The 288,358-nt window shown below is 42.5% G+C and overlaps 1 protein-coding gene across 9 annotated transcripts; it reads left to right on the top strand.

Moving 5' to 3' along the window:
• Window positions 1-881: 881 nt before the first annotated feature.
• ZNF644 (zinc finger protein 644) lies at window positions 882-151,717 on the top strand. 9 transcript variants are annotated; one of them, XM_033916245.1, is made up of 9 exons: window positions 882-1,603; window positions 48,220-48,289; window positions 50,496-50,585; window positions 64,450-64,525; window positions 71,883-72,016; window positions 89,419-92,394; window positions 117,528-118,115; window positions 133,736-133,838; window positions 150,410-151,717. In XM_033916245.1, the coding sequence occupies exons 6-9, from the start codon at window positions 89,445-89,447 to the stop codon at window positions 150,600-150,602; spliced, it is 3,834 nt and encodes a 1,277-aa protein (XP_033772136.1). In that variant the 5' UTR covers window positions 882-1,603; window positions 48,220-48,289; window positions 50,496-50,585; window positions 64,450-64,525; window positions 71,883-72,016; window positions 89,419-89,444; the 3' UTR covers window positions 150,603-151,717. The 9 variants fall into 9 exon arrangements, with proteins under 9 accessions (XP_033772136.1, XP_033772142.1, XP_033772138.1 ...); XM_033916251.1 differs by having other exon boundaries at window positions 71,886-72,016; XM_033916247.1 differs by having other exon boundaries at window positions 50,499-50,585.
• Window positions 151,718-288,358: the final 136,641 nt, after the last annotated feature.

Below are 288,358 nucleotides of genomic sequence, written 5' to 3' on the forward strand. Positions count from 1 at the left end.
GATGTTAATATCTTCTATACTGTATTTTTTTTCACCTCTTAGTTTTATTATAATCTTACTGTGCAAGATGTTATGCTTGGGAATATTATATAAAATTGATAAATAAAATTAAAAAAAGAAAAGAAACTGAAATATTGGATATGGCAGTGGAAGGCAAGGTAGAAAGATGAAAGTTGAATGGAGAAAGAAGAAAATATCAAATGGGCAGGAGACCTTGGTAAGCAAGTTAACAGACGACAAACAGAAACCAGAGCCTGGGACCAACATGATTTGAATAATAAAATGATCAGACAACAAAGGTAGAAAAAAATAATTTGATTTTCTGTTTTGTGATTATATGTCAGATTTGAAATGTGTATTCTACCAAAGACAGTCAACCTAAGCTAGGACTTAACCGAGAGAGAAAAGGTCTTTTTAAATTTGTTTACACCACAGCACTGGCATGGGGTAAAGAGGGCAAAAGGGGTGGAGTTGGGGTGTGTGTGAAAAGGTTACAAAAATAAACACGCCAGGGCATTTGAAAAAAAAAAAAAACAAGGAAGGAAAGGAAGGAAAAATGAATTGAATCGATTTTTTTTCCCCTAAATCGGGCAGCACTAGTCGTTAGTAGCTGTATAGAAGCTCTCAATAAAAATAAACCTCCTGGGAGGTACAACGCTATGTTTTCTTGTTTTGGAAGTAATAGTCAATAAGTTGCTGAATAATAGCACTTGAAATGTAGCACAAAAGGTGAAAAGGAGCCATCAATTCCCACGCTTCCTACATGATTTCTCTCTTTCTCTCCACCGCTCATAACAAACGTCAAACACGCCCCGGCTCACAAGTCCTCCTTCTCCAGTGATACAGATGACCGTAGAGCAGGGTACGCATGCGCTAGCTCCTTCACGTCGGGTGACGCGTGGCTCTGGACTCGGCGAGCAAGGTAGTTACGTCACACTCGGCGTCCTTCCCTACGTTCAGTCTTTTTGCGCCGGCGCAAATTTAAATCTCAAAAAGAAAAAAAAAAAAGTCTCAGCGGTGTCACGGGCAAGGCCGGGAGTTGGGTGTGTTTCGAAATGTTTTTTTGTAGCAGTGTTGTGATGCTTTAGTGTATGCAGAGTTTTCTTCCCCGCCCTATGGTCCTTAGTTGGGCAGAAGTAGCCGCAGACTCCTGCGGCCTCCATACACTCGGCTCGGGTCTTCTGGTTTATGCCGGATAAAGCAGGTGGGTTTCGTGAGGAGCAGCCTGCTCCCTTTCCCTTTAAATCGTACCCGTTGTTACGATTAGGGTTCTCTCTGCTCTGGAGCGTTCCTTATAAATCGCAGGTAACTGTGTTACAGTCTGAGACGCCTTTTGAATCCTGGGAAGTGTAGTGAGGCTGGGGGGGAGGGTTCGACTGACGCATTTTGCCGCACAAGGTAATATGGCGTCGCGGCAGCCTGTGCAGCGGATTGAAGCAGTGATTGGCGATTTCCAGCGGCCAGGCCTGAGAGCTGCAGGCTCATTGCAGACGGGCAGGTGAGCGGCGAGAAGCAGCGTGGCGGAGAGTACGAGCCACTGGTTTGGGCATCTTCATTCTCCCCTGGGCAAAGGCGCGTACGGCTGGGGACCTCAGGGCTCTGGGTGAGTGCGGACAAAGGGTTGTTTCAGGTTGAATGTGAGTGTTTTGTTTAATCACGTGAGGCACTCTAGCCAATGAGGGCGCACGCAGCGTGAAGAAAGATATAAATAGGCGGCCTGTAGGACAGGCGACCGCCATTGCAATGTGTTAATTTTGGCAAGTAAGGATAATGGGAAGTGAAGATTCTGTTCACTTCTCACCTTGCATCCCGACCCCTTCGCTAAACAGTTTGTTTCACCAATATTAAGGGGCAGGTGTATGTGCAAGCACTTTTTCTTTAGGTCCTTAATGCCTTCCTTAAAGGTAGTTAAACGCACTAAAAGCTTCTGTCTTTGCACTTGTCTATTTTTTTTTTTTTGTAGCTGTGCAAGAAGAAGATAAACAATGATTAGCGTTAGAGTGGTTTTGCATTTTATATTCACTACCAAGCTCCGATCTAAACACTGTAAAATTTTGCTGACATATTTGCTTAACGTGTAAAACCAAGACACAAAGAAGTCAAACATGCTACCACACACATGCTACTGGCACATTATCACCTTGTGATGGGTTCTGGTGATCTCATTTTACACATAGTAGACCTGTGTGATCTGGATACAGTACTGTAAAATAGTTCTAAGTATAAAGTGGTCTGTCACTGTGATTTAAGATATTCAGTATAGAATTCTGAACTGTAATTTCAAAACTATTGGAATACACGTTTGTTCCTTTGATACTTCATTCAAATTTTTTTAGTGTTAGTTCTCTTAAGGGTGGTATATCAGAGTGGTTTGCTATCTATATCAATTTTAGAGACACCTAAGTGGTCCAGTGGCAGAGGGTTAAGTGATTTCTGTTTTTTTTAATGAATGTTTAATATTCATCAAAAGCACAAGGCCTTTGAAAAGGCTGGGTGGTCCTGAGGGATGGTGGTCATTTGACTTGTGAATGTAGTAGTTTCATGGTCATGCATTACTAAAGCAAATATGATTCAGAGTCTATCTACATAATAGTTACTGCTGCTTTTTTCTCAATCATTTTTTTTAACTTTAATAGTGATGACTTGAAATTTGATCACAAAAACATCTCTGTCTCCCACTTTGTGTCAAGTGGCCCCAAGAATACACCAAACAATTATAAAGTGGACCTCAACATCCCAAAAGGATCAGTACTCGAGGAGTCCATAACTCCACCAAAGAGTCTTAATTTTTTAATTATTGGTCTGCTCCGGAAACAGGTCAGAGAGAGAAAAATTCCCCTCAACAAATAGGGAAGAAAAGGTCTCTAGCCAAAAAACTGGGCATTTATCAACTAACTCAGAAAGAACACGTGACACAAAAAAGATAAAAAATATCTACGAGGTTATAATATCAGTGCTGAGTGCTGCACCTCAAAAAATGCAAAACACAATCATCCAACTTGTATTTAGCTTTCAAACAGAAAGTGCAGTTTCTCAAAGTTCCGTCTTCTGCCGATCAAATGATGTTTGTAATCCACCAAACTGTTATACCAATTCGTCATCCAGATGCAGATCACCCATATTCCAACACTTACACTCAACAAGAGTCCTTGCATGACCTCTTTCTGGCCTGTTTCCAGAGCGGACCAATGATTAAAAAATTAAGACTAAACTAAACCTTAGATTTATATACCGCATGATCTCCACAATCGTAGAGCTCGGCACGGTTTACAAGAGTTGAGAGAGAAAGGAACTCCAATGAGATTAAAGGGTATAGTGAGAAGGATATTTGGGGGGCTTAGGATGCTAAAGATGGGGTAGGTATTACATTTTTGAAAAAAGCCAGGTTTTCAGATGTTTGCGGAAGAGTTGGAGAGAGCTCAGGATCCGGAGGGGGGAGGTAAGGTTGTTCCAGAGCTCAGTGAATCTGAAGGGGAGGGAGGTCCTTAGTTTTCCTGCACGGGAAATGCCTTTTAATGAAGGAAAGGATAATTTTAGTTTGTGAGTGGGTCTGGTGGTATTAAGATTTAAGGAGTTCCAGGAGAGTGGGATGAAGGGAGGGAGGATGCCGTGAAGGATTTTGAAAATTAGGCAGGCGCATTTAAAGTGGACCCTGGTGGAGTTATATATTCTTCGAGTACTGATTCTTTTGGGATTTTGAGTCCATTTTATAATTGTTTGGTGTACTTGTGGAGCCACTTGACACACAAATTGGGAGACATTAGATGTTTTTGTCTTTACCTTGAAGTATTATTGTCTTCCTTTCCCTAGATTTTTTGATAGCTGAAATTTGATCATACATTTATGATAGTACACTTGTTTCATATGACACACTAATGTATGCAAGAGTGAGAAATTACAAATAGGTTTTAGTGTTAGAACTCTTTGGTGTTATCTTTAAATCTCTTTTATGGGTTTCTTTTTGTTGGGGGCAATTACTCTGTTGGTTAATTTTGCGCATACTGTAGTACTATGACGGGCATGACCCTCGCTCCTAAGTCAGGGCAAGTGAAGTATCTCGGTCTCTCAAATGTACTGTTAATGGTTGTTGTAGTACTTGCATACTGTATGTACACTTTTTAAAGCCTATTTAATCATCAATTTTAATAATAATAGCTTTATTTATATCCCGTCATACCTTTCAGTTCAAGACGATAAGAGATGCTGATAACAGCAAGTTAACATTGGTTGGAATTGGGAAGGGAGTTGGAGCATTCCATGAGTAGAGGCTGACTGAAATTGCTTTTTCAGTTTTGGCCAAAATAGAAACTACACCAAAACTTTCTGTAAGCTTTCAGCCAAAACTCATCACCTGTTTTTGGCTTAAGCCTAAACCTCAATTTTGGTTGTACGACTGTGAACCAGTAGGAGTTGCTGGAGATTGTGAAGCTTGCAGTCTTCACCCCTCTGCTAAACCCATAAAATCCAAGCCAGAATATAATAATGTAAATAATGAGACTGCATTTTATCTCCAAACAAAATTAGTGTCTACAACATGGACTGCAGCTGATGAAAACTGAAACTGCAAGCCACTGTGCTTTTACAGTGACCAAGGAGCTTATTCCAAATTTGCAAATTTTAATTTCTGTTAAATACTTTTGATACAGATATTTATTTGGAGCACTAATGTGCAAGATTGCAGCACAAACCAAAAAAAAATGGTAGCACCTCTGCCAGATTATTTTACAATCCATGCGCTCTAGTGCTGTAGTAAGAGCAGGTGCCATGCCCCAGTTGTGGCAGCCATTTTGAAGCAGAGCTGGAATGGGCAGGAGTAACTGGGAATCACTCCTGCCCCAGCTATTTGCTAGATCACCAGGAGGGCCTGTGGGTGGGAGCAGGCACTCAGGGGAGGGGGGGTCTAGGAGGAAGGTATAACCACTATGGGGAAAGAGGGGGAAGACAAACAAAATACGGTTATTTCCATCTCAGACTTTAAAACATGGCTGAATTTGAAACCAGGCAGAAAATGGATTTTGGGACATTTTCAACTCTAGTCGAATCCAAAATTTGTTTGGCCTCTAGCCAGAAACTGGCAAATGTATAGACTGCTTAGTTGATTGCCATATGTTTGTGTTTTTCTGTCCTTCTGCTAAGATCCAGTAAGAGTGCAAAACAGATTCATTTTGGAGATGCAGGGTTTTTAAAAAAAAATTATAGGGACTAACATACTAACGCTATGAAAAAGTTTGCAAGATAATTGACTGCTTTATGTGACAGTTTTTGCACATTGCCATGACTGGGAACTTGTATACTCCTGGCTGTGGTAACGTGCAAGAAATTGTAACAAAAGGGGACAGGACACTATGTCCTTTTTAGGTCTGTGGCCTGCTATACTCCCTAGCCCTGAACTGGGGCTCAAATTTAAAAAAAGAGGGACAAAAACGAGAAGTGATGTTCATCTGTACTAACTACACAAGTGACATTGTGCAGTACTTTTACTGTGCCCTAACGTAGAGAATGACACAGGGACAGAATTTGTCCGTATCTCCGCAGATAACCATGAGAAACCATCCCTTGTCATTCTTTAGTGTCTATATCAGCCTCAGTCCTACACCAGAATTCTTCAATGCAAGACTTGAGGATCAGTGCTGTGCCCAATCATACTCTGATTCTTCCCTCTGTCCTTAAAGAATGACACGGGGGATGGTTTCCTGTAGTTAACCGCAGAGACAGGGACAAATTATTTCAGTCTTTATTAACTTGTGTGCAGTTCAGTGAATCACATGACATGCAATGCACACATACATGCCATGCAGTGCACACACACATGCCTTGCTTGGTAACTGCTTAGTGCACTTCAGTAAGGAGGCCCCTTTGTTTTATGTTCTTTTTAGAAGAGATATGTGCTTATTTACTGAAAAAACATCTGAGGATCCTTTCTATTACTATGAAGACAACATTTCTCAACATACAGTGGTGAGAAGTTGAGCAATATGCTCGGTTGCATTAGATTTCCAAGAATAATTCTTTTATACCGTAGAGCAGTGGCCTTCGCTAATTTTTAAGCGAGGGCCGTTTTGGATCCAAAAGTGCTGGAGAGCTGACAAATATCTTCCTACTTTGGGTCACGATACCAATAACGTTTCACGACATTCATTCCTACCAGAACACCTGGCCTTGGTCACACGTGAAGAACATAGATAAACCCTATGCAAATACAGGACCACAAACTAAAAATCTGAACATACACAAACGAAACCCTAAGATGCCAGACTCTGCATGTAGTACAACAACGGAGAAATAGAAAGAAATGCATTTCTGCTTGAACAGTGCAAAATATAGACAGCAGTTGTAAATTCTCAAAACTGACATATTTAAATTACTAAATTGAAAATAAAATCATTTTTCCAACCTATGTTTGGTGATTTTATTTTATTTTTCTAATCATCTTTTCCTAGTCTTCACTTCTTGTTTTTCTCTCTCCTTTTTTCCCTTCTGTCTGTGCTCTTAATTCTCTTGTGAGGGTCATCTTATCCATTTGCTGTTTTTCTCTCCTTCACTTTCTGTCCTACATCCATCTTTTGGCATTAACTTTTAACATTCAACTTTCTTCCATTTTTTTTTTTTTTGCTTCCTTCTCAGATCTGTCTGCTTTTCCATATCTTCCCTTCCCATCAATCCATGAGCACTATCTCCTCTGTCTCTGCCCTTCCCCTCCATCCATGGATGCTGTGGATGGGGCACACTGGATGGGCCATTTGTCTTTATTTACCGTCATATTTCTACAGTATGTTTCTCCTTTTTTTCCTCTCCTATTCCTATCTATCCATAAACAGCATTTCTTCTATCTCTTTCCCTCTCATGGTCTTGTCTTCCCCCCCCTTTCCCTCTCCTTTGGTCTGGGATCTTTCTCCTCTCCTTCCCATATCTCTTTTTCCTCCTTCCCTCCTTTCCTCTCCTTTTTGTGGTCTGGCATATCTCTGTTTTTCCCTTCCCCTCTTCCCTACCTTAGTCTAGTGGTCTGACATATCTCTCCTTCACTTCCGCTCTTTTCTGTGGTCTGGTATCTCTCTTCCTCCTTCCCTTTCCCTTTGTCTGGCACCACTGCCTCCTTTCCTCACCCCTCCCGTGATCTGGAATCTCTGTTCCCTTTCTTCGCCTGATTATCTGGCATATTTCTTTCCCTTTGTTCCCCATCTCCACAGTCCATCATCTTTCTTTTACCCTCCCCATATTTCTCTCCCCTCCCTCCCTTGCATCCCCTTGTCTGGCACTACTATTTCCTTTCCTCACCCCTCCCGTGATCTGGAATCTCTCTTCCCCTGATTATCTGGCATATTTCTTTCCCTTTGCTCCCAATCTCCACAGTCCAGCATCTTTCTTTTATCCTCCCCATATTTTTCTCCTCCCCCTTTCTTGCATCCCCTTGTCTGGAACCTATCTCTTCTTCCCTTCCCCGTCCCATAATCTGGCATCTCTTTTTCCCTTCCCATTCTTACCCTGGAGGGAACTCATGGCAGCCATTTATGTTTGCAGCTCTGCACAGGGCAGGAGTGTAGGAAGATCGGTTCAGCCCTGTTTTACAACAAGACCACCAGGCTTTAAAAAGTAAGTTGTGGAGGGAGGCGGGAGTGGGTTAGTTGGCTCTAAGTAAGTTGAGGGGTCTGGGAGGCTGGAGGGAGGTGGGGATGGCTCAGAGTCGACCCCAAGTATTGTAGAGGCATTAAAACAGGGGTGTCCAATGTCGGTCCTCGAGGGCCGCAATCCAGTCGGGTTTTCAGGATTTCCCCAATGAATATGCATGAGATCTATGTGCATGCACTGCTTTCAATGCATATTCATTGGGGAAATCCTGAAAACCCGACTGGATTGTGGCCCTCGAGGACCGACATTGGACACCCTGCATTAAAAAGTAAGTTGTAGTGAGATCCAGTAGGGGTATAAAAACCGTGAATAATCGAAGTTGCGAGTGCATTGATCTTTTTATTTAGGGAAGTCTACTATCATCAACTTAAAGAATGAGTCTTTCTGTAGAAAACCATGATTTAAATCAAGAGTAGTGATTTAAATTGTGATTAAAATAGTGATTAAAATCAGCATGGATTTGATTTAAATGAAATTGATTTAAATCAAGAGTAGTGATTTAAATTGTAATTAAAATAGTGATTAAAATCAGCATGGATTTGATTTAAATGAAATTAATTTAAATGATGATTTAAATCATTAGTCAGACTTGATTAAAATCATCCTGTGACATTATGAATGGATTAAAGCAGGGGTGCCCAATACATTGATCGTGATTGACCGGTAGATCACAAAGGCAAAGTGAGTCGATTGCGGAGCCCATCCCGGGCTCTGTGATAGACTTGTGTTGCCTTCACAATCTACCGGGCTGACCAGCCTTCCTCTCCCCGACGTCAATTCTGCCATCGGAGAGGAAGTTCCGGGCCAGCCAGTCGCTGCCTGGCTGGCCTGGAACTTCCTCTCCAACGGCAGAATTGATGTTGGGGAGAGGAATGCTGGTTGGCCCTTGACGCAGGGAAGCAGGGAGAGCTTGGGGCGGCGGTGGCTTGGGGGCCTGTTCCCCGATGGCAGCGGCAGTGGCTTGGGGGAGGGCAGGCAGGGAGACAGAAGGAAAGAAGGGAAACAAAGAAAGAAAGAAAGAAAAAGGGGCATGAAGAGAGAAAAAAAGAAAGGGATGCAGGGAGAAAGAAAGGGCAGGGAGAGAAGAAGATAAAAGTTGGGGGAATGAATGAGGTCTGGAGGAGGAGAAGCATACAGGCTGAAAGAAGGGAAGAAATATTGGATGCACAGTCAAAAGAAATAGTGCAACCAGAGACTCATGAAATCACCAGACAACAAAGGTAGGAAAAATTATTTATTTTCAATTTAGTGATCAAAATGTGTCCGTTTTGAGAATTTATATCTGCTGTCTATATTTTACACTATGGCCCCCTTTTACTAAAACCGCACTAGCAGTTTTTAGCGCAGGGAGCCTATGAACATCGAGAGCAGCGCGAGGCATTCAGCGCAGTTCCCTGCGCTAAAAACTGCTATCATGGTTTAGTAAAAAGGAAGAGGGTATATTTGTCTATTTTTGTATGGTTGTTACTGAGGTGACAGTGCATAGAGTCATCTGCCTTGACCTCTTTGAAAAAATCCTGGCATATAAATGATAATTACCATTTTCTCTGTGTACAGTGTGCTTTGTGGGTTTTTTTTTTAATTTTATTGTTGGTAGATCATTTTGACTTGGTCGTTTTAAAAGTAGCTCGCAAGCCCAAAAAGTGTGGGAACCCCTGGATTAAAGGAATATATTTACCAAAAAATGTAAACACTGCATGACTATATAGCCTTATGCTAGTACATAATTAAAAACTAATCCTTATTTTTAGTACAATGTATCTAATGGTCCTGAAATGATAGTTTTCTGCAAGCAATTTGCAAGTTGAAATACAAATTTACAGAACCCCGTCAATCATGTTTTCTACTCCATCTTCTTCCCAGGGAGCTGCTCCTACACCCACCCCCAGTTTTCTGCAATCTACTGTAGTTGCTCAGAAGTGCTTCTGCTCTGTGGTTTTTTTTTATTATTTTTGGGTATTGTGGGTTTTTATTTGGAGGCTCAGTGCCTAGAGAGTGTCGGTGCCTTGGAGGCTCAATGCCGCCTCCTGCCTGGGAGAAGATGAAGACCTGGGTGGTGGAGGTCTGCTGCTAGCAGGCTCAGCCCTTGGGGACACCTAGCTAACCAGCATGCTTTGATATTTTTTTGAGCTCAGGGGCCATCTGCTGCATAGCTACTCGCATCCCTGATTTACTTGGGGGCTTGAGTGCATACTCTCTATCATCAGCTTGGAAATGAAAAGAAAGACCAGTGGATTGAATAAGAGTAGCTAGTGGACTTAGAAACAGATTGAATAGAAGTGGAGAAATGATAGATCCTTGTGGAACACCACATAACTATGGGAAGTTGAAGATGTGGTAGATACCTTGTATGTTCGATTAGACAGAAAAGAAGAAAACCAGAATATAACAGTTCCACTAAGGAAGGAAAACTACATTCTCTAATATCTTTGAAAGGAAACAAAGTTTTGATACTGGATGATAGTTTGCCGGGTTTGCTGGATAAAGTGATTTTTTTAAAGAATAGGTCAAACTATAGCAGATTTCCATAAAATAGGAAACTACTGTTGAGAGGCTAGAATTAATTATAGTACAAAATCATCCCAGTTTAAGCAAAAAAATTACTTGCAAAAGTTACGAATCTGGTGCTTAAAGGGACACAGACTAGACACAGAGAAAACTCAAATATAGCAAAGAAATTTAAATTTTGAATATTTAAATTATTTGAATTATATGGGGTCCTCAGTATGAGGTGTTAAGCTTCAAAGAACAGATTGCAAGCAGTCTCTGTCCCTTTAAGCACCAGCTTTGTAGAATTAATTATAGACATGATATGGGGCATCAGTTCAAATTGGGAGATTGTTAGCCAAGAGGATGGAAATAGATCCAAAGAGCATGAGGTCTTATTTACTTAGACAGGATTTTCCACAAGGAAAAAGAGGACTGTAATTGAAATGAAGACCATGTTGAATGGCCTAAGAATGGAATAGCTACATTTTCTGAAAACATACCATATATACTCGAATATAAATTGAGATTTTTGGAGGAGGAGGGCAAACAAAAGAGCCCTTCGGTGGACTGGATGGAGGACTGCCGCTTGATGCCTGGAGGAGCTGGAGAGCAGGGAGGTCTGCGCTATCTGCCAGTAGCGCGCATGTGCACTCCTGCCTGCCACAGACATACGGATCACGCAGGTAGGAGTGTGCATGTGCGCTTAGGGTTTTATTATTATAGATTATTATTATCATTATTATATTAACCTTGTATACACTCCTTTGTAACATATCTGTCATAATGGCCAATATCTTTTTATTTGTTTAAACTGATGTTATTGTAAACGTTGTGTGGTTTTACAGTAACAAAAATATTTGTGTTAAAACTTATGGCAAGGATGTCTAGTCTTTGTAGACTGGCTTACCAGGATCACCCAAGTTTCTAATCTCAGTTTATATTTGAGTCAACTACTTTTCCTCCCTTTTGGGGGGGAAAATGGGGTCTCAACTTATATTTGGATCGACTTATATTCAAGTATATATGGTAAGTGTCTTGTGTCATCGTTAAAGAATAAAGTTGAGAAGCAGGATAAGTGTGCAACACTTTCTGTAAATTGATAATCTTTGTGGAAAAGAATTGTGCTAAAGTTTTAGCTGCAGGGCCTGAACATGATAACTTTTGAGGTTTGGCGTTAATGGAGCGAAATATTGAATAAATGTCTTTGGATGGATTAGATGATTTTTTAAATCAAGTCTTGATAATGTTTAAACTTTTGCCTTTTTTAGATGGAAATTATAATCCCTATGCATTACTCTAGATTTAATTAAGTCAGTAGACAATTTACCCCCTGTTTTACTAAGGTGAGCTATGTGTTTTAATGCACGCTAATGTGTCCATAGATTTACATGCATGCGTTAGAATTTAGTGCATGGTTAGTGTGTGTTATAATATTTAGCGTGTGCTAAAACACTTAGCGCACCTTTGTAAAAGGAGCCCTTATTTTTTTCTGAAATACGTTCAGCATTGTGTGGCTGTCTGGAGGCCATAATTGGTTTTTAAAGAGGTTAGTGAGGTTCAAATCTATCTCGAGAAGGACAAGGATGTCATCTGCATATGTAAATAGAGTTTCAAAGGGAGATAGATGGAAGAATTTCAGAGAAGACATATAAATGTTGAAAAGAATAGGGGACAGGGGTGATCCTGTGGAACATCACATAGTGGTCTCCAATGACATGGTTCCATTCATGTTAACAGTGTAAGAGCGGGATCGTAAAAATTTTGAGAATCAATGCCTATCTCAGAAAGTTGGTAAATTAGGATATCATGGTGGACAACATCAAAGGCCGCAGATAGATCGAATTGTAGTAGGATAGCAAACTTATTACGAGATTGAATCTTTGAGATTAAAGAGGCCAGCAGGGATTCAGTGCTGAAATTGGGTCTGAAGCCATATTGGCAAGGTAATAGAATGGAGAATCTCTCTAAGTAGGATGAGAGCTGAGTGGCCTCGAGCATTTTGGTCAGTAGAGGAATATTTGCTATAGGACGATAGCTGGAAGGGGAGGATGGGTCTAGATCGGCTTTTTTTCAGTAGTGGGGTCAGGGCAATGTGTCCCATTTGAATGGAAAATAGGCCAGATAGTAAGGCTGAGTTGATAAGTCTGGTGAGAGATGAAATAGCCTGCACGGGAATTTTCTCGTAAAGGTAGGAAGGGAACGGGTCCAGGGCACATTTGCAGGATCTTAATTTGTGGCACAGTTTAGAAACCTGGGCTTCGGATACATGTTCAAAGACTGTCCAGGATCTGTCTACTGGGATAGGGTTAGTGTCACTGGGCACTAGAGAATTGTAAGTGCCTGCTGATGGAAAAGAGCTTCTTATAGTAGCAACCTTTTCGTTGAAGAATTTTGCTAGGTCGTCCACTGCTGGAGAGGAGGGGAGAATAGAGGAGTCATTTTTAGAGGTTAAGGAGCGCCAGATGTTAAACAATGTGCTGCTCTGGCTATTGGGTCTGGTGATTTTGTCACCATAGAAATTCTTTGTTGCTTTTTTTAGTACTGTATTGTAGAACTTGATACTGTTCCTCCATGACTGTCTTATCTGCAGGGGATTTCGATTTTTTTTTCCATTTATGCTCCAGTACTTGGCATTTCTGCTTCAGTTCTCTGTGGTACAGAAGATACCAGGGGGGCCTTACGGGAGTAGGAAACCGTTTTAGTAGATAGAGGGGCAAGAGAGCTCCCCCTCTCCACATTAGAAAACAGATCGAACACTCTTCTTTGCTTCAGACCAAATCCCTAACTCTCCCCTCCCCCCTCAACACGGCCCACCTTTCTATACTTTTCCCCCTCCTCCCCCCCAGATCCCTGCCCCCTCCCTCTCATACAATATGCGTTGTTCCCCCCTCTCATAAATTCAATTGTACTCTCTTACAGTACATACCGTATGTGCTCTGTATTAGCCTCTCCTTCACTTAAATTGTCAACGTAAACTAGTTTTTGGCCCTTTGATTGACTTGTTATGTTCTTCTTGTTTTTCAACTGCACTGTATGTAACTCTTCTATTTGTTGTGAACCGCCTAGAACTCCCTGGGTATGGCGGTATACAAAAATAAAATTATTATTATTATTATTTTATGTAGACTTAGAGAGGTTTACCCAGTTGTGCCAGTTGGTTTCTGGGATATCAGGTTTGGGACAAAAGAAAAACTGGTTGAGAAATTGGGTCCAGAACTGTTCGCTTGCAATTTTTTTACGGAAGGTAATAGATTTTGTGGCGCGGGGTTGAACCCCAAGGTGAGACATGAAAATGGGGAGACAGAAGGTACCTAGAAAATGGTCGGACCAAGGGACATGTTCCCAGCGAACACCTTCGGCTAGAGTTTTGTAGTCCATAAGGTCGAGGAAACTAATGATGTCTAGGGTGTGCCCCTTTTCATGGGTTGGAGAGGGTTCAGGAGAGGGAAAGCCCAGAGAGGTGCGAAAGTTGTTACATTGAGTCTGTTCTGCAAACTGTGTTGTACAGAGAAGAGATGCAGTGGAGAAGGTATTAAAGATCAGAGATGAAGGAGATGAGAAGACCCAGCTTGGAGACAGCATGGCGAGACCTAGGAAAACAACATTGTGGCAACTACACTCACCCAGTTAACTTGGCTGGAGCTCTGGAGTCATGGTACAGGTAAGAGAGGCTCAGAGACAACAACATAGGTCAAGGCTTTTCTGAGCAAACCTATGGTGATTTCAGACTGGTTATCACATGCCCAGTTCATAGAAAGGTGTGTAAAAATGGCAACTGTTAGTCATGTGTATAATCAGGAGAGGAGGGAACATTATATTAATCAGTAGGGTGCTCATGAGCCAAAACAGAAGCAAACAAGATATGGCCTCTTTGCTGGAATTTGTTAATAACATTAAATTAACTGTATAAATGACATTTTATTTATTTATTTAGATTTATAGCCCGTCCTCCCCAGAATCCCAGAACGGGTTGCAGTGGTACATTCACAATATATTGGAGACGGAAGATTAAGGGTACATTCACAATATACTAGAAAATTGCAGTAAGGGTTAGAAAGGTGCATTCACAACTTGGCTGAAGACTTCAGATTGATTGAGACCATGGTAGGTGTTCGAGCAGTACAAGTTATAGTATGCCGCAATCAGCAATGAGTCTTAGGTGATCAGTTTCAGTTATAGACTGCTATAGCCTGGTCTTTAAGGTCTCAAAGTAGGTATGTTCTGGTTCGAGAACAGCATGGTTTTTACCACTTTCTGGAAATGTAGCAGGCTTATCTATAGCTTGTATGTCTGGAGGAAGCTGGTCCCATAGTTTTGTCACACTATGAGAGAAGGATCGTTTCTGAGCAGTTTCTAGTTGGAGCTGGTGAGATATGTAGTTGGTGTTCCAGCTGTGATCTGAGTGATCTGGTCAGGTGATAGATGGGGAGTTTTTCAGCTGTATAGTGGGGAGTCATGCCATGGAAATGCTTAAAGGCAATGGTCAATTGTGAAGATGGCCTGTTTTCCTGTGTGTAGCCAATGTACTTCATTCAGTGCTGGGGTTATGGGATCGAAAGGACCAAGGTTTTTCAGTAGCCCGATTGCTGCATTCTGCACTCTTTATAGTCAATGTTGTTCCTTCATAGGAAGGCCGTTGTACAAGCTGTTACAAGAGTCCAGGGGAGATGGCACAAAGGCGTATAGCAGTTGAGTGAAGTCCATGTCAGAAAAGTATCACCGAAAATGCTTTAGTTGTTGTAGGTGGTAGAAGGATGAGGACACCACCTTGGAGATCTGTGCTGAAAATGTAAGGTTGGCATCTAGGATGATCCCTAGATTGCATACTTGGTATTTGGGTATGAGAATGGTGAGGGAAGGTTGAGAGGCTAAATGAATCCATAATAGCTTGGTTTTGGATGGTTTTGACATTTTAAAGGCAATTATATGACTACAGATGTAGTTACAAGTATTTGTACTTTCAAATGAATATTACTTAATTTCTACAAAAAACATTCACCAACAAGAAAGAATGTCCAAATATTCAATATCCAAAGCAACATTCAATATAATTCAGCATTACCTATGGTACCCAATAAAAAAAGAGAAAAGACCTCAGTGTCTAGTAGGGGTTCTAAACAAACTACCCACATAGACAAGCCAATCTCAAAAACTCAAGTTTGAGACCAGCAGACACATCCATAATGGAAACTCTAATCAAACACCAATTAGATAAGATCCTGGATGAGGAGAATCTACGGGATCCCCGACAACATGGATTTACTAAGGGGAGATCCTGCCAATCCAACCTGATCAGCTTTTTTGACTGGGTAACGGGGAAGCTGGATATAGAGGAGTCCCTGGACATTGTGTACCTGGACTTTAGCAAAGCATTCGATAGCGTACCACACCGCAGGTTACTGAGCAAGATGAGTTCTATAGGATTAGGTAACACATTGACGAAATGGGTTGGGAGCTGGCTTGGAGGTAGGCTCCAAAGGGTGGTGGTGAACGGCACCCCCTCCGAAATGACGGAGGTGATTAGTGGAGTACCACAGGGCTCAGTCTTGGGCCCAATCCTATTCAACATCTTTATAAGAGACTTGGCAGAAGGGCTTTGAGGTAAAATAACATTATTTGCCGATGACGCCAAACTGAGTAATGTAGTGGGCAAATGCACAACAGACGAAGATTCAGTGCCCGACAACATGATGCACGACCTACTCCTACTGGAGCGATGGTCTAGGACATGGCAACTCAACTTCAATGCCAAAAAATGCAAAGTTATGCACCTGGGCAGCCAGAATCCATGCAAGTCTTATACCCTTAATGGCGAGATCCTAGCAAAAACGGTAGCAGAACGAGACTTGGGGGTAATCATCAGTGAGGACATGAAGTCTGCCAATCAAGTGGAGCAGGCTTCGTCCAAGGCAAGACAAATCATGGGCTGCATACGAAGGGGTTTCGTCAGTCGTAAGGCGGAAGTCATTATGCCATTGTATAGATCCATGGTGAGGCCCCACCTGGAATACTGTGTGCAATTCTGGAGGCCGCATTATCGCAAGGATGTGCTGAGACTGGAGTCGGTGCAAAGAATGGCCACCCGGATGGTCTCGGGACTCAAGGATCTACCATACGAAAAACGGCTTGACAAATTACAGCTATACTCGCTCGAGGAGCGCAGAGAGAGGGGGGACATGATCGAGACGTTCAAGTATCTTACGGGCCGCATCGAGGCGGAGGAAGATATCTTCTTTTTCAAGGGTCCCACGACAACAAGAGGGCATCCGTTGAAAATCAGGGGCGGGAAACTACGAGGTGACACCAGGAAATTCTTTTTCACTGAAAGAGTGGTTGATCGCTGGAATAGTCTTCCACTATAGGTGATTGAGGCCAGCAGCGTGCCTGATTTTAAGGCCAAATGGGATCGGCACATGGGATCTATTCACAGGGCAAAGGTAGGGGAGGGACATTAAGGTGGGCAGACTAGATGGGCCGTGGGCCCTTATCTGCCGTCTATTTCTATGTTTCTATGTTTCTATCCTCGGTCAAAAACTCCAAGATAAGTAGTTTTATATTATAAACAAAATACAGTCTTTCAGTATCATCACTTATCTGAAAATATGGTATTCCACAAGTTCTTTGACATAGTTCTGAAACATGGAAGCAGGAAAAAACCGGCACAGTGGAGCATAGAGCAATAGCACAGCAGCTAAACAATCATCATCGCTGGCATAAAGGATTCCACAATATCCAACAGGGCCCCCTGTTTCGCAATCAAGCTTCTTCAGGGATTTGCTGCAAAAAAAGAAAAAACGGTTTGTATAAACAATCAAGAAATAAAAAACGATCAAAATCACAAACTGCAGCACAGCTCATAGCATCAGTTAACCCACTTCAGCTCCTGTTATAAAATGCCCCCCCGGCGTTCTATCTGACTTAAGGCTCTCAGCGTCATGACGTGCACATGATGACATCATCTACATTCAAATCTACAGCAAAAAGTCAAAATTCAAACCCAAAAACAAAATCAAAAACAAGCTTTCCATTCCACACAGCCATTCAAACCAATGAGTGAACAGGTCTGAAGAAGAAAAATCCAGCACTGTTCTCTTCGCAGCAGGAGTTGTTTAAAATCACCCCCTCGGACTGAAGGAAACACTCTCTCCAGAACCAAGCAGTGCAGATCTTCAAAATTATGATGTAAATCCATGCAGTGTTGCACCATCGGGGGGTTCCACTCGTTCTCTTACAATACAGGATCGATGTTCTATTAATTTAGTCTTGAAAGCCCTCGATGTCTGCCCCACATAAAGTTTTTGACAGGGACATCTGATGATATACACTATCCCTCTGCTCTCACAGCCTGTAACTTGACGTAAACTATAACTTTTCTGATCTGCTGGGTTCACAAACAATAAACACTCCTCCATCACATCACACATAGAGCAGTGCCCACATTTGGTGTGACCAATCTCCCCACTGTTATACTCATTCCTAACAGAAGATTCAATCACAACTCTACTTGTTGGACAGAACAAATCTTGAATAGTTTTGTTACGAGAAAAAGAAAATATCACAGTGCAGTCCCGAAAACAAGAGTGCAGCAAATCCCTGAAGAAGCTTGATTGCAAAACAGGGGGCCCTGTTGGATATTGTGGAATCCTTTATGCCAGCAGTGATGATTGTTTAGCTGCTGTGCTATTGCTCTATGTTCCACTGTGCCGTTTTTTTCCTGCTTCCATGTTTCAGCACTATGTCAAAGAACTTGTGGAATACCATATTTTCAGATAAGTGATGATATTGAAAGACTGTATTTTGTTTATAATATAATACCAATTATCTTGGAGTTTTTGACTGAGGATGTGTCTGCTGGTCTCAAACTTGAGTTTTTGAGATTGGCTTGTCTATGTGGGTAGCTTGTTTAGAACCCCTACTAGACACTGAGGTCTTTTCTCCTTTTTTATTGGGTACCATAGGTAATGCTGAATTATATTGAATTTTGCTTTGGATATTGTATTACTTAATTTCTACATATTTCAACTATGATTTGATGTAGGTAAAACTCATTTTAAGCAGTTTCTGAAGGTACGAGGACTGTTCAATAATTTATCTATCTGAATATGTGTATGTTGTGACATGTCTCAAGATTACTCATGCATAGTGTGGCTCAATGAAATTGTGGCTTGTGCAATTAAGTAAGAAATTGCTAGATTTGGGGCACTGTTCAGTGATAAAATATCACAAAAGAACGGTAAAAGCCAAAGGAGATCCATGAATGCATGGCTGCAGTTTATGGTGAGTCTTCCACATCAACCTACAAAGTAAAATTTTGGAATAAGCAGTTTGAGTGGTACAGAGTCCATTGAAGATGACCCTCACACTGGACGACCTGTGGAAGCAGCTTCCACAGAAATGTGCAAGAAAGACGAGGGTTTAATTTTGTCAGACATACGAATTAAGGTTTCCCGAATAGCTGAAGAAATGGACACTTCAGCAGGTACAGTTTGGAAAATAATTCATGAAAAGTTGAACATACCCAAGGTTAGTGAAAGATAGCACCATCATTGTGGTAATCCTTCCCTATCAATTTAAGACAAGAACACTGTTTCTAAATTTAAATGAGTCCTCGGAACCTTCCTATTCCAGGCTTTTAATATCTAAAGCCCTTGCATACGTCTTCAGCCTTTGATTTGATTTTGATGCCCTCCTTTTCATCTATTATTCCTTCAAATATTTTTCTTATCCTTTTGGTTTGTCTCTTTCCCCATCCTTAATTTTTGTGATGTATCCTATTACCCTTTTTCCTTTTGTATCCAGTGATACCCAATAGTGTTTTGTTATTGTTTGTGTCCCCCCCCATTTTTTTATTTTTATTATGTTGTTTTTTAAAAACATTTGTACAAATGTTTTTAATTTTCTGTAAACCGTTTAGGCTTATAGGCAGTATATCAAATGCAATAAACTTAAACTTGACGCCTTGTCAGAAGGCCACAGGGCTCCAGTTCTGTCAGGAGAACTTGGAGATGCTCCGTGAAGACCAAGTGAATTTTTTTCATTGTTTGGAGACAGATCACCTATCATAGAGATCCTGAGTCCAAAATGGAGTCAATGCAGTGGAAGCATAAGTCATCCCCATAAAAGCTCAAGACAGAAAAATCTGAAGGCAAAGTCCTGGCAATTATGTTCTGGGATGATGAAGGACTTTTGCTTCTGGAGTTCATGCTGCACAAGACAACCATAACTGGGGAGAGTTACACCAACACAATGATCACTTTGCAGGAGTCAGTTAAGGAGAAGAGATGAGGAGAACTCACTCACATAGGCGTGAAGCTTCTTTATGACAATGGGCCGGTGCACATGTCTCAACAATCACAGGCTGCCATCTGAGAATGTGGTTTTCAGCAACTGAACCATCCACCCTATAGTCCTGACCTGGCTTCCTCGGATTATTTCCTGTTAACAAGTTTTGAAGAAATTTCTCCGTTGACATCGGTTTTCAAGTGAAACTGTGACATCCTGGTTTGAAGGTCAAACATAAGAATTTTTTCAAAGGGATTCAAGTCATTGCAGGAAAAGTGGATGAAGTGTATGGAGCTATCGGAGGACCATATTGAAAATTTTTTAAAATTTGAAAACTTTTTTCTTTCTTACTGAGGTAGATAAATTATTGTATGGCCCTTGTATCAGGACAAGCAGGAAACTGAGGTTGACCTGTTCTGTACTAAGAATGAGCCAGCTTGCGTCTAGGAAGAGCTCTTCTATACCTTTGTTTCTTGGTGGAGATTATTTGCTTGGCATCTGGGCTGGGCCAGTACTGGGTTGTCTTCTGTGTTAGCTGTGTGCTCGGTGACTCCCTTCATCTGTGTATCTACTTTCCAGCTGGCTGTGCTCCCATGTTCCTGGTCTGTGTCCAAATTACAGTTGGCTATGTACATGGTTTTTCCCCTGGATTTCCTTTTACTCAACCTTTTTGCAGGAGGTCACAAAAATCCTTATAACAGTGTATTTATTTAAGGCTTAACTGAGGATTAAACTTGGCTTAAATTTGCCGTGCTATGCATTCTTGTTCCTTTTATGGGGACCATTTCTTTGTGGTCATTTATGCCCCAGCTTGTTTTCACATAATCTTACAAGGGGTAGTTCTGTAAACTTGTCTTTACCCAAAAGTGCCTTCCAGTTTTTATATTAAAACATAACTATCCTTCCTTTTTAATAATCTGGAGTACCAGATCACTATGGTGCCTGAAAGTTGAATCTTGGTGCATGGAATTTTGTGCCCCTGAATTAGCGGTTGCTACAGTGGCAGCAATGAGCACTATAACCTCTGTAAGAGCAGCTCTTGCTATGTTTCAGTTATAAGATGCAGGAAAAATTCTGGTGCAAATCTAGTAAGGGTCAGTTGTGCAGAGATAAAGGAGTACTTGTTTCTACAGTGGTGATAATAGGTGCAATGAGGCTGAAAGAAGGTTGAGGAATGGTGGCTAGCTGGCTGGTCTATTGGGTATGTGTGAAGGTACCTGACTAACAGAAGGTTGTTTGGCTTGTAAGAAGGTAGGGGGTAAGGACTGCTGGAGAGAGACTGGATGAGAGCAGGTATTGGGGAAGAGATGAGAGAAACTTTTAATAGCTGCTCCTAAGGCCACTCCCTTTTTGCTTCACCTGTTTCCATGGCCTGATTATGAAGCTTTCTTTTCTCTTGGACATGAAATGGGGAAAACTGTCTTAGGTCAGAAATTAAAGGAGTGGGGGGTGGGCATTGTGACAAACTTGGTGGCTGGTTAAAAGAAAATGTTGCTAAGGCCTGTGGTGATGCATTTTTGTAGAAGCTGTCTGTGGCATAACTTGTGTTTTTGTAGAGCTCTCAATTTGTAGCTTATATTTGAATATAAAGATTAACAGTGCAGTCCTCTATAAGAGAGGCTGAAATCTTATAGATTTGTTTTGGCCAAACTGATTAAAGCCAAACTGATATCCACTAATGTCGAGGTTTTGGGTTTCTTTGGCACCCTTCCTACAGCTTTTAGCAAAGTGTGGTGTCTCTGTGCTAGTCAGCCATATTGGTTCCTATGATCATAAGCCTAAGTGTTCCACTTCTATGGCTGCTGTTTAGGTTTTCAGTTTTCACATATTTGTGGTCAGGCTTTGGATACGCATCTACTATTTGTGAGCTAAATCCTTCAAAATGGCGCACTTCGTGAAAATATTTTAAATATTTTTAGGGCTACTGTTGCTGTGGTGTAGGCACATTACTTGGTCTTTAGATTTTCCTGATATCGGAACCAGTGGCTCTATGAGCCACCTGTACATTTATTTTCAGCAGGTTTCCTGGAATGAAGGATTATTGACGAGCTGTGGAATAAATGGAAAGACGGACCTAGCAAGAACATAAGAATTGCCGCTGCTGGGTCCATCGTGCCCAGCAGTCCGCTCACGCGGCGGCCCTTAGGTCAGAGACCAGTGCCCTAATTGAGACTAGCCTTACCTGCGTATGTTCTGGTTCAGCAGGAACTTGTCTAACCTTGTCTTGAATCCCTGGAGGGTGCTTTCCCCTATAACAGCCTCTGGAAGAGCGTTCCAGATTTCTACCACTCTCTGGGTGAAGAAGATCTTCCTTACGTTTGTACGGAATCTATCCCCTTTTAACTTTAGAGAGTGCAATCTCATTTTCTCCACCTTGGAGAGGGTGAACAATCTCTCTTTCTCTGCTAAGTCTATTCCCTTCAGTATCTTGAATATTTCTATCATGTTCCCGCTCAGTCTTCTCTTTTCAAGGGAGAAGAGGCCTTGTTTCTCTAATCTCTCACTGTACGGCAACTCCTCCAGCCCCTTAACCATTTTTTTTTTTTTAAATTTCTTTATTGATATTTTGAACTTGACAATGTATACATTTGAAAAATCGAAAAAAAAACAAACAAAAAAACAACTATATGAAAATACACTATTAACATCAGAAATATTATAATAAAAATTTTAAATCCCTTCTTAACCTATAACAGTAATGATATTATATTATACTCATCAATATTATAGAATATTATGAAATTTATACCTCTAAATAAATAATACACCCCCCCCCCCCCACCCTGGATGTGCAAAGGAATCTAACATAAAGAAAAGTACCATGTCCTTCTTCATGTACGGCGACCAGTGCAGGACACATTATTCCAGGTGAGGGAGTACCATGGCCCGGTACAGCGGCATGATAACCTTCTCCGACTTGTTTGTGATCCCCATCTTAATCATTCCCAGCATTCTGTTAGCTCTTTTCGCTGCTGCCACTGCCGCACATTGCACGGACGGCTTCATTGACTTGTCGACCAGTACTTGCAAGTCTCTTTCCTGGGGGTTCACTCCAAGTACCGCCCCGGACATCCTGTATTCGTGTTTAAGATTTTTGTTACTGACATGCATCACCTTACATTTATCCATTTTGAACCTCATTTGCCATGTCGCGGCCCATTTTTCAAGCATGTTTATGTCACGTTGCAGGTCTTCGCAATCCTCCTGCATCTTCACTACCCTGAATAACTTCGTATCGTCTACAAATTTAATCACCTCATTCGTTGTACCACTTTCCAGATCATTTATAAAAATGTTGAAGAGCACGGGTCCACGCACCAAACCCTGCGGCACTCCACTGGTGATGTTTTTCCAGTTCGAGTATTGTCCATTTACCCTCACTCTCTGTTTCCTATCCGCCAGCCAGTTTTTAATTCACATGAGTATTTCACCCTAAATTCCATGGCTCGCAATTTTTTGAAGTAGTTGTTCATGCAGAACCTTGTCGAACGCTTTCTGAAAATCCAGATATACAATGTCGACCGGGCCACCCTTCTCTATCCATCTGTTTACTCCCTCGAAGAAGTGCAGCAAGTTCGTTATAGCTCACTCAGATAATGAGATTATTGTAGATGGCACTTGGGAATGTGCTAAAGCCACATGATCATATAGCTAGTAGTTGTTTCCAACTCATGGCCCTCAAAGTCCTCCATTGCAGCCCTCAGTTGGCTGAAAAGTTATTCAAATCCTGTAATGTGTTAATTTCAGTCTTACCCACTTGATATAGTAACTGCAAACAAAGTGTACTCAGGTTTTTTATTTATGGAATTTTCTAGTATTGACAATCTGAAATAAAGTGAGTTTAAAAAAAAGAGACCTTGACGTGTTATAGAATCAATATTGGTATTAATTTTTAATGTTTAATACCATTTCTGAAAAAAACAGGTCAAGGTGGTTTACAAAATTACTAGTATGTGTAAGCTTGAAATCTTTTGGATGACCTTTACATGAAAAAGTTTGGTGACTACTGCCTTATGGTATTGGTGAAATCAACTACCATATGAAGATGCAGTATCTATTGCGGGAGGTGATAGGTAGGCTTGTTAGGAAAGCTGCTTACCTGTAACAGGGATTCTCCAGAGACAACAGATGTAAGTGATGTCATCTGATGGAGCCTCATGTGTCAGTAATCTCCTAGATGGCTCTGAACATATGTGGGTACTCCCTTCCCATCTCTTCAGTCAATAACAAAATTGTAGTAAAAACTTGGCAAAAAATATTTTAAGGAATATATGGGGATGGAGAGAGGGTCGGTTTACAGCAACTTTTCTTCCTTTGAAGCCAATGCAGAGGAATGCAGGCACATGCTAAGGACCACATAAAAAACTACTGTTCTGATGACCCAGATAAGATTTAATGGGTGGAGGAAAAAATTCAGTAATTATCTTTTAAGAGGCAAAAAGGTTGCAGAGAGCTGCTTTGCTGAAAGCTGCATCTTGGAATGACAGTTGATCCATTTATTCCTTCTATACAACATCTGCCCTCTCTCTTTGCCCCTTCCACCCAACCTCTGTGGCTTTAGCACATTCCCAAGTGCCATCTACAATAATCTCATTATCTCTCTACCCACACCTTCCATCTACTGTCCACCCTCTCTCTGCCCCTTCCATCCACTGTCAACCCTCTCTCTGCCCTTTCCATCCAGTGTCTGCCCTCTCTCTCTTCCACACGGCATCTTTCCTCTTTTTATGTCCTTCAATAAACTCTATATCCTGTGCCCTTTCTCCTTTATACATGATTCATTTCAGCTTCACCCCGTCTCCATTTTTCTGTCTCCACCCCTTCCCCTATGCTCTGGCATATCTCTTCTCCTTTCCTTCCTTCTCACTCCACCCCATGGTCTGGCATCTCTATCTCCTTCTCTTCCCTCCCCCCATGCCCTGGCATCTCGCTCCTCTCTTTCCTTGCTCTGGCACCTTCTCTCCTTCCTTTCCCCTGGTCTGGCATTTGTCTCCTTAGTTTCCCTTCCCTCCCTCCATGCCCTGACATCTATCTCCTCTCCTTCCATCTCCCCTTCCATTATCTGGCATATCCTCTCATTCTTTTCTTCCCCCTGGTCTGGCATCTGTCTCTTCCCCCCCCATATGCCCTGACATCTCTCCCTCCCCCTCCATGGTCTGGTATCTCCTTTCCTTTCCCTCCCAGGGTCTTAGCATCTCTCTTTCCTCTCCTCTCCCTTCCCTGATCTTCCTTCTCCCTCATTCCCTCTCTCCCTCCCAATTGGGTGCAGCAGCAGCATTTCTATCCCCCCTCCAATTGGCCACAGTGCAGCATTTCTTCCGCTCCTCCAATTGGCCACAGTGTAGCATTTCTCTCCTCCCCCCCAGTAGTGCCGGCAGCATTTCTCTCCCCACACTGTGCAGCATTCACAATTTGCTAAAGCTAAAGCAGGAGATAGGGAAGTGAGGCGGGAAGCTTACAACTAGCTGCTCTAGCTTGCTTCGGGCCTTCCTGACTGCCGGGTCCTGCCTTCGTGGAAACAGAAAGTAGGTACAATCTGGCAGCAAGGAAGGCCCGAAGCAAGCAAGATCAGCTAGTTGTAAGCTTCCCTCCTAACTTTCCTATCTCCCGCCTTAGGCTCATGCCCTCGGGGCTCTGTAGGCGAGACTGCACACTATGCCGGCTCAGCAGCGTGCCCATGCGAAAATGGTGACCCGCCAAGGCCAGAAACTCCACGGCTCTACGTTCCTCATACTCAGGATACTCGGGCTGCCATTCGCCTTTTCCCCACACTAAAGCTCTCCTTTGGCGCACACACGCTGCAAACTCTCACACAGCCCGCGCACATTCTGCACCAGTTGCTCAAGTGAAAGTGGCTCACATTCGCCTATCTCTCCGCTGGGGTCTCCGATGCGTGCGGTGGTCCTGCCAATGACCGCAATGATGTGGTGGTTTGCGCGCTGAAAGCACAGGAGTGCCAGTAGAGCTGGCAAGTGGCCCACGTGTAAGGAGTAAGCTGTGGGATCAAAGCCACAGTACACCATCTGTGCGCCACTCTGCAGTAGAAAAAAAGTCAGGCTGAGACGGGAGTCAAACGTTTTTCTGGCGACTCTTCAGGCCGAGTCAGCTCGGGGAATTCCCAAACCGGTGAGAGGGATTAAAAAAAAAATATATATATATATATATATATATATATTTTATTTTTTTTTGAGCAGCAGCAGGATTTGCAGCTGAGATGACAACCGACTGGTAATCTAAATTAGCTGGGCAAAGCGCCCTGCTAAAAGACTCTAGGGAGAACACTGATTCCCTAGTATTGTCCAGCTTCGTTAATTTTAACTTGGTTTTAATGTATCTTTTATATGTATTATTAGTATTGTACATCGCCTAGAAGCCTAATTAGGTGGTATAAGAAATTTTTAATAAACTTGAAACTTGATAGATAGTGAGTCCACCGGGACAGACCGGGAAAATGCTTGAACTACCTACCGGTAATCTAATCTTCAGTTTATATACCGGGTCATCTCCCAAAGGAGCTCGACTTAGTTCACAAATGATTAAGATCAGAGTGACATAGTATGTAAGCCTAAAAAAAGAAAGTACTATTAATGCATCATTTCCAGAAAAAACACTGATAGTTTATATTAAGATACAAATTTGAATAAAAAACTAAAAGAATAAAATGTACCATTATCCCAGGACAAGCAGGCAGCATATTCTCTACATTTGGGTGACGTCACCGACGGAGCCCCCTAGCGGACGTTTTCACAAGCAGACTTGCTTGAAGACCTTCAAGCTTACGATTAGCCCGCGCATGCGCACGTGCCCCTCCCACCCAGTCTAGGGCATGCGTCTCCTTAGCGTGTCCTCAGTGCTATGTTTTCCGCGGAGCCAGAAGCACTGCTCCCTTGCTTCGCGTGATCTCGCTGTCCCTCTTGCACCGCGGCTTCTTCGGTTAATTTCAGTTAAGTCGCTGTGCTTGCGTCTTTATTTTTTTCTTCTTTCTTTCGTTCGTATATTTTTGACTGGGTCCTCCGGTTTTGCTCTGGCTGCGGCTGTCTTTTTTCTTATGTCCCGGCCTCGATCTGGGTTTAAAAACTGTACTAAGTGCAACTGGGTTCTCTCCATCACCAACCCGCATCGTTGGTGTGTGGAGTGCCTGGGTGCGGAGCACCGTGCTGAGTCGTGCCCATGTTGTGCGACTTTGCAACCACGGGCTCTTCGTCGGAGGGTGGACAAGATTCTCCAACTCTTTGGCCCCATGGATCCTGCGGAACAGGCCTCAAGCTCGGCCTCGGCGACATCATTGGATGCCTCAGCTTCGAAGACCTCGGCCTCAAAGTCCCCCTCGGCCTCGGCTTCTCCTGCTACTCTTGTCTTGGGTAAGTTTTCTCTTTCCTCCTCAGGTGTGCCGGCAAAGAAGCCTACCTTAGAGTCTCATGTCAGTGCCACCTCGTCGGCGTCTTCAAGACCTCATTCTAAGCGTGTCTCCTCACGTAGGGAATACTCTTCCTCGAGGTTGCCCTCGAAGGAGCGCACTGTTGCACCTACGATCCAACATCTTTTGGTCTCGGTGCCTATGTTCGAGGACATGCTTAAGGCTATCCTTACCACGCAGCTTTCCTCGGTGGTGAGCCAACTGGTCCCGACCTCGACGCCTCTGACCTCGGTTTCAACCCAACCTCGGTCTGACCAGCCTGAACGTCCTTCTCTCGTGGTCTCGGGGCCGTGTCCGCAAGACTCGTTGGGTTCCCTCGAGTGATTCTTCATCCCCCGAGTCGCCTGTGACTTTTCGAAGGTCCAGGACAGGGGCCCGCTTTTCGCCCGCTACTATGTCGAGGCTTGCCCCTCCTACAAAGCACCAGTCTTCTCCGCCCCTTCGGGGCAGGTTGCCGACCGCGAAGCCTTCCAGGCACACCCTTGGCCTTGAGTTGGACTCTAGTTTACATTCCCCGTAGAGGCAGATGCCAGCCTCTAGGGGATCTTCTTCGAAACCGGTGGAGGAATTTTCCTTTGCCCCATCTTCTCCGAGGCTCTGCCAGCTGATTCCTCGGACTCTGGGGTCCCCCCCGGTCCACCTTGCCCGGGGTCATTCCTCAACGCCCCCCAGACACTTTAGTCGAGCCTCTTCGATCTCCCATTCGCGGGACTCTGAGGCTCCGGCTTACTATTCGAGGGAAATTTCTCCCTCTTTCTCGGCTGCCCCCAGATCTCGCTCGAGGTCTCCTCAGGAGGATGAGTCTTCTCCTCGAAACTCCTCCTTTATTTGTTTCATTTCTGACGTGGGCAGGGCCTTGAACCTAGACCTCCAGTCTGAGTCCCGTTATACCCATTAATTCCTGACGGAAATGGGTGTTGATCATCCACCCTGTGAGGCGCTGCGCTTGCCATTGCACCAGGTTCTCCGGCAGACTTTTCTCCGGAACCTGGAGACCCCCTATGCAGACACGGCCATTCCCTCCAAGTTGGAGTCCCGTTACCAGACGATCCCGGTTAAGGGGTTTGAAAGTTCTCAGCTTTCTCACCAATCCTTGGTGGTTGAGTCTTCCTTGAAGAAATCCAACCCCTCAAAGGTTTATGCTGCCGGGCCGGGAGGGCCATACAATGGACAAGTTTGGTCGCCGTCTTTATCAAAACTCAGTGATGGCGAATTGTGTCCTCAACTATAACTTTATCTTCACATCCTACCTCCGGTTCTGTGTGGACGCCCTTCACTCGTTCCAGGAGGACATACCATATTCTCGGCGTCAAGAGTTTCGTCTCCTCGAGGAGACCCTCTCCCAGCTCCGCCTCTATATGTTTCAGTTGGCCTATGTCGCCTTTGAGTTGCCCTCAAGGGTCACAGCCTTTGCGATCACCATGCGTCGCCTCGCTTGGCTCAGGATTGTGGATATGGATCCGAATCTTCAGGATCGTCTTGCCAATCTCCCATGTGTGGGTCATGAGCTCTTTGATGATTCCATCGAGGTGGCCACTAAGCGCCTCTCGGAACATGAACAGTCCTTTGCCTCTCTGGTGAGACTTAAGCAGAAGACCCCTCCGGCTCAGTAATACAAAATTCCTCTCTGGAGGTACCCGCAGAAATCTACTCCTGCGTTCTCTCGGCCTCCTTCGAAGCGGCTGCAGCAACAGCAGCAGCGTCAAGCTAAGGCCCAGCCGCCAGCTCCAGCGAAGCCTGGGCTGTCATTTTGACAATCCCGGTCTGAGCCTTCGGGCTCCCTTCCTCCTGGAGCCTTCCCCCCTCCCCATCTGGGGTAGTCTCCATCATTTCTATACCCAGTGGTAAAGTCTTACCACTGACAGTTGGGTGCTTTCCATCATCTGGGAGGGGTACTCCCTTCACTTCAGTCACGTACCCCCAGACCTTCCTCCAAGAGACTTTCCTTCTATCTGGTCTCAGCTGCCTCTCCTTCTGCGGGAGGTTCGGGTCCTTCTTTGCCTTCAGGCGGTCGAGGAGGTTCCTCCGGACCAGTAGAATACGGGGTTTTACTCCCAGTACTTCCTGGAGTCCAAGAAAACGGGGGATCTGCGTCTGATCCTGGACCTCTGTGCTCTGAACAAGTTTTTGGTCAAGGAACGGTTCAGAATGCTCACCGTCCCTATGTTGTACCCCCTCTTGGACGAAGGGGACTGGCTGTGCTCGCGGGTGAAGACTGAACAGAGGTATTCATTTAACAGTTGGGCTTTTTTCGAGTCAGTCTCTACATAGTCTCCGTCTGGTTTTCTGAGATGTACTATCCCGCCCGAGTTCTTTTTTCTGTCACTGATATACCTGAAGAAGGATTTATCTCCCTTCTGGATGTTCTTTGCTAGAGACTCCTCCATGTGGAATTTGGCCTCCCTAACTGCTGCTTTGACGGCTCTTGACTTGGCCAGATAATCTACTCTGGAGTCCTGTGTCCCTGATTGTTTGTAAGAGATGAATGCTTTTATTTTTCTCTTTGATGAGGTCAGAGATCTCCGTAGAGAACCACTGTGGCTTGTTCCTACTCCGTTTGCTTACTGATTTAACATAGCGGTTTGTTGCTTCCTGTATGGTGGTTTTCAAAGTTGACTACATTTCTTCCACGCTGTCGGTGTCTGCTTGGTTTTGTAGCGCCTGGTGAATGAAATCTCCCATGTCTTGGAAGTTTGTGTCCTTGAACTTGAGAACTTTGGTCTGTGTGGTAGATTTTGTGAAACCTTTCCTGAGATTGAACCATATCATATTGTTGTCACTGGAGGCCAAAGTTTCACCCACCGAGACCTCTGTGATACTTTCTCCATTAGTAAGTACCAGGTACAAAATTGCCTGATCCCTTGTTGGCTCAAATACCAGTTGCCTGAGTTCTGCTCCATTCAAAGAGTTTAATAGCTTCCTGCTGCTGCCGGAAGCAGAGGAAAGCATGACCCAATCCACATTGGGCATGTTGAAGTCACCTACCAATACTGTGTCCCCCTGCAAGGTGATATTCTCTATATCTCAGATTAATTCCATATCTAGGTCTTCTTGATGTCTTGGGGGGGCTGTATACTACGCCAAGATACAGGCATTTGTCCTTCCCTCTGGCCAAATTTACCCAAAGGGATTCCCCAATGTACTGTACATCTGTGATTCTGGTGACCTTAATGTCATCTTTAGTATATAATGCTACCCCACCTCCCATTTTGCCCTCCCTGTCCCAGCGAAGCAAGTTGTAACCTGGTATGACCATGTTCCACCCGTGGGAGTCTGTGAGCAAGGTCTCAGATATCGCCACCACATCCAAGTCGGCATTCCTCATTTCTGTTTCCAAGTCTAGGATCTTGTTTCCCAGACTGTGGGCGTTGACGTACATAGCCCTCCATGTTGTGTGTTTGTTGTATCTCAGTGGGGAGCAGAACGATGAGGAGCGGTGCGCTTCAAGTAGAAGGCCAGCGCACACTTACAATCAAGAAAATGCACAGCCACTTCTCCAAGGTGAGAATAGGGCTTCGGAAAAAACACAGGAAGAACAATGGATTGGGTTGATGTGAAAATCAGAAACAATCTTAGGCAAGAACTTAGGGTGGGTACAGAGAACCACCTTATCATGATGGAAGACAGTGAAAGGAGGGTCCGCTACCAAGGTTTGAAGCTCACTGACACAGCGGGCAGAAGTGAGAGCAATAAGAAACACAACCTTCCAAGTAAGATACTTCAAGTGAGCCCGCGCTAGCGGCTCGAACGGGGGTTTCATCAATTGGGCAAGAACCACGTTAAGATCTCAAACCATAGGTGGAGGTTTAAGGGGCGGATTAATGACCTGGAGGCGGGAACAAATTGCGAAGTTATTAAATTTGCGGATGACACCAAACTCTACCGCAGGGTTGAAACCATGGAAGACTGTGAAGATCTGCAAAGGGACCTAACGACACTAGAAGAATGGGCCAAAAAGTGGCAAATGAGCTTTAACGTAGGGAAATGCAAGGTCATGCATGTAGGGAAAAAGAACCCGATGTTCAGCTACAAAATGGGGGGATCACTGCTAGGGGTAAGTAACCTTGAAAGAGACCTGGGAGTGATGGTAGACACAACTTTGAAGGCGTCGGTACAGTGCGCCACAGCCTCAAGAAAAGCAAACAAAATGTTGGGTATCATTAAGAAGGGTATCACGACCAGGACGAAGGAGGTCATCCTGCCACTGTATCGTGCAATGGTGCGACCGCATCTGGAGTACTGTGTCCAGTACTGGTCGCCGTACCTCAAGAAGGACATGGTGGTACTTGAGGGAGTCCAGAGAAGAGCAAGTAAACTGATAAAGGGTATGGAAAACCTCCATATACTGACAGACTGAAAAAGCTGGGGCTGTTCTCCCTGGAAAAGCGGAGACTTAGAGGAGACATGATAGAAACCTTCAAGATCCTGAAGGGTATAGAAAAGGTAGACAGGGACAGATTTTTCAGATTATGGGGAACCACAAGTACAAGGGGGCACTCGGAGAAATTAGAAGGGGACAGGTTTAGAACAAATGCCAGAAAGTTCTTTTTCACCCAGAGGGTGGTGGATACATGGAACACGCTTCCGGAGGCTGTGATAGGCCGGAGCACGTTACAAGGCTTCAAAGAAGGTTTGGATAGGTTCCTAGAGGATAAAGGAATTAAGGGGTACAGATAGGAGTAGAGGTAGGTTATAGGGATAGTCTGGGACCACTGCTCAGGCAATGGGCCTGATGGGCCGCCGCGGGAGCGGACCGCTGGGCGAGATGGACCTCTGGTCTGCCTCAGCGGAGGCAACTTCTTATGTTCTTAGGTGTTATCCAGGGACAGCAGGTAGATATTCTTACAACCTGCCCACCTCCCCGTGGTTGGCTTCTTTGCTAGCTATCTGAACTGAGGACATGCTGAGGAAACGCATGCCCTAGACTGGGCGGGAGGGGCACGTGCACATGCGTGGGCCAATCGCAAGCTTGAAAGTCTTCAAGCAAGTCTGCTTGCGAAAACATCCGCTAGGGGGCTCCGTCGGTGACGTCACCCACATGTAGAGAATATCTGCCTGCTGTCCCTGGATAATACCTGTTACGGTAAGTAACTGTGCTTTACTGCAACACTTCAGTAGGTAAGCCTTTAAGATATTGTGTAAACAGCCAAGTATTTAAATCTTTCCTGAATTGTTGTAGCTGGCCTATCAATCTGACAGAGTCAGGGAGTCTGTTCCAAATTTCTACCAGTTTAAACGCCATAGATTTACTAAGCTTCCCAGCAGATTTGAGTCCTCTAAAAGAGGGAAACAATAATTTATATGTTGTATAATCCTCGAATAACAGGATCCGGTAGTATTCCAACATAAAGGAATTGAAGAGTCAAGTATTCAATAAAGGAACTTAAAGATGTATGTAAACCACTTTGAGTGTGGTTGTAAAACTACAAAAAGGTGATATACAAGTCTCAATCCCTTTCCCTTTTGCGATGCTTCAAAACTACCCGCATTATGCATGCACGAGTGCCTTCTTGCCTGATGTCGGCTCTAGGTGCCTCAGTTCTTTGTTTTCCACAGAGTGAAGAAGTTGTGTTTGGACTCCATCTATCCATTTATCGATGCCTTTGAAACATAAGTGCCCTTGTAAGGGCATAACATAGCAGCAACCATTCCCAGTGTTCTTTCCTTAAATGTTCTTCTTTTCTATAACATTGTAGTTCCAACCTTTTTTTCCTTTTGTTCCTGTTCATCCTTTGTTTAACGCATCCTTGGATGTATTAACTTCCCGTAAAGTTATCTATTTTAAATTTGTATTATTGTTAATTTATGTTTTTTTACTAAAATTTGTACACCGCCTTGAAGCCTGATTAGGTGGTATAAAAATTTTTTAAATAAACTTGAACTATAACTATACTATAAATAAACTTGAAACTTTAACTATATTTTTTTGTCTTTTTGACTCATTTTCTTTTTTCTTATTCTAGTGTTTTATTTACTTACTTACTTTCTTTCTTTTTGACTTTGGTTATTTTTTCTGACATTCAAAACTTTCCTCAGCTCTTCGGGCTGTTTAGCCTTCAGGTTTTCAACTTGTTGTATTCGGTCTCAGTTTTACAACCATTGCGTTTTTTGACCTTGCTGCTGAGATTTTTCCTCTCATGTTGAGGCCTTCTAGCGAGTTCAAGAAGTACTCTTGCTGCCAGCGACCCATATCGATCACTGATATGCACAACTGGTGCATTCAGTGCCTAGGGCTGGAGCATCAAGTAGACTCTTGTACCTGCTGTTTTACATTGGAAAAAACATTTTTAAGGCTCTGCACATTCAGCAAGAGAAGCTTTTTGGAGAAGCCATGGCCTCTGAGGACAAACTGACGGTACTGGCATCGATGCCTTCCTCGACATCTGACTCTGTTCCTGCATCGGGTAAACCTGCTAAGAAGCTGTCCTCATCTCATCCAGTGTTCCAGGCATCTTCAGCATCAAGTCCCTCCTTCAGTGCAGGCTGTGTCTCATTTAAGGCGTGCTTCCTCATCGAGGTCACCCGCACCACTGCACCCTGCGGTATCGATGGTATCGGGTGTTGAGCCAGCAGTACTGGTGCAGTCCTTCCAGGATCAACTTAAGGAGTTTTTTTCCTATGGGAGCTAGCCATTCTGTTTAAAGCACATGCGCCACTGGTGCTTGCACCGAGTCCCTTGGTACCGACCCAGCCTGAGCGTAGCATATCGAGGCCTAAGGGTACCAAACCTTGCTCTCCAAGTAAACGTACATCTCAAAGATCATCAAGATCTCTCAGTACCGATCCTTGTTCTTCTAGTAAATCCAAAAGAACCTTGACATCTCACAGTACTGGTTCTCATTCACCTCACCGTAAGTCAAAATCTACACATTCTCAACATTGAACTTCTTATCTTCAATTGACTGGTACTGACATCATCGCTGGAGTTCTTGACACATATTGTGGATCTAGTACCAATATACATTGTATATTGTAATCCATCGGTCGACGGTAGGGGAGTTAGGTGAAGAGGTATATTTTTATTGCTTTCCTAAAGTTCAGGAGTCCTTCAAGGGATCTGATCTGTGGGGCAGTTGATTCCATTGGCTCGGTATGAAGAGAGAGTAGGAATGACGTTTAGCAGTTTGCAGTTGAAGGGCATGACCAGGGGGCATTTTAAGGTGTATTTCATCCTGTGAGTGGAGGGACCTGTTTGACATGTATGGAGGAAGCTTGGTCATCAGGCCTTTGAAGACACAATGTTTGTTTATGGGCAGCCAGTGAGATGATGATAAAGCCTGGGAGACAGGACAAGGAGGATTTTTAGAAGTATGATTGCTGCGTTTTGTACGCACTGGAGATAATGACATACGCTCTTCATTGTGTGTTCGATTAATAGCACGTTGCAGTAGTCCATGCATGAGAGGACAAGGGCTTAGAGTAGTTGGGTGAAGTCAGACTCAGAAAAGTAGTTCCTTATTTTTAGAATGACAGCACCTAAGCAAAGGCAGAAGGATGCTGATCATTTGACCTGGTAGATCACACCATACTATTACAAATACTGGAAGCCATAGGGATCTCAGGTAAAGTACAAACCTGGTTCCAAGGATTCCTACAATCAAGATCTTACAGAGTCAAGACAAATGATCATAAATCAGACTCCTGGTCCAACCCCTGCAGTGTCCCCCAAGGGTCTCCACTATCACCAACACTTTTAAACATCTTTATAGCCTCCCTTGGGTCCAGCTTAGACAAATTAGGTGTAACATGATACAGCTACGCAGATGACATCACCATTCTCCTGCCTTTCCACCAACCAGCCCCTGCCACAGTAGAAAAACTGCAAAAAACTCTCTAGAAATAGTTGAAAAATGGATGAAAGATCACAAACTAAAGCTGAAAACAGACAAAACAAAATTTCTACTGCTAGAAAAGGACAAAACTCCAACCATAACAGAATTAGAAATAAACGGTACCAAGTAACCTATACAGCCTGCCCTAAAACTCCTTGGGGTGATAAAAGATAGATGCTGCACCATGCAACTTCATATCAACAAAAAAGCCTTCACAATCCTGCGCAACGTGAGACAAATAAGAAAATTCTTTGACAGGGAGCAATACCATCTCATAGTTCAATCCCTGGTCCTGGGACTTCTGGATTACTGCAACATCCTCTACCTACCATGCCCCGCAAGCATGACAAAACAACTGCAAATAGTACAAAACACAGCCCTAAGACTGGTCTACTCACTAAGCAAATATGACCACATCACCACAGCATACCTGGCTCCCTACACAAGCACAAATACTATTCAAAGCAATGAACGGCACCGACCCCACCTATCTAATTGATCGCCTAAACCGGAACAAATCAACCAGACTCAGGAGAACTCGGACCCCATTTACTCAAGCCCCCAATCAAAGTCACACAGCGCAAGAAAATGTACGACAACCTCCTAGCAACACAAGCAGCAAAACTAGACCATCACCTCTCAAACATACTGAAAACTACGACAGGCTACAAAACATTCCGAAGGGAAATTAAACCCTGCTATTCAGAAAATTTATCAAGGAGAACTAATTCACCTCCTTAACCATACCATATCTTGAAATTTTTCAAGCAAAGTCTCATCCATGTAATTTGGACCCTTTTTGTAACTTTTCCTGGAAATGTCCAGTTATCTTTCTCTGTGATCCGCCTAGAACTGCAAAGTATAAGTGGAATAGAAGTCAGTAATGTAATGAGGAAGATATCTGAGAGATATGGTTGGAAAGCGATAGGTTGGAGTCAATAAGTATTCCTAGGCTGCGCCCTTGATCTTTTGCAGTTATGGTACTTGAGTCCTAGTGCAGGGAGGGACGTGCGCAGTTGCAGTGCTCTTGGATCCAAAGGAGTTCTGTTTTGTAGGCGTTTAGTTGTAATTTGTTGAGGGGAATTTTTGGGCATAGGGAGGGAGAGGAGTCAGGTACAGAGGTATGGATATGAGAGGGAGAAATATGGTTTGTTTGTTTATTTCTCACCCACCCTTATCCGGGGCGAGTTACATATTAACATACAAAATATTTACATTTATCATACAAAACACTTCAGAGACACACTATAACAAATTACATACTTACATATCAAATCAAATTACATATAACATACATCATATCAACGACGAATTTCAATTTAAGGCCAAAACTGGCTAAACCTTTACATATATCAAAATACAAGATGCCTCAATTACAGACATCCATAAACCAATAAAACAAACCAGACCATCAAACACTTCCGTGACCAGCACTCAAGAGTTATCACTCCTTCACCTTCAGCCAAACTCAGACCCTATATTTCATTTTAGAGAACAGATGTCTTTTCAGAAGTTTCCTAAAGCTCTGAACATTTTGCTGCTGGTGAATGTATCCTGGAAGATTGTTCCACTCCCAGGGGCCGATGCAGTGAAAGACACTATTTCTGGAAGAGGAAAGCCTTAACTCCTGCACAGATGGTACAGACAGATCACAATGCTCAATTGAGCGGAGCAGTCAAGCCGGCTCACGCGGCAAGACGCTCTGGACCAGGTGTTTAGGGGCCAACTTCTGTAAGCACATAAAGACATTCACCAGTAGCTTGTAACGGATCTTATCCTTTACTTTCAGCCAATACAACCTTATAAAATATTCTGTTACATGCTCACGTCTGTTCAATTTAACCAAAGAGTGCATCACTGAATTTTGGGCCACCTGAAGCGCCCCCAGAACTGATTCTGGTACTCTGAAGAACACCAGTCTGCAATAGTCGAAAACAGACAAAACCATCGACTGTAACACACACCATCCTAAACAATGTGGCCATTAGATAAGGTCTCAATCCATTAACTAATGGAAGATGAAAATACACCTTCCGAACTACAGCAAGCACCTGCCCTCTCATAGTGAGTCCTGAATCCAAAAGCACACCAAGATACTTCACCTCGCACCTTACCAATACTCTCTCCCCCATCAACTCAACTGTCTCTGGAACATTAGCACCCAGGGTTCTTGTAACATACAACACCTGTGTCTTCCGAATACTTAACTTCAGCCTGTTACGGTTCATCCAGTGTTTAATCTCTACCACTACCGACTGTTGAAACCCCCATCAAAATCCCCTTCAATGGGGAAAAATAATTGGATGTCATCAGCATACAGTCGGTATGATACGTCCAGGTCTGAAAGCAGTTTACACAGCGGAACAAGATACAGATTGAACAAGGCTGAAGAAAGAGCAAATCCCTGTGGCAGCCCTATTTTAACCTCCTTATGGCTTGATAGTTTTTCACCCATAAGCGCCTCCTGCTGTCTCCCCCTCAGAAAAGACTCAAACCAAACCAAGACCAATTCATGAATCCCACATCCCCACAGTCTGCTTAACAAAATTGCATGATCCACCATATCAAATGAAACATAGAAACATAGAAAGATGACGGCAGAAAAGGGCTACAGCCCATCAAGTCTGCCCACTCTACTGACCCACCCCATTAAGTCTGAGTGCTGATGACTTATTCCTTAGCTCGACCTTCGTAGGGATCCCACGTGGATGTCCCATCTATTCTTTTTTTTAAAATTTTATTTATAACCTTTTAAATTTAATCAAGCATACATAACTTGAAAAAGATCGGAAACAATCAAGCAAGCAAACAAAAAGAAATCACCTAATTATACAATCAGATGTAATGGAAACATTAACTAATATTTAGTCCACAATTCCACAATTATAGGGATCAAGAGAGGAAATTTTCACAATTAGAAATATAACTCTTACTAGAGTAACGGCCTAGGTAACCCTAACTACAGCCGGATGGTAGGTCATTTATCATTGGACTAAGATTCCAACCTTTCTTTTGGTCCAATAAAATCTAAAAGCTGTTTGGGCTCAAAAAAAAGAAAATTCTTACTCTGATAGGTAATATAACATTTTGCTGGAAATTTAACCAAAAAAGTAGCCCCAAGAGCTAGGACTCTTGGCCTTAGGGCCAAGAATTCCTTCCTTCGCTTCTGGGTTTTCTGAGCCAAATCTGGAAAAATTCTCACATTAGAGCCCAAAAACTTATCATTAATATGTCGGCAATACAAACGAAGAATATATTCCCTATCACTTTCCAAAGCCAATGTCAGCAACAAAGTAGTTCTGTCGGTTACCACCTCAAGGGAACTTTCTAGAAATGAAGACAAGTTTATGTCCAAATTTTCTTTCGGATCTTCAACAGCTGTAGATTCCCCTTGAGGCTTCTTTAAGGTCAGATAATAAGCCCTCACAATTGGAGGTAAATTTTCCAATGGAATGGAAAGAACCTCTTGAAAATATTTTCTCGCCATCTCAACAGGTGAAATGACGGGACATTTAGGAAAATTCAAAAGTCTTAAATTGTTCTTCCTCAAAGAATTTTCAAAGTTCTCCAACTTACGGGAAATAAATGATCTTTCTTTAACCATTTCCATTTGTACAGTTTTAATTTCCTTTAAATTTTCTTCTTGTTTCTCCAATTTTTTAGTTAAGTCAGACAGACACACTCCTTGCTGTTCTACTTTGGAGTAAATAGTCCCATAGTCAGATTTGATAACTGAAAGACTCAACTTAAGGTTGGCGTCCATGATAGATATGGCCTGCCAGAGCGCCTCCATATCTATTTTCTGCGGTCTTTTTAATTCCCCAAAACAGATGGCATTCTCTCCTGGAGCACCTCTCACCTCTCCTTCCATGGTGTTGGGAGATAGCTGACATATTCCACCTGCACCTTCCTCCTGAGTCTCCCGTGCTGGTGTCCCTCCTTCACTGGAGCACAGCCCTTCCTCTTCGGGCAGCTGAACTCCTGTGTCTCCCTGCATCTGAGTACTTCCGGGTTGGGGAGGGACCGACCTCTGCTCCGGGCTCAGTATCGCCCGTGCAGCTCCTGCGCCGAGTTCCCCCGATGAATCCGGGCTCACCCCCGAGGTAGGAAGGGTTCCTTCAGATGGACGGGAAAAGGCAGTCGTTATCGTAGTTTGAACCAGACGCTGTGGGGTCCCAAGCGCCGGAGGGTTAGGGCGAGAGATCCCTTTTCTTTTCCCCATTTCGTTAGGGGAAAGAAAATATGCAGCGCTGTTCACTATCGATTCAGAGCGCTACTCCCGTTCAAGCGTCCGTCTTCGCCGCCATCTTGATCCCGAGAGCTCCCATCTATTCTTAAAGTCGAGCACGCTGGTGGCCTTGATCACCTGCACCGGAAGTTTGTTCCAATGATCCACCACCCTTTCTGTGAAGAAGTACTTCCTGGTGTCACCACTAAATTTCCCTCCTCTGAGTTTAAGTGGGTGCCCCCTTGTGACCGAGGGTCCCTTGGGAACGAATATGTCATTTTCCACCTCGACACGACCTGTGACGTATTTAAATGTTTCAATCATGTCACCCCTTTCCCTGCGCTCCTCTAGAGTATAGAGCTGCAATTTGCCCAGTCTTTCTTCGTATGAGAGACCCTTGAGTCCGGAGACCATTCTAGTGGCCATCCGCTGGACCGACTCGGCTCGAAGCACATCTTTACGGTAATGTGGCCTCCAGAATTGCACACAGTATTCCAGATGAGGTCTCACCATGGCTCTGTAAAGTGGCATTATGACTTCAGGTTTGCGGCTGACGAAGCTTCTCTTGATTCATCCCATCATTTGCCTTGCCTTGGATGAAGCCTTCTCTACTTGTTTGGCAGCCTTCATGTCTGCACTGATGATTACTCCTAAGTCCCGTTCTTCTGAAGTCCTAGCTAGTGCTTCTCCATTCAAGGTGTATGTTCTGCATGGATTTCTGCTGCCGAGATGCATGACCTTACACTTCTTAGCGTTGAAGCCCAGCTGCCATGTCGAGGACCAGTTTTCCAACGTGATCAGATCATGCGTCATACTATCCTTGAGATTGCTTTCACTTACTATATTACACAGTTTGGCGTCGTCGGCAAACAGTGCTACTTTACCCTGAAGCCCCCGGGTCAAGTCCCAATGAATATGTTGAAAAGGGATGGTCCCAGGACTGATCCCTGCGGCACTCCGCTAGTCACCTCCGATGTCTTAGAGAGGGTGCCGTTGACCACCACCCTCTGAAGTCTTCCACTCAGCCAATCATTGACCCATGCAGTTAGTTTCTGACCCAACCCCATCGATTTCATATTGTTTAATAGTCTACGGTGCGGGACACTGTCAAAAGCTTTACTGAAATCCAAGTACACTATGTCCAGAGACTCTCCCGAGTCTAGCTTTCCTGTCACCCAGTCAAAGAAGCTGATGAGATTGGATTGGGATGACTTGCCCCTAGTGAATCCATGTTGACAGGGATCCCTCAGATTTCCCTCATCCAATATCGTGTCTAATTTACCTTTAAGTAGAGTTTCCATGAGTTTACACACTATTGATGTGAGACTCACTGGCCTGTAATTCGCAGCTTCTGCTCTGCAACCCTTTTTGTGAAGAGGAACAACGTTGGCTGTTTTCCAGTCCAGGGGGACTCTCCCTGTACTTAGGGAGAGATTGAAGAGCATGGCTAACGGTTTCGCCAGAACTTCGCATAGCTCTCTGAGCACTCTTGGATGCAAATTGTCCGGTCCCATGGCTTTGTTCACCTTGAGTCTTGACAGTTCTCTGTAAACATCAGCTGGTGTGAACTCAAAATTCTGAAATGGGTCTTCCATGCTTTGCTTTGCTTCCAGCCGTGGCCCGTGCCCTGGAGCCTCGCAGGTGAAGACTGAACAGAAGTAATCATTCAGCAGTTTGGCCTTATCAGAATCTGTTTCCACATAGTTCCCTTCTGGCGTACTAAGGCGTACTATCCCGTTTGCGTTCTTTTTCCTATCGCTAATGTACCTGAAGAAGGATTTGTCCCCTTTCTTAATGTTCTTCGATAGAGTTTCTTCCATTCGAAGTTTGGCCTCCCTGACTGCTGTTTTGACCGCTGCAGACTTTGTCCTGTATTCAATGTTTGCTTCTTTTTCCCCCGTGCGTTTGTATGAGAGAAATGCTCTTTTCTTCTCTTTGACGAGGTACGAGACCTCATCAGTGAACCATTGGGGTTTCTGTTTGATTACCGATTTTATGTAGCGTTTAGTTGCCTCATGAAGGGTCGATTTCAAGGTTGACCACATAGTTTCCACATTATCAGTTACTTCTTGAACCTGCAGCGTCTGATGGACAAAATCTCCCATGTGTGCGAAGTCAGTGCCTCGGAAATATTCAGAAACACAACCAGGAATTGTTTTCCCTCATCAAGACCCACTCTCAATTCATCAAGCATAGATACCAACAAAGTCTCCATACTATAGTTTTTTTCTGAATGCATATTGATGATCATCCAAGATATAATGATCCTGCAGAAACTGATGAAGTTGGAAATAAACCATCTTTTCCATTATTTTTACCAGTACGGGTAATGACGCTATCAGATGGAAATTACTCGATTTTTAGGACCCTATTTTCTTGTCCTTCATCAATGGTTTAATTGTCAAAATTTTCAATGACTCTGGAATTTCACCACTCTTCAAAATTACATTGATAATCCTGGTAAGTATTGGAACCACCTTCCCTTCTAATTTCTTCAAAGCATCACCAGAGGATTGCATTGGTCTGCAAGAATTTAAAGCAACCCGCACGTCATCCTCTTCCACTTCCTGGAAAACATTCCACTCCTCCCCTTAATGGTAGTGGAGAAGAAGGAACAGTGGGACAGATTGAAAGGGAGAAATGTTGGACATGGTGGTGGAGGGAATGGAGGGAGAGGTGACAGTAGAGGTGATGGCAGTAGAGCTGCACCCTGGATCCCCCTCTTTTACAGCTCCCTATGCAGCAAGAGGTGAGAAAGAGTTTTTGGACAGTGAGAGAGAGAGAAAGACATGATGCACATGGGGGTGGAGGAGAGAGAAAGAAATGTTGTGCTGGAGTGGGGAGGGGAAAAAGAGGAAGATTAATTCAGTACAGAAGGGAGTGAAGATGCTGTACAATGGGAGGAAGGGAAGAGAGAGGGAGAAATGCTTGACCATTGTAGGAGGAACCAATGGACAGCAACGAAGACGGGAAAGCGGAAAAAAAAAAGAAACTGGGACCAACTTGATGGAAAAATAAATCTCTAGACAGCAAAGGTAAAAAAGGAATATATTGACTGGCTTTGGGAAATGTACAGTATATAGCAGATGTCTTTGTTTTGTGTTCAAAAAAAAGAAAAGAAAAACAATGTGGAGAAATAATATTCGTGAGATGGACTTTATTAATATTAAAATAATATTAAAACTTGCCAAACCACATAAAAACCTCTAGGACGCAGTCCGCTGAAAAGCTTTGGACCCTGGACCCAACTTGGTCTGTGTTTCGACAGAATGTCTTCTTCAGGGGTCCCTATGAAGTCCTATGGTAAAGATACGTGGATAAAAATGCCAGTCGGAAATAAACTGATCCGTAAAAGCTGTGTGCAGGACATGGGCTCAAAAAGCCGAGTGAAAAGCCCATGTCCTGCACACAGCTTTTACAGTTTTAATATTTTTTATATTAATAAAGTCCATCTCAGGAACATCATTTCTCCACATTGTTTTTTGTTTTTTCTTGGATTTGTCTGTGAAGATCATTGGGTCAATTCTCTTGTTTGAAAAAAAAAGAAAAAAAGAAATGCATTTCTGGTTTTATTTCTCCAGTGCTAAAGTACTTGCTGATCCTTGTGGTGGTTGGTGGGGATTACCAAGCACTACCAGCTGAGGACCTCCTCCAAGGATGGCCAGAACACCCCTCCACCAAGGTCAGCAGTCGCTGGCAGCATCCCTGAGCCACTGAGGTGCCAGCATCTGTGGCTCAGAAACACTATTGCTTCTTGCCAAGCTTTGCAAAAGGGATCCCTGGCTACCTTCAGAGGAAGTCCTCAGCTGATATTGCTTGGGGGTCTTCATCAGCTGGAGTATTTATATTTTATATTTACATTAGAGGCTCTGGCAGAGACCCATTTACAAAAGTATGTATTCTTCCAAATTAATATTTCCAAATTAATAGTGTCTTTGCTTATTTGTAAATAGGTCTCTACCAGAGCCTTTAATTCAGTAGCATAATTAACTACTTCTGAAGTTTATAGGGATGGGTGGGGATGGATTCAATTGTGGTGAAGGATTCATTCCAATGGGGACGGGCTTGATTTCTGTCCCCACGCAACTCTAGGGCAGCTATGAGGAAATTGGATGAGTTTAAATTGGGCATGGGTGATTAAAAATTTACCTTGCAGTAGAGAATAACAGGGGGACAAATTTATCCCCGTCCCCATGGGAACTCATTTTCCCATCCCGGTGAATTCGTTTTCTATCCCTGCCCCTTATCTGCACAAGCCTCAAACACTTCAAAATCATGTGTTCGAGGCTTGTGCAATTAAGGCAGGGCTTACAGGAATGGGACAGGGAAATTGAGTTCTGCGGGAACGGGAAAAAATTTGTCCCCATGTCATTCTCTACCTTGTACTCTAGACCAGATGCATTCCACACTTTAAAGATAGAAGGAAGGCCAAATGACAACAGCAAGGGTGAAATAAGAAGTTATTAGAAACAAAATAACAGTTCAAAAAAATGGAAACAGGATACAAATGAAAACAAGAAGCATTATAACCACTGACAGGTCAGATGCAAAGCATTGACAAGAAAAGCTTGCAACAATATTTTAAGGGTTTAGGTCAAGATTTTTACTTGGCCAGCCCAAAAAGACACTTCAGCTTTTCAGTAGTAAATTACTTGACCCACTATTGGCTCATATTCCACTTATGCCGTAGTTAGATAGCCTGATATGGTACTCTAGAAATTTCTGATAACAAAGTAGAATTCTTTGTTAATCAGTGATGGCACGGATCTATGTCCTAATGCAGCAAAAATAACCCAGCACCATGAAACCTCCCTCATGGTTGACAGTCAAGATGAGCCTCTGGAAGGTGGTGGTGGTGTTTTTTCAAGCATGAAGTATATTACAAAATAATTTAAATTTTTGACTAGTTTCTTTACAAAGCATTATTTCAGAGATGTTGTGGGTCATCCAAATATTCTGTGGAAAGCTTGAGGTTTTTAGAGAGCCACAGTTTATTCCTAGTTAACTTCCTATAAAAAAAAACTATCCTAGTGGTGGATAGATTAAACCCTAAATGTTTAGAAATTGTATTTTAAATCTGTCTGGAAGCATCAACTACATTAGTCATAGGTTCTCTGAAATTTTTGATCATGCAACCTGAACCTAGCCATTCATACATGGAAGCCTTCAAATATCAGAGCTGAAACCACTCTTATGGAAGAATGGGCCAAAATTTCTTAAGGTTGGACTCATGAGATAACTTTAAAATAACATTTATTTTAACTAAAGGAGTTGTCATCAGTTATTGAATGAAGCAAAAGATATCTATTGAATCTGGCAAGGTAAATTTATGCTTATTATCTTTCTATCAGAATTTAATCATGCTTTGCTATTAAAAAAAAGACAATTTTAGACAGTTTCAAATAAACTTATTTCTTCAACAATTGTATATCATATGTTTGGATGTGTTTAATGTTTCAAAATTTTAGTTTTTGGTAGCTTTCAATGTCAGTTTAGAGTAAGAAAAGTATATTTGCCACTCTTCATTTAGCCATTGGTACAGTGTTTTCTTTGTTGACTATATGGCTGAAGTTCAGAGGTGATGGGTGCCCTGTTTCGCTTTTGGTGGTGATTTAGGCTCATCCACTTCATGCTACAGTGTGGAAAGCTACTTGTCATCCTTATGATGTATTAATAGGCCACATATTGTAATAGTTATTGTTGTAGTGTTTGGTTAAAGGAGATATGCTTAAATTGTATGTTTTGTTGAAGTGAAAAAAGGAGTTAGGGATGATGGAACTAAGGATGTGTGTGGGTACGATAGTTGCTGTGAAATAGTAAATTATTTGTTTTGCTTTACAGATGGAACTTGGAAAGTGAATATTGCTGGGAGAAAGATCACACATTTAACCCTTCTCTTGCCTCCATTCTATCCATTGGAGGCATATTAGGAGAACTTTCACCCATGGAAATGGAGGAAAGAGGATGTTATAAATTTCCTGGAGGATACACTAAGGACTAGATGCACTAAAGTCAGTCAGTAATACCGATTTGATCGCTGTTGGCCGATTCTCTGGCCGATTGTGGAACAGTGATCGATACGCTACCAAATTTGCATGCAAATGATTTGCATGCAAAGCTGATGGATCAATTGCTCAGTGAGCAATTTACACATGTTCAGAGCCCTAACAGCAGTGACAAGGGAATCAGCCTTCTGTTACTGCTGTTAGGGCTTCTTTTTTATTTTTTAAATGGCACAGATTTTGTGTATGTGTTACACACGCACAATCTAGAAAGAAATCCTTCAAGAAATAAATTAAAACCATACTCTTCAAAAAACAAGTTAAACCTATCCAGCACAACAATCCTAACCCAACATCCAACACTCTATAAACCCTTAGTACTCTCTAATTTTTCTAGTTACCAAACATTATCTAAAACCCATAATTCTACCTTTAAATTTTATCTCATCGTTTAATCTATTACTTCCAAAGTTGAAATGTAATTCTTGTTTTAGTTTGGATGTAATCCGCCTTGAACCGCAAGGTAATGGCGGAATAGAAATCACTAATGTAATGTAGTCTAGCCCATTAAAAAAAGAAAAAAGCTCCCCCCCACCCATGCTGATGGCCCACCCCAATGACACCTGAACAAATCAAGGCCTTAGGCTCCAGGGGCCCAAGGTAACACATGCAAAATATCTGTGCCATTGGGGGGAAAAAAATGAAAAAAAACCATGCAAACTTTGTCTAACACAGTTCCCAACAGGTCTAGATCAGTCGGTATTTTCCAAGAGCTTAAACCCCTGTTTTTTTTTTTTTTTTTTTTTGTATAGCCAAGCGATGTTAGCACATCAATCGCTTGGCTACTTTGCAGGGGTTTTAACTAATTTGCATGGCCGGATCAGAAAATGGGTAATCAAGGGGAAAAACACGTGGTGAGCCATTTTGTACATCAGGTCGGTAAAAGCAATCATCGCTAAAGCTATGAAAACAAGTTTTAGTGTCGTTCCCTGACTTTAGTGCATCTAGCCCTAAGTACTGTGCAGCAGGATCAATTGTCTTTCTTTCTTAGATAGTGTTGCAGTCGGAGTATGCTTGTCCTGCTTATGTGGCCTGCTTATATATAATGCCATGCACTTGACGGTTGACATGAGTTGTATTTATTTTATTGAGGCTTTTTCAGTGTATGAATTAATTTTACTTAAAAAAAAAAAAAGAATGCTGCCATATTTACTGTATTAACTAGTATAGGGCAGCTGTTTTGCCATACTTCGTTGTGACTTCTGAACTTGTTCTTCCTGTCTGTCCTCAAGAAGACTTATTTCATGATTCTGCTGTTGCAGGCATAAAGAATCTCAGCAGACTATAAAGCATATAGGCGGGGAAGGGAAACACCTTGTTTTTATAGTCCACAGACTGTTCCTCTTCCAGTATCATAAAGATCTCGAGAATAAGTGCAAAGTTGTAAAAATATTTTGGATCATCAAAAATCCCTATCCTTTAGCCAATAAAAATGTTAAGAAATTAAATGCCTTTTTGTATTCTTTTTTTCCTGTATCGGATATCTCAGTTTGAAGTTGTAATAATAAAAACTCCACATATTTGTGATACTCTGATACCTAAGATCTGAAATGTTATTTTGCATCTCTTCCTTAAGAGTACAAGACCCTTTAGGTGCAATGACTGGAAAAAATTACCAGGGATGCAATCTTAAATAATAAAATGCTAGCCCGCGCATGCGCACTCGTGACGCGTGTTCCCTGATCCCTTTTCTGTCGGGATGTGGCCGCACGAGTGCGCATGCGCGCTTACTAGGTCACAAGACATGCGTCGCAAGTGCGGGACCGCAGCCAGCCAACGATTGCCTCCACAGCGGAAGGACTGGACCCCAGCGCTGGACATCCTGCTCTCCTGTCGGCTCCTCTCACGAGCCGCACCAGCGTTGGAGAAGGCTTCCGATGCTGGTGGGGATCGAGAGGAGCCGCGGCGCACCTCAAGGGGCGGGAAGGGAAGCGCAAAAAAAAGTCCAGCTGATACTTTCTTTGCGAGCCCCAATCCAAACGCCGATTCAAGCAGCGTGTGCAGCACTCTCCACACGCTGCTTCAGGGCCTTCTACTGCCCTGATTTGCTCTGCCGCGTCTCTGATGATGGCATCAGGGACGTGCCAGAGTAAATCAGGGCAGTACACGGCCCCGAAGCAGTGTGTGGAGAGTGCTGCACACGAAAAGTCACCGTGCCTCAGCGGCCTGCGAGGTTCCTTACAGCCGGTAGGCTGTTTTAAAGAAGAGGAGCCGCATACTGGACAGGGGGAGCAGGTAAGAGGGTCAGGGGGAGAAAGTAAGGAGTGCTGCTGGACAGGGGGAGTAGGGAAGAGGAACAGAGGAGCAGGTAAGAAGTGCTGCTGGACAGGGGGGAGCAGGGAAGAGGGACTGGGGAGCAGGGAAGAATTGCTGCTGGACAGGGGGAGCAGGGAAGAAGGACAGGGGGAGCAAGTAAGAGGGTTGGGGGAGAAAGTAAGGAGTGCTGCTGGACAGGGGGAGCAGGGAAGAGGAACAGAGGAGCAGGTAAGGAGTGCTGCTGGACAGGGGGAGCAGGGAAAAGGGACTGTGGAGCAGGGAAGAAGTGCTGCTGGACAGGGGGAGCAGGTAAGGAGTGCTGCTGGACAGGGGGAGGTAAAAGGAAGGGAGAAGGCCTACTGCTGGACAGGTGGAACAGACAAGGGGTGATGGTGGGCAGCCGAGTAAAGAGAGAGACAGAAAGCGGCCAAGGAGAGAGAGAGAGAAAGAAAGACACACACAACTATTCTAGCACCTGGCTAAAGAGAGAAAAAGAAATAAAACCACACACACACATATATATTCTAGCACCCGTTAATGTAACGGGCTATAAAACTAGTATCAAATAATAGCTGAAATAATTTTTTCTTGCTCCCACCCTTTTTTTGCAAAGAACTAAAAAATTCCAATTATTGTGACTAAAATTGTTCATTTCTTGGTTGATATTTTTTTTTTTCTTATTGTGTGTAGTCAGATGCTGATGACGTCACCTGTATGTATTATCTTCCTGGATCCTTTAGATTTAAACAAATCTATATTTATGTATTTTTGAGGTTTGGCTTTCTGGTTAAACATGGTACCACTTGGTGGCAGTACTACCTTACTTAAACAGTTTCCAATGTCATTAACTGAATATTCCAGTTTTGTTAAGGAATAGTCATAAACAAAGTTTGTGTGTTGCTAAAGCATTTTAATAGTATAGATACACTGTGCCATTGTATCATCCTGTAAAGAGAACATTGTTTTACACTTACAATAAGTTAATAAAGTAATTTGGCAGATGACAATGTAAATTTTATTTCTCAGGTGAAGGTTATACAGAAGACCTGAATTTGAGGAAGTACACTGGATTATGTTTGTATCTTCTAAAAATTAGGTAAGCATGCTACATTTCTGGGTTATATCTAGCAAGGCATCAGATGCATAATTTAACCATGATAATGTTTTAAAATAATTTCAGTATAATTGGTATTAATCATGTGATGAGTTTAAAATCATAATCTTGTTGGACCAATTAAAATATTAGCAATAGCAATGGTTAAAATATGAGTTCACAATGTAATCAGCTTGTGAAATTTACAGTGCCTCTTTTTCTGTAGTATTTCAAGATAATTTTCTTTGAACAAAAATCTTCAGTACCATGTAGACTGGCTCAAAGTTGTGGTGTGCTTTTTCTGACCCTATCATGGGGTCAGTGTTGTGGTATGAGCTGTGCAGATATCACCAACTTAAGTTATTCTGGTGCTGTAGTTAATCTATATATTTAGCTCTACCCATATACAGTAGGAAGTGGCACTGAATATATTGATAGTGTGGTGGCTGTGCTATTTGGTGGACTTAAACTAAATATTTAGCCATTTGATAAATTCTATATCTCAGCTTTCCAGATATTTTGGCCACTCTTGCTTCCTCCTATACCAGCTCACAATAATAATGTTATTTCCTCTATAAACAATTGAAATAGCCTAATGATATCTATATATTTTATGAAAGTACATAGACTGTTTAATTCGCTTTTGAATAATGATCCAATAGAGCAGGGGTGCCCAATACGTCGATTGCGATCGACCGGTCGATCGCTCAGGCAACCCCAGTTTCCCTTCTGTGCTGTCCGGCTTTCTCTCTGGCCTCCCACATATCCCTTTTCCTAATTTTAGCAGGGAGCAGCCTGCAGAGAGGATCGCCAGTACTTTAGCAATCCTTGCAGGCTGTCATAGGCCTCAGGAACTGTCTTCCCTCTGCCACGATCCTACCTCTTACGTCAGCGGAGGGGTGGGACCGCGGCAGAGGACGACAGCTCCTGAGGCCCATGACAACCTGCAAGGATCGCTAAAGTACTGGCGATCCTCTCTGCAGGCTGTTCCCTGCTAAAATTAGGTAAACGGATGTGTGGGAGGTCAGGGAGGAAAACACAGGCCTTCCGGGGGGGGGGGGGGGGGACAGACCTACGGGGGGGGGGTGCAGGCCTTCAGGGGGGGCAGACAGGCCTTCAGGGCTGGAGTGCAGGCCTTCAGGGGGGACAAGCCTTCGGGGGAGGAGGGCCCTGGTATAGAAGGGAGGGAGGGAAGGGGGGGTTCAAAGAGATGTGCATTTGCTGGACTTTGGGGGAAGAAATAATGGGTCTAAAAACAGAAGTGGGAGAGAGATGGTGGACAATGGAATTTAGGGAGGGAAAGAACAGAAAGGGAGAAAAGTTGGACATAAGTGATGGTGTGGAGGGGGGATAGAGATTCTGGATAGGAGGATAGTTGGGAAAAGAAAGGGAGAGGTGGTGGACCCTGGGGTGGTGGGGAAGGAGGGAGAGCTGCTGGATGAAAGGGTAGTTGAGAAAAGGTGGATCTGTGGATGGAAAGATGCCAGACTTCCAGGTGAGGGAAGGGAAACGGAAGGGGAGGACAGAGATAGAAGATGAATGGTTAGCACAGAGAAAGAAGAAAAAAGGAGACCCTGGCAAGCAAGTTATCAGAAGACAACCAGAGCCTGGAACCAACAAGATTTGAATAATGACCAGACAACAAAGGTAGTGATCAAAATGTGTCCGTTTTGAGAATTTATATCTGCTGTCTATCTTTTGCACTATGGCCCCCTTTTACTAAACTGAAATAGCGGTTTTTAACGCAGGGAGCCTATGAGTATCGAGAGCAGTGCAGGGCATTTAGCACAGCTCCCTGTGCTAAAATCCGCTATCGCTATTTAGTTAAAAGGGAGGGGGTATATTTGTCTATTTTTGTATAGTTGTTACTGAAGTGACATTGCAGAGTCATCTGCCTTGATCTCTTTGGAAAAAAAAACCCAGAATATAAATGATAATTAACATTTTCTCTGCGTACAGTGTGATTTGTGTTTTTTAAAATTTTATTGTTGGTAGATTATTTTGACATGGTCATTTTAAAAGTAGCTCGCAAGCCCAAAAAGTGTGGGCACCCCTGCAATAGAGTATAATTGTTCTTTGATATGGTAGAGTTCCAGACCACCTGATAGAACTTGCTTAACAATGGGTGCAGGGCAGAAGTAGGATATTTCACTTCACAACTCAAGATACCAGAATTTGAATGTAATCTTTTTTTTTTTCCCCCCCTTAGCAGCAGCTGAATCCAGAGACGAGTGGATTATGACCATCCACCAACAGGCGAAGATAGAGAGAATCAAACTGAGCTCTTTCATATAGGATGGTAAGCTCCTTGGCAAGCCAGTATTCTCTATCTACATTAGGCAGACGAATGGTCTTTCTTAGACTCCTGGCTTTGTCTGCTGCTCAGCTCCTGCTTTAGTTTTTCTAACTCATTTGAACTTGGGGGGGCTTAGGTTTTTGGGGGGTTTATATTGTGGGTTACACCTGGTTGGCACCAGGTCCCTGCTCGCATCCCTCCGTTCGCCCTGTGGCTGCTTTTCTCTTCTCCCTTCTCACATTAAAAAAAAAAAAAAAATTACCTGGAGAGCAAGCACTCTCTCTGCTTTTGCAAGGGCTGCTAGGGTAAGCCTTGCTAATTTGCCACCGGTATCTCACAGGCACATCTGTTGATTCTCCATTGTTTGCTGGATGTTCTTGCCTTGTCTGGTGTTATTGATAACGTAGGCAGTGCTTTCATTCCTTTGTTAGGGATTATATGCAGCTTCTTTTCTAGTTGCGACTCTAAGTGTATGGAGCTTACCCTTGTTCTTTTGTGGTGTCCAGTGCATCAGCTCCTCTCGGGAATTTTTTGTTGGGTGCCCTTCTCATTATATGGACTATGTAGGGGGCTTGGCTCAGGCTCTCGTCCGTGTTTCTGCTGATTAGGTGTGGTGGATGCTGGTATCCTTTCTTGAATTGTGGATGGCTTTGGCAGTAGCCTGTCCTCCTCCTAACCTGTGCATCTGGCTTTTGATCTTTCTGCAGGGCGTGGGTCAATAGGTTAGTGGTTTCTCCTCAGTGGATGGAGATTGATTGGGCCTTCTGTCTCCCAGGTGCTATTCCTGCGTCTTCCAGGTATTGGGTTCTTTGACTCGGTTTGATGTTGATTTGTGGTCTGGACTTCAAGAAGTATATATCCTCTAATTTTCTAGTTCACCCATTTCAGCTTCTACTATCCTTTGATTTCATGGATTTCCATCCTCTGGGGATTGGCAGGCTTGGTAGCATTCTCCAAGCCTTTGACTTTTGTGACTTGAGTCATCCTTCTGATGACTGCTTTGCTACATTCCACTCATCTCTGGATTCATCTGCTGCTGATGACAAGGAAGGAAAAATTATATCTTGTCTGATAATTTTCTTTTCTTTAGTCACAGCAGATGAATCCTGAGTTCTACCCTTTCTGAATGTTTCATTTCTCCTTGCTTCTGTAGGTATTATGCCTTCTGGTGACATGACATTGGACTACTTTTCAACCTCATCTCTCAATACTGTGCAGAGGGCGTTCTGGATCTGTTTGATTTTGAAGATTGTCCTTCTTGGGCATGGAAAATACTGGCTTTCCAAGGAGCTTACCATCCTATATGACAGAACTCAGTTTGATTCTGTCTATCTCCACTTGCTGGTGGATGTCATAACCCACTCATTTTTGGATTTTGAGTAAAGGAAAGAAAATTATCAATTAAGACATAACCCTGGATGTGATACAAGGAAAAATTAATACCATGAACTCTTTCCACTGCAGAAATCTCTCCTAATTCTCTTTTCCTGCCCTTCCAAAATTGTCACCAGTGAATGTGGGGGGAGGGGAGAGAATCCCAGATAAACAGTAGCTGTTTTATAAAATAATTTTCGAAGGCTGCTTCTTTTATTTTGTATCTGGGCAATGAAACTTTAGTAAATCAGTACCTTAAAGAGCTTCTGCAAATCATGTCAGAAGCCAACAGTCTCCCTTCTCAAAGCAAGCTGTCATCTGTGTGACAGCACCCTCATGATAGGTGAAGCAAAGAAGCTATTGCCTCTTCTGTCTCACATATCACCATGATCTAGATCCCCTTCAGTCTCTCTTAAACCCTGTTCACCCAATATTGCTTGTTCTTTTCTGGCACCTATTCTCTTTACATTGATAAAACTCAAGTTCTCCACCTCAATCAAACTGGCTTTCAGAAAAATCGCTCTACAGAACATGCATTAATAGGTTTAACTACATCTGTACAATATTTTCTGGATCAGCATAAATCAGTTATTCTCGTCTCCTTATCTATCCAAAATAGTTTTGCCATCCCTCAAGGATCTATACTGTCCCCTTTACCATTTAATATTAAAATCTATCTGGCCCTGTTATTGACACTTTGCCAATCTATTGGTCTTACTGCTTACACTTACACAGACAATATTCAGATCATCCACCCCATTGATGCCTCCAGCTCCAACGACATTAGTCTCATTAATTCAAAATTAGATAAAATTAGTCAATGGCTTCACTAAAATATGCTATCACTTAGTATATCTAAAACCAAATGTCTTCTGTTTCCATGGAAAGATAATGTACAGCTTACATCTCCTATCGCCATAAAAGATGTGCCAATGTATTTCTGTTAATGCTATTAAAATTCTGGGAGTAATAATAGGTAGTAAACTGTCTTATTGTCCACAAATTAGTGCAGTAGTAAAGAATTGTTTCATCAAACTAAGGATGATTAGATCTCTTGCGAACATTCTGGACTCCCAATCTTAACATTTTAATCCACTCTCTCATTATATCCAAGCTTGACTACTGTAATGCATTATATAAAGGTATCTGCCAAAAAGATATCCGTCGCCTACAATTGACACAAAATACTGCCATAAAAATGATCACAAACAGGAAGAAATTTGATCATGTCACTCCCTTACTAAAGTGTGCACTGGTTGCCAATCCCACACTGAATCATATATAAAATAGCTATTCTCTCTTTCAAGTCCCAAAATACTAAAGAACCGGCCTTCATTCACAAGCTCCTTATTCCACATGATCCTTTAAGAGTCCTAAGATCCTCCTCTCAACATCTTCTTCATACACCATCTTTGAAAATCATTAGAACGCGTCGGGCCTCTTCATTTGCAATTATGGCCCCCACAGTATGGAACTTCTTGCCACCTCATATTAGAGCTGAACAAAACTTGGATAAATTTAAGGGAAATCTAAAATGCAACCTCTTCCAAGATGCATATGATTGCTAATAGATTGGATGAAAGCCAGGATTGTTTAATAATCTTAATTTTCTAGCTTCCCTATTTTTTTTTTTTTTTACCCCCTGTTTCCTTTGCTTTTAAAATTGTAGTTCTCTTCACTATTCTTTTTATACCTGTCAAGTATTGTCTAGTCGGTACTTATCTGTTCAATGTTTCCCCCTTTTTTTTATAAATTGTAAAATGCTTAGAATTCATAATTACCGTTTTATCAAAATTTTAATAAACTTTATGTATTTATTTATTTAATTTTTTATAACATTCTCCCAGGAGAGCTCAGAACGGTTTACATGAGTTTATTCAGGCACGCAAACATTTTTCCTTGTCTGTCCTGGTGGGCTCACAATCTATCTAATGTACCTGGGGCAATGGGGGGGTACAGAGCTACCTCACACACAGCTTGTCCCCCATTTAAGAACATAAGAAGTTGCCTCCACAGGGTCAGACCAGAGGTCCATCACGCCCAGCAGTCCGCACCCGCGGAGGCCCCATCAGGTTCACGACCTGTCAGGTTTTCTTGATTTAGCCCTATATCCCTATCTACCTCTATCTGTACCCTTCAATCCCCCTATCCTTGAGGAATCTATCCAATCCCTCTTTGAATCCCTTTAGTGTACTCTGCCCGATCACATCCTCTGGGAGCGTGTTCCATGTGTCCACAACCCGCTGAGTGAAGAAGAACTTCCTGGCGTTAGTTCTAAACCTGTCCCCTTTCAGTTTCTCCGAGTGCCCCCTTGTTCTTGTGGTTCCCCGTAGTCTGAAGAATCTTTCCTTGTCTACCTTCTCTATGCCGTTCATGATCTTGAAAGTTTCTATCATGTCTCCTCTAAGTCTCCGCTTCTCCAGGGAGAAGAGCCCCAGTTTGTTCAGCCTGTCAGCGTATGAACAGCCTTCCATACCTTTTATCATTTTTGTCGCTCTTCTCTGGACCCGCTCAAGTATCGCCATGTCCTTCTTGAGGTACGACAACCAATACTGGACACAGTATTCCAGATGCGGGCGCACCGTCGCTCGATACAGCAGCATAATGACTTCCTTCGTCCTGGCTGTGATACCCTTCTTAATGATGCCCAGCATTCTGTTTGCTTTCTTTGAGGCTGTCGCACATTGTGCCGATGATTTCATTGTTGTATCTACCAGTACACCCAAGTCTCTTTCAAGCTTACTCTCTCCCAGTAATGTTCCCCCCATTTTGTAGCAGAACATCGAGTTCTTTTTCCCTATATGCATGACCTTGCATTTCTCTATGTTAAAGCACATTTGCCATTTATTTGCCCACTCTTCCAATTTGCTTAGATCCCTTTGCAGGTCCTCGCACTCCTCTGCGGTTCTAACCCTGCTGCAGAGTTTGGTGTCATCCGCAAATTTTATAACTTCACACTTCATTCCCGTTTCCAGGTCGTTTATAAATATATTGAACAGCAGCGGTCCCAGCACCGACCCCTGTGGCACACCGCTCGTGACCCTCTGCCAGTCTGAATATTGGCCCTTCACTCCAACCCTTTGTTTTCTGTCTGCCAACCAGTGTCTGATCCATCTGTGTACATCCCCTCCCACCCCTTGGTTCCACAGCTTCTTAAGTAGCCGCTCATGGGGTACCTTGTCAAAGGCCTTTTGGAAGTCGAGGTAAATGATATCTATGGATTCCCCTTTGTCCATCTGGCTGTTTATCCCTTCGAAGAAGTGCAGTAAGTTTGTTAGGCACGATCTTCCCGTACAGAAGCCATGTTAGCTTGTTTTAAGTTGTCCATTTCTTTCTTTCTATGTGTTCGCAGATGCTGTCCTTTATCAGTGCTTCCATCATCTTACCCGGAACTGAAGTCAAGCTCACCGGTCTGTAGTTTCCCGGGTCGCCCCTCGATCCCTTTTTGAAGATAGGCGTGACATTTGCTAGTTTCCAGTCCTCCGGTATCTCCCCAGTCCTCAAGGACAGATTACAAATTTGTTGGAGTGTTTCAGCTATTTCATTCCTCAGTTCTTTTAGTACCCTTGGGTGGATTCCGTCCGGGCTTGGTGATTTGTCGCTTTTCAGTCTATCTATCTGTCGGAGGACACCTTCCTGGCTTACCTCTAGTTGCTCCAGTTTTTCATCTTGATCCCCACTTATGCACTATGATTTCTCTGTTTAAGCTTCAGCTGCCTTTTTCAGCCTCTCATCCCCTCACTAGCTCTAGCTCCTCACACCCAATCTTAGTCTGTCCCAGCTGTCTCATATCCCCATATCTCCAGTGACTTGTTCACTCTCCCAAACATGCATAGCTCGTATCACTTCCCCATATTGTCTTTACCCCTTTACTATGATCCATCTATCTACTTCATTCTCTAATAGTTATTTACCCTGCTTTTTTTCTCCTTAATATCAACATCCATCACTCTGCACCTTTCCTTGCTCACACCAGTATTTCTTCTCCCTTATCTTTCTAGCATCAGCCCCTTTCTATTATCTATTGTGCCCTCCCCCAACAGCAGCTTCACTGCTTCCTTAACAGTAGCCCTAGCTACTGCCCCCCCCAGCGGAAGCCTTTTCCCTCATCTGTTGGAGGAGGTCAGTGTCCCTCCTTCTTATTGATATACATGTATTTATTTTATTCAATGTTTATTCTGCCTTTGCAGTTAAATTGTTTGAGGCAGATTACAATATCATATACACAGAAATGATCAACCAAATGTCTCTACAAAACAAACACTTCCAATTGCCTCCGAAAGGGCACAGAATTCCTCAAGCAGCATATTCCATGTAATTGCCAGTGATTCAGAAAAATGACTCACTTAGTTGCTTACCTTGCCATCATTTAATCCTGGTATCAGAATTCAGTTTATCCCATTAGAGTAAGAGCTTGTGATGGGCCATACCATTCTAGCTCTGGTTCTGCAACCTCTAAGATATTAAATACAAGAGCAACTAGTATAGATAAGTGGGGGTTTATTGATATTGGAATTTGTCTTTTATTATGTTTATTAATAATTGATGCATATTGATGTCTTTTAATGCTGTATTTATTGTATTTGATGATATTTGCATCAATAAAAACTGTTTTAATTTAAATATAAGAGCAAACCTTAAATTTCTAGTGCAATAGGTGTGTCATTCTGGACGGATGGGGATAATATTCCAGTATTTGCAAACCGTGCAGAAGAAAACCACTCCAGCTTTTTAATCCTGACTCCTTCACTAGAGGGCTCTTCTGCCTCGGTTTTTCCTTGTGCTTTCGAGCCAGAAGGAGTCTTTCTGATCTGTTAAGTTCATTTATTTGGGGGGTTTTTTCTGTCGTTATAACGGCATTTTGAAGGATTTGGTCTTCAGAGCTCTCCTAGTTTTGAGGGTCAAGCTCTGCCTGTGTGGAGGAGAAGCAGACTGATGTCTTCAGCTTTCAGACCAATCCCTCTGTGTAACCTATTGGCCAGCCTGCAAAAACCTATTGGAGCTCGGGGTCCGTTCCCTTTGTAGCATTGCTCACCTACTATGTGGCAGGGGCTGAAGCACAGGCTGTCAGGCATCCATATGGGGATCAGCAGGGACCCGCAAGGTGCCTGCTGCATTTCTTCTCCCCCCCCTTTCATGTCCACAGGGGTTTTTGAGGCTCAGCCATACATCGGTCAAACTGGCAACTCAAAGATTCAGCGCTAGAGGATTCGAGAAGAAAAAAAACACCCCAACAAATTTTTAGATTGAATATGATTGGGCAGACTGGATGGACCATTCAGTTCTTTATCTGCCCTCATCTACTATGTTTTGAGGCAGTGATTTCTTCTCCCAGATGTGGCTACCTTTTGGAGCTGAGGCAGGCTGCAGCACATATCATTCCGGAACTTGGAGGCGAGGAGGATGGCAGTTTGAGTGCAGAGCTCCTCTCCCTGGACATTCTCACTAAAGATTTTATAACTATTTAATCCCTTCAGTTTAACTAAAGTGATTTCAGATGGCTTCAAGAAAACAACTTACATTGGATACTGCATTTGCTACAGATGGGAAAAGAAAAGACCAAAACCAAACCCTGTAACACCATCTAACACCATTCCAGCAGGGGAGAGCCGACGGAGGAGGGCTGCAGTCCGGCCATCGGACCAACGGTCGGCTCGGGGGCCCATTCCAGGGGGGCACCCGACACTGTCTTCGCTCCTCCCCCATTCCAGCAGGGGAGAGCCGACGGAGGAGGCCTGCAAGTCCGGCCATCGGACTAACGGTCGGCTCGGGGGCCCGTTCCAGCGGGGCACCCGACACTGTCTTCGCTCCTCCCCCATGCCAGCAGGGGAGAGCCAACGGAGGAGGGCTGCAAGTCCGGCCATCGGACTAACGGTCGGCTCGGGGGCCCGTTCCAGCGGGGCACCCGACACTGTCTTCGCTCCTCCCCCATGCCAGCAGGGGAGAGCCAACGGAGGAGGGCTGCAGTCCGGCCATCGGACCAACGGTCGGCTTGGGGGCCCGTTCCAGCGGGGCACCCGACACTGTCTTCGCTCCACCCCCATTCCAGCAGTGGAGAGCCGACGGAGGAGGGCTGCAGTCCGGCCATCGGACCAACGGTCGGCTCGGGGGCCCGTTCCAGCGGGGCCCCCGACACTGTCTTCGCTCCTCCCCCATGCCAGCAGGGGAGAGCCAACGGAGGAGGGCTGCAGTCCAGCCATCGGACCAACGGTCGGCTTGGAGGCCCGTTCCAGCGAGGCACCCGACACTGTCTTCGCTCCTCCCCCATTCCAGCAGGGGAGAGCCGACGGAGGAGGGCTGCAGTCCGGCCATCGGACTAACGGTCGGCTCGGGGGCCCGTTCCAGCGGGGCACCCGACACTGTCTTCGCTCCTCCCCCATGCCAGCAGGGGAGAGCTAACGGAGGAGGGCTGCAGTCCGGCCATCGGACCAACGGTCGGCTTGGGGGCCCCTCTCCAGCGGGGCACCCGACACTGTCTTCGCTCCTCCCCCATTCCAGCAGGGGAGAGCCGCGGAGGAGGGCTGCAGTCCGGCCATCGGACCAACGGTTGGCTCGGGGGCCCGTTCAAGCTGGACTTCAGTTTTGACTGTTTTGATTTTATTTTCAATTCTTTTTAGTTTATGATATATTTTTTAATCTCACTTATTGTTTTACCACTTATTTTGTTTTATTTTATCATTCAAATTTCATTTAAATTTCTCCAGAATTCTATTGCTTCAACGGTTCTCCCTCTGCATCTATTCTTATCTCCCCTCTTTTTACAACCTTTCAAAGTCCTTTAGATCATTGTAATCTTATTAGAATGTTTATTTTCTTATTTTTCTCATCTATTCTCTATTTTATTTCTTCATTACTCTACTAATTGTCATTTTTCCAGGTACTTTAGTTAGATTGTGAGCCTTCGGGACAGTAAGGGTATTTCTAAGTACCTATTTTACTTATAATTTTAATGCACCCTATTGTCTATTTTTCTGTAAACCGCTTAGAATCCTAACGGAGTTTAGCGGTATATAAGAAATAAATTACATTACATTACATTACAATTACATTACATTTCCAGCACAGGTCACAGTGAGTAAGGCTGTTTAAACCTATGAGGAAAGTCAGGTGAGGGAGGGTCTTTAAAACCATTTTTTGTTTTGTTTAGGTTTCTGCCCCTTCCTTAGGTTTTTCCACCTCCAAAATCCAAAAATTGCTGTTTTTGGTTTTTTTTTTAATTTTTTTATTTTAAAGTGTTTTGGTGTCAAAATGCTGCCATGGCAGCCATATTGGATTCACCGATATCAACCCCCCCCTCCGAAGTTTTCCAGTCCAGAAGTTTCAAATTACCTAGTTTTGCTTCAAAACTGGCAGGGATGGAGTCCTTTACCCCTAATTCATGGCAGATTTGTGCTGGATGGGTGCCCAAAGAGTACCCTTATGCCACATGTTGCGGAGCATGTGAAGGGAAGAGGAACAGTTGGCATAGTCTCCCCTTTGCTCTCTAGGGTTGAGGAACAGTTGGGGGGGGGGGTCCATTGCTAGGAGTAAATCCCTTCCAGAGCTCTGGAATGGCAGTCATCCTAAACGCAAGAGAGTGGAGGCTGCGAATCCCAAGAGATGCAAGTTGGAGTCAACTAAAGGAGACTCCGTGCTGTCTAATACGTCATTTTTTCCAAAATTTGTTAATCTTATGTAGAGAGTTTATCTGGATGGCTGAAATCCCCAAGGGGAATTTGGTAGCAGTGGCGTACCTAGGGTATGTGGAACCCGGGGCCCATCATTTTTTGACACCCCCCCCCATGTAAAAAAATATTTCTCTAGCAACAGCAGCAGATGAATCCAGAGACCAATGGGATAGTACACATCTACCAGCAGGTGGAGATAGAGAAACTGATTAACAGGTGGTCCCATTGGCTGGCACTCCTCCTGTAATGACCATGAAACGGAATAAATGGTCAGAATAGAAACAGGCAGTGAAAATTTTCTTTTATTGAACCTCATATATGTAACCATTATTCCAAACATAACATAACATAAATTATGTCTGAATTGTCATGACATCAGAAGTACATATGGAGTAGTTGCAGGTGATGCTTGGGACAGTTCTGATTGTGTTAGTTCGGTTTTGTGTGTTTTTTTGAATAGAAGGGTTTTTATTTCTTTTTTGAAGGTTTTGTAGTCTGTGGTCGAGGTCAATAGGTTGTAGAGTTGGGGGTTGAGTGTTAGGAGGTTGTCGAACAGTTTTTTTTTCTTTTGATGTTTTTGGTTGGAGGGTGTGTGAATGGTGCGTGAGTTCTCCTATGTCTGGTTGAGGTGGATTGAATTATTTAGCTGAAGAAATTAGTTACCCCCCCCTCCATTCCACACACATTAATTTTCTTCCATTTTTGTTCCCAGGAAAAAAATACATTAAAATAAGAAGTGAAATCAAAGGCCCCTACAGATGAGAACATAATATAAGAATAGCCTAACTGGGTCAGACCAATGGTCCATCATGCCCAATAGCCCATTCTCATGGAGCCAATCCAGGTCACTAATACCTGGTTAAAACCCAAAGAGTAGCAACATTCCATGTTACCGATCCAGGGCAAGCAGACACTTCCCCCAAGTCTTAATAACATACTCCAGGAATTTGTCCAAATCTTTCTTAAAACCAGCTACACTATCTGCTTTTACCATAACTTCTGGCCACTTCATTTTTAAGTTTAGATCTTTCCTTCCAAACATAGACCTTGCTAGATGTAAAATACAGCACAAGGTAACCTCACACGGACTTAGCTGTGCAGGAAATGTGAATCTCCTCATACACCCACCATATAGTGCAAAAATGTGGAAAGGTCTGGTTTTTTCTTTTGATCACTACATAGCCTAATGCCACACAAGCAGCGCTGTTACAAACATATTTTGAAGGTTAACAAAGTTTCCTTCCTTGGATCAGAAGGAGATACTGACAAACCACTGGAAGAGATCCCAAAACAACTACCCAGGAACAACACCCAAAGACCCACTCAGTGTGTGAACCAGTTGAGTGGAGTGGACTAACTGGGGGGTGGAAATGGGCCCGGAGTTTGCTCAGCAGAATTTCCCAGGCCACCTCTTCCTCTCAACACATTGACACGCTGCCACTACCACCACTAGGAACACCTTATTGGGTAGGCCAGCAATGCTATAAACTTTATAAAACACATTATTATATTTTCTTATAAAGCACATATTTTAACTGAACTCTCTGACATCCTCAGCCTTTCCATTCACAAAAATAGAAGGAAGAAAAGTTCCCATTTCTTGCTGTCTCATGTCCCTGGCCTATACAATATTTTTCTTCTGCAGACCCTTCAAAAGTCTGACAAAATCCTAGTTTCACTTGCATTATAAAGTACTGAGGATGCCATCTCTCCCCAATCCCAGGTCCTAAGTCTAAGACAGTAGCGCAAACTAGTGCTGCCAGATTCAGGAAAAAAAATTTTGATTTGATTCAGCCTATTGAATTGGTTTATCGATTCGATTTTCCTGCCCAATTGGGTGTTTTTTTCAAACATCCTGGTGTATTTATTTTATAGCTTTTTCACCCCCCTTTGGCTTCTCCTAACCACACTGGCGCTGTGGTCTAAATAAAATAAAGAAACAAAAAGGACTTTTCCTCTCTCTGTTAAATCCTAGCTCACGTTTACGGTCTAACACCATCTCTGGCAGGATACACATTTCAAATCTGACATATTGTAATCACAAAACAGAAAATAAAATTAGCTTTTGTTGTCTGGTTATTTTTCAAATCTTGTTGGTCCAAGGCTCTGGTTGTCTTCTGATAACTTGCTTGCCAGGGTCTCCTTCTTTCTTCTTTCTCCGTGCTAACCATCCATCTGCCATCTCTGTCCTCCCCTTCTATTTCCCTTCCCTCCCCCGGACGTCGGGGGTTGAACCGGACGCGGGGGGGGGGGGGGAAACTGGACTGGGAGCACCCCCTCAGGGCTTGCACTCTGGGTGGACCGCCCCCCCCCTTGTTACGCCACTGTTTGGTAGTGCACCAGGAGGCGCACAAGATGGCTGGGGCTCGCAGGGTACATTTGCCCCAGTGTCGGAGGCTGGCCAGGATCTGTTGGGCCTTTCTGAGGAAAATTCAGAGGATGAGGGATCTATTTCTATGCCCTTAACTGTCATAGAGCGAGCTCTCTCTATCAGGAGATACGAAATTGGTGGCAGGTGCATGTGTGCTAGATACAGTGGTGGCCCTCGGTCAAGGGGAGGAACCCACAGTTAGCCAGCTGTTCAGACCTCTGCTCTGTTTGAGCTTATCACTGACTCTCTCCAGGAGTTAAACTTAGCCTCCCAGCAGGTCCCCTCTGCTCCGTGCTCTGTAATGAGAGGAGTTTGAGCCCAGTCATCTTTCTTTCCTTGGCATCCTGATATCAATGTATTGCTCATGGAGCATTGGGATGCTCCTGAAGGGTCTCTTAAAGTACAGTTGGACATTCTTATATGAACTTTGAAGTGAATTTATATGTATGATTATTGTGAATTTATTGATACAAATAAAGCTCGTCTATTCCAAGGTTGATGTGGTCTATCCCACTCCCCACTTGTTCTTTTTTTTTTTTCTTTATTCATTTAAGAACATACATAAAGTGCATTAGAAAATACAACAATTTTTTACAATAAAACAGCACTTTTAACTAACAAATAGTAATAAAAATATATTTCCCCCCTTCCCCACCCTCCCGCCTATTCCGTATATGCATAAAACTCTATTAAAAATGGAAGGCTTGTACTAGTGATTGGTTGTTACAAAATTTGCTAATGGGCCCCAAATCTCATTAAAGTTTTTACAATGATTAAGTTAGTTCCGAATTCATATGTTCATATCGATAGAATAAGCATAGGGATTCCTACCAAAAGATACGATTCAGTCTATTCCAATTTTTTGTGATCATCTGTATAGCAATCCCAGTCATAACAAAAAGTAATCTATTCTTAGCTGCAGAAATCGGAGACTTGGGTTGTAACATAGATCTGAATAGAACAATATCATATGACATTGGAATGGAAGTATCCAGTATCTTATTAATTGTAATCCATATCAACTTCCAGAAGCTGAGTATTAAGGGGCAATAGTACAACAGGTGATCATCCAGTGTCCCTATTTCAAGATGACAATGCCAGCATCTATTAGACTTTGAACTATCTAATTTTTGCAAACAAACAGGGGTCCAAAAAAATCCTATATATCTCATCCTCCAAGACCAAATCCGAGGCCATTGAGTAGCAGAAATCTCTTGCTTTACCTCAAAGCTCCAAATATCCCTTAGGCTCGTTTTTGGTTTCTTATTCAAATATTCTGATATTAATTTATACCACTTGGCGGCCTGATGCCCTAGGAAATCTGTCTGGAAACAGGCCCGGTAAGCTATACTGATTCTTTAAATTTCGCCAATCAGGGAACCCCTTCTGAATGGCCTGCTTCAATTGCAACAATTTATATGCTTGAGAGTTTGTAATACCGAATGATTGTTGCAGTTGTGAAAAATCAAGCAGTTTTCTGTTTGATAATGCATTATCCAATGTATGTATACCTGTCTGCAACCATGTTTCCAGAGGATCTTAGACTCGCCAATTTGAATCTTGGAGTTCAATCATAAAGACTGACACATAGATTATTGCACTGGTACAGATGTTAGATTGTTAACAAATTTTAATGTTTTCCATTTGGCACAAAGAATACTATTATCCCTGTAAATTCGGGGCAACTTGATACTTAAAATATGGCTTAATCATAATGGGCCTTATATATGTTAGCTTGTAAACCACATATCATAACACCTCCTTCATATATATTTTTCTTAAGTACCTTTACCCCGATCCTCAGCGAGGCCACATTCCCACTCGGTATTCATTCATAGTGGGCGGCTTTATGCCTCCAATCGTCACTGTGAAGCGTAATGGTCTGTTCAGAATGGAAATTATTTATGAGGGAGTGATAACCTTGAAGAAACCGTTGGTAATACATGGGTGAAACATGTTGGTTTATCGCCCCCATTGAATTATGACCATAAGCTAAGTACAAATAATGAAATTTAAATGTTATAGAGCATAAATATAACGGAAGATTGATTGATAAGAAAGAAAAGAAAAAGAAAAAAATTAAAATCACATAAAACCCCCCCAAAGATTGAGCGATCCAAAGACGATTGGAGGCATAAAGCCGCCCACTATGAGTGATTACTGAGAGGGGAAGGTGGCCTCGCTGAGGATCAGGATAAAGGTACTTAAGACAAATATATATGCAATACTGCAATAAAAATAATTACGAAAAAGAAAAAATTTGATCATGTAACACCACTTCTAAAGGGAAATGGAGGAAAGATGCCCACGCAGAATTTTGCGCAGGTTGCTGCATTGTGCTCTTATGCAGAATTCTTCCAGGAGTAGACTGTCAATAGATGAAATGGCAAATTGAACTTAAATAGTTCCGAATATGAGTGACTCTTATTGATTACATGTTTTAATATTTTATTAGGTCATCATTGTATCTGAACTTGAATTGGGCAATCCTGGGCTAAATTATGAAACGTACTACAACTTGAAGTTTGTAGGTAGGTCTAAACGGAAGATTTTCTTGTTAAAATACACATACTACTTTGATTTTTGTGTTTAAAATTTTAAATAAATAGATTCAAAGTTTATACAATATCAAATAATCCTCAAATTCTTATAAGTCAAAAAAACATAGTTCGCTGCCCTGGATGTTTTTCAGTTTGTTTCACACATTTGTGGTGGTAAAAATTTTTAGAGGCTAAATACATAATCAATTTAGCAAGCACTAAGGAGCGTGTCTACTAGTTTTTACATTTACTGCTTCTTAAGTGTAAAATCTAAGGTGTTGTACATAAATTTATGTGGTAAATGCAGAGGGCATGGTCAGCATCTGTCTTGTATTTACATGCATGGATGGATAATGCAGGATCAGTGGCCCTTTTATGCTAGATGCCCTCTTTAAATCTGTTTTACTACTTGGGATCTAGTTAGGTACTTGGGACCTGGGTTGGCCACTGCTGGGACCTTCGATCTGTCCCAGTATGGCAATTCTTATGTTCTTAGATTGACCTTTGGTGATAGTACAAGGGGATTCGCTCCTGCCTCAACCATGAGATTATCTGGGAGACCCATGAGTCCAGGGTAAAAGGCGTTTCAGTTCAATGGAGGCTGATTTAGGGAGATTCTGTTAGATATAAGGACCATAGCTATCATATCTGACTGTAGAATGGTAATGTTTTGCACTATAACTGTTAGTGCTAGCTATGCCCTGTCTCTCCTCATGATCTTCCAGGATCCCATCCCTATCTGTGCTATGCAGCTAGTGCAATGTTTTTATAGTGTTGGCTGGTTTTAGTGTGTGGTAGCCATTAGCATATCTGAGTGAGTATACAGGCTCCTAAATTTTTTGATACACACTACAGGCCATAATGTACTTCAAATAACGCACATCCATAATATATTTTAAACAGCACATTAATCCTATGCTGAAATCCTCTTCCTTTGCTTTAAAAGAAATGAGGCAACACAGACTGTTTTAAACTGTCTATGTATTTTTTTAAACTTTTAGAAGCTTGACTGATTTAAATTCATGTTCATAGATTAGAATTTTCTTCAGATTTTGCAGGAAGCTACACACATGTAGAGAAGATAGTCTATTAAAAATTTTTTCATGTTGATATTACCATTTAGCTGGTGGATGCATTGCATGTTGCTGTGATTTTCATAATCTATTAATGTGTGATTTTGTAATTATTGAAATGTATACTAAATGGATGTCTCTGCACTAGTAAATGAAACTCTAAAATTGAGTATGTAATAAGCAAAAACTTGTTAGCAGCTTTAATGAGTGTTGAATCACAGCTAGAGGAAACTGCTGGTATTTTCAACTGCAAAAATGTATTCATTTAAAGAGAGTCATGACCAAGGTGCATATTAATTTCAGTTCAGGGGAAAAATGTTTCTCAAAAGGAGATGATTGTTTGGTTTTATTAGCTGCTGATCATCTTATCAAGATAAATACAGGACATACCTTTTACAAAAATGTTTTTAAACTGAAAGCGTATTACTAAGTTAGTTTTATACAGGTTTTTAGAAGAAATGGACCAACTGTAGTAGTGTAGAACTTTTTCTTCATAACTGCCTATTTTAGTGCCATCTACATATGATTGCTTACTGCAGGGCTCAAGAAATCCTGGGCACCATGGTGCCTAGAAATTGAACCTTGATGCCTTCATCCCCCCTCCCCCCTCACACCCTGCCAAATTTATTTTTCCTTTGACAGTGCTCATACTGCTTCTCCCAACTCTTCACTGCAATTGGGCTCTCTATAGTTGAGTTGCATGGTGCTGGAAGTTCATGAAGTCATATTTCTTGGGACTTGGAGCCATGAGACTACCCAAACCACCTGCACCACGTAGCTCAACTATAGAGAGAGCCTGATTGCTGTACAGAGCTGGGAGGAGCAGTGTCTAAGCGTAGACATCATTATGGGGTGGTCTGGCTGGAGCTGCAGCGCTAGGACCGGCCACAGGTCGCAGACTTGCAGAGGTCTTCTTTTCCACAGCCACCTGGCTTGCATGACAAATGTGTTTGAACTGTGGGTTTTGTGAGTAGGGAACCCTATATGGTTCAAATAAATCATAAAAACCCCATGGTTCAAACATAGGTTTCAATCACAGAGGCTTGGCAGCTGTGGAAAGGAGGAAGGAGGAACCTCAGTGAGTCTGATCCATGACTGGTGCCAGAGCTCCAGCTAATTAAGCTACTTGGCCAAGTATTTAATCGCATATGAGAGTGTTAGGAGCCCAGGACTGGCTGAACTAAGGGCTAGATTCACTAAGCTCACCAATCAACTTCCGACCACTTAGTGACCCCTTTACGACCTGATTTCCCTCCAACCCGATTCACTAACCTCTGTCCCGATCATCCTCCGATATGTGCATGCAAATGAGGGGGAATGGCATTCAAATGCAGGCAGGAAGCGATTCACTAAAATAAAAAAGCAACACCGACTGGGCTGGCCAATCCAAAAATAAGTGACTGCTGGGAACCGGTCGCTGAGGTTCTTTCCGACTGCCCAGCCTTCTGCCGCCCTGCTCTCTGCCCTGCTTCTCTGCTCTCTCCTGCCTGCCCCGAATCTCCTGCTCTTGCCCTGAATCTCTCCTGCTTCCCCGACTCGCCACCCTGCTCTCGCCCCGAATCTCTCCTGATTGCTGCCTCCAACTCGCCCCGAATCTCTCCTGCCCTTCTCGCAGTGTAAGCCCATGGTTTTAACTCTCGGGTTTAAAGCGGGTTAAAGCCACGGGCTCGCAAAAAAGTTAAAAAACAGTTTTGTTTTGTTTTATAAACTTCTCTGCCGGGCTTGGAGGGCCAGCACATGCGCAAACCATCTACAGATGGTCTGCGCATGCGTTGGCATCGCTAGAGAGCAATCCCGGCAGTCGGATGGGGGTGTGATTCCGATCACCCTCATTTGCATGAGGGCGATTCGTGAATCAGCCCCCGGACACGGATCGGATCCGATTAGTGCCCTTTGTGAATCTAGCCAGATGTCCTTTCTGCTGAGTTTGGCCTGTTAAAATAGCTCTGCGAGTGTGGTTAAAGGAGAGACCAGCAGTTTCCTATACACTGAGTCACACTGATACATGCATTAGTAATCTTTTTCATATTACTTAGGAAATAGTGCTTGCTTTGTTCTGGCAAGAGCCTCATAATGATCCATTCAAGCATGCCCGATTCAGGAAAATAAATTTCAATTCAATTCAGCCTATTGAATTGATTTTTCGATTCGACTCGCTTTTCCTGCCTAACTGGGTGGGTTTTGTTTTTTTCAAATATCCTGGTGGGTTTATTTTATAGCCTCTTTTCCCCCCTTTGCCCTCTCCTACCCACACTGGCGCTGTGGTGTAAACAAAATAAACCAAAACTTTTCCTCTCTCTGTTAAATCCTAGCTCACGTTCGCGGTCTAACACCAACTCTGGTAGGATACACATTTCAAACCTGACATTGTAATCACAAAATAGAAAATAAAATTATTTTCTCTACCTTTTGTTGTCTGGTCATTATTCAAATCATGTTGGTCCCAGGCTCTGGTTGTCTTCTGATAACTCGCTTGCCAGGGTCTCCTTCTTTCTTCTTTCTCCTTGCTAACCATCCATCTTCCATCTCTGTCCTCCCTTTCCGTTTCACTTCAGTCTCCCGGAGGTCTAGCATCTCTCCTTTTTTTCATCTCCATCCCCGCTGTTGCAGTAATGGATCCCATCATCCCCAGATCCACCATCTCTCCCTCTCTCAACTACCCTTTCATTCAGCATCTCTCCCTCCTTCCCCAGTTCTCCCTTTCTCTTCCCAACTACCCTCCTATCCAGAATCTCTATCCCCCCTCTACACCATCCCTTATGTCCAACTTCTCTCCCTTTCTGTTCCTTCCCTCCCTAAATCCCATTGTCCACCATCTCTCTCCCTCTCCTCTGTTTTAGACCCATTATTTCTTCACCCCCTCCCTCCCTCCCCAGTCCAGTATATGCACGTCTCTTTGAATCCCCCTTTCCCTCCCTCTGTGTACTTCTACACTAAACTATTCTCTATCCCCAGATGGGCTCACAGTCTAAAACTAGGCAGAAGCGGGAGAGCAGGAGGTCAGGGGGGAAGCCGGAGGACACTGCAGCACCTCCTGATTGACCCTCGCCCCCTAAAGCAGGAGCGTCGGCAGCCGGCCAGCAAGAGGCAGCACTGCCGTTCCTGCTTTCGGGGGCAAGGGGGGTGTGTCAGTCACCGAATCGGGAGGCCAATTTTTTTTTTTTTACAAAAAAAATCGATTCGAATCGGGAATCGGGCAGCACTTCTCCAGAGTACAGGCAAGTTCTCTACAAAGCTTTTTGTCTCCTTTTGCCCAAATGGAATTGGCGTACCAGTTGCCAGAAGAACTTTTAACAAAATGGTTGATATCCTGAGTCTAGTTCTGTTATGGAAAAAACAAGGTAATCCTTTGAGTAACAAAGTAAAATCTCATCAAATCCTTTACAACTGTTGTGGTTTTTCTAAAGTATATTTCTTTAGATGCAACTTATAAAACAATAATAAGGTCTTTGCTTTATTCCTTTACTTTGCTTTTCTGCTTAAGCCGAGCCACAATAAGGTACAGTGCTTTTGCTTAAGTTGTACTGGCAATTCTGCTTGTATGATGTTCACTCCAACTTAGATAGTATAGTAGCGCTAGATAATATATCAATGTTTTATAAATTCTTTCTTAGTCCAGTTTCTTTACAACAGTACATCTTAGGAATTCAGATATCTACCCTTATCGATAGATACAGGTGGTGGGATTCTTCATGATTCCAAGTACTATTTCCCAACTATTTACTTATTTCAATTATCTATATAATACCTATATAATAAAATGCTAGCCCGCGCATGCGCACTCGCAACAAGCATGTTCCCTGATCCCTTTTCTGTCGGGATGCGGCGAGCTCTGACACCAACGGCAGCGCCACTGCGATCGGGAAAGCACAGCACAGCCCTCCCGCCCCCCCTCCCGCCCTCACTCACTGCCAAAACCACCACCTCCTCCTTCTCGCCGGCTCACCCGCTTTAAATGAAGAGAACGCTGGCTTTGCTGTCTTCTGTCCATTGCGGGCCGCCCTCTCTGACTACTTCCTCTTTCCGCTAGGGTTGGCCGCAGTGGATAGAAGACGCTGAAGCCAGCGGCTGTAACCGCCAATATCCGTTCCTCCAGCGGAGGGGGGGGGTGTCTGGGAGGAGAGGGATCGCGGCCGCTCAGCGCCCCCACCGAGGAGCCCAGCAACTTTCCGCTGCCCGGGACCCGCCTCATTTGCCGCGCCCCCCCCCCTTCTTCCCTTACCGCGGGCCGACTGGCGATTTAAGCAGTGTGTCCAGCAGTCTTCACATGCTGCTTCGGCCCCTTCTACTGCCCTGATTTGCTCCGGACGTGCCAGAGTAAATCAGGGCAGTAGAAGGACCCAAAGCAGTGTGTGAAGACTGCTGACACGCTGCTTAAATCGCCAGTCGGGCCCGCGGTAAGGGAAGGGAAGGGGGGGGAAAAGGACTCGGGCCCGCGTTTGTAGTTGCGACTGTGGGAAGGGAAAGGGGGTAGAGTAAACGCTAATGCAGGCACAGGGAACTGGTGTGGGGGGAGGGAAATGGAAGGGGGAGGGAATGCTGCTTTGGACAGACAGACAGAGGGAGGAAGGGAGACAGAAAGAAAAGAAGAAAGACACAGGGGCAGGTGCACAGGGAACTGGTGTGGGGGGAGGGAAATGGAGGGGGAGGGAATGCTGCTTCGGACAGACAGACGGAGGAAGGGAGACAGAAAGAAAAGAAGAAAGACACAGGGGCAGGGAGATATACAGAAAGACAAACAGAAAAAGGGGGCCAGGGACAGAGACAGACAGAAAGAAAGACAGCGGGAGTTGTGTCAGGAGGGGTGCGGGAAGCGGCAGAAGGAACTTTTCCAATGGGTGCAACTTGGGCGACTGTCAGGAACCTCTGATCAGGGGCAGAGCAAGGTAAGTGTATCATAGAGATAAGAAGGAGGAGGGTGGGAGAAAAAGGAAGGGACGCCTACTGCTGGACAGGGGGAGAAGGAAAGAGGTGCTGATGGACAGGGGGGAGGTAAAACAAAGGGAGAAGGGCTGCTGCTGCATAAGGAGAGCAGTGAAGGGGTGGTGGTGGACACAGGGGAGGTAAAAGGAAGGGAGAATGAACAGGGCGAGCAGGCAAGGGGTGGCGATGGACAGCCAAGGAAAAAGAAAGACAGAAAGAAAGAAAGCGGCTAAGGAGAGAGAGAGAAAGAAATAAAGAGAGACACACACACATATATTCTAGAACCTGTTAATGTAACGGGCTATAAGTCTAGTTTGATATAAATATAATAAATAATAAACTTAGCTTATTCAAAGTCCATTCCTCTTCCCGACGCGCATCGCCGAACTTTCTCAAATAATTGAAATAAGTAAATAGTTGGGCAATAGTACTTGGAATCATGAAGAAGCCCACCACCTGTATCTATTGATAAGGGTGGATATCCGAATTCCTAAGATGTACTGTTGTAAAGAAACTGGACTAAGAAAGAATTAATAAAACATTGATATATTATCTAGCGCTACTATACTGTCTAAGTTGGAGTGAACTGTTTTGGTGTAAAGAGTGAGATTCTCTTTATATATACTATAAATATTGAAAGATGGCTTGTATGATGTGGCATCTCTTCCACTGTTTTTCTTGTATGTATTGCGTAAATATGAGAATATGTAAGGATGTGAGCAGCCGCACTAAGCTTTGGAAGTCACTGACTTGTGTGCCTAACTCAGCCCTGCTTGTTGATTGGTGGTGGTGGTGGGGGGGATCATTATTTCACATCTTTCACATGTTTTCTGTAGAGGGCAGGATTGATAGGCACACAATCCTAGAGAGCTGTCTTCATTCTTAAGCTTTAAAACTGAGGAGCTGAGGAAACTGCTATATGTTGAAAACACTGTGGATGCTCAAAATTTTATACTTAGAATGGCTCTCCCAGAGCTAAGACCTATCCTGGCTACATGCAGTGCTACCTTCTTGTGTGCACGATCAATCTGCTGTCTGCAGAAAATACCTGTTATGAATGAGCAACAGTGATAAGCAGTATACTAAACTGATCAATTTGCACACATTTCCAAGTTCAGGCAAAGCACTTGTTTAAAAAAAGAAGTTTCAGTCTTTAATGCTGAATTACTCTATTTCTAAAGATCAGTTGACTATTCAGCCCTTACGCATGGATGGTGTCATTATGGAAACTTTGTAGAGCCATGTACCACATTTGTTTGGGACTTTGCTATTCCAGCATCTTCGATTGCGATTACTTCTGTTCCAATTTTTGCCAGAGCCCATCAGATATATGTGCCTTTATTGCTTTTCAGAAGATGGAGGACCTGGAGGCAAGGTGTCGCTGCCAAGACATGGAAGTGCAATGTCTGGATTATCCATGTTCCGTACATCGGAGAAGGAAGCATCAGTGAAGCACTGGTCTGCATCAGAGTTCACACCATAACGGGTGAGAGGAATTAACACAAAGACATTGTCTGCTAGCCAAGTGTATATGTGGACATCTCGTATAGAATATTTTAGTTTATTAAAATTTGACATATTGCTTACATGAGCCATATTAAGGTGGTTTATAAAACAAACAAATAGCTATTAAAGTACATAGACTAGAGTCTAACAAAGAAAAGTTAGAGAACTGAGGAAAACCAGATTACCAGCTGAAAAGTTAGAGAATGAAAGACTGATAAAAGTGGGAAGCAACATCAGTCTCTCAAAAACATAGCAAACATGAACATTCCTAAAATTGAAATGTACCCCAAAATAAATATAATAAAACAGGGGCATATAAAGGAAAACTTGATATAGTGTATGCTCCTGAAAAGGCACAAAAAAGCTTTAATCTTACGTGAAGACAAATATGAAAACAGAAAGCTATAACCTAAAACTTTCTGCAAGAAATAATTGGAAACAAAAAATTACTCAATTTCACAGTGGGGGACAGAGGTAAGTGGTGAATATGCCATGGGAGTGGAAGCAACAAGCTGAAGGTTTGCCATGGTTGAGGAGATTAAAGATAGTGACAGCTGGAAAGGTGAGGAGAAAGCATGAGAGATGGGGTATTGCATGAGGAAGAAGACTTTAGGGGCAGACAGAATTATGGGTCATGTTGAGATTTAGAGGGCGATAGAAGTGCAGTTGGAGTGAGAGAGGGAACTGAGGAGGCTGGAGTCTGAGAAAGGAAAAGGCAGGAAGGAATTTCAGGCCTTATAATGGAGGAATTCTTCGCAAAACTTTGCAAATAAACTTCGCAGAATTTTCAAAACTTTTGCGCAAAATTTTGCTGAGAGTAACCTTTAGCAACATGTGCTATGATGACTTGGTGGTTGATCTCACCTTTCCAGTGAGCAGAGTGACATGGCTCTAAAGTTCACAGTGCTATAATGGGTATTGACAAAGTTCAAAATGGCCTCTATCTTTACTTTACTCAAGCTGTAAGGTAAGTAGCAGACATACCCCTTTGCCTGACTATTGAAATAGAATTTCTGTTGCATTTATTATGCTGGTGGAATTTTGATGTGTTTTTGAGGCAAGCTAAGGAGAGACTTAACTTTGACACACTGGTAGCAAAGTGAGCTTTAACCTTTTTTTCCCTCATACCCTAAACCATTAACTATTTCCAGTGTAATAGGGATGGTACGCTGAACCATGGGTCTTCCATCCGCTCCCGTGAGTCCATTGCAAGAGATATTGTTCACTGTATCAGCACCTCCTCCTTCTGCCTGCTCTCTGTTGTCCCCAGTTAGGCCCAGATTCACTAAAGATAGCGATTCAATCACTGTTGGCCGATTTTGAAACAGTGATCGATTCACTATCTTATTTGTATTCAAATGATCGCCTGCTCTGAAACTGACTGACTGGGGACAGCAGAGAGCAGGGAGAAGGAGGAGTTGCTGAAAATGGTGATCCATTATCTCCTGCAATGGACTCATGGGAGTGGTTGGAAGGCCTATGGTTCAGCATACCATCCCTATCTACTGGAAAAGATATTATCAAGTTAAGAACCTAATCTCTGTCTGTTGGTGGGCAAAATCACAAATAAGCCTTCTTGTTTTGTACAGAGAAGACTTGAGCAAATCCAAGAATCCCAAACCATGGTTACTGCATTGGCACAAGGTTTTATATATGCATTGGGAAACTGTGCTGAGCTTTATTGCACCGCTCTTATGCATCGCTTTCTGCATTAGCCCCTTATCGGGTTGCTTACCTTCATCAGAAATCTGTGCAAACATTACTTAAGTCAGGGGTGTCCAATGTCGGTCCTCGAGGACCGCAGTCCAGTCGGATTTTCAGGATTTCCCCAATGAATATACATGAGGTCTATTTGCATGCACTGCTTTCATTGTATGCTAATAGATCTCATGCATATTCATTGGGGAAATCCTGAAAACCCGACTAGATTGCGGCCCTCGAGGACCAACATTGGACACCCCTGACTTAAGTCTTTTGGTTGTGATGTAAGTCATTAAAAAAAAAAAGTGCAAGGATTATCTAGCAAAGTACTTCAATGGGATGGTGGTTAGCTAAATAAGAGAACATTTAGGGCTAGATTCACTAAGCAAACCGATAGTATACTGATCGGTTTGCGACCCCGATTTTACTCCGGCCCGATTCACTTACCTCTGTGCCAATCCGATTCTGATCCATGCATGCAAATGAGGGGAACGGCATGCAAAATGGGCAAACGTCCTTTCAAACTGTTCTCGGCCTGAAATCCCAGCCCTGCCGCCCATCTCTGCCGTTCTGCTCTTTGCCCCTCTGTGACTTGGCTCTGCAGCTTCTCTTCTTCCTCTTGTATACCAGACACCCACTTATGAGTATGCTTATTGCCCCTTCCAGCCTAGCCCTGCTCTTGCTGCCCTGACTCTCCTGCTCTCTGCCACCCTTCCCCCGCAGTACGAGCCCGTGGTTTTAATGCGGGGCTGCACTGCGGGGAAGGGCAGCAGAGAACAGGAGAGTCAATAATTGCCTGCTTTTAAAGAGACGGCTGCTGCTGGGGATCGCCCTTCCAGAGCAGGAGAGTTGGGGCCAGTAACCCCCCCCCCCCCAAGCAAAAGGGAAAACATATGGTTTGTGCATGCGGCAGGATTGCACACTAGCGATCTGTGCGGTCGGAGGAGGGCGTTCCTTCAATCGCCCTCATTTTAATTTTTGGGTTTGGTGAATTGGGAGCGCCTGCACGGATCGGGCACGGAGAGTCAGGTAAGCGAATCTAGCCCTTAGTAAAGTATCTGCTGTGTGGGTTCTTTTTGGTTCTGTTGTCTGAAACACACTACAAGCTAAAAAAAAATTTCTTGTGTGTTGATAGTGATATGTCTTTAGTCTTTTATTACATTTGATGTACTGTTCAGGTGGCCCGATGGGCTTCCTGGTGGTTTACAATAAAAAACAGATGTCATATGTGTGCTAAAATGCTACTTAATTTCAAATGCTTAAAATCTTTGTTGTATTGCTTTTAACATTGTTTTCTTGCCAAGAAAGACAAGTATTGTCCTAATGGATGATTTTTGTTTACAAAATACATTCACAATTAGCATAAACTAAATAGCAAAGCAGATTTTTTTTTTTAAACTAAATGTTGTAAGATAATGTCAAAATGGTTTGTTAGATTAAGTTGTGAATGCCAATAGTGACAATACATGAGTTGTCTGTATTTAGGTGTTCAGCATAGTTTTAATGAGCTCACATTGAATGCATGCAGTATAATTTGTGCAAAAACCATGTTGCATGCTGAAAGGTGGCATTACACACAGATGTTAACCTATTTGAAATAAATACAATTAATAGTGCACATAAAAGAATGGAATTAAATAAACTTTCTTTGAAAAAGAATAATTAATGCTCAGAAAATGGACAGCATAGGTTTGACGATAGGAAGGTTGCATATAATCTGGGTTACTGAGTGACCTAGGAAGTTTGCTCAAAGGGATTACAGAATAATTATGTTAATATGCAATTATCACCTCATTTCTTCTGTAGTAACCTCAAGATGTAGTGTAGTAAGGGTGTTATAACAAGTGCTGATAGTTTGCAAAAATACTGATGTTTGAGATTTCTGAGACAATAAAATTAGCTTGAGGCATTTAAGTGATGATCAGTCATCTTGATGACGGATATGACCTAGGTGTGTGTTTAATGCTTGTTATATGTGGCTAAAGGCAATAATGGCTATAGAATAGTCTCTAGAATTTAAGAAAAATAATGAAAACAGTTGTTGGTGCTTTGCAATTTAAAGCATCAATTTTAACTAGAAAATGTACACTTTGTAGTAACTGGGTTTTATGTTGCATGTTGTAATCATTTTTTTCTTTTTAAATAAAGATTTTCATCTAAAAATTGTCTATATAAGTTATCTGCTCCTGTGTTTTGTATATTGTGCATGTGATACTAGAACATATCTTCAGAGATGAAGTTATAGTAGATTTTCATAACACTAATAACGAGGGCTGTAGTTTCCAAGAAGATGTTGCCACCCTGTTGTTCAGGGGGTACCAATGAAGTTGCTTTAAATGGGAAGCGTCTGTTCTTCCTCTGAACCCCTAACACCAGAACAGATGGGTGGAACATGGAAGGTTTTACCTCTGAGGTGGTAACAGTGAAGCCACTCATTAACACTGAATTTACCACTTCGTTAGCAACGTTGCTTCCTGTTGAGAAAAGCTAATATAGGATTTTAAATTGACTGAGCATACATTTGTCTAACATTCATTATAATAAAGTGGGACACAGATATAAATCTTCCAGATCAAAAGTCATTTATCAATATCTATATGATTTGATAAATGTAAGTCTGTAGTGACTTAATTTTACTATTCTTTGAGAGCAACTCCAAAAGCAATAATTGTGCTCATTTTGCAAAGGGTCACTTTATTATTACTAAAGTTTTTACTGAATCTGATCAGTCTAGTATTAACCATGCTTTGTTAATGAACAAAATATTGTCCAATAGGTTTGTGTTGACTGAAAATTAAGGGTTTATACATCAACGAATGATGCACACCATAGTATGTTGTCCGCAGCATTATTGATACAAATCTATAATCACAGAGCACATGATATTTAATTGGTGTGTGTGTGTGTAGGGGGGGTTTTAAATGGGATAGAAATTTAGATGAATGAGGCCAGCCATGACCGATAGTGGATGTAAAAAAATATGAGCAGAGATTACCAATTCATAGAAAAACAGGTTTTAAAAAAAGGTTCTAATGCAATGTGTCTAGTGGTTCTGAATGCTAGGTCATGTATCTGAACTAGCAAGTTGCTTACAGAAAACTGTCAATCATGTTTTCCAGTTCCACTTCCTTCTCAGGGAGCTGCTCCTTCCCCCCTCTGTTTTCTTCAAGCAAGTTGCTCAGAAGTATTTTTGATCTGCTCTGCAGCTTTATTATTTTGGGGGTATTTTTGCTCAATGATCTTTGGAGACTCGGTGACTGGAGGTTCCTACTCTGGTGGGACCTCTGCCTGGGAGAAGACACAGATTTGCACAGTGGAAGTCTGCTGCTAGCAGGGTCAGCACCTCGGGGACACCTAGCTAACCAACCTAATGGTATTTTTTTAGAGCTCAGGGGCTGTTCCATGATTGTCAGGAGCTTGACCACAGGCTGTGTGGGCTCCTTCCCAGCTCAGCCAGGACCAACAGTGGGCTGGCTGCATGATCATTTCCCCCCCTCTCCCTTTTATGGCATGGTTTTCCAGGGGTTGAGGTTCAGTCTGGCCTCAGTCCGACTGGCAGCCAGAAGACCAGGTTCATCCAGTGAATCTGTGAGACAGATTTCTTCTCCTTTTGATTCCAGCTGAAATCCTATGCTGAAGCAGGCAGGCACCACATGGCACAGTGAGTAAGGCTACCGAATCCTATGGGAAGAATCAAGGGGTCTCTTAAAAATTGATTTTGAGGGTTTCTGACCCTAGATCCCAGGTCCCCCTCCTCCAGAGCTCTGTTCTCTGTGATTTTATTTTTTTCCCCTTCAGGAAGGTCTCCACGGGCTGTTTATGGCATGATTTTTCTGGTGGTGGCCACTTTAGATTTTAAACAATCTATTTTTCTCTTTTTGCCTCCATCGCCCTCAAAGCCCCTTGATTTTGCTCAAAATTGACTGGAGATACTTGTGATTTCATGTGCCAGAGCACCATTTTCAGTTCTCTGCGCGCTCCTTCGACCTGGCCATGACACCTCACACCTTTACGAAGGTGATGGTGGTGGTAGCCGATCTGATGTGTCTTCGGTAGGGTCGTGGCCCTTAGTTGAGCACCCATCCTTACCTATTTACGCAGGGTCTAGTTTGCGTGGAGGACTCGAGTCGCTTTGCTCTTACAGCATGGCTCTTGAGCGCACAGCTTTGGAACACAAGGGCTGTTCTGATGTGATCCTTGGCACTCTTTTCATGTCTAAGAAGTTGACTGCTGTATTTGTTTATGCTACGATGTGGAAGACTTTCCAGCATTGGTGCACTCGGAACAAGCGGAGCTGTGTTCTGCTCCACTTTCGATGGTGCTCGCTTTTCTCCATGCTGGTCTTGATCAAGGCCTCACTGTGGCATCCCTTCAGGTCCAAGTGGCTGGGCTGTCTTGTTTTCAAGCCCGGGGTCGTCATCCATCTTTGGCATCTTGCCCTGACATTTCCAAATTATCTGAAAGGGGTTCTTCGCATTAAACCACCAATTAATCTGCCATTCCCTTCGTAGGACCTCATCCTGGTGCTGTCTGGTCTACCCAAGACTCTCATTGAGCCCCTTCAGGATGCTTCCTTTTTGGACTTGACGCTCAAGATGGTCTTTCTAGTCGCTAGTGCTGCCCGATTCACGATTTGAATCAATTCACTGATTTATTTCGAGTGAATCGATTCGAATCGATTCAAAAACAAAAAAAAAATTGGCCTCCCAATTCATTGTCTGACCCTCCCCCCACACCCCCTAAAGCAGGATTGGCAGCGCTGCCTCTTGCTGGCCGGCCGCGGCCGCTCCTCCTTTAGAGGGCGAGGGGGAAGGGTCAGTCATGAAGTGCTGCAGTGTCCGGCTTCCCCCCTAGCCTCCCGCATCTCCATTTACCTGAGTCCAGCAGGGAGCAGCCTGCAGAGTTGATTGCTGGTACTTTAGCGATCATTGGAGGTTGCTATAGGCCTCAGGAGCTGTCTTCCCTCTGCCGCGATCCTGCCTCTGACGTCAGAAGAGGGGGCCTGACCGTGGCAGAGGGAAGAAGCTCCAAAGGCCTATGGCAACCTGCAATGATCGCTAAAGTACTGGCAATCATCTCTGCAGGCTGTACCTGCACCGGAGCTACTCGGACCTGGGCCGGCTCTTTAAGCGCCTGCTGGACTCCTTCCCCAAGGACCACGTCAAGCTGTCGCAGTCGCCCCTTCTTGAAGGTTTGTGCAGCTGCTGCTTCTGCTGCATGCTTGCCAAATTCAAGAAGTATTGGGGAGGGTGATAGGAATATTTGCAACCTTATGTGTTTGTTTTTGTGCTTTGATTTTATTCCTACTTAAAATAAATGCTGCAAAATACCCTTGCTCTATATAATGCCCCTAGTTATTCTAATGCATCAGCTATTTGGGGAGGGATGGGGGAGATGTTGATTAATGGAAAGAAGTAAAATGGTAATACCTTGAACTTTATTCTTTTTTTTCAACTATATACTTTATTCAGTTTTCCAAATAAAATATCAGTTTAAATGGGTTTGTTATTGATTCGTTTTTTGGACAGCTGTCATTAGCAATGCTCTATATTGTGCAATGCTATGCAGTGCATTGTGAGCCAGCAGACATACTCCCCCCACCCCCACCCTATGGTGGCGGTGGGAGCTTGATAAGAGAGGGAGGGGCTCGGGGAAATGGGTGCCAACCTGGTACTGGCCACCCCATAGTAGGCTGCTCCCTGCTGGAATCAGGTAAATAGAGGCATGGGAGGTAAGGGAGGAACACAGGGTGGAGGTTCAGTCCTTCGGGGGGAGGTGCAGTCCTTCAGGGGGAGACAGGCCTTCAGGGGAGGGGTGCTGGCCTTCATGGGGGACAGGCAGGCCTTCGGGGGTGAGGTGTAGACCTTCAGGGGAGGGGGGCCCTGGTGTAGAAGTACACGGAGGGAGAGAGGGAGGGAAGGGGGGGGGGTCAAAGAGACGTACATATGCCGGACTTTGGGGGGATGAAATAATGGGTCTAAAAACAGAGGAGAGGGAGAGAGATGGTGGGCACGATGGACCATTGGTCTGACCCAGCAGCGGCAATTCTTATGTTCTTATTTAGGGATGAAAGGAACAGAAAGGGAGAGATGGTGACCCTGGGGTGGTGGGGAAGGAGGGAGAGATGCTGGATGAAAGGGTAGTTGAGAAAAGGTGGAACTGTGGATGGAGACAAAAAAAGGAAAGATGAAAGATGCTAGACCTCCAGGGGAGGGAAGGGAAATGGAAGGGGAGGACAGAGATAGAAGATTGATGGTTAGCATGGAGAAAGAAGGAAACCCTGGCAAGCAAGTTATCAGAAGACAACCAGAGCCTGGGACCAACAAGATTTGAATAATGACTAGGCAACAAAAGGTAGAAAATAATTTTATTTTCTGTTTTGTGATTACAATATGTCAGATTTGAAAAGTGTATCCTGCCAGAGCTGGTATTAGACCGCAAACGTGAGCTAGGATTTAATAGAGAGAGCATAAGTCTTTTTTGTTTGTTTGTTTATTTTGTTTACACCACAGTGCCAGTCTGGTTAGGAGAAGACAAAGGGAGTGAAGAGGCTATAAAAGGGATGAAGAGGCTATAAAATAAACCCACCAGGATGTTTGAAAAAAACACCCAATTGGGCAGGAAAATCCAAATTTTTTTTTTTTCCTGAATCAGGCAGCAGTACTGGTTGCTGTTACGTCAACAAGGCGTGTCTCTGAACTCCAGGCTCTTTGTGAACCGTTCCTCCGGATCTCGGAGACGGGGATTTCCTTGCACACAGTTCCTTCCTTTTTGCCGAAGATGGTTTCAGCTTTCCATGTTAATCAGGGAGTCCATTTGCCAGTTTTTTAGCCTGCTGGTTCAAAGATGCAAGGACAGACAGACGCCAGAGGGTGGTGGTTAATGGAAGTCGCTCGGAGGAAGGAAAGGTGAGTAGTGGAGTCCCTCAGGGTTCGGTGTTGGGACCGATCCTGTTCAATATGTTTGTGAGTGACATTGCTGAAGAGTTAGAAGGAAAAGTGTGCCTTTTTGCAGATGATACCAAGATTTGTAACAGAGTAGACACCGAAGATGGAGTGGAAAATATGAAACAGGATCTGCAAAAGTTAGAGGAATGGTCTAATGCCTGGCAACTAAAATTCAATGCAAAGAAATGCAGAGTAATGCATTTGGGGATTAATAATCGGAAGGAACCGTATATGCTGGGAGATGAGAAGCTGATATGCAAGGACAGGGAGAGGGACCTTGGGGTGATAGTGTCCGAAGATCTAAAGGCGAAAAAACAGTGTGATAAGGCAGTGACTGCTGCCAGTAGGATGCTGGGCTGTATAAAGAGAGGCGTAGCCAGTAGAAGGAAGAAGGTGTTGATGCCCCTGTACAGGTCATTGGTAAGGCCCCACTTGGAGTATTGTGTTCAGTTTTGGAGACCGTATCTGGCGAAGGACATAAGAAGACTTGAAGCGGTCCAGAGGAGGGCAATGAAAATGATAGGAGGCTTGCGCCAGAAGACGTATGAGGAGAGACTGGAAGCCCTGAATATGTATACCCTAGAGGAAAGGAGGGACAGAGGAGATATGATTCGGACGTTCAAATACTTGAAGGGTATTAACGTAGAACAAAATCTTTTCCAGAGAAAGGAAAATGGTAAAACCAGAGGACATAATTTGAGGTTGAGGGGTGGTAGATTCAAAGGCAATGTTAGGAAATTCTACTTTACGGAGAGGGTGGTGGATGCCTGGAATGTGCTCCCGAGAGAGGTGGTGGAGAGTAAAACTGTGACTGAGTTCAAAGAAGCGTGGGATGAACACAGAGGATCAGAAAATAATATTAAATACTGAACTAAGGCCTGAACTGGGCAGACTTGCACCCTGGTCTGTGTTTGGCCGTTTGGTGGGGGATGGGCTGGGGAGGGCTTCAATTGCTGGGAGGGTGTAGATGGGCTGGAGTAGGTTTTAATGGAGATTTCGGCAGTTGGAACCCAAACACAGTACCGGGTAGAGCTTTGGATTCTTGCCCAGAAATAGCTAAGAAAAAAAATTTAAATTGAATCAGGTTGGGCAGACTGGATGGACCATTCGGGTCTTTATCTGCTATCATCTACTATGTTACTATCATGTTTTGAGGAAACTAGATGTGTGTAAAGTGCTTCTTCACTGTCTCTGGAGGTCACAAATGAATTTTGTCTTTTTGACCATTTGTTTGTGCTGACTCATTCTGTCAAGCAAGGGCGCTTCTGCTTCTAAGGCCACGATTTCCAGATAGATTGGTGAGACCCTTTTGTCAGCCTACATTCTTTCTGGGAAACAGCCTCCTGTTTCAATCTAGATGTGTGGCTTCTTCGTGGGCTAAAGCTAGAGCTGTCTTCCCTGAGGAGATTTGCATGGCAGCAACGTAGTCCTCTTTACACGCGTTTGCCAAATTTTACAGAGTGTATGTGACAGTGAGACAGGACTCTGCCTTGAAGATCGGTGCAGTAAGCTCGCCCTAGGTTTCTGGGGACTGCTTTTGTATGTCCCACATGTCTAGAATGGCTTGCTTGTTGCGAGATTATCTACTTACCTTGGTAAGCTCTTTTCCAGTAGATAGGTGAGACATTCCTGCGCCTGACTACTGTCTCGGTTTGTTTTTGGGTCTCCAAGTTGTACTTTGGTTGCCAGCAAGCCCTTGGAGGCTGGGAAGTACAGTATACCCCCACAAATTTGCAATTCGCGGACTCGGTCATTCACATTTTTTTCTGACCACCTCTTCCGGGAACCGGGACCTCACTGTGCACATCCTCCAAACCCCCCCTTATCTACAAGCGCCACTAGCAACACCTGCAGCCCTCTCCTGCCTCTGATCCCCGCTCCTAAACTGCATCTAATATTCACGGTTTTTCGAAGTTCGCATGTGGGGCCATAAACACCCTGGGCCAATCGGAGCCTCAGGCCCCTCCTGGTGTATCCCAAGATGCATCAGGTGTGGAGAATACCCAGTTAGACGATGCAGCAGCAGCTGCAAGTAGGATGTCCTGCCGGCTCATCTGTTTAGGTAAGGGGGAAGAGTGCAGCGGAGACGGGGGAGAGAGGTCACTACTAGCAGGAGAGAATGGGCATCTCTCCTGCTGCCGGGGGGGGGGCAGGGGGGGCGTTCAGGTCAGGTTGGACAGGATTTTTTTTTTTATTATTTCTTTATTTGCAGCAGGAGAGAGTGGGCATCTCTCTTGGGGTGGTGGCGCATATTCGGGTCAGGTTGGACAGAATTTTTTTTGTTGTTGGATGGGTTTTCTAGCAGTCTCTGACACTGACCTCTGGACCAGTCATTTTTTTTAGTCGCCGCTTTTTAAAAATGGCTCGGCATTTTTTAAGAATCCACTGGAGGGTTCATTTCAGTGTTGAAGAGCCCATTTGCATGTCAGTGTCGGAGACTGCTAGAAACCTCGCTAAAGATGGAGATAATTCATTTTGATAATCCACTGCTAAATTGTGTACAGGCTAAACCGCCAGAAAACAGTTTAGCGACGGTGTTAAACTTTTGAGTACCTTGCCCTTAGCACTTCCCTTTCTGTCCCGAAGGCTCACAATCTAGCTAAAGTACCTGAGTAAACAATTATTAAAATAGTAAAGATATAACAAAATTCCAAGAATGGTAAGGGAAAGGTACAATTCAGATAATCAAAAAGAAATAAAAAGAATAAAATTAAAGTAAATAAAAAGAAAACAAAAAAAACCCCAAGCAAACTGAAGAAACAATAGTCTCTGGAGAGGTCTTCTATTAAATCAAGACTTCGACTGAACAACGAAGCAGTTGAAGGATCCGATGATCAGAGCAGGATCTGACAGAGGAGGTCCTTCAACACAAGTACAACACTATGACGCCCATCCCAACAGCAACAGATAGAGAAAGCTGCCAGCATAGCTGTTTTGCTGGTGGAGCAAAGGAGCCATGCTGAAGCCAGATCCTCCCATCCTCAGAAAGCAAGCAAGAGGACCTCCGACCTTCAGCCGCTGGGCCAGAGCCAAAAAAGGCTAAAGGGGTAGGGCATGAAACCTTCCTTGAAACCGGCACTGGGTCGCAAATCATACAGCAGGTCTGACAGGTCGAGCTGCGCTGCCGAAGAGCCAAGGAGCTCAACTCAAATTCAGCTATCCGAGCTGGCACTCCAGAATCACCATCGTGGAACCAGATGGTGGGAGCAGGTAGGAAGTCCTCCTGACCGTTAGATAAGAGCCAATGGTCAAAATTAACTTAATTTTTGAGAAGCTATTTATTCCAGGGCCAAAAATCCCCCCAGGTTAAAAGTGAATTAGATAACACAAAATAAAAAAATATAGAAGAAATTAGTTATATTAGCATCTTTTGCAAGCAAGTGCTTTTGCTAAAGCCTTGAATCAAGAAATTCTGCTTTTTCTTTTGAAAGATTTAGATCACTAATAGATCATTGAGTACAACTTGTGTAAAGGTCTCTGGTTCTGAATCTTCATCATTCACATCAGGATCAGATAATTCTGGATTGTGACCAGCTGCTGCATCATCATCACATTCCTCATCATGTTCCACAGAAGCAAGTCCATCTTGTGGAGGTACAGGGACAGGCCTAATAGCAGAATCCAGAGTAGGATATATAATTTTGTGCTTAGTTTTAGCTGAAAATCCACTTGTGTTAACAAGGCAAAAGTAGCAATCTTTAATATGGTCTCGCGGTTCCCTCCATATTATTGGGATTACAAATGACATCGCTGCCATTCGTCAATTGAGCCAGTCACGAAGTCCATTGGAACAATGAGTACAGATGATATGTGGAGCCCAGGACTTATCCTGGTCAACCAGTGGACAGCCAAAATACAATTTGTATACCTTCTTCAGATCTACGGTAATTGGCAACGTGCTTTCGTTGTGAATGAACCACAGACGTAACAGAAACTATCTGGATGATTAGTACAATGTCTTGGCATGATAAAGACTGATTTTAATCACAGTAAATAATGTCTGTAGCATAATAAACCATAGACAACTGTCATTAACCCTCCTTATCCTATAAACGCATGATAGAGCGCACATATAAGAGCCTCATTACAAAAATGTGACATGCTAGTGATAAAACTAAACACAGATTTGAAATCGGCATGAAAAATACTATAAAACCCACCCAACATTAACTCTGATGAAAATGTGTTGACCTGTGTTATTAGTTATACTGTTTTGCTACTTCATTACTGTTCTAAGTTGCTCTAATTGTTTTGCCATACCAATAGCCATGTAATTTTGTATTGCCTTATTGCCAATGAATTCTAATGTACAGTATTTATTTATTTGCTCATTTGTTTAGCCCATCCTCCCAAGGGAGTCCAGAATGGGTTAAAGAGTACATTCACAATAAGGGCCAAGGCATGATATAGATGACATGATGACAATGTAGACCTGACAAGATCTAATTTCCAGAATGTGGTTCCTATCTGACCCTTATTACCAGTGTTACAAAGAGTCTTGGAGGTGTCTAGGCGCAAATCATCCTAGATCAATAAGATGGCCATATCCACTAATTATCCAATGCACCAGCAGACCTCTAGGGTATGACCCAATTACAGCCCTACCAATTGGATTGTTTACCCTGAAAGTTCACCTGAAATTTCCAAACCTGCAAAAAAGAGGCATTCCAAGGCCCAACTCTAAACATCTCTTTAAGAGAATACCAACATCCACCAAAATCAAATGCTGAAGACGGATCAAAAGAAATCAATACAACAGAGTCATATTAAAATACCAGTAAATTTGATCCAACACCACCGCCAAGAGCATTTGTTCCACTCCCCAGTCTAAAACCTGCCTGTGCTACATCTAGCAACTCATTGTCCTCCAAAATCTACTTAGCTGGCTCTCTTTCAATCAATTTGGATAACGTCGGTAGATTGGAAAATAGGCTATACCGTATTTCCCCTGTGTATAGGCTGCAGAAAATGCCAGGTTTCATTTAAAACCTGCTAGATAAGCCACCCATGTTACTAGCTGCGGCTTATCTATATTAGCTGAACTGTTTTTTAAAAATCATTCTCGTACCTTTTAATCCCCCTTAAATACCTCCACAGCTGCCGGCTGCCTCCTCCAATCTCGCTGTGCAGGGCAGAAGTGATGTTTTCAATCTCAAGCCTGGCCCTGCACAGCTTCCTGAATGGCTACCATCGCAAGAACTGACGGCAGCCATTCAGGAAGCAGTGAGGGGCCAGGCTTGAGATCAAAAACATCACTCCTGCCCTTCATAGCGAGATTGGAGGAGGCAGCTTGTCCAGCAGGGGAGGCAGTCTGCCAGCGGAGGTGTCTTCAGAGTCGAACAGCGGCACATGCAGAGGGGCCTGGGCCTAAGCTCCATGGTCGGCACCAACCTGTCTCCAAGTGATAATTCGTTGGCATCTGCACCTTCCACCATCATCCACAGTTTGCTCAGGAAAGCTGGCACGTTCGCATTCTGCTTTATTGTTCCGCAAAATTCGGCCGCGAACTCCACCAGGCTCGAGAGAAGAGCAGCAGCGTGGTACAAGGTATTTAAGGGGGATGATTTTTTAAAAAGTTCAGCTACGGTACTCCTCTAATGGGGCGGCTTATCTAACAGAGAGTTTTCATGTCTTTAAATAAGCCGCCCCATTTAAGCAAGCTGTACCCAATACACAGGTTTGTAAAACCTATGTATAAGCCGCGGCCTATATATGGGGAAATATGCTAATTTCCATGTTTCATCTATTTTAGACACTCATTTTTCAAAATAGGTTTGAGATATGCCTCCTTTTAAACAACAAGACAGGCAATCCTACAACAGTGATGCATTAACTAGCTCAGTTATCCAATTAATCATATTGTCTGAACATGCTGAATAAAAAAAACAACAAGAACAAGGTCCAAAAGTAACACCTTTCCCCTCACCAATTTGAGCGATTCTTTGCTCTTTGCACTGTAACAAAATCAAGTTTCTCTGTCGTGTTCATCCTGTACTCTTGGCGGATTTCTATGCAACTGCAGAATTCTGCACAAACCTTCCATTCTGCCCCTGTCCCCTCCTCCTTCCCTGTGTGGGGCTGGCCTTTCTCCCTCTGACTGCCCCCCCTTACCCCATTAGATCAGACATGCCTGTGGGCCTCACAAAGAAGCAGCAAATAAACTTTGCAGAAATATTGTGCGCTGAATTTTCAAAATTTTTTCACAGAATTCCACCAAGAGTACCCTTCTCCAGAACTACAAACAGCATCTGACAATAAAATAGTGCCTAGTTGCTTCCTCTCTAAATTTTGAGATTCCCATAATCTCAGAATCTACCTCTTCATATGAATGTGGTTTGTGCCTTATTGTACTCATTTAGATTTATCTATTTTATCCAAAATGAATTAGCCATGACATCTGCCTCCAGACCCTGGATATGGGGTTGATCTCCCACATTGCCCTGATGCCGTCCAAAAAAAGCTCTTTCACAACTTAAAACATTTCTTTAGGTTTAATCTTTACAACATTAATATTCTGTAACTCAACTTTTGTGAAATGAATTTGCAGCAAATGCTTATCTTCAGCTCTTTCTGTTCTAACCATTGCCCTCTCCAACTTTCACAAAGCTCTTTTCTGCTCAAATAAAGTATATGTATACCATTTCTATTGAGAACGTGGGTGTAATTTCCTTGGTTTAAGGGGAGCTAGCTCATCAAGATCCTAACCAATAGCTGGTTCCATTCCTCTACTACTGACTCTAAGATAATCCATACATTACCTTCTCACCAATATAGTAGATTTCCAAATGTGTCCAATCTACCTTTCCCCTAATCTGCCTAGTTACATAGGCCTAGATCAGTGGTCTCAAACTCGCGGCCCAGGGGCCACATGCGGCCCGCCAGGTACTATTTTGAGGCCCTCGGTATGTTTATCATAATCACAAAAGTAAAATTAAACAGTTTCTTGATCATATGTCTCTTTAGCAATAAATCACAATATTATTATTAAGACTTAGACAAAAGGAAAGATTTATAAACTATAAAAGAGTTTTACCTCATGCAAAATTGTCATTTCTTTAATAAGACATTAATTATATTTTCTAAGGCCCTTCAAGTACCTCCAAATCCAAAATGTGGCCCTGCAGAGGGTTTGAGTTTGAGACCACTGGCCTAGATGCACTAAAACAGTGGTTCCCAACTCTGTCCTGGAGGACCACTAGGCCAGTCAGGTTTTCAGGATAGCCTTATTGAATATGCATGAGAGAGATCTGCATATAATGGAGGTGCCAGGCATGCAAATCTGTTCCATGCATATTCATTAGGGCTATCCTGAAAACCCGACTGGCCTGGTGGTCCTCCAGGACAGGGTTGGGAACCACTACACTAAAAGCTCTGATCATCTATTGATTAGTCGCTAAACCAGTTTGACTAGTTCAGCAACCGACTGAATTTGCTGACTCGATGTACAGAACATCTTACTGCATGGTTTTCCGTGCATTTGTACATTCTCCGACTCTGCCATGCAAATGACCTCTTTGCTATTAAAATTAGGTCATTAATATTAAGCCATCTGATCGATAGCCTAACATCGCAAAGACATTTTGTGACTGGTAATAACAACCCCCCTCCCCCCCCCCAAAAAAAAAGACAGGTCTGACATTTTTTCATAGTTTTTTCTACTGGCACAGATGTGGTGTGTGTAAATAAATGCACAATATCTGCCCTATTAAAAAAAAAGTGGAGCAGCCCTCCTCCTCCCACATCCTCCAGAATAAAAATAGAAGGAGGAATACCCACTCCCTCTTTCCACTGTGAACTCCCCCATGCCATGAACCGCATCCCCTTCCATACCCCTAAACGTTGAGGGGTGGGGGAAAGTAGGAGGGATGCCTATTCTCTCCTGCTACCGGATGCCCCTCCCTCTGTGGGACTAACCCTCCCAGAATTGACCATCTGACCCCCTTCCCCACTTCCTATACTGAATGATGGCCATTCCCTCCTGCCACCCCCCTCTAAACTCCCCCCCATACCTCTTATGTGAGGAAGAAGACAGCAGGAGGGATGCTCAGTCCCTTCTGCCCGCTGGCCTGCCTCTCCTGGAGGAAAAGTCCATAGTCTGTTATTGAGAAAGACATGGGGGAAGCCACTGCTTGCTCTGGATCAGTAGCATGGAATGTTGCTTCTCCTTGGGTTTTGCCCAGGTACTAGTGACCTGGATTGGCCACCCATAAGAACGGGCTACTGAGCTTGATGGACCATTGGTATGACCCAGTAAGGCTATTCTTATATTCTTATGGCAGGCCTGCTCCTTCCCGGTGCATCTTAGGTTGCATGAGGAGGGACTTAGACTCCTAAGGCCGCTCCCTGTATCTCTATTATTTTAACATCAAATAATAAAGTAGTTCTTTGTTATTTCTTACATTGTTCACCAGTACTAACATCTTCTCACACTTTCTCAGATATATGCTAGTATGAGGTTGTATGAGGCTATATAAAAATACAGAATATGCTAGTATGAGGCTATATCAAAATATAAAGATAACTTTCCGATATTCTGAGATTGATATTAAATGGTAATGCTGACTGATTTTTGGATGAATATATTCTTAAGAATATTTTTGTAGAAATAAAATATGAAAGATTTCATGTCCATGATATTAAGAACCAGTAGATTGATTTACATATGAAGGAACTGAGCACTATTAAAATTCTCTAGATGTTTGACTAATTATATATTTATATATTTTATTTACAGTAAATGTATTCAAAAAGAAGACTAATATGGAAGATTATAATGCAACTGTCGAGATTATTGGTGCTAAAGGAAGATGCCTAGAGAACAGCAGTTCCCTCCCTGTAGAGGAAAATAGTGTGGTACTTAAGAAGCTACAGGATAGTCCAAGGTCCTTTCATGAAAACAGTACATTGAGTGTGCCTGAAGATCTTCCAGGGGACACATCAGAAAAAGCCTTAAGTGAAGTCCAGTCAAATCTATTTATACATGCTGGTGCTCCTATTGTTTCTAGTGAAAACCTCTTGCCTACAGAAACTGTTAATGGACCAGTTTCACAGACCACCTTAACTAAGGTTTCCATCATGGATAAAAGTAGTGCTTCATTAAGCTCTGGACAATCTTTAGGTCAGCAAAAAGATTCTTCAACTCTCAAGGCTGTGCATGACCTTGAGATACCTAAAACGCATAAATCAAGTAAAACCCAAGTTTTATTTTTGGTACCAGATAGTTCACATGCCAAAAATATAACTCATTCCATTAAAAAAATGTCTACCTCTGCTTCACTTGTTCATGGTGAGACACAGATATCTACAGGGAATAATTTAAAATCAGATAGCACTTTAAGCCAAGAAGTGTGTGAAGACAGAAAAAGTGTAACCATAAAGGAGGAACATGTTAAAGTAGATGAAACTTTTCTAGGTACTGATGATTACGGATCAAGCGATACAGCTTGGGATCCACACAAAGAATTTATGCAGTTTCTTATGAATGATGAAAATCCTGTAGAAAAGCCCCAAGTTCCTACTGCACCAGTAGTGAAAAAAAGAAAACGAAAAATGGACGTCAGTAAGATAACTCGTTGTTATTCTGAGGATTATTATAGTGATTCAGATTATGCTCCTAAGAAAGCAAGATCACCAAATAATGAAGTACTAGAGCAGAGTGAAGAACAGCTAATAGTGCCACAAAGATATGCATTAACACAAATTAAATTGGAACCAGCTGAAGATAATCTTCCAACTGAAACTGTAGAAGCCATTCAACAATTGATGTACAGTCCATCTAGCACTTTTTCTGATGGAACGTCACCTGTTCCTGCAGATGTTTTTTTTTCTAATAAATCTGGAGACATTGATCCAGAGTCCCCATCAACTTTCAGTACTGAACAAGAGCCAGCATTTTACCCATGTACAAAGTGTAATGTGAATTTCAGAGAGAAGAAACATCTCCATAGGCATATGATGCATCATTTGGATGGGAATAGTCATTTCCGACATCTGAATGTTCCAAGACCCTATGCTTGTAGGGAATGCGGAAGGACTTTTCGAGATCGTAACTCACTTCTTAAACACATGATTATTCATCAAGAAAGGAGACAGAAACTGATGGAAGAAATACGTGAGTTAAAAGAATTGCAGGATGAAGGTAGGAGTGCACGATTACAATGTCCACAATGTGTTTTTGGTACTAATTGTCCTAAAACATTTGTGCAACATGCTAAGACACATGAAAAAGATAAAAAATACTACTGTTGTGAGGAATGCAATTTCATGGCTGTGACGGAAAATGAACTGGCGAGCCATCGAAGTATTTCTCATGGAGCAATAGTGAAGTGCTCAATTGTTAAATCTGAAATGTCCCACAGAAAAGCCGAGAAGAAAACTGTGAAAGATCCATACTTAAATTCATTTAAGTCTGATGGATACATGTGCAAGATATGTCCTTTTACAACCCCTGCTAAAAGTATCCTAAAAAAACACATGGAATATTTACATCCAGCATCATGTATAAAGCAGTTTGATGACCAGTTTATGCTAGAAAACAAAGAAAGTGATACAGACAATGAACTTTTAGATTTTGGTAGTACAAAGAAAGAGTTCATGAAACAATCTTCATTTCCAAAGAGCTCTGCTTTAAAGCAAGATATCAGAAAGCCATTTGGATCAGCTTCCCAATCTACCAATTTTACAAAACTCCATAAAAAATCCAATAGGATACAAAAAGCCAGAAAAACTGTTTCACAGTCTCTCATATGCAGTCCAGATAGTTCCCCAAACAAAACCATTTTGATTCAAAATAAAATCCAAAAACCGAAGCACTTCCAAGAGTCAGCAAAACGAAAATCAGATGTTAAAGTGAGCAGTACTTATTTATATAGACAAAAATGTAAGCGTTACAGCTTGTTTAAAAAATCAAATCAATATCCATTGAATTATAAGAAACAAGAGAGAAGTTCTTTACATCTGTTTTCAACTTCAGGTAATACTCAAAGCAATTACTCAATGATCGATTCTCAGGAGGAGGATGCAGAACAGTCAGATGTCTTTGAAGACCCTAGACATGGCGCCGTAAAGAGAGTGATGAAATCCAAACATGAAAGGCCAATAACTGAAGATGATTTGGACTGTTATCCAAATTTCCTGCATAAAATGACTGTTGTTGTTCTACAGAAGTTTGGCCGTGCTGATAAAGTCAACTATGAAGTGGAAGATGAATACTCATGGGATAATGTTGAACTTTGTGATTATACAGCACAGTCAGCTGAAGATGATGACTACATGGATATCAGTCAAACACGTGGAAATGGATACCCCATTTTCAAAAGGAAATCAAATAATGAAGCTGGCAGTGAAGTAGCTAATCTTCATGATGATCAAAAAGATGATTTTTATTTTGAATATTATGAGAATGCTGATGATAGTAAATTCTTGCATGATTTACATAGTAGTGAGCATTTTGAAAATGCAGAAACTGCATTGCCAAACCATAACTCAATTTTTCATTGGACTAACTTATCTCTTGAGAAAAAATCCTGCCCTTACTGTCCAGCAATATTTGAAACGGGTGTTGGTCTATCTAATCATGTTCGTGGACATCTTCACAGAGCAGGGTTAAGTTATGAGGCCCGCCATGTAGTCTCTCCAGAGCAAATAGCAACAAGTGACAAAATGCAGCACTTCAGAAGAAATGGAACACCTACCAAACGAGTTAGAAAAGGTAAGGTGGTGGTTTTAATTAGGTGGATAGCCAGCAAAAGATTGACATATTTATTACAAAAAAAAAAAAGGATTGGTTTCTTTATTATGCACTTTACTTTCTTCATGCATGTAACAGAAAATTTTTATTGTGCTGCAGTTAAGTCCTCAGCACTGAAGCAGACACTCAAAACAAAAATTCACTGAATTTTAAAACAGTTCCTCACAATGACTAATTTATAAGTTCCTACATGGGTTTAGAGCACTGCACCTTGTAAGGGAATAACTTTTCTCCAAGGACAGGCAGGTCAGCTAATTTCTCCATATGAATGATGTCACCTTTAAAGCTCAGTTCAGGAATCACTAACCACAGCAACTTATAAAAGCCTTTGAGTACGCTCACCAAACATGTATGCCTGCTCATGACTGCCAATGTCACATGGGACTTCCTCAGTCTTAACTTTTCCATTTAGATGATTAGACCTCCTTTTTTTTTCTTGTTAGTTGCCTCGGTACCAATGATTACTGGCTTCATCTTTTTTATTCTGCAAGTCATGTTGCTGCCATGTGGTTTATTTTTATGGTTATCTTAGTTCCTTAGGTCTTTATATTGAATTTAAAGTTGTATTTCATTTTTTCATGTCAGCTTGGTGTGGGCTGCCTAGAGGCCTTGAGCTCCTGGCTGGTGAATTTTGTTAGCATCAATTCATTTGATTTTGCTGCAGCTATTTTTAGTATTTGGGTTTAGAATCCATCCATCTTCTAGAGGCCACTTCTCTCAATTCCAGGCTGCCTACACAAAAATAAAGGAAGACATGGTTTGTAGGCACCAAAAAATGTTGGTCTGCTTGTTCTCTTTTCTGTTGAAGGGAGCCTGTACTAATTACCGTATTTTCGCGGATATAACGCGCGCGTTATACGCGATTTTACCTACCGCGCATACCCCTCGCGCGTTATATGCCTGAGCGCGGTATAGAAAAGTTTTTAAACATAGTTCCCACCCCGCCCGACGCCCGATTCACCCCCCCAGCAGGACCGCTCGCACCCCCACCCCGAACGACCGCTCGCACGCGCTCCCACCCGCACCCACGATCGGAGCAAGAGGGAGCCCAAGCCCTCTTGCCCGGCCGACTCCCCGACGTCCGATACATCCCCCCCCCCCCCGAAGGACCGCCGACTTCCCGACAATATCGGGCCAGGAGGGAGCCCAAACCCTCCTGGCCACGGCGACCCCCTACCCCCACCCTGCACTACATTACGGGCAGGAGGGATCCCAGGCCCTCCTGCCCTCGACGCAAACCCCCCTCCCTCCAACGCCCGCCCCCCCCCCCCAAGAACCTCCGACCGCCCCCCCAGCCGACCCGCGACCCCCCTGGCCGACCCCCACGACCCCCCCACCCCCCGTCCCCGTACCTTTGGAAGTTGGCCGGACAGACGGGAGCCAAACCCGCCTGTCCGGCAGGCAGCCAACGAAGGAATGAGGCCGGATTGGCCCATCCGTCCTAAAGCTCCGCCTACTGGTGGGGCCTAAGGCGCGTGGGCCAATCAGAATAGGCCCTGGAGCCTTAGGTCCCACCTGGGGGCGCGGCCTGAGGCACATGGTCGGGTTTGGCCCATGTGCCTCAGGCCGCGCCCCCAGGTGGGACCTAAGGCTCCAGGGCCTATTCTGATTGGCCCACGCGCCTTAGGCCCCACCAGTAGGCGGAGCTTTAGGACGGATGGGCCAATCCGGCCTCATTCCTTCGTTGGCTGCCTGCCGGACAGGCGGGTTTGGCTCCCGTCTGTCCGGCCAACTTCCAAAGGTACGGGGAAGGGGGGTGGGGGGGTCGTGGGGGTCGGCCAGGGGGGTCGCGGGTCGGCTGGGGGACGGGCGGAGGTTCTTGGGGGGGGGCGGTCATTGGGGGGGAGGGGGGTTTGCGTCGAGGGCAGGAGGGCCTGGGATCCCTCCTGCCCGTAATGTAGTGCGGGGTGGGGTTAGGGGGTCGCCGTGGCCAGGAGGGTTTGGGCTCCCTTCTGGCCCAACTACACAAAGGTACGGGGAAGGCGGGTGGGGGTGTCGTGGGGGTCGGCCAGGGGGGTCGCGGGTCGGCTGGGGGACGGGCGGAGGTTCTTGGGGGGGGGGCGGTCGTTGGGGGGAGGGGGTTTGCCTCGAGGGCAGGAGGGCCTGGGATCCCTCCTGCCCGTAATGTAGTGCGGGGTGGGGTTAGGGGGTCGCCGTGGCCAGGAGGGTTTGGGCTCCCTCCTGGCCCGATATTGTTGGGGAGTCGGCGGTCCTTCGGGGTGAGGGTGCGAGTGGTCCTGCCGGGGGGGGGGGGGATGTATCGGACGTCGGGGGGGGCATCAGGCTTTCAGGATGGGGACAGGACTTCAAGGGGGGACAGTGCACGGAAAGTCAGGGGGGGTGAACGGAGAGTCAGGACAGCGCACGGAAAGTCAGGGCAGTGCACGGAAGTCAGGGGGGGTGAACGGAGAGTCGGGACAGCGCACGGAAAGTCAGGGCGGGCGAAAGGAGCGTCGGGCATCATGCGCGTTATATGCCTGAGCGCGGTATAGAAAAGTTTTGGTACATATCATCGTGATTTCTGCGCGCTATACCCCTGTGCGCGTTTTACACAGGTGCGCGTTATATCCGCGAAAATACGGTAGTCCTGTATGTGGGGATTGGCAACCAGAAAATTTTCATGTTTTTCCTTGGGTTGTTTTTTTTCCCATTTCAAGATGAATGAATGACCTGAATAGTGTGCACTTATGGCCCTGATACTATAAAGTCTGTCTAAAATTAGATGCCTCACTTAAAACATCAAAAAATAGGCTGATGTTTGAGCAAAAATATGTTTTGAGATTATTTTTAGGATCTCAAGTATTCGCTGTTATATTGCCACTTGAACAAATCACGGCATATAGCAATCTTGCGAACTATCACCGGTCCTATTAATCTCTTATTTTAGCATTTCATTTTTCATTTCCTTTTTATATATTTTACTATGCTAGTGCATTAATAGTATCATTATTTTATTAACATTATGATACTTAGCTCGGGTGCAGAAGTTTTAACCCGGCCAGTTGGAAACAAGAACAACCACGACGGAAGATCTCCATTTCGCTCACATTCAAGATGGTAAAGCTTCTTCAGGCACAATGCGGTTTGTAAGCATTGATTGAACAACCCGGTACTGCGTACCGTAGAAACGATCCCTACTAGGGATAACTGAAATCGCATGCTTTGGAAGATCTCAGAGCGTCCTACGCTACTTCCGGCAATGCTTAACCGGTTAAGCATTAGCATAGTAAAATATATAAAAAAGGAAATGAAAAATGAAATGCTAAAATAAGAGATTAATAGGACCGGTGATAGTTTGCCAGTTTGCTCTATGTCTAGTTTCAAGTTTATTTATTTGTTTGATTAAACACTTAACCAAAGGTACAAAGCGTTGTACAAATAGTAAAAGTAACATAATATACATAATTCATTACAAGACATACAAGGGTAACTTACTTTTTAAAGTCACAGGAAACAATAGGGAAGAGGAGGAGAAATACAATTTTAGAGAAAAAGAACATAAAAGGGAAGTACACAGAGGGATAAGAAGAAAGAGTTTGGTGGCAAAGATAGGGTCAAAGTAGAGAACTGTTAAAATTATATTTTAGTTAGACATTGTGTTTTCAGTTAAAAGCATCTTTAAAAAGAAAGCTCTTTAAGCTGCTTTTAAATTTCTGCAAATCTCGTTCCAGTCTTAGATATAGGGGAAGAGAATTCCATGTCATTGGAGCAGTTACAGAAAAAATAAGAGCATGGCGAGTTCCAATTATTTTCAAGGAGGGAACATGAAGAGTAGACTGTGAGGTTGATCTAAGAACTCTCGAAGAGTTATACGGAATCAGGAGCCTGTCTATAAATGCTGGGGCGTTAGTTTGTATAGTCTTGAAAACTAGAAAAGCAATTTTATATGTCGTGATTTGTTCAAGTGGCAATATAGCAGCGAACACTTGAGATCCTAAAAATAATCTCAAAACATATGTATGCTGTTTTTGCTCAAACATCAGCCTATTTTTTGATGATTTAAGTGTGGTTCACAAGAGTTAAGAAGGGATTGTGTAAAATTAGATGCCTACATTGGTGCTTCTAGCAAATGTAGGCACCTAACTTAATTGAGTAATAGGCTTAAATCGGTGCTGATAAATGACAATAACACCCCATAATTGACATTAATTGGAGTTAATTGAAAGGCGCATAAATTGCTAGGTGTGATTCTATAAAAGTTAGGCACCTAGTACAAAACACACAGTTAAAAGTGGGCGTGGTTAAGGGTGGATCATGGGTGTGTTTTTGAGTTAGTTGCAGGCATTTAGGCCAAGAAAAGCCAGGCATAAATAGGGTGCACCTAAAAGTTGTGACACCTAAGGCTCCTTTTACGAAGGCGCGTTAGGGCCTTAACGCGTGCTAGCCGCTACCGCCTCCTCTTGAGCAGGCGGTAGTTTTTCGGCTAGCGCGCGATAATCCAGCGCGTGCACTAAAAACGCTAGCGCACCTTCGTAAAAGGAGCCCTAGTGATGCCTAAACCACTTATGCAGCACTAAGCATGATTCTCTACAGTGCCCCTAACTTCTATAGAATTGCACTGAGCACCAATTTTCTATTTATTTATTTTAAAAATGTCGATACCATTTAAAATTAAATGGTTTACATAATTTACATTAGTATACTACTATGTTTCACAGATATTATAACTATACTAGTCTTTAAGCCCGTTACATTAACGGGTGCTAGAAAGCAGCCCCCTTTCCCTCTCCCCCTCCAGTTCCTCCCTGTCTCTCCGTAGCCCCCCTTCTGTCTTCCCCCCCTAAGCAAAATGATCTGCCTCCCAGCACACCCCTCCCCCCCGAAGCAGCTCCCTTTCCCTCTACCCTGCCAATTCCTCCCTGACAGTGTCTCCGTGGTCCCCCTTCTGTCTCCCCTCCCAAGCAAAGCTGTCTGCCTACCAGCACACCCCTCCCCCCCCAAAGCAGACCCCTTTCCCTCTACCCCTCCAATTCCTCCCTGACTGTCTCTCCGTGGCCCCCCATTTTTTCTCCCCCCCAAGCAAAGCTATCTACCTCCCAGCACACCCCTCCCCCAAAGCAGACCCCTTTCCCTCTGGCCCTCCAGTTCCTCCCTGACTGTGTCTCCGTGGCCCCCCCTTCTGTCTCCCCCCCAAGCAAAGCTGTCTGCCTCCAAGCACAGCCCTTCCCCAAAGCAGGCCCCTTTCCCTCTCCAGCTCCAGTTCCTCCCTGTCTCTCCGTGGCCCCCCTTCTGTCTCCCCCCCCCAAGCAAAGCTGTGTGCCTCCAAGCACACCCTTACCCCAAAGCAGGCCCCTTTCCCTCTTCCTTCTTCCCAGTTCCTCCCTGTCTCTTCGTGGCCCACGCGATTTTCTCTTCTCGCGGTCTGGCCAGCTCCCCTAGTCCCTTGCCACCGCCGCCACCCCCTTCCTTTCCCGCGGTCGACAAACCTCTTGCCTCCAGTAGCCGCTGCAGCACTGTAAACACGTTGCTTCGCGGCCTCTACTGCCCCGATTTGCTCTTCCATGTCCCTGATGACGTCATCAGAGAAACGGAAGAGCAAATGAAGGCAGTAGAGGCCGCGAAGCAGCGTGTTTACAGTGCTGCGTCGGCTGCTGGAGGCAAGAGTTTTGTCGACCGCGGGTAGGGAAGGGAAGGGAAGGGGGTGGCGGCGGCGGCAAAGGACTAAGGTAGCCGGCCAGACCGCGAGAAGGGTAGGCTGAGAGGAACCCGGGACCGTGGCAGAGGCTCGTTGCACAGTGTAAATACAGTTGCTCAGTGTGAGGCTTCCTTCGCTCTTCCGGGTCTGCATTCCGACTCCTCAACGCGCCAGCCTGAGCCGGCATAGGCGGTTGAGGGTGGAAGGTTGTGGTCGGAGTTGCTAGGCTGCAGCGGATGTGTGAGTTGCGAGTGTGGGGCCTGCAGCGGCGCGAGGTGGAGACGGAGAGCAGGCTGTGGTGACGTTGTAGGCGCGCATGCGCACTCGTATTTTCGGGACATCTCAGGGAACACGTTTTTTTTAGTGCGCATGCGCGTCTACCATTTTATTATATTAGATATTCTTATCCTTTATTACTTTTATATAAAAGATTTTTTTGGTGATGTGCTCAGACCTGTAACCCAATAAATAGTGTAGTCACTGTATTGAGTTTAACAAGGGGACCATCATTGCAATCACCTGTCCCCGACCCTCCCTGATTGAATTTAAACTTATTCAGATTCTATGATAGTACTTATCTGAATGGAGAGGTATTTGTTGTTAAACTTGAGCTGGTTAAATCTCAATGGTGACTGTGTTCAAACGAATAAAGTGATGCTTAAAATCCAATGGTGATAATTTATGTAGTCATCAATCCCCGTCCCCCCGACTCGAGTTTCGTATTCTTCGTCGGGGAGGGACACTGAAAATCTAAATCATAATTAAATTCAAAACATGGTCATAATTTTAGTTTACTTAACAGTTATTTTATAAGATCCAAGCTTCTACTTGTCTCAATGTTATTACTGTTTTTCTAATTAACTTATTTAAATACCTGTTGCTGGCTAACTGAGGCCAGACACGTTCAAAATCTCCTGGCCATCTGCAAAGCTCTGCTGGAACTGTGTGCTTTTAAAGGAAGCTAAGCGGAAAAGGGGGTTGTTCCTGTTAGACCCCGGATGTGAACAGCACCATGGATATACTGCTATATAACTAGCCACTCGATATCCACATTCAAACCTGTTGGTTGCAGGGTCTGCCAATTATATATGAACCGCTGTTCTTTTTGAATAAGCATTTTGGATATGTCCCCTTCAGTGTTATGAATTTGTATTAACACTGTGTATTTGAGATCTTCCAATGCATGTGATTTTTCCAACCAATCAGATACCAGGGGGGCGGAGACACGATTTTTTCTTATGTTGCTCAGATGTTCTATGATTCGTGTTTTAATCATGCGAATCGTTTGGCCTATATATAATTTTTTACAGGGACACTGTATGCAATAAACCACCTTCTTGGATTCACAATCTGTTCCTGTGTTTAATTTAAAGTGTCGTCCTTCCGACCCTGGTATTTCAATGTAATTCGTATCAAATATATAACGGCAGACCCTGCATTTACCACAAGGCTTGAGATTTAACCAGCTCAAGTTTAACAACAAATACCTCTCCATTCAGATAAGTACTATCATAGAATCTGAATAAGTTTAAATTCAATCAGGGAGGGTCGGGGACAGGTGATTGCAATGATGGTCCCCTTGTTAAACTCAATACAGTGACTACACTATTTATTGGGTTACAGGTCTGAGCACATCACCAAAAAAAATCTTTTATATAAAAGTAATAAAGGATAAGAATATATAGTTATAATATCTGTGAAACATAGTAGTATACTAATTTTAGTCATTCACAGAGTAACATTGTATATTTCCCAATCATTGTTCGGCTTACATAATTTACATACATAAATTAAAAACAAAAACATGGTAAAATAAACAAATACAAACAATCCTCAGAAATCATATCTACAAAATACCATAGCTTGCAAAGATAATTCATCAACTCTGCCAGAGAAGAAAATTATTGGCTAGAAAAAGGCATCTACAAATTACTGCGTCTTGAGTAATTTTCTAAACATGCCCTTTTCACGGCAATTTTGTATCAGACCCACCAAGGAGTTCCATATCTTAACTCCTGCACAACAAAAAGTCAACAAACCTTGGATTCTCAGAGCCCAATGATCTTTTTGGTGTATAGCACCATACATAGAATCAGGATCTATATGCAGACACTTTTCTGATAGTGGCCACTATTTTCAGCAAAAGGCATTCATTTCAAATGACAGTCAACCCCTAGTTCTTGGAGAAAATAGTTACTTGCCTGTATCAGGTGTACTTCAGGATGGCAGCACTTGAATCCTCACAACCCTCCCACTTCCCTAAGCGGATGAAGGCCTCTAACTCTTGATGAACTGAGGAGGTTCTCTGTAGACAGCAGCAGGTGGGAACAGGCTTGCATGTCTGGCAATCCTACTTAAAGGTTTCTAGGAAAGTTGCCAGGGTAATGCTCCCCATGCTGGTCTTTGTCAAATATGTCATCTATTTCTGAGTACTTCAATCTTGCTATACTCAGAGAATAGCTGTCACTGGTTATAGCACAGACACTCTGACCTGATCTACAGTGGGGTTTTGAGTACAGTTGGGGGCAGTAATTGAGTTTGTTACATTGTCTTGTAATCATGGAGGAAGACTTATTTTCCTACTAAAGACGAAAATAACATTTTGAAATAATTCTATTTTGCATAGGCTGTGTTGAAGTACCATGGCAAAGAGTCTTGACAATGAATATTTATGACCACCTAAAACTTTACTTTTGAAATGTTCCTAAATCATATTTTCTGATAAAGTTTTTGCACTTTACTGGGTCTCTTCATATTTTGATTTTCTGAAATCATCCTCTCTGTGGCATGATTTTGTCTATTGATACTGTAAATGCCATGCAAAGTTTAACCTGTTTCTCAGTGTGAGTAGGAGGGAGGGTGACCTGCAATGAAAGGAAACAAAGCATCTTCATGAAACAAAATATGTAGATTAGCTTTAATTTTATCTGTTAGCAGTTGCAGTTTTTTTGGTTTCATGTTGCCTTGAAAGAAAAGGAGCACATTGAAGTCTGAAGAACTATTTGCAGCAGCATCAGATGAAAAAGTGCAACTGCTAACTTTACAGCTAAACACAGAACAATGAGAACAAACTGAGGGAACAAAGAGGATCTGATTGCACAAACATGCTAGGATGCCATATAAAAGTCAAAATGTCATGTTCACACATTACAGAATTTGATTTAAAAAAAATATTGGAGAGAGCAAGAATATGGAAGAATGTACCTGCAAAGGATTGTTCAATATGTTACTTTCTCTTTTATCAGTTTACTTGTTGCCCTTGTTTTATGTTTATTAAAATTGTTATAGACCGCCTATACAGCCAAAAAGGATCAAAGCGGTTTATATCATAACTTAATTAAATTTGTGAAAAGAACTTCATTAAAACAATAAAAAAGTTGATTAAAATTAAAATTCCGCACTGTGGACTACTAAACATTGTAGTTTTTACTTAAGGGATGTGTTAGCAGTTGGAAATGATGTAATATACAGTATAATAATGGCAATGTATATTCAGTTTGTTTGTTTTTCAATAGTAAATATTAGAGCTGTACCGAATAGCATATTTTAGGGCTCTTTTTACAAAGGTGCATTAGCGGAATAGTGCGGAATAGCGCGCGCTAAAAACGCTAGCGCACTTTTGTAAAAGGAGCCCTTAAGATTTGGCCAAATAGGAATAATGAAAAATATTATTCAGCCAAATACAAATGCTGAATATGAATAATGGGTATTGAACTTGCTTAACAAGTAATAAAACAAAAATAATAAAAGAAGAAACATGAAATTGGAGATGAAGTGTTTCTGAGAAGTTCTGAGAGAAGAGGACATTTCTCTGGGTAAGTGAACATTTTACTCTGTGCTTTTGGTGATTTAAAGATTAGGGATAAACAAGAAAGTGTAGGTTTCTTGATACAGTCTGAATTTTAAAAAGCAAACTTTATTAACTAGTTTCCATAGTTGTTTCCCCTAGTTTTAAACTTGAAGTTTCTGCCAGAGGTAAAAACTTAGGGCTCCTTTTACTAAGGTGCGCTAGCGTTTTTAGCGCACGCAGGAAATTACCGCATGCTAGACCGTGCGCTATGCTTCTAGAGCTAATGCCAGCTCAATGCTGGTGTTAAGGTCTAGCCCGTGCGGCAATGTAGCGCGTGCTATTCCTTGTGTTAAAGCCCTAGCGCACCTTAGTAAAAAGAGCCCTTAATTGTCATAGCCTACAACATTAATAGATATCCTCTGGAAGGCACATCAGGGCCTAGTTTATTCCCACCCACCCACTCCAACATATCTGTTCATTTATAGTCAATTATTCTAATTAGAATAATAACTAGGAAAGTTTTCATTACAGAGTTTTAGATTTCATTGCTTGCTGAGAAGCAAATACTAAATTATGCAGTATACCATATAATCGTAAGGCTTTTTCTATTAGTCTAATATCCCTAGTACCATAAGTTTTAATTAGTTAAACACCTCAATAATACTAAGATGCAGACAGCAGTCCAACAGTGAGAAGGGTGTTATCCAGTCTTTTGCATTGAGTGTCACATGTATGATTATCTCCTAGTTGGTGAAAGGTTACATGTGTGTGCTCGATGCAGTGAGCTCCTAACTTTCAGAGATGGTCTATTCTCTTCAGGCTAGAGTAGCAGACTTGGAGGATCAAAGGAGATAAAGAGATGCATAGAGCAAATCTGTAGGAATGTTTTAGAAAAGTCCCATTTCTGCCTGGTAGCCCTTGTGCCTCTTTGGAGGAAGGAGGGCTTTTTAAAAGAGAACATCACCCTGGTGAAGCAGGAAATAATCCTGTAGCCAGGACCTGCCCCTAGCGAATCCTCTCACACCAAGGATGTCTCCAGGGGCTTCTGCCCTGGAGGGAAGGGTTAAGACCGCTGTTGGAATTGGTGATTTGATCATTAGGCTAGCTGAGTGGCTGGTGGACATGAGGATCGTCTGACCACTTGCCTGTCTGGTATGGAAGGAGGAGGACCTCACACATCACCAAGATAGGATATTAGATAGTGATGGGGAGGAGCCATCTGTCTTGTTATATGCGAGTACCAGTGACATAGAAAAATGTGTGAGAGAGGTTCTGGAAGCCAAATTTAGGCTAGACAGATGAAATCCAGATCCTCCAGGGTAGCATTTGTGGAAATGCTTCCCGTTTCACATGTAAGACTCAAGATGTAGGCAGAACTTTGAAGTTTCAATGCATGGTTGAGATAACCGTACAGGAATGAGAGATTATAGATTTGTTGGGAACTTGGTAACATTCCTTGCAAAGGGGGAGCCTATTCAGAAAGGATCCATCTTAACTGAGTTGGAACTAGGCTGCTGTTTAAAAAGGAGATAGAGCAATGTTTAAACTACAATGGGTGGGAGAGGGTGAGCCGACAGTTGCCCAGTAGTTCGGAGTTCGGTGTGCAGTATCCTTGAAAGATTGAAACGCAACAATCCCTAAAACATTCAACAGTGGTGAAAGAAAGCCAGGAGTGTTTAAGGGAGAGCACAGTAAAGGATGCAAATTATCCCTGTCAACTTCTAAGCAGCCTGTAGATGTAGGGAAAAACACAATTTGAAATATATGTATACAAATGCTAGAAGCCAAAGAAATAAGATGGAAGAGGTAGAGTATATAACACTAAATGAAGAGGTAGATCGGCATCTCGGCGACCTGATGGAAGGAGGACAATCAACAGGATATTGCGTTATCAGAGAACAAATTATATCACAATGTTTGTGGATCAAATTGAAGGGAGATTGCACTATATGTTAGAGGGAACCAAGTCAAACAAAATATACATTCTACATGAAACAAATAGCAGCGTGGAATCCATATGAATAGAAATTCCATGTGTGAAGGGAAAGAGAATACTGGTAGGGCTGTACTACCATCTACTGCAGTGGTCTCAAAACGCAAACCCTTTGCAGGACCACATTTTATATTTGTAGGTATTTGGAGGGCCACAGAAAAAATAGTTAATGTCTTATTAAAGAAATTACAATTTTGCATGAGGTAAAACTTTATAGTTTATAAATTTTTCCTTTAACTATTAAAAGAAAGATTTGTAAAATATAAATAGTTTTACCTCATGCAAAATTGTCCTTTATGGTTCAAACAATTTTTATTGAAGGAACATGCACAAACTTGAAAGAAAAAGAAAAATAAGAATAGCAGGAACAAGCACCATCAGAACAAGTAGAACCCAAATCTTATGGCTCCACTCCGTAGACAACAGGAGTTAATCAGACAGTGCATATGTCCTTCATATAGAGTCCCAATCACACTACTGGGTCAGATTATAACAAAAATGTCCCCAAAATCCTGAACAAATCAACAAACAAAACAAGGGGACTATAAAAAGATATAATCCTTTAAACCGAGAAGGTGCTCAGAACTAACGGATGGTAAGAAAATCACAAAACTGGGGACAAGCCCCTGTAAGTGTTTTCAATAGTCTATCATTGCACCATCTTCAATGGGTAGAAAGGTTTAAACTGTGTCTGAATAAATATGTGGTTTTAAAGTGTCCATTTCTTTATAAAACAGCAAACTCCAATAAGTTAAAATGCAAATTGTTCATGTGGAGGGGCATAATAAAAAAAAAGTCTTATGTCCCCTTTTGGCCTAAGTTCAAACGTTCAAAGCAGAAGCAGGGAAAGTGTCCATAACCAAAACAAACGTCCTTGTTTTGATTATGGCCTGCTTCTACTAAATGCCCAGATCACCACTACGTCTAAAAGTACACCCCCACGACATCTACACTTTTTGGCCATAATGAACCAAAAAAACACCTAAGCTCCAAACATCCACAGAAGGGCTTTTAGGCGAAGGAGGAGCCAGTCCTTCGCCTAAAAGCTGGATTCTGTAAGCGGTGTCTGTCAAAAACAACACCGGTTACAGAACCCCCCCCCCCTCCTGCCATGTCAAACCGCGAAACCCCCCCCTGACAACATCAGAATAGGCCCGGGGGCCTTAGGCACATGGGCCCAAACCGACCCATGTGCCTGAGGCCCCGCCCACAGGAGGGGCCTAAGGCTCCCGGGCCTATTCTGATTGGCCCAGGTGCCTTAGGCCCCACCTGTGGGTGGGGCTTTGGGACAGCTGGGCCAATCCAGGCCCATTCTGGCGTCGGCTGGCTGCCGGACGGGCGGGTTTGGCACCCGTCCGTCTGTCCAACTTTAAAAGGTAGGGGGGTGGGGGGGTTGTGGGGTCGGCCGGGGGGTCACGGGTCGGCGGGGGGGCGGTCGTTGGGGGGGAAGGGGGTTGCGTCGAGAGCAGGAGGACCTGGGATCCCTCCTGCCCGTAATGTGGTGGGGGGTAGGGGGTCGCCAGGGCCAGGAGGGCTTGGGCTCCCTCCTGGCCCAATCCAGTCGCCGGGGATGGTCGCCGGGGCTAGGAGAGCTTGGGCTCTCTCCTGGCCCGTTAAATCAGAGGGGGGGGGGCACCGGGGCCAGGAGGGTTTGGGCTCCCTCCTGGCCAGATCGAGTCGGGGGGGCACGATCGGCGGGGCAAGAGGGCTTGGGCTCCCTCTTGCCCCGATGTTGGTGGGGTCGCGGTTGGACGGGGCAAGAGGGCTTGAGCTCCCTCTTGCCCCGATGTGTGTGTGTGGGGGGGTGATGCATCGCGGCAGGAGAGATGCCTCATCTCCCCTACCGTGATGCCATCACTCCTCTACCCGAGCTGCCGCGACCCGCGGTAGGAGAGATAGGGCATCTCTCCTGCCGCGGGTCACGGCAGTTCGGGTAGAGGAGTGATTGCATTGCGGTAGGGGAGATGAGGCATCTCTCCTGCCGCGATGCTTGTGGTGGGTAGGTTGCTGGGCCGCTGAACTGATGGCGCCAGCGGCCATCAGCTCAGCAGCCCCTTTTTCGGCACTTAGACCTGGTTTGACTTCGTCTAAGTCAAAAAGGTCTAAATACCGACTAGGCAACTGTAAATGTTTTGGTTATACCTGTTGTACGCCTAGGTGTAGGTCAGCCCACCTCCCGCCCACTGCCCGCCCTTTCCCCTCCTCTAAACACACCTCTTTTCTCTCTGTGCGTCTAGAGGCAGGGGAAAGGCCTAAGCTGTTTTTAGATACGTCTAAAAACCAGCTTTGGTTATGGGTTCTTGGACGATCAGGCTTTTTGATCGTCCAAGTAGCCATTTAGGACACTTTTTAGACGTATTTTTTTTTATTATGAACCCCATAGAGTCCACAGCAGTGCCCAAAAATACCCCACCATCTTGTCATTTCTTTAATAAGACATTAACTATTTTTTCTGTGGTCCTCCAAGTGCCCTTGAAGTGGTCCAGAGGAGGGCGACAAAAATGATAGGAGGTTTGCGCCAGAAGACGTATGAGGAGAGACTGGAAGCCTGAATAGGTATACCCTAGAGGAAAGGAGGGATAGGGGAGATATGATTCAGATGTTCAAATACTTGAAAGGTATTAACGTAGAACAAAATTTTTTCCAGAGAAAGGAAAATGATAAAACCAGAGGACATAATTTGAGGTTGAGGGGTGGTAGATTCAAGAGCAATGTAAGGAAATTCTACTTTACAGAGAGGGTGGTTGATGCCTGGAATGCTCTCCTGAGAGAGGTGGTGGAGAGGAAAACGGTGACAGAGTTCAAAGAAATGTGGGATGAACACAGAGGATCTAGAATCAGAAAATAATAGCAAATATTGAAGAACTAAGGCCAGTACTGGGCAGACTTGCACGGTATGAGACTGTATATGGCCTTTGAGGATGAGCTAGGGAGGGCTTCAATGGCTGTGAGTGTATAGATGGGCTGGAGTAAGTCTTAACAGAGATTTTGGCAGTTGGAACCCAAGCACAGTTCCGGGTAAAGCTTTGGATTCTTGCCCAGAAACAGCTAAGAAGAAAAAATTAAAATTTTTTTAAATTGAATCAGGTTGGGCAGACTGGATAAACCATTCGGGTCTTTATCTGCTGTCATCTACTATGTTATTACATACAAGGAGAGACTGGAAGACCTGAATATTTACACTCTAGAGGACAGGAGAGACAGGGGAGATATGATACAAATGTTTAAATACTTAAAAAGTATTTAGAGGATATTTTTGAGGTTGCGAGTTGGTAGGCTTAGGAGTAATATTAGGAAATTCTTTTTCATGGAGAGAGTGATGAGTGCCCAGAATGCCCTCCCAAGGAAGGTGGTGGAGAAGACAGTGACAGAATTGAAGAGCGTGTAGGACGAACACAGAGGATCTCTAATCAGAAAATGAAGGGTATAATTGGAAGAACCAAGGCCGGTACTGGGCAGACTTGAAAGGTTTGTGTCTTGTATATGGCTATTCAGCTTAGGATGGGCTGAGGAGGGCTTTGATGGGAACTCCAGTAATTTGGGATGGTCTAGATAGGCTGGAGTGAGCTTTGATAGCAACTCCAGTAGTTGGCACCTAAGCACATTACTGGGCAGACTTCTATAGTCTATAACCAGAAATATCAGTGAGCAAAGATGATTGAACTTAATCGTGGATTTTTAATGCATGTACCTATTGGGCAGATTGGATGGACCATTCATGTCTTTATCTGCTGTCATTTACTGTGTTACTATGTTTAGCTTGAGAAGTTTGGTTTTTTTTATCTGTAATTTATCAAGTCACTAGGACTCAAACCCAGGTCGATGACACACACACTCGGCTTCCAGAACCCATTAGTACCTATCCTAACCTTTCCCTCTTGGGTAGAAACCCCTGGAGATACATCCTTTATCCCCTGGAGGGCAGGTCCTGAATATAGGATCACTTACTGCCTCCCCACAATGACGTTCTCCCTTCAGGAGACTTTTCTTCTCATTGCATTACAGAGATTGTCAGACTGGAGTTGGGACTTCTCTGCTATGTCCTTGTAGTCCTCCTCTATAAACCTCTGTCTGCTTCAGCTCCTCAAAGTCTGCTATTCTACCCTCCAGAAATCAGACCTGTTCCCTGACTGTTTGGAGCTCTTTGTACCAAGTATACACATGTGACTTTTCACCAACTGGAAGGTAATCAAATATGTGACACTTAGTGCAAAAAAACTGGATAACCCCTTCTTGCTGCTGCCTCCCATCTTCTTATTGTCAATTTCTTAAGTTGCTAAGAGAGTGGGAATACATAAAGTCCCCTAAGATGTTAGTTATGTTAGACTATGCTAATATTTTATTTTTTTAATGTTATTAGTATGTCCCCTGTATGGATCTAAGTAGACTCTATTTCTAAGAGCTAATTACTGGCTAATAGAGATTCCCTAATTAAATGCCTCCTAATTAGCTCAAGGTCCTATAAATCGGAAATCGGGCCAGGAGTTGGGGTGGGTGTGAAAGAACTAAAGTCTAAACTGAGCCTTCCTGTACCTATTAATGGTGCTTTATACTTATACTATAGGAGCTTTAAAATAGCCCCCTTAAATGCTAACCTAAGGAATGAAATAGAAACTTTATATTCTAAGAAAACCTATCCCTTAAACTCCTTTGCTAAATGAGCAAGGTACTTAAAATAATGTCCCTGAGCCTACCTATTTTAAGTCTGCCTTTCTTCAAGTTTAAAAGAATTTATCTGCAAATTCTTACCAGTGAAGACCTGTCCACTCTGGAAGTCCTCCATTAGCACTTCTTCTGGACACTAACACTGAAACCTAGAAGGGTTTTGAGTTCAGTGTCCGCCATACCATTGTCAATCTCCAGTGCATCAGAGGAGAAAACTGATATATTGGAGATCATCAATGTCTTGATGCTCTCATTTGAGTTCTGCTCATTCTGAGATGTAGAGGTTGAGACAGCCAGAGAACCACATGACTCCTCTAGAGTATTTCTCAGAGTCGGAAATAGCATTCTTGGAATTCTGACTATAAACCAGATAGATTATCGGAAAAGGATTTGACTGGGTTACTGTCATCTATTACACTACATGAAAGCAAAAAGTACCTACTTCTCTTTTGTTTACTTTATTAGAGAAATGGTCTGGTCTGGTTGAGCCACTTTGTAGTTGACAGGTCCTGTCTTCTCTACTAATTTGTAAGGCCCTTGCCCTTTGCTTAGCAGTTTGCTTTCTGATGAGGGCATGCAGACTAAGACTGTACCCTAGTACGAAAGTTCTCTGCACAGTTTTCTGGTTGTAGGGTTGGGTTTGACCCATCTGGGTCTTCTCTAAGCAGAGCTTGGCTGCCTCACTTGCTTCAGCCTTTCTTGCATGATGGGCATGTATTTGGCCAAATTCTTTCCTAGGCTAGACTCTTCCTCCTCCCAGGCTTCCCAGACCACATCCAGGATTCCTCTAAGTCTCCGGCCTTCTAACAGTTCAAACAAAGAGAATACTGTTGAACTCTGGGGCACTTCATGAACAACAAATAATATGTACCAGTTCTTCCCATCTTCTGCCGCAATCTTCATCAGCATTTTCTTGAGTGTCCTATTAAAGCGTTCCACCAGACTGTCAGTCTGGATGGTATACCAATGTTTGCTTTTAGCAGGGCACACATTTGCTTCATGACTCAGGACATAAAAGTGGAGCCTTGGTCAGTCAGAATATCAGCAAGGATCCCCATGTGGGGATCGACTTCCTATGGAGCATTGGCCACAGTGGTAATCTTCATATTACATAGAGCAAAGGCCTTTGAGTAGCACATGGCATAATCTAGAATGACTAAAATGTACTTGTTGCCACATGTTGTTTGTTTTAGTGGTCCCACAAAGTCCATGGCCACCTGGTTGATGACAGTGGGCATGAGCACATGAGGGGATGGTGGCACTCCTGCAGGGTAACTCAGCTTGCTTGCAGGACTAACACAAAAGGGCTACCTGTTTAAACATGTCAGGCCAGGATATGTTCCTGGGTTTTTTCTTTTCCCAGGTGTCCTCCCCCAATAGGTGACTGTGTGCTAATTGTAAGACCTTCCTGCAATAGGAATGTGGAACTAACAATTTCTTTACCTTTTCTCCCTCCAGGGTTCCCTTAGTTACCATATATGATAAATCATTCCTTACCTTGAAATATAGGAGAGCTACCTTAGAGGGGTCCTGATTGCCCTTGGAGATTCTTGGCCTGGGCTTCACTAAAGTATTCTTCCTTTGCTTAAGCCCTCTTAAAATCTTTTAGGGTCCTTTCCCCACCACTCAGACAGACTAAAGCAGTGGTTCTCAGCCCTGTTCTGGGGGACTCCCAGCCAATTAGGTTTTCAAGATATCCCTAATGAATATGCATAAGACATATTTGCATGCCTGCCTCCTCCATTATATGTAAATCTCTCTCATGCATATTCATTAGGCATATCCTGAAAACCCAGCTGGCTGGGGGTCCCCTAGGATAGGGTTGAGAACCACTGATCTAAAGGGTCTGGTGTGTCCTGTCCTTCTTTACTTGATTCTGTATCCTCATCAACTGCAGCCTCTAAGTTCAGTGGGCAGCACAATATTTCCAACCGCTACTGTCGGCAGGGTTTAGGCAGCTTTAGGCTCTCCGTATAGTGGCCTATATCCTAAAAAAAAAAAAAAAAATCTGGGAAAGACAACTACTCTTGGGAAATGCTGACCCAAGATAACTGGGTAGGGAAGCCATAGCCTGGCCAGGCTTAGTAATTGAGTATTTCAGTTGTCACGTTTGTTTAACGACAGCACTAGTAGCACATAGCACTTTACTTTTCAACGCACTTTATTCTCAACAGTACTGGAGGTTTACAAGCATGCCACCTAATCCAGCTCAGTCATCTTGAAGATAAGTGAATTTTTCTTACAGTTTACACTGAGTGTTTGAAGAATGTTTTAGGTTGGCATAGGGACAATGAAGTGATATGATGGTCCCTAATATACCCCAGTTTGGTGAGATCACTGAATCAAAGGGTATGGTCTGAGCACTTCATATTTAATATATTTATTGAATTCTATAGCTGTGATTAGTATGATTAGTGATCAAATAATCATCACAGAATAATATTAATTATCTCCCCAGTTATTGGCATAATTTGGTGCGGTTAACACAATAACTACTATTAATCACTTATATAACGCTGAAAGGTGTACACAGCACTGTACATTAATAAGAGGACTGAAATATCAGTGAAGTACAAAACAAAATCATTTACCTGATAAAAACTTAGTAAACAAATAAGTTAAAAAAAATATCTAAATTGCATGTAAAAAATTGATGACAAAATTGTAGGCAAAAAGTCTGGCCTAATTGGGCTTTCTTGAAAAGAGAGTAGGCACTCTACAAAGATCCTCCGAGTAATCCCTCATTGCAAGGTAGGCAAAAAGAAGAGTTTTTTAATTATTCATTGGGGGGTCCTGAAAATAGTGTTCTAATAAATAATTACGGTAGGTATCTACCCATGTAACACTTTATACAAATGACAACCAAACTTAGATTACACATGGGCCTCCTACAGAAACCAATGAAGCTTACAATAAAAAAGGAGGCACATGATCACATTTATGCAATGAAAAAAATAATTGTATAGCAGTATTCTGAACTGTACGCTAACATTTCAGATATTTTTGTGGAGCTGCCAAATAAATGATGTTACAGTGATCTAAGATGTTTTAAGATCAAAGACAGAGTCAAAACTTGGAAGGGATAAGTATCAAAATAAGAACAAATCAAGTAAAGCTTCTATAACATGGAAAACCCTTTTGAGTAACAGAATCAGACATTGCATTGTAAGTTTCCTATTCAAAGTGACTCCCAAAATTGTAATAGTTGAAGCTAATGGATAATTACAAGCCCCGATATGAAGAAGGGCATGTATTGGAATGCTGATGTCGGTGGTTGAAGCATCCCACTAATTTGCTTGCTATGCAGGTAGCAAGGATCTCGGGCCTTGGGTAGTAGACCTTTTCATCCCTGCCAGAAAAAGGTAGGACTCGACACCATGTGGGGGAGACCTGAGAGGAAATATGTAGCCTAGTGGCACTGTGACCTGAGAAAGATTGGGAACCACCACAATAACTCCTTTAAATTCTCTTTACCCCTTGCTAACTTCCTCTGTACTCTCTCCACAGCTCCACTACCAGTGCCTGTTCCGGTCACATAGCCCTTCTCCCTCTTTACAGTTCCTTTATGTTTCTTATAGCTTTGTACACCAGCATTCTCACTCCCAGACAGTAACCCCTTCCTATAGCTCCATTCTCGGTCTGTCTCCATTACCTAGCCTCTCTTTCCCATACAGATAATTTCTGCTTCTTTCAGCCTTTCATAGCAGAGTTCTCCCTCCTTGCCAGTAACTCCTTTCAGTCCTAGACATCTTTATTCTTCCCCACACAGCTCCTCTTCAGCACATGTCCCCATCACCCAAACCCTCTCCCCCTTATATGTTCTTCTGTTTGTTTCAGCTTTTTACAGCAGAATTCTCTCCTAAGCAATAAATCCTTTCAATTAACTTACCCCTTCCTCAGTGGCGTACCTAGCATATGTGACACCCGGGGCCCATCATTTTTTGGCACCCCCCCCCCCATCTGTACGAAAAACATGATTTTTAGTAATAAGCCACACGTCACACATGAGTACCTAGGAAAAGGCAGCATCTTACATATGCAGTGAGCAGTACAATATCAATACACCCATTGTAAAACTAAACAAGCCAGACTAGTACAAATCAATCCTACACCGTCAATCCTAACAAAACCATGTCTTTTGAACACACAGAACACAGAAAATACCTTCGCCTAATATGGAATATGTCATCACAAACTAACCCCTCCCTCTTTTACAAAACTGTAGTGTGGATTTTAGCCACGGTGATAACAGCTCTGACGCTCATAGAATTCTGAGCATCAAAGCTGCTACAACCACAGCTGGCACTAAAAAACGCTCCACAGTTTTGTAAAAGGGGGGATAAAATAGAAATACATAGACAAAGGTTAAATTGAACCTACTATATATACTATATATCAAGAAGCTGGACTCTGCATACAATGCAACACCACAGAAACAGTGACGCATGTCTCCTAAAGCAACAAATAAATAGAAAATTTTTGTTCTACCTTTGTCTTCTCTGGTTTCTGCTTTCCTCATCTTCTTGTTACTCTTCCTTCCATCCACTGTCTGCCATCTCTCTGCCCCTATATGGCATCTTCTCTCCTTCTATGCCCCTTCCAGAAACTGTATGCCTCCCCCTTCCATCTCTCCTTTCACCCCCATTGGTCTGGCATCTCTCTCCTCTCCTTCCCTCTCCCACACCTCTCTTCTGCAATCCCTTTCTTCCCTGATTTTCCTTTATAATTTATTTTCTGCATCCATCTAGATTACGTTCTTACTACCCTCTCATCAATTTCCTTTTTTACTGTCTACCTACAGCTCGCCACCTCTTTCCCTCACCCCCTCCAATATTTCCCTAACTCAATCCTTTTCCCCCATCATGTGCCCTCCTTTTATTTATCCCCTCCTTCCATCCTCTGCCCTCTTCTCTCTCTCCCTTCTCTCCACTTCCATCATCTGCCCCTTCTCTCTTTCCTCCACTTCCATCATCTGCCCTCTTCTCTTTCCCCACTTCCATCATCTGCCCCTTCTCCCCACTTCCATCATCTGCCCCTTCTCTCTCTTTCCCCCACTTCCATCATCTGTCCCCTTCTCTCAATCTCTCCATCCACCACAGGCCCATCTTTCTCCCTCACCTTTTTGATTTTGGCAACAAGATCGGTAAGGCGCCCCCCCTCCACGACAGCACTGAGCGGCATCGGCGCCCCCCCCCCCCCCTCCGCGACAGCACTCAGCGGCATCGGCACCCCCCCTCCGTGATGACACTCAGCGGCATCAGCGCCCCCCCTCCGTGACAGCACTCAGCGGCTTCGGTGCCCCCTTGCCCCGCGACAGCACTCAAGTTCGGCCTCCTTCTCCCGGCATCAGCAGAACTTCAGATCGGCAACAGGTGCTCAGTCAAAAGCTTCCCCTGACTTAACTGCCTGGGCGGAAAAAGGAAGCTGAGTCAGGGGAAGCTTTTGACTGAGCACCTGTTGCCGATCTGAAGTTCTGCTGATGCCAGAAGAAGGAGGCCGAACTTGAGTGCTGACGCGGGACAGGGGGGGGGCTCTGATGCCGCTGAGTGCCGTCACAGCCCAGGAATTTTCCGGACCTGTCCGGTTGTGCACCCCCTCTAAGGCTGCACCCGGGGCAGACTGCCCCCCCTTGGTATGCCACTGCCCTTCCTATTCCTTTCTCCATAACTGCACTCCCAGCTCATGTCCACATCACCCAGCTTCCCTCCCTGCTTTCTGCACAGCTGTCCTTCACAGCTATATTTTTCTCCCAGCAAATAACCCCTTTCAAAACCCTTCACCCTTCCTAGCCCCTCTATTCCTCTCCCAGTTATTGAGTAGAGTGGAACGGGTAGATGTGAATTACATATTTTACTCTTTCTGAAAATATTGGACATGGAGACATGCAATGAAGCTACTAAGTAATAAATCTAAAATAAACCAGAGAAAATATTTCTTCACTCGTCATGTGGAATTCATTGCCACAGAATGTGGTGAAAGTATTTATCTTAGGGTTTTAAAAAGGATTGAATAATTTTCTAAAAGAAAAGTCCATTAAGATGGGCTTGGGAAAATCCACTGTTTATTTCTAGCATAAGCAGCATTAAATCTGTTTTACTCTTTTGGGAGCTTGCCAGGTACTTATGACCTGGATTGGCTTCTGTTGGGAATAGGATATTGTTCCCATCAGTCCAGTATGGCAATTCTTAAGTTCTTATTTGGCGGCCCCTGCTGTCTCAGATGCTAACCTCAGTTTCATTCTGCGGCTTTATGTCTTACTCATATAATGAATAAACTACTGTATATGATATAATGTGCAGACAGATAAACAATTACAATTATAACCCAACCCACTCCACCTCTGTATTAAGTCCCTTTGGTGAAACTTTGCCAGAAGTAAATAAATCCACTGCTCCTTCCTGTGAAGGATTTGAATGACATCTCTTCCACATTCCAAGCATACCTTTACCAACAAAGCGTAATTCCTCTGCCCTGCGTTTTTACTTCCTGCCAGTGTTGAGCTGGTTTAATTTTGCTATTTTTTTCCAGCGTTTATTTTTAGGATTTTTCTTTGGGGTTCTTTGATAATGAAGTTTTCCCTTCTGTTAAGCCTTTTACACACCTTTAGTATTGAATTTATTGTATTATGTATTCCCTATTCCTTCTCTTATAGGTAAATGTAAGTAATTATTTCTTTCATAGTACTATAGTTAGATTGTGAGCCTGTTGGGACAGAGAGGGAAATTCAAAGTACTTGATTAGATTTTTGGCCATTACTTAGTCAATTTAATTGTTTTGTAAACCGCCTTGAATTTTTTGGGAGATTTAGCGGTATATAAGACACCACGTTAAATAAAAATAAATTAAGATATTTTGTTATACGGATTTTAATTTCCCTTTTTGTCCGTCCAATATGATAAAGATTGCAGGGACTTTGTGAGGTGTTGGTCATAATATAGCCCAAAAAATTTCTAATATTTGGAATCAAATCCTGAGATATTACCCACACTGATGGGCAATATTCATAATTATTGCACTTTTAACGACCTCCAAAATTGCCTCCCACTACGTTTGATTGCAACATTGGAATACTTTTGGAACGTCTCCCTGATACTCGTTTGCTAATGTGTTAATCAGTTTTCAAAAGCCCAATTTCTGTGTATAAAACCCTTTTGTGGTAGAAATAGCTTTAACAATTGTTCTCCTAGTTTCAGATCTATTTGCCTTGCTTATGTAATGGCTTATTCAAAAGATGAAGACACTTCTTCTAAATGAGTGTCGATCAGCAGGAGGCAAAAGCGGAAGCAGATTAGACTCTAGGAGGGTCAAAAGTAATAGAGCATGAACACTTAGTCATATTTTGTAAACAGCGCTGGCTTTGTGTCAATCACACTTAGTAACAGAATTGTGGGTACTGGTGCCTAAGAAAAAACATAGCTGCAAGTAATGTAGGCCAGGGAGAATTGCACACAGCAGTGAATAGAGGGGAAGGGAGAGGAAGAAGAGAAAAGAAGAAGAAATCCCTCAGAGGCCAAAGAAAAAAGAGAGGTGTACATATAGAGGGTATGTATTGAATAATAGAAAAAGAGAGATATGACTACACAGAATTTAAGTAAGTCTCGATAATGGCCCATTTCCTAGCGGTTTTAGTATATAGAGGCAAGGACTTACTCCTAATCCATGATTCTATTTTTTATGAGGCCAGTGAAACTTAGGAATTGGAAAGCAGACCTAAAACTGTACAGTCAACCTTCTGAGCAACAAGTAACCCTCCCTCCCCCTAGTGCTGACCCTCTTGTACCCAACTTTAAACTGGTACCAAGTAGTCACCCTCCTAATTGTTCCCCTCCCCCTCCTCCCCATTCAAAAATAGCCTTTTCCCTGATGATCACCTCTAGGAACCCTCAAAGCTGTTCCTGGGCAGTTGAGCAGGACAACTGTTCCTTTGTTTAGCATCATTTGCAGTTATTGACTTTAAAGATTCCTGAGGAAGAGGATAATTTGAGTTGGAGGGAAGAAAACTAGTGATCGTGAGGGATCTAGGAGGTACTTTTGACATGAAGTATAAGAACTGGGAGATTTGCAGTTGATGAACAGAGGGAAAGGCACTTTGGACCAGATTCTATAAATGGTGCCTAAGTGCACCTACATTGTAGGCACTGCTCCACGTGGTCGTCTAAATCAACTGCTAGGTGCCGCTTATACTGGTGTCTAAGCATTCTTAGGTGTTGCTAGACGCCGGTACATTAGACCAGGTTTGACCAGGCTTAATTTACTCGCGCCTAACTCAGATGTCTAGCGACACCTAAGTCAACCATACCTATGCTCTGCCCCTAAGCATGCCTACTTTTCAGGTAGTTGTTGGATGTGTTGGATGATGCCTTTACTTAGGCACTAGAGTTGTGTGTGGAACTCTTTAATTGGGGTTATTTTTGTTAGTTTAATTTATCAGTTAAGTGGTGTGGTCAATTACCATGCCATTTAAGCTAGTTGAAACAATTGAGCTTGAGCGTGCATTTTTAGTTAGGCATCACTAGGTATCCACAATTAGGGCACCGTTTATAGAATTTAGCCCTTTATCTTTGAAATAAGATGTGGGAAGCAAAAGAGGGGAGCTTTCATGCTTTAAATTGGGTGCTAGGAGAGATCAGTAGGCTTTCTTCTGAAAAAAAAACCCCAAACCCATTAAGGGCTTAAACGCTGTTTATTAGCACTAACCATCCAAGTTAAAGAAAGCTGGTCAAATTTTGGGTTTGGCTGAAACTACAGTTAAAGGTCTGTCTGATCTGTTTAGTGGGTTTTTGAGAACTGATCCCAATATAATTTAAAAACTAGTTGTTGCGAAAAATCTGTTATATTTTATAAACGTTATTTCTATTATCTTATTGTAGCATAGTAAGTATTCAATTGTTTTATAGTTTTTCATGATGGTTCTGCATCTGTTTTTTAACCATCTAGTAAACCATACTTTTGTGTTATAAAGTTTGAAGAGCTCAGAATGTTTTTAAACTGAACCTTTCCTTTTCTTCAAGTTGTAGAGAAGTCTGAGAATGCTGCTGAACACACGTGTCAACTCTGTGGAGGTTGGTTTGATACTAAAATTGGATTGTCAAATCATGTTCGAGGACACTTAAAAAGGCTTGGTAAAACAAAGTGGGATGCACACAAGTCTCCAATCTGTGTTCTGAATGAAATGTTGCAGAATGAAGAAAAATATGAAATAATCCTGAAAACATTGAACAAAAAGCGCATTATTCCTCGACCTTTTGTAGCCCAGAAGTTTGCAGCAAGTGATAACTTATCTGCAAATACGATACCTCTTGAAACACATAAGACTGAACCTGTGTCTGTACAAGTATTTCAGGAAGAAGGGCTGAATTTATCAAATGATTGTGATGAAACAGTACTACATGGCGAAAAAAGAAATCAGTCCCTTTCACTGATTGAACTTCTCAAAAATAAAAGATTTGGAGATGAAAGGAGTCTAGATGGTTCCCCTCAAAAGATTTATAATCAAACTGCAAGGAAGAGGTTTGTTCAGAAATGTGTTCTTCCAATAAATGAAGACTGTTCATTGATATATCAACCACAAAAATCAATGGACTTCACTATGCAGTCAGGTAAGTGGTTTTTTTTTCTGATAAGGGTTGACTTAAGTCTGTTTGCTTTAATTTGAAAGCAGTTTGCAATGGTGGAAGATATTTCTTTATAAGAGTTTCTTTCATTTTAAAAAAAACGTGCTCTCAAATTGCTTTCATTTTGAGTAGAGAATGACACGATGACAAAATTCATCACCGTTCCCGTCCCCGCGGATTAACTGCGGGAAACCATCTTCATGTCATTCTTTAAGGAGAGAGGGAAGAATCAGAGTATAATTGGGCACAACCACTGACCCGCAAGCTTTGCTTTGAAGAATGCTGGTGTAGAAGGACTGAGGTTGAAATAGACACTAGAAAATGACATGGGATTATTTCCCACGGTTATCCGCGGGGACGGAAACAGTGATGAATTTTGTCACCCTGTCATTCTCTAATTTTGAGTACTTCATCAAGATGGTTTTATTTTAGTATCTACAATAACTGCCAGCTGAATGTTTTATTTCTACATAATAGCTTCTAGTATAGACTTTTGTCAATTCTGATCCACCCACTTGACTTGTAGCATTAATGATTACATTATTAGGTACTATCACTCCTTCATAGAAAGAGAAATAGGATATGAGTTAAACAGCAAATCTTACAACACACTTTGCTTGTATAACAAGCACAATTAATTATCATCCACAGAGTAGCTGCATGTCAAATTGTAATCAGTTTGTGAAAAATAAGAAATGAATGAATATTGTATTGTAATTAGGTTAAATCGTATGTAAGTATGTCAAATTGTAAACCATATTATGTATCCGTTCTGAGCTCATTGGGGAGAACGAGATTAAAAACTAAAAAATAAATGGATGGGTCTTGAGTGTGATGATGCAAGAGTGCTTGTTTGATTTGAGGTCTGTCGCTCCCAAAATGGGTAAATTACATTTCTCCTGGGAAGACAAATTGCCGAGAAAATTGTGGAAGATAGAAAAAACAGAAGAGCTGTTTCGTGAACAGGGCCATAAGGTTCCATCTTCTTTTAGGTTGCCTTAGGTTGTTCTTTTAGGTTGTGTTAAAATGGCCAATTAAATTAATATGTTCTCCAAAAGTTAATTTAGGTGACCTGCTAAAGAAGATCAAGTAGTAGGATGTTGATATCTGAAAATACGCATTACAGAATTGATCATTTAGGGAAAATTGGGAAAAGTAGAGACAGAGAAGTACTCTGTTGATGTAAGCTCTTTGTTTTCTTAGAAAACATATAAATTTAAAATTTGATTGAAGCTTGTGATTTGAGCTATGGATAAAGAAATTCTAAATAATAGAAACACCATTTATGCCTTTTTATAATATAGTTACAAAGAAGTCATTTCTGTTGTAATATTTTCAGTTCAGGAGTTTAGTATTGTTTTATCATGTTTTCTTTCCAAGATGTTTGTTGATCATTTATTTAGCACAAAGATTTTAGCAAAAAACTTCAAATCATTAACTTTCATTATTGATTGCGCATCCAGAGTAATGAACATAAAATGCACTGAATAAAATGTTTTGTCTAACAGCTGTTTGGTGGTGTGTGTTACCACCTTTTCTTCCTGCTTTCATCAGCAACTTAATTTAGCATGGAGCCTTTTACAGTCTTGTGGCTAAAACACTTTAATTACCACTTCACTGATGAAGAGAATTTTAAGTGTAGTTGACAATGTTGTAAGTTTTGAAACTTCTCAATAGAATTATTATTGAATCACAGGATTGTGTTTGAGGCTAGTGTCTGTATTTTTACTTAAAATAACATCTATTGTAATAACAATATGTTGAAATCCATACTTTTCCTCTCTTTTAAAAGGATGATATGGGGATGGGTACCTATGGTTAACCGCAGGAGAGTGGGGACGGGAACAGAGCCTGCGGGGATGGGGTAAGAATGGAGACAAAGCCCATGGCCAAGGGGACAAATGTCTCCATGTCACTTTCTAAAAGCTTGAGACTGGCTCAGGGGAGATATGATAGAGGTCTATTGTAGGCGCTACTTGGCAAGGTTGTAAAAAAAAAAAAAAAAAAGCACCATTTATAGATCACGCTTAGCGGCACCTAAGCGGACCTGTGTGTCCTAGACATAGGCGCCGCTCCATTAAGCCAGCTTCTGTTGCAGATCAGGAGTCCGTACTATAGCTGTTGATTCACTTTATGAACTTAAATTCCTCCCCTTCTGCAGTGGAGAACAGTTCCATCCTCAGTTTTATTTTGAAAGGAAACTCTGCAGTGAGAAGTCATAGGATGAAGTTAAGAGGTGATAGGCTCTGGAGTACTGTAAGGAAATACTTTTTTACAGAAAGGGTGGAAGATGCATGGAACAGTCTCCCGGAAGAGGTGGTGGCGACAGAGACTGTTTCTGAATTCAAAAGGGCCTGAGATAGGCACTTGGGATCTCTCGGAGAGAGAAAGAGATGGGCAGACTAGATGGGCCATTTGGCCTTTTTCTGCCATCATGTTTCTATTTAATAAAATACTGCTAGATTTTTTGCATAAAATGTCTTTTTATCAATGTATCATTGCTGAGTGTGAAAACATAATATATATATCTATAATACCAAGAAATTTGCTCCCTTAAGCAAAAATAGCAAACTTTAGGAACAGAGCTTCATGTAATCAGTGGCTTTGAGTGACCTCAGGATGAGCTTTTAAAAATTTTTTAAATGATTTTCTGATCAGCACAAATAAATTAAAGGGGAAAATTTCAATCTGCTCAGTTTTTCGACTATAGGTTTTTCTGGACAACCCTACTGGGCAGTAAGTGTAATTTCCTAATTATTCATGCCTAAAAAGCTTAGAAAATGTCTGTTTCCATAACATTTTTCTTTTGTGACCAGGAGAGTCAAATTTTGCAATTTACTTATTTAAAATGTGAAAACAACAAATTTTCATCTTTTCATTCTTATAAAGTCATAAAAAGCAACATATCAAGCATAATTAACATGTATTTATATTGAAGTTATACAAAGATGACCACAAAAGATTTAGAAATGAGTAGATTTTTGAAATTTATGATTATATTGTAAGTCACTTTCACAAATCAGCCCCCAGATGTAGTCTCCCATCATGTTCTCATTTTATTGTCCTTGGTAGCAGCACTCGAAGTCCAATATATCCTAGTGGAAACGCTCACCTTGCTCCTCTGAGTAAGCTTCCATGTTCTCCTTGAATGTCTCAAGATGAGCATCGAGGACATGGACTTTGAGAGACATCCTATAGCCCATTGTAATGTAATTTTTCACCATATTCTCAACCAACTCCACATATTTTTCGGCCTTGTGATTGCCCAGGAAGCCCTGAACTACTGTGACAAAGCTGTTACAAGCCACTTTCTCCTTCCTAGTTATCATCTTGGGAAATTCCTTGCACTCCAGGATCTTCTTTATTTATGGTCCAACAAAGACACCAGCTTTTACCTTTTGCCTCAGACAGATTAGGGATGTCTTGTAGATACTTGAAGGCTGCCTACTCCTTATATACATCTCTGACAGCTTGTTTCATTAGGCCCAATTTGATGTGCAGTAGAGACAGCACCTTCTGAGGGGTCCACCAGTGGTATCCATTTGACATTGTTTCTCCCCACAGAAAACTCGGTCTGCTATGGCCAGTCCTGCCTTTGATAGTGCACTGACCCAAAGGCAGAGATAGCAAGGAAACTTGGTAAAACCGTTTTGGAGACCCATTAGGAATGCCACCATTTTAAAGTCTCCGATGACCTCCCAGCCATATTCATCATACTTCATAATGCCTAGTAAGATCTTGATGCTGTTATGATCATCTTTGAGGTGCACTGAGTGAGCAGTATAGCTTTGATTCTTCTGGATGACGCCACTCTTTCGGGTTACAGGTGATTCCAGTTGCCTCAAACTGGTCGCATTGTGGCAGAAGCAGAGCTTATCTTGATGGGTGAAGAAGGTGGAAAAAGCTTGGTGATGCTTCCTCTTATCTGTGACTTGCACGCTTTCATCCAACAAGTTCCACAACTTGAGCCTAGACATCAAAAGCTCGGCATTGAACTTGGTGAGACCAAGATCTCTGTCAAGCCATTGAGGTCTTTTTGGTTTGGATACTGTGGAGCACTGTACCCCAGCAGTTCACGTGGCAAAGCTCTGTGGTCAGCCATCTGAGTAGCCCTTGTGTAGAGGCTAAAGATTTCAAGTGTATCTCACATGCACACACACATTCATATATGTGACCATCTGTGGGGAAAAGGTAACTAAAATCATCAGAAACAAAAAGTGAAAATTTGTATTTTAAAGTTATAGAAGTTCAGACGTGAATTTTTCAGACTGTTTATGGACTCATGACACTAAAAGTTGGCCATGCTCAACATTTTGGATCTGCTACATTAGTCACTTTTTTTCAGAGATGGTCACACATGTCTGTGTGTAAACATGTGTGTACATGACCAAGGTTTTGAAACTAAAACATAAGAATTTCCACTGCTGGGTCAGACCAGTGGTCCATCGTGCCGAGCAGCCCGCTCATGCGGCAGCCCCTAGGTCAAAAACCAATTCTCCAACCGAGACCAACCCTACCTGTGTACGTTCCGGTTCAGCAGGAATCTGTCCAACTTTGTCTTGAATCCCTGGAGGATGTTCTCCCCTATAACAGACTCCAAAAGAGCGTTCTAGTTCTCTGCAACTATACAAGTACTGCCCTGGACATCCTGTATTCATGTATGAGATTTTTGTTACCGACATGCATCACCTTACACTTATCCACATTGAACCTCATTTGCCATGTCGCTGCCCATTTCTCGAGCGTGGTTATGTCACGTTGCAGATCTTCGCAGTCCCCCTGCGTCTTCACTACTCTGAATAAGTTCGTATCATCCACAAATTTAATCACCTCACTTGTCGTACCAATTTCCAGATCGTTTATAACACTGGGCATTCACGTCGCTTGTAAATGTCAATGTATATAAAACCTATAATTTTATTCTTAAGAAGCACTATATTGGTAAAATATAAAAAAACTGTTTAAAACAAATTAGCAACTTTACATAAATTTAAAATGTATTCAAATAACACTTAGGATTTTCTTAATTGCTTCTTTTTCTTGGTTTTGTCTTTGTTTCATTAGACTTTCTTATTTTGATAGCCATTTTAAACTGTAATTTGATTTGCTACCAGTCATGCTTATTCAAGGTCATCAAGGTTATCGGCTAGATCTACTAAAAGACGCTGCCACATTAGTATATGCTAACACACATTAATGTATAATGTTTGCTGCAGGTTCTGTTTTTTTACACTGGGCCTGTTTTCTGGTAGGGCACACTAACATAGCAGCGCATTTAGTAAATCTAACTCTACAAATGTTTTTCAAGGCCCTGGAAAACTGCATCCTTCTGCTGTAGCATTAGAAAGGCTCAAAAGGCAGTCTCTGAGACATGGAGAAAACAACTTTAATAAGACTGTGTCTCTTGTTCAGGTTATTTTGTTCTATGTGTATACCTTAAATGCCTTTTTTTTTTTTTAATTATTTATTTATTCAATTTTCAAAAATACAATTCAAGATTTACTTGTACAGAAAGCTTTAAGTCAAGAAAATAAAACCACAACAATATTATAAATTCAGGAATACCAATTAACTTAAATCAGCTCAAGTCCACAAAAGATCCAAAATGTAATTATAAACGGAAAAAAGCAAAGAAATATTATTAAAGAAAATAATGCAAGTCAGCTGGTAAGGACATCTTAAATATTCTATACTCCTCCATTCTTTTCCTTCTCTAGCCGAGAAAGAGAAAGGAAAGTTGTCAACTGGTAAGGCTCAAAGAAAACATATTTTTGGGAATTATATTGTATAACGCATTTACATGGATATCGCAGGAAAAAAGTTGCTCCAAGAGCTATAATTCCCGGTTTTAACATAAGAAACTCTTTTCTTCGCCGTTGTGTATCCCTGGCTAAATCTGGGAACATTTGTATTTTGAGTCCCATAAATTCTTTTGCTTTATTTTTAAAGAAAAGTCTCAAAATCCAATTCTTATCCAATGTTAAAGCTAAAGTTGCCACTAATGTTGCAGGAGTAGCCATTTCTTTATCTGATAGTTCCAATAATGCCGATACATCTATTGGTCCATGGTTATCTTCCTGTTGCTGAATTTGATTTTTCTTGGGAAGATAGTACACCTGTGTAAATGGAGGTAATGAACCCTCAGGAACTTCTAATATTTCCGTCAGGTATCGTTTTAACATCTCTCGCGGAGTAATTGTTGTAATTCGTGGAAAATTAATCAGTCTGATATTGTTGCCTCTTGAAAAATTTTCAAATGTTTCAATCTTCCTTCTTAAGTTTACATTGTCCTTAATTAAAGTCTCTTGAAGCTGTTTGGAAGATTTTAATTCATTTTTGATACTGTCTAAAGATGTATTTGAGTCAGCAATATCTTGCTTTATTAAGGTAATTTCTTTTTCTTGGTCTTTCATTTTCCCCTCCACTTGCACTTGTTGGACGTTAATTGTTTTCGCCATATTTGCCACCAGGTCCCACAAGGCATCTAAAGTAACTTCTTGGGGCTTAACTATGGTAGGAATTTGTAAATGAGTAATCAAAAGTTTGTGCTCACCATTCGACCGCTCTCCTCCACTTCCCTCTGCTTGAGTAGGTCCAGTTTCAGTTGTTACAGCACTCCCGACCATATTCAGGCTCTCCTGCAAAACCTGTGAGCCTGAATCGGCTTCCTCAACACAGCTCCGCGCAGCCTCTAGGGGAGAGCTCATCCCGACTTCCGGTGAGCTCTCGACCCCTGGGGAGCTGGTTGCACGGGGGTGCAGAGGAGGAGGTCTTACGTCGGGGCTCAAAGTGGTCTCAAGGCTTCGGTGAGACACCTCCGTTCCGTTCCCACGGGGCGTCTCTAACTGCAGTCCCGACGTCATCATGGTGCCCTGGAATCGCCGAAACAGCGCTTCTATGTTGCCGGAGGTAGGTGTTCCGGAGCGCAGGGAGGCCCCACCGGAGCTCTTTCCCCTTCTTTTCGGCATTTTAGAATGCAAGGAAACCAAACAAAACAGCTCAGTAGAGCTCAGAAACTTCAGCTGTAGCGTCTGTTCGGCGACCTGCTTCAGCGGCTTGCATCCGCGGCCATCTTGGCACCTTAAATGCCTTTTAACTTCCAAATTTGTGAGAGGACAGTTTCAATGCACCTTCAGTGATGATTATAAATAAGCTTTTGTAAAAGTTAATTCCAGTGCAATAGGTGTATCATTCTAGATAGAGAATGACACGGGGACAAATTTTTCCCCATTCCCACATGAGCTCGATTTCCCCGTTCCCCACAAGTTTGGTCGCTGTACCTCTCCCATTCCTGTAAGCTCTGTCTTAACTGCACAAGCCTCGAATGCTTATGATTTTAAAGTGTTTGAGGCTTATGCAGATGAGGGCAGAGCCAGGAAAAGAACTTGCCGGGACAGAACAGGACAGGAAAATGAGTTCCCGCGGGGACAGGGAAAAATTTGTCCCCGTGTCATTCTCTAATTCTGGACAAGCGTGTTATCTCCCCATGGCTGTGAACCATATGCAGAAGGAATCCACTCTGGATTTTTCCTGTGACCCTCCTCCTTCACCAGGAGCTCTGCTGCCACCTGCAGTTTTTTCCTTCTGCATGCAAGCCAGAAGGAGTGTTTCTGTTCTGCTCTCTCCTTTTTCTTATTTTATTCGGTATTTATGATTTTTATTTGGTGTTTTTAAGTGCTCGCAGCTTATCACCTTTAGACTGAGGTCTGCAGCTGACAAGCTGATCCCTGGTGGTACCTGTTAACCAGCCTGCCCAAAGTATTTTGGAGCTCGGGGCTGTCCCTGCTTACCTTCTCACCTACTGCTTAACAGGGGTTTGAGCACAGGCTGTTAGGCATTCGTAGGAGGCTCAGCAATGTCTCACAAGGTACTAGCTGCATTTTTCACCTCCCCACTTATGATGGCATATCCGTCTGTCCACAGGAGTGGGAGTGTGGCCAGATGCCATGTCTGGCTGGCAGCCTGGAGGTCAGCATTGAAGAGGAATTTTCAGTAGGAGGCAGTGATTCTCCTCCTTTCCAGCTATTGTAAAGAGCTGAGGCAGACTGTGGCACATTGCCAGCACAGGTCACAGTAAAGCTGTTACAGCCTCTGGTAAATTGGGGGGGGGGATGTCTGAAAATCAGGTTTTTTAGGTTGCCTGCATGTTCCCCGTCCACAAAAATCCTAAATTCACTGATTTTTAACTTTAGTAAATCAGTTACTTTAGCGATTTTAGGTGCGAAAATCTTGATAGCAGCCATCTTGGATTTTTAGCAATCTTTTTTTCAAAAGTTCCATGCACGTCCAAAATTCAATTTTTTGCCTCAAAACTGGTTGGACTAGAATCTTTAGGCTCTTCTACCCTAAATTCATGCTAGGATTGTGCAAATTCTATGCCTCTGGAGAGTCCTTGCACCACATGCACGGAACAGAGAGGCAGGAGTGGCCAGCTTAACTTCTCTGCATGCTTCGGGGCCTGGAAATAGTGATCGTTCCACGCAAAACGAAGCAAAGCAAAGCGCAAGGTAGTGTCATCACATGGTGACTCCTTGCTCCCTGGTATGGCTTTCTTCTCAGAATTTATGAATTTTATGTGGAAAGCCTTTCATGAGAGCCGTGTTCCTGCGCAGACACACTGTGCGTCGGACTTGCTTCAGGGCGTACCCTCTCATGGCACTTTTGCTTCTCAGTATGCCACTGTTTAGGACTCAGGAGACCTGTTTACAGGGGATACTAATGATGAGGACAAATTTATTGTTTCTTTGTCTATGGATGCTCCTCCTATGGCAGGGGATCCAGGGACAATACACTGGCACTTTGGATCTTATTTTGCCTACAGAACCTGGGGACAATCCCACGGTTCTACGTTGATTTCAGTCTTCTGCCTTACCGGATCTCATTTTGGAGTCTCTGCATGAGTTGAATTTGGACACACAGCCAGCTCCTCATGTGTGGAGTGAGGGTTCAGTCCTCTATGTTTCTCTGGCATCCAGACATTAATGTCTTGATTTCAGAGCAGTGGGATTCTCCTAAAGGCTCTCCCAAAGTAGCAAGAGCCATGTCCAGGCTGAATTCTATGGCACAGGAGTGTCTGCAACATTTTTGTCAGCCTAAAGTAGATTCCTTGGTTGCACAGGTTACTAAGCGGTGTGTTGCTTAAGGATATGTAGGACTGCTGAGTGGGTGATGTTCTCAGGAGACTTTTTGATGCAGTGGCTTTGAGAGTCAAAGCTGCCTCAGCGGCATCCTTTGTGACACGTGCTTGTCTGTCCAACTACGCACTTTGGAGAGTGAGGGGGGATGATACTCTTCCTCAGCTACTTTTATCTGTTGTGATATTATACACATCCTGGGTAAAGCATCAGCTTATTCAATGCTCTAGATCAAACAATAGGCTAGTGATTCCACCTCTAAAGCTACTCTGCCCAAACTCCTTTTTGAGGGGCAGTTATTATTTGGTAAAGGCCTGGATAATCTCATGAACTGCATGGTAGACCATCGCCCCAAAACCCTGTCTGAAAGTAGACCCAGACCCTCTAAAGCAGGGGTAGGGATCTCCAGTCCTCGAGAGCCGTATTCCAGTTGGGTTTTCAGGATTTCCTCAATAAATATGCATGAGATCTATTTGCATGCACTGCTTTCAATGCATATTCATTGGGGAAATCCTGAAAACCCGACTAGAATACGGCTCTCGAGGACCGGAGTTCCCTACCCCTGCTCTAAAGGCTCAGGGCACTCTAGTTTTCATGGCTCCAGGCGCTTTTGCCAAGATTCCTGTTCCACATCACAGAGATTCTCCCAGGGCAACAAGCAGAGGTTTTCTGAATCCAGGCGTACTCAGATCTTCGCATTCCATGCTGCTGCATCCACCAAGAATTTGCAATGGCTCTAGGCTGAGGGAGGTCCCTCTTCATATCTGTGGCAGACTCAAAATTGCTGCAGGCCTGGGTTCAAATTTCGTCCAATCATTGGGTTCTAGACATTATTCAGTCCAGTTACAAGCTGGAATTTGCCCGATCTCTAACGGATTGGTTTGTGGACTCTCCCGCAGGGCACCCTGAAAAGGCTGACAAGATACAAGCCACTGTGAAAAGGTTGCTCAATATTCAGACCGTAAAGCCTATGCCACGCGACAACTTGGGGTCCATATACTTTATTGTGCCAAAGAAAGGATTTGACGATTGGAGACCTATTCTGGACCTTACTCACATAAATGCAGTGCACAAAGTTCCACACTTTCGCATGGAAATGGTTTGATCTGTCATAGTGTGGTCACCCCGGGAGAGTCCCTAGCTTCTCTAGATCTGACACAGGTCTATTTACATATTCCTATTTTTCCAGCCCAAAGAAAGTTTCTCAGATTTCATGTTCTAAAAAATCATTATCAATTTTCAGTTCTACCCTTTGGCTTGGTGACAGTTCCTCGCACCGTCACCAAAGTGATGGTTGTGGTAACCATCACAGGCTGATCAGGGCTCCCTTGTTGTCTGATGGTCGGCGCACAGTGGATCAGGTGATCCGAGTCCTGGGTTGAATTGTAAATTACCAAAAGAGCAATTTGACGCCTACTCAGTCCCTGGAGTACCTGTGAGTCTTGCTTGACACAGCTACCGGCCGTATCTGTCTACCAGAGGCATGTAGACAGAAACTTGTGTTCTCAGATTTCTTGTCTCGTGAACAAGTCAGCTCCGTCAGTGTGTGACTTATCTTCAAGTCTTGGGGTTCATGGTGGCCACAATAGATGTTGTGTCTTGGGTGAGAGCTCACATGTGTCCTCTCATCACATGTTACTCTCACTCTGGTCTCCACATATGGACGCATTACAGAAGAGTCTACCCTGGATGCTGGAGACTTGAGCCAGCATAGAATGGTGGCTCTATCCTCAGTCCTTCTCCAAGAGCATGCCTCTTTGGATTGCTTCCTGGAAAGTCATTAATGTCAGATGCCAGTTTCCTAGGCTGGGGAGCTCATTACAACCATCATATGATTCATAGTAACATAGTAAATGATGGCAGATAAAGATCTAAATGGGTCCATCCAGTCTGCCCATTAGTTTTACCCATTAAATACATTATTAATTTAACTTGTCTCTTCTTTGATATTTCTGTGTCATAGACTGTAAAGTCTTGTCTAAGGTTCCAAATGCTGAAGTTGCCGTCTAAGCTCACTTCATTCAGCCTATCCAATCATCCTGTTTGCAGGATATCTACCATAAAGTCTGTCCAATAACATACTCATGTTCCAAGTTAGTGGAGTTCCCATTGATGCCCTCCCCAGCCCAATCCTACACCAAATCATCACATATGGGATATAGACAGTGCAAGTCTGTCCAGTACTGGCCTTAGCTCTTCAATTTAGATTCTTCATTTTCTAATTAGAGATCCTCTGTTTATCTCATGCTTTTTTGAATTCCATCACTGTTTTCATCTCTACCACTTCCCTCAGGAGGGCATTCTAGGTATTGTACCACCCTCTCTGTGAAAAAGGATTTCCTAATATTGCTTCTGAGTCTTCCTCCCTGCAACCTCAAATTATGCCCTCTAGTTTTACTATTTTCTCTTCTCTGGAAAAGATTTGGTTCTATGTTAATACCTTTCAAGTATTTAAATGTCTATATCATATCTCCCCTGTCCCTTCTCTCCTCCAGAGTATACATATTTAGGTCTTCGTCTCATCGCATACTTCTTTTTGTTCAAACCCCTTACCATTTTCGTCGTCTTCCTCTGGACCACTTCAAGTCTTTTTTTATCCTTCGCCAGATATGACCTCCAAAATTGAACAAAATACTCCAAGTGTGGCCTCACCAACGACCTATACAAGGGCATGAACACCTCCCTTCTTCTACTGGTTATTCCTCCTTCTATACAGCCTAGCATCCTTCTGGCTACAGCCACTGCCTTATCACACTGTTTAGACGCTTTTAGATCCTCAGACACAATCACCCCAAGGTCCCGCTCTCCATCAGTGCTTATCAGCCTGTCACCTCCCAGCACATACGGTTCCCTCGGTTTTCTACCCCCCAAATGCATCACTCTGCACTTCTTTGCATTGAATTTTAGTGCTAGACGTTAGACCATTCTTCTAACTTTTGCAGATCCTTTTTCATGTTTTCCACTCCCTCCAGGGTGTCCACTCTGTTACAAATCTTGGTATTATCCGCAGAAAGGCTAACCTTACCTTCTAACCCTTTAGCAATGTCACTCACAAACATATTAAACAGAATCGGTCCCAGCACCGATCCCTGATGCACTCCACTAGTCACCTTTCCCTCCTCCGAGCAAATTCCATTAACCACCACCCTCTAGCATCTGTCTGTCAACCAGCTTCTGATCCAGTTCACGACTTTGAGCCCTAACTTCAGCCCATGGAGTTTAAGAGACTCCTATGAGAAATCATGTCAAAAGGCTTTGCTGAAATCTAAGTAAATTACATGTAGTGCATGTCCTTGATCCAATTTCTCTGGTCACCCAGTTAAAGAATTCAATCAGATTTGTTTGGCATGATTTACTTTTAGTAATCCCATGTTGCCTCAGATCTTGTAATCCATTAGATTCTAAGAATTTCACTATCCTTTCCTTCAGCAAAGTTTCCATTATTTTTCAATAACTGAAATGAGGCTCATTGGCCTGTAGTTTCCTGCTTCATCTCTGCAACCACTTTTGTGAAGAGGGACCACATTTGCTCTTCTCCAATCCCACAGAACCTCTCCAGTCTCTAAAGATCTATTGAACAAGTCTTTAGGAGGACCCACCAGAACCTCTTGGAACTCCCTCAATATCCTGGGATGGATCCTTTCCGGTCCCCTCGCTTTGTCCACCTTCAATTTTTCAAGTTGTTCATAAATGTTTTCTTCTGTGAATGGTGCAGTATCCATTCAATTCTCAGGTGTAACTTTGCTGACCAATTGCGGTCTTTCTCCATGTTTTTCTTCTGTGAACACCAAACAGAAGTATTTGTTTAGCACATTTGCTTTTTCCCTCATCACTCTCCACATAGCGGTTCGTACCTTTTTTTTCAGTCTCATAATTCCATTTTTTGTTTTCCTCCTTCCACTAATAAACCAGAAAAAAATTTTGTCTCCCTTTCTTATATTTATAGCCATTTGCTCCTCTGCTTGCACTTTCGCCAGACATATCTCTCTCTTGACTTCTTTCAGTTTCATTTGATATGCCTTTCTGTACTCGCTTGAGTTTTTTTTTTATATTTCACAAATGCCAATTCTTTTGCCTATATTTTTTCCGCCACTAATTTGGAGAACCATATTGGTTTCCTTTTTCTCTTATTTATTTTCTTCACATAAAGGTCGGTAGCTCTTTTTATTACACCTTTCAACTTGGACCAGTTTTTCCACTTTCCTAATATTTTCCCATCCAATCAGCTCTTTCTTCAGGTACTCCCCCAAGCTACTAAAGTCTGCATGTTTGAAATCCAGGACTTTGAGTTTTGTGTGGCCATCCTCCACTTTGGCTGCTATATCGAACCAAACCGTATGATGATTGCTACTTTCCAGGTGGGCCCCCATTCGGACATTAGAGACACTTTCACTATTTGTGAGCACCAGATCCAGTATCGCTTTTTCCCTCATGGGTTCCATTACCATTCAGGGGCGCTAAACGCCCTCTTAAAAGAATTGGTCAATCAACAGGCTAGAACTGCGTACCATTCAGTTGCCTCTGGTAAAATTGCAAAAGACTCTTGAAGGGCAAGCGGTCAGACTCTTCTCGGACAATGCTACAGCGGTGGCATATGTCTATCACCAGGGAGACACCAAGAGTGCATTTCTGTCTGGAAGCCCGCATGCTCTTCCTCAAACATTGGTGTGCCCAAGAACAGGTGGAACCGTTTTCAGCTCTGGTTTTGGTGATGTTGGCTTTTCTGCAAGCCGGCCTTGACAAGGGCCTCACCATGACTTCCCTTCAGGTCCAAGTAGCAGGGCTCTCTTGTTTCAGAGCTTGGGACAGCAAACTACGTTGTTGTCTCATCCAGACATTGCCAGATTTCTGAAGTGTGCTCTCTGTATCAGACCACCGATCAAACCATTGTTCCCTTCGTGGGACCTTAATGTGGTTCTGTGAGATCTCACCAAATCTCTGTTTGAGCCGCTAGAAGAAGCGTCCCTCCTGGCCTTGACGCCAAAGGCTGTTTTATGGTAGCGGTGATTTCAGTGAGATGAGTCTCAGAGCTCCAGGCTCTTTCTTGTAGAGAGTCTTTCCTTAAAATCTCAGAAACTGGAATCTCCCTATGAACTGTTCTTTCTTTTCTGCCGAAGGTGGTTTTGGCGTTTCATGTTAATCAGGAGGTCCACTTACCTGTATTCTAGTCCACAGGATCTAAGAAACAGGACTGCATTTTGAAGAAGTTGGACATGAAAAGAGTGCTTCTTCACTATGTGGAAGTCACCAACGAGTTTAGACTCTCGGACCATGTGTTTGTGCTGACTCATCCGACTAAGCGAGGTGTATCCACTTCCAAGGCCACGATTTCCAGATGGATTTCGTCGGCTTACATTACCTGTGGGACAGTCTCTTTTTTCTGTTAAGGTGCATTCAACCAGAAGTGTAGCTTCATTGTGGGCAGAGGCTAGGGCAGTCTCTCCAGCGATTCATAGAGCTGCAACTTCATCCACTCTACACACATTTGCAAAGTTTTACAGGGTGGACATTGTGGCAAGAGAGGGCTCAGCCTTTGGTTCCTCAGTGTTAACTTGCCGGTACAGACAGCTCACCCTAGACTTCTGGGACTGCTTTTGTATGTCCTGCTTATCCAGAATGACACACCTATTGCACTGGAAAAAGAGATTATGTTCTTACCTTGATAATATCTTTTCCAGTATATCGATGTGTCATTCTGGACCACCGCCCTGTTCTTCCTGTGCCTGCCTACTGTCTCATTCTGTTTACTCTTTTCCAAGTATGTATCTTGGATGATAGTCAGCCCTTTGGACCCTAAAGAATGCTATATAATGATGTTTTGGCTTCTACAGGGGTATACTACCTTTGATGCTTCTGTTGGCTGTTAGTTGTTCATTGCTTGTTCCAGTGTTATGTTCGAGCAGAACACTTTATTTGTTTAGGAAGTTTCCCATTTTCCCTTACTTCACACGATTTTGATCGAGCTCTTGCAAGTTTGGGTACTAATTGTAGGTGGCAGCGGAGCCCCTAGTGAAGTAGGAGGGGCACAGAAAAAATCCGAACTGGATTCCTTCTGCATATGGCTCGCGGCTACGGAGGGAGAGCCCGCTTGTCCAGAATGACACACCTAACCACTGGAAAATATATTATCAAGGTAAGAACACAATCGCTTTTTATCTTGCTTTAATGCAAGTCTAATTTCTAATGAATAAATGAATGAGTACATTACCTGCAAATTTGTGTAGTGATGGGATTTTTCTTTCATCTCTAACAGAGTGGTTTTTATATGATAATTCTGCCTTTTGTTGACACATTGACCTAGAAAATAAGAGCAGGAGCGAAATGAGTGCTATAGTGGTAAATCTATGATTGTGATAACCTTTATTTAATATGAGCTTTTTGTTTAGGTTGAACTTATATATTTAAAGTGGGGTTTTTTAAGCATTAATATATTTAAAGTGTGTGTGGTTTCTGTTTGTTTGTTTTTTTAAGCATTAGACTGTAAGCAGAAGAAGTCTAAATCACGATCAGGAAGTAAGAAAAAAGTGCTGCCGTTACCTCATAGTTCTGATGACGTTTACATACTGAGATGCAGGTTTGTACTGTTTGGTCAATGTTACTTCAGCAGTTTGTGCAGTTTGAAGTTATTAAGTGTTTTAAAAAACTTACAAAGTATGTCAGTTTGCAATATATTCCTGGCTGGCTGCTGATGAATCACAATTGCAGTATGTTGTCTGAGCAATGGTATATTGAGCTAGCAAAACCTAGGTTTGCCATTAAAACTTCAAACAATATTAAAATGTTACATTATTATAAAAACATTGAAGATTGTATGCATCCCATTTTTCTCTAAATGGATTCAAAGTGAGGTATAATTAAAACAAAAAAACAACCAAATGTACTAATAAATGCTAAGCAGACAGCTAAATAAGTAAAAACTTAAAAATAACATCATCTAACAAAGTCCACCTATCACTGAAAAACCAGCTCACAGTCTATAGAAGCAGCGCTCACACACACAAAAATTCAGTAATCCACAGAATCCAATCCTAAGGAAAAAGACAAGTTTTAAACTTTTTCCAAATGTTTGTTCCTTGTTTCCTATGAGTTCCAAAGTGATGGTGCAAAATTTCTTAAGTTACACTTCTTGTGATAAATAATCTACAGACTCTAACAAAGAAAGTTGTTACAAAAGATCATTCTGTAATGCATAAGACACAAGACGTTCAGTTGGCATATTTATTAACTTAACCTGGACTGAGACACCAAATTGCTTTATGCACACTGCTTCTTGTAGAACTCCAGAACTGCTGTGGTTTCCTGTTCTTTTTTTTTTTCTTTTACTTTTTTATTCCCCTTTCAGAATTGCATGCTTGAGTGTCAAGAGCTGGAGGAAGCTGCTTCTATAGGGTACCCCTCAGGATGGCTGGCTAACAAGATCAAGAGTCATTTCACCTCCTCTCTAGACCTTGACACATTACTCCATGGCACACCCAGATCTAGCCAGCAGCTAGCCTCAGCAAATGGAGAATCTGAGCCTGGTATTCTGCACTGTAATATATAATGTAAGCCATGAAGGTGGCCCATTTAATATGATTTAAAATTTTTACCTTTTGGAAGAACTTGGTGTTAAGTTTCAGACTTCTGGTAGATTCCAGTCACTCTGACTTGCTGTAGGATTCTGGATCTCTTCTTTCAAATATTCTAGCAAGGTCTTTATGCCAACAGGGATGGAATGATTCCTGATGTGAGCACTTCTGAAATGTAGTGTACCCTCGGGACAGTTGAGGCTTCAAAATCTATTTGTAGATTTTAATGATAGTGGTCACCCTTTTACCGCCATTGTGTTTCAGTTCTCAAGTACTCTGTTTGTCGGTCTAACCCATTATTTTTAAATTTTAATAGTATGTCTAAATGTATGTTCATCTTTATTGTAACTCGCTTAGTAAATTTGAATAAGCGATTTATCAAACCAAAATAAAACTTGAAACTTGAACTTGAAACTTATATCTGCTATGCAAAAAGTGTCGACTGGAAGTCATCTATCTTGCTATGTAGTACACGATAGTGCCCAAAACACAGAGAAGCCCAAAGGAATTGTGTGAGCTCGAAAGCTTTATTCAGCCATTAAACATCATTAGCTGGGAAATAGAGTGCCCAACATGGCCACGTTTCCCTCAATAAAGCTGTATCAAGGGTCTAATATAATGAGAAACATGAGAAGTTAACAAATTAACATTTATCCAATATCAAGCAACATTGACACATTAAAATCATAGGTTATAGTTTGTAACTGACAAAACTTAAAACTTTTTTAATTTTTATAATTTTTGTATCAATGTTGCTTGGCATTTGATTTATATGTGAATTGTTTCATGTTTCTTGTTATATTAGATTCCTGATGCAGTGTTCATACAGAGCATGGCTACATCAGACACTGTGTTTCAAGTTAAGGATGTTTAGTGGCTGAATAAAGCTTTCGAGCTCACACAATTCCTTTGGGCTTCTGTGTTGTGGTGTGGTCTGCTGAAATCATAGCACCTTCCTTTTTATTATTAGTGGTTAGACAGAAAACTGGTTTGGAGATACACACCAATACCAGGAGAAACAGGGGACTCCACCATGGCAACACAAGATATTTATTGAGCAGACTCCAGTGTTCATATTTTAGAGGTGCAATGTCAGATGAAGACAGCAATGCAGTATCTGCAGTGCAATAAGTTTTCAAACAAATCTGCAGTCCGAGGAGCTTTAAAATACAGTGTGTTATAATTTCACATGATATTCAGATACTTGGTTTGACGGAAACATGGTTGCGGTATGGAGAAGATTTTCATTTTGGATTCTAGTCCTCTAAATCATAGTTATTTAACTAGATCTCATACTTAGTAACATAGTAGATGACGGCAGATAAAGACCCGAATGGTCCATCCAGTCTGCCCAACCTGATTCAATTTAAAAATTTTTTTTTTTTTTTTTTTTTTTTCTTCTTAGCTATTTCTGGGCTAGAATCCAAAGCTTTACCCGGTACTGTGCTTGGGTTCCAACTGCCGAAATCTCTGTTAAGACTTACTCCAGCCCATCTACACCCTCCCAGCCATTGAAGCCCTCCCCTGCCCATCCTCCTCCAAACGGCCATACACAGACACAGACCGTACAAGTCTGCCCAGTAACTGGCCTAGTTCAATCTTTAATATTATTTTCTGATTCTAAATCTTCTGTGTTCATCCCACGCTTCTTTGAACTCAGTCACAGTTTTACTCTCCACCACCTCTCTCGGGAGCGCATTCCAGGCATCCACCACCCTCTCCGTAAAGTAGAATTTCCTAACATTGCCCCTGAATCTACTACCCCTCAACCTCAAATTATGTCCTCTGGTTTTACCATTTTCCTTTCTCTGGAAAAGATTTTGTTCTACGTTAATACCCTTTAAGTATTTGAACGTCTGAATCATATCTCCCCTGTCTCTCCTTTCCTCTAGGGTATACATATTCAGGGCTTCCAGTCTCTCCTCATATGTCTTCTGGTGCAAGCCTCCTATCATTTTCGTCGCCCTCCTCTGGACCGCCTCAAGTCTTCTTACGTCTTTCGCCAGATACGGTCTCCAAAACTGAACACAATACTCCAAGTGGGGCCTCACCAATGACCTGTACAGGGGCATCAACACCTTTCTTCTACTGACTACGCCTCTCTTTATACAGCCCAGAATCCTTCTGGCAGCAGCCACTGCCTTGTCACACTGTTTTTTCGCCTTTAGATCTTCGGACACTATCACCCCAAGGTCCCTCTCCCCGTCCGTGCATATCAGCTTCTCTCCTCCCAGCATATACGGTTCCTTCCTATTATTAATCCCCAAATGCATTACTCTGCATTTCTTTGCATTGAATTTTAGTTGCCAGGAATTAGACCATTCCTCTAACTTTTGCAGATCCTTTTTCATATTTTCCACTCCCTCTTCGGTGTCAACTCTGTTACAAATCTTGGTATCATCTGCAAAAAGGCACACTTTTCCTTCTAACCCTTCAGCAATGTCACTTACATACATATTGAACAGGATTGGCCCCAGCACCGAACCCTGAGGGACTCCACTAGTCACCTTTCCTTCCTTCGAGCGACTTCCATTAACCACCACCCTCTGGCGTCTGTCCGACAGCCAGTTTCTGACCCAGTTCACCACTTTGGGTCCTAACTTCAGCCCTTCAAGTTTGTTCAACAGCCTCCTATGAGGAACTGTATCAAAGGCTTTGCTGAAATCCAAATAAATTACATCTAGCATTTGTCCTCGATCCAGCTCTCTGGTCACCCAATCAAAAAATTCAATCAGGTTCGTTTGGCACGATTTACCTTTTGTAAAGCCATGTTGCCTCGGATCCTGTAACCCATTAGATTCAAGGAAATACACTATCCTTTCTTTCAGCAACACTTCCATTATTTTTCCAACAACTGAAGTGAGGCTCACCGGCCTGTAGTTTCCTGCTTCATCCCTGTGACCACTTTTATGAATAGGGACCACATCCGCTCTCCTCCAATCCCCAGGAATCACTCCCGTCTCCAGAGATTTGTTGAACAAGTCTTTAATAGGACTCGCCAGAACCTCTCTGAGTTCCCTTAGTATCCTGGGATGGATCCCGTCTGGTCCCATCGCTTTGTCCACCTTCAGTTTTTCAAGTTGCTCATAAACACCCTCCTCCGTGAACGGCGCAGAATCTACTCCATTTTCTCGTGTAACTTTGCCGGACAATCTCGGTCCTTCTCCAGGATTTTCTTCTGTGAACACTTCTGAAAGGGGTGGTGGGCTGGTGCTGATATTTGATAATAGATTTCCCTTTACAGAGCTACCTACTACTATGCTTCCTTACAAAGAATTGTTGTTAAGAAAACAGTTTTCGTGTTGAGTTTAGCTATCTGGTGATTATTTACTGCCTACCAAATTTTCCATTGGAAATATGGGATAAAATTTATTTAACTATTGCTCAACTGTCTTTAAGATATCCTAATTTGATCATTAGAGGTGATTTTAATATTCATTTTGATAATTTAGGACATTCACATACCAAATATTAAAAAATCAATTTCTTATTGATTTAGAAATGAAACAGTGTCTAATTTCCAACACATAATGTTGGCCATATTTTGGATCAAACCATTTCAAAAGTCACAATTGATTTTAATTTATATAATTTTTCAGGTCATAGCCTCTCTTGGACTGATCATGAACTTATTTTATTTTCATTGTATGGATCACCACTTTCTTTACAGCAAGCTGAGTTTACAACTCCAGTTTTTAGCTGGAATTAAATGTCTACCAGATAGTTTTACATCTTTGAAGATGGAGAATAAGGCTTCTCTATGGCAATCTACGTTAAAAATGAACTCGATTGGCGGGCTCCTCCCGTCTTAGTTGATAATAATAAATTAAAGTCAGGTAATTTGTTTCACTCAGGTTTAAAATAATTGAAAAGAAAAATACGTCATTTGGAGCGTCATTGGCAAAAATCAAAAACCTCTGAACTTACACAAAAACAGTTTGGCAAGATCTAATTATAGTAAGAAATTGAAAAAATCCAAATGAGAGTATTTTAATCGGAGGTTAGAGAGTTGAGAAAATAAACCAAAAGAATTATTTAGGCTTTATTATTCTCTAACTAACAAATCAAAACAGGACAAAACAAATAGTTATATGAAAAAATTAGGACACCGCATGAAATATTCAGTTCTTTCTTAAGAAATGTTCACATATCGATGTCAAATCTTTTTTTCTTTTTTTATTTATCTCTATCTCTGGAAAAGAAAGTGATGTAATTGCAGGTAAGCAACAAAAATTTTCCTTGATTTACTTATGAAACAAAAGATATCCACAAAAATGTGTATTCTAATCTATATATATATAAAATCGGAGGTATGTATGTGTGTATGTATGTATGTGTGTATGTGCCGCGATCACGCAAAAACGGCTTGACCAATTTGAACGAAACTTGGTATGCTGATCCCTCACTACCTGGGATGATATGTTCTGGGGGTCTCGCGGCCCACCTGCACACGTAGGCGGAGCTACAAACAAAATCAGATTTCACCCATTCATGTCAATGGAAAAAATGTAAAAAGCTGCCATTCTCACAGTAATTCAAAAACGGCTTGACCGATTTGAACAAAACTTGGTATGTAGATCCCTCACTACCTGGGGTGATATGTTCTGGGGGTCTCGCGGCCCACCTGCACACGTGGGCGGAGCTACAAACAGAAAATCTTATTTCACCCATTCATGTCAATGGAAAAAATGTAAAAAGCTGCCATTCTCACTGTAATTCAAAACCGGCTTGACCGATTTGAACAAAACTTGGCATGCAGATCCCTCACTACCTGGGGTGATATGTTCTGGGGGTCTCGCTGCCCACCTGCACACGTGGGCGGAGCTACAAACAGAAAATCAGATTTCACCCATTCATGTCAATGGAAAAAATGTAAAAACCTGCCATTCTCACTGTAATTCAAAACCGGCTTGACCGATTTGAACAAAACTTGGCATGCAGATCCCTCACTACCTGGGGTGATATGTTCTGGGGGTCTCGCGGCCCACCTGCACACGTGGGCGGAGCTACAAACAGAAAATCTTATTTCACCCATTCATGTCAATGGAAAAAATGTAAAAACCTGCCATTCTCACTGTAATTCAAAACCGGCTTGACCGATTTGAACGTAACTTGGTATGCAGATCCCTCACTACCTGGGGTGATATGTTCTGGGGGTCTCGCGGCCCACCTGCACACGTGGGCGGAGCTACAAACAGAAAATCTTATTTCACCCATTCATGTCAATGGAAAAAATGTAAAAACCTGCCATTCTCACTGTAATTCAAAACCGGCTTGACCGATTTGAACAAAACTTGGCATGCAGATCCCTCACTACCTGGGGTGATATGTTCTGGGGGTCTCGCTGCCCACCTGCACACGTGGGCGGAGCTACAAACAGAAAATCAGATTTCACCCATTCATGTCAATGGAAAAAATGTAAAAAGCTGCCATTCTCACTGTAATTCCAACTATAAAACACTTTCTATGACACTATAACCACTAGGGACATCGTTTCTATTCTACCACGGACACCATACATATAGAGTTTGTATGTTCTAACTGTGTTTGTAACTGTTTCCTTCATGCACCCCAGTTCATAATGTTATTACATTACATGAGTACTCACATATCCTGAACTAGGAACACAGGTTCCATTCTGAACCAGGAACAAACTACATGGAGTTTCTTTTCAACCTGAGTTTCCACATATTGAGTTGTTTAAATCAATACTGAAACTTTTGGATGCCACTTATTCCAACAGATCTTCCTTTTCAGTTTAAGAGATTGCAAATTCCAGTGAGACTTGCATTCTCTATCACAATCAACAAATCACAGGGACAGACTATTACATACTGTGGAGTGGATTTAAGATCCCCCTGTTTTTCCCATGGACAACTCTATGTTGCTTGATCAAGGGTGGGTTCACCCAAGAATTTATATGTTCTTGCTCCTGGAGGTGAAACTAAAATTGTTGTTTATAATCAAGTTTTGTGTTAGTTGTATTGTATTCATTTTGTCAAATATTTCACATTATAATTTGATTATTGTACTTTTTATAAAGCTGTAAAAAAATAATTTCATTCACCACTATAAAGTATCTTTATTTCAATCCATTTACTGTGTTATTGCTATAATTAAATACCCGTGCAACGCCGGGTCATCAGCTAGTTGAGGAATAAATTAAAGCACCTTACACCCTAATATCTAGTGTTACCCCCTTTGGCTGAAATAACTGCAGTGAGACCTTCTTGTAGCCATCTACCAGTCTGACATCGGTCTGAGGAAAGTTTGGCCCACTCCTGAATGCAAAATTCTTCCAGCTGTGAGATGTTTGAGAGGTTTCTTGCATGTACACCACTTTTCAAATCACCCAATAGTATCTCAGTGGGCTTAAGATCAGGGCTTTGACTCGGCCACTCCAGGACTCTCCATTTCTTAGTTTTCAGTCAGTCCTTGATGGATTTTACTGGTATGTTTTAGGTAATTGTCGTGTTACAGGGTCCAGTTCCGCTTCAGCTTTAATTTTCTTATAGTTGGTCTCACATGTTCCTCAAGCACCCTCTGATACACGGTAGAATTCACGGTAGAATTCATGGCCAGGTCCTGCTGCAGCAAAGCAACCCCAAACCATGACACTTCCATCTCCATGCTTCAAAGTTGGTATGAGGTTCTTTTTAGAGAATGACATGAGTTTTGTCCCTGTCCCTGCCCCATTCCTGTAAGCTCTGCCTTAACCGCACAAGCCTCGAACACTTATGATTTTAAAGTGTTTGTGGTTTGTGCAGATGAGGACAGAGCTTGCAGGAATGATGCAGAGACAGGAAAAGAACTCAGGGGGATGGGACAGGGAAAAATTTGTTCCCGTGTCATTCTCTAGCTCTTTTCCTGGAATGCTGTATTTGATGTACACCAAACATGTCCTCTCTGGTGTCCAAATAATTCAATTTTAGATTCATCTGTCCATAGAACACTATTCCAGAAGTCCTGATGTTTGTCTACGTTCTCTCTGGCAAACTTCAGTCTGGCCTTGATGTTTCTCTTAGAGAGCAAAGGTTTCCTCCTTGCACACCTCCCATGCAAGTTAAATTTGTGCAGTCTCTTTCTGATTGTAGAGGCATGCACTTTCATATCAACAGTAACAAGAGCCTGCTGTAGGTCCTTTGATGACATTTTAGGGTTTTTGGAGACTTCTTTTAGCATGATGCGGTCTGCTCTGGGGGTCAACTTGCTCGGATGTCTGTGAATGTTGGAAGTTGTTTGGAAAGTTTTCCACTTGTACACTATTTTCCGGACTGTGGAATGGCTAATGTCAAATTCTTTCAAGATCTTTTTAAATCCCTTACCCTTTCCCTTTCGAGATCTTTTTAAATCTTCTTTCTAAAGGCCTCGGCCAACTCTTTTGATCTCACCATGATGTTCACTCTCACCGTAGCAGTCATAAGCACACTAAACTAAATGTCTGAGGTTTAAGTAGAGCAAACCTTTAAAATGCTGAGTAACGATGTTCTAATCATGTACACCTGTGTGTGATTTGAGCCACTTTAAGTGGGAGGATATGTGGGGGTGTCTTAATTTATTCCTTAGTTAGAATACACTTCTCCCTCCATATCCACAGGGGTTAGGTGCAGAACCAGACCGCGAAGTATGAAAAACCGCAAATAACTTTTCGGCCGGCTCTGCCTCCCCCCTGCCTCATTCTGGATCTTCTCGCCTCCCTCCCGGCATCCCAGAACTTACCTGGTGGTCTAGCGGGCTTTCGGAGCAGGAGCGATCTTCCTACCCTCCTGCCCCCTGCAGATCACTCATAACAAATGGCTGCCATGAGTTCCCAAAGTCTCTTGAGACTACGACCGGAACTCACGGCAGCCATTTTCTATGAGTGACCTGCACGGGGCAGGAGTGTAGGACAATCGCTCCTAACTCGAAAGCCCGCAAGACCACCAGGTAAGGTCTGGTATGCCGGGAGGGAGGCATGGAAGGTCCGGAATTAGCTGCTTTTTTTTTTAATAAAAAAATTGCGAATAACCGAATCCGCGGATTCGGAGGGAGAAGTGTACATATTTTTGTGGATATCTTTTGTTGTATGAGTAAATCAAGGAAAGTTTTTGTTGTTTACCTGCAATTACATTACTTTCTTTTCCAGAGATTTAAAAAAAAAAAAAAAAGATTTGACATCGATATGTGAACATTTCTTAAGAGAAAAATGAATATTTCAATAGGTATCCTAATTTTTTAACATGACTGTATATATGCCTACAGCTGACTCGTTAGCCAATTTCTTTGAAGATAAAATCATATCACTAAGAAATATGTTTTCTTCAAATAATGTTATTTCAAATCCAACTGTGCTTTCTGAAAATACTGTTACTTCTAAACTTAATGATTTTGTGCCTTGCACAATGATACAACTTAGTAAAATTTTCAATGGAATTGATATCTGTAAAATACTTGATCCATTTGCCTAAAAGTTGGATGTTTATTCATTCAAATTTCTATACCGTTCAGGGGAGCTCAGAACGGTTTACATGAATTTATTCAGGTATTCAAGCATTTTTCCCTGTTTGTTCCGGTGGGCTCACAATCTATTTGATGTACCTGGGGCAATGTGGGGATGAAGTGACTTGCCCAGGGTCACAAGGAGCAGCATGGGTTTGAACCCACAACCCCAGGGTGCAGAGGCTGTAGCTTTAACCACTGCGCCACACTCTCCCCCTACTTCCTTTTTTTACAGCAGATGATTAATCAAAGTCTTGAAGAAGGAATATTTCCAACAGCATGGAATCATACGTTTATTACTCCTATTCTTAAATTGACTAATTCTGATATTACAAATTAACAAAATTGATATGCCTATTTCCAATCTGTTCCTAGGTAGTAAGATGGTTGAACATGTTGTCGTTCTACAACTCACATCTTTTATAGATAAAACAAATGTGCTGCATCCCAAGCAATCAGGTTTTCATGCCAATCATAGCACTGAAACTATATTATGTCGATTTCTTAATGATGTATTGGAGATTTTACAGTGGCTATTTGGCTCTTGCAGTTTATTTAGATTTGACTGCTGCTTTTGATCTTGTTGATAATCAAATTATGCTCATAGATTAGCTGAGATCGACATAGGGTCCAAAATATTATTCTGGTTTTCATCTTTTCTTGAGGGTAGGACCTTCTCTGTTATTGCAAATCATATCACATCCTCTATTCAGGAGTGTCAAAGCCCCTTCTCAAGGGCCGCAATCCAGTCGGGTTTTAGGATTTCCCCAATGAATATGCATGAGATCTATTAGCATACAATGAAAGCAGTGCATGCAAATAGATGTCATGCATATTCATTGGGGAAATCCTGAAAACCCGACTGGATTGCGGTTCTCGAGGAGGGACTTTGACACCCCTGCTCTACATTCAAATTACCTTCTGGTTTACCACAAGGTTTTTCTCTGTCTCCTGTCTTGTTCAATATATTTTTGACACCTTTAACTGCTATTATTTATTGAAAGCTTCTATACAGCTACTAATGACGGGGCACTAAAGAGCATGAAATTCTAGCATATTGTTATGTAAATGATATCATACTGGTAACCAAAATAGATCCAATTAGTCTAAATATAAATTATTTGCAACTAAATTTTCCTTTAATAAATATGTGGTTGAATAATAATAAATTGCTTTTAAATATTAAGAAATGTTTTTCTTGTTGGATTGTAAGACATGGAATTGAACCTAATATTACATTTATCCCCTCTTCTACGAAACTGCGATAGCAGTTTTTAGCGCAGTGAGCCGCGCTGCTCCCGACACTCATAGAGTTCCTATGAGCATTGGGAGCAGCGTGGGCCATTCAGCGCGGCTCTCTGTGCTACAAACTGCTATTGCAGTTTTGTAGAAGAGGGGGTTAGTTTTCTTGGAAAACATTCCAAAGGTTAGTAAATTCAAGTATTTAGAAATCATAATAGATTCAAATTTATCTTTCAATGATCGGATCTCATATGAATATAAGAATTACCATACTGGGACAGACAGAAAGTCCATCAAGCCCAGTTTCCAAAAGTGACCAACATAGTAAAACAGATTTTTTGCTGCTTAGTTTAGGAATAAGTAGTGGATTTCCAGAAGCCATCTCAATAATGGTCTATAGACTTTTTTCTTTTTTTTTTTTAAATAAAATTTTTTATTGATTTTCACACCAGTGAGCGAACAATGAAAAAACAAGCAATACAAATAATGCATAGAGTGAAATGCACCATTGAGAAACAGCAAATCAAAATACCAATCAACCCCTTCTGAGGGAGAGGAAAACACAACCATGGAAGAAAAATAATAAAAGGGTGCACAAAGCATTCCCCCAAGAAGGGCAAGTTTAGAAATTCATGAGCAAAGCCACAGTACAGCTCCCACACTAAGAGAGAGAACCATATTTTTGACATATATGGATCCCCCATCCCCCAGCTACCTACCCCTCCAACCCAAAAAAAGAGACAGATAACCCAACCCCCCTCTCCCTGTTGTCAATTCCAAGAGCAGACCCCCATCCAGTAACCCCACACAGAATCATCCATCCACTAGCGTATTAGCAAGAAATGCATGCCCAGGGCCCAGTAAGATTTTCTCCTTGCCCTCTAATCATGGCGTTCCCCTCTAAGCTCCCATACCATCATTTCCCGCATGGAATTCACCCAGGCCCCCAGAAACGGTAAATGTTCATCCATCCAAAATGATGAATCAGGTCTGTTATTCTTGAGAGATGATAAATAGTAGCATATCATCCGCGAACATAGTAATGCAACATTCCTGACCCCCCACATGGATTCCCACCAAGATCAGAGAGTGTCGAATCTTAGTAGCTAAGGGTTCTAAAAACAATATAAACAAGAGAGGGGACAAGGGACAGCCCTGTCTTGTCCCTCTGAAAAGGGAGACAGAGCGCGTCAGGTCCCCGTGCAAATTACATAGTGAAATTCGAAGAGACATGAGGTGCGTATGGTTTGCCCAGCCCAAAGTGACTGAACACTCACTCACAGACCATGCCACACGTCCAATCACAGAAATAATACAATGAAACATACTAGTTATCAGGCATTGCAGGCATAAGTACAGGCCCCAAACATCTTGGAGAGGCCGAACCTTCCTGCTAAGCGGCCTAATGTGATATGTTGTGCACTGAGTATCCAAGGCAGCCTGAGGCTCCAGGAGACCCTCAAGCTGCCAAGTAGAAGCAAGTACAGGATCCCCAACAAGGTCTGCCATGGGGGCAAAGTAACAATCAGGGCCCAGCCAAGTCCTGAGAAAGTGCACCGCACGCCATCTCCCATTTGTTATTGGAAAGGCTGATGTCCTAGCTGCCTAAGGACATCGGCAGCATGCATGCCACAGGAAACGGCAGGAAAACTGCGAGGGGTCCCACATAAGTTCCCACTCACTCGGGAAACTGTCAAAAGAGAGAGTAAAATCCCCTGATTGTTGCTAGTGGAGCCATCACCAAGGCTCTCAGGGTGCGGGTGCTCCACGATGATCAGCCAGTAAGGCCTGCAGGTCTTCTTTTGTCTCACACAGTTTGGTCCCATCTGCGGTGTGGATCCGAACCTGGGCCGGAAACAGGACGGTGAAGCGCAAGCCTCGGTTCTGCAGCTCCGCACCATACGGGGCCAGAGCCTTGCGTCTCCCAGCAATATCCATGGAGTAGTCATTAAAGAGCAGAATTTTTTTGCCCTCATATCCCAGAGTCCCAGCCTTTGGAAACTGTGCTAGAATGCGGTCCTTCACCGCCACATTCAAGTACCAGGCTATCACTGGATGCGGTCAAGTGGCATGTGCCCCGAAGTGATGCACCTGCTCTACCACTCCGCAGCCAGGATCCAGGTGCAAGCCCACGTGCTTCGGCTGCCATTTTTCAATAATGGGCCACAGCTCAGAGTCCTTAATGTGCTCTGGGAGAGCTATCAGATGCAGATTGTTCTGTCTCCCCTGATTTTCCTGATCCTCCAGGCGAGACTGTAATAGATTACAAGTGATTTCGAGCTCCTCAGGTTATGGTCTGTCCTCCAGCTGTACCATAGAGCGATATAAGGACATTATAACATTTTCATATGTATCTATTCCTTTCCTGATAATTTCTAACATTCTATTTGCTTTCTTAGCCACCACCTCACAATAAGCTGAGGGTTTCAACATATCCTCAACAATGACACCTAGATTAGAGACAAATTTTTCCCCGTCCCCGTGGGAACTCATTTTCCCATCCCATCCCTGTGAGTTCTTTTCTTGTGCTTGCCCCATTCCGGCAAGCTCTGTCCTCATCTGCACAAGCCTCAAACACTCTAAAATCATAAGTGTTCAAGGCTTGTGCGGTTAAAACAGAGCTTACAGGAATGGAGCAGGGACAGCAACAAAACTCACAGGGATGGGGTAGGGAAATTGAGTTCCTACAGGGACAAATTTGTCCCCATGTTACTCTCTAACCTAGATCCTTTTCCTGGGGAATGGCTCCTAACATAGAATCCAACACGACTTAGCTACAGTTCAGGTTCCTCTTTTCCACCTGCATCACTCTGCACTTCTACATAAGAACATAAGAAGTGCCTCTGCTGGGTCAGACCAGAGGTCCATCCTGCCCAGCAGCCCACTCATGCAGCGGCCCACCAGGTCTAATTATACGATGTCTATGAGGTCCCCTTTGTCCATCCGTTTATTAATTCCTTCGAAGTGCAATAAGTTCGTTAGGCATGATCTTTCCTTCCAGAAGCCATGTTGGCTTATTTTCATAAGTTTAGTCCTTTCTAGATGCTCCTCGATGCTATCTTTAATCAGCGCTTCCGTCATTTTCCCCGGAACCGAGGTCACCTCTTGATCCCTTTTTAAAGATGGGTGTAACGTTGGCTATCTTCCAATCCTCCGAAATCATGCCTGTTTTCAGGGATAGATTACAAACTTGCCGTAGTAGTTCTGCTATTTCCTCCTTAAGCTCTTTCAGTACCCTGGGGTGGATTCCGTCCGGGCCTGGTGATTTGTCAGTTTTTAGTTTTTCTAACTGCCTGTGTACGTCTTCAAGATTCACTTCCATGGATGCTAATTTTTCTGCTTGTTCTCTTTTGAAGATTTGTTCTGGTTCCGGTATGTTGGATGTGTCCTCATTTGTAAATACTGACGAAAAGAACATGTTTAGTCTTTCTGCCACTTCTTTATCCTCCTTCACCACACCCTTCCTATCTCTATCAACCAACGGTCCCACCTTCTCCCTGGCTGGCTGCTTCCCTTTAACGTATCTGAAGAACGGTTTGAAATTTCGTGCTTCCCTGGCTAGCTTCTTCTCATATTCTCTTTACTTTTCTAACTACGAGGTGACATTCTTTTTGATACTTCCTGTGTTCTTTCCAGTTTTCCTCAGTTTTACCCTTTTTCCATTTCTTGAACATAACAATAGTCTTACTGGATTAGACCAAAGGTCCATCAAGCCCAGTAGCCTGTTCTCACGGTGGCCAATCCAGGCCACTATTACCTGGACAAAACCCAAAGAGTAGCAACATTCGATGCTACCGATCCAGGGCAAGCAGTGGCTTGTCTCATGTCTTTCTTAATAACAGATTATAGACTTTTCCTCCAGGAAATTGTTCAAACACTTCTTAAAACCAGCTACACTATCTATTCTTACCACAACCTCTGGCAATGCGTTCCAGAGCTTAACTATTCTCTGAGTGAAAAAATATTTCCTCCTATTGGTTTTAAAAGTATTTCCCTATAACTTTGAGTGTCCCCTAGTCCAGTGTTTCTCAAGCTAGTCCTGGAGTACCCCTTTGCCAGTCAGGTTTTCAGGTATGAGATTCGTTTGCATACATTGCCTCCATTGTATGCAAATCTTTTCCATGCATATTCATTGTGGATATCTTGAAAACCTGACTGGCAAGAGAGTACTCCAGGACTGACTTGAGAAACATTGCCCTAGTCTTTGTAATTTTTGATGGAGTGAAAAATCGATCTACTTGTACTCGTTCTATTCCACTTAGGATTTTGTAGACTTCAAATCATATCTCCCCTCAGCCATCTCTTTTCCAAGCTGAAGAGACCTAACCTTTTCAGTCTTTCCTCATATGAGAGGAGTTCATTCCCCTTTACCAACTTGGTCGCTGTTCTTTGAACCTTTTCTTGCGCCACTATATCTTTCTTGAGCTAAGGAGACCAGAATTGAACACAATACTCCAAATGAGGTTGTACCATGGAGCGATACAGGGACATTATGACATTCTTAGTCTTGTTAACATCCCCTTTTTTAAATTATTCCCAGCATCCTGTTTGCTTTTTTGGCCGCTGCCGCACATTGGGCAGAAAATTTCATCGTATTGTCTACAATGATACCCAGATCCTTTTCTTGGGCGCTAACCCCCAAGGTGAACCCTAGCATCCAGTAACTGTGATTCAGGTTATTCTTCCCAATGTGCATCAGTTTGCATTTGGCCACATTAAATTTCAACTGCCACTTGGACGCCCAGTCTTCCAATTTCCTAAGGTCTGCTGGCAATTTTTCACAATCTGCATGCGTTTTAACAACTTTGAACAGTTTAGTATCGTCTGCAAATTTAATCACCTCGCTCGTCGTCCCAATTTCCATTTATAAATAAGTTAAATAGCACCGGTCCCAGTACAGATCCCTGTGGCACTCCACTGTTTACTCTCCTCCATTGAGAAAAATGATCATTTAACCCTACCCTCTGTTTTCTATCCGATAACCAATTCCTAATCCACAACTGAACTTTGCCACCTATCCCATGGCTTTCTAATGTTTCCAGATTTTGAATACGTTTCTAGATTACTTTAATTTTTCTGGAATGGAGTAGCCCTGTAATGGCTAGAGCAACAGGTTGAGAACTAGAAAAGCCTGCTTCCAATTCCACTGCAGCTGCTTATTATCTTTAAGTCATTAACCCTCCATCGTCTCAGGTACAAACTTAGGAACCCTTTACTAAAGCTTAGCACATGCTAACAGACATTAGCATGTGCTAAATGCTGGGTATCCTATTTTATACCTATAATCCATGTAGTAATTAAATGCACACTCTAAGCTTTAATAAAAGGGCTCCTTAGATTGTAGCCCTACAAGGACAGAGAAATACCTACTGTCTCAGAATCGAACTTATCTTGAGCTACAGCTGAAAGGCTAAATCCAAAGTCCCTTTCTTTCTGTCAAGACAGAATACTTGTGTTTACCATTTAAGAGACTCATAGAATACACAAGGCACAAACAGTAATAAAGTAGTTCAGTTTAAATAATAATAAATCTGCCTCATGATAACATTAGAGAAAATAGTAGTCATTTATAAAATTTTAAATAGAACTGATCAATTTCTCTCGTTTCCCAAGTTGTAGCTAGGTCCATTTTGACTTTTTTTTTTTATTGGGTCCAGCACTGAAGAATTTGTTTTGATTTTAGCACTTGTTTTATATTCCTGATTATCCAAAAGGACAGATATCTGAAAAGGCCTGGCTGCTTAGATAGTTCAGCGATAAGAAATATATCGAGTAAACACTGAATTTAAATGTGGGACCTGCATTATGACAATGGTTCTGAATATCTGATTGACTAAATGTTGGCATCTTCACACAGGTTTTGTGGCTTAGTCTTTCGTGGACCTTTGTCTATCCAAGAAGATTGGATAAAGCACTTGCAGCGACATATTATCAATGCAAATCTTCCACGAACTGGAGCTGGCATGGTGGAAGTTACATCGCTGCTGAAAAAACCTGCCTCAATTACTGATGCATCATTTTCTTTATTAATGGCAGAAGCAGCATCATAGAGGAAGAGAGCCTAAACATAAAAAATAGGATGTAAATTTAAATATGTCATTACATTTTGGTTTTAAAATTGAAAAAAGTAGCCATGTTATAAAATCCATAAAACCTGAGAAATAGAAGAACTACATTGCAGTAACATCAGAAGTTGAACACTTGGAATTACAGTGAATGGTCTTTATATTTTATATAGGTTAGAAATTATTTTTAAGCTTTGTTTATGTCAGTTCCATACTGTCTTCACTCTTGATAAAGTTTCTTAAATTCACGTGTGGGCACGCGTAGATTTTATTGGAAGAGCATATCTACAGTGATTTTCAGAATTGAGATTCAGTTTATTCCAAAAACAAAATAGACATGCATTATAAAATATTATATTTTGTTTGTATGTATGTAGTGTTTTGTACAATATCAGGAACTTCTAATCAAAATGTATTCATTAATTTAGGGCATTAAATATCATGTGTTTCGTAGTTAAAATGTCCAAGTAGGGCAACTAGTACTATTCTATTTAGGTGTATACTTTTTTTTCTGTCACAGAGGCTTTTTTGTACTAAAAAGTGATGGAAAAATTGTTAAATATTTCAGACAACTGTGTATAATTAAGAAACTAATTATGTTAAGGAAATATTCTCTACTTCAATTTTATTTCTCACTAACAATAAAGTGGTGCATCCATGCTACCTCCTTTTTCTACAAATTGTATTTACCCGACAACCTTTCTGTTTCCAAGTAGACCTGGAACTCAGCTGGTCACTTTACAGACCTTTTGTTTTGTTAATAACCTTCAGTGCTTTTTCTGTGTGTATTTTTTTTTTTAGATTTGGTTTGCTTACAGAAAGTTTGCCTATTTGCTATGTTACTGAACACTGTAGAATCATAATTATAACATTGCTCACTACACTGTTTAAGTAAGGCTCTCATAATTCTTTGGTTTCAGATTGGAGCTTTACTGCAAAATTGAACACAAACTGAACTGTTTCTACATTTGAAGAAAAATGTTTACAATTAATTTTAGAACTTTGGATGTAACATTATGTATGAAAATTGTGTAACACTATGCTCATGCCAAGGGCCTACTTTCCAGAACTATTGAAATAAATGTGCTGTGAGGATGGAACTGTGGTCAGGTGTCCTTAGTCATGATACATTGTGATTCTTCCTTTAAAATTGTCTCCCAACAGTAATTTAAAAACAAATGTTTTAGTACTACTTTCATCTTTTCTATGGTTGCATTTAGAAATATCCTTTTTATATGCAAGGAAACTTTTGTCAATGTAGGGTAATACCTGCAGTAAAGCAAAGGATATGCATTGACATTTCTTAAATATGTAAATAAAAGTTACAACAGTTACAGCTAGATGAGTGTTTGGTGGAACATATACATACCTCACCACCACTGGAGCGACTTCCTTGTGGTATATTTCTTGGTCCAAGAAATCCTCTAAATAAAAGTTTTGAAGAAAAGTTGACTGTTTAATATGCAGCATTTATTTGCATCATAAGAAATTAATTTAGGTTTAGAAATCTAACATTTAAAAAAAGATAAGTTATATACCATAGTCCCCTGAAATTTGTGGGGGTTCCATTCCAGGAACCTCTGCAAATTTTGAAAAACCGCAAATGCGGTTTTTCGCCTGTCAAAAGTCAGGAGAGGTCAGCTGGAGCACCGGTGGGTGAAGAAAATCAGTCGTAGTCTGCTCCGACTGCCTCTTTCTGTAGTAAAGTCAGGCTTCACCAATCAGGAGCTGCTCTGACATGCAGCTCCTGATTGGTGTAGCCCGACTTTGCTACAGAAAGAGGCGGTTGGAGCAGACCGCGAATGAGCGGGTCTGCAATTCGCAAACTGTGAATGAGCGGGGGAACACTGTATATTGTAAATGCACTGACTCCCATGATGAAGTTGCTTCAAAATTGTTTTTCTACTATTTTTATTGCTTGATTTATACAACTGAAAAGATACTACATCCATCACTTCTCTCCCTTCACTCTGTCCTTCTTTGAAAATTAGCCCCCCCATTGTGCTTTTCCCTCTCATCCTCCCTTCCAAACTTGGCTCCTATTGTGATCCTCTGTTACTCTGTGTTTGGTTATTGTTACTTTGGCCTTTTCTTCTATCCTTAAACATGCTTTCTACTTCTGTTTTCACTTTAGCATGCTCTTTCCACACTGCCCCACCCCCCTGTAGTAATATATATCTTCATTTGCCATGCCACTGTTTGCAAATATTATCATGTACTGACCGTTTTTTTTGCAATACCTCAACATTTTTGCCTGTTTGTGTCTTATGGCTCAAAACAAATACACACCTGAACCAGGAGGCATGTTTCCATGAGTAAGAAGAGGGCCTGCCTGGTAGGGATGAGGGATTAGAAAAAAAAAAAGATGCTTTTCTTAAAGATCAAGGTTTATTTTTGACACTGTTAGATTACCACGAGAGGGTCAGAATTAAGATAATCAAGGGACTGAAGACTTAGAAAATTTTTGTACTTTGTTGAGAAACTTTGAGAATAATATCCATTACATCTGATGGTTCCATAAGCCGAGGATGAAAGATTTTTGGAATGTGTCAACTCAGATATCCTCAACAATTCAGTGCACCTTGAAGAAGTAGAAGTAAGAAGCTAGGGTTTGAATTTTTATGTGAAAAGAATCTTTTAGGTCCTCAGAGCTAACACAGTACCCCAGAGAAACTGAATCAGAAGAATGGACACCCATCTACCTGAATAGGGGTGTACATTGAGGATTGAGCCAGCCAGAAAGGAAGGCCATAGCTTGAAGAAAGGACAAAGACCTATGCTTTCTGAAGAATGATCTTCAGGGTTTCTACTAGTCTGAATTATTATATCCAAGCTGCAATTATGGCTGGCTAAATCTGGATGGACTATATCCGATGCTGGGCAGATTTCTATGGTTTGTGCCCTGAAAATGGCAAGGACAGATCAAGATTACGAACGAGTTACTGTGGATCGTGGTATGAGTTTCGTATTGGGCAGACTGGATTGGCTGTCATAACTAAGTAACTAACCCCTCTTTTACTAACGCATAAGGTGGGTTTTAGAGCTGGAAGCGGCAGTAACTGCTCTGACGCTTATAGAATTCCTATGAGCATCTGAGCAGTTACCGCCGCTGTCAGCGCTAAAACCGCGCTATGCGTTAGTAAAAGAGGGAGTATGTTTTGTAACTATTTTTCCTCTAATTGACATGAATCGCCCACCTTTTATTCAGCTAAAATTTGGATTGTTTCATTGTTATAGAAATGAAGCCCACCTCCCCGTAAGGCCCAAAGCAAAGTTGCAATTTAAGAATCCAGTGACTAGCACAAAGAATAATACAAATACATGATGCTATATCTTAAATTATTTTCTAAAATGACAATGCAATACTAGCTAGATGGGAGGAGAAAGTGAGTTCTAAATTTTAGCAGACTGGAAATAGAATGAACTTTCTAAAAATCATTTTACTTGTAGCCTGAAATGGATGGAAAGCAGAGAAGACCTTGATTCGTTATATGGCTTGCTTGACCCACTGGAACAGGGATGTCAAAGTCCCTCCTTGAGGGCCACAATCCAGTCGGGTTTTTGGGATTTCCCCAATGAATATATATGAGATCTATTAGCATACAATGAAAAGCAGTGCATGCAAATAGATCTCATGCATATTCATTAAGGAAATCCTGAAAACCCAACTGGATTGCAGCCCTCGAGGAGGGACTTTGATACTCCGGTGGAGGTATCCTGGAACAGAGCTTTTAGATAGGGTTACCATATGGCTCCAGAAAAAGGAGGACAAATTGAGACATCCGGGTTCAATGTCGCACTCCGTCGTCCTCCGTCCTACTTTTAGAAGGCTACCCAGATGGTATTTTATAAACTCCCTCCTTTACAAGGCCGAGCTAGTGTTTTTAGCGCCGGCTGCCGCTCTGACACTCATAGAATTCCTATGAACATCTGAGCTGTTACCGTCATGGCCGGCACTAAAAACGCTAGCGCGGCTTGTAAAGGAGGGGGTAAATAAGATATTTTTAAAACCATTCAGGTTTCCACAGGCAGCTAGTGAAGGTGGGTTAATAGAGGGGATACATGATCATATTTTTTTTTCCTGAGATTCTTACATATAAGGAATTAGTCCATCTGAGTTGAAATTATTGATTTGTACTACCAGAGCAAAATGATTCTTGAAGAAATAGGAGCAAATCCATTTAAGTTGTCTAAGATTTTAAAACATCTTTACTAACTTATTGACTTAAGATTTCATAGACATGGCAGAATCTAATATCACTCCCAGGGCTAGAAGGGAGGAGCCAGATTCAAGACAGGATGAAAAATACATACAGATTTTTCTAAAAATTATATCCAGTAAACCACGTAATTCTTTCAATTGGCCTATCACTGTCTTGTAATTTCACAAACTTGTAATAATTCTAATAATACACACAGGAAATTATTTAATAAGTGCTAAAGGAAAGATTAAAACTCTAAACAACAATTTTTGATCAAGTCTATTGAGTAAAGATCTAAAACAACAGAAGATACAGGGAAATTGGAAATTTCAAGCTCATCCAGATTTTCCAGCTCCCAATGGATAACTACTTTACCCTCGGAAGTAACTTTTCATCAACTTCAAACATAGGTGACTGCTTGCCCTTTAAGCTTATTTTCTTTTAAAGGGCATTATCTAATTTAGTAGAAAGTGATAAGAACATAAGAATTGCCACTGCTGGGTCAGACCAGTGGTCCATCGTGCCCAGCAGTCCGCTCACGCGGCAGCCCTTAGGTCAAAAACCAGTGCCCTATTTGAGTATAGCCTTACCTGCATACGCTCTTGTTCAGCAGGAACTTATCAGCCTGAGATGTCCCACAACTTGGAAAAACCAGGCTTAACTACAGCACTAGCATGCCAGAGGCCTTCTCACCATCCATACTGATCCACTGCAAGTTCACTTCCATCTGACACTATTACTGATGAGCTTCCAGCAACACCAAAAAGCAGACAAACCTCACACTGAGAGCCAGTTGACTGTAGTTCTGCTACTGTGTTGGGCCAACCAGGCTGGAAAAGTAGATTTCACCGATCCTGCTCAGTGAAACATCAGTCTTGGTTAGGACAGTGGCTCCTTCACCTAGCCCTCTCTCTCATCCATGCTTCTGTTCAGCTGCCAAATACCCCAGAAACTGCAGCAAAGATGGCTGACAAACATGGGACCTGCCCATAGCAGCTCTAGAACCCAGTTTTAGGCCTGCAGATTAGAGCACGCTGGCATGCTGCTATCCAATACACCATCTTATCTCCATCTAGTTCTACAATTTCTCATGAAATCTAGATAATTTGCTTCTTTATCAAACTATGATTACTCCCAAGTGAGGAGGCAGCAGGTAAGTAGAGGAGTACCATAGTTGAGCATTAGAGAAACAAGTTGTGATTCAGGGAGGTCAGTCCTGCTTTTCCCACTGGCACTCTTTGAAAGTCACATCATCCTCCATTACCTCCATTTGGACAGTGAAATACAGTAATTCAGATGCCTGAATGTAACTCACCTTGAGCTCAGATTTTGAAAATAAAATTAACAGATCTAAAATCCTAAACGATCCACTGCTGGACCATATTGTCAGCTCCGGCATGTGGGCCAATCTTCTTGAGTCACCCAAGAATCTGTCATCTTTTTATAATTCAATAACATGCATTTCCCCTCTCTTTTACCTATCCCAATGGACTTATTAATTGCAAGAATAGCTACAGTGACCGAAACATGATCTGATCTGAGGATTAAAAACTATGTGCTGTTTTGTCCCCTAGGTCAGTGGTCGGCAAACTCATTAGTCAAAAGAGCCAAAGATCAGCAGCAGATTAAGATTTCTTTTGAGAGCCAAATTTCTTTTCAAGAACCATGTTTTTAGGAGTCGGTTTAAACTAGCTACTAACATTAAATAAAACCAGATATAATAATAATTATTATTTTATTTATTGACAAAGAAACCTTTTTCTACCTTTTGTTGTTTCTGCTTTAATCATCTTATCTTCACTCACTTCTTTCTAGCCAGAATCTGTACTCTCTCTGTCGTCCATGCAGCTTCAGCCCCTTCCGTGTCTGCCCTCTCTCTCTCTCTGCCCCTGCCATCCACTGTCTGCCCTCTCCCCATTTCATATGGCATCTTCCTTCTTTCTATGCTCCTTCCATAAACTGTTTCTCTTGTGCCCCTTCTATCCTTTGTACATGATTCATTTCAGCTCTGCCACCTCTCCATTTTTCTCTGTCACCCCCCCCTCCCCCCCCCCCCCCTATGCTCTGGCATCTCTCTCTTCTCCTTTCCTTCCCACCCCACGGTCTTGCATCTATCTCCTTCCCTTCCCTGATTCCTTGACATTTCCTTTCCTTTCATCTCTCCCTCCCCATCCATGCTCTGACATCTCCTGCTTCCTTTTCCCTTGGTCTGGCATACCTTCCTCCTTCTTTCCATGTCTTGGCATATCTCCCTCCCTCTTTTCCCCCATGCCCTGGCATCTCTTCCTCCCTCCCTCTGTTCCTTCCATGCCCTGGCATCGCTCCCTCCCTCCCTTCCAAGCCCTGGCATCTCCTTTCATTCCTTCCTTTCCCTTCAGTTGGGTGCAGCAATTCTCTCCTCCTCTACTCCCTTTCCTCCTTCTGTCACCCCGTCCCCGGTCGGCAGTGCAGCCCCTAAGCAGGTGCTCCAAGGCCTGCCGTCATGAGCTTCTTCAGGCAGCAGCAGCATTCACAATTTGCTGCTGTTGCCGGCTTCGGGCCTTCTCTGTTGGGTCCTGCCTTCATGGAAACAGGATATAGGCAGGACTCAGCAGAGAGGAAGGCCTGAAGCCGGCAACAGCAGCTAATTGTAAATGCTGTTGCTGCCCGAAGAAATTAAAGATGCCAGGTCTTAGAGCACCCAGGGCAGACCGCTTCTCTCCCTGTAGCCGTGGCCCCTTTGAAAAGAAACATTTAGCTCTCCCATGCGAACCCTGCCGACCCACTGCGAGATGATCGACAAACCTCCCTCCAGCACTCGGCAGCCGTAGCACTCTAAACAGGCTGCTTTGCAGTTTGCGGCCTTCTGCAAGTGATTCCCTCTGCCGTGTCACTGATGATGTCAGTGACGCTGCAGAGGGAATCACCAGCAGAAGGCCGCAAACTGCGAAGCAGCCTGTTTAGAGTGCTGCGGCTGCCGACGAGTGCTGGAGGGAGGTTTGTCGGTCGTCTCGCGGTGGGAGGGTTGATGGGGAGGTCCCGGGACAATGATGCTAGGGGGGGCTGGGCAATGACTCTGCTATGAATCCAGCGAAGGCGATGCCCAAACAGCCCTAAAGCACCGCACCGGCAAGGCCCCCATAATCATTTTGGGCCCTATCCTTTAATCCGGCTCTGATGGAGCCGTTCTCACAAACTGCCGGCGGCTGTCCCGAAGCGTTCCCTCTGCGGCGATCTGCCCTTTCAGAAACGGGAAGTTGTGGCAGAGGGAAAACTTTGGAGCAGCCACCGGCAGCTTGTGGGAACAGCTGCTGTGTCGGGGCCCTTATGTGCAGGAAAATTTTGGCTACTGGCAGAGCCGCGGTTTGCCGACCACTGCCCTAGATGAACCTTGCCCTGGGATTGTCTCTATACAATGCTGGTAAAAGTGTGAGGCTTCCGGAACTACTCCATCTATTTTTACCCATACAGTTTTATTATACAAGGTTAAAAGAAAATTGCCTTCATTCATTGTGGATATCCTGAAAACCTGACTGGCAAGAGGGTACTCCAGGACAAACTTGGGAAGCACTTATAGAATGCTAGCATATATGGGTGTATGTATGAGCTTTGTGCTCAGCAGATGATTTATGCACAAATGCATTATTATGTAAATTAGGTATTTATATATACCGCCTATCAAAGTTATCTAAGTGTGGGGTTTTTTTTACAATTAGGTACTCAAGCATTTTCCTATCTGTCCTGGTGGGCTCACAATCTATCTAATGTACCTGGGGCCATGGAGGACTGAGTGACTTGCCCAGGGTCACAAGGAGCAGTGCGGGGTTTGAACCCACAACCCCAGGGTGCTGAGGCTGTAGCTCCAACCACCGCACCACCGTGTGTGTGTGTGTGGGGTGGGGTGGGGGGGTTTCACAGAGATGAGCACAGGTTGAGGCAACATTTACACACAAAGTAACATAACATAGCAGATGACAGCAGATAAAGACCTGAATGGTTCATCCACTCTGCCCAACCTGATTCAATTTAATTTTTTTCTTCTTAGCTATTTATGGGCAAGAATCCAAAGCTCTACCCAACTGCCGAAATCTCCGTTAAAACCTACTCCAGCCCATCTAAACCCTCCCAGCCACTGAAGCCCTCTCCAGCCCATCCTCCGCCAAACGGCCATATACAGACACAGACTGTGCAAGTCTGCCCAGTACTGGCTTTAGTTCAATATTTAATATTATTTTCTGATTCTAGATCCTCTGTGTTCATCCCACGCTTCTTTGAACTCACATGCTAAAGAGCTGCATTAGGTACTAGCCATAAACCTGGTGTAAGCGGATGCACCTAAATGTGCATTATTGCCTGTTTACGCTTGTATTCCATAAAAGAACAGGTGCTCTACCAGCTTACTTTATTTATTTATTTAAAAATTTATATACTGCCTATAATCTAAGTGGTGTTCATAAAATGAACATAAACATAATTTAAACACAAAACTTAAAATGAACAAACTTCCATTCACTCCGAACTGAAATTATATCTCTACTCGCTCTCAACAAACAACCGGTGTCAGGTCAAAAGCGCACCGGGACAAAGGCACGCGCAGACAATTGAGCGCAGCGCGGAGGCGCGCACCACACAATATTACTGTTTTTACGGCTCCGACGGGGGTGTGTGGGGGGAATCCCCCACTTTACATAATAGAGATCGCGCTGCGTTGTGGGGGCATTGTGGGGGGTTGTAACCCCCCACATTTTACTGAAAACTTCACTTTTTCCCTGTTTTTAGGGAAAAAGTTAAGTTTACAGTAAAATGTGGAGGGTTACAACCCCCCAAATCCCCCACAACGCCGGCGTGATCTCTATTAAGTAAACTGGGGGAGCTCCCTAACAAAACCCCCCGTCGGAGCCCCTAAAAACTGTAATTTTCTTCAGCGCGCGCCTCCGTCTTGCGCTCAGTTGTCGGCGCACGCCTTTGTCTTTCGCCGACTTGTCTATGAACCCAAACAACCAATTCACAACCCAGACGTTCCTACAAACAGTTTATCCTCAACCTGGGTGAACAAACTCCAGGAACCAATGGAGAAACTATCCATAAGAAACAGACTTAACTAAACTAAACTAAATCTTGGATTTATATACCGCATCATCTCCGCAGATGGAGCTCGACACGGTTTACATGGTTAGGGAAGGAACGGAACTCCAGTGGAATTATATAAGTAAGAGAGGAGAGAGGTTAGGTGTAAGAGTGAACAGGAACGGGACGGGGTTACGTTTTGGAGAAGAGCCAGGTCTTCAGATGGGCTGGAGTGGCTGGGCTGGAGTGGCTCTACAGATAAGCGTTCACAAACAACTTGGTTTTTAACAGTTTTTTAAAAACTACAATCGGTACATAATCTTAAGTGTCCAGACAACTTATTCCAAAGAGACACTCCAGCAATTGAGAACATTTCGCCCCCCCTAACTCTGGTGCCCCCATAAAGCAGGAAGTACATTTTTAGGTTTAACAGATGATAAATAAAAAAACAACAACCGTTGATTATGAAAAACATTAATTATGATTGTTTTATCATTTTAACAATTTAAAAATGCATTTACTTTTTCAAAGTGGAGTTTGAGGTCCCTTGCAATATGAGGCCTTAAGCTGCAGCTTGTCTAGCTCATAAATCCAGTCCTGTTAATAAAACTTAGCAGTTGGTCACACTAGGGGCTCCTTTTACAAAGGTGCGTTAGGGCCTTAATGCGCGGAATAGCGCGCGCTAAGTTGCCATGCACGCTAGACCTTAACGGCAGCATTGAGCTGGTGTTAGTTCTAGAAGCGTAGCGCGGGTTTAGCGCGCGTTAAAATCCTGTGTGCGCTAAAAACGCTAGCGTACCTTAGTAAAAGGAGCCCTAGGGTTTCATTGAAAAATTAATTTCCTGTTCTTTGTTTAGACACGTCTAATTTTCCTTCAAAATAGTCTTCCCCTGACACGCCTAATTATCTCCCATTTTTATTATATGATATGGATTTAATTACAAAAAAAAAAAATCAATCAAATAGTAGAGAAAAAGTTTAGAAAGTTTTTTTTTATATTCCTAGAACAGCTGAACAATCTTTCAAGCTCCACAGATTGTAACAAGAAATACTGCTTTATCGGTGGTGTGAAAAGGGGTCGGGTCTGAAGCAAAATTAATTACTAAGGCAAAATGGAAAGAGAAATAGAAGGTATTGAGATTTTACTTCAACATAAACATTAAAAACATCAGTTCCACTTAAGAACGATGAAACATTTAGCAGAATGTTCAAATTGCATCCTGCAGATGAACAAAATTCACTAATAAATTAAGGGGTCCTTTTATTAAACTACAGGAAAAAGAGGCCTTAGTCTGCCATTATGCAGATGTTTCCCACGTTCTAAGGCCATTTGTAATGTAGCTGTAAAAAGAGATGGTTTTTCTATATTTTGTATTACTGGCCATGCGCTAATATTACCATTACATATCCTATACAGAATTGCACCCAATTCTCTAACTGGCATCCGTGTCACAAGTGCTGTTTAGAGCAGTGTTTTTCAACCTTTTTTGGGCAAAGGCACACTTGTTTCATGAAAAAAATCACGAGGCACACCACCATTAGAAAATGTTAAAAAATTTAACTCTCTGCCTATATTGACTATATATAAAGTAATTCTCTTGAATAGGAATCAAATAAACACAAAGAAAGTATTTTATAATTACTTTATTACGAAATAAAAATTATAAAATACTTTATTCAGTGCGAAACCTGGGCCTGTTTGGCTGAACACAAAGCTGATATTCTGGCTGGAATCGAAGAAAGACACACACGTAGCTCTTCGTCAACAGCTCTCAGTCTCTCTCTGTATTTGGTTTTTATAGCATACAAAAATAGACAAATATACCCTCCATCCTTTTTATTAAACCACAATAGCAGTTTTTAGCGCAGGGAACTGCGCTGAATGTCCAGCGCTGCTCTTGACGCTCATAGGCTCCCTGCGCTAAAAACCACTATTGCGGTTTAGTAAAAGGTGACCATATTGTAAAATATAGACAGCAGATATAAATTCAGAACTGTGCATAGTAAGTGAAGGGAAGTTTTCATCTCTGGGAATTTACCCAGTTAACTATTAAGTTATTTGGGCAAATTCCTTTGAAAACTGTGGTAATACTGCCTCCACTTTGCTAAATTTAAAATAAAATCATTTTTCCTACTTTGTCTGGTGATTTCTGGTTGCACTTTCTTCTTCTGACTGTGCATCCAATCTTTCTTCCCTTCTATCAGCCTGTATGCTTTCTCTCCTCCACACCTCATTCCCTCCCCCAACTTTTTCTTCCTCTCTCCCTGACCTTTCTTTCTTTCTTTCTGTTTCTCTTCTTTCCTTCTGTTTCCCTGCCTGCCCCCTTTCTTTCTTTCTCCCTGCCGTTCCCCAAGCCACTGCCACTGCCACTGCCATCGGGGAACAGGACCCACCAATGGATAACAGGCCCCAAAGCCGACACCAACGCATGCTCTCCCTGACGTCAATTCTGCAATCGGAGAGGAAGTTCCGCCCAGCCAGGCAGCGATTGGCTGGCCCGAACTTCCTCTCTGACTGCAGAATTGACGTCGGGGAGAAGAAGACTTATCGGCTCGATAGATTAGATCGCCAAGACAAAGTGAGTCCTGGGTGATCGACTCACTTTGCCTTGGCGAGCTACTGGCGCCCCTGCCTCGGGCCCCCTGTCAGCTCTGGGCCCGGCGGCCCTGCGGCACACCAGGCAACATCTCGCGGCACACAGCGGTTGAAAAACACTGGTTTAGAGAATCACATTACCGCTGAGCTGATTTTTGCAAGGGAATCTCCCTGCTGTGATCAGCTGAGCAGCAGTGGACTCCTGAACCCCATTGCAAGTCGGCCAGCAGTAGGGATGCCCACTCTCTTCTGCCGAAACCCCTGAAACAACTCCCAGAAGGAGAGATGCCCACTCCCTCCTGCCGACACCCCCCAACATCCCCGGCAGGAAGGATGACCACTCACTCCTACCGGCACCCCTAAAACCCAAACCCCTGACTCTCCACACCCCAAAGCCCCCCCTCCCCAGACCTTGTTTAGCAAGGCCGGCCAGAGAGATGCCTACTCCCTCTGACTGGCAGGCTTGCCACTTCAGAATGGCAGGCCTTCCTTTTCCTAGTGCATCCTGGGATGCACTGTGGAGGGTCCTAAGGCCCTGATTGGCCCAGGTTTCTAAAGCCCCCCCATAGGAGGGGCTTTAGGCACCTGGGCCTACCAGAGTCTTAGGCCTTCCCATTGCAATCTGGGATGCACTGGGAGTGGCTTAAGACTCAGATTAGCCACTCCCAGTGCATCCCTCTGGCCAGCTTTGCTGAATAAGGTACGGGGTGATTTGGGGGCTCCCTGCCATGACCGCTGAGCTGATCGCGGCAGGGAGATTTCCTTTCTGCGATCAGTTTAGCGGCCACGTCTATTTGAAGTGTAGGCCAGCATTTTGCCTGCCTACATTTCAGGCGCCTACTGCTTAAGCTCGCCTTAGGCCACTTCTAGGTGAAACCACGTCCATGCCCAACCTTGGATGAGCTTAGTGTCCCTAGGCGCCTCTCTGCACTCCCGACAGATGCCTACAGTGAAGGCGGCCTGCCTCGGGTTGTTGTTGTTTTTTTTTTAAGAAAACGTGCATCCCTATTGACTGCTTAGTCAGTGGTAGGATGCCTACCACCACCTACAATCGGGACGCTGTTTATAGAATTTGGCCCTTAGCATGCATTAATTCCACATGACACTGTAGTACACCTATGGTAGTCCATGTTTTGCTGTATTAGCTACATGTTAGCAACTAGCACAGCTTAGTAAAAGGACTTTATAGTAAGGAATAATCTTGAGATCATGCATCATGGTTTCTCTGAAACAGATGCATAAAGGGAAAAAAAAGTTCCTAGTTATCAAAAACATAACCATTAATTAAACCTTTATGAAGGCAATCTAGAATCGGATCTTCTAATATTACATATTTGAATAAAAATATTGTACAACTTTTTTCAACAGCGGTTAAAAATGTGTACAAAATGTGGAAAAAATAGGAAATCTAATTGTTATATTTAAGGAAAGATACTAACAGAAAAAATATAATAATTGTATGTTTACTGCATTGATACAGATAAACAACTTCATTTATGAATTTTCATAACTTACATGTAAAACTAAGGGCACATTTCAATTTATAAGAAGATAATGTGCTTATGGATTTAAAAAAAAAAAAAGTTGGCATGTCCCAATGGGATCTGCATCTTTCACTGAGCTATGCTTACAGTGTGTCTGCCAGATGGTTGACAGAAGTCTTTTGCAAGAATATATCTTTGTAAGGGCTGATGTTCCACAATACTTGGTGATCAGACTGTTATTGAATACAACACCGTCATGGTTTTTAAATCACATTAAAGGTTTGCTTTATTTATCTGTCCCATGAGATTTTGTCCCATGAGATATTACAGACACTGTCCTCAAGGCCACGATTTGATGTGTCCTAATGAACAGGTCCTCTTTATTCAGTAAGTGGCTCCTCCATCTCACACACAAAATGCCCTGAATTATGTTTAAAAATGCTCTGTCTTGTAGCAGACCCAATATGTTATAAAATGCAATTTTAATGTAATTGAATTTTCTTAAACATCTTGTTATGTACTGTATGTTTGAAAACCATAGATATTTGTATGTTACAAAACATAGACTGTACAATTAAAAATATCTAAAGCCATCTTTTATTTTTTATTTATATACCACTTATGTCCTAAGTGGTTTTATATTCAGGTACTTTATCATATTTCCCTATCTGTCCTAGCGGGCTCAAACTCTATCTAGTGTACCTGGGGCAACGGGGGGATTAAAGGCTAGATTCACTAAACTTTCCGATCCTGTACCGACGATCGCACAACCAGTTTTATTGGTTTTGCTATCGTTCCCCGACCCCGACCTGATTCACTAAACTGCTATACTATCAATCTCTGATCTGATCCTCCCATGCAAATGAGCAAAATCCCATGCAAAATAGCCAAGCAATTGATTCACTAACAATTGCTTGGATGTTTTGAATTGGGTTTTACTACTGTCAAACCCGACTGCTACAGACCTGTCGGTAACTGTGTTACTCACAAAAACACTTTCACCAAAAGGAAAAATGAAGGTATAGTAAATAAAGACACAAGCAGAAACCAATCTTAACGGAGGAAAAAGCCTCAGACAGGGGCCCGCCCACCTCCACAATGGTGGAATAGCGGTGTTCAGGCGATCACTTCACTGGCATAAAACCTCCTACTTTGATGGTCTTAGCAATGTGTTGAAAAATTGCTTTCAGAGTTGAGTGATATGGAAGAAGATAATAATAACTTAACGTTCTCCTTAAAGATCGGAACACCAACGATGGCCAGCGTTTCACTGTCAAGCTGCCTCAGGGTGTATCAAGCCCGATCGCACTAGAAATATAAAATACTCAAATCAGGATAAATTTTAAAAAACCGGTGTGTATTATAACTACATACATCATGAAAACCGGCTACATACCTCTCATACGGACGCCGCTCGCGTCTCAAAAGATCCAAAGATGGCGGCATGATTAGCAAACCAGATTAAATCATACCGGTGTTATGACGTATGCATACGTCAGCACCGGAAATAAAAAGCCGGCTAAACAAGCCGGTAGTGATTGTTTCAAAATTGTCAATTCTTTCAAAAATAAAAATATGAATATATGAATAAGAGTAAATGATGCAGAAAAGGCGGTGTTCATTCTGGAATGGAAACCTACTGGAAATTCCAGAAAAATATTATATTTTTCTTCTTATTAATCTTCTACTTCTATTGTTTTTTATTGTTTTTTATTTTAATTTTATGATCTTTTTATATATATTTTTTAAAAAAAAGATTTTTCTTTATTTTGTGTATTTTTATTTTTGTTTATTATATTTTTATATATATACCTATATGTGTAGTAGAAACCAAATTTCAAAGACTAAACAGCTAAAAAGCAATATTCCAATCAGATCTGACATTTAGTCTAACGGGTTCCTCGCTGTTGAGCCTATGGATCCAGAATTGCTCTGCTCGTAACAGACGTTGAAGTCTAGAGGTCGAATTGTCCGCAATATGGTCAATTGCGCAGCAGCGTAGTTCAAAGAATGTGTGGCTATGTTCCAAACAGTGTGTCACCATAGGAGCCTGTAACCTGTTGTTGCGAAGACAACTCTTGTGTTCAATAACACGGGTTTTAAATGGACGTGTGGTTTGTCCTACATAAAGTTTAGGACAAGGGCATATGAACACATATACAACAAAGGAAGAGGTGCAGGTAGTCAGATGTCTTAACTTGAAAATTTGCCCTGTGCACGGGTGCACAAAAGTATCATTAAGTTCCAGGGTGACCTGACACCGATTTTTTTAAATTTATCCTGATTTGAGTGTTTTATATTTCTAGTGCGATCGGGCTTGATACACCCTGAGGCAGCTTGACAGTGAAACGCTGGCCATCGTTGGTGTTCCGATCTTTAAGGAGAAAGTTAAGTTATTATTATCTTCTTCCATATCACTCAACTCTGAAAGCAATTTTTCAACACATTGCTAAGACCATCAAAGTAGGAGGTTTTATGCCAGTGAAGTGATCGCCTGAACACCGCTATTCCACCATTGTGGAGGTGGGCGAGCCCCTGTCTGAGGCTTTTTCCTCCGTTAAGATTGGTTTCTGCTTGTGTCTTTATTTACTATACCTTCATTTTTCCTTTTGGTGAAAGTGTTTTTGTGATTATTAGTGATATTCACCATATCCGAGTTTTTTTGCGGTAACTGTGTTACTGACAGGTCTGCCTGGGTTTTTTTTCATTTTTTAAAAAAATGGCACGCAAAATAGCTGGCCAATTAAAAAAAAAAAAAGATTCCCCCCATCAAACCGCGGCCTTCTCCCCCAAACCCCCCGAAAAAAAAGGCAGGAAGGATACCCACTCCCTCCTGCCATCACCCGGCTTCCCGACAAAAAAAAACCAACACCCCAAAATGGTAAGAGGGATGCCGACTCCCTCCTGCTGACAAATACCTCCCCCCACCATCAAAAAACCCGGCAGGAGGGATTCCCACTCCCTCCTGCCACCGATCCCAGACCCAGACCTTTGATCCCCACTCCCCTCCACATACCTCAAAAAGTTGGGAGCAGGAGGAGTGCTCAGTCCCTCCTGCTCTGTACCCACCTGTGACGCATCTGGGCCTTAGGCCATGCCTCGGTGCTTCATTTGTGGGGAGGGGGGCCTAAGGACCTCATTGGCTCAGATACCTCGGGCTCCTCCTTTGGAAGGGGCCTGAGTCACCTGAGCCAATTAAGGACTTCTTAGGTACTCACTAAGGCCAATCAGGGACTTCCATAGGTACTCTTTAAGGAAGTCCCTGATTGGCTCAGGCCCCTCCCAAGGCAGGAGCCCAAGGTATCTGAGCCAATCAGGGCCTTAGGCCCCTCCTTGTGCATCACATGATGCACCGGGGCGTGGCCTAAGGCCCAGATGCATTGCGGGAAGCTATGGATCAGGTGGGACGGAGCACCCCTCCTGCTCCCTCCCAACTTTTACAGGTACTGGTGGGAGAGGAGGAAGGGAACAGGAACTGGAGGGGGGCTCCCTCCTGCCGTTTGTTTTTTGCTGGGTGGGGGGGGGGAGTCAGTAGTCAGCCTGATGGCAGGAGAAAGTGGGAATCTCTCCTGCCATAATTTTGAAATGGCGGGCAACAGGGGGGCTTTTTTTTGTTTGGGGAGGGGCACGTTATCGGGATGAGGGGGGCTTTTTTTTTATTGAGCTGATATACAGCAAATCTTCATGTGATTTGAACAATTGTCCTCCTTATCTACTAGCTACAGCGTCCACTAAATTCACAGCTGGTCTCACGCTATGGCTGCAAACTACCCTAAGGGAAGGTCAGTTCCCCCCGGAACTTGGCGAAATCATAATTACTCCCATACTAAAAGACCCCAAAGGCCCAATAGACAGCCCAACAAATTATAGACCAATCGCTTCTATACCTCTATACGTCAAACTCATAGAGGGTCTAGTAGCACAATATCTCGCCAATTACCTAGAAGACCACCACATCCTACACTCTACTCAATCCGGATTCAGAACCAATCACAGTACTGAAACACTTCTGGTTTCCCTACTAGACATAGCCCGTCAGCACCTCAGCAAAGGAAATAAGTTACTAATCATCCAACTCGATCTTTCAGCAGTATTCGACTTAGTTGATCATTCCATACTACTCCAGATACTAGATGTCATAGGAATATCAGGTAATGTTCTCAATTGGTTCCAAGGATTCCTCAAAACAAGATCATACAGAGTCAAGTCAAATGATCTTCTATCCGACTCATGGTCAAACCCCTGCGGAGTTCCACAAGGATCCCCTCTATCGCCCATACTTTTCAACCTCTTCATAGCATCCCTAGGCACGGCCCTAGACGCCCTAAACATTACATCCTTCAGCTACGCGGATGATATAACCATCCTCCTCCCCTTTGACATCCAAGACCCCACCTCCAACGGACGCCTGAAAACAACATTAGAAACTGTAGAAAAATGGATGACGAACCACAAGTTAAAACTGAATGCGGAGAAAACCAAATTCCTACTACTAGAGAAGGAACAAAAACCATCCCTAACAGAACTAGATGTAAACACAATCAAATATCCAATACAGAATACTCTCAAAATTCTGGGAACACACCTAGACAGAGGCTGCACAATGCAAACACAAATACACAAAACCATAAAAAAAGCATTCTTCACCATGCGAAACCTAAGAAAAATAAGAAAATTCTTTTCCAAAGAACACTTCAAGATCATTGTACAATCCCTCATACTCAGCTCCTTAGATTACTGCAACAGCCTCTCCCTACCTTGCCCAAATACTATGATAAAACAACTACAGACCGTTCAGAACACAGCTATCAGACTCATCTACTCGCTCAGTAAATTCGACCACGTCACACCCACCTATGTAGACTCTCACTGGCTTCCGATAAAAGCAAGAACTCAATTCAAACTCTACTGCTTACTTTTCAAAGTAACCCATGGTATGGCCCCCAATTACCTGAACAACCGTCTTTGCCGCTACCGACTACCCAGATCAAGAAGAACTCAGAATCTTTTCACCTTCCCCCCTCATAATGGTACCCGACGTAAGAAACTTTACGACAGCCTTCTAGCAACTCAGGCAGCGAAAATTGACCCCACCATCACCAAACTGATGATCAAAACAACAGACATCAAAGTGTTTCGGAAAGAAATCAAAACATTTCTTTTCAAAAAACACGTCCTTACTTAATATTCCCCTCCCCAATCACACATGCACTCTCCCCAGCAAATAACACACTAGTCATCCCCTTGAACCTCATTTACCAAAAATATCCAAACTCCTAAATAAGCATCTCCCTTAGGTATCCATTTAACCTTCTCCTAAAAAAGCATCTCCCTTAGGTATCCACTTAACTGATTCCTTCAAAGTTAGGTATCTTTCTTCAGTTGCCTATATTGTTTTCCCCACTGAACCTTGTAACTACTTGAACCCTGTCAAGTTATTCTATCGATAAATCCAGATATCTTATACTTGTATTTCTATACCACAACATGTAATTTACTTAAATCGTTGTAATGTAATTCTCTCGGTAATGTCCTGATCTCTTTCAACTGTAATCCGCTTAGAACCGCAAGGCACAGGCGGAATAGAAATCACAAATGTAATGTAATGTAATAAAAACAACCTGGATGGTAGCAACTTCTGTAGCAGGTCCAAGGTTATGGAATGCCATGAATGGTTCATTAAGACTTTAAACTTTAAATCCATTAAAAAATTCCTGAAAACTCATCTGTTTGTCAGAGCATTTTTATAAATAAGGAGATTTCTCTATTTTTCCTACAAGGACTAAGGCCCTTTTTTACTAAGGTGTGCTAACCGATTAGCACGAGCTAATCGATTTAACGTGCGCTAAATGTTAACGCGTGCATGTTAGTCTATGGACGTGCTAATTCGATTAGCGTGCGCTAATTGGTTTGCGCACCTTAGTAAAAGAGGGGGTAAATCCTGAAATAAGGGTTTGATATATTTTTACTTTTCAAGTTAATTTGTTTAGAGATGTAGAATTAGTATATTTTATGTATGTTATTTCAAGTTATGTATGTGACTACTGTAATCTGCTTAGTGTATAAGCGGAATAGACATTTTTTAAATAAATAAATAAATTATTGGCATCTAGGTTTTTCAGAAAATCAGGCCTAGTGGCGCCTAAAGTCATCTCCATGCCTACTTTGACCTTGGGAAACATTAGCTTCTATGCTGTAGGTGCTGTAACACCTACTCTGGCATGCGCCTATTTTTAAAGAGCTTTTAATTGGTTTTAAATAATGTGATCAGTTACTGCACTGATTAAAGCCAATTAGAGCAATTAAGTTAGGCACTGGTAGGCCAATCAAGGAACCTACCAGTGCTTAACTTACTGTGCTATTTACAGAATATGGGGCTAGATTCATCAACCTGCCCAATCAGGCCCGATCCGGGCAGGTCCGACGAATTCTGGAACCTATAATGTACAGATGGGAGCGATCGGAGGAACGCCCCATCTGCCTGCACGGATCGCTGTTGTGCGATCCGCGCGCATGCGCCCTGGACCTCTGGGCTCGTCACAGAATTAAAAAAAATTTTTTTTTAGAGCCTGTGGTTTTAACCCGCTTAAGCCCGCGGGTTAAAACCACAGGCTTACACTGTGGGGAAGGATGGAAGAGTTGGGGCAGGCAGGTAATAGGGGAAGGCAGGAGAGTCTGGGCTGCAGGAGGCTTGGGAAGCAGCAGCCCCTGGAGTTGACGCCGGTAACACCGGTGGGTGGGAAGAGAAGCCACAGGGAGCAGGCTGCTGGGAAACGAGGATCTCTCCGCTGCAGATCTTAGCTTCTAGGAGGCTGTTCGGTTTAAAAAGTGTGTTTGAAGAAGCACAGGCTTCAGAGAGGGCCCAGAGCTCTGATGCCACTCCCGGGCATCCTGCCACTTCCACACCTGCCACTTCCAGGGGCATAGAAACATAGAAATAGACGGCAGATAAGGGCCACGGCCCAGCAAGTCTGCCCACTCCAATGACCCTCCCTATCTATCTTTGCGGATAGATCCCACATGTCTGTCCCATCTGGCCTTAAAATCTGGCACGCTGCTGGCCTCAATAACCTGAAGTGGAAGACTATTCCAGCGATCAACCACCCTTTCGGTGAAGAAGAACTTCCTAGTGTCACCGTGCAGTTTCCTGCCTCTGATTTTCCACTGATGCCTCCTTGTTGCCGCGGGACCCTTGAAAAAGAAGATATTCTCTTCCACCTCGATGTGACCTGTGAGGTACTTGAACGTCTCGATCATATCTCCCCTCTCTCTACGTTCCTCGAGTGAGTAGAGCTGCAACTTCCCTAACCGCTCCTCGTATGGGAGCTCCTTGAGTCCCGAGACCATCCTGGTGGCCATTCTCTGGACCGATTCCAGTCTCAGCACATCCTTGTGGTAATGTGGCTTCCAAAATTGCACACAGTACTCCAGGTGCGGTCTCACCATGGATCTATACAGTGGCATAATGACTTCAGGTTTACGGCTGATGAAACTCCTGTGTATGCAACCCATGATTTGCCTTGCTTTGGATGAAGCTTGCTCAACTTGATTTGCAGACTTCATGTCTTCCCTGACAATCACCCCTAAGTCTCTTTCTGCTTCAGTTTTTGTCAAGATCTCGCCATTTAGGGTGTAAATCCTGCATGGATTTCGGCTTCCCAGGTGCATGACTTTGTATTTTTTGGCATTGAAACTGAGTTGCCAGGACCTAGACCAGTGCTCCAGTAGAAGTAGGTCATGCATCATATCGTCTGCCATTGAATTATTGTCTGTTGTGCTCTTGTTTACTACATTGCTTAGCTTGGCATCATCGGCAAATAATGTTATTCTTCCTCGGAGCCCTTCTGTCAAGTCTCTTATGTAGATGTTGAACAAGATCGGGCCCAGGACAGAGCCCTGTGGCACTCCACTTATCACCTCTGACATTTCGGAGGGGGTGCCATTCACCACTACCCTCTGAAGCCTACCTCCAAGCCAGTTCCCAACCCAATTTGTCAATGTGTCGCCCAAACCTAAAGAACTCATCTTGCTTAGCAACCTGTGGTGTGGTACGCTATCAAATGCTTTGCTGAAATCCAGGTAGACGATGTCCAGGGACTCACCAGCATCCAGCTTCCTCGTCACCCAGTCAAAGAAGCTGATCAGGTTGGATTGGCAGGATCTCCCCTTAGTAAATCCATGTTGGCGGGGATCCCGTAGATTCTCCTCGTCCATGATTCTATCCAATTGGGGTTTGATTAGGGTTTCCATTAGTTTGCTCCCGAGTCTGAAGTGGCAGCGCTCATGCTACACAGCCGGGCACTCGGGTCTCTTCAGCAGATCTGGTTTTGCACAGTCTTCTATAAAAAGGAAGAGGATTATTGGTTTCTGAACGGCATATCTCCAGGAGATCGGGGCTGACAGGGCGGCAGAAGGCAGTCGGAAAGGGCTTCAGCGACTGGTCCTCAGCAGCGCTTTTTTTTTTTATCGGCCAGCCCAGTCGGTGTTGCAGGGTTTTGTTTAGTGAATCGCGTCCCTGCTTATTTTGCATCCCTTGCCTCATTTGCATGCGCGGATCGGAGAATGGTCGGCAGAGAGGTAAGTGAATCGGTGTCGCTAAGGGGTCGCAAACCGATCGGTACACGATTGGTTTGCTTTGTGAATCTAGCCCATGGGCCCTACTGCCTACAAAATGAATGTCTGTTAGGACTCACGCCGTAATATTGTTAATGAGCACACACTAATGGTGCATGGCCATTGATTCCAGAAATAGGAAAATTGGCCTATTTTGTGCCTTGGCATGAAACCCACCATAAGGGCGTGGTAAGACTACTTTTGCCGTGACTTTATTAAAAGGACCCCATAGTTAGGTGACTATTATTTATTTTTTGGGTTTTATATACTGTCCTCCCAGGAGAGCTCAGAAGGGGTTACAAGTTTACATACATAGTAAAGCCTGGTAAAATATAACATGAAAAACATAGCACAACATGATGAGCATTGCATGATAACCATAGGATGGCAGCTTAGCATGGCACCCAACACAAAGAGGAGTGGTCTATTCACATCAGCCTCCACAACAAATGTACATTTATTAAAAAGATATCAATCATTAAAACATACATAGAATAATTAAAGCCCAATAACGAGTCCTTAATCCTTTTTTGCTGGACCTAGACACGGTCTGTGTTTCGGCATCTAAATGCAAGCCTTCATCAGGGGTGTGCTTGTAACTCACCAGTAGATGGCGCTGGTGTCATGGTAATACATAAAGGATTGCTCTTGGCCTGTGTGACCAAGTGAATCTCTTGTAAAAGTAAAACAAAAATGGAAAAGTCGGTTCAATGTGCTGTTTGAAGTTCCACACACATTTTTTTCTCATGGGGGGAGTGGCATGGCAGGAGGGAATGGGCATCCTTCCTGCTGATTTTTATATTTTTGCTAGCACAGAGGAGATTCCCGGAGGCCACGTTCATTGGGGTCATTAGGGAGGGCCTTCATTGGGGGTGGGGGTGGGGAGGGTTTCATTTTTTTATGGAACACATACAAAATATCTGTGCCATTAAAAAAAAAACCCTGAAAAAAAACCCAGGCAGACCTGTCGGTAACACAGTTACCAAACAGGTCTAGTACTATTGGGGTTTTTTTAAATTGCTAAAACCCTTGCTTTTTTTGTGCACAGCCTAGCGATGTTAGTGCATCAATTGCTTGGCTAGTTTGCATGGGGTTTTAGCTAATTTGCATGACTGGATCGGAAAATGGGTGATCAAGGGGAAAAACATGCAGTGAGCCATTTTGTGCATTGGGTTGGCAAATGCAATCATCGCTAAAGCTGTCAAAACAGGTTTAGCAGGGATCGCTGGCTTTAGTGCATCTGGGCCTCAGATACTTGTCTGCCTGGTGCAAAGGTGACAGACCTCACACTGCCTAGATAAGATTTTAAACAGTGCTGTGGAGGAGCTGGCTGTCTTGGTACACATGGGTACCAATAGCATAGGAAAGTATATGAGGGAACTTCTAGAAAAAAATTCAGTCTCTTAAGTTGAAAGTTGAAATCCAAAGCCTCTAGCGTAGCATTATCAGAGAATTTAAACAGTGCTATAAACACTTTGAAAGATGGAGGAATTTCTTGTTAGTTTGGAAAGCATTGAAAATTCCTGAAATTCAAATAGGCGGTGCTGGGATCGCTTGGAAGAATTGGATGCAGGCAGGTATTTGGACATTAGATGACGTTATGTCTAATGGAAATCTGCTTGACAATTGTACTCTCTTACAGTACATACCGTATGTGCTCTGTATTAGCCTCTCCTTCACTTAAATTGTCAACGTAAACTAGTTTTTGGCCCTTTGATTGACTTGTTATGTTCTTCTTGTTTTTCAACTGCACTGTATGTAACTCTTCTATTTGTTGTGAACCGCCTAGAACTCCCTGGGTATGGCGGTATACAAAAATAAAATTATTATTATTATTATTATTATTTTTCACAATTGCAACAGTCATTTGGAATTTTAAAATCTCAACAATACAGGTGGTTGCAGTTGAAGCAGGCTATTCAGAGTGGGTTCCCTGAATGGAAAAATTTTAAAACATATTTTAGACTGCAAATCCTTTGCTACCAAACTGATTTAGTAGGTCATCAGGCTGCTCAGTGGTATAAATTGATTTCTGGATTTTTGAATAAAAAGCCAAAAAATAGTCTTAGAGACATCTGGAGCATCGAGATAAAACAGTATATTTCTGTGTCTCGTTGGCCACGAATTTGGACTTGGAGATTGAAATGTACAGCATCAGCATCTATGAGACAAACATGATTATTTTTGTTACATAGGATTTTCTGGACCCCAGTTCGATTAAATAAAATAGATAGTTCTAAGTCTAATAGAGGCTGGCATTGTCATACTGGTATAGGGACTTTGAATCATCTGTTGTATTTTTGTCCGTTTATATTAATATATTGAAAGTGTTCCAATGTCATATGAGGCTATAATTTGTGGAACAATTTTACACGTGAAACCCATTCTAGATAAATATAAGAATCGTCTATTTATGATCCTAACAGGTATAGCCATTCAATTGATTACAAGTAATTGTAAAAACCATGATAGAATTAATTATACATTTTGGTGAGTGAATGTGTGTACTACATACTGATACGAACGAATTAACACAGAATGTAGGGGTTTTAGTGAGGTATTTAATAAAATTTGGAGCCCATTGACTAAATTTGTAAAAACATAATAATGTATTTTCATCATATCTCTTCTTTTCTTTGGTTTATTTATCTTTACATATCCAGGGGGGTGGGGGGTTGGAGGGAGGGGAATAAATATTGATAGTGATATTTCGGTAACTTTATTCTTTATTTGTATTGTATATTAGGATATATTATGATATTATTATGTGCAGGAAAATGAAATTCTTGAATGATATTTATGTTACCTGTATAGATAATAGTAGAATATCTTTTGTTCTTTCATTTGTATGACACTGTTTTTGATTAAAAATCAATAAAGAATAAAAATAAATAAATAAATAAATTCCTGAAATTCCCCTGTATAGGTCATTCATGTCCCTGAATCATCCCTGCTCTCTGTCCTCCTATGGTCTCTTCTCAGGTCTTCTTCTCACCTTCTGTTTTTCAATTCACAATCCTTGCAACAGTTACTCACGAGAAATTTTTGCATGGGGCCTGTTAGTTGGTATACTGTACACTCACAGGCTCCATGATTAGGGTTACCAGACATCTGGATTTCCCCGGACATGTCCGTGGGTCCGGATGGCTTTTCAAAACCCAGCACTTTGTCTGGTTTTGAAAAGCCTCCTCAAATCGCATCAGGCAGGGAGGAAATCCGCGCATGTGCGGATTTCCTCCCTGGCAGACAAGAGCAGGCAGCGGGGGGTGGGACTGGACGGAACTGGGGGCGGAATTATTGAATTACAAGGCTGGGGGGGGGGGTTAGGGAATCGGATTTTCCGACTGGAAAATCTGGCAATTCTAGGCATGATGGATCCACACTCTTCTTCCAAATGGGTTCCTGTTACCAAGGAGAAGTGTCTGAAGTCCTGGCCACCACAAAGCCAGTGAGCTTTCAATTGTTGACATACCCCATGCTAACTTTTTTCTTCAGTAGCTGTTGCAAGGACTATGAATTTTAAACATCAGGAATTCCTGAGCACGGGACAAAGGGTCATGGATTCTCTATATAGAGGCATTCCAGGATTGTTTCATATTCTCCAGACTCCCAGGAGATCTCCTTCCTCCACTACGCTTCTGGCATTGATGTTTTAAATCTGCTTCTGGATATAACTGAAGATAATATGACTCTCCTTAGGTCACACAAGAGAATCAGTAACAAAAGGGGAATCTTGAGCATATGTCATAGACCTGCTCTTTCTTTAAACCAGGGCTGCCCAAGTCCGTTCCTCAAGATCTACTGGCAGGCCAGGTTTTCAGGATTTCCACAATGAATATGCATGAGAGAGATTTTCATACCAAGAAGGCAGTGCAGGCAAATCGCTCTCATGCGTATTCATTGTGGATATCCTGAAAACCTGGCCTGCCAGTAGATCTCGAGGTCCGGACTTGGTCTGCCCTGCTTTAAACACTAGGCTACACTTATATCAATCTTTCATTTGCAGGGTTTCACTTTAAAAGGAAAATGCAGGTGCATATAACGGACAGCAGGCCCAAACAGCAGAATTTGATGCCAAAAGCAGTTGCCTACCTTACCCATGTTTAAATCTGGGCCTGATTACATCTGTGTTTCCCAGGCAACAAATGCAGAAACATGGTTAAATTACCACAGGTCTGAAACATGTGAGTGGTAGAATCAATTGTCAAAGCTTCAGCTTTAACTACTGAACATTTGCATATATTTAATTAACATTCTTAATTCAACCACTTTCTCCTTGTTCCCCTTCGGTTTGCCTTTTCTACTGAATGGAACAAAAAAATGAGGACTTCTCTTCACAAAGGTTGTTCATCACATACAATCACACCCAATAGTCAAGATCTTAATGTGGCCACACAGGTTGAAAAGGTGACTGCAAAATCTAGAAGATGACAGGTTGCATAGGGAGAGATATGGCCAGTAGGAAAAAGGAGGTATTGATGTCTCTGTACAAGACTCTGGTGAGACCTCATTTAGAATATTGTGTACAATTCTGGAGACCGCACCTTCAAAAATATATAAAAAGGATGGAATCAGTACAGAGAAAGGCTACTAAAATGGTTTGTGATCTTCGTGATGAGGCGTATGGGGACAGACTTAAAGATCTTTGGATGAAAGGCGGCAGAGGGGAGATATGATAGAGTCATTTAAATACCTAATTAATATAAATGCACATGAGTTGAGTCTCTTTCATTTGAATGGAAACTCTGCAATGAGAGGGCATAGGATGAAGTTAAGAGGTGATAGGCTACGGAGTAATCTGAGGAAATACTTTTTTATGGAAAGGGTGGTAGATGCATGGAACAGTCTCCCGGAAGAGATGGTGGAAACAGAGACTGTGTCTGAATTCAAGAGGACCTGGGATAGGCACGTGGGATCTCTCAGAGAGAGAAAGAGATAATGGTTACTGTGGATGGGCAGACTAGATGGGCCATTTGGCCTTTATCTGCCGTCATGTTTCTATGATGCCTTGTGATGTCTCCATCCAATAATTGTCCTGGGAATAAACTGTTGGTACAATGCACTGGCAGGAAACCACAAAGGTGGAAATAAATGAATGGTTTATTACAGAAATAGTCACTGGGCTATAACAGTAAACATGATCAAATCACATTCAGAAGTGTGTCAATGAACACCATCCCCTTCCCCCAGGGTAACTGGGCCTCTATGAGCTTCATAAAAGGGCATGATGTTGTTAGCTGAAGGCACTGAATATCAGGAGAAGCTCAAGGGATTTGTGGCATGTTGCAGGCCTGTTAAACAGATCTGTTTGTATCTATCAAGAATTGCAGTTCTCCATCACTGTGCTACAGAAATCTAATCAAATCAGAGACCACAGTTAGAGAGAGAGAAAGATAATTAAACTGTTGCATGACCCACAACTCAAAAAGGATGTAATGGAACTAGAAAGGCAACCCAAAGAATAAAGGGGATGGAGCAGCTTCCTCAAGAAGAAAATTTAAATAGGTTAGAGCTCTTCAGATAGAAACAGTAGGATAGAAATCATGAGTGGCATGAAAGGAACAATTAAATAATACCCAAAGTTATTAGATAGTATATTTATTTATTGGATTTTAGCTCATGCTTTATTGTTGCAGGGACGGGGACAAATTTGGCCCTGTGTCATTCTCTGCTTTAAACATTAGGCTATTCCTCTATATCAGGGATCTCAAAGTCCCTCCTTGAAGGCCGCAATCCAGTCAGGTTTTCAGGATTTCCCCAATGAATATGCATTGAAAGCAGTGCATGTACATAGATCTCATGCATATTCATTGGGGAAATCCTGAAAACCCGACTGGATTGCGGCCCTCAAGGAGGGACTTTGAGACCCCTGCTCTATATGGATGTCAATGTGGCCATTTTATAACATGGATATTCATCTGCTACCAAGCAGAGGCTCATATGTCTTGTTTTGCCCTGCTCATAATTTGGACATTTCATGGATGTTCATGCTGGACAATTTCCAGCACATGAATGCCATCTCGTATTTATTTTAGAATAGGTTGTATTCTGTTCTAAAATACACATGAGATGGACTTCCATTTGTATTATACTGACTGGGACGTCCTTTCGAAAATGCCCCTCTATGGTGCATGCTAAAGACTGGCACCTAGCACTTACATGCACAAGTGCTAGTTTGTGGCATCAATCGCATGCACAAGTGTTATTATTCTAGAACTCGCATGCACAGTTGTGGCCTATCTTTAGGTAAACTGTTGGAAATCCTTCCAAATAGGAGAGCTGCCTTGATCAAAAATGGGGTATAAAGTTAGATGTCCTGTTGGCCAAGACGTCTAAGTAGACAATTTTCAAAAATTATATTTGGATGTCCAGCAGTTTGCTATTTGAAAATTATCATTTTTGTTCCTCCAGAAATAAAGTATTAAAAAAAAAGGAGAGCTGCCTGTTGAATTCTAAAGTAGTTACTATGAAAACAATATATCTTCTTAAAAAGGAGTTTTTTTGTGTGTGTGAAAGGAGAGTCTTCACAACTCACGACGGGGTTAATACCTTTAACTCAGAGTTGACACACCAGTAAACCCAAAAGGATATTTACTTGTGAAACATCCCAGGACCTCTCCCACAGTGCAAATCATATGTGAGAAATATAGTGTCTCTCAGTGTCCAAATGAAATATACTAAATACTTGTCAATAAAATTTCAACTGCTGCTGTCCTACCCTGTGAAAACAGTTCAGCTTCCAATAACCATGCCGTTATAAATTATAATGATAGTAGTGTTTAAGCCCCTTACATTAACGGGTGTTAGTCTGATCCAGTATGGCTATTCTTCTTATGTCTTACCTCCATATTCAGACTCCCATTTCCCCTTTTACCTTCCCTATTGCCACCTTTTTTCACCAACTTACAAATCTGTCCCCTTTCTCTGTCCTTCACCGCCATAGAACTCCCTCTCCATTCCCCCTTTCCCCATCAACCTTCACTTATTCTTCCAGCTTCTATCTTCAGCCCCTTTCTCTCATATGCCCCCTTTTTAGCCCCCAGCTTCAGTCCCAGTCCTTTTCTCTCAAATGTCCCCTTTTGTAGCCCCCTTCTCTCACCTCCCCCTTTTTTCCAACCCCAGCTCCCTTCTCTCACACATTCCCTTTTTATAGCCCCCCCAACCCTAACTCCCTTCTCATACCTGCTCTTCCAGCCCTCAGTTCTAGCCCCCGTCTCCTTATCACACCTGTCTTCCTTTTCAGCCCCCAAATCCAGACCCAGACCCCTTCTCTCACAACTCATCTTTTGCAGTCCCAAGCTCCAGCCCTCTTCTCCAAACTGTCTTCTTTTAACAGCCTCCTACACCAGGTCTCTTTTCCCAAGAACCCCTCCCCCTCCTTTTAAAGCCTCCATTATTATTATAGATGAACATAGTCACAAAAAACAGCTGGAAAAAATCAGAAGTTGAGCACAGTCCTTATCTTGGTGATTTATTGACCAAAGGTTTCTCAAACCATTTTGCGTGCTGCTATAGGTGTGAAGGGGCTCCGTTTCGGAGGTAAGTCTCACCTTCCTTGGGAACGTCAGCACTATTTTCACGCTGCTTGTGACAATAATCCAGTGATCTGTGAAACGTGGAGGCAAGCTATGCCTATATCCATATAACTTAGTAGATATAAGTATATCAGTGGCCCAGGTTCCCATTCTAGACCCCTAGCAAAGATTTTGCAGAAAGACTCCATAGTGGGGTTTAATTTTTCTTTACATAGAAACAGAGAAAATGACAGCAGATAAAGATCCATCCTTAACAGATACTAAACTCTTACAATGCCTTCCTCTCCCTTAGAGATTAATATGCTTGTCCTATGCTTGTCACATACAGGTCTTGAAAACTACCACCTCCACTGGAAGTTCTTTCCATGAATCCACCACCCTTTCAGTGAAGAAGTGTTTCCTTCAGTTACTCCCAAGTCTAACCCCTTTCACCTTCATCTTATGCCCCATTCTACAGCTTTCTTTCAATTGAAAGAGGCCTGCCTCCTCAGCATGTATGCTACTGAGGTATTTATACGTCGCTATCATATCTCCTCTCTCTCTCTCGTCTTTCTTCCAAAGTATTTCATATTTCATATTTATTTGATATACTGCATATCACGTCAAAATCTAAATGGTTTGCAATTGTTAAAAATAAGGGAACAGTTACTGGCAAACCTCCCCCCCCCCCCCATGAAATGAGTATCTCTTTCCTTTGTCTGTGCTCTAAACTCACTCAAAATTGTTGGATGGTTGCGACTAATAAATTTTAAAAATAAATAGAGACAAAAGGGACCTATATTAAAATGGGATCCATAGGGGCAGCATCTGTAAGGGATATAATACCTTAGGCAGTAACACCAACAGTGATTGTTGTTCCTTGTTTGTACAATGTTCCAAGTTGACATAAATAAAGCTTTTAAAAAAAATGAAAAAGAAAAGGGATTTCCTACAGAGAGAGAAGGAAAGAAATCAAACATATATCCCAAGCATGACATCAATGGCAAAACATCAGTGAGTGGTAAAATAGGCACCAGGTTAACTCAAGAAGGAATGCCTTCAAACAATTTTTAAACTTCTTGAATGAAGTTATATCTACGGAAGGGTCAATCAGGGGCACGGATTAGGCAGAACTAAACAGTCACCTATGGCTAACGTGACCATTTATTTCTTTCCTCAAAATGGGACAGGATCGCCCCCTCCCCCCCCCCCAGATCCTCCACGGATCCCTCCCCCGGAACCTGTTAAATATAGTGCAAAATATAGACAGCAGATATAAATTCTCAAAACTGACGTATTTTGATCACTAAATTGAAAATAAAATCATTTTTCCTACCTTTGTTGCCTGATTTCATGAGTCTCTGGTTGCACTTCCTTCTAACTGTGCATCCTTTCTTTCATTTCTTTCTTGCTGTCTTTTTTTCTCTCTCCCTGCCCCCCTTTCTTTCTTTCTCCCTCCTGCCCTACCCCCTTTCTGTCTTTCTTTCTCCCGGCCCCCTCCCCCCTTTCTTTCTCTCTCCCGACTCCCCTAGCTGCTGCCCACCCCATCCGCCGCCTATTTCTCCAAGCCACCACTGCACTAACAGATCATCTTCATGCAGCAACTGCACAAGCCTTCCCCCCCCCCCCCACATCAATTCTGACATCGGAGAGAAAGTTCTGGCCCGGAACTTCCTCTCCAATGTCAGATTTGATGTTGCGGGTGGGGGGGGGAGAGGGGGTGGAGGCTTGTGCAGTCACTGCACGAAGATGATCTGTTAGTGCGGCGGTGGCTTGGAGAAATAGACAGTGGCGGCCCGTTTTTAGCTCACCTGTTCCGCTCCTTTTGAAAGTGGGACATTTTGGCGTCTCAAAGTTGTGCATGGGGACAAAGGGACAGGTGAGCTAAAAACGGGATGTATGGTCACATTACCTATGGCAGCAGTTTCTGGGGAATGCAAAGAGTGGCTCAAGGTAGCAATATGGGATACTTTTACCAGCAGGGAAGGTGCTAGTTTTCAAACTAACCATTTACCCAGTTTCTTCTGGGAGGGGTGGCATGTTGGGGTGATCATGATAGCTGAAGGAGGGGAATGAAAGGCTGAGATTAGCTTAGGGTTCCTAATGCCCTTGAACTGGCCCTGGGGCTAATACACTAAAGCAAAAACATCTTGTGCAATGAAGACAAATTTTGAGATGCGAAGACCTTGCTAACAGACTGCTTTGTGAAGACGCAACTGAGGTATCCAGAATGTTGCTGCTAGGCTTATGATAAGGTAACACCTTTATATCTCAGATTGCACTGGCTTCCTTTCGAAGCAAGGGGTATTTTTAAATTATATACTGTACATTGATTTTCTTGATCTTCCATGGAGAAATCCCAGACTATATGATGAATTTAGTAGAACTACCATCTGTTAAGAACTATAACTTGATTAGCAGTCATCTGAGGTTAAGATTTCCAAACCCTAGAGGTATTAAATATAAAACAATACACTCTATGGGGCTTATAATCGAAAGAGAAATACGTCCAAAAACCAGCCTAAGTCGGCATTTGGATGAACATTTCTCAAAAACGTCCAAGTGCCGATACTAAAAACGGGTTTTGGACTTATTTCTGAACAACCTAGGCTTTCATAGTGCCGCTGAACGACAAAGCTAAATGGGGCATTTCGGGAGGAGTGTCAAGGGCGGGAGTTGAGCAGGACGTGGGCCAGCTTAGACTTAGTCTTACAGCATGTATAACCGAAAGTTATACAGCCCACAATCGACTGAACTTGGACATTGTGACTTAGACCATGCAAAACATGGTCTAAGTCACAAAAAACCACTTAAACTCACCAATTAAGCACTGAAAACACATAATACAGACCCCCACACACTAGCCCAGTGATCACCGATCCTCCCCCCCCACCCCCATAAAAATATTAATCACACCTTTAAAATTCAGCCTCCAGACCATCATCACCTGGCAGCCTGGCAAAGGAAAGCTTAGTCGTCCAGCACAGAGGCAGCTTAAGTTGTCTTGGGGGTGGGTTAGGGAACCATGGCGAGGAGGACCCATGCCCATAAGCCCCTGTAATCATTGCATTGATACTTAAACATGCACACTGCCCTATATACCCCTAAAACCCTTTTTTACTGGCATATAAGTGGCTCCTGTAGCCATAAGGGCTATTGGGGTGGTAGATAAATGGGTCTAGGGGATTCTGGAGGTGGTTTCGGGGGTTCACCATAACCTATAAGGGAGCTATAGGGAGGAGAAGACATGGCACCCTTTTTGTGAAGTTCACAGCAGTGCCCTGTAAGGTACCCCACTATTTAGGTGCCATGTCTGGGTGTGCGGTCCATCACTTTGTAGACCCCTCCCACATCCAACAGGGCTTGTTCTAGGCGTTTTGGACTTGGACGAAAAGTTGGACAAAAATGTGATATAAAGATGGACGATTTAGCAGCTTGGACGATCAGATCGGCAGGACGTATAATTAGACAATTTTCAAAACGAAAAAAAGTTGGACGTATTTTTTGAAAATGTGTCTTAAGCTGTTTTTTCACTTTGGACGACTTGCGAGATGAACGTAAACGGACTTAGACGTCCCTTTCGATTATGCCCCTCCATATCTTTTCCAAAATAGTCTCTTTCAGGACAACTAAGAACTATCCCCTCTTATGAGAGCTTCCATATAGGTCTGAAGACCTATTGTTTTCAAGATATCTCTTTCACTCTAACAGATGAGCAGATTTTCTCTGTTTTTATATTTTAATTTTAATGTATGATCGTAATTTTGATATTAATGTAAGATTGTAATTCCTGGAGATGGTCAGCCTTTTATTAATTCGGATATCACATTGAACTCCTATTGGGGTATTATGTAATGTAATGTGTGGAACAAGTAAGCTAGATAGGTGGGCAAGTCAGTGTAGAATATAACATAACATAAATTTTTATATATAAACTGCAAAAGCCTTTCAGTTCTATGTGGTTTACAAAACAGATGGGCTGACCATTGACTGAGTTACAATAGACAGAACACTGGCATCAAGTTAACAATAGTTTCGCATCAATATGCTGCTTTGGAGGGAGTATGAGAACAGAGGGGATTTTAATAGCTTTCTAAAATGCATATATGAGGTTGAAATTTTAACCATTTGGCCCAGTTCAGGATCGCTGGAAATGGCTTGGTATGATACGAGTCGGTTAATGAATCTGTTCCGAGTACAGCCTTTGACTGAAGGGAAGGTAAAAAATGATCGGGAACGTGCAGAGCAGCTTGGCGACGAGAACAAGAAATGAGCAGTAGGCCGTGTAGGGCTTTGTAGAAGAGGCATCCAAACTTGAACAGAACTCTTCCCTCGACAGGAAGCCAATGTAATATCTGATATGGAATGGTATAAATAACAGGAAGCCAGTGCTCTTCTCTTAGGAGTGATATGGTCGTATTTACAGTAGTACTAAAATAGTTTAATTGAAGTATTTTGGATAGTTTGTAGTCTTCTTGGTTGAGTGGATTTCAAGCTTTGAGACAATAAGTCATAGTAGTCCAGATGATTAGTTACCAAGAAATGTGTAAGGCCCTTTAACCAACAGAAGTACATGAATTTGATGGAGGACAAAGAAGGAGCTCTTCAGAAAAGTGCAGATCAAAATTCAAGTTCCCATCAAGGGTGAGATATTTAAGTCTGTCCCCACTTACATCCTAAAGATGGTTTGATTTTGGGAAGGGATACTGTAGAAGGGAAACTGTAGAGTCTATTTTGAAAAGAATTTTCAAATTAAAAAGTATAGGCCAAAACATTAGCATTTAAATTGAAATGAAAACTATTGATTTGATCCAGAATTACCTAGATGGGTTCATAATCTAGACAAGAAATGTTTCCTGTGTTGTGCTAGTACAACTGTGAGTGAAAATGTCACTGTATATTTCTAGCTGTCATTGCGGCATCCTAATCCTTAAATATGTCAATGTTCGATGCTGTTGCATGCAGTACAAATACAGTTTCATTTCTTTTTATTTCCATCCCAGCCTCTTTGTTCTGCTATATACTGTAACCAGGTAGGGATCGGAAATTACCCTATTTACCTAGCAGAGGGGCAGCAGGATTGGGGTAAAGGAAGTAGGCTTTTCCTTTTTGTGTCTGTACACCTCAGGTGAGAAGAAGGGCTTTAACTACATCTTTTATGAAAGCTACCCTGAGCAATATGACAAGAACATTGCTCTTTGGTCTTGCCTGAGGGGTACAGGTCACACTAGGATAATTGTAGACTATTGGAGAATGATGTCTACTGTGAGGGAGTTGAAGCAGGGAGCCTTGAAAGGGTTCTGACCCTTACTAATAAAAGCTCACCATTGAAGTGTTATGACTGGTTGCATTTGTTCTGATTTTTTATATAAACATTAATAAAAATGCGATAACATACCGAGAACAACCCAAAACAGATAGAGCTGTATTATATCAATCTTTAAGCAAGAGGACACAAAAGTCAAGATAAAAGGGCAGTAGGCCCTCTATTACAACTATAACTATGTGTGCTTTTCACTAATGTGCCTGCTTTTATCCCCAAGATGCAGAGATGTTCCCTGCAGGGGGGAAAGGATGGAGAATGGAGCACATGTAATTGTGATTATACAAACCAAGGCATGTCGCTACGGTCTAGTTTTGCTTAGCTTTTTGATGCTAAGCCCCTGAGTAAATGTTACTGCAGCATTTGCATCACCACAGGTAAATTATTTTTTATTGTTGTTTCCTAAAGAATCAAAAAAATATTTTCCTGTGAAAAATTGTAGAAATTCATGCTTTATCATTTATTTCCACTTCAGTCTCTGTAGACTTGTACAAGTGGAACATGAGGCCTGGGATATTAAACAGTACCTTTTAATACATAAACAAAAACTGAGTATGTAGTAAGACAGCCCACCACATCCTTTCTCTTGTCCCCAACTAGCCACTTCGAAGACATGGGTAAGATCTCGAGGGAGGGGAAGAGGAGGGGCATCTCTCCACAGCGGCTTTAAAAGACAGCAGCCCCGATGTAGAGCCCACTATTTGCATTACCGCAGCCAGGAATCCCATGATGTTCCTGGGTGTTACAATGCTCTATTTTTATTTATTCATTTTGATTTCTATCCCGTTCTCCCAGAAGCTCAGAACGGGTTACAAGTAGACATTCACAACCGTTTGAAAACAGACTAGTCATGACAACAAATAGGTTACAGTAGACAATAAAAGAACTTGTTCTAGAGACCAGACTGGTCATAGCGAAGAGTACTAGTATGTTGAGGAGGCATATGTACTTTGTTTTTTGAAATTGCTGCTCCTGCTGGGCATGCTGGCAAGATATGTGGAAGGGCATAATCAAAACACACGTCTAAGTCCATTTTGGACCTAGTGCTCTAGTCGCCCAAAGTCGGCAGCGTCCAAAGTCCATTCTTGAAAAATACACCCAAAATTCCCCCCCCCCAATTGTCTATAGTATACCCCCACGAATTTGCAGTTCACGAATCGCAGGCTCAGTCTTCTGTGGTATTTTCCAACTGCCTCTTCCTGGTACTATAGTCAGGCAACACCAATCAGGAGCTGCCTTGACATGCCAGATAGCAGCTCCTGATTGGTGTAGCCTGACTTTAGTTCTAGGAAGAGTCAGTCGGAAAATATTAAAAATGATCCCGCACCCGCTCCAGCTGCCCTCTCCTGCGTCCGATCCACTCCTAAATCGCATTTGCGGTTTTTCAAAATTCGTGGGTGTTCCTGGAAAGGAGTACTGTACTTCTACATCCAGCTGTTTGAATGTTCAGACCTTTAGTACATCCATCTTTATACTACATTCTCATCCAAAAAAATCGTCCAAGTACCAAACGCCTAGAACAAGACTTTTGGACATAGGAAGGGCCAGTAAAGTGATGGATTGGACACCTAGACATGGCAACAAAGTAGTGGGGCACCTAACAGGGCACTGCTGTGAACTTCACAAAAAAGGGTACCACATAAGCATCTCACCACAACTTCAAGTTGAAGTTTCAAGTTTATTAGGTGTTTATATATCGCCTATCAAGGTTATCTAAGTGGTTTAACAATCAGGTACTGTGGCAAGGCCGGTGCCGGGTTTTGACTTAGGCCCCGTTCACCGCTCTGCCACGGCCGACCTACACGTGCCTTCAAAATAAGTTCAAGGTCCTGCTGGCTTAATAATAAGAAAAAACAACAAAATGGTCAGAATGAATAAAGTTCTTTTCCAAAGAGTGTCTCAATTTATTGGCCTTGAAACACTTCATGCATGGTAAATGCTACAGTTCCAAACAATATGCAAAAATAAATCAGGGCTTTCAATAATATAGCCCTCACCTTCTTGTCAGGTACAAATAGGTAAGTGTCACAGGCAATACCTGATAGCTCAGCTTCAATAGTCTCAATAACCGAGCAGGTAAAGAAAAAATCACATACAGCAATCTTAATTGTTCAGCCTTAAATGAGTCTTTCCAAAAGGTTGCTCCTTGGATTGAGCAACGCTGCAGAGACCTGGTTTGCAACCGGTCTGCCCCAACCAACTAAGCACACTGGTGGGGGGAAGGGAGTAGCTGAATCCACCTGAAATTAGCTTGCCAAAATTTTGGCCCCACAAACCCAACCCGAGGATGGTTGGTGGATTCTCCCCGCTACTGCCTTTCACTCAATTGGCACAACAAGTCCCAAACAAACGGCAAAAACTCAAAAATTGTCCAATAACAGCAATCTTGCTTCAATGTCCCACAAAAAACAGGCCCACTTGTAGCCGTGAGCTCAGCACTGCTCACTTAGCTGTACACTGGGATTTAGCAGGCATTCCAAACCACAAAAATCCCCAACTTTTCCAATATAGAAAAAACCAGTAAAGTTATGGAACTTAGCTTTCATCCATCACTGTTTCTCCATGTTCCATGGGTTCAGGATTGGAGAGTTGGCTGGCTTCAGGGACAGGAGCTGCCTCTGGCATTTCAACGTCCTGTCCTATAGTTGGGTCAGGAGCCCGGTCCTGAGAGGATCCTCCCTGGTCAGAGCCAGGATAGACTAACTTACTTCTGCTCAGGGCAGCCTCTAATGCATGCAGCTGACCACGCCCCTAACCTGAAAGGGGGAAGGGCAGCTTGCTGCTTGCACTGCATTTTCCTTGGGGTTTTAATCATTGTTGGCAGCTGAGTACTACCTGTCCTAGGAGTTTGTTTCCTAGGCTGTTCCCTTTGGTGACACCCCTCCTGCTGCTCTGGGCTATTCTCATATTCTTCCTGCCTTCCCCAGGGCTCAGGAACTTGGTGTCTCAATTGCAAATCTGCTCCTAGCTGTGAACTAGAGTTTCCCCTGTCACATTGGTTAGCCCTTTTTTTGATAAGGCTAGGGTTAGGAGAAGACTTGCCTGGAACAAGTTTAGCTTTAAGGCTAGGGTTGTGACAGTACTCAAGCATTTTCCCTATCTGTCCTGGTGGGCTCACAATCTATTTCACGCACCTGGGGCTGTAGGTCATGGTGAATCCCCCCAAACCCACTATATATACCCATCTACAACCCCAATAGCCCTTATGGCTGCAGGTGCCACCTATATGGCAGTAGAGTAGGGGTTGTTTATTTTTTTTGGGTGGACTCACATTTTATACCATGAGTGCAGTGGTTAGAGTGGCTTATGGGCCTGGGTCCTTCTCTCTATGGTTCACTAGCCCACCCTCCAGACTACTTAAGCCACCTCTGTGCAGCTTTACTAGGCTTTCCTTTGCCAGGTGCTGATGTTCTGGAGGCAGGTATGTACTTTTTTATTCCGATTTTTATGGTTTGGGGGGGGGAGGAGTCAGTGATCACAGGGGGAGTGAGTGAGGGTCAGCAGTGGTTATCTGGTCACTTTGGCACTTAGACCTGTTTTTAGATCACCTAAGTCAGGGCTGCCCAAGTCCGGTCCTCGAGATCTACTGGCAGGCCAGGTTTTCTGGATATCCACAATGAATATGCATGAGAGAGATTTGCCTGCACTGCCTTCTTGGTATGCAAATCTCTCTCATGCATGTTCACTGTGGATATCCAGAAGACCTGGCCTGCCAGTAGATCTCGAGGACTGGATTTGGACAGCCCTGGCCTAAGTCATAACATATAAGTTTCATCCAGGCAACCTCGTAAAACTTTAGATTATCCCTGCAGAATGACTAAGTCTAGGTTGGCCCACGTCCCGCCCACATCCCGCCCTAACTACTCCTTCAAAAACACCCCTTTCAACTCTGGGCGTACAGCGGGATTCAGAGGCCTACAAAGTGTCTGGATACGACTAAAAAAAATTTTTTGGATTATTGGCACTTGGAAGACCTGTCTTTTAGGTCGGCCAAGTGCCAATTTGGGCGGGTTTTTAGATGTATTTCTGTTTTGATTCTGAGCTCCACAAGGAAGTATTTTCTTAGATTACATGTATGTCTACCTTTTTTCACTTTCATCCTATTCCTCATTCCAGAGCTTGTTTTCAGTTGAAAAAGACTCACCTCCTGTGCATGGAGATGTTTAAACATTTCTGTCATACCTCGTATCTTCCCTCTCCCATCTTTCTTCCAAAGTATACTGTATATAATGAGATCTTTAAGTCTGTCTCCACACACCTTATGATGAAGACCACTGACCATTTTAGTTGCTGCCCCCTGGTCTGACTCCATCACATCTGATCTTTTTGATAGTGTGGTTTCTAAAATTGAACACAGTACACTAAATGAGATCTCACCAGAAACTTAAACCAAGACATGACCATCTCTTTATTCCCTGCTGGCCATTCCTATCCCTACACACCCAAGCATCCTTCTAGTTTTTGTCATCACATTTTCTACCTGTTTGGCCACGTCCAGCTTCTGCCAGGGCCTGTGCAAGAGTACTCAAAGCATTTAGAGCTGGGCCCCTTCTCTGTCTTTCAGGTCCCCTCCTTGAATTGGCTTAGCTGCTCTTTGCCGCACCCAAGAAGCTGCTGCCTTTGGCAACTGCCTAGTTTGCCTAATAATTCAGCAAGCCTAGAAGCCAGAAGTACTTTAAACCCCTATACTTTATTGCTTCCATGAGTTTTTGCAACCCAAATTTATGACCCTGCATTTTTAGCATTAAATCACAGCTACCATGATCTAGACCAGTGTCTGTCAAACTGTGTGGCCTGGCACAGTGGTGTGCCCAGAAGAGATTCCGGGTGTGCCATGAGAAATTCCAGAATTTTATGTTATTTTTTAAAAATTCCCTTCATAAGTACAGTACTCCCCCCAAAATTTGCATTGGTTCTGTTCCAGGACCACCCGCGAATTTTGAAAATCTGCGAATATTGGATGTGGTACTAAAATGACTAAATATGCCCTCCAAATCAAATTTAAATAGAGTAGAATGTGTGTTCTCACCCATAATGATGAAGGTATGCACAGGAAAGCAGCAAAACAAAGGATTTACAGCTCCTCGGGTGGCGCCTCTTCTTCAGGCATGTCAGGAGGAATCATATCTTCTGACGGGGATGGTTATTGATTATGGGGATGAGGAGGAGGATGTCATCAGCATACGATAGCACAGTTTCATCTTCCATTTTGATGAGGCCCAGTGAGCTCATGAATAAATTGAATAGGATTGGGGATAATGGGGAGCCATATGGGACGCCACAGAATGCCTTCCAGGGGTTGGAGCATGATTCTTGCTTTTTGACCATGTATTCACAATTTTGTAGGAAGTCTGCAAACCATTTCAGTACAGTTCCTGTTATTCCGATTTCCGAGAGTTTGGTTAGTAGTAATTGGTGGTCCACTGAGTCGAAGGCTGCGGAGATATCAAATTGGAGTAAAATGGCCTGATGACCCGAGCTTAGCAATTGTTTGATTTTAGTGATTAAAGTGATGAGGAGGAGCTCGGTGCTGTGCTGTTTTCAGAAGCCATATTGGGATGTATGAAGGCAGGAGTGTTGCTCTATGTATGAGGCTAGCTGCTTGCTGACGTGAGACTCGAGAATTTTAATGAGAATTGGAATGCCAGCAATCAGTCTGTAGTTGGATGCTATGGAGAGGTCTGCTTGGGCTGTTTTCGGTATAGGGGTTAAGGCTATTTTACCCATTTCTTTGGGTAGGTACCCTTAATTCAAGGAACTATTTAGCAAGCCAGTTAATGATATGAGCCAGTTAATGATATGATGTGGAGCTGTTGAAAGAAGGTAAGGAGGACAGTTGCCAAGGGGACTGCTTTGTAAGGCTAGTTTTGATATTAATCTATTGGTATCGGGGAAGGAAAGGTTAGTGAATGAAGACCAGATCTGGTCTGCATTTATGGGTTTAGTGTATTCCATATAGTTGTATTGGGATGAGTTTTTCCAATTGGACCAATTTGACTTTGTTGAGGAAGAAATCTGCAAGTTCTTGGGCTGAGATTTTGTTAGAGAAGGCTGCAGATTCTTGGTTTGGGGGGGGGGGGCTGTCAGTTGTCATACTAGGCGGAACAGTTTTTTGCTGTCGGTTGTGTTACCTCCTATTTTACTGGCGTAGTAATTTTTCTTTGTTTTGGATATGTTGTCCTTATATTGGTTTATGGCTGCTCTCCACTGTGATCTGTGTTCTAGTGTCATGTTTTTCCTCCATTTCCTCTAGACATCTGCATAGTTGTTTGTCTAGTCTTAAGGACTCTGTAAACCAGGGCGAAGTTCGATTTGGTTTTATTTTGCGTGGGTGGAGGGGGGGTATAGTATCTAGGGTTTTGGCTATGATTTTGTTCCAGTTGGTTATCATTGAGGTGTTGTTGTTCGAGGGGGAAGGGAGTGATTTTGACACTATGTTCCAGAAGAGATCAGGTCTTGTTTTCCTGCGGACTAGTCTAGCGTATTTGGTGGCTTTGGAGTTCAGATCTATGTCAGTTAGGTTTAGGTCGATTCTAGGAGAAAGTGATCTGTCCACGGGACAGGAGACCATTTAGCCCTATTGACTATATTAGGGGGAGAAGATGCAAATAGATCTAAGGTATGGCCTTTTTCATGGGTGGGGTCTGAGGGTATGATAGTGATTTAGCAGTCCTTAAGTAGAGTCTTGAGTTTAGTGACTTCTTTATTTTCTGCAGATTCAAGGGGTATGATTAGGTTGTCATGTTGGCAAATGAAGTTTGTTATTATTTCCATCATTTTCGTGATGGAGTCTGAGTTAGTGCTAGGGGGGGTCTGTAGAGTAGGAGGATTCCTACATTCTTGTGTGCAGGGTTGTGCTCACTTTCGAGCTTGCAGGTGATGTATTCTAGGGATTGGCAGGCCCCTATTCTCAGGTACAGGAGCTCACACTAATAGACCTCCTTTAATTCAGATAGGCACCCGAGGTATCTGGGCTTGGAGTATGCTGCGACAGCTCAGGGCTCACCTTAACCCACTTGGGCATGCTCTCTCTCTCTCACTTTCAGAGTATCCAGCCTGCAGCTTTCTTCTGAGTTCCACAACTTTATCCCTCCTCTATAAGGCTTGCCTGCAGCTGCTGCTCTCCTCCCTGCTTCTGACCTGGCTTGCTCTCTCTTTCTCCTGCAGCGGGACTTTTCAGCAACCAGGCTCTCTCTCCCACCTTCGAGCAGGGCTCTCTCTCTCTTCTCCTGCAGCATGACTTCTCCTCAGCCAGGCTCTTTCCCCTCAGGGCGCCTTCTGGGCTGGATTATAGTTCCTTCAGTAGGATTCTGTCTGCCCCAGCAGGTCCAGTGTTCTTCCTCTCCTCTCAGGGCTCACCTGCAGCTTCTATTCTTTGGGATCATGGGAACTTATCCTTGAGCAGCGTCCTTCTCAACTCTAGGGTGCAGCCTCTATTGTCTGGGATTTCCTATCTGCCCTCACCTCCTTCTGGACTTCTCCACTGCTTCTCTGCACTGCCCTGCACAACACCCAAGGTTCACCTTTACTTAGGAAGGCTTCCTTATTCTCTCCACAGAGGGTCCAGCCTGAAGCTCCTTTCCTGCCTGGGCTTGCCCTTGCAGTTACTGGGGTTTCTCTCTGCTTCCAATCAGGCTCTCTCTTCTGCCTCAAGTTCTTCAGCACCTGCCTTCTTCTTGGGGGCTTATCTGCTCGTCCACAGTCCAGCTCTTACCCAAGTTTGAATCTCTCTGCCCTACGGCTGCCTTCCTGTGCTTCTGCCTGGGGTTGCTGGTCTTGGGCTGCTCACTCTCCTTACTGGGCTTGTCAGTCTCTTCAGCAGGGCTTCTGTAGCACCTCACTGCCTAGGCTTGCCTCTCTTGATGTGGGTTCTGGTCTGCCCCCACTTCCTCTGGCTTAGCTTAAGGAAAGCGGGGGGAGGGGGGGGCAGCCTGACGATTGAGGAGAGCAGACGCATGGAGTAAAAGCTCCTCCACACCGGCTTACATTTACAGATTGTTGTGACGTATTCAAGCTGTTTCATCCATCATTTCTTCACTGAATATGTGCAGCTTACCTCCCTCCATGACACCACCAAAACCTACAAAAGGGGACCAAACGCCAACGCCGCATTCCAGTGATAAAAGGCCGAAGACAGATCCTTGCACACCAGAAAAAATGGCGCCGAAACACGAGGACTCCAAACTTGATACTCTCATCAAAGAGTTGCGTTCAGTTAAACAAATCATGCAAGAGCAAGTAGAAGAGACCAAATTACTGCAAGTGGAGATTGAAGCACTTAATGCTCAATTTGTTGATGCCAGACATCGTCTTGATGCACTCGAGGAACAATCTGCCTCAATTCAACCCAAACTCATCTTAATTGACAAACATGAAAAACTAATCTCTTCTCTTCAGCACGATATGGAAGATTTATCGAATCGCAGCAGATGGAATAACATTCGTATTATCGGCATTCCAGAGAATTCGGAGGGCACGGATATGATCGTCTTTCTCACAGAGTTCCTGCTGAAAGCCTTGTGCCTGACCTTCTCTTCCCCGCTGGAATTTGAGCACGCACACCGGGTCCCATCTCGGCCCTCCGCTCATCTGATTTCTGCAAGACCCATTGTAGCAAAACTACTGCGTTTTCAATATGCTCTTCAACTAATTACTACAATGAAATCTCATCTGCAACTCCTCTACCAGGGCAAGAAGTTTTTCATAATTCCTGACCTTGCCAAGTCTACTGTTATCAAACGCAAGGAATTTCTTTCTCATCGTCAGGAACTGAGAGATATTGTGGCGAAATATGGCCTCATGTACCCGGCTCGGATGAGGGTAATGTATAATAATCGTACCACCTCCTACACCGATCCAGATGAACTTAAAAATTTCTTAGACTCTCTGAAAATGCAATGATGTGCTTTTCTCGGTAGGGCTGTTCTGATATCTATATGCTTCTCTATGTTACTTGAATACCCAATTGTACCATTTATATAGTGTGGAGCTGTTTTTCATGCTCCTTGTGTTTTCTCACCTGTGGTTTGCGGGAGCACCCACAAATTGTACTGCTAATATCTCACTTGTATGGCCTTTTCGTAGCCATGCAGTTGATTTATTTCTCTGATTTTCTACCTTTACTTTTTTTTTCTTTTCTCTCTTTCATGGCTCTTATGCCGAAATGGTCTTTTCTTACATCAGATAATATGTAATATTGCTTCTTGTACTGTTATACACTATGCAATGTTTTTCCATGTGGATTATTATGCTTACTGCTATCCTATACCTCATAATTTTCCTGATGGCTGATTTACATATCATTTCCTATAATGTCAATGGACTTAACCATCACATCAAACGAAAGAAAATAACCTATTATCTCACCACTAAACATCCTGATGGTATATTCTTACGGGAAACACATCTTCCCTCAGCTGCTGCATCCAAATTCAAGGTATTAGGATTCTCAACCCATTTTTTTTCTCCTGCTACTTCCAGGAAGAAAAATGGTGTATCTATTTTCTTTAACTCTAAACTACCTATTGACATTATATCTCATAAAACTGATGCAGAGAGTAGATGGTATTTGGTATATGCTGTGTTGCACTTGATTGAATATATCTTCATGAATATCTACGCTCCTGTCACTGATAATCCAGATTTTTTTAGAGAACTCCAATCGACACTCTTGGAATTTAGCTCTTGCGCTCTTGCCATGGGAGGTGATTTCAATCAAATACAAGACCTAATGCTTGATAGATCGTCCCTATGCAAATCCTCCAAATCCAGAACTTCATAATCTCATTGATAACTTCGCTTTAGTAGATCGGTGGAGGCTCCTAAACCCCCAAAGGTAAGGAATACTCACATTTCTCCCCACCACACAACACATATACAAGAATTGACTATTATCTCCTTTCCCCTCAGTTGATCCACTCTGTTACAAATGTCATATTTCATCCTATTACCCTTACTGATCACGCATCCATCTCCTTACACCTCACTATCTCCCCCACTCCTTGTAGGATACCCTCTTGGAGATTTAACAATCATCTTCTTCTAGATGATGAAATCATTGATAAAATAAAGTGCTTTACTGCTGAATTTTTTGCAATCAACTCTAAAGATCCCGAGATACGTCCCACCATCCTTTGGGAAGCTTATAAGGCCTCTCTTAGAGGGGAAATAATTAAACTATCTTCTTGGAAGAAAAAACAAATGGTCCAAAGAGAAAAAGAATTAGAGGTATCAATTAAACAATTAGAATCTCAACATATGTCCAAACACACACACAATCCTTCTGTATATCATCAGCTTCTGAAACTCAAATATGAGTACAATTCCCTCATCTCTTACAAAGCTAGACAAGATCTTTTTCTTCATGCCTCTGGACATTATATGGGTGATAACATCAAGGGCAAACCTTTAGCTAAGTACCTTAAGATGAGACAAAAAAAAATTACATATATGTTCTATTCAAAATTCCACAGGACATATTGTCACCTCCAATGATGCTATTGCCTCTCAATTTGAATTATTCTACACTGACCTCTATAAAACTGAATTCACCTCTTCTGAATCAGATATTGACTCTTTCTTAGCCAAAATTGATCATCCCCAATTGAGTGCTTCTGCGAAAGCAGAATTAGAAACGCCCATATCTCCCTCTGAAATAATTCTCGCAATATCCTCTTTAGCCAACAATAAGGCCCCTGGACCAGATGGGTACACCAATGAATTTTATAAAAAATGTAATGTTCTGCTAGCCCCTTATCTCTTCAATTATTATAATTTCATTCATAATTCCTCAGAAAAACAATTCAACTTCACTGAGGCCACTATTGTAGTGTTCCTGAAACTGGATAGAGACCCTACCCTTGTTAAAAATTTCAGACCCATATCCCTCCTGAACTTGGACTACAAAATTCTGGCCAAAATTCTTTTGATTAGACTTAACAATGTGATATCCTCTTTGGTTCATAAAGACCAAATTGGATTCATTAGAAACCATCATATAGGAGATAACCTGCAACTTTTCCATCATATTAATGTCCATGTTAAACATCTCATGGAACCCGTGGTAGGACTTGCCATTGATGCTGAAAAGGCTTTTAATCGAGTTGAATGGACTTTCCTACTTCGGGTTCTACATTGGTTTAACTTCGGAACATACTTTACTTCTTGGATAAAAGTACATGGCCATTAATGTAAAAAAATAGAAAATCATGATTTTTACAGCCACAGTTAAAATTGCCTTAGCGTGTGGGAAAGACCTGCATAAGGGCATGATAAGGCCACTTTTTACCGAGGCTTTGTCAAAGGACTTCTAAGGGCCCCTTTTACAAAACAGAGAGTGCAGCAAATGTGACACAGCTCATACAATTTGAATGGGCTGCGTTACATTTGTCATGCAGGAATCACTACCACGACTTTGTAAAAAGGGTCCTAACTTTGCTGCAACAATCACTGGGCTTGGCTAGTCTCAGCCCAGTTCTCTACGCCCAGTCCTCTGCTATGATCATATTAAGGAAAAAGAAAAAAGGGAAGAACTAGGAATAAAATAAAGAAGAAGCAAGAGTGCCAAGAAAGAGGCAAGTTGGCATTTTGAAGACTCTAATACAGTGGTCTCAAACTTGCGGCCCACCAGGTACTATTTTGAGGCCCTCGGTATGTTTATCATAATCACAAAAGTAAAATAAAACAGTTTCTTGATCATATGTCTCTTTAGCTATAAATTACAATGTTATTACACTTCCCCCTCGCGAATTCCATATCTATGGTTCGGTTATTTGCTATTTTTTGGCCAGAAATTTTTTTTCCAATTTACGGGCTATTTTTAGCCCTGTAAGCCCCCCCCCTTAAGCCTTACCTGGTGGTCTAGCGGGTTTTCAGGCAGGAACAATCTTCCCACGCTCCTGCCCCGTGCTGATCGCTCACAGAAATTGGCTCGAGAGACTATGGGAGCTCAAGGCAGCCATTTCCTATGAGCGATCTGCACGGGGCAGGAGCATAGGAAGATCGCTCCTGCCTGAAAACCCGCTAGACCACCAGGTAAGGCTTAAGGAGGGGCTTACAGGGCTAAAAATAGCCGGGGGAAGTGGGGGCTAAGGGCAGAACCGGCCCGAATATTATTTGCGGTTTTTCCATATTCGCGGGCCGGCTCTGCCTCTAACCCCCGCGAATACGGAGGGGGAAGTGTATTAAGACTTAGCCAAAAGAAAAGATTTATAAACTATAAAGAGTTTTACCTCATGCAAAATTATCATTTCTTTAATAAGACATTAAGTATTTTTTCTGCGGCCTTCCAAGTACCTACGAATCCAAAATGTGGCCCTGCAAAGGGTTTGAGTTTGAGACCACTGCTCCAGTACACTGCTATAGAAGTTACTACTGTGCTCTCTTCTGTTCCATTAACAGCCTTCTTTTGCCAGCATAAAATGATTCTTCCCAGTGTTTGTGTCTTCTCTACAAGTGTCAGATTCACAAGTGTGTGTCATGCAATTAATTTTAGGAAGACAGAAATGTGAAATTCTTGCCGCAGCAGGCATGTATGCACATGTATAGACCTTAGCATTTAGACGCAAGGATTCACTGAGGAATAGTGCTTAGAAGCTTTAAGCAACTCAAAAGCAGGCCTTTCCTTACATTCAAGAATTTGATTTAGAGCAGAAACGACGAACTAGTTGAAAAGCAGCTCATTGCAGCTTTCCTTTCTGCATCATCAGAAGCCAAGAAGACAATTGATGGCATTACATCGGTCGTCCGGTTTAGAGTCGACTAGCCCGCAAAAATCAATAGGTTTCCATTATCAGGTCCGGCTGGGTCACTGGTCTGTCAATGAGCTGTTACAATTGCTGTACAAGGGTGAGCCTGACCAGTCAATTGCTGCTGACAAGAGGAAAACATGCTGACAGCCACTAGAACAAGTCAGAACATAGATTTGCACTTCGGTTTGCCATCCAAGGAGACTCTGAGCAAGGCCATTTTCAAGATGTAAGGAGGGCCCACGCAGCAGGCAAGAGCAGTGGCCGCAGGGAAGGGGTAAAATGTGGATCTCAACTGCACGTCCTTAAAAAAAACTCTTCCTTTATTGACAGCTGAGGTTTCAGATTTCATGAGTCTCGCACACGCCTCCTCCCCCCCCCCTCCTATTTTCTACCGTAATGACGGAGTTTTCTGTATCCTGCGCTCAAGGCTACTCCAGCAACAAATTAAGCATTTCTCTTTGTTGTTGCTTTTCACTTTTGATAGGAGACTAAACCACCAGGATGAGTTAAGGACGTCTTAACCGCAGTCATTGAAATATTAGCAGTTTTAAAGGGTTGGCCCCTCATTTCTTATGCAAGAGTAGCAGTTCAAATCGCAGACTTGCCGGTTGAGTAAAATTAAATAGCCGTCTATACTCTGCCTTTTTAATTCTTCACCTTTTCAACTTTCTATTCAATTCCCTCGGCCTTGGCTCAGATTCTTCTGGAGCCGGGAACTTGTGATCTATCAAAAAAAAATCGGCAATCAATTACGATACCGGAAGCCAAATGCATGAGCGTTTTTTAAACTAGGATGCACAACCTGAAAGATAGCTCTCTATCTTTTTTTTTTATTATTATTATTGTTGTTGTTTATTTATTTAAAAGGCTTTTAAGAGATAAAAGCAAATCATTCCACGGGTATAATTAGATGCAGCTGTCTTATGACTTCAAGCACTTGGTAGTTCAGTTTTCTTATTGCATGAATTAGAAACATTTATTATTTTTTAATAAAATGCTTCTTATGGAAGGCTCTTTATTGCTCTACCAAATGTGATTATGTGAGCTGGAGGGAATTCAGGTTAATATGTTGACACACTTAACAATGCGGGGGTCAGGCTGCAGGCATCCGCTGGAGCCCCCCTGACAGGTCCTAATCAGGCGCTGCCCTAAAGGCAGAGCTTTAATTATTGCACTGCACGCGGGCTTGCCAGCATTAAATTGAGACATAATTAGGACTCGGGACTTTAATAATTGTCCTGACTAATTGGGCACACAAGTACGTTGTGCAGCTTGGCGTGATTAGATAATTAGTATTTCAAAATGACAAAATTGGTATTCTTGAATACAAATTATAAATTGAAAGGAGGGAGGGGGGGGGGGAAGCAGGGAGCGTATCTTTACAAGTCTATTAAGAGTTTAGCAATGTTGGTAATTTCAAGTCCATTAGGAACCAGAGAGTTCAGCTCCCTGTCCTGGCTGAGGGATGAGGCGGCCTTCCGCTCCCTCCCTTCTGATCCTCCAGCTCTTGAGTAGGACTCCCCCTCCCCCCACTTGGAAGTGAGCTGAGGACTCTCTCCGGAGTGTCACTTTACTCTTCCTCTATGTGTGTGATAAATGGGGTATGGAGGACATAAGGAGTCTTTTGAAACCTTTTATCTTTTCAGAGCGTTTTAATCTCTAGTGCAGCGGTTCCCAAACCTGTCCTAGGGGCTCCCCAGCCAGTCAGGTTTTCAGGGTACCCACAATTAATATCCATGAGAGACATCTGCATGCAAATCTCTCCCATGAATATTCATTGTGGATATCCTGAAAACCTGACTGGCTGGAGAGCCCCCAGGACAGGTTTGGGAACCGCTGCTCTAGTGCAGTGGTTCCCAACCCTGTCCTGGAGGAACACCAGGCCAATCGGGTTTTCAGGCTAGCCCTAATGAATATGCATGAAGCAAATTTGCATGCCTATCACTTCCATCATATGCAAATCTCTCTCATGCATATTCATTAGGGCTAGCCCGAAAACCCGATTGGCCTGGTGTTCCTCCAGGACAGGGTTGGGAATCACTGCTCTAGTGGCTTTATGTTTTATTTATAGCAGGGGTGTCAAAGTCCCTCCTCGAGGGCTGCAATCCAGTCGGGTTTTCAGGATTTCCTCAATGAATATGCATGACATCTATTTGCATGCACTGCTTTCATTGTACGTTAATAGATCTCATGCATATTCATTGGGGAAATCCTGAAAACCGGAATGGATTGCGGCCCTCGAGAAGGGACTTTGACACCCCTGATTTATAGATATATATATATATATATATATCAGTGGTGTCAAATGTTAGTCCTCGAGGGCCACAATCCAGTTGGGTTTTCAGAATTTCCCCAATGAATAAGCATGAGATCTATTTGTATGCACTGCTTTCATTGTAGGCTAATAGATCTCATGCATGTTCATTGGGGAAATCCTGAAAACCGGACTGGATTGCGGCCCTCCAGGACCACCATTTGACACCCCATATTGGAGGAGGGGCGGGGGACTTTTGTTGGACACGTTTGTCACCAGGAGAGTGAAGGCGTGATTGCTCTGAAGAACAGGGGCATTTGACGTTTGTTTTCTGCCTGAGACACGGCGTCTCTTCTTCAGATTGCCTCCTAGCTGGGGCAGGAAAGCTGCCTCCTCCAGCCCCATCAGCTGGCAGCCACACCCGTGTTTATCCTCTCTCCCGTGTAGTGCCAACAAATCGTCTCCGTGTTTATTAGACACCGAGGCAGACTTGGTGTCAGCTCCATCCCAGTTCCCCGGTTGAAGTGCTATTTAAATTCATCAAAATGCTAATTAGGTGCAGAGGCCTAGGCTGTTGCAAGAGCCTGGTGGGGCTCCTCTGGTGATCCCATTCTTTCGTAATAATTACTCGCTTAAGGATGCTGAGAGAAAGCAACTATGGGTGCGACCGAGAGCTGGTCAACAGACATCTGCCCCTCAACCCCCTTAGCCAGGGGGCTTAACCCGACTCAATGCCTCTGCCCTCCTAACCTCCCCCCCAATTCAACTGGAGTCTGATCCAGCTCTACAAACCACAAACGTGGAATGGGCATGTCAGATATGTGAGTGATAAAGCAAATCACCGCCACAATAATAAAGTCAATGCAGCTGTGCAGACAGTCCACTTATATTTCTCTGTTTTTGCTCAGGACAGTACAATTAGACCTGGGGAGGGGGGATTCTAGCTCTAGAACAGTGGTCTCAAACCCAAACCCTTTGCAGAGCCACATTTTGGATTTGTACTTGGAGGGCCTCGGAAAAAATAGTTAATGTCTTATTAAAGAAATGACAATTCTGCATGAGGTAAAACTCTTTAAAGTTTATAAATTTATTTTTCTCAAGTACTTTAGCAAGAATGTGAGCCTATGGGACAGTCAGGGAACTCTAAGTACTCTCTCTTCATCTTAATTAATCTTACTTATTGCATTTCTTCTGTTTCTACTGTAAACCGCTTAGAACTTCACGATACAGCGGTATATAAGAAATAAAATTATTATTATTATAAATCTTTCCTTTTGGCTAAGTCTTAATAATAATATTGTCATTTATAGCTAAAGAGACATAGGAGCAAGAAAACTCTTTTATTTTACTTTTGTGATTATGACAAACATACCCAGGGCCTCAAAATAGTACCTGGCGGGGCCGCGAGTTTGAGGCCACTGCTCTAGAGTGTTTAAAAAGGCGGTTTTGTGATTCTGTAAAGGATAGACAAACCAGTATTTAGAGAAACACGTCTGCAAAAGAAAAGAGGGATAATTCTGGTTATCACATAAGAACATCTCAATTTCTTACAAGTGGGAAGCGATTTTTGAAAGTCAGCACTAGATATGTGCATGGTTTGTACTGATAACCGGATTTCTGCCTGAATGAGCATCTTTGAACGCCAGCGGCAGTAAGAAATGGAACAAGCTTCTGCTTATCCTTAGTTCCCCCGACCTTTGCTAAAGATACTCGAAACGCGTTGGGAAGGGGAACCGGAAGGACTAAAAAAAGATAAGTCGAATTTTAAACCACATACGTTAAAATGAAAATAAATTAAGTTATAAACATGATAAAAGGGAATCATGAAGAGCACCACTCCAGCCCAGTTCGTTTGAACTGGTGGAATCTGAACTCCCATAACTCATTAATTATATGAACTATCTGAGTGTGTATTGTTGAATGAGCATCATACATGCAAGGACTCTGAAACAGGATCTTGTGTTCCATACAGGTGAAAAAAAACCCCAAAACCATCCAACTACCTTTTTTTTTTTTTTTTAATAAAGACTAACCTAAAGCTCTACTTCTGCCAGCGTCCAGTTTTTCTCTGCATAAAATATAACACCCTTGTAGAAAAGTGCGAGATCTGTCAGAACCAGTCTGCTTCCACCACCCCCTAATTCCACTTTTCTTTTTTGAAGAATTTTGTTTACGGCTGATCATTCAACGCCTCGTTGGCTCTGACTGAAGGGAAAAAAACAACAACAAAACACCCCACCTTATAAATATATGATAACCATCCTGTAATAGATAGTGTGACAAATGACTTCACAGTGTGTTTCAGGCTGCTAATTGATCGTTTCAGGCCGGGGACTGTATGGAATAAATTATAGCTATCAAAGGGATACAGTGGTTCGTTTTAGGGGACAGTGATTTCTGCGTCGTTTCTTGTTTCCGTATTTACCCACTTTAGATGTCTGGCATATTGGCGAGGTTCGTTTTGTTCTGCTGCCTTGTAAGAGATGCAAATCTCAGAGCGGTCGGCAGAGGCCACTCTACATGAATAAGGAGCCGAGATCAGCTCCTGCCACTGCCTGGCCCCCAAATGTGCTTTTAATTAAAACCTCACAATTAGATGGAGGAGGATCCTTTGTAGAGGCCAGTTGGGGTTACAGCAGAGTAAGTACTGAACTGAATATCCTTTATTACTTTCCAGAATAGCAGGAGGGAAATCGGATTTGTGGTTACAGGCTAGAGTCTTTGGAAGATGCTCAGTGGATTTTTTTTTCTCTCTCTCTCTCATCGTTTAGACTTCGATTTACGTAGGGAAAATATTGCTTTCGTTTTGGGTCCAAGTAGGGAACACAAAATGTCAGACAAAAAAATATATATATATTTTTCCCCCTCGATTGATTTCTCTTCCACCCCACACGTTTTCTAAGCTAAATAGATGGGATAATGCCTACAGGACAAACAGAGCAACACCAATTTGGTCAAAGAATTTAGCCTCTCTTTTGAGCTAATTACTATTAAAAACAAACAAGCCCACAACAACCCAAACGAGTTGTTCAGGTACTATCTGCATGGACAATTGATACAGTTTTTTTTTCCCTGGGGAGGGCAAATACCTAGCAACAATAATTATCTGAAAATATCTGCGTTTGTATTTCAATGTGCTGGGCAAATGCACTTGTTTATACTGAATTTTAAAAGCCTCTGTTGGTCTCTTTCACTGTATTGTGTGTATCACAAAGAAAGAAGGAAGGAAAACATCTCTCTGGAGGATTATATATGATTTATTGTTTCTTTACTGATCACAGAAAGGTGGGGGTTACTTAAGCAAATATATCTGTATTGCACTGAGGCTGTATTTTATTTAGCATGTTTTTAGAGCATTAGGCCCTGCTATGTAGGTTTGTGATTTCAGTGGTTCTAATTATTAAATGAAAGGATAACTCTGACCTAAAATGGTCATGGCATTAGAAAAAGGGCCTGGGTCTTTGTACATATCGACCAGTATTATGATTACATTTGAATATCCTCTATCTATCTATACAAGGAGCTGATGAAAAGTTCTCAGCCCAGCCAACAAAACTGGAGCAGTCTCCATTGAGGACTATACACTTTGGGTCCAGTGATTTTCCACTTTTTTTTTTTTTTATTCCATTGGAAAAATCCGGAACAAAAAAAAAGTGGAAAATCACTGGACTAAGGGCAACTTTTACTAAGGTGCGCTAGCGGTTTTAGAGCGTGCTACAATGCTGCATGCGCTAAACACTAATGCCTCCATAGAGCTTGCGTTAGTATTTTTCACTTAGCGTGTGGTTAGTGCGCGCTAAAAACGCTAGCGCACCTTAGTAAAAGGAGCCCTAGGTGTATAGCCTTGAAGACTGCCCCAACTTTATTGGGCTGAGAACCTTTGGGTGGCCCCTTGAGTGTGTCTATATTCACTTTCACAATGTAAAATATTAAAATATTACCACTAAATAGATGTTTGTTTGTTTTTAAATTTGAGTATGAGGATGGTATGAGTATATATGTATGGTATGCTCTTCAGTGGGCCTTATACACTTTCCATGCAGACAGATATAAGATAACTCTCCAATACTTTACCCAACCTCCAAAATATCCAGCGTTCCCCTCTGTGGAATTACAAATTGTTAAACATACTCTCATATATAAGATGACATATAATTTGAGTTTTAGTGGAGATATGCTAGTTTCATAAGTTTTAGGTACAGTTATGTTTTGTGTAACCTTAAATCCAGCCGAATCCTCAATTAGAGTTCTACGTAGGTTACGGGCAACATATGTTTGCATACAATTTTGTATAGGATTAAATATGTTGCAAAGAATTATAAATCAAATTATAAATACAGTCTGAGGTAATATATCATAAATAGCAACTGACCATTAACCAATATTTTACCAACGCATTATCATCAGTTAGAGAGGCAAGAGATTGTTGGGGTTTTTTGGCCCTTCCAACCAAAAAGGCATTCTTTTGCCCCCCCCCCCCCACCCCCCGATTCAGAAAAACTGTGTATTGATTTATTTGGGTGATGAAAAGCAGAACTTTGCTTCATGATTTAGGGCCCTCCAAAGTAGGAATGTATAGACCTTGGCACTTAGATGGAATGATTCACTGAGGAACAGGTCTTAGAAGCTTTAGCAACTCAAAGTAGTCCTTTCCCAACTTTCAAGAATTTGATTTAGAACAGTAATGATGAAATAGATGAAAAGAAGCTTATTGCCCTTTTGGATTATTCTTTACACACAGGATAATTTTTTGACAGTTTCCATCTATAAAACCATGTTATACATGTGGAAAAGAGCTCTTATATAATTGTACAATTATAAGTACACAGGCAAACACAATTGCATGTGTTTACATAGAAACATACATAGAAATAGACGGTAGACAAGGGCCACGGCCCATCTAGTCTGCCCACCCCAATGACCCTCCCCTACCTATCTCTTTGAATAGATCCCACATGTCTATCCCATTTGGCCTTAAAATCAGGCACGCTGCTGGCCTCAATGAAGTGGAAGACTATTCCAGCAATCAACCACCCTTTCAGTGAAAAAGAATTTCCTTGTGTCACTGTGCAGTTTCCCTAGAAGTTCCTGGGTATGCAGCCTGGGTAGAGCGGAGGTAAATTTTGATGTACTGCATGTGTGCATTCTGTAATGTATAGTGTACACACTCATATTTACCATTCAGAAGAGGTGTGCATTTGTGCAAGAGGGTTTCTGCACTGCTGAGGCTTGTTCTGGGAAAGGTACATAAGCACCTGTTGCTTTTATAAACACTGCTCTGGAAGAATGCAAGCGTGCTTTCTCTGAAAGGAAAAAAAAAAAAAAAAGATATTTTTGTGATGCTTCAAAATTTTGCAACAGGCTACAGCCAAGTCCTGGCACAGAGCATTAACTGGAAGCATGATCACCTCAGCTTTTTTTTTGTGGAATTGTACTGTATTCTATTTTCAAAGAACAATGATTGCCAGAGAAGTCCTATTTATATAGGTAGGTTTTTTAAAAAAAATATTTTTGCACAAATTGCCGTTGGTGGAAAATTACTAAAGATTGTTTTAAATATGCATTTGTAGAAAACTTGGGCCTTATAACAAGATTAAAGCAGTAAATGTGAGTGCTGTGTTAGTACCAAGTGAAATGCTGAGTTTATTACGCTTTATATTATGATCCCATCATACAAAAAAAAAAGATGAAAAATTGTTCATATTACATCATTTTTTAGTCTATTTTAAATAGTACAAGTTCTTTTGGAATTATTATATGACTGGAGTGTTCTAGAGGTTTTTAGGGCTTGTATAAATCAGGAATATTCATTTCTAACTTTAGCATCCTTTCTACAAAATTATCCCATCAGCTATAAGAATAGAACCAACATTTTGTGCTGAATTTTCTTCTAGAGATGAAAACAAATTCACTTTTTGAGTACATTCTCTCGACCCCCATTCACAACCATTGCCACCTTCCCTCCCCCAGGTAGTTCAGGTGAAATTCTTGGCACCCCTCCCCAAAGCATTTCAAACAAAATAATAGATATGCAGGGCTGCATATGCCTTTCAGCGCTATATAAGTGATAAATAGAAGTAGTAGTAGTAATATATATATATTTAAAAGCCATCTTTTGGCCAAACAATGTGTACAGTTTTAATATTTATACTATTATGATTGTCTATTGGTTATGTCCAGCATAATCTTGCTTGGTTAATCTCTTCAAAAAGGCAATAAATCCTACTAGATAAAGAAATTAAAAATGAATAGAATACTTTATATGGGAATTGGCAATGCATAGAGTCACTAGCCAATAACGTCATTTCCTCTTCCAGTTACACTGATCAGATAGGTAAATGAGGTTGGAGAGTAGCGAAGGTTCGCTAAATTTACGTGGGATGAGTTGCTGATGTTAGCGATTGGCGCATTCAAATGAGGTTGGTGGAGAGTAGCGAAGGTTCGCTAAATTTACGTGAGATGAGTTGCTGGTGATAGTGATTGGCACATGTGCAGAATACACCACGAAAGAGGTGTAAATGTGCGCAAGCTCCGGGTAAAGCAATGTTGTAAGCGGTATGTCAATCATAGACATGCCAGAGCTACTGGTTGAAGGGGAGGGAGGAATGACACAACATCGGCTTTCAACAAGTGTGCATAAGACATGCTTTTTCTCCCCCCCCCCCCCCGAAACTGCTAAAATTCATGTAAATCTTGTTATTTGGTTTTAATGTCAAATTTTATCATGGGCAACAGGAGAAACTGCCTTCACAACAGTGAAAGGCACGAAAATAACAACTACTAGTTTCATTTTCAGCCCTATGTTTATTCGTTGCACTCGCCGCCAGTTTTTATCAAGGTATTTTAAAAGAGTCTATTTGCAATATTTGGATATATGGATTTGCATACCTATGGTTTTATCATTCAATAGCAAGACTCCTGAGGCAGGCCTTTTGAGGCCGAAACACGATTGTGTCAAGTCTGTTTAATAATTAAAGGATTGAATGCCATCTGGTCTCATTTGTTGTTGTTTTCATGTCAAATTTTATCATGGACCACTGTCAGACACACATGCTCAAGAAGCATGCTTTTGTCTACCCCCCCACCCCCGAAAAAAAAAAAAAAAAGAAATACTATAATTTATGTGAGTCATGTAGGGTTTATTTTTTCATGAGTCACAGTCAAAACACACACCAGAGATGTGCTTTTTACAGTACCAGTACTCCTGGATCAGTTGCTGATTTTTGGTCACCAAAAGCCAACGCCACACTTGGAGAATTACTCGGCGATGATGAAGAATCCACCGGTGTGCTCATTTAAGTATTGATAAGCCCATTTGCACGGCAGAATTGGAGACTGCTAGGAAGCTTGAAAAAGAGCCTGGTAAGCTATTTTGATAATCCGCCACAAAAATACATGCATGCTAAACCAGCTGGAACTGGTTTAGCGATTGTGTTAAAGGCAACCTCCACTGCCCCAGGTACATTAGATAGCTTGTGAGCCCACCAGGACAGATAGGGAAAATGTTTGAAGTACCTGTATGTAAACCGCTTTGAATATGGCTGTATAACTACAAAAAGGTGGTATAGAAGTCCCTTTCCCTTCATTCAGGGACTCTTTTAAAAAAAAAAGGATATTAAGCTCTTAGGGCTCCTTTTACAAAGCCATGGCAGAGATTCCTATGGGCTTTAGTGCATTTGCTGCAGGAGAATCACTACTACGGCTGTGTAAAAGAAGCCTTTAATGTAGCATTAGTGTGAGAAAACAGGCTATTGCAAAATGCATCAAAGCATTTTTCATTATTATGTGTGCTTCAGACACATTAACTGTTTAAAAACTGATATTTTGTTGAGAAAGTGTGCCATGGGTGGAGAGGGGGGGTCTTCCTGTGCTATCTGGCTAATACATTCTGATTAGCGCATGCTAACTGGATAATGCAGACTTAACATAGGAATACTTGGTGCTCCCGTGTTAATTTTTTGCAGGCCTCGTGCACTAATGGCATCATATGTGCACAACCTGCAAATAAAAAAAAATAATGCTCTAAAAGGTGCAGTATTAAATCTGGACTTGGCATGCAGGAGAGATCCACGTTAGAATGCATTAAGCCCAGATTTCAGTGCACTTTTCATAGTACATGGGCCCCTTAATGCCACCTTCCTTCCTCTTTTTTTCTCATTCAGAATTACAGAGGAGGTACAATGTGCAAGTGACAGAAAAAAAACCAAAACAGACCTGGTTGTTGTAGATCCTCAGGTGCTATATGCCAGGAAGCCTAAGACTCAAATTTTAACACCTGAAGTGTGATATTAAGCTTATAGAATGGTGCTTGCAAATAATATTTGGTTTTATTGCATGGAAGAGGTGATTTTAGCAGGGTTGGTTGCCATTTATAAATGTAGAAAGCTGATTCACACATGTAAATCAATATACTGCACAAAGTAATTGGTGTACGAGCCAACTGCAAAAAATTGATGTTAGCAATCAATTAATGCAGAATGTACTCAAAAGACATATTATAGTTAATTGGCATTATTAAAATATTTACATTTGCATTTGCATCTTCCTGGGCATTATTCTATAACCTCTGTGCGTACTACCCAAAAGGGGGCAGGGATGTGGTGGGGGTGTTCTAAAAAATTTGCCCTACACAAAAATTGAATGAAAGAATAGTGCCATTCCCATACCCAAGCGTCATGAGTTAGGTGCCAGAATTTTCAGTAGATTTCAGCTGGCGTAAACATCATTGTCCAAATATGGTCACCGGAATGGTCTCTAAGGCCCTGATTCTGCAAATGATGCCTACAGTTAAGTTCGTAGGTCAGTGCGCCTAGCCGATCTAGGCACCTAATTGTTTAAAAAGCTTAATCAGCGTAGATAATTGGCAATTAACTTGTAATTGATGCTAATTGCATTTTGAGGCACTTATCAGAAAGTAGGTATAGTTAGGAGGTGGATTGTGGGCATGTAAAACAGATTTTATGCTGCTTATCCTGGGAATAAGTGGACGGCCAAAATCTGCCGTTGCTTTATGATATCACTAAAATCCAACCCTTCCTCTCTGAGCATATCACCAAAACCTTATCACATCTTGCCTAGCCTACCTCTCTCTCTTTCAATCCGTTCAAAATGCTGCTGCATGACACATTCATTTATTTATTTGGTTCATTTTATATCCCATCCTCCTCAGCGAGCTCAGAACGGGTTATTCTGCCAGAGTCGCTGTGCTCACATCACCCTCTCCTACAGTTGCTTCATTGGTTCCCATCCGTCTCTGCATACAGTTCAAACTTCTCTTATTAATCTACAAGTGCATTCCCTCTGTAGCTCCCTGATCTTTCTCTCTATTCCTCTCTGGGAACTCCGATCATCGGGCAAGTCTCCCTTGGTTGTGCCCTACTCCTCCACTGCTAATTCCAGACGACGTCCCTTCTCTCTTGCTGCATCATGCACCTGGAACAGACTGTCTGAGTCGGTTCGACAAGCTCCGCCCCTGGCAGTATTCAAGTCCAGACTAAAAACCCACTTTTCCGAGGTTGCTTTTACATACATCATAACCCTCTTATCCTAAAGCAACCCACTATAGCCTCCTTGTGACCCTGGGCAGTTCACTTGACACTACCTTGCCCCAGGTACAAAACTTAAAAACTTAGATTGTGACCCTGCTAGGGACAGAGCTGAGTAGCGCTATAGAAATGATTAATAGTAGTAGGTACCTGTTTTGGATTTAGATGCCAGCAGGTGACTAACTTAGGTGCACGCATTTAGACCAAGAAAACCCTGGCATAAATTGGGTGCGCCTAAGGTTATGATGCCTATCGATGCCTAAGCCCACTTTGGGTGCCACTGGGCGCGATCCGATATATTGCAACTATAGAATCACGCCTAGCACCGCACTACTCAGGCGCTTAGGGGTAAATTCTCTATTACTGCGTTTAACTTAGGCGTGCTTTGGACGTCCGATATAAGTGAATAATTACGGAGTTAAGGGTCTTAATTAATGTTAATTGGAAGATAAATGACACATAGACGTCCCTAAGAGGTAGTTGACGGACTGACGTCTACAGAAAGCATAGTCCCGTCTCCAGCTCTGGACGTGGGCGTTCCGTGGGCGTGCCAAATGGGGACGCTAGATAGGCGCTACCTGAGTGACCGCCTGCGTCTAAATATCGTGTATTATGTAGACGTAAGAAACCCTGGTCTAACTTGGATTTCAATGCCGTTTCAACTTTCGTAATTGCGGCTCTTTGTTAGACGCGAGGCAGACGTTCGCTGTGTTTTTTCATCAATAATTCCAATAGTGAGTTTGAATAGGTAATTTTCATCTTTTCTCTGTCCTAATAAATATAATGTCAATGGAACACATTATATTGCATGGATAACAAACCACATTTCTGCCCGAACAATAATATAATTTACACATGGCTTTTACAACCCCCTTTTTTTCTCAACAAACAGCCCAATGAACGTCCAAAACGATTTCAAAATTCTAACGGCTTCTATGACGTCAGATGCTACTTTATGGTTAGGGTTAGGGCTACAGTTAAGTAGCTCGGTAGCTCAGTGAGTAAATGCGCTGTACCAATCATCCATAAGTTGTGAGTTCAACTCCCGGCTTGTCTTTTACTTGATTATAACATGAGGGGTTTATGCTGCAGGAGTGTGTTGTTGGGGTGTTGCAGGGGTGTCTAGGATGACAGAGAATAGTCACTTGCATTTTCAACAATGCATTTGAATTTCTTAAGATGAAACCTTAGTGAGCCGCGGGCGGAAGGTCACCGCAGCCTCGCACCTCAGATGAAAAGGTTAATTTTTTAGGGACTGTGTAAGCTGATCTGGGACAGTCTTCAGCGACTCGGAGCCCTCCTCCCGGCTGGGCAGAAGGAGGAGGCTTTGGCGGTGGTGGTTTTGGTGGTGAGTGAGGGCGGGAGGGGGGAGTCGCCTGGCTGCTGCATCTGCACTCCTGCTGGCCAAAGACCTACTGATCACAGAGCAGAGATCACAGAAGCACGCAGGTATGTGCGCATGCGCGGCTAGGGTTTTATTATATAGGATATACACCTATCGCATCTCATTTTCATCACAAACACATTAGCGAGACTATACACAATACATTACAAAGTTGAGCTTGGGTTTGATAAAATAAACAGCATAATTTTGACTCTGTATTACATTTATTGAACCATACTTAAGAATATGGGTGTTGCATCCGTGACAACGGTGCTTTACACCATTGAGCTACCAGTCTTTTGCCTCAACTGACTGTGATATGATAGCTAAGTAGAGTATACTTTAGCACATCACTAAGGTATGCTATGACAGGGGAACCAGAGACACAGGTGTAGGTCAGTGAGTAAAAGCACTATATCGATCATCTGTAGGTTGTGAGTTCAACTCCCAGCTTGTCTTTTACTTGTGGCATATCTACCTTCCAGGTGCACCTTGATGATGTCACAATATACATAGTAACATAGTAACATAGTAGATGACGGCAGATAAAGACCCGAATGGTCCATCCAGTCTGCCCAACCTGATTCAATTTAAATTTTTTTTTTTTTTTCTTCTTAGCTATTTCTGGGCAAGAATCAAAAGCTTTATCCGGTACTATGCTGGGGTTCCAACTGCCGAAATCTCTGTTAAGACTTACTCCAGCCCATCTATACCCTCCCAGTCATTTAAGCCTTCCCCTGCCCATCTTCCACCAAACGGCCATACACAGACACAGACCTTGCAAGTCTGCCCAGTAACTGGCCTAGTTCAATATTTAATATTATTTTCTGATTCTAAATCTTCTGTGTTCATCCCACGCTTCTTTGAACTCAGTCACAGTTTTACTCTCCACCACCTCTCTCGGGAGCGCATTCCAGGCATCCACCACCCTCTCCGTAAAGTAGAATTTCCTAACATTGCCCCTGAATCTACCACCCCTCAACCTCAAATTATGTCCTCTGGTTTTGCCATTTTCCTTTCTCTGGAAAAGATTTTATTCTACGTTAATACCCTTTAAGTATTTGAACGTCTGAATCATATCTCCCCTGTCTCTCCTTTCCTCTAGGGTATACATATTCAGGGCTTCCAGTCTCTCCTCATACGTCTTCTGGCGCAAGCCTCCTATCATTTTTGTCGCCCTCCTCTGGACCGCCTCAAGTCTTCTTACGTCTTTCGCCAGATATAGTCTCGAAAACTGAACACAATACTCCAAGTGGGGCCTCACCAATGACCTGTACAGGGGCATCAACACCTTCTTCCTTCTACTGACTACGCCTCTCTTTATACAGCCCAAAATCCTTCTGGCAGCAGCCACTGCCTTGTCACACTGTTTTTTCGCCTTTAGATCTTCGGACACTATCACCCCAAGGTCCCTCTCCCCGTCCGTGCATATCAGCTTCTCTCCTCCCAGCATATACGGTTCCTTCCTATTATTAATCCCCAAATGCATTACTCTGCATTTCTTTGCATTGAATTTTAGTTGCCAGGCATTAGACCATTCCTCTAACTTTTGCAGATCCTTTTTCATATTCTCCACTCCCTCTTTGGTGTCTACTCTGTTACAAATCTTGGTATCATCTGCAAAAAGGCACACTTTTCCTTCTAACCCTTCAGCAATGTCACTTACATACATATTGAACAGGATTGGCCCCAGCACTGAACCCTGAGGGACTCCACTAGTCACCTTTCCTTCCTTCGAGCGACTTCCATTAACCACCACCCTCTGGCGTCTGTCCGAAAGCCAGTTTCTGACCCAGTTCACCACTTTGGGTCCTAACTTCAGCCCTTCAAGTTTGTTCAACAGCCTCCTATGAGGAACTGTATCAAAGGCTTTGCTGAAATCCAAGTAAATTACATCTAGCATATGTCCTCGATCCAGCTCTCTGGTCACCCAATCAAAAAATTCAATCAGGTTCGTTTGGCACGATTTACCTTTTGTAAAGCCATGTTGCCTCGGATCCTGTAACCCATTAGATTCAAGGAAATACACCATCCTTTCTTTCAGCAACACTTCCATTATTTTTCCAACAACTGAAGTGAGGCTCACCGGCCTGTAGTTTCCTGCTTCATCCCTGTGACCACTTTTATGAATAGGGACCACATCCGCTCTCCTCCAATCCCCAGGAATCACTCCCGTCTCCAGAGATTTGTTGAACAAGTCTTTAATAGGACTCGCCAGAACCTCTCTGAGCTCCCTTAGTATCCTGGGATGGATCCCGTCTGGTCCCATCGCTTTGTCCACCTTCAGTTTTTCAAGTTGCTCATAAACACCCTCCTCCGTGAACGGCGCAGAATCTACTCCATTTTCTCGTGTAACTTTGCCAGACAATCTCGGTCCTTCTCCAGGATTTTCTTCTGTGAACACAGAACAGAAGTATTTGTTTAGCACATTTGCTTTCTCCTCATCACTCTCCACATATTTGTTCCCAGCATCTTTTAGCCTAGCAATTCCATTTTTTATCTTCCTCCTTTCACTAATATATCTGAAAAAAATTTTATCTCCCTTTTTTACATTTTTAGCCATTTGTTCTTCCGCCTGTGCCTTCGCCAAACGTATCTCTCTCTTGGCTTCTTTCAGTTTCACCCTGTAGTCCTTTCTGCTCTCCTCTTCTTGGGTTTTTTTATATTTCATGAACACCAACTCTTTCGCCTTTATTTTCTCAGCCACTAGGTTGGAGAACCATATCGGCTTCCTTTTTCTCTTGTTTTTATTGATTTTCTTCACATAAAGGTCCGTAGCCATTTTTATCACTCCTTTCAGCTTAGACCACTGTCTTTCCACTTCTCTTATGTCCTCCCATCCTAACAGCTCTTTCTTCAGGTACTTTCCCATTGCATTAAAGTCCGTACGTTTGAAATCTAGGACTTTAAGTATCGTGTGGCCGCTCTCCACTTTAGCCGTTATATCAAACCAAACCATTTGATGATCGCTACTACCCAGGTGAGCACCCACTCGAACATTAGAGATACTCTCTCCATTTGTGAGGACCAGATCCAATATCGCTTTTTCCCTTGTGGGTTCCGTCACCATTTGTCTGAGCAGAGCCTCTTGAAAGGCATCCACAATCTCCCTACTTCTTTCCGATTCCGCAGACGGAACATTCCAGTCCGCATCCGGCAGGTTGAAATCTCCCAACAGCAGAACCTCCTCTTTCCTTCCAAACTTTTGGATATCCACAATCAGATCCTTATCAATTTGCTGCGATTGAGTCGGAGGTCTGTAGACTACACCCACGTAGATAGAAGTTCCATCTTCTCTTTTCAGAGCAATCCATATCGCTTCTTCCTCTCCCCAGGTCCCTTGCATTTCGGTCGCTTGGATATTGATCTTTACATAGAGAGCTACTCCTCCACCTTTATGACCATCTCTGTCCTTCCTAAAAAGATTATATCCCGGTATGTTTGCATTGTGCTGCTGGCTACTTCCTCTTCCTGTGAACTAGAAGCCACATTCAGGTCTAATCTGTGTTTTGATTCTGTTTCTAAGTTGGGCCAGTGTGAGTTATGGGATTTACCTTTGTTCTGAAGAATGAGCTGATTGTTGCAATGTTTTAAGACCAGGAGAGTGTTCTTTCGAGCAAGATATCACTTCTAAACTATCCTCTCTGAAATAATGTCTCTGGGAAATCGAGAGAAAGCTTATTGGATGACTTAGGGTGCCTTTCCTGCCAGTCTTTGTGGAACTTAAACAAAGTTTATAAGAAGTCTATATGGTGTTCAAAGTCCTATCCTTTCCACTTCTAATAGGAGGTGAGTATGCCATTTCTGTACAGCTTTCTGTGTAGTATACATCTACCGGTTCCCACCTTCCATACTGATAATGTAAGTTCAACACCCACTCGGTAAGTTTCATCTTCTAGTTCTCCTTTGAAACATAACATATTTTTTTTCCTTGTATTAATGGTAAACTGTACAATTCTGATATCTTAGAGGAAAAAGATACAACACAGCAGTGTTCTCTGTCTGCCATTCCCTACCTCACTGATATTGCTAGATCAACTTATATATAGTTTACAAAATGGTATACTGTGTTTTGGTTATCTTTTTCATCATCCTATACTTACAATGCTGAATGAGTGATAATAAAGAGTATAAAAAAAGTATAATCTTAAAAAAAAATAAATAAAATCGTACTCACGTCTATCACGGGTCCATTGGAGACGTCTTAATGACGTTTCAGAAACCTGCGTCTATCTTGCGCGAAGAGGTTGTAGGGACGTCTACCGCACGCCTAAGTACCGTTTGATTGACACTTGCGTTTGCCAGAAGTCTAAAGCACGCCTATGTTAGACGTACTAATAGAGAATTTACCCCTTAATGTTTAAGTGCCATTTATAGAACTGGGGCCTATGCGCTATTCTATAAAACTCAGTGTGCTCTTTATAGAATAGTAAGTACTCTGTGCTAATTTGTTTTGGCACCAAAACTTGAGCACCATTTGCTGAATCTGGTCCTATGCTCAGGAAAAAAAAAAGAGGCTACTTATTTTTCATCATAGCTTGTATATGCTTATTTATATATTTACTTTTATTTTTGCATGCCAGTAGGCCACCTCACCTGATGCCACGCTTACTTGTGATGATGTCATCACTTTGCCAGCTGTTTTGTGTTACAAAAATTACAACAATTGAAATGGTAGCACGAAAGCTATCTAAATGATATGAGACCCAATGTGTGTGTTCAAGAATACCAAAAGGAGCCAGAAAATGCAAACATGCTAAATAAATTCAATGATATTATATTTTTAGTACCAGAGGAAAGACCTCAAACCACCCCGATGTCGTGTGTTCACACCAGACACCTTATTTTTGGGTTCCAGGATATCATCACCTCTGTTTCTTTTTCTTTACTTTATATTTTCTTATTTTGAATTATCTTTTCAAGTGTATTTTTTCAAATATTCAAATTTTGGCAAATATCCCCTTATCGCATCAGTCAACTTATGTGGCAACATGACTAGACTTGTATATATTTCTCTTTTAGCAGTGAATTAATCTTTGGTTAAATGTAAAGTAATATGAAGCACTTTGCTTTTGTTCCCCCCTCAAAAAAAAAAAAAAATAATATAATTGAATTTATTTAGTGTGCTTATATTTCCTGGCTCCTTTTAGCATGAAAGCTATTCCATAAATTAAAGCAGCCATATCAATCAGGTGTGATAGATGACTTATACAGTATTCCCTCAAAATTCGCAGGTGTTCCGTTCCAGGAACCCACGAACTTCGAAAAACCGTGAATGTGGTTTTGAGTCTATAAAAAGGCAGGAGAGGGCAGCTGGGGCGCTGGTGGGTGCAGTCAATCATACCCAGTATGCTCCAGTGGGGAGAGGAGGAGGAATCTGCTGTGTAGAAGGCTGATTGGCTGACTGGGGGGGAGGGGGGAGAAGGAGGAGGAATCAGCTGTGCAGATGGCTGATTGGCTGGAGAGGAGGAGGAATTGGTTGTGCAGAAAGCTGATTGGCTGACCATGAGGGGAGAGGAGGATGAATCAGCTATGCAGAAGGCTGATTCACGGACTCATTCCCTGTATTTTCTGACTAGAAGAGGCAGTTGGAAAATTCCGCGAATAACTGAGTCCGCGAATTTGCAGGGGACACTATACTACTACTAATCATTTCTATAGTGCTACTAGACATATGCAGCGCTTTATACCCTAGTGGGTTCACATGCTTAGTTTCTGATTAGTTTTCTGCAAAATTTCAACATGGATTCAATGCTGTTTACAATGAGATTACTGAACAAAACCCAAAATGGCAAAAATCCTACATGTATCTTTTAAGTTTGTCAAAGTTATGATGGAAAAAGAAAAAACTACAATAGTGACCTCCTTTTTTTTCTGATTAGTTCCTCTTGTTTCTAGGACCTGCGCTGGTCAATACGAGTATGAAAAACACAGCAGATCAACCTTAAAAGACAGCAAACCATGAAGAAAAAGATTTTGAAAACATCATACACAATTTGACATGGCTGTGTTTCGCTCAAACGCAGGGCTGCTTCAGGGGTATAAATACAAATGGAAGATATGGGAAGCGTGCATTGCCAAAAATCACTGAAATAAAAAAAGTTATTGAGAGGTTGTTGGAAACTAAACCAGTTTGAATAGTTTCCTCCAGCCAAAACACAAATGTAATTCTGAATTCAAGAGGGTCTGGGATAGGCACGTGGGATCTCTCAGAGAGAGAAAGAGCTACTGTTTATTATTCAAGGCAATAAATGGAATTGCACCCACCTACCTGAACAACTGCCTAAACCGAAACTTCACACCCAGACTAAGGAGAACACAGATCCCATTCTCCTACCCACCACTCAAGGGCATTCAACGCAAGAAGATGTATGACGGCCTCCTAGCAACGCAGGCGGCGAAGCTAGACCCCCTCCATCTTTATTCTGTTGACAACCACATGTGACTTTAAATCTTTTCGAAAAGAAATCAAAACTCTGTTATTCAAAGAAACTATCTTGTCCGCTTATCCCCCTCCTCCATAACATCCCCATCCCTGCATACTCCACCATATAACCAACCCTAATCTCCTCCCTCCCTACAAGTTTCTTCAAATATCTCCCCTTCCTTAAATTTACCCTCTTAGCCTCCACTTCCTTAAATTTACCCTCTTAGCCTCTACTATGTATCTAACCCTATCTCTTATCCTAGCCTCTCTATGTATCTTTCCTTAAAATTTGTAACTTCCTGGAAATGTCCAGCCATCTTCAATTGTAATCCGCTTAGAACTGCAAGGTACAGGCGGAAAAGAAGTCTCTAATGTAATGTAATAATGGTTTCTGTGGATGGGCAGACTAGATGGGCCATTTGGCCTTTATCTGCTGTCATGTTTCTATGTTTCTATAATGTTGTATGTGCTTGGCAAAACATGGCTGTGTCGGGTTATTTATGATACGTCTCTTTATTTCCTGTACATGGAAAAATGCAGATATAGATATATGCGTTGATTTTAGAAAAGCAGGTACTTGTATATCTTTCTTTAAAACTGAAAATAGTTTTGATGCACAGTTGTGAAGGAAGGGAATTTTTAGTGTTTTGGCAGGTGTCATGTTAAAAGACAGATTGTGGAGTTTTCTTCTGGGATCACCTGTTTGGGGGAGAGGAGGAGATGGACACGCTTGAAGGTGGCTCTGTGGGTGGCAACCTCAGGACTGCTTTGGGAGGTGTCGCTCCGAGCTGTTGCCTGCTCTTTAGATTGCTGCCAGGAATAGGGACCATAGATCGTTGGTAGGAAGGTTAGCAAGCTGCATTAAGTTATTCACCCCCTCCTTTACTAACGTGTAGTGTGGGTTTTAGTGTCGGCAGCGGCGGTAACTGATCCGACGCTCATAGAATGACCGTCGGAGCAGTTACCGCCGCTGCCGGCATTAAAACCTGCGTTACGCATTAGTAAAGGAGGGGGTTAATGTTAATAAATGTCTTTTCTTGAGTTTTCATTCCACTCAGTTCATTGTTTGTTTTTTTTTTTTTTTTTACCGTATGTTTCCCTTATTTTGATAGTTTTATTGCGGTAATATTCCTTGAGTATTAATGCCACTTAATAAAATGGGCCCCTCAGGAGGGGAAAAAAAAAAGAAAAAAGAAAGAAGGCACCAGCAGATTTTCAAAGAAACATACTGAACGGTGGTTTCATCCTAAGCAACTGACTCTCCGGTGCCCCACCCCCACCCACTTCACCGCTACCATTGAGAGGAGCAACTTATGCTCCCCTACAACATTTGTGCTCTGTGTGGCCCCCACTGTTCATACAACCCTTGTTATGGCTCTGGGTCTTCAGTACCAGCGGGTCCTCGTGCTTCAATTATTTTTTTAAGCTGCTGCGACTCAATACCTATTTGCCTGCTATACATTGCATATCTTTGCAAGGTTATGACTCTCAGCTTTTCAGCTGTATAAATTTATTCTTGAGACAGATTATTTCCAGTGAAATTAAAGACCAGGATGGTGCAGTCTAAAAATAACTGAACAGTGAAAATATCTTTAAAATGGTGTGAAAAAACATAGCGCAGTATGAGATACTAATTCTCCTCCCCGCCCCTCAGGCAATTTGACTTTTTCTTTTGAATAAAGAAGACCTTAATCTAAGAGACTGGCAAAGAGAATCAAAGGCAAGGCAAGGAGTAGGTTAGAAGAGAAATGAACTGCTTCTGTATGATGCTGGAGTCTAAATGCAGGTGAAAAGGGCATTCAGGATGTACAAGGCATGTAGTTGGTCGGTAAAACAGATGGAAACTGAGCAATGTTCACTGTATTTTAAAAAAAAATTATTTTCTTCTTTTATTTGTCAGATGATCTGTAACATCTGAGTCTGGAATCCCAGTTTCCTCATTTCCTGGTTAAACATTCTAAAGCAGGGGGTCTCCAAATCTGGTCCTCGAGGCTTTCAAACTGGTCAAGTTTTCAGGATTTCCACAATGGCTAGACATATCAAAGGCTGCTGTAAATGGTGTTGCCTAAAGTTGGCAGTTGTGTGTAAGTGATAGAATTCTCTAACTTACATGCGTAATTGCAAGATATGCCCCTGACGTGCCCATGTGTCCACTTTCTTTGTAGTTGTGCACTATAGAATTTAGGTGCTAAGAACATAAGAATAGCCTTACTGCAGGGGTGTCCAATGTCGGTCCTCGAGGGCCGCAATCCAGTCGGGTTTTCAGGATTTCCCCAATGAATATGCATTGAAAGCAGTGCATGCAAATAGATCTCATGCATATTCATTGGGGAAATCCTGAAAACCCGACTGGATTGCGGCCCTCGAGGACCGACATTGGACACCCCTGCCTTACTGGGTTAGACCAATGGTCTTATCTAGCCCAGTAGCCTGTCCTTATGGAGGCCAATCCACTAGTACCTGGCAAAAACCCAAATAGTAGAAACATTCCATACTACCGATCTAGGGCAAACAGTGGCTTCCCCTATAACAGATTATGGACTTTTTTCCTCCAGGAAATTGCCCAAACCTTTCTTAAAACCAGCTACATCAATTGCTCTTACCACAACCTCTGGAAATATGTTCCAGAGCTTAACTATTCTCTGAGTGAAATAATATTTCCTCCTATTGATTTTAAAAGTACTTTCCTGTAACTTCACTGACTGTCCTCTAGTCTTTGTAATTTTTGACGGAGTGAAAAATTGATCCCCTTGTATCCGTTCTTCTCCACTCAGGATTTTGAAGACTCCAGTCTCCCTCAGCCGTCTTTTTTCCAAGCTGAGCCCTAACCTTTTTAGTCTTTCTTCATATGAGGAGCTCCATCTCCTTTATCATCTTGGTCGCTCTTCTTTGAACCTTTTCTAGCTCCAGTAAATCTTTCTTGAGATAAGGCGACCAAAATTGAACACAATACTCCAGGTGAGGTTGCACCATGGAGGGATAAAGAGGCATTATAAAATTCTTAGTCTTGTTAACCATCACTTTTTAATAAATCCTACCATCTTGTTTGCTTTTTTTGTCCACTGCCACACATTGGGCAGAAGGTTTCATCGTATTGTCTACAATGACACCCAGATCTTTTTCTTGGGCACTAACCCCCAAGGTGGATCCTAGCATCTGGTAACTATGATTTGGGTTATTCTTCCCAATTTGCGTCCCTTTATAGAATAGCACCTAAGTGCTGTTATGCACATAATTACAAATTAGTACCAATTAGCATGAAGCAAAGCCACTTAAGTTCAATTGGTGCCTAACTAAACATTGACATTAGGTATGCAACTGACAGTATTCTATAACTTGCATGCCCAAATATTTGGGCACACAACTTTATAGAATCCCGAGGGGTGGGGGTGGGGGTGGTAATTTGAATACATTGCATATAAACAGAATTCATACCTATTGATTGTAGAAGTCCTGAAAACCAGTTTTTTAACTTGCAAATTTCAAGGACCAGAATTAGAAATCCCTGTTCTAAAGCAACAAACCATTTTTCTTTAAAAAAAAATATTAGCCGTAGCTTGTGTTTCCTCTCCAGCTTTGATTATTTGGCTGCTTCTTAATAGCCTAACTCGCAGATCTGCTGAAAAGAAGGTAACCAATGGGACACTGTAATTTCAGTGTATAGTACAAAGCGACAGGGCAGATCAAATTGGTGGAGAGTGACCATGCATGTTAAGAGTGGCACAGAGTGAAGCAGGATGGCCTGAGAGGGATGTGGAGGGAAGGAGGGCTATGTTCAGCCTCATTTGCATGATCAGTGTGGGCTGAAAGGCGGAGCCATATGTGCAAAACTCACAAGTTACCCAATGGTAGGGCTGCTTCTGGAGGGAAGAAGAATGGAAATTCTGCAGGTAACATACTGCACTCTGGGATTTTCATGGATAGAAATAGGGAAGAGTATTAGCACTGGACTGTATTCATGACCATGATGAACGAATAAACTGCAAAATACAAACAGACTGGAAAGGCAAATAGAATTGGTAACAAAGTAGTAAATGGGACATTTCAGTTCCTGGTATTGACGGTCAGTGTTTCATCTGGATATGTTAAAGAGTCTCAGCATCCAATCCCTAGTGATCTTGAGTTCCTTATTATGATCACTAATTTCTCTCCCTGGAAAAGATTCCTCTTCTGCAGCTGGGGGAATCACACTTAAATCAAGGCTTTGTGGCTGCTTCTGTTTCGGGGTACGCCACTCAGGCACTTAAGGCTCTGCTTCATCTGTTCTGGCGATTAAGAGGCTGGATTACAGTGGCGTAGCGAGGGTGAGAGACGTCTGGGGCGGTGGCATCCCTCCCCCGCCCTCTTCTCCTCCCTTGCTCTTTTCACAATCCCCCTGCCCCCGTCCCTTCCCCCGTACCTCGAGTTGTTCACTGCCGCGAATAACAAGAACTTCAACGTGCTCCTTGCGAACCTGTCATCTCTGCTGCCGACGTCACTTCCTATAAGTGGCACCCGGGAGAAACGATGCGGCAGCGAGGAGTACGTTAAAAGTTGTTGCTTGCGGCAATGAACAATTAGAGGTATGGGGGAAAAGAATGGGGCGTGGGAAGGAGTGGGAAGAGACGGGAGAGTAGGAAAGGATGCCAGCGCCCCCCCACCCAACATGCACCCAGGGTGGACTCCCCCCCCACCCCTCTTACTACGCCACTCATGCCCACCAGTGGCTCTTCTCTATTTACATAAAAGGAGCCAGAAATGTTTATACATGTCTCCCTCTGTATTCGCGAGGGTTAGAGGCAGAACAGCCCTGTGAATACGGAAAAACTACAAATAACCTTTTATGTTATTCTCGTTTTTTTTTTTTTTTTTTTGTAACAACCACCATTAGTATAATGAAATCGTGAATAACAAGAGGTGCACTGATACTCCTTCACATTAAGTGACTCCCTTTTAGCCTTGTAGTGCTGGAAAAGTACCACCTTGTGGAAATAATTATGAACTTTCTTCCCGTCGGCCCAGTCTATATGCGCGCTCCAACTTAAAGGGGCTCAAACCCTCTGACTCAGAGATTAGGCGGGAGTCGGCAACTGATTGACTCCAAACCTGATGTTGTCTCAATGCGATTGATTTTTGAGATCCTCTAACTTTGCGGCTTGAGAATGTAATTGTGTACGAAGTTCCTCGAGATCCGATGAGGTTGATGTAGTCACCTCCTTTGCCGGCGCCGGCCTAGTCGCCAGCTCCGTAGTGCAGCGAGACGACTCAGCCAGAAGCGATTTTCTCTGTGAAAGCGCCAAAAATTTTATCGGTACTGTACAGTACTTTACTCATGGATGATGTCATTTGGGGAGGAGGAGCCAGCATGCCAAAAATCGCGAATACTCGAAACCGCAATTGCTGAAACTATGAATACGGAGGAAGCAGTGTACTGCTTTCTCTTCTCTGCTTCCTCAGGCTCAGTAAAAAGGTGGCAGAATACTTTTCTGGTTTCTGCCAGAAATTAAGCCCTTTGTACCAGGCACACATAAAGGGTTGGATTGTGAATAATAATGCCAACCATGAAGCCCATAGTTGAAGCCTGCAAGATTAAAGTTGCTGCTTATAAGTTTTAGACTTGTGCTAATTCACCCCCCCCACCCCTTTTATGTCTGCTCTTTGCTTTGTACTTGCCCCCTACAGAATGGGAGGAAATAAGAGGAGATGGACTGGATTAGTGCAGAAAATAGGCCCTCTTCTCCCTTCCTGCTCCAGGCTTCTCCCCATCCGCTACTTGGAAAGGAGGAGTTGGAACAGAACACCCCTGCTGCTGCCTTATCTCTGGGGTCCCAAAAAAGAGGCAGAACTATGTTTTGGGTCCTTCCTTTGAGATTAAACCCTGAATGAACAGGTTATAATGGTCAAGGCCATCCTAACCATTAGGCAGAGAATATTGTCATCCTCTGGGGGTAGGGTTACCAGATGTCCTGATTTACCCAGATGGCTTTTCAAAACCTGGCACTTTGTTCGGGTTTTGAAAAGCTGCCAGCTCAGGAGCCACATCGGGATGGCATCTGCACATTTGCGGATGCAACGTGATGACACCACCTGCGTGCGTGCATGCATGTGACATCAATGCATCATATCTGTGCATGCGCAGATGCCCTCCCGACATGTCTCCGAGCTTGAGAACAGGTTGAGGGGGGTGGGGCGGTATGGGGCGTGACTAGGGCAGAGCAGGGAGGGGCTGGGTGGAACTGTGCGGGCCTAGGGGTGGGGTCATGGGTCTGGATTTTACAATAGTAAAATCTGGTAACCCTATCTGGGGGTGGCAAAGAGCTGTTTCAATCACAGCAGAACAAGAAAATCCAACAACTACACGGCTTCAAAGAATCATAATAATACATACTGTATTTCCTACTCTTAACCTATGTTATGTTTAAGCATACAATGAATGCGAGAAAACTTTAGCCTTAATTTGGAGATAAAGAGAACATAAGAACATAAGAATTGCCCGTGCTGGGTCAGACCAGTGGTCCATCGTGCCCAGCAGTCCGCTCACGCAGCGGCCCCCTGGTTAAAAACCAGCGCCCCAACTGAGACCAGCTCTACCTCAGGGGAGGGAAGTTTCGTGGAGACGCCAGGAAATACTTCTTCACGGAAAGAGTGATTGAGCATTGGAACAAGCTTCCAGTGCAGGTGATCGAGGCACGCAGCATCTCAGACTTCAAGAAAAAATGGGATACCTATGTGGGATCCCTACGAGGGTCATGCCAAGGGATAGGGTCACTAGGGTATAGACTTGAAAGAGCGGGTCAGTAGAGTGGAAGTATAATTACAATCATACTTAAGGGGGTCATTAGACTTAATAGGGAGGGTCAATAGGGTGGGCAGACTTGATGGGCTGTAGCCCTTATCTGCCGTCATCTTTCTATGTTTCTATGTTTCTACCTGCGTACGTTCTGATTTAATACGAACCTGTCCAACTTTGTCTTGAATCCCTGGAGGGTGTTTTCCCCTATGACAGACTCCGAAAGAGCGTTCCAGTTTTCTACCACTCTCTGGGTGAAGAAGAACTTCCTTAGGTTCGTACGGAATCTATCTCCTTTCAATTTTAGAGAGTGCCCTCTTGTTCTCCCTACCTTGGAGAGGGTGAACAACCTGTCCTTATCTACCAAGTCTATTCCCTTCAGTACCTTGAATGTTTCGATCATGTCCCCTCTCAATTTCCTCTGTTCAAGGGAGAAGGGGGCTCAGTTTCTCTAATCTTTTGCTGTACGGCAACTCCTCCAGCCCCTTAACCATCTTAGTCGCTCTTCTCTGGACCCTTTCGAGTAGTACCGTGTCCTTCTTCATGTACGGCGACCAGTGCTGGACGCAGTACTCCAGGTGAGGGTGCACCATGGCCCGGTACAACAACATAATAACCTTCTCCGATCCGTTCGTGATCCCCTTCTTTATCATTCCTAGCATTCTATTCGCCCTGGAACTGGAGCTAGGGGAGAGTGGATGGGCCAGGGTAGGAGTAGGGTAACTGTTCCAGGTTCACCCTTCCTGTCCCTTCCTGGAAGGGAGGGGCTGCAGCAAATACCCCTGCTCCCTGAAGAGTCTGTTTCCCCAGAAATAAAGCCCTGGCCTGTATAACTGCTTTTCCATATGGTTCTCTCAACTGAAAAGAGCAACAGTTAGTTATGCTTGAGACTAATACTGCTTTAAACATTTAGCCAATGGCAAAAGAGGAGCTGTTAGAAAGGCCGATGATACCTCAACAGTGTTACTGAGCTGGCACCAATATCAGTTCAGCTAAAATGATTGTGGCAAATGAAATTAACTGAATTCTAGAAGTTTAGATTCTGTTATTTTCCAATTTAGTTGTATAAACAAGGCAAAGTAATATGTTCAAAGAAAATGCTGTATAAATCACAGACTTCATAGCTGGATTGAAAAAAAATGAGACCTATTTTCACTCGTCAGTCACAGCCTAACACCACTTGTGGCAAAGCCTCTCATGATCACACAACTGAAAATGGAATGAGCTAATAGCCTGTAAGAAAGCATTAGTTAACGTAGCAGGCAACAGTCAACATAATAATATCAAAATTCTTTCCCTGTACTTGAGGTTGAGCTTAAACCAAAGACAGAGTGATTATGTTTTGATTCATGATGCAAGAGAAAATGACCTCCAGGAACCATTTTATCATGGACACCCAGAAGCAATTTTGCCATATGCTTTTGGTCTGTTAGTATTCCCTCTCTTGAAATCCATATTTCTTTTATTCTATAAGAGTTATTTTATTTTCTACTACAGCACATATGTCACACTGGGATCATTTAAAAAAATATATATTTTTTTTTACAGAATACCCTCAATTGTGTGCTGTCCTATCTCACACATATTCATTATTGATATCCTGAAAACCATACCTGTGGTCCTCAGTAATCATGGTTGGAGAACTCTGATCTTTATTTTCAGACTCCTCAGCGGAAGGGGTACTTGCTGCAGCTTCTCCTTTCTAGGAAGCCTGCAGGAAAGGGGTGAGCCTAGAACAGAGCAGATAAAGCGAATTCTATCCGAATTGGGAACGGTTAGATGATGTCATCAAAGTGTGGCTGACTTAAGACTATTTGTCCATGGAGAAAAACAGTTACCTTAGCAGGGTTTAGACAAGTTCCTAAAATAAAAGTCCATAAGCCATTAGCAAGTTGGACTTGGCAAAAATCAACTGCTTATACCAAGATTATTAGCCGACGAACAGTAACTAAGTTTATTCTACTTTTAATATCTATCTAATCTTAACTAGTCTCACCCAACTAGTTTATTGCCTATGTAAATGTAATTTTCTTTAATATTCACTTACTACCCATTTTGGATCTTTTTTTTGAGGACTTGAATTGAAATTTAAGTTTATATTTGATTTCTTTCCTATAATGTAAATTTTACTTTATTATTCTTTGCTGAATTTCTTTTCTGTACAAGTTAAATCTATAAATATATAATTTAAAAAAAAAATCTAATCTTAACTAATAGTATTCTCTCTATATGGCCTATTAGTATGTTATCTATTTTTTAATGAACTGTAAACCGAATCAAGCTCCTTTGGGAAATAATCCGGTATATAAACTGAAGATTAGATTAGATAAAATCTGTTTTACTCTTTTGGAATTATGGCAGGTACTTGTGACCTGGATTGGCCACTAGGATACTAGGCTTGAAGAATCTTTGGCCTGTCCCAGTTTGTCGATGCTTCTGTTCTCATTAATAGTAAATTCACTCTGTTTAGGGCACTTTCCATGTGTGGCTGTGGTGTCTTTGAAAAGATAAGTAGCAGTAGTAGACTTATCATTTCTATGGGGCTACTAGATGTACGCAGCATTGTACACTAAACACATATGAAACAATCCCTGCTCAACAGAGCTTACAATCTATCTGAGAAAGATAATTAGGACAAAAAAGTGATTAGATAGTTTCTCATTGTGGGAATGAATAAAACAGATATGGGTACTGACTAGAGAATGACACAGTAACAGAATTCATCCCGATCCCTGCGGATAACCATGGGAAACCATCCCCATGCCATTCTTTAAGGAGAGAGGAAAGAATCAGAGTATGCATGGGCATGGCCACTGACCCTCAATAGAAGTTAGGAGTTAAAAGCAGCCTCCAAAAGGTGATGAACCCACTCAGGAAGTCTATTCCAGGAATACGGTGCAGCAAAATAAAAGGAACTGAGCTTGCAGTGGAGGTGAAGGGTCAGATAAGGGAGACTTACCCGATGAATAAAGTTCCTGGAGAGAGTGTAGGGGGAGATACGTGGAGAGATACCTAGGAACTGCAGAATGAATGCAGGTGTAAGTCAACAAGAGAAGTTTGAACTGAATAAGGAAATGGATAGAGATACGGTGAAGTGACTTGAGGAAAGTACTAATATGAGAGGAGCAACATTAGCAGAATTCTGAACAAATTGAAGGGGACAGAGATGGTTTACTGAGAAACCTGTGAGAAGCAAGTTGCAGTAATCTAAGTGTGCAACATACGCAAAATATCTGCGCCATTGGAAAAAAAAATTTTTAAAAACCCCAGGCAGTTGGTTTTTCTGATTGTTAAAACCCTATTTTTGGGGGTAGGGGGGCGTAATAGCCAAGCGATGTTAGTGTATCTGCCTGCTTTTAAATATCAGCAGCAGTGGAGATCAACTGCTTTTACACCTAAGCAGCAACGAGACCAGCCACAACCACCGAGAGCACACAGACCCGATCCTACCAAGAGTGTGAACTCTTCCCCCCATGCAATCCGCTAAGAAGATCGACTGTCGGCTCCGGGCGGCTTTCCCGCAGAGGAGAGAATCCTGCATTCACCGTGGGCCTCATCTGGGGCAGCCTCCTTGGAGCGGCTGGGGCACGGGCAGTGTGTCTGGGAGGGAATGCATGGATGGGAGAACATCGCAGGGGAGGAGACATAGGCATCCTGGGACTGTCTGCCAAGTCTCTTCCCTGAAGAAGCCCTTTCTGGAAACGTCAATCGCTCCTCCTAAACTTACTTGCTCCACTTCATCACTGACGCTGAAACCGTGGATTGAAGACAAAGTTTTATTTTATTTTTCTTTCCAGCTTATGATTTATCTTTAATCTTATCTATTGTTTTGCCTTTTGTCTTTGTTTTGTTCTATTTCTATCATTTAAATTTCTCCAGAATTCTACTGTTCAACGGCTCCCCCTTCTGCTTCTATTCCTTTCTCTCCTCTCTTCTACCTTCCAAAGTATTTAGATCAATGCTGTCTTGTTAAAATGTTTATTTTATTTTTATTTTTCCTCTAACTCTACTTTTCACTTCTCTATTACCCTCCAGGTACTTTAGTTAGATTGTGAGCCTTCGGGACAGTAAGGGAATTTTTCAAGTACCTTTCTTATTTCTAATCTTAATGTATATTTTCTGTAAACCGCTTAGAACCTAACGGATGTAGCGGTATATAAGAAATAAATTACATTACATTACATTACATTACATTACATTACATTACATATCAATCGCTTGGCTACTTTGCATGGGGTTTTAGCTAATTTGCATGGCCAGATTGGAAAATAGGCGATTGAGGGGGAAAAACATGTGGTGAGCCATTTTGTGAATCTGGTTGGTAAAAGCGATCGTCGCTAAAGCTGTGATGATCGCTGACTGTAGTGCATCTACATCCCCATTCAGTCTTCAGCTGTGCTCCACTACTCTTACTCACCAACTGCTCACTCTCCAATTTCACCACCTCAGTTTTTCCCTTCTCTGACCATCATCTGATAACTGAATCCTACCAAGTACTTCCATGACAAGGTTCATATGATTAACTTTGAGTTCTCAACCAAGTCATATCCACATCTTATTCCCTCTACTTCATTCTCTCAGCCTTCCTTCATCCCCTGCCACAAGGAAGAAAAGGTTCTAAAATTACTGGAGCAAACTGTACATCATCTTTCCTCCAAATTCACTTCCTGTTCCTCTGATCCCTTTCTGACCTATATTGTATACTCAGCACTCTCTCTCCTACTGTCATATCCTCAATGAGAACAAAATAGAAAAATCAATGTTACTATGCAATGTATTATTCTAAAAAATGGAATAATTATTTGAGATATATGATTTGAATTTATATCAATTGTTAACATGAAACTGAACTTTTGTATGTTTTTGTAGGTTTTAAAATACATCTGATTTAGTACAAGTGTATTTTAAGAGTAAGCTTTTAACACTGTTGGTATGTATGTAAATATTTTTATAAACCACCAAAGGCATGTTACACTTTGGTTTGCTCACATGTGCACACAAATGCCACCTTGTACATGTTTTTTTACATAAGTTTTAGATATAAACTCCTGATGCAGCCCTAGTTTGATCAAAACAGGAAAACCAAACAAAAACTGCAGATAATGTACAAGATGCAGGCAAGAGTTTATTGTACCAAGGTTAAAATGCAGTGATATAAAACCTTTTTACCAACCAAGAGACCCAACACGGTCCGTGTTTCAGACAACACGCCTTCGTCAGGGGTCCATGGTAAATAAGGTATAAAATATACCGCAAAAAATGAAGGTAACAACATGTGCCTGTGTGTATAATTCGCTGAGAATCGCTGCCAAAAGTAAAGCAGGGCCACATTTTGGATTTGTAGGTACTTGGAGGGCCTCAGAAAAAAAATACTTAATGTCTTATTAAAGAAATGATAATTTTGCATGAGGTAAAACATCTTGGTGATATGCTGTTTCCCAGCCATACTGTGGTTTCAGAAGTACTTACACCTCATGAAAATAAAAAAGAGAAGAAAAAAAATCCTACCAAAGGAATGCCCTGTTCCAATTTGGCTGAACAGCCTATAAATCAAAAGATTGGGTTAAGTGGGAGCTGGGGAGGGTGGGAGGGAATTAAACACTAAACAAAGACTTTCCTCAACTGCTATCAGTGCCCTAATCTGATCTTATCTTATGTTCTGAAATATAACCTAAAATACTACATCTAGACTAGAACACTTTTTATATAAAACCCTAACCCTGACTTTCCTGAAAAATCAGAATACTGAACTAAAAAAAAGTATGACAAGATCAAATTTACCTTTTCCCAAGCTTAAATGCCAGCAGGTAATATATTCCAATGGAGTTTTTCTTCTCCTTAGCAGATCCTCACTCAGGATCTCTTCAGGGCAAGGAACAGTTGAGGTCTGGTTACCATTTTGTTAGCTGTTCTTCTAAAGTGAAAGTGATGTTGGCTACACCTCTTGTATGAGTCACCATGCACTGATGCCCACTCCCTCCTGCCATGCTGACCACCCCCCTGCAGCATGAAATGGCAGGAGAGATGCCCACTCCCTCCTGCCAACAAAGGTTCACCCTCGCGCCAGGCGTTCCCTCAAACATCACCTACCCTTCCCCACAAAAAAGGCAGGAGGGATGCGCACTCCCTCCTGCCACCAGAAGTCCTCCCAACCCCCCCAACCCCCATATCCCCATACCTTTCAAGGAAGTTGAGAGCAGGAGGGATGCTCAGTCACTCCTCCTCCGATGCCTGCCTGTCCAAAATGGTGGGCCTTCCCTTCCCCATTGCATCATGTGCTCATTCAAGCCAATCAGGACCTTAGACTCCTCCCCCTTATATCTTGGGATATAGAGGGAGGAGCCTAAGTCCCTGATTGGCTCAGATGCCTAAGGCCCCTCCCTTTGAGAGGCATCTGAGCCAATCAGGGCTTAGGCCCCTCTCCATGCACCACATGATATACCGGGAAGGGGAAGGCCCACCAGTTTGGACAGGCAAGCCTTGGAGGAGGAGTGACTGAGCATCCCTCCTGTTCCCAACTTCCTTGAAATGCACAGGGGGTGGAGGTGGCGTTCAGGGGACCTCCAGTGGCAGGAGGGAATAGGTATTCCTCCTGACTTTATTTTGGGGGAAGGGGAGGAGAGGGGATATTTGGGGTTTGCCTGGCTCAGGATTAGGCCTTCAGTGGCAGGAGGGCATAAGCATCCCTCCTTCCATTTTGCTGCTGAAGGGGGAGGGGGGTCTGCTTGGCAGGAATGAGTGGGCATTCCTCCTGCTGATTTTTGCTAGTATGGGGGGATTCCTCCTGCTGTGGTCATTGGAGAGGGCTGTCATTGGCCGGTGGGGGGGGGTAATTTTTTTGTTATTATGGGACACATATTTTGTATGTGTAATGCACACAAAGTATCTGTGCCATTTAAAAAAATGAAAAAACATAAAATAGGCAGAGATGTCGGAACAGTTACTGACCTGTTGTTTTTTTTCAGATCACTAAAACCCTTGCTTTTTTTTGTGCATAGACAAGTGATGTTAGTGCATCAATCACTTGGCTAGTTTGCATAAGGTTTTAGCTAATTTGCATGGCCAGATCAGAAAATGGGCAATTGAGGGGAAAAACATGCGGTGAGATGCTATGTGCATCGGGTCGGCAAATGCGATCGTTGCTAAAGCTGTCAAAAACAGGTTTAGCGATGATCGATGACTTTAGTGCATCTGGGCCAATGTCCCTTAAACTTCCTAACAGACCTGGGTTTAAGAGTATTTCTATTACAAAAAGAAAAACCAAAACCAGATCCCCAAAATATGTATGAAGTTGTTTTATTAATATAGGGAAGACAGAATGAAAATATTTTTATGGATGTATGGAACTGAATTAAAAAAAAAAAAAATTGGCTGAATTCTAAAAAGGAAAAAACCCAGTGTTTAAGCACTATTTTATAAACTGGTTTATAGAATTGTGCTTAAGCCTGGGAGCCTTATCTAACTTTTGTTAGGCTAATTATCAGTGCTAATTGGCTTGTTATTCAATTAAACTGCTTGCAAGTTGGATGTGGGCCCTAATTTGTGCGTGCAACTCAAGGAACCATGACAGAGATTAAAACCACACTGAATATCTCTTGTAAAATCTCAACATAGGCCAGTACAGATCATCCCATAAGCCAGTTTTTCCCCCCAATTTGTCCTCGGGACCCTTCAGCCAGCCAAGTTATCAGGTGTTCTCACTGAATATGCCGGAGATCATTTTGATTTCCAATGTATATGGATCTCATGCATTTTCACTGTTGTTATTGTGAAATCCTGACTGTGCAGCCCCTAGGACAGATTTGGGAACAAGTGCTGTAAACAACAGCAAAACAAATAGCTCTTGTTAGCAACTGCTTAATGTAAATGCCAAATGTCTTTGGTACATTAGGAAACAATGCAGATCAAAAAAGTGGGGGAGGGACACCACACATCGTTTGTTCATTGAATATTTTATGACATCTTCGTCATTGTCTATGTTTTTATTTCGGTATATGATATGTATGTCTTACATTTTTACACATATTACTTAATATTTTATAATATCCTTGACATTATGCATGTTTCTATTTTGTTATACCTATGTGTATATGTTTTTTAATGATGCGTGCGTCCTCCATATATTCACATTATTATTGTTTTCTATTACATTTTATGATATCCTCATCATTATGCATGGTTTTTATTTTTTATTTTTATGGTCATCTGTTTAATAGTCCTTTCATGATCATTCTATTCTCTCTATATACATATATATTTTTTTAATGTTAAGTATGATTTATATTTATGTATGTGCAGACACATCTTGTGCTATTTTGTCTTATAGATTTTATCTAAACACCCCTGAGGAAGGCTTTTTCAAGCCGAAACACGGACCGTGTTGGATATCCAGTACGAAAAGGATTTAAAGACTCTCTCTGAAGCTTGCCTTATGTTTTAACTATTTATATGTATATGCTATTATCATTTATATGTTTGGAATAAATTGATTGTCCCTGCAGCTGATGTGTGGTGTCCCTTCCCCACTTTTTTTGGTTCTGCATTGCTACACATGGGGTTGCGCTTTCTTTTTTGTAGAGTACATCAGGAAACAAACCAGATGATATTCAGTTTGAAGTGGTCAGTATTTTGGACAGTGCTGACCCCTGCAGGCAGAACTGGGTCTAGATATTTGCTGCCAGCACCTATTTAGTATTGAATATCTGGGTGTTTGACAGCTCCCAGGAGTTATGGAATATGGCTGATATTTAATGTTGTATCTGAAGATCTAAACAGTCCTTCATGCCCAGGGTACCAGTATAGAATATCTCTGATACCAGAATGACTTCTGGGCCCACTCTGATTCTGCCCACAGACCACCCCATCACCAACCAGATAGTGCCAAGATGGCATTATTTCGGTTAAGTGACACTGGACATTAGCAGTTGGACTGGCCAGCACAAGTTAACTGGGAAGCAGTCCCTCCTTGGTTAAACTGTTTTGAACACTGGGTCCAAAATAAATAAGGCCAACTGATCAATGAAGTACAAAAAGAGTAGCTGAAAACCTAGGAGACTGGATTCAATTCCCACTGACCCTGGGCAAGTCACTTAACCTTCCATTGCTCCAGGCACAAAACTTAGATTGTGACCCCACTAGGGACAGAGAAAGTGCCCGAATGCAGTAAGTAAATAACTTTTGACTGTACCACAGAAAGGTGGTACAGTAGAGCCATGTATGCTAATGCCCGTAGCTTAGGCAACAAAATACTAGAACTGGAAACGGAAATGAGAAACGCTGACCTTGATGTAGTGGCGATATCAGAAACTTGGTTCTCGGAGTCCCACGGATGGGATATGGTCATACCAGGCTATAACTTACTCCGTCAAGACAGAGAGGGCAAATCAGGAGGAGGGGTAGGTCTATACATTAGAGAAAACATCAAAGTTACTAAAATCACAGACATCAAATATACGGGAGAGTCCCTCTGGTGAACCTTGCCAGGGACAATAACAAATGTCTGTATCTTGGTGTTGTATACAGACCGCCTAGACAAAAGGAGCAAGCAGACAATGAACTAATGGAAGACATTGAGCCTATCACACTGCATGGAGATACAGTGCTAGTGGGAGATTTAAATATGCCAGATGTGGACTGGAACGAATCTTCCGCTATAACCAGCGGTAGCAAGAGGATACTAGCCTCCATGCAAGGAACATGCCTCAAGCAGATGGTACTGGAACCCACTAGGGGCCAGGCGACCCTGGACTTATTGCTCACCAATGTCACAGAGGTATCGGTGGGAGACACCTTGGCATCCAGCGATCACAACATGGTGTGGTTCCACCTCAAGAAAGGAAACACTGTCAAATACGTCGACTAAGATACTAAATTTCAAAGGAACTAATTTTCAGGGCATGGGGGACTACGTCTACAACGTGCTGCAAAATCTATGCAAGACAGACAATGTAGAGGAACTATGGTCGACTCTGAAATCTACACTGCTGGAAAAAACCAACATATACATAAAAACCGTGAGCAAACGAAGCAGGAACAACAAACCACAATGGTTATCCGCGGAGATCTCTGAGCTAGTAAAACAAACAAAAAAAAGCATTCGTTACCTACAAACAATCACAGCAATTTGAAGCTAAAGAATCCTATATGGCAAAATCCAGAAAAGTTAAAACGACAGTCAGAGAGACTAAATGCCGGATGGAAGAAAACATATCCAGGCAGGTAAAGAAAGGGGAGAAATCCTTCTTCAAATACGTTAGCGACAGGAAGAGGAACACAAGCGGTATTGGGCACCTAAAGAAACCTGACGGTAACTTTACAGACTCAGATGCAGACAAAGCAGAAATACTTAATAACTACTTCTGCTCAGTCTTCACCTGCGAAGCGCCAGGATCCGGTCCTCAGCTACAGACAAGGGGGGATTCTGAAGACCCATTCCGGGACATGGAATTTACTGCAAGTGAAGTCTACCGTGAGATATCAAAAATAAAAGTGAACAAAGCTTTGGGCCCGGACAATCTACACCCTAGAGTACTTTGAGAATTGTGCGATGTCCTGGCAGAGCCATTGGCCGTGCTCTTCAATCTTTCCCTGAGCAAGGGAAAAGTGCCCCCAGATGTTATCCCGCTCCACAAAAAGGGAGGTAGGTCGGAGGCTGAAAATTATAGACCAGTGAGTCTCACATCAATAGTGAGTAAACTCATGGAAAAATTGATTAAGAACAGATTAGACACGTTCCTGGATGATGAAAGATTAAGGGATCCCCACCAGCATAGCTTTACAACGGGAAGGTCTTGTCAATCCAATCTGATAAGTTTCTTCGATTGGGTAACAAAAAAACTGGATGAGGGTGAGTCCCTGGACATAGTACATTTGGACTTTAGTAAGGCTTTTGATAGTGTTCTACACCGAAGGTTTTTAAACAAGATGAACTCGCTAGGACTAGGAGAAACACTGACAGCATGGGTTCAAGACTGGCTTAGCGGAAGGCTTCAAAGAGTGGTGGTAAATGGTATCCCCTCAAACACGTCGAGAGTGATCAGTGGAGTGCCGCAGGGCTCGGTCTTGGGCCCGATGCTATTTAATATTTTTGTTGGGGGATCTGACTCAGGGACTTCGAGGCAAAATTACACTATTTGCCGACGATGCTAAACTATGCAGCGTTGTGGGCAGGGCCTCAAAACCTGACAGTGCAACCAGGCCCAACACTATGGAGCAAGACCTGCTTGTATTGGAAAAATGGTCCAGTACTTGGCAACTAAACTTTAATGCCAAGAAATTTAAAGTAATGCACCTTGGGAGCGGAAATCCATGCCAAACATACACTTTGAACGGTGAAAACTTAACAAGAACTACTGCAGAAAGGGACTTGGGAGTTCTCATCCGGGAAGATATGAAAGCTGCTAGTCAGGTGGAGAAAGCTTCAGCGAAGGCCAGACAAATGCTGGGTTGCATCAGAAGGAGCTTTATCAGCCGAAAGCTGGAAGTCATACTACCGTTATACAGATCCATGGTGAGACCTCACCTGGAGTACTGTGTCCAGTTTTGGAGGCCACATTATCAAAAGGATGTGAAGAGAATGGAGTCGATACAGAGAATAGCCACTAAGATGGTCTCAGGACTTAAAGACATCCCATATGAAGAATGCCTGATCAAACTGCGCTTATATTCTCTTGAAGAGCACAGACAAAGGGGGGACATGATAGAAACATTTAAATACATCATGGGCCACATCAAAGTGGAGGAGGAAATCTTTTTTCTAAAGGGTCCCACAGCGACAAGAGGGCATCCACTAAAACTTAAGGGTTGGAAGATTTCATGGTGACACCAGGAAATACTTCTTCACCGAACGGGTGATTGATCGATGGAATGATCTTCCCCGCCAGGTCATCGAGGCCAGTAGCGTGCTCGACTTCAAGAGTCGATGGGACAAACAGGTGGGAGTACTACAGAGTTATGCTCAATCGATAGATACTCCAGGGAGAAAGGGTCCTTGAGTGGGCAGACTTGTTGGGCCATCAGCCCTTTTCTTCCGTCATATTCTATGTTTCTATGTTTACAGTCTTGATTATCCAACCTTCACTAATCTGACCATCTAACATATCCATCATCGCATCGCTGTTAAGAAGCATATGGCGTTTCTTCCTGTTCTCCAGCTTCACATGCTGTAAGTAAGCCATGTTTTATTGAGCTGAGGCCAGTGTGTGCAGCAGTTTTTGGATCTGGGTGCCTGCTTTTGCAGTGAGGAAACCATTTTTGGTCTGAGACTTTGCTTCTCTGCACGGGAAGCATACTTTGCAGTTGATACTCCTTTAAGCACCCCTGTTAAGAAGTGCACAGTTTTCTTTTGGTTTTTTTCCAGTTTTCTGGCTTCACCCATTGCAAGGATGCCATGTTTTTATTGAGCTAAGGCCATGTTTTTCCAGTATATGCAGCAACTTTTGGCCTTGGAACCCCACTTTTTCTGTTTTTGCCTGTGAACTTTGTGTACTGTGAGTTTCCAGTTTCAGTTCTGCTGTCTTACTGTCTGCTTCAGACCATGCTTTTCTGAAAAAGGGCAGTAATTTTTAGACCTGGGACCACATTGCCTGCTGTAGAAGACAAACCCAAATGCAGCTGAATGTGCAGTAGACAAAATTGTTTAAAATCAATCATCTTGATCTTGGCGTATGGCTCCCTTGCTCAGTTCTGTATTTCTGTTCACATTGTCTGCTGTAGAAGGCAACTCAAGTTAATCTGTAGATAAATATGGTTCCCTTCTGTATTTATTTTCACATTGTTTCTGATTAGTGTTAATAAACATAATAAAATAATAATAATATAATAATATTAATAAATATTATTTTAAATAATATTAATAAATATTATTTTAAATAAAATAATATTTTAAATACAGATACTCTATGCCTGTTCTGTATGCATAAAGAATGTTTCCTGTGCAATATAAAAGAGCCCAAGAGCTAGTCTCAATGGGCGACTATAACAATGGGCTGGATGGCCCAAGTTAGTCACCCATGGTGAGACAACTTGCAGGTGCTCTGGCAGAGATAGTTTAGTAAGGTGGGGAGGGGGGAGCAGAGGTAGGTAAGGAGGGACTTGGCTTCCCGCCAGGTGGCTGGGAAGAGATTGGCTGCTAGAGAAGTAGGGAGTGATGGGTGGAGTTTATATAGGCCTCATGCCTCCGAGGAACAATGTGCTTCCCTGTCCCTCGGAGGCAACTTTCCCTCCCACCCTCCTCTTGGTATTTAGGGTTTGTTCGGGAGTAATGGGGGCTTTAGAGCTTTCGCAGTGGCAGTAATCCCGAGCTACAAGGTTTTGGCTCATTGGAAGATGAGTGGGTACTTGGTAGTGAGCTCAGTTGAGTGGCAATGCTGTGGGTCAGGTGATCCTGAAAGGAGGGCATGGAGGTCCATGCCTCCCGCCTCAGACTCATCAGGGGATGAGCAGTTAAGGGGAAATGAGCTCAGGTGAGCAAATATGCCTTGAGGTAGATGGTACGGAATATGGGCCTGGAGGTCCATGCCACCTCCTAAGCTCTTGCTGATATGGTGGGGTCAGGAGAATAGACTTTAGAGTTTTGTAAAATTGCAATGTTTTGTTGCTGCGGCCTGGTTATTACCATCTATAAAGTGTCTGTGGTTTATTTATTGTCGACATCATTGTGGAGATTATATGAGATTTGATAAGCAAGGGGCTTGGTGATTATGGGGGTTGGGAAGGGTAAAGATGGGGTGTGAGGGGCGACAACTTGGCAATTCCAGAACCATATGTTATTTAAATTTTGGGTTTTTTTTTTTTCAAATCAAACAAACCTTAAGGGTTACCATTGTTTTCCATATTATCTGACAAGTCGGTCCTGTTTACGTAGGAAATCAAGATTGTACAGTATATAAAGAATCTAATAATAATTAAAGGAGAAAGATTAAGGAGAACTAACATGTAAAAAACATATTGGAATCGCCTCACAAACTTTGTTGTCATTGAATTTGTGGGTTAGGGTGAAATCAGGCTAACAGCTCCCGTATCTGTGTGCTTAATTGCAAGCTGGCTGCGTGCTCCTGCTGAAGATTGATGCAAGTGACAAGCGGAGCTATAAAACAGCTGACAAAAACCAGAGGGAAAAAAACCCAAACTGACAGACTAAAAGGCAACCTGTGTGAAGCAAATAGGAAAATACAAAGTCACACGTATTGTCTGAGAGAAGTAGTTTGTTTTATTCTAGCTCTCTGGAGTCTTACCGACTGTCAGTGTGATGGAAAAGAAATAAAGTAATGTGGTCTATTTAGGATACAAACATGCAGATTAGATCTGCCTTCTGACAGCAGGTATTACACTTCAACCTTAAAACAGCAGCTAGAGAAATAACAACAGACACTTTGTATAGTCTCTCTCTCTTTTGCTATCTTGCTTGTTGCATTGCCGTTTTACTATCGAGGTCCTGTTTATCTGAGGGAAAATCTCTTGAAGCTCGCACCTCCCTATCTTTACTCTCATCAAGCTCGGAGCCTGTGTCTTCCTGGTAAAAAGTCAGGCTAGGTATATTTGAGAACGGCTCCTACGGTATGGAAGACCCTTAGAACGGAATACTGGGGAGGGATCTATCCTTTCCCACCAGCAGTTCAACACTTGGCTAGTCAGCAGATTCTAGAATCCGTTAATAATAATAACTTTATTTTTCTATACCGCCATAGTCAGACGACTTCTAGGCGGTTCACATCGAAAGAAGGCTGGACATTCAGCGAATTACAAATGTGTGAGGGGAATGTTGTAGAAGAAAGGGGGAGAGGGAATGTAAGCAGGGTTGAGAGGGGAGGGGATGTGAGAGGGGGTTGGGATTGCCTGAGAGATTGTTTCGGGTTTGTAGGGGGAAAAATGCGTAGAGCGAAGGTTGGTCTGTTTAGGTGATGAATTTGTCAAACAGAGTGGTTTTATTCATGTAGTTTCCCAGCCAGGATTGTTGTCTGTTAGCCTTTTACTAAAGCACGCTAGCTAAATATTAGCGCGTGCCAAACCCTAACGCATCCATAGACTATAATGAACATAAGAATTGCCACTGCTGGGTCAGACCAGTGGTCCATCGTGCCCAGGAGTCCGCTCTCATGGTGGCCCTTAGGTCAAAGACCAGTGCCCTATGAGTCTAGCCTTACCTGCGTACGTTCTGGTTCAGCAGGAACTTGTCTAACCTTGTCTTGAATCCCTGGAGGGTGCTTTCCCCTATAACAGCCTCTGGAAGAGCATTCCAGATTTCTACCACTCTCTGGGTGAAGAAGAACTTCCTTACGTTTGTATGGAATCTATCTCCTTTTAACTTTAGAGAGTGCCCTCTTGTTCTCTTCAACTTGGCGAGGGTGAACAATCTCTCTTTCTCTACTAAGTCTATTCCCTTCATTATCTTGAATGGCTCGATTATATCCCCTCTCAGTCTCCTCTTTTCCAGGGAGAAGAGGCCCAGTTTCTCTAACCTCTCGCAGTATGGCAACTTCTCCAGCCCCTTAACCATTTTAGTTGCTCTTCTCTGGACCCTTTTGAGTAGTACCAAATTTAGCGTGCCTTAGTAAAAGGACCCCTAAGTAAACTATGAAGATAGGTCAGGTCTTTCCCTCCATGCCCTCTTTAGATAATAGTTTTAGCATTGCTTATAGGTGGAAAAGGCTAAGTAGAAGAGATGGTTGTGATTGTGGGTGTTTAGCTGCATTTAGGGCCCTTTTGACAAAGCCACGGAAGCAATCCTCCCATACAGTGGAGTAGTAAAGGGGGGTTGCAGTCTGCCTCGGGCACCATCTTGGGGGGGGGGGGAGGCTCCAGCACCCAACCTCCTCTTCACCCCCACTCCTCCCCAATCTTCCCCCGCCACGCGCATGCCCTCACTCCCCCCCTCCCACCGTACCTCTAGCACTTCGCTGGCACGAACAGCTACTCCAACCTGCCCCTCCCGCCAGCGTCGGCTCTCCCTCTAACATCGCTTCCGGGTTCCCTGCCTAGGATGTGATGTCGGAGGAAGAGCCGATGCCTCTGTGGGCAGCAAGTCGGCGATGCCGCTCGCGCCGGGAAAGTTCAAGGGGATGAGGGAAGGGAAGGGGGCACACGTGGCAGGGAAGGCGGGGAAGGAGCAGGGGTGTGTGGAGAAGAGGGTGGGGGAGGGGTACCACCACCCCAGGCACCTCTCACTGTCACTACACCACTGCCCCCACGGCAACTGTGCCAGAGCCCATAGGAATTGAATGGGCTTCGGTCCATTTGCCTCAGGACAATCGCAACTGTGGCTTCGTAAAAGGGGCCCTTAATTTTTTCCAGCTGTCTTTTATTTATTTTTAACAAGGGCTTAAATGAAACTGTATCACAGCCAACAGATAAAGCAATTTGCTGCAAAGCTATGTTACTGTATGAAGTTATTTGTACTCTGTATAATCCAGCAATTGAAAAAAAAGAAGGCTACAGATTCTTAAATTCTAGATAATTAAGCAAAGCTTGAATAACAGTCCAGGAAGCATCAAACAGAACTATAAAGGCTGCTTCCTAATGTGCTCTAGCATGTGAGCCTTCATTAATGCTTTTCATAAAAAGGTCCCATTGCCTATAATAGGACCAGAAGTAAAATAATGCTCATTTATGATATTAGCAGGTGCTTACATGGTAATACATATAAGTAACAGCGGGATATGTATTGGCCCACTTACCCTCTGTCTCCCCCACCCCCAAAACACCCATTAGCAGGTGCTTACAAGGTAATACATATAAGTAACCATAGCCATTAATTTGTTTTGATAACTTTAAGCAGTTTTTCGGAATCAAAACGGAGCAATGTGACAGCATTTCACACCAATCAGTTGTGAGCTTTGTCACATATTGGCTGATGTAATAAGCACGATGTTGAGATAACGTGCTGAACACCCCTCCCCCCAACATGCACACACAAACACCCAGTTTATTCTTAATGCACTGAACTAATGACATTCAAATTTTTGGCTATGTTAAAAAAAAAAAAAATATCAGACAGAAAAATATACACACTATGCTGTGGTAATATGGCACATTTTCCTATACTGGGTCTCTATTCTTTAACAATCCCTTTCTTCTGATACTGAATGTGGGATTAGTCCTTCACTAATGAGGAGCCAATCACTACTAAGGTGCGGTGAATAAATGATTATTAGGTGCAGGGATATTTTTGTTATTAAGAATAATAATCAGAATGAAAATTTTAGGTCATTAATTCTTGAGAACTAAAAATACTATTTTTTTTTTCAAAATGAAAATTGGATAAGAATAAAAAATGTATTGGCCTGACTAGAATAAGAACTATAGGCCCCCTCTTATCAAGCTGCGTCTCTGCAGTAAAAACTCCGACACTCATAGGAATTCTATGAGCATCGGAGCTTTTACCCCAGCGGCCTGCGATAAAAAATCCCCCTTACGCAGCTTGATAATAGGGAGGGGCATTAATTGTTAATTTCCATTAACAGAAATTTGTTAAAGTGGAATGAAGATTATATGTGATGTGGACTGTATGCTTTTCATCCCAGTCCTACTCCTACCTGCACTGGCACACTCTTATTGGGAGTTAGCAGGGATCCTACAGGCCCTGCCAGCTGAAGGTGATGCTGGAAATTCTGCTCTTCAGCTCTGCTGCATCTCCCTCAGACTGCCGACATCAGCAACCATGTTCCGTTTTCAACGCATGCTTAAAAACTCTGAGGTCTGACCTCTGCTGACACCTGGACCTGGCTGTTTTTTTATGCATGCACTGTAAACCACTGTTGGTAGTCTCAGGACACGCAGCCGACTGCAGACAGTAAAGAACAGCATTTTCAGTGTCATCCTCAGGATCCCTGCTAGTCACTACAGCTGAGCTGATCAAAGAGAGCGCCTGTCACCATGCCGCTGTCAAGAATGTACTGTACGTACTTCTGCCCTAAATGTGTGGGCTCCTGCACACTGGGACCACCCATGGCTATGCCACAGCAATCAGCTGAGCTGAAGCGCTTGGAAGAAAATCCTTGGCCAACTGGGGTCCGCTTATGGGACTAGCTTCGCCAACCCCCCTCCCCCAGCCATTCGCACTGAGCTGAAGTACCCAGATCACAACAGGCGAGTTCTTTCCCAAGTATACTGTAAAGCCAGACAAGAAGATTACTGGTCAATAGTTATTTAAGAAGCCTGCTAAATATGGGGGCCTTTTACCAAGGTGCGCTAGCCATTTTAGCGCGCGCTAAAAATTAGCATGCCCTACATGCTAACGCATGCTTATGCGTCCATTATATTCTATGGATGCGTTGGCGCGCGTTAGCATTTAGCACACGTTAAAATGGCTAGCGCACCACTATGCACGATTCGGGGTTGATGGACAATTGCACTGAATGGCACTACTGGGCATGGTTTATAGAATCAAGGCCTTTGAGGCTGCACAGTCTGAACCTATTCAATAATGGAACTTAGATGCCCCACTTTCACCGGCCATTGGCTTCCAATAGAGGCACGTATAATCTTTAAACCGGGTTGCATATATAACAAAGTCGCTACTGGTCAGGCCCCCTTTTATCTAACCAATTCATTTTTTTCTGCCATTTAGAGGAACCCTAGAAGCTCCCATCCTCTTTCTGTATTCCCACCTGTCGAGGGACGTAAATACAAAAAATATCATGAGCGCACGGCTCTCTTTCCAGACAGCTACTTACGATAAGGATTTTCGGCAACTGTTACTGACCTCATACTCTTAATTACATTTCAGGAGACAATTAAAAACTTTTCTTTCTATAAAATTTATAGATTAATTAGATCATTCCCATTGCACTCATCTCATGATGTTTATTCATTGTTTTTAATCTTTTGTAAACCGCATAGAACCCCAAGGTTATGCAGTCTAGAAATTGATTTTATATTTTTGTTTATAATTGCAGGCACCAAAGTGCAGCAGGGATGAATGCAACTTACAGTATTCGGTAAGCTGTGCAAGTAAGTGGGAGCCCTGCCTTTGTATCACACTAATGTCTTTAAAGACAATATATGGCAGTAGTCTCAAACTCAAACCCTTTGCAGGGCCACATTTTGGAGTTGTAGGTACCTGGAGGGCCTTAGAAAAAATAGTTAATGTCTTATTAAAGAAATGATAATTTTGCATGAGGTAAAACTCTTTATAGTTTATGAATTTTTCCTTTTGGCTAAGTCTTAATAATAATATTGTAATTTATAGTTAAAGAGACATATGATCAAGAAACTGTTTTATTTGACTTTTGTGATTATGATAAACATACCGAGGGCCTCAAAAGAATACCTGGCGGGCCGCATGTGGCTCCCGAGCTGCGAGTTTGAGACCACTGGTATATGGGATCAAAACGGAGAAATCCACAGAGAAAACAGAGTCCCATAAATTGAAGAAATTGAACCCTTGAGAAAGCCTAAACAAGGCGAAACGGGTCTCGTTGGGCTATGGATTTGGCATTTATCTAAGATAAGTTATTATATTCCTTTGCTGGGTGGAGGATAAGCCATTAAAATTCTGAAAGAAAATAACCAGCCTTATTGATGGCTCTGCCCAAACCTCACATTTTAGGGGTCCTGACCCCAAGGTGGGGGAGACACAAAATTTTGTCACACCCACATGCCTGAGCTGACTAGTAGGTGCCCCAAAGCCCTGCCAGTGGAAACCGTCCTCACAAAGCTAGCAGCAGCACGTTTCCTGGCCTGCTGCCACTATACCAGTCGAACACCCCTCTCTGCTGTGTAGCTGCTTGTGTTTTTTAGTGAAATGTGTGTGAGGGAAGCCCTCTCCCGGAGCATGCATAAAATCCAAGCATGTGCAGGGGTCGATTGTGTATGCTCATTTTTACAGAAACCTAGCATGTGCGGGGCAAGGGCTGGCCAATGCGATGGTGGCAACCCAAGAAAAGTACCATTGACTATCTGGCTTTGCAGGAGGACAGCTTATGCTGGTGAGACTTGGGGACCCCACCAGCCAAAGCAGCAAGCTATGCCTAATTTTTTTTTTTTTTTTTGGGGGGGGGGAAGGGAGGTCCTGAACACAAATATGGGGCCCAGGCACCCAAGGCCCCCTCATGGTTATGCCACTGTACACATTTGTTTCTTTGAACATACACAAAGAAACAGATAATGATAAAAATAGCTTTATTTATATCCCGTCATACCTTTCAGTTCAAGACGGTTTACAAAAAGAGAGACTGCATGGTACAGGGGAAAATGATTACAAAATTCAGAGGAGCTGACGCAGCGAAGGTCATCATGGTGGCAGGGACATATTGCATGTTGATATCAAACAGAAATGAGTGGTAACCCCCCCACCCCCCATGAACATAAGAATAGCCTTACTGGGTCAGACCAGTGGTCCTAGCCCAGTAACCTGTCCTCACGGTGGCCAATCCAGGTCACTAGTACTAGGCAAAACCCCCAAAGGTTTTATCATTTGCCAATAATAGTGCATAATCTTTAGCGAGAGTGTGCACTATTTGCAAAGAAAGCATCCGTTCCGCATACGTGAACTAAATGCCAACGCACCCACAATTACAGAAAGAGAGAGGCCGATATTCAGACTGTGGGAGGCAGCCCAGCTAATTCCTGTGGCCGGCGCCAACCCATGGATATTAAACGCCGGGCTTTTTCTGGTGACTGGCATTAAATATCTGGGTATTTTTGGCTGGTGACTGGCATTAAATATCTGGGTATTTTTGGCTGGTGACTGGCATTAAATATCTGGGTATTTTTTGGCTGGCTTAAACTTAACTGGCTAAATCAATTTTCAGCACTATAGCAACGAAAGATAGGACTGCATTTCCGCAGTCCGATTTGGCCGCTAAACCTGGTTAGTCACAGCTGAAAGTTGGCCGGTTAAATTTTAGCTGCTAACTGTGCGTATTCAGTGGACATAACAAGTTATCTTATGCTGAGTATCCAGATTTAAGTGGCTAAGTGCTATTTAACTGACCAGCAATGAATCTTCCACAGGCATCTCACTTGGCACGGGAGTAATAATAATAATCGCAAATAAATTGACCTCCCCCAAAAATAACCCCTCCTCCCCTTTTACAAAAGCGCAGAAGTGGTTTATAGCGCACGTTGGCGCATTGAATGATCTGCATTGCTCCCGACGCTCACAGGAACTTATAGGAGCGCATCATAGGTACACATCATAAGGGAAGGGGAAGGGCAAAATGTGAAAACTTTTTTACACTGCTTTGGCAGGATAAGTGCTCCCCTCATGCAATGAGCAGGGCCCTCCTCCAAATTTGATGAACATCAACCTCGCATGAAATGAGCAACCTAAACTTTGATGCATGCGGCTCAGACGTGCCTGAACTGTTTTTAACACTACCGGACCTTGGCACTTCATTTTGTGCATCATCAGGCAGTGTCAGAGCGTCGTTCAGAGCGCTAGTTTTAATATTAATGCCATTGTTGCACTATATTCACATAGCAGAGTGGGAGGCTGCTAGGAAGCACGGAAGAGACTGCAGTGAACCATTATGTGCATTAGTAGGTAAAATACTTTGACGGTAAACCAGTAAGGTCTAGTTTAGTGTTAATCGTTAAAGGCAGAGTGAGTTTACAGCATCGGGGTCTTACCGAATTAATAATGGAAGAGCATTCCAAGAACAATCATGACCGTATCGATATCATACGTATGTGATGCACTGACAGCACCAACAGCAACTGCAGGGCCTGCGAAGGTAGAACAGATTTGTGGCAGACATATAAGAAAGATGCATAAAATCAGAATAAATACATCCACTGTGTAAAGGTGCTGACCCTGTCCATGTCGACGCACCCGACACAGTCCGTGTTTCGGCTTAAAACAAGCTTTCCTCAGGGGGCCCTAAAGGTTTGAAAGAAATGCGAGTATGCCTATTTAAAACTGGAGAGAAATGAATGGTAGTGCTCCCCCAGTGAAGTATACCGGATGCTGAGGGATGGTGTAGCTACAAAAACTATCACTTGGTATATTGTGACCTGTGAGACAGAGGTATCCATAAACCACTTTGTAAGACTAGAGACGAGCACTTTGTGGATACAAACGGGTAAGATGAACTGTGTAGAGATAGTGAAAGTGAAGGAGAATTAAGAAACATGATGGCAGATAAAGGCCACATGGCCCATCCAGTCTGCCCATCTACAGCATCCACTATCTCCTCCTCTCCCTATTGGCTAAGGCTCTTTACACCTGCATTGTGATGTCATAGAACTTTAGTAACATAATAACATAGAAACATGACGGTAGATAAAGGCCAAATGGCCCATCTAGTCTGCCCATCCACAGTAACCCTTATCTCTTTCTGTCTCCGAGAGATCCCATGTGCCTATCCCAGGCCCTTCTGAATTCAGACACAGTCTCTGTCTCCATCACTTCTTCTGGGAGACTGTCCACGCATCTACCACCCTTTCCGTAAAAAAGTATTTCCTTAGATTACTCCGGAGCCTATCACCTCTTAACTTCATCCTATGCCCTCTCATTGCAGAGTTTCCTTTCAAATGAAAGAGATTTGACTCATGCACATTTACATTACGTAAGTATGTAAGCATCTCTTATCATATCTACCCTCTCCTACCTTTCCTCCAAAGTATACAGATTGAGGTCTTTAAGTCTGCCCCCATACGCCTTATGACAAAGACCACACACCATTTTAGTAGCCTTCCTCTGGACTGACTCCATCCTATTTATATCTTTTTGAATTGCCAGATCATCGCTCTTCGTAAACCAACACTTCGAGAACATTGCATTCCACAGTTTTCTTCTGGTTCTGGTATTCCTTTCTTCACTGTGGAACCAACTTGGGCTTTTGTTGCTGTTTGAGGCATATAAGTAACCAATGAATTAGAAATAACAGAAGGCAAGTCTTGCTGCACTGCCCTATAAACTAGCACCAAAACTTTAAATTGAATCTTCCACATCATAGGGAGCCAATGCAATTCTGCAAGTAGCAGAGAAATATGAGACACATGTGACAAGCCCCCAGTAACACATACTGCAAAATTTTAGGCTACCTGCAAGGCCCTCAGAGACTTCTAAGGAAGCCCACAAAAAAGTGCATTGCAATAATCCAAGTGCGGCCTCACATAACAGTGTATTTAACCTGTCAAGAATTACACCTGGAAAGCAGCTCACAAAGTTTCAGCCCCAGACATATTTTGAAAAATACTGTTTTCACCATGGCCACAATCTGGTTACAAAATGATAAAGAAGAATCCGGAAACATGCCCAAGCTCTTGACCACTGATTGAATAGGTATCTTTATCTCACTATATGAAAAAGAAGCAGGAGCACTGACTATGCCAGAGGCCGATAGCCAAAGAATTTTAGTTTTTTCCACATTGAAAAGTAAACAATTTGCAGCCCTCCTTTCAATAATAGCAGATAAATAAGAAGCTGAAAGCCTGCTTCCTGATCCTCTGGAAACTCAAAAACAAATTGGAGGTCCTTTGCATAAAACTGGTAGCGTACCCTAAGACCTGACAAGAAACTCACAGAGGATAAAACAAATTAAGTAACATGGCTGACAAAGAAGAACCTTGTGGCATGCCAGAGCATAAAGCAAACACTCCCATTAAAAACATTAAAAAAATGCTTTGAAAAATATGACTGAAACTTTGAAAATGGTTTATTTTTCAGTGTTTAGTTTGAGATGGTATCTCCCCACTCATTCTTTCACTTTAGTTATCATTCAGGACAATATGATAGTCATGCTTGCTTGGTTCAAACTTGCAGGGATTAGTAGAAAGCCATCATCTGCATATGAGAAGAGTCATTTCCATGGTCTGAAGATGATCAAATTCAGTGTGTTATGAAGATGTTCTATAATAGTGGTGAGATGGGAGATCCTTGTGGTATTCCACATGGTTGGAGACCAGTAGTCAAGAAGGCTCCATCTTTTAATATCCATCCATAGCACCTTTTCATCAGGAAGCCTTAGAACCATTGTAATACAATTCCTGAAATTCCTATTTCAGCTAGTCTGTTTAGCAGCAGAGTGTGATTGACTGTGTCAAATACTGCTGAGACATCAAACTGTAGTAATATCATTTGTTTACCTGTGCTTAATACTGATCTATCTAAATCCTGATCCAGTTCCAAATCATTCCATTGTTTGATACATAAAGGTCCATTCCACTCGATCAAAAGCCTTTTCTGCATCTAAAGATACATGGAAGGCTGGACCACTAATATCTTTGGATAAATTTAACATATGTAAGGCCAATCTGGTGTTGTTAGAAGAATATCTCTGAGCTACAAATCCTGTCTGATGCATTCCAATGAAGTAGGGGAGAGCCTTGGCCAAATGTAGAGCTAATGTTTTAGCCAGAATTTTTTCATCTACATTAATTAAAGAAATAGGTCTGTAGTTTGAAACCAAAGTGGGATCTTTATTTGGCTTTGGTAAAACAATAGTAATTGATTCTGCCATAGTTCCTTTTATACAACCATTATCTAGTTGTGTTTGATATAAATTTAGTAGATAAGGTAAAAGGGTAATTTGGTCAAATGTAAGAATTCAAGTGTTTTTAAATGTTCAATTGTTAAACATCATTTACTATACTTGATTTTAAGATATCAAATGAATAAAGATTAAAAAAAAAATACTGATCTAACTCTAAATGTCAGATCAATCAAGCATGTTTCTGCACTGCAGTGGTTCCCAACCCTGTCCTGGAGGGCCACTAGCCAGTGGGGATTTTGGGATAACCATAATAATAATAATAATAATAACTTTATTTTTATATGAATATGCATGAGAGAGATTTGCATATAATGGAGGTGACAGGCATGCAGATCTGCTCTGTGCATATTCATTAGGGCTATCCTGAAAACCTGACTGGCTGGTGGTCCTCCAGGACAGGGTTGAGAATCACTGCTGTACTGTGTTCATTTCTGAACCCATGTTGGGAGGCAATAGTAGATTACGTTAGCTGGGCAATGACTACAAACTCTATCAACTTTGTCATGTCTGTAGCTTGCAGCTTGGGATAGGTCCAGGTCTGCTCCTTTAGGGATTGGTGTAAGTAGAATTTCCTCAAATTCCTCTGAGAACCATTCTTGCCCTAGCATACAGTTAATCATCTTGACTGACTAATTTAGCATTTCGTCCGGCATTTTTGTTTCAGATAGTCTATTCAGCAGAGGTCTTAGTTCTGTTGTTTTGAATGTATTGAACGCTGTCCATGTTCTGTCCACAGGTATATCAAATAAATTACTTTCAGGAATAGCATCTTCTAGTTGATTGTCTGCCATATTATCAAATAGTATAAACATATTCTCTATTTTATTCACAAAGTATGATTCTAGTGAGCTGGATGTGGGGGGGAGCTACAGTATGTTTGAGGCAGTCATTGCGGTACAGTTTTGTTAGAATTTTGACCAACTTCCTTAAGTCCGATTTGTCTATCCTGATCATATCCGAGTAGTATTTTGTTTTATTTATCAGTTATAATATGCATGTTGTTTCCTCCATCTGTCTCTAAGTGCTTGATTTCCTCTAAGTCTTTCTAGCTTTTGGCATTCTCTTTTCAGGCTTCTCAGTACTGCGGAATACCTTGGCTTCTTCTGGCTTCTAGGTAATTTCTACTGGTGGAGCTATTAAGTCAAATGTGATCTCAATGGATTCTGTCCATTTTTTTTAATGATTTAGGTCGGGGTTAGGTTTGTCATTTGTAAAGAGGGTCCCAGCTTTTCCCAGAATGCATGGGCATTGATTTTTTTTTTTTCCCCTCTAGATTTAATTGATTTTCCTTTTGGTCTTGGATTAGTGTGTGATATTTCACAATTTAAGTTGAATCTACATATATAGTGATCTGACCATATTAGTGGTGACCATTTAGTAAAGGACAGCAGTTTGGGATCATTTGCCATGACCATGACTAGTTGCAGGGGCGAAACATTGGTCCAGAATGACGGCTACAACACTGAACTTCCGAAAAGGGAATTACGAAGGGATGAGACTCATGGTGGGGAAGAAGATTATGAAAAGGATAAGCACTGTAAAAACGCTAGAGCAAGCTTGGTCCCTTTTAAAGGACACAGTCACCGAGGCAAAAATCTATATATACCGTGTATTAACAAGGGATCCAAGAGGAAAAAGAACAAGGAACCGGCGTGGCTCACTGTAGAGGTGAAGGAAGCGATCAGAGACAAGAAAACTTTGTTTAAGGAATGGAAAAGGTCAAGAACGGACAAAAATTGGAATAAACACAAACAACATCAATGCAGGTGCCATAAGGCGGTAAAAGGGGCCAAAAGAGACTACGAGGAAAAAATAGTCAAGGAGGCAAAAAACTTCAAGCTGTTCTTTTGATATATTAAGGGGACACGACCCGCGAAGGAAGCGGTGGGACCGTTGGATGACCATGGAATTAAGGGACTGCTATAGGAGGACAAAGCAATCGCTGACAAACTGAACAAGTTTTTTACGTCTGTATTTACCAAAGAGGATATACACTGCATACTGGAACCCATCAGGCTATATGCTGAAACGAAGACGGGAAACTGACAGGGTTAACGGTCAGTCTATAAGAGGTATGCAGGCAGATCGATAGGTTTAAGAGCGATAAATCCCCGGGACTGGATGGCATTCATCTGAGGGTCATCAAGGAACTGAAAGGGACTATAGCTGAACTGCTTCAACTAATAGCCAATCTGTTGATCAATCAGGAAAGATTCTGGAAGACTGGAAGGTGGCAAATGTTACGCTGATCTTCAATAAAGGTTTGAGGGGAGATCCAGAAAACTACAGACTGGTGAGTCTGACCTCGGTACCGGGAAAGATGGTAGAGGCGCTGATAAAGGACCGCATCATTGATCACCTTGACGGTAATGGTCTGATGAGGACCAGCCAGCATGGTTTCAGCAAAGGCAGATCTTGTTTGACGAACTTGCTGCACTTCTTCGAGGGAGTAAACAGGCAGATAGACAAGGGCGACCCGGTCGACATTGTATATCTGGATTTTCAGAAGGTGTTTGACAAGGTTCCACATGAACGACTACTTTGGAAAATTGTGAGGCATGGAATCGATGGTGAAATACTCACGTGGATTAGAAACTGGCTGGAGCATAGGAAACAGAGAGTGGGGGTAAATGGACAATAATCAGACTGGAAGAGCATCACCATTGGGGTGCCGCAGGGCTCGGTCCTTGGACCCGTGCTCTTCAACATCTTTATAAACGATCTGGACATTGGTACGACGAGTGAGGTGATTAAATTTGCGGACAATACGAAGTTATTCAGAGTAGTGATGACACAGGGGGATTGCGAAGATCTGCAACGTGACATAATCAAGCTCGAGAAATGGGCATTGACATGGCAAATGAGGTTCAACGTAGATAAGTCTAAAGTGATGCATGTCGATAACAAAAATATAATGCATGAATACAGGATGTCCGGGGGCGGTACTTGGAGAGACCTCCCAGGAAAGAGACTTGGGAGTTCTGATCAGCAAATCGATGAAGCCATCCACGCAATGCGTGGCGGTGGCGTAAAAGGCGAACAGAATGCTAGGATTGATAAAGATTCCGGGGAAGATGGCCGAATCATTGATCAAGAAAAATATTAATGAGCACATAGAAAAAAATAATCTGTTGAGAACAAGCCAGCATGGTTTCTGTAAAGGAAGATCATGCCAAACGAACCTACTGCATTTCTTTGAGGGGATAAGCAAACAACTGGACAAAGGTGACCCTATAGATATCGTATATCTGGATTTCCAAAAAGCTTTTTACAAGGTACCCAACGAGCGCCTACTAAAGAAGCTGTGGAGCCACGGGGTGGAAGGGGATGTGCACAGATGGGTCAAAAATTGGCTGGCGGACAGGAAGCAGAGGGTTGGAGTAAAGGGACACTACTCTGACTGGAAAGGGGTCACGAGTGGTGTCCCACAGGGGTCAGTGCTGGGACCGTTGCTGTTCAATATATTCATTAATGACATGGAAACAGGGACGAAGTGTGAAGTTATAAAATTTGCAGATGACACAAAACTCTCCAGTAGGGTCAGAACTGTTGAGGAATGCAAAGATCTACAAAAGTGACCTGAACAAGCTGGGTGAGTGGGCAAAAAGATAGCAGATGAGCTTCAATGTAGAGAAATGTAAAGTATTGCACATAGGGAAAGGGAACCCGATGTACAGCTATACGATGGGAGGGAGGGTATTGGGGGAAGGCAACCTTGAAAAAGACTTGGGGGTATTGGTGGATACAACGATGAAGCCAGCGGTACAATGTGCAGTGGCCTCAAAAAAGGTGAACAGAATGTTGGGCATTATCAAAAAAAGTATCACTACCAGAACGAAGGAAGTTATCCTGCCACTGTATAGAGCAATGGTGCGCCCGCATCTGGAGTACTGTGTCCAATACTGTGTCCAGTACTGTGTGCAATTCTGGAGGCCACATTACCGTAAAGATGTACTTCGAGCTGAGTCGGTCCAGCGAATGGCCACTAGGATGGTCTCCGGACTCAAGGGTCTCTCATACGAGGAAAGACTGGGCAAGTTGCAGCTCTACTCTCTAGAGGAGCGCAGGGAGAGGGGTGACATGATTGAGACATTTAAGTACGTCACAGGTCGTGTCGAGGTGGAAAACGACATATTCTTTCCTAAGGGACCTTCAGTCACAAGGGGGCACCTGCTCAAACTCAGAGGAGGGAGATTTGGTGGTGACACCAGGAAGTATTTCTTTACAGAAAGGGTGGTGGATCACTGGAACAAACTACCGGTGCAGGTGATCAAGGCCACTAGCGTGCTCGACTTTAAGACTAAATGGGACATCCACGTGGAATCTCTACGTGGGTCGAGCAGCACTCTGACTTAATGGGGTGGGACAGTGGAGTGGGCAGACTTGATGGGCTATAGCCCTTTTCTGCCGTCATCTTTCTATGTTTCTATGTTTCTTTCTTTCTAATACTGATCGCCGCACCTTAAGAAGGATATGGTGATGCTCGAGAGGGTCCAGAAAAGAGCAACACAAATGATTAAGGGCATGGAAAACCTTGCATATACCGAAAGGCTGGAGAAGCCTGGGGCTCTTTACCCTGGAAAAGCGGAGACTTAGAGGGGACATGATAGAGACCTATAAAATCATGAAAGGTATAGAGAAGGTGGAGAGGGACAGATTCTTCAGGCTAGCGGGGACATCAAAAACAAGAGGGCATCCAGAAAAACTGAAAGGAGACAGATTCAAGATGAATGCTAGGAAGTACTTCTTCACTCAGAGGGTGGTAGATACCTGGAATGCGCTTCCAGGAGAGGAGATAGGACAGAGTAATGGGTTTCAAAAAGGGCCTGGATGACTTCTTGAAGGAGAAAGGGATTACAGGGTATAGATAGAGGGGTACTATACAGGGTACTTCAGGATTAGGGCATAAACAATTCAAGTGGTGGGAACTTACAGGTCAAGGACTGGGAGGTCCGCCACGGGAGCGGACTGCTGGGCACGATAGACCCCTGGTCTGACCCGGTAGAGGCAATACTTATGTTCTTATGTTCTTAAGGGATCACAAACAGATCAGAGAAGGTTATCATGCTGCTGTACCGGTCCATGGTGCGTCCTTACCTGGAGTACTGCATCCAGTACTGGTCGCCATACATGAAGGACATGGCACTACTCAAAAGAGTCAAGAGAAGAGCGACTGAAATGATTAAGGGACTGGAGGAGTTGCCATACAGTGAAAGATTGGAGAAACTGGGCCTATTCTCCCTTGAAAAGAGGAGACTGAGAGTGGACATGATGAAACATTCAAGGTACTGAAGAGGATAGACTTAGTATATAAGGACAAGTTGTTCACCCTCTCCAAGATAGGGAGAATGAGAGGGCACTCTCTAAAGTTGAAAGGGGATAGATTCCGTACAAACGTAAGGAAGTTCTTCGTCACCCAGAGAGTGGTAGAAAACTGGAACGCTCTTCCGGAGTCTGTCATAGGGGAAAACACCCTCCAGGGATTCAAGACAAAGTTAGACAAGTTCCTGCTGAACCGGAATGTATGCAGGTAGGGCTAATCTCAGTTAGGGCACTGGTATTTGACCTGGGGGCCCGCCGTTTGAGCGGACTGCTGGGCACGATGGACCACTGGTCTGACCCAGCAGCGGCAATTCTTATGTGGTCTTTTTCGTGAGCAGAGCCAATTGTGATGTATAGAAATGAGAAATTGCCAAGGTATTGATTTAAGCTCCTTAACATCCTCCGTGGCCCCCTTCTGTTTCCCCCCTCCCAGAACAAAGCATGATGTCTGCCTCCCAGCACACCCCTCCCCCAAAGCAGCCCCTTTCCCTCTCCCCCTGCCCCCTATTGTGCCATGCATGCCTGCTCCGTGGCCCCCTTCTGTTACCCCCCGCCCAGAACAAAGCATAATTACTGTCTGCTCCCTAGCACACCCCTCCCCCCAAAGCAGCCCCCTCTCCCCCTGCTCTCTGTTGTGCCATGCCTGTTCTTACCCTCCCACTGGCATGAACCGCTGCCGCCACTGCCGCTCCTCTTCAAAGCAGCCTGCTGAGGTTCGCCGGCCAGCTGTAGCGAACCTCAGCAGGCCACTCTCCAGTTCAGTAGCACGTTCCCTCTAATGCGATCACGTCAGAGCGAACGTGCTACCAGGTGGATAGCAGCCTGCGAGGTTCGCTACAGCCGGCTGGCGAACCTCAGCAGGCTGCTTTGAAGAGGAGCGGCAGCGGTTAGTGAGTGAGGGTGGGAGGGGGGAGTCGCCGGAGTGTTCCCTGTCACCGTGTTCTAAAATAGAATATGGCCATTGACCAGAGATCACAGCGGCAGGGAACATGAAACCCTAAGTGCGCATGCACGCTTAGGGTTTTATTATAGAGGATATATAGATAGATTGCTACTCCCCCTCCCTGTTACCTTTTTCTTCTGATCTGTATTATCTTATGTCCCACTGGGAACATCTCTAGTGTTGCAGGGTCAATCTTATTCTTTAACTATGTCTCTGTGATGATCATTATTCCTAGTTCGAGTTCCACTATCATATCTCCGATCAGGGCAGTTTTGTTGCATATGGATCTTGTATCTACATCGGAACATGGAATGGGTAGGATTGTTGGGCGGGTTACAGGTTTATTGCATGTGATTGTTTTTACGTTTTTCCTGGAGCTGTTTGTGTGTTTTCTTTTCCTTTGTGTCCTACTGTATGGGGTGATCGTTTCTGTTGCGTGTGTACCCCTTAGAGAAGCACTCATGCCATCTTCCATCCTGCAGTGCCCCCTAAGCTGCCCCACTGATCTGTTGGGATGTCTGTATAGTCAGTCTAGTAAGACTGCTGGGCCCCCCCCAAACACCCCCCCCCAAAAAAAAAGTATCCCAACGACTTGTTTTTCTGCATTTTCCCTTGGATGTTTTTTGTTTCAAAAAGAAAGAAGCATTGAGCACGAAAACATCTAAATTCTCGTAGGGTGATTTTCAAACCAAAAAGATAGAGAACGACGCGCTTGGAGCACAACGCTGTCGTTTCAAGCGCGTCATTCTCAAGATTAGAGACCCTTTGTTTTAATCTACAAGTTCACTTTTAGGACCAGTAGGGACCCCTGAAGAAGACAATAGTGTCGAAACACAGACTCTGGAGGGTCCATATGTTTCTAGAGGTTCCGGCCCTAGATGTATTAATGTAGATTACTTGTTTGTCTCAATAAAGTCATCAGCTTGAACATCGACTCTCCACAATTTTTTGTTTTCTTTAATAGTGCATACTCATTAGAGCACACTACGAACATTACTTCTTAAGAAAAGAACTGCAGAAAATTAAAAACTATACAAAATAAGAGTTCCTGTAAATGACATGAAACGATAACTTTTGAACTGCACATCCTTATCACTAGTACCCCTGTTTTAGCAGAGATGTGTTGAGAAATATAACTTTACTGTTTAGAACGGTGAATCGCAAACTGTGTGTCACGGCGAGATTCCAGGTGTGCCGTGAGAGACACGTCCTGTACAAAGAGTCAGCCGGTGCCTCTCCACTTCTCTGCTCTCCCCAGTGTAGTAATTTCAGGGTTAGCAGATAGAGGGATTTCCAAAACCCGGCACTTTGGGATTTGGAAGTCCCCAAGCTCAGGGCCCGCATCTGGACGCATGCGCAGACATTGATGTGATGACATCACGCGTCGACATCCATGCACACGCAGAGGTCCTCCAGACGCGGGCCTGAGTTTAGTGTGCTGGGGGCTGAAAAAAGTTTGCGAGGCACTGGTTTAGAAAAATAGTCTCTTATGGACTTGTTGCATCGTTTTTGCCATTCTATAGTCAGCTGCTCAGTGAAGGTATAATTTTGGCTCAGAGCTCATATATTAGAAATTTCTAACTTCAACAGTGTAATTTTAATTCTTGGAAAATCTTTAATCCTAATTCTGTTTGTTTCTTTTCATCAATTTCATATTACCTGAAACCTTTCAACTGAGTGAATTACTGCGCGTTTAACTTTTGCCAGATTCTTTCACTATTGGTCTTTGAGTTTGCACCAGACTTTTAGGAGAAGTTAATAACTTTCACAGTCAGGGGCAAATCCTGTTAATGAACAAATTAAAGTTCAAACAGTTATTCAAGTTCACAGCCCATATTAATGGTCCTTTCATAAACAGTTATACATGTACTTTTTGCTCTAAATCCGTTTCTTTTTGTGGTTGCCTAAGCTGTTCAGAGACATTGGGGTTGTAGTTTTGCTACTTCTGACCTTTGAAAGACATTCCCTGGTGCTGCTGAATTTGTCTCACTTTGCTAGGAAAGAATGGGTTGTTGTTGACCTTGTTTGGCCTAAATGATTGGCTGTTACTACCTTCAGCGTTGGCGTTTCTTGTGTACCTGTACTAACAAATGTTAACTGTTAAGAAAGCTGATTAAAAATGTTTCTAGTAAATAGTCCATAGGAGGGGGTGCTGAAAAGTTCTCAGCCCAACCAACCAACTTCCTAAATTCTGAGCATTATTTTGCCCCTGTAGCTGAAAAAAAGAGTGTTATCTGATTTCGTTAAATGTCAATTTGCAGAAACAAAATGTTCTATTTTGACATTGTTTCAGATCATTGATTGAACCATATTCACGTCTTTCTCTTCTTGGTTGGGTTTCAGAACTTTTCAGCACCCCCTGGTAGTGTGAAGAGTTTCAGTCTATGGTAACCAGAGTTGAGATTGTGATGTCATAATGCCTCATTCCACCAATAAGAGCCAACCTCATCAGTGATGCCACAAGGGTTTGATTGTCCTCTACTTGGCTCACTGTTATTACATACAAGAGGTTGCTGAAAAGTTCTCAGCCCAACCAACCAACTTCCTGAATTCTGAGCGTTATTTTGCCCCTGTAGCTGAAAAAAAGAGTGTTATCTGATTTCGTTAAATGTCAATTTGCAGAAACAAAATGTTCTATTTTGACATTGTTTCAGATCATTGATTGAACCATATTCACGTCTTTCTCTTCTTGGTTGGGTTTGAGAACTTTTCAGCACCCACTGGTAGTGTAAAGAGTTTCAGTCTGTGGTAACCAGAGCTGAGATTGTGATGTCATAATGCCTCATTCCACCAATAAGAGCCAACCTCATCAGTGATGCCACAAAGGTTTGATTGTCCTCTACTTGGCTCACTGTTATTACATACAAGAGGTTGCTGAAAAGTTCTCAGCCGAATCAACTAACTTCCTGAATTCTGAGGTTATTTTGCCACTGTAGCCGAAAAGAGTGTTATCTTATTTGATTGCAGAAACAAAATTATATATATATATTTTTTTACATTGTTTCAGATACTTGATTGAACCATTTCCACATCATTCTCTTCTTGATTGGGCTGAGGACTTTTCAGCACCTCCTGTATAAGTCCAACAAGGTGTCTAGAAAAAACAGGACCCCCCAACATTTCCCCAAATAACCTAAAAACAAATGTACTATTATTATTTTTTTTTTACATACTATTATTTGACAGATGTTACTGCAAGATGCTGTAAAAACTGATCGATCCTGTTTTCCAAAATGATGTCTTTCAGGAAGTGACCATTAAGAGCCATTGTAGCAAAATAGGGTTTAACAAAGAAGATAAAGTTGTGATTACATTTTTATAACAAAATAAGGCAAACAGTGCAAAGTGTTTACTGAGGGAGTTTCCTAATAAAGGTTGGACAAATGTATTTTCAAAGGTCATACTAAATATTTAAATAATTGCAAAGTATTTTTAAAAACTTATGTAAGGGGGGTCCCGTTTTGTTTAAGATATAGTGCATATGGTGTTCTCAACAAAGATTTGAGGGGTGTCCCAGTCCCTGTTATCTTTTCCCCCTCTTTTCAGTCCTCTCTTGCCAGGACTTGTCAAGAATGAAACGGAGCAAAATCCCTCCTTGCTTCACTTTATTTATTGCACAAGTAGACCTTATAGTTTTATGAATATGGCATGACTTATTGCACTTTTTTTGAAAAGGACATAGACAATTCTCTTTTGTAATAGGCTGAGTACCATACAGGTAAGATGTCACAATATCGCTAAAACACACAACTACGCTGTTAGTGGGGAGCTCAAATCCAGGCCTTGACACCCATTTTATGTAAACCAGTGGTCTCAAACTCAAACCCTTTGCAGGGCCACATTTTGGATTTGTAGGTACTTGGAAGACCTCAGAAAAAAATAGTTAATGTCTTATTAAAGAAATGACAATTCTGCATGAGGTAAAACTCTTTATAGTTTATAAATCTTTCTTTTTGGCTAAGTCTTAATAATAATATTGTCATTTGTAGCTAAAGAGACATATGATCAAGAAACTGTTTAATTTTACTTTTGTGATTATGATAAACATACAGAGGGCCTCAAAATAGTGCCTGGCGGGCCGCGAGTTTGAGGCCATTGATCTAAACACAGTTGTGCTTGTTTCCTTGTAGTAAGCGGATAAAACCAACTCATGGAACTGCAAATAGAATTACACAGGCCTCATTTATATACTGTAACTGTGCTACATAACTCAAAAGGTCAGAATGTGGTGATACCGAGAGTTTCTGCATCACCAGCATATATAGTGGAAAATAATTTTAGCGTGCAAAATCTTCAAAGGTCCACCCTTACCTTTCTCAAAAATGTTTTAGATAGCTAATGGGCAGTTATTTAGTGACTTCAATAAAAAACCTGGTATGATTAAATAATAATACAACAGATATTATTACTTACAGAACACTTTTTTTTATATTTGCACAACAAATTCAACATTCCTCCTTTCGTCATATTCTCAGGTCCAGGGAATTTAGTCCTATGTAAACATTTTTCAGTGCCTTTTAAAACAAACACGTAACTCTCGATAGAAACCCAAGATCAGAAGGGTGGGCAAAAGTATCTCTGCCTCCCTTGCTATAGCCCCTAACCCTTCTATCTGGCATCATTGTCCCTTTTATTTGTTCTTATTCCGTCCCTTACCAGTTATTTTCCCAGTCTATATTTTCTTGGGGTACTCAGCTCATGAGATAAAGGAAGAGAGCTGTGGCTAGTATAAGGAGCATCTCTAGCACACCTTTATCGACAGGCGAGTACATAGCCACCGGAGTGATTTTCTAGACCGCTTTTCTAGAATGATCTGGAATCTTATCTCCCCCCCCTCCCCTTTTCCTGGCAGCTAACCTTTTTTTATCCCTTGATCTTTTCCTCCTTCTTGACCCTGCACCTATAACCCGATCTTTCGTTCTTGCTCGTCTTTGGCTCTTTCATACGCTCTTGTTTTTTGACCCCCTTTCACTCGTTCCCAAACCCCGATTCATTGTCCTCCCCCCCTTAAAATGCCCAGCGATCCTTTCTTTCACCTTACAACACAGCTTTGAAAACTTCTATCATTAAGGTCAACAACATATCTGAATATATCTCTGAGTCGCACCTTTCAGCTTTATTGTGAGCTGTGTGGGCCTGATTAACAACTGCCGATAAACCTCTCTGGAAATATTAGTGCAATTAAAAAAAAATAAATAAATAAAATTTTTAAAAGATATATTTTTTAAATCAGTCAAGATTTTTTTTTTTTTACCTTTCTCAAATACAATGCATGCTGATCTTTAGGCGTTTGCACGCATGAATCTTAAATTTAAGTTATAAATCCAGCCTAGGAGGCAGAAGGCTTTGGTCTGGCACTGCAAGTAATTTGCTTTTAAGCAATGTGCAAGTTGAGTGTTAATGACTGGTACATACCAGACTTGCAGAAGCTGCTGGAGTTTCCCCAATTAAACCCTCTTTGCGCTTCCAGTACACATCTACTGTAGTTTCACAGGCAGATTGAGCAAAGTGGTATATGTACAAATACAAAGATCACACTTCCTATTATCTACCTCCTGGCGAGTGTTTGATTTGTTACATCAAAAGCTGATCAAGACAAGTCTACAAAAGGCACCTCGTGTAGACAGAGCTTTACACAAGCCACAAAAATTGCCTGATTTGGGCGTTCAGGCATTGAAAAGAAGTGTTTAAAATGTTATTGACCGCCAAATCAATTGAAATTATTGGTTATAATGGAACTGGTGGTCAAAAGTGAGATGATTTTAGCTTTCTGACTGTTGGCATAAAGAAGTTGCTGACCTGCGTCCGCAGGACAGTGCATGAAAAGCTGAGTACTCAGCAAGCTTGGACATAATTGCCATTCAGTGGTTTTTATTTTTTATTATTTTATTTTTATGAGGGTTGTATTGAGGTCTTTTCCGCATTCAGGTCTGATTCCTTGTAACCATTCAGAGAGTGGTTTGATATAATCACCATGACAACTGAAATCTATGAGAATACAAATAATAGAGATGAAATAGAGTAAAGATTAGCATGCAGTGAAAAGTACAATAAGTTTCTTATTTAGCATTTAGATAACTGTCTTTCCTTAGGAGCAAGCTTCAAAGTTGAACCCAGTTTAGACCAAGAGGATTAATTCTTTCTCCCGCATGCTTGATTGAATCTCTCATTACCAAACTTTGTCTGTATTGATGTAAGATTTGATTGAAGATTAGAGCATTTAGCAAATCTTGCTTTTCTGCATGTATCAGGCCTTTTCAAGCGCAGACCGCAGTGCCCAGTGGTCAATACCCTTACTTTTATCCGGTGTCTGCTTCATTTAAACTTAATCAACTCCATCAATGAACTGGAACAGGGAAACGTCCCTGTGGTAGAATGTTGCACATTTGCTAGAGTTCTTTGCTCTCATTCTCAATCCTTTGGCGTTAAGCCTAAAATTGTAATAAGATGATTTTTTTTTTTAAAAAAAATCAATATGATAATGAAAATTGGGTTTGCATGTCTTGGTGTGCATGACTTTAAAGTGGAAAGGTATGGCTGACATTACCCAAACAAGATGTGCTTGTCTGTATTGGTAGGCTCCTTTATTGTGTACATAGTAAGCTCTGCCTGCTTCCACTGGCACTGAATATTGCTCAGGCTGGAAAATGATGCATCTTTGCAGGAGAGGCTCATATGTCATACCTAGAAAGCGATGCAGACCGATTGGATGTAAGAATTATCTGGCTTGTTGCAGTGAATTATTTGCACTGTTTCCTTTACCAGTCAACAAGTTTCTGAGGTATAGTACAGATCAATCAAACATGACAGAGCGCATGTGAAGCTTTTACTGTGTAAATCTGGACCTCTTGTCCTTGCCTTGTTGGCGCTGGCATCTGTATATCATTTTTATATTGCTACCAGTAGAGCAATTTCAAAAGTATTTGCAAGGAAAATGTATGTCCCCATCTGTTCCTAGAATCATAAATGTGCCACCTTCTGAGGGTTTCCACTGGTAATCATATCTTTAATGATCAACAAACTTGTGATATATAACTTTCCATAAAATGGGGGTTTCTTTACTTTATTGTGATTGGCTACAATAAATGGCTTTTCCATATGTTGGGGAAATAAAATATTAGATTAGCGATGGCAGTTTGCTTTAATAGCAAACAAAGGAATGCATTCAAAATGATCTTAACATAAAACGAACTAAAATATATAGTTTTATTAATACAACACAGGGCCTCAAAAAGATATTAAGCAGATTTTTTTTTTCCCATGCACTGAATTAAACTTTGCTAGTTTTCTTTAGACTTCTGTAAATGATCTTGTTTGGAGGGGTTTTTTTTTTCCATCTCCCCAGTGGACGTGGTTTTAAACTAACCATTCTTTCTTTCTGCATATTTTATCGGCGTGTAAATTCTTTTCTAGCATTGATGCCAATAAATTGTCATTTACATTTCAAAATCATACCCATGAAATACTGTTTTGTATGCCAGTTTGGTAAAAGGTTCTTTTTTTTTTTTTCCAGGTTAGGGCAGTTCTTAAAAGTAGATTAACATTCAGTGATTGAAAGATGCCCCGTTTCCCTTGAAATCATGGTCCTTTGAGTGACGTGAGTCATTTTCAAACAATTAGAGGTGGGATTGTTCACTTGTCCAGGATTTTTGCTTTCAAGAAAAAAGTGTTTCTACCTGCTAGTATGAAATCTGCTTCATATGCATTTGGTTTCTTTTTTTTTTTTGGAGATGTCATCTGTCCTGACCCAAATCTCTGCTTCATGAACATTTTGGTCAACAATTCTGGAATACACCAGGGAGAGCTGCAGTGTTTCCTAGGAAAAACAAAACAAGGGAACGTGGAGGCAGCAAAATGTCTTCTGTTCTGAACTCTTCTCTAAATCCCTACATTTATCTAGGCACAACACATAGGTGGACATGTATATATCTAGATACTGTACATAAAACACGGAGGCAATACTTATGCAATTGGAACAAGTTCAAGAGGTGACTTTTTGAAGAATTTGCTACCGGATCCTTCTTGGTGTTTTTCAGAAGATCTGGGTAGAAAATGACAGATGAATTGTATCCATCATTTTTACACCCGCCTAATGAATTTAATTCATATCTGATTTAATGTTGCCTATTTTTGAGTATTCAGAAATATATGTTGAATGAAAGCTGATCCACAAGGATTATTTGTATTAATTGTAAGAAAATGAATCATAACTGAGTGATTTAAAATAATCGAATAATCACCATTCTCTTATTATTTGCTCTCATTCAGCATCCAACTATGAGAAATATTCGTTAACTGAAAGTGCAGTTTGACAAATTTTGGGAGAGTTATGGGATTTTATTTTATTTATTTTTTTACATTAACTGTTATAAAATTACTGGCATACTTCCAAACTATTTGTAGGAGCTGTCAACAAGCGTACAAGTTGTTTTCAATAAGATCTAATCTTCTCATATTTCAGCATTTTGTATACCAGATAGTGAGCCTGATAAGAAACAGTCTTTTTAAAGGAAGAGAGGGAAACAGCTTTAGAAGAAGATAAATGATCTACTAGTTGGAAAGTGTATGCAACTCCAGTAATCAACCAAGATGCTTTATTTTCTATAGTACGATTATATAATTTCATAGTTTTTTTTTTTTTTTTTTTGGGGGGGGGGGGGGGTACAATAAAACACCCAAGGATTAAAAGAACGAACTGAAAATCCTTTAGCTTGGTAGGTCGTGGAAATTAGTAATTACTCAGAGAAACTCAGGAATCCTCCTCCGGGAAGGGGTAAAACACGGACCTGACGGACCTCGCGGATCTAAAACCGCACGTCCTTAAAAATCTGAGGTCCATGTTCGCGCCACTTGTAGTTTCTGTCTCTTACAGACCTCTATGTCATTTTAGCTCTGATGGATCCATCTTAGCATAGGGAGGGAAAAGTATTAGGATCCGTCAGCGCTAAAATGTCATAGAGGTCTGTCAGAGCCAGAGACTAGTGCTAGTGCTGGAGAGGCTCTAAAACGAATCCAATAAACCGGTTTCCTTAAATCTGAGGTCCGTGCCACTATTAGTCTCTGGCTCTGACAGACCTCTATGACATTTTAGCGCTGACGGATCCTAATACTTTTCCCTCCCTATGCTGAGACGGATCCGTCAGCGCTAAAATGTCATAGAGGTCTGTAAGAGACAGAAACTACAAGTGGCGCGGACACGGACCTCAGATTTTTAAGGACGTGCGGTTTTAGATCCGCGAGGTCCATCAGGTCCGCTTTTTACCCCTTCCCTCCTCCTCCGGTTTTCCTCATAAATGTTCACTCTAACCAAGCCCCCTTCTACATTTTTCTTTACACATAGGGCTCCTTTTACGAAGTCGCGTTAGCGGTTTAACACGCGTAATGGCGCACACTAATTTGCCGGCCGCGCTAGCCGCTACCGCCTCCTCTTCAGCAGGAAGTAGTTTTTCGGCCAGCGCATGCTAAAAATGTGCATGCGATAAAGCCGCTAACACGGCTTCGTAAAAGGAGCCCTTAGTATATTCGATAGTACAAAAGATCTGCAAAGAAAAGTATGCTGTATACCAGTGTTTTTCAACCGCTGTTCCGCGAGATGTTGCCTGGTGTGCCGCAGGGCCGCCATCAGGGCAGTACTACCAGTCCTGCATTCAGGGGCCCGGAGCTGACAGGGGACCCGAGGCAGGGGCGCCAGTAGCTCGCCAAGGCAAAGTGAGTCGATCACCCAGGACTCACTTTGTCTTGGCGATCTAATCTATCGAGCCGATAAGTCTTCTTCTCCCCGACATCAATTCTGCAGTCGGAGAGGAAGTTCGGGCCAGCCAATCGCTGCCTGGCTGGGCGGAACTTCCTCTCCGATTGCAGAATTGACGTCAGGGAGAGCATGCGTCGGCGTCGGCTTTGGGGCCTGTTATCCATTGGTGGGTCCTGTTCCCCGATGGCAGCGGCAGTGGCAGTGGCTTGGGGAACGGCAGGGAGAAAGAAAGAAAGGGGGCAGACAGGGAAACAGAAGGAAAGAAGAGAAACAGAAAAAAAGAAAGAAAGGTCAGGGAGAGAGGAAGAAAAAGTTGGGGGAGAGAATGAGGTGTGGAGGAGAGAAAGCATACAGGCTGATAGAAGGGAAGAAAGATTGGATGCACAGTCAGAAGAAGAAAGTGCAACCAGAAATCACCAGACAAGGTAGGAAAAATTATTTTATTTTAAATTTAGCAAAGTGGAGGCAGTATTACCACAGTTTTCAAAGGAATTTGCCCAAATAACTTAATAGTTAACTGGGTAAATTCCCAGAGATGAAAACTTCCCTTCACTTACTATGCACAGTTCTGAATTTATATCTGCTGTCTATATTTTACAATATGGTCACCTTTTACTAAACCGCAATAGTGGTTTTTAGCGCAGGGAGCCTATGAGCGTCAAGAGCAGCGCTGGGCATTCAGCGCAGCTCCCTGCGCTAAAAACTGCTATTGTGGTTTAATAAAAAGGATGGAGGGTATATTTGTCTATTTTTGTATGCTATAAAAACCAAATACAGAGAGAGACTGAGAGCTGTTGACGAAGAGCTATGTGTGTGTCTTTCTTCGATTCCAGCCAGAATATCAGCTTTGTGTTCAGCCAAACAGGCCCAGGTTTCGCACTGAATAAAGTATTTTATAATTTTTCACTATTCTGTTTACTTAATATTTCATAATAAAGTAATTATAAAATACTTTCTTTGTGTTTATTTGATTCCTATTCAAGAGAATTACTTTATATATAGTCAATATAGGCACAGAGTTAAATTTTTTAACATTTTCTAATGGTGGTGTGCCTCGTGATTTTTTTCATGAAACAAGTGTGCCTTTGCCCAAAAAAGGTTGAAAAACACTGCTGTATACTATACTTTTACAACTGTTCATTACACTGTAAATGAAAGCAGATGTAAAGGAATAAGTCAGATGGCTAATGAAGGATGATTCTGCTGTATTACAATCTAAAATTTAACAACTTTTTTTTTTTCCTTTTCAGCTCTAAATATAGTCCAACCTAATCGTTGGATTTAGTTTGCAGCCAGATCGGAGTTCATGTGCATCCTTGTAAAGATAAAACTAGGGGCTAGAGCAATAATTTCCAACATGGGTGTTCATTCATAAGGTGACAAAAACCCTATATTTTGCAACTAGGACAAGGTGAGTCTAAACTGATTCTGAATGCTTAATTGGCATACTTTAGGATTTTTGCAGTCTGCCCAAGGTAAGCCCTTCTGTACTGAGCCTTCCTCCCTCTGAGGTTTACATTTTAGTCTAGTATTTATAAAATGATGATAAAACTAAATGAAAGAGCCCTCCATCCAAGAGCAGGGATGATCAGTTTTCCCTACAGTAACATGAACTCCCTAGTCAACCCGATGTAACTCTACTTTTGCAAGAGATGTTACCGAAAACAGCAGCTCAGAGCGGACAATGCTTATTTAAAAAGTACATTTTACATTTTGAAACACATGAGAGCAGATAAAGGCCAAATGGCCCATCTACCAACCCATAGCACTCACTATCCCCTTCTTTCCCTAAGAGATCACACGTGCCTGTCGCACCTTTCTTGAATTCAGACAGTCTTTGTTTCCACATATCTACCACACTTTTGTTTTCTGAAAGGATTTCCTTAGATTACTCCTGAGCATATCACCTCTTAATCTCATTCTATGCCCTTTCACTCTGAAGTTTCCTTTCAATTGAAAGAAACTGGCCTCATGTGTATTTTATGCCACATAGCTATTTAAACATCTCTATCAAATCTCTCCTCTCCCACCTTTCCTCTAAAGTGTACATATTGAGATCTTTGTCTGTCCCCATATGCATTATAACATACTGTGTGTAGACTATCGACCATTTTAGTTGCTTTCCTCTGGACCAGGGATCTCAAAGTCCCTCCTTGAGGGCCGCAATCCAGTCGGGTTTTCAGGATTTCCCCAATGAATATGCATTGAAAGCAGCGCATGCACATAGATCTCATGCATATTCATTAGGGGAATCCTGAAAACCCGACTGGATTGCGGCCCTCGAGGAGGTACTTTGAGATCCCTGCTCTGGACCAACTCCATCCTATTTATATCTTCAGTCTTACCAGAACTTCACGGTATTGCGGTATATAAGCTGTTATTATTATTATTATTATAGAAGGACATCAATACCTTCTTTTTCTTACTGGCCATTCTTCTCCCTATGCACCAAAGCATCCTTCTAGCTTTTGCCATCTTCTTTTCAGTCTATTTGGGCACCTTAAGATCATCACATGCTATCACACCCTTATCTTTCCTGCACAAAAGGTCTTCACTCCCTAAACTGTACTGTTGCCTTGGGTTTTGGCAGCTCAAATGCATGACCTTGCATTTCTTAGCATTAAATCTTAGCTGCCAAATATCCTTAGCTGCCATTCCTTAAGCTTCACTAAGTCCTTCCTCATGTTTTCCACACCATCAGGGGGTGTCTACTCTTTTGCAAATTTTGGTATCATCCGCAATGCGGCAAATCTTACCTGACAGACCTACAGCAATACTGCTTACATAAATGTTAAAACAGGTCCAAGAACTGAACTTTGAGGCATGCCACTGTGCAGTGATAAATACCTGCCCATTTTATTTATAGGTCTTATTGGACAGTGACTCCATCTTTTGAACAACTGGGTGCTTTTGGAATAATTAACTCAGCTCCAGTTGTGCAAAGCCAAGTCACCTGTTCATTCCTTATAGACTGGATGGGTCTTTAGGTTCTTCCTAACTTCCCTCACATTTCCTCCCATGAGGTTTTAATGTAGATGTCTGGATAGAGGTAAAAATGATTTATCAAGGCATTTCTCCTCTAGTGGCGTTATAGTAACAATCACTCCTGAATCAGGGCAGAATGCTTTTGGTCCAATTTTAGTTGAAACTATATTAAGTTGAAATGTCCCTATATTTGGGAGAGTGAAAAATTCAACAGCTCATTAAAGCAGTAAGGAATGCTTGAGACTGTGGGGCCTTGTCCTGACTTTCAGATTTAAGCACACAAAATTTACATACTGTAAAAACAGGGAACACAAGGGCAGACGATCGCATGGCCTAAGCCAGTCTGCCCCATCTATAAGTCTAGTACATCACAAAGAACATTTTCTACTGTTTCATATGATTTACTCTCACTGCAGAAGTCTTCATAACATTTCTGTTCATTTCATGAAGTTTATTTATAAACCCTTTATTAGCATTTCGTTTGCTACTTATTTTAGTTACTGCAAAATGTCAGTTTCACAACTTCTAGGAAGACCTTTCTGCTTAGAGCTGGTTATCCTTTGGCTTTGGGATGGGAAAAGATTGGGTTTCTATTACCCTAAAATTCATCATTCTTGTTCCCCAGCTTCAGATTAGATTTTCCGGATAAATAAAGTTTCCTTCAAATGTAAGTACTTCGGTAATGATTTGTTTTCTCCAATATAAAGTGCAAAATATGCAGCGTGAAGGTTGATTGTTATTGTGGCGGTTGTCAGTTTACACCATAATGATTTTGAGACCCTCAATTTTCGTCCTGTATGTAGTGTGGTTGCATTTTCACATGCAAGTATTTAAGTCATGCACATAATCCATCCTCTAATTGCAAACAAAGAATTACTGTATCTGCTAAGATTAGTCGGTAGGTTTTGGTCTGCTTTAAATCTTTTGATGGAGTCTGGGGTACAAGGAGAAACGGGAGGGTGACTCTGGTCATGTCTCCTGCTTTAACGGAATGATCTATACCAGTGTTTCTCAACTCGGTCCTGGAGTACCCCTGTTGCCAGTCAGGTTTTCAGGATATCCACAAAGAATATGCATGAATTTTTTTTTTCCATATAATGGAGGCAGTGTATGCAAATCCAGTATATGCAAATTCAATGTGGATATCCTGAAAACCAGGACCGAGTTGAGAAACACTGATCTATACATCTCTTCCTAGTTTCCGCCCTCCCAATACCCACTAGAGCAGAAGGGCTCACTTCTTGGCATTCTCAATCAGATCTAATTAGGACAATCAATAAACTTTAATTATTGCAGTCATTGACCAGTGAACCTTTCCCTGGGAGGACAGAATCTGTGTAGAGTGATCAGTTAAGGGAAGAAGTGTTTGATCTGAGAGGGGACAGGTCACCTGTTTCCAGGGGGCCAAAGCAACAAAAAACAACGACCAAACCCCTTTTGTTTTTTGCCACAATCTCCTATCCTATGTCTGACACAAGCCTGTCTAAGTAATATTCAACTGTTTTTGTCCCTTTCTTAAGATTCATCATCCCTGGGTCTTTCTCGTTTCATTACCAAAATCCCAGAGAAACCACCCGGCAGGATCAATCAGACGCAGGCAGCCAGACAGTTTTCTTGTAGTTTATTAAAGTGTAATCAAACATCGGTTAAGTGGAAAATAAATATCCAGATCTAATAAGCTGCTCAGTCAGATCGTGTAAATGCAAATTACAAGCTGGTTCCTATCTTCCCGCCAGGGGATTGAACAAGCCGTAGCAATTGCTTCATCCGCCGCGATTGTAAATCAACTAAAATAATGGCTGGATAATGACCAGTTTGCGGTTTCAAGCAGATTGAATGATAACAAACTGCGTGTGTCGCACCAGCTTTTCATTTAGCATCTCATCATGGAGCGAGCAGCCCGACTAACAGCTTGGCTGCCTCATTAGCTTGTTGTCTGCAGCTTGTAAATTCACAATACAGCCAGCAGATTACCTGACAAAAGTTCCTGATAAGGGGGGGGCGGGGGGGAGACAATTCAATCCAACCCATCGTGCACTTGTAACTGCATGGATCCATTGCTCAGAAGAGCAGAACATTCAGACAATACGTTCACATGCAATCTTTGTACGTCTTGAATTTATATATTATATATATTAATATAATTATTATATATACATATATATGCACACACACATGCATATATGCCAAAAAGCCACAGACGTCTTAACTTCTTTTTTTTTTTTTTTTTCTTGTTTTTGCTGATGTTGATTTAGCTGCTAATTGGTGACAGAAATTGTCAACTAGGTGGCACATAGCGAGTGCAGCAGCTTCCGTCGTGGAAAGGTGAGAAAATCCTTTCAAAAAAAGCTGAACTGCTGCGCCAAAGCGGATGGCTTTTACTACATTTCCTCCAGATATTTATTGCTCACGTTAAAAAAGATACATCGGAGCCGGAGGGAAAGGGGGGGGGGGGGCAAGAAACGCGGCAGCAGAGACTCCGCCCCCCCCCCTCTTTATGTAGAGCCTCTGCGCGGCACGTTTGTTTGGCGGAACGCGCTTTGGCTTCCGGGATGCAAATTTGGCGGGCGAACGCTCAAACCCCCCTGTTTCAACAGCGAGACAGCTCAAGGCTTTAGCGGAGGATCTCCGGGGGGAGGCTCCAGAACCCCTGCTTTGACTTCTCCTTTCCTCAGGAGCATAAAATGAACAGTAATTAGGCTTTGATACTCTAGCAAATGAAGAGTAATTAGAATCTGCTATCTCAAGTCCTTAACTCCGCTCCTCATAGAATATTCACACCATTACTGAGCATTTAGATGAGGCAGAGCCGCCATTCCCGCAAACGGGAGGGGGGTTCGCCACATCCCACAGATGGTCCCGGGGAAGAGAAACGATTCGCCGGGGCCTTTGGGCCCGCAGAGGGGATTTTCTGGTTATTAGAACCCTACTAGATCAGGGCCAATTAGAAAGAAAACTGTCAGTCAAGGGGAAATTGCTACATGATTAGCGAAAAGGACAAAATCGGGTGAAAAGTGTGAATCATTCAGGCAGCTTTGATTTGCTAATCAGGGGACGGAAAAGAACAGGCAAGTCCCCAGCTGTAGCCCTGGTTTACGCTTTTCATTTTATCGTGACCTTCTTAGCAGATACTGATATAATCTGGGGGAGGGGGAGGGGGGGCAGCCAGCCAGCAGCTCTTCTGCTCCAAGAGACTGGGGCTCCCAGTGAGCCAGCGAGGTCAGACGGTGTAAATGAGATGAAGAGACCCCGGTAACAAAGACGGGAGCACGCACAATCAAAGCCCAGGCCTGTGCAGTTACAAGGGCCGGCAAGTCGTAATTATGCTAATAGTCTTTAATGGGCTAATTCCCGCTGAAAAGCCTCTTTCTAAAGGCACTACTTTCTCTGGAGAGCGGCGTTGAGAAACAGCACAAACCGTGTTTATTTTTTTAAACTGCTTTCCCGTGTGAGCTAATTTACAGTTTTCTAGTCTAGGCTTGACATTGAAGGGTGTGGTAGAGGCTTTTGTCAGGTCTGGCTGGGCCTGTACTTTCAGTCTAGAAGGAAAGACAGGTAGCAAACCGAGAATACATCTAATGAAGAGGAGCGACCGGCAGATTCTGACAGCTCTGGCAGGTGATGCACGGGGGCCATGCTAATTTTGCACGGCAGCGTTGATGGGATCCCAAAATCTTGACCACACATCCCATTAGCCTCGGTGACAGTGGCAAGAAAATATGAAAAAAAAAATTCAGTGGAAGTGGGAAGAATCCTCCCTCTGAAGGAAAAGACAGCAGTCACGGTGATGCAATGAAATCTGAAATCTTATCAAAAATATTCCTGATGTGGTGCTAATTAGTGGAGTAATATTTGACAATTTTGACTGGTTTCAGCTCTAAAATTAATCTTAGAAATATTGTGTATTTAATACATGTTCACATTATCTTTAAAATGTAAGAAAATGTACAAATTGTCAGCAATCGGAATTATTTGTAGGATTCTCTGGCTTATTGAAATGATGTTCTCTCTCTCTCTGATAGATACAAAATTGAAGATGTAAGTCATCTGCCAGCTATAAGTTTACATTTTTAAAAGCAAAGTGGGCATGCATATATTGGGCACATGGTAGCGTCTACCCCAAAAGGGCTGCAATTAGAATAAGTTTAAAACAGATTTGGCATAAATCACATTGAGATTTTCAGTCAGAGTTGCTGGCTTCTGGAACAATTTGGTTGACTTTCTTGAAATTAAGCTAGGGTTGCATATACCTCCATTAACAAGGAATCCAGGTGTCTGGTATGAATTTGTTATCGCATATGAATCAGGCTAAAAATTTTGACATGTAGCGCCTAAAATATAAATGACCGACTCTCCGGACAAATAGGAAAACTAGTCAGAAGCAGCTATATAACCGCCAAGACTTTGTCTCCAGTTCGTGGTTGACAAATAGTGCTGCACGAAGCTTTGGAAGCTGAGAGGTTACCTTGACAGACACGAAGTACAATTATCACACCATGATGAAAGAGCTTCCATGAGTATGTATTGCACCGTTAATTACTGTCCTTTTTCTACAGGCTTCTAATGTGAGGAAAACACGCAATGACAAGTGTGGAAAAGAGCAAGCACTAAATTACTGTCAGAAAAATAAACGGAGTAGCACAGTGCTGCACGGTGATTTACGGGGGCAATTAGTCACCACCCCATGGAGCTGCTGAGGACAGCACTGCGGCAGAAGTGTCAGAAAAGGAGGAAGAGGAGCAGTGCCTTTGTTTTTCAGACAACTTTTCAAAGAGAGAGAGTTTTACAGTACATTATGCAAACTGTCTTTGTGAATGCAGCTTTCAAGAAGACTTTCCTAAAGTTTCGAACACCCTTAACCTTCATATGTCCCAAGATAGCAGCACTTGCAATCAGATGTTGTCTAAGGAGAATGAAGCCAAAAATCAGATTAACTCCTTAAGTTGAGTGGCCAGCGTCGTGTTCCACTTTCCTGTTCTAGAAGTGTGTCTTCTATATCCATTCAGTCTGTACCCTGCAGTCTGGAGCAGCCAACGATCCTGTTTCTGAACTAAGGGAGATACAGGTGTACGGGGTGATTAAGAAGACTGTGAAATAAAGGTTAAATGAAAAGTACAGTTTCATCCTGTTCATTATTTAGAGATTTAAAGTATATTTGCATTAGATATGGTAATATAGTTAACACATTTTTGTGTGGATCTATAAGAAGAAAATATAATAAAATATAGATGTTAATTTGGAGGAGGCACCACCTACTTATAACTTAGGTCTGTGTAATATTTAAGAACATACTATTTAGAACCGAGGAAGAACTAGGATCTGATATACAGAGTAAGTTTATTTACAATGTTGTGTATGCAATGCAATAAATTTAGCTCTGGAAATTTAGGGATCTTTACATAAGGGGAATGTGCCACAATTTGAAATATTGCTAGAAAAGCCAAATGATCAATTATGCTGGAAGAAAGTAACTTACTCTGGTAATAGAGATCTTGTGTCTGCAGAAGATAGCTTGAGGAGATGATGGTCCCTTGCTGGAAGAAAAGTTCTTCAGTTGCTGAAAGGCTGGGAGTAGAACATGGAGACTTAGATGCAGAAGAGATGTCCAGCAAGGTGTATTGCAGCAGGTCCAGCGGCGATCCCAAGAGGATGGAGCTTAGGTGAATCTCCCCTTTGTATGGGCAACAGGAGCTATCACCACTACTACTATTAATCTACTACTATAGCACTAGTAGAAATACACAGTGCTGTACAAAACATAGAAGAGACGGTCCCTGCTCAAAAGAGCTTACAATGTAATCATGACAAACTGGTCAAGGTGTTCAGGTGGAATTACAGAGAGAATGATATGACGTAATAAATTGATGCTTAGAAGGCAGGTTGGAGTTTGGAATTGAAAGCAGCTTCGTAGAAGTGGGCTTTGGAGTCTGGATTTGAATACTGCCACAGATGGAGCTTGACCTACCGTGTCAGGCAGTTTGTTCCAGGCATACAGTGCAGCAAAGTAGAAGGGACGGAGTCTGGAGTTGACCATAGAGGAGAAGGGTACAGATTAGTGAGACTTCTGATGAGTGGAGTGCCTGGGGGGGGAGGGAGTGTGGGGAGAGATGAAAGAGGAGAGATACTGAAGAGCCACGGAGTGAATACACTTGTAGATTGGTAAGAGGAGTTTGAACTGTATGCAGAAATGGATAAGAAGCCAATGAAGTGACTTGAGAAGAGCAGTAATGTGGCAATAGCAACATTGGCGGAATATGAGGTGTGCATCAGAGTTCTAAACAGAATGAAGGGGAGAGAGATGGTTTAGTGGAAGGCCAGTAAGAAGCAGGTTGCAGTAGTCTACGTGAGAGGTGATGAGGGTCTTGGCATTGCGCTCAGAAAGGAAAGGTCTGATTTTAATGATATTGTAGAGCGAGACATGATAGGTTTTGGCAGTCTGTTGGATATGTGGAGAGAGGAGAGGTGGGTCAAAGATTACTCCAAGGTTATGATCTGACATGACAGGAAGGATGTTGTTCACAGAAATAGAGAACAGGAGAAGAGGAGACACAGGGGAAGAGGAGAGACAGGTTTAGGTGGAAAGATAAGGAGCTCATTCTTGGCTATGTTTAACTTTAGAGGGTAGTGAGATATCCAGGTAACAATGCAAATAAGCAGGCTGAAACCTTGGACTGAATGTCTGCCAAGATTTCGGGTGTAGAGAAATAGATCTGCAAGTCATTGGCATAGAGGTGATACTGAAAGCCATTTAAGGAAATTAGAGCATGAAGGGAGAAGTGTAGATGGAAAAAAGAAGTCCCAGGAAAGAGCCTTGAGGTACACCAACAGCGGGATGGTGGTGGAAGAGGATCCACAACAGCATATGCTAAAAATGCGATGGGAAAGATAGGAAGAAAAACATGAAATAACAGCCCTGAAATCCAAGAGAAGACATGGTATCGATGAATAGGTGGTGATTTACTGTGTCAAAAGCTGCAGATAGATCAAGAAGACTAAGGATGCAGTAGAGGCCTTGGATTTGGTCAGGAGCAGGTCATTGAAGACTTTTGTAAAGGCAGATTCTATAGAATGAGGAGGGCAAAAGCCCAATTGAAGGACAAGGATATCTTGAGATGAATGAAAGTCAAGAAAGAGTCGGGATCAGGTGGAACATGTAGCAGTTCAATCAAAATTCAGAGATATTTCAAAATTGTTTTTTTGCTAGGGTTGGTGATCTCATCTGGTTTGGCTGGTCACAGGCTTCCTAGCTGGGAAGAGCCCTGATGGGGTTTCATGAGGGTCATTTTCTGTAAATGTCCAGTGGCTTTTGTCCCATTCTAATCTCTGATTGTTGTGCATATCTTGGTGGGTAGAATTCTGTTTGACACTAGTACACCACCCACTGCACTTCTTTTGTCTCAGGGTTTTCAGTATTCTGAAGGCAGAAGGCTTAGGTTCATTCACAGTTTAATCTAAACTTATCGCGGCAGGGCAATCCAGTGCTGCGATAAGCTCAGCAGTGACCCGATTCTCTAATCGGCGTCTGTAACATGGACGTCGGTTAGAGAATCGGGTTCTTTTTAATTGGGCTTAGGTGTGATTCTGTATAGGACACCCATCGGCTTCTGAAACTGGGTGTCCTATATAGAATCCAGGCCTTAGGGTCTGCTTTCCAGTTTCTGAAAGATGTCCTTATGTCTTTTACTGCCTCTTCCACCTCAGCATTTAAACCATGCTGACTACCCTTTGGTCTTGTGGACTTGCAAGATGCAAGCAAGTGCAAAGTGATGAATGTGGGAAAGAGGAACCCAAACTTATAGCTATGTTATACTGGGTTCTGTGTTAGGAGTCATTGCCCAGGAAAAGGATCTAGGTGTCATTGTTGAGGATGCATTGAAACCCTCAGCTCAATGTGTGGTGGCTGCTAAGAAAGCAAATAGAATGTTAGGAATTATCAGGAAAGCAATGGAGAACAAAGATGAAAATGTTATATTGCTCTATGGTATGGCCACACCTTGAATACAGTGTGCAGTTCTGGCTGCCGTATCTCAAAAAAGATATAGGGGAATTAGAGAAGGGTGACAAAAATGATAAAAAGGATGGGATGACTTCCCTATGAGGAGAGGCTAAAGCGGTTAGGGCTCTTGGAGAAGAGATGGCTCAGGGGTGATATGATAGAGGTCTATAAAATAATGAGTGGAGTGGAAAGGGTAGATGTGAATTGCTTGTTCACTCTTTTAAAAAATGCTAGGACTAGAGGGCATGCGATGATCGATTCATGTTTCGGCCCCTAAGGCCTGCATCAGGAGTCTAATTACTATGCTGGTTTTATCAACCTATATTGTTCAGATCAAAAAATCAAATCTTTCTGATATGCATATAATATTTCTTCAAGTGGCTACTGATACTGGGACTGAAGCCCTGTCGAGCCCCTTCTACCTCCTTCTGTTGGGCTTCTGTATGGAGGATCAGTATATTGTTGCAGCACGTTTATGCTGAACGATGTCACATCTTGGTCTCTTTCTGAGTCACCAATAACATTTGCCACTTCTCTTTTTGACTTCTTTAATTCATGTAACTGGAATTCTTTGCAGGAGAATGTGGTGAAATCAGTTAGCTTAGCAGGTTTTAAAAAAGGTTTGGATAAATTCCTTAAAGGGAAGTCCATAGGCCATTATTGAGATGGCTTGGGGAAATCCACTGCTTATTTTTAGGATAAGCATCATAAAATCTGTTTTATTACTTGTGATCTAGCTAGGTACTTGGTTGGCCACTGTTGGAAACATCATACGGGGCTTGATGGACCTTCAGTTTGTCCCAGTATGGCAATTCTTATGTTCTTGCAATAAAACCATGTCAATTATACATTTTAACAATGCATCATTACCAAAGATCCTCCACAGGAATGGCTGAGGCAAAGAAATTGCTTAGTTTTTCTGCTATTACCTTATCCTCTCTGAGCTCTCCTTTTGCCCTTTAGTAATTCAGCAGTCCAATCGATGCCCTTATAGGCTTTTTGCCTCACAGGTACTTGAAATTGATATTTTGGTCTAAAACAAGCTTCTTTTCAAAATCTCACTTGCCAGTGCTTGTGCTCATCCTTATTTACCTCATTTTGAGGTTCTGCTTTCCACTTTCTGAAAGATGTCCTTATGTCTTTCATTGCCTCTTCCAACTCAACATTTAAACCATGCTGACCACCCTTTGGTCTTGTAGACTTGCAAAATGATCTTTTAAATGTTTAAAAAAGGGGACTATAAAATGAGGAACTTGGAATCCCCCCCCCCCACCTGATTGGCCCAGGCGCCTAAGGCCCTTCCCATAGGTATGAGGGGGAATCAGAGGGGGGATGGCCCACTGGGCCAATGGGTTGTGTGGCACAGGCTTATAGGTACCAGGCTTATAGGCACAGTTCTTATGTGTGTGTTGTGCACTCAACAGCTGCACCCATTAGAAAAAAGCCTGCGGCAGGAGGGAATGGGCATCCCTCCTGCCAATCTTCTGCATGGGGTGGGGGGCATCGGCGCGGAGTGGCAATGGAAGGGGGCACTAGAGCAGTGATTCCCAACCCTGTCCTGGAGGAACACCAGGCCAATTGGGTTTTCAGGCTAGCCCTAATGAATATGCATGAAGCAAATTTGCATGCCTATCACTTCCATCATATGCAAATCTCTCTCATGCATATTCATTAGGGCTAGCCTGAAAACCCGATTGGCCTGGTGTTCCTCCAGGACAGGGTTGGGAATCACTGCACTAGAGTACCAGGATTTTGGGGGGCTATATTTATGAGGAATCAAGGCTGGTGGCAGGTCCGAGAACTGCTTTATTTTCCTGTCAGTGCCTGAGCCAATCAGTGCTCAGGCACTGACAGAAAAGTAAGGCAACAACAGCTCAGACCTTGTGGGTAAATATTAGCCCCGATTCCTCATAAATAGAGGGGTGTTCCTTTTTGAGAATCACCTGGAGAGATCATTTTAATATTAATGACCTTGTTATACTACAGTTTTAATATTAATGACCTCATTTTACTATATTTGCATAGTACAACCAGAGGCTGCTAGAAAGCATGGAAAAGACCACGGTGAGCCATTTTAATAATCGGGTGGTAAAATATGTGCATTTAATGATGGTTTAGCTCCATCGTTAAATGCATGGTGACTTTAGAGAATCCGGCTCCAATTGCTGCCAAATACTTTTCCTGCTCTTCATTTTTAGAAATGAGCAGCAGTTGTCTTTCAGTCATGCTGGGTCAGCACAAGCATACATGGTCCTGTTAAATATTCTGCTGTATCATCTTGGTCACAGAGTTGCACAGTGTACAAGGGCAAATATCAGATGTTTTTATGGGGGTAATTTTGAAAGTTATATTTGCACATATGTAGTTATGTATGTGCAGAAATGGCCTATTATAGAATACTGACTGGTATAATAGGTACTTTGACATGATAGTGTGTATATTGCTGGTACATGTACAGGGGTTATTACAGGGCATGCACAGGGTTTATTATATTATGTAGTCAGGAAATGATACCAGACACAAAGCAGGCAGTAGTTTCTTGCTAAACAACAAAAGGATCTAGCTAGGTACTTGGGACCTGGGTTGGGCACTGTTGAAAACGAGACTGGGCTTGATGGTCCTTCGGTCTTTCCCAGTATGATGATTCTTATGTTTTTATATGAGCCAAATATAGGATAATCAAGCCATTGTGACATCACTGATGAGGCTGACACTTAGGCATTGGTGGAATGAGGTATTATGACATCACAGTCTGAGCTCTGGAATGTTGCTGCTCTTTGGGTTTCTGACTGGGACTTGGGTTGGCCACTGTTGGAAACAGGATACTGGGCTTGATGGACCTATGGTCTGTCCCAACATGACAATTCTTATGTTTTTATGTTATGGTCTGATTTTGAGCTGTTCTGATGGGCTGAAACCAGTGGATTTTTGCTAGCTGCAAAATTCAGTGCTCAGTCTTTTAACAAAACATTCATTCAAATGTGCAGAGCATGCAGAGGATTTTGACAAGTTCTACACAGATCTGAAGGCAAAACTGAAGAAGTAGTAGGATATACTCATTATTGGTGACAACTGGAAGGCAAAGAGTGGTACAAACAATGCAGGTTGGTATACAGTTATGGGTAAGGTTGATTTCAGAGGCAGATATGAATGGGGATGGGCTGTTAGAGTTTCTAATGTAGGATGAATTGGTGATCTGCAACACAAAGTTTCAACAGGATTGCTGTAATGATCAGTGGCGCTTTTATGACAACATATCTAAAAACATGGGTGACTTGATATTGATCAAGAATCGATGAATATCGTCTGTACCACAGTGTCAAACCTTCCAAGGAGCAGGTATAGTTTCCTGATCATAGCTTAGTGACTGTGAACATCGAGATAAAATTGAAACATAAATATACAAGACAGATAAAGCAAAGATATATCTATCAAGATATATCCAGATTAGCAGAAGCAAGAATAAAGTATGCTAGAATCAAAAGTTAGAAATTCTAATGAGGAACCAAACCTAATAAAAAAAGGTAGAATGATTATCAACAGCGATGCTCAAAGCAGCAGAAGTGAATCCTGACCTAGAGAAAATCAAGAAGAAATGGCTTACAGCTGAGATATTGAGGTTGGTGCAAGAGGAAAGAGAAGAGAAGACTAAAAGGGACAAATCTGCCACAGTGGAAAAGCAGGATACAGGCAAAAATAACTAGTACAGCAGTGTAGAGATGTGCAGTTATTATAGAGAATATAAAACTAGACAAATTTATTTAAAAAGATCAGAAATATCAAAAGAATGGTAGTCAAGGCTTCGAGCAATCAAAGATGAGAAAAGCAAGGTACTAAAAGAAACATGACGGCAGATAAAGGCCAAATGGCCCATCTAGTCTGCCCATCTGCAGTAACTGTTATCTCTCTTTCCAAGAGATCCCACGTGCCTATCCCAGGCCCTCTTGAATTCAGACACAGTCTTTGTTTCTACCACCTCTTCCTGGAGATTGTTCCATGCATCTACCACCCTTTCTGTAGAAAAGTATTTCCTCAGATTACTCCGGAGCCTATCACCTCTTAACTTCATCCTATGCCCTCTCATTGCAGTTTCCTTTCAAATGAAAGAGACTCGACTCATGCACATTTATATTATGTAGGTATTTAAATATCTCCCCTCTTCTGCCTTTCTTCCAAAGTATACAGATTGAGATTTTTAAGTCTGTTCCCATACGCCTTATCACGAAGACCACACACCATTTCAGTAGCCTTCCTCTGGACCGACTCCATCCTTTTTATATCTTTTTGAAGGTGCAGCCTCCATAATTGTACACAGTATTCTAAATGAGGACTCACCAGAGTCTTAATGACCAAACCAGATGCAGAAATGGAAAAGATTTTGCAATAATCTTTACAAAGCACAAACAGACTGTGAACTTGCACTGCAGTTTATCAGAGAACTGCTATTAATACCACCTCCAAGAGCAGAAACAGTCAATGATATCCTAGAAAAGGTGTGGACAGCAGTAAACCAACTACAGAACAATAAGAGCCCTGACAATGCTAACATTGTAGGCGAGATGAAAAAATATGATGGAGACATTGTGATACAGGAGATGCACAAACTCTACAATGCAGTATGGTGAAGGGGACAAATCATGTAATTTCATGTGCAATTGTGTTAGGAACACAATAGTATTATGGAAGTGGTTTATATATATATATATATATATATATATATATATATATATATAGTTCCTTGGTAGCTGAGTTACTTCAGCACAAATGTATCTAGAGAGGGAGTGTTAGGAACAAATTTTAAACTTTTATTATTTTATCATTATGAATTGGGGATAATAGGATTAGAGAGTTAGATGTTAACTTTAAAATGGATGACAAGGGACGTGGTCTCTCTCTAAGATGGCTGACAGGCTTTTGCTTGTCATAATTCAGCTGTCTTAATATTGTACACCGCTAAGACAATGTATTTAAAGCAGTATATCAATCAAATTTTAAATAAAACTTGAAACTAGCAGATGCTCTTTGGCCTACTATCTGATAATTGGCATGACCACATGTTTAAATTAGACCAAATGTAGCTGATTCAAGCGAGAAGAAATGGACTGAAGGCAGAATTATCAGAGTGACATGACATGCCTAGATGTGGGGTGCACAATGACCCAGGTCTGGAAGAGGTTCTGGGAAAGGAGAGTGTGGCATATACATGCATCATCCAATCGGATGCTGAAGAAGGGAGATAAATCACAAGACAGCCAATGAAGAGCGACTGGTATTGTGTATTCTGTCTCCCTCCTCAAAGGATATGCAATGATGACATGCATGAAACTTTGGGACTTTCCATGTGGTCAGATGATATAAACTTTATGGATAGTCTTTATGTACAGTTATAACAATTGAGGAACTAGTGGTGTGGTTTTTTTTTTTTTAAGTTAGAGGAACATAGGGCTCCTTTTACTAAGGTGCGCTAGCGTTTTTAGTGTACACACAAGCTTAGTGCGTGCTATAGCACGCGCTAGCTGAAAATTACCGCCTGCTTAAAAGAAGGCGGTAGCGGCTAGCGGTCGCTAAAATCACTAGCGCACCTTTGTAAATAGAGTAAGAGCTAGCTGACTTAGAAAGGGTTTGAACTGTGATCAGACTTAACAAATATATATCTGATTACCTCCAGTTATGTATTAAAGGGCTGTACTAAGTTCTTTTCTTTGTAATTTTGCTAAAGTAATTCAATATTCTAATTATTCTAAATTAACTTCTGGGGTTTTTTTTGTCATATTTTGGGAAGTATTGTATGTGAAGGGTGATTTATGAGATCTGGGAACATTATCCTAACTTCAAGATAAATTAAACCAACCTCTGGGGAAAAGCATAGCTAAAAGATAATTGTCCACATAGATGCAAAAGTAGCCCAGTGCATTTTTCCGTAACAATTGCTGTTGTAGAATTGATGCTTAGGGCCAGATTCTATAAATGGCACCAAAAAAGATAGGGGCTGAGCAATGCAGCATATAGCAGCTGTCAATCTCAAGTTAGACGCTGTTTATAGAAACATGCCTAGTGGCGCCTAATTTGGACTTAGGTTCAAATAGGCATCAAAACCTTATGTGCCCCTATTTATGCAAGGATTTTTTTGGCCTAAATACCAGTGCCTAAGTCCAATTTAAGTGCTGACACAAAAAACACGCCCAAGATCCACCCCTAACCACACCCACTTTCTGGTAGACACCTCAGCCTAGGCATTTACCTGGAAGTTGTCGGCACCAACCAAGTTAGGTGCCTACAATCTAATTACACTTCCCACCTCCATATTTGTGGGTTAAGGATTCACAAATTCGGTTATTCATTAGTCTCTCAACCATCCTGCCTCTCTCCCACCTTACTTTTAAAGCCTGGTGGTCTAGCAGTGAAACTGGGGCAGGAGCGATCTTCCTACACTTCTGCACCCCCCCCCCCCCCCTGTATAGAGCTGCAAACAAAAATGGCTGCCATGAGTTCCCGTGGTCTCATGAGATTACTTCGGGAACTCACAAGGCAGCCATTTTTGCTTGTGGCTCTGCACAGGTTAGGAGCATAGGAAGATAGATTCTGCCTCGCTTCACCACTAGACCACCAGGCTTTTAAAGTAAAGTGTAGAGACTCTGGGAGGCGGTTGGGCGGCGGGGGTGGTTCAGAGTCAGCCCTGAAGTTATATGCAAATTTTTCTTATTCGAAAGGGGGCTGTGCCCCAACTCCCACGAATGTGGAGGGGGGCATGTAATTTTAAATTGGTTTTAATTGCTATTTAATGGTGCTTTTTAATTAATGGTACCTATGAAGCTTAATTGAATAATTAAGTTAGTCGTCTAGATTGGCTAAGCGCACCAGTCTAGATGCCTAATTTTTGGTGTACTTTCTTGAATCTATCCCTGACCGCCTGCTATTTGCTTCTCTGTTCTTTGCACTGTAGCTGTGTTATATTAGTTCTATAGTTTTGGAATGCTTTATTGTCACACGCAAGGGAAATGTACGCGTATGCGCTATATGGGTATAGAATTAGTATCTTTCCTGACGTGGCTACAAACTGCAATGCCACAAAAACAAGAAGATCCAAAGAATCCCATGAAGAAAGAACAAAGCAGAAGAACACAGTGGGTACAAATTAGGCGCTATGAATGGGATATGAAGCATTCGCCTCTTTTTTACAGCAAAAAGGACCCAACACCGACAGTGCTTCAGCAGTTGCGTTTGTCAGGAGTCCAGTATGAATCTTAACACTAATGGCAGCTTGTTCCGCTCAAGAGGTCCTATTATAGAGATGGAGAACTCCGCCTCTGTCCCAGCTCTACTTCTGCGCCCCTAGGATCTCACTGAAAACTGACCTCCTCAAATACAGCTGTTAATGACTGTCAGTGTCGGGTCCTTTTTGCTACAATAAAGAGCTGAATACTTCATATCCCATTCATGTGCCTGATTTGTACCCTCTGTTTTCTCTTACAAGCTACAATGACCTTTTCCCCCATTGTCTTTCTTTTCTGTGTGTGCTAGATTTTTTTTGTGTCATTCTAGCTCAGACATGGGCAACTCCAGTCCTCGAGGGCCATAATCCAGTCGGGTTTTCAGGATTTCCCCAATGAATATTCATTGAAAGCAGTGCATGCAAATAGATCTCATGCATGTTCATTGGGGAAATCCTGAAAACCCGATTGGATTCCAGCCCTCCAGGACCGGAGTTTCCCATGTCTGTCTAGCTGCTTCCACAAGTTTTCTAGGATGTCTTTTGTGGAATTTACAGAGAATCGTACAAAAGGAAGTGGGAACGGACAATGAACAATTCACTGAAGATCACTGATGTGAAACCAACATGTTTATTTCATAAAAGGACACAAATTGGTTTCACATCAGTGAGCTTCAGTGGAGTGTTCATTGTCCGTTCCCACTTCCTTTTGTACTGTTTTATGCCCGTGGGTTCTTTGTCCTGTTATCTACAGAGAATCTACAGGTAACTGTATAATGATTCTGAGTTCTTCATTTTAGTCTTTCTACCAATACATGCAAACATGAGTGGAATGCAGTGGAGCTCATGGTCCTTTTGAGCATGGATTTGAGCATGTTGCCTAATGTCTTGCTTTCCATATGTTGGATTCTATGTTATTTATAAAGATCTCGTTCTTTTCTCACCTTGACATGATAGATTGGTAGGGTGACCGGCATCAAGAGGAAGCAACAGACTTCCCTATATGGAATTATGCCTGCATGTGCATAATATGGTTGCAAGCAGTGGCATAGTAAGAGGGGTGCAGTCTGGCCCGGGCACAGCACCCCTGCTTTTCTCCACCCCCAGGCTCCTCTAATTGCTGCACGCGCATGCCACTTGCCTTCCATTGTACCTTTTATACTTCCACGCCACGAGGCTGCAGCTTGTGTCAGCATTGGAGCTCTCTCTGACATAACTTCCGGGACATCAAAGGGCCAGCCAACACCGATGTGCTCATGCCAAAGAAGTCAAAATGGTACGGGGGGGGGGGGGGGGGTGTGCGGGCAGCAGAGGGGGCAGGGGAAGGGTGCCACCGCCCCGGGTGCCACTCACCCATGCTACGCCACTGGTTGCAGGTAGATCATGTATTGTGTGCAAGAGAGAATATGAAAAGGATAGAAAGGGAGGGGCATGGGTGTGTGCGTAAATTAGAATTTTAGGCTTGATAAACTACTTTAACCCTTTATGTGGCATTGTTGCTCAGAAGCAACAAGTGTTTCTATGGCTCTTTTGGGAGATCTGCCTGCTACCTTGGTATTACTACTATTTATTATTTCTATAGCGCTGAAAGACATACGCAGCGCTGTACATTTTAACATACAATAGACAGTTCCTGATCAGAAGAGCTTACAATCTAATTTAGACAGGACATTTCAGGCTTGGGGAGGTTATAGTGGGCCTTTAGCTTGGTTTGAACACTGCCAGGGACGGAGCATGACGTATTGATTCAGACAACCTGTTCCAGGCATACAGCACTGCAAGAAAGAAGGGACAGAGTCTGGAGTTGGCAGTGGAAGAGAAGGGTACAGATAAGAGGGACTTGCCCGATGAGCGGAGATCATAGGGTGGAGCATAGGAGGAGATGAGTGAGGAGAGATATCGGGGGGGGGGGGGAGGGCTTCAGAGCAAATGCACTTGTAGGTCAGCAAGAGGAGCTTAAACTGTATTCGGAAATGGACGGGGAGCCAATGAAGCGACTTGAGGAGAGGGGTAATGTGAGAATAGCAGCTCTCACAGAATATGAGTCGAGCAGCAGCATTTTGAACGGATTGAAGAGGCGAAAGACAGGCGTGTGGGAGGCCCGAGAGAAGTACGTTGCAGTAGTGTAAGCGCGAGGTGACGAGAACGTGGACAAGGGTTTTGGTCGTGTGTTCAGAGAGAAGAGGATAGATTTTGGTAATGTTATAGAGGAGGAAGCGACAGGATTTGGCGGTCTGTTGGATCTGTTGGCACTGGTGCTCTCGTTCAACATCAAGTTATGTAAAGCAGCCTTTTTCACCACCTGCCAATTAACGGGTTAAAAAAGATTAGTGCTGTGAATCACTATGGAAAAAGTGGCGTTCCTTAACAAGTAGATTTTGCAAACAATAATTTTTCAGATAAAGTATATTTTGTCCCCTTTCCCTATCATGGCATGTTGTAGAATACTTAGAATGGCTTTTTTTAACCTGTAACCCATTCTGAGCTCATTGGGGAGAATGGGATAAAAATAAATTAATTAAATAAATAAATAAATACATGCATTTATTTATTTAGGGACCCTTTTACAAAGGCACGCTAAAGATTAGCATGTGCTAAATGCTAAGGTGCCCAAAGAATATAATGGATGCCTTAGCATTTAGCGTGCCATAATTTATAGCGCTTGCCTTAGTAAAAGGACCCGTTATTTACTTATCATTTAGGTTTCTTGTTTTTGTCATGAGAGGAAAAAATGCTCTTATAAGCTATAATGGACTTATGAGAGCACATTTATTTCCTCTCATGACAAAAACAAGAAATCTGAATGATGTTCATTAAGTCACTAGGACTCAAATAGGAGTTGATGGCACCTATAATGGGACGTGTGAGCCTATGTAGGACTTGTTCCTGCCCTGGTCAGGAATTAGAGTTCATACGCTTGGTTGAGCTCCAGGAAGTAAATAGCATAGGTGAATTAAATGGGTGGAAAGGAAGGTGTTAATGGAATATGTATGATGTCTTTGCCTCCTGCATAGTCCACATTTCTTTTCTTTAGTCTTGTTGAAAATTCTTTGCTCACCTTGCGTAGCTTCCAAATGGCTTCCTTTTAGCACATTTGCTAATTCAGCAAAACATACGTTTCCTGAGACATTTGCTCTCTGCAATCCAAAAGCTCTTGTTCTTTAAATCCTTAGTAAACCTCTTCTCCTGGGTCGGCACGTCTTCATCTCAGAGTTTGCCTTAAAGGGCGATCCTTCCAAGGAGCTAGGCTGATGTGGGGAGGCAGATGGGGAATGAACTAAAACAGAGAACATAGCTTTATGTCCTTTTTTACAGTTCTTCCTTAAATGCCATTACTTGTTTATCCCCGAAGTCATGCTCATCTCCCAAGAAAACCACATAAAATTAGAGCATTTCCAGAAGTCTTGATTGACCTCCAAAGGCTTATCCTATGGACACAAAATAGAAGAAAAACTGTGCCGGATAGGGTCTTAAGATCTTTATGGTGCTGGTTTATGTTTAGTGCAGAGATGTATTGAATTCAAGATGGTGTTTTATGGTCCTATGGCCCTTGAAATCAATCATTCCTAGGGTTTGCTTTAAAAAAAAAAAAAAAGAAATAGGAGGAAACACTTGGAGAGCAGCTATAAAAATCTAAAACCTTACTGCAGACAAAAGCAGTCTGAAGGCGGTTGATGTAAGTTATGGCACAAACATTTATTTCTAACTTAGCATGCTTGGCACCACATCACAAAAAATAGATGTTTAAACATTCTGATATCTCTGTAATGTTTTCATATGCTGCAGACACAGACAATATTTTACCTCTCTTTTAACCTAGTTAGTACAAAATGTTACATGCATATATTTACATTTTTTATATTAGAGTATGTGAAGAAATCCAACAGTGTTTTGATGGCATACGTACCACACTACTCAGTGCAGATGCAGCATTAATATCCTAAGACTTTATGCTAAAGAATGATGATTGGTAATCAGAAAAATATATCTTGTTTTTTCCCCTCATATTGCATCTGGACTGGCACTAGTTAAGGATTATCTTTTTCTGCACAGAGGGGAGGAAAACATAGAGGTCCATGAATCAATCTAGATAATGGGGAAGGCTGAATGTAATAAATAATACAGTAACAACCCTAAACTAATGAGCTGTTGCTAAGGTACATTTCACAGGCTCATCCTCGATATAAAAAGTCACTAATAATCCCTTGGTGTAATCAGATGATAAAGCTTTGCCATAAGGCAACACCTGTGCAATTAAAACTGCAGATTCTTTTGCACGTTTCATTAATTTCAGAATTTTGTAAAGACACAATGACTACACTAATAATCTGGTCTACTTGACTCCATGTCTACTAGAAACAGGGTGTCTAATTAGGTAAAGGTAATTAATTAGATATAAATGGAGCTAATCAGACTCAGTTAACATTCATTCTTTGAATTAAGACATTTTGGGACACCTACTAGTATTCCACTAGCATTTAAATTTCTTGGTAAAATGGGATTAATGATACTCCATAGGCAACACAACTGTATTGCTTGAATACAGGCACATAGCCTTTTGGTATCTCATTAATTTACAATTTGGGTTTGTATAGTTAAATGCCATTTTAGGTGAATAAAGGCATGTGGTTTTGCTTTTGCTTTTTTTAAAGATAGAAATATATTTGTGCTTACAATACATTTCATTTATTCAATCTAGGAATGATCAGTAATATATTTGTTTTACCCATGACGGGTGCCTATTAGCCCAGACCCAGTTCCTGTTCTTTGTGCTGAAGTAAGATAAGTATCAAAGAGAACATTTTATAGCTTCTTGGAGAGTCCTATTCATCATACAACAGTGACATCTACTAGCCGGCTAACTGGTGCTAGATTCCAAAAGCTGCCACAGCTTGTTACCAAAAGAACTGAACCTTAAGGGAATACTTGTGGAGAATAGCCAAAATAGCTATAAATGGAGCCTTCTGATGCCATAAGCCAGCTAGTGCAGGGTCTGGCTAGCTGAAAGCCCAAAGAAGAAGGAAGAAGCTGTTGGGTCAATGCACATAGATAGATATTACCTATTTAGGGGTGTTATATCACTTGAAAAAGTATTGTTGAAACTTCTGATAACATGGAAGAAGAAACAGACATTGAATATAATTAACTGAGAACTAAATTTAATCTTGACTCAATAAAAGAGAGCTAATAG

The sequence above is a fragment of the Geotrypetes seraphini genome, chromosome 12 (genome assembly GCF_902459505.1).
Source record: "Geotrypetes seraphini chromosome 12, aGeoSer1.1, whole genome shotgun sequence".
Taxonomy (NCBI): domain Eukaryota; kingdom Metazoa; phylum Chordata; class Amphibia; order Gymnophiona; family Dermophiidae; genus Geotrypetes; species Geotrypetes seraphini.

Bases quoted from the DNA above. Each gene is read 5' to 3' on its own strand.
- ZNF644 (XM_033916245.1), top strand. From the start codon at position 89,445: ATGGAAGATTATAATGCAACTGTCGAGATTATTGGTGCTAAAGGAAGA. The intron at 92,395-117,527 runs GTAAGGTGGTGG...CTTTTCTTCAAG, and splicing joins TACCAAACGAGTTAGAAAAG to TTGTAGAGAAGTCTGAGAAT. The intron at 133,839-150,409 runs GTTTGTACTGTT...ATCTTCACACAG, and splicing joins GTTTACATACTGAGATGCAG to GTTTTGTGGCTTAGTCTTTC.